This window comes from Mustela lutreola, chromosome 15, assembly GCF_030435805.1.
Source record: "Mustela lutreola isolate mMusLut2 chromosome 15, mMusLut2.pri, whole genome shotgun sequence".
Lineage (NCBI taxonomy): Eukaryota > Metazoa > Chordata > Mammalia > Carnivora > Mustelidae > Mustela > Mustela lutreola.
Window position 1 is genome coordinate 18,049,238 of NC_081304.1, and position 251,665 is coordinate 18,300,902.

The 251,665-nt window shown below is 48.1% G+C and overlaps 6 protein-coding genes, 2 long non-coding RNA genes and 1 other non-coding gene across 14 annotated transcripts; 2 read left to right on the plus strand and 7 right to left on the minus strand.

Moving 5' to 3' along the window:
- Positions 1-14,316: 14,316 nt before the first annotated feature.
- On the minus strand, positions 14,317-34,195 carry ADAM11 (ADAM metallopeptidase domain 11). Of its 4 annotated transcripts, XM_059149167.1 has the most exons (27): positions 34,050-34,194; positions 33,389-33,564; positions 25,128-25,204; positions 24,854-24,920; positions 23,845-23,930; positions 23,671-23,746; positions 23,196-23,262; positions 23,060-23,127; positions 22,625-22,699; positions 22,474-22,545; positions 22,137-22,303; positions 21,546-21,630; positions 21,346-21,436; positions 21,163-21,214; positions 20,553-20,652; positions 20,400-20,471; positions 20,197-20,289; positions 19,709-19,789; positions 19,130-19,180; positions 18,955-19,018; positions 18,629-18,728; positions 18,271-18,390; positions 18,011-18,179; positions 17,800-17,914; positions 17,622-17,712; positions 16,973-16,990; positions 14,317-16,441 (listed from the first exon to the last, which is right to left on the minus strand). In XM_059149167.1, exons 1-27 carry the CDS (start codon positions 34,117-34,119, stop codon positions 16,426-16,428), a joined length of 2,319 nt encoding a protein of 772 aa, XP_059005150.1. In that variant the 5' UTR covers positions 34,120-34,194; the 3' UTR covers positions 14,317-16,425. The 4 variants fall into 4 exon arrangements, with proteins under 4 accessions (XP_059005150.1, XP_059005148.1, XP_059005151.1 ...); XM_059149165.1 differs by lacking the exon at positions 14,317-16,441 and having other exon boundaries at positions 16,448-16,990; positions 34,050-34,195; XM_059149168.1 differs by lacking the exons at positions 14,317-16,441; positions 34,050-34,194 and adding an exon at positions 25,943-26,044 and having other exon boundaries at positions 16,448-16,990; positions 33,389-33,476.
- A 5,828-nt stretch (positions 34,196-40,023) lies between these two features.
- Positions 40,024-88,027, minus strand: DBF4B (DBF4 zinc finger B). Its single transcript, XM_059148651.1, is given in 17 exon segments — positions 40,024-41,390; positions 41,392-42,052; positions 42,913-43,037; positions 43,183-43,291; positions 46,709-46,825; positions 48,954-48,999; positions 50,431-50,464; positions 52,537-52,613; positions 55,072-55,159; positions 55,925-55,975; positions 56,580-56,765; positions 61,823-61,977; positions 73,424-73,489; positions 73,968-74,162; positions 80,646-80,729; positions 87,257-87,467; positions 87,900-88,027. Coding segments are annotated over 13 exon segments (1,734 nt in total). The 5' UTR covers positions 73,458-73,489; positions 73,968-74,162; positions 80,646-80,729; positions 87,257-87,467; positions 87,900-88,027; the 3' UTR covers positions 40,024-41,339.
- Positions 88,028-88,041: 14 nt separating this feature from the next.
- On the plus strand, positions 88,042-92,250 carry LOC131816189 (coiled-coil domain-containing protein 43-like). Its single transcript, XM_059148652.1, has 2 exons — positions 88,042-88,323; positions 92,077-92,250. The coding sequence occupies exons 1-2, from the start codon at positions 88,042-88,044 to the stop codon at positions 92,233-92,235; spliced, it is 441 nt and encodes a 146-aa protein (XP_059004635.1). The 3' UTR covers positions 92,236-92,250.
- A 3,579-nt stretch (positions 92,251-95,829) lies between these two features.
- Positions 95,830-110,338, minus strand: LOC131816037 (uncharacterized). Of its 3 annotated transcripts, XR_009347919.1 has the most exons (5): positions 110,291-110,338; positions 103,053-103,136; positions 101,900-101,933; positions 96,375-96,569; positions 95,830-95,896 (listed from the first exon to the last, which is right to left on the minus strand). It is a non-coding gene; the product is annotated as an uncharacterized LOC131816037 (long non-coding RNA). The 3 variants fall into 3 exon arrangements; XR_009347920.1 differs by lacking the exon at positions 101,900-101,933; XR_009347921.1 differs by lacking the exons at positions 101,900-101,933; positions 103,053-103,136 and having other exon boundaries at positions 110,291-110,335.
- A 97-nt stretch (positions 110,339-110,435) lies between these two features.
- Positions 110,436-121,815, plus strand: LOC131816036 (coiled-coil domain-containing protein 43). Its single transcript, XM_059148341.1, has 5 exons — positions 110,436-110,712; positions 114,466-114,553; positions 116,424-116,559; positions 117,880-117,938; positions 120,207-121,815. Exons 1-5 carry the CDS (start codon positions 110,509-110,511, stop codon positions 120,392-120,394), a joined length of 675 nt encoding a protein of 224 aa, XP_059004324.1. The 5' UTR covers positions 110,436-110,508; the 3' UTR covers positions 120,395-121,815.
- Positions 121,816-123,795: 1,980 nt separating this feature from the next.
- On the minus strand, positions 123,796-139,066 carry MEIOC (meiosis specific with coiled-coil domain). Its single transcript, XM_059148340.1, has 9 exons — positions 139,023-139,066; positions 138,726-138,869; positions 137,947-138,081; positions 134,349-134,506; positions 131,006-131,110; positions 128,223-130,092; positions 127,139-127,273; positions 126,018-126,198; positions 123,796-125,611 (listed from the first exon to the last, which is right to left on the minus strand). The coding sequence occupies exons 2-9, from the start codon at positions 138,729-138,731 to the stop codon at positions 125,382-125,384; spliced, it is 2,820 nt and encodes a 939-aa protein (XP_059004323.1). The 5' UTR covers positions 138,732-138,869; positions 139,023-139,066; the 3' UTR covers positions 123,796-125,381.
- An 11,595-nt stretch (positions 139,067-150,661) lies between these two features.
- LOC131817134 (U5 spliceosomal RNA) lies at positions 150,662-150,779 on the minus strand. The gene has a single exon (XR_009348343.1). It is a non-coding gene; the product is annotated as a U5 spliceosomal RNA (small nuclear RNA).
- Positions 150,780-201,490: 50,711 nt separating this feature from the next.
- LOC131816464 (uncharacterized) lies at positions 201,491-209,558 on the minus strand. Its single transcript, XR_009348074.1, has 3 exons — positions 209,486-209,558; positions 202,175-202,284; positions 201,491-201,625 (listed from the first exon to the last, which is right to left on the minus strand). It is a non-coding gene; the product is annotated as an uncharacterized LOC131816464 (long non-coding RNA).
- Positions 209,559-210,302: 744 nt separating this feature from the next.
- FZD2 (frizzled class receptor 2) lies at positions 210,303-213,623 on the minus strand. The gene has a single exon (XM_059149238.1). It carries the CDS (start codon positions 213,357-213,359, stop codon positions 211,659-211,661), a length of 1,701 nt encoding a protein of 566 aa, XP_059005221.1. The 5' UTR covers positions 213,360-213,623; the 3' UTR covers positions 210,303-211,658.
- Between the last annotated feature and the right edge of the window lie 38,042 nt (positions 213,624-251,665).

Sequence of the window (251,665 nt, forward strand, 5' to 3'; positions counted from 1 at the left end):
AGCCTGCTCTAGTCTTTGGATGGCCCCACTTCGACAAACATTGATTGAGCGCTATGGAGTATTGCACGTGCTGGAAATATGGTAAAAACCAGAGCTGGCCCACCCTTCATGACCTTGGGAGTGCTGGAGAGCCTGCAGGGGACACCCAAACCAGGTTGGCCTTCTGGAGCAAATGACATAAACTGAGAGCCAGGAGGCGCCTGGGTAGCTCAGTCAGTTATGCAGCTGCCTTTGGCTCAGGTCATGATCCCAGGGTCCCGGGATCAATTGAATCCCCGCATCAGGATCCCAGCTCAGCGGAACTTCTGCTTCTCCCTCTGCCCTCACCCCCATCCAGCTGCTCATGCTTACTCTCTCTTGCAAAAATAAAATCTTTTAAAAAGAAATAAAATAAAGTAAGTTGAGAGCAAAAGGTAGAATAAGAATTAGCCAGGTAAAGTGAGAGATGAAACTGTAAATAGGGAGAAATTCCAAGGGCAAGAATTGTCAAGGAACCGAAAGACATTGGAGCTGAGAGGTGAGCATGGCCCTGAGAGGGAGGAGGGGGCAAACAGGTGAGCCAGAGCTGGGGGCGTGGGAGGGTGGGGCAGGGCCCTAGGCAGGACCAGAGAGGGCAGGCCCAGAGGTGGCCATTGCCAGGATCCGGATCCGGATCCGGATGATGGGGCGGAGTAGGATTTGAATTCCCAGTTGGCAACCTCCACTGTTGGCTCCGAGGACTGGATGGGTGGTGAGGAAATGGGGCTGTTCCATCAACAGATGTGCCTCTGAAGACGGGGGCTGGTAGCCACCGGCTGTTTTGGACGTGGTGGTTTTTGGTTTTATTTATTTATTTTTATTTATTCTTAATTTTTTTTTTTATTTTTTTAAGATTTATTTATTTATTTATTTATTTGACAGACAGAGATCACAAGTAGGCAGAGAGGCAGGGCAAAGAGAGAGGAGGGAGGAAGCAGGCTCCCTGCTGAGCAGAGAGCCCGATGGGGGGCTCGATCCCAGGACCCTGAGATCATGACTATAAGGACCTATTTAGCTAGAGGCTTCCATCAAGGTTAAAACAGTAACGTTGTTTAACCCTTAAGCTGTCCCTGCTCCCCTTCCCCCAGGGAACTTACTTAAAAACAAGTCCCAGAAACCAGCTCCATGTAACAAAGCTCAAATACAAGGGTGGGTCAGGCCAGGTGGAGACATCCGATCAGTGGGGGGATGCATACTGTCTCCCTAGTTACCAAGGAGTGTGGTCCCCGCCCTTTGGGCACCTTTTGGGCGCCAATTCTGATCAAGGTGATAGGCTGGTTCAAATGTCTACTAGGGTAAATTGTAATTCAGCAGCTTTCTCTGTGTGTTACAGTCCCATTGGCCACCTGTGCGTGGCCAGGCCCAACTGCATGGCCTTTGCCCTTACAAGCTAGTCTGGGAAACAGAGAAAGTTCGCCCTCTCTGTAGGAGGAGAGGCTCTGGCTGGTCAGTTTGATTCTTGATGCTTGGCGTGAAATAAAGCTTTGCTTGACCTTCGCTTTATATCAGTCTCACTGCTTTAATAACGGACCCATTTTGGGGGGGCATAACATATGGGGGTTCTGTCAGGATTAAACAATGAGAACTGAGCCAGCATCAGAATTTCCGGGAAAAGGGCGCCTGGGTGGCTCAGTGGTTAAGCCGCTGCCTTTGGCTCAGGTCATGATCTCAGGGTCCTGGGATCGAGTCCCACATCGGGCTCTCTGCTCAGCAGGGAGCCTGCTTCCTCCTCTCTCTCTCTCTCTGCCTGCCTCTCTGCCTACTTGTGATTTCTCTCTGTCAAATAAATAAATAAAATCTTAAAAAAAAAAAAAAAAAGAATTTCCGGGAAAAGCCTCAAGGTAAGATCTCACAGATTTTACTCTGTGGGATCCACTGATCTCCAGGTGCTCTGTGAGATCGGTCTGTCTGTCTGGATGGAGATCCAGGTATAGCCCACCGGGGAGAAGCGGCCATGCTCCCCAGGGCTGGAGAGGATGCGGGGACACCCCTTCCCTCCACTGGCAGATTGCCAGGGGGTTTGAGTCCCCCTAGGCGGCCAGGAGGTTCGAGTCCCCCTGGACAGTCAGAAGATCAAAAAGTCCCCACCGGTGGCAGGTTCTGGCTAAGAACTTTTGGGCCTGTAGTTGTCTTTGTCTTGTCTTTTTGTTGTCTCCTGTGCTGTTTGCTGTGTTTGAAGGAATGGGGCAAGCAGAGAGTAAGGGACTCTGACTTTTAATGGCTTTACTGGAGCCAGTTGGGGGTAGTCTAATTTGAGACAGAGACTTTAAGGAATATTCCCAAGCAGCTGCCAAAACAATTTTGTTTCGGGGACATTCCTTGCCCTCTCTGGCCTGACAGGGACTGCCTAGCCCCCCCCCCCCCCTTGCTGGCGGGAAAGCATGGCGTCTGTTCCTCTCTTGGAGCTGATGAGTCCTAGAACTGGGAACCCTTTCTCTGCATTCTGGTGGCACTTTTTCCTGTTCTTCACTGTTGGGAAACAAGAAGAGCCCCTCTGGACCCAATACCCCCCACTCCGGATCTTCCCACCTGGGTCTCAGGTAAACATTCGAAACAGAGTGGCCCAGGTGGAACAGAAATTAGTATTTGAACTAAGTTAAATTTGTTGGGTTAATTAGGATAAACATGCCCTTTGAGTTCACAGTAGTAAATGTGAAACTTCAGAATTTTTACTTCAGGTCAGATAAGCTCATGTTATGTGTTAAAATCTGTTAAAATCTGTGTTAAATCTGTTAGCAAAGAGATGACTAAACTGATGGTTAATTGTCTCAAAGTTTTTTTTTTTTTTAATATATTTATTATTTATTTGACAGAGATCACAAGTAGGCAGAGAGGCAGGCAGAGAGAGAGAGGAGGAAGCAGGCTCCCCGTCGGGCAGAGAGCCTGATGCGGTACTCAATCCCAGGACCCTGAGATCATGACCCGAGCCGAAGGCAGAGGCCCAACTCACTGAGCCACCCAGGCGCCCAATTGTCTCAAAGTTTTAGTGGATAATTGTTAAAGCAGCTTTCAAAGTCTTTGCTAACCTGAAACTTTAAACCAAATGGGATAAAATGCTAGAGCGCTGGTCGCTGGAGCTAGGTTTGTGCTTTTGAAATCTGTTGGTAAACATGTTTTGTGTTTAACTGATTGATAAACATGCCATCTAAAGAATTCTGTTCTAACAGTTCACAATTGGTTTGTATTTAGTCTTCAGTAGAGGTTAAGGTATTTCTAAGAGGACAAAATTCTGCTAAGTGTAACTAAGACTGACGGAAATAAGAGAAACAACTCTGTATGTAGAAAAGTAGGAGATGTGTAAAAAGGAGAGAAAAGACCAGAAGCCTGATCCTGTTTGAATAAAAAAGAAAAACAGCCCCGGGGCCACTGTCTGAGCTAGATCCATTCATAAAGAACGGAAGGGGAGACTGATCGCCTCCCATTAGCCAGGGATACCCAGAGTGGGGTGTCCAACCTCTTTGAATGAAGAGGGCCTGACTCTGTGAATGTGTCTGTGTGGCTCCACCACTTCGGCTAGAGTCTGAGTGGGCTGCATCCTGAGTCTCACGAGGTGTCATATGGCCTTACGGTCATCTACTCCAAGGAGTAGCCTGGTCCGGGGCTTATACGGACTGACCTTAGCTAAGATGTTCCTAAGTTCCCGCAAGGGATGCGAACAGGACAGCATCTGAAAGATCACCCTCCCTTTGTCTGCGACATCATTCACGATGGGAGGGAAACCTAGAAAACTCACTATTTTAGAAAAAAGAGAGGAGAAACACTGGTATAAAACAAACAAACAAACACCTGGTTTTGTCTCTGTTTAAAAGGGCAAGGTTTTCTTAGATTAATTGATCTGTTTAAAAAAAGGGGCGCCTGGGTGGCTCAGTGGGTTAAGCCGCTACCTTCGGCTCAGGTCATGATCTCAGGGTCCTGGGATCGAGTCCCGCATCGGGCTCTCTGCTCGGCAGGGAGCCTGCTTCCTTCTCTCTCTCTCTGCCTGCCTCTCAGTGTACTTGTAATTTCTCTCTGTCAAATAAATAAATAAAATCTTTAAAAAAAAAATGTAGGGGCACCTGGGTGGCTCAGTGGGTTAAAGCCTCTGCCTTTGGCTCAGGTCATGATCCCAGGGTCCTGGAATCGAGCCCCGAATCAGGGTCTCTGCTCACCAGGGAGCCTGCTTCCTCCTCTCACTCTCTGCCTGCCTCTCTGCCTACTTGTGATCTCTACCTGTCAAATAAATAAATAAAATATTTTTTAAAAAATGTAAATGGTTTTCTCTTTGTGCCTGCCCAGAGTTGTAAATGAGATCTCTTTGACTCAAGGTTTTTCCTTGATATGCTAAATTACTCAGGGAGTACTGCTAAACCAATGATAAACCTTGGGTTACATTTGGGTAAATGCTGTAACTACTCTAGAGGTTCTATACATTTCCTAGAGTTTAATGTTTTGGTAAGGGTCATCACTTGATATTTAACCGTATCTATTCTGAGTTTTTGTCATTTGTAATTGTTTTAATTCTCTTGTAAGATGAATTCCGCCTTAAAGGAAATTCATATGGGAGACTTTCAGGATAAATACAGGTCTTTGATATGTTAAAAATCCTGGGAACTGGGGCACCTGGGTGGCTCAGTGGGTTAAAACCTCTGCTTTAGGCTCAGGTCATGGTCTCAGGGTCCTGGGATCAAGCCAGCTTCCCTTGCTCTCTCTCTGCCTGCCTCTCTGCCTACTTGTGATCTCTGTCTTTCAAATAAATTAAAAAAAAAATTTTAAATAAAATAAAATAAAATCCTGGGAACTGTAATGGGTAAGAATTTACAGAAGTAAGGGCTACATTCGGACTAAACCAGAATTAATAACATGGGACTAGGTGAACTGAAAGGTTGTAATGTTGTGTTTCTTAATGTTTTGTCTTATTTTAAACATGACTACTTCTGTAATGTTTGCTCCTCCATACTAGGGAAACTTTTTCTTAAGTTATCTGTAACTTACAGAGATGTAAAAGTACTCATGTGTAAACGAACCAAGGCATTCAACTTTTCTCTCTATCTGAACCCTCTGAAACCAAAAGGTCTCAGTAAATATTCTTTCTTCCTTGGCAATCAGTCATTTGCATAAGCTCAATAAGAATCTGTTCTCCTTGTAACAGGACACCATTGGAAACTGGTTATTTTACCAAGGCTTTGACTGGAATGTCATATTTGAAAAGACTCAGATATGACCAGCAGCTTAAAGGAACTAAGGTTGGCTTTATAAAACCTGGAGCCATAAAGCCCTTTGGAACTGTTGGCCTGATACCTTGCTTACAGAATTCCCAGCAGCCTCACCAGGTGAGTAAAGAATGTCACTCCCTGGTAGGAGTAGGAGCCTCAGGATACTTTGGGGACCTCAGAGAGAGGCAGTTGCCCAAGTCAACAGGTATTGCAGGCACGTCTGATGGCAAGTACGTGGCTTGGCTTCTGGCTCGGAGAGACTATTAAAAGTTCAACCTAGAGATTCCTTATAATAAGTTCCAGGGGTGCCTGGGTGACTCAGTGGGTTAAAGCCTCTGCCTTCAGCTCAGGTCACGATCCCCGGGTCCTGGGATCGAGCCCCGCATCGGGCTCTCTGTTCAGCCAGGAGCCTGCTTCCTCCTCTCTCTCTGCCTGCCTCTCTGTCTACTTGTGATCTCTGCCTGTCAAATAAATAAATAAAATATATTTTTTAAAGTTCCAACAAAGCAGATTCTAAAAGATCTATATGATTACTTACTGTTCTTGCTGAGCTTATGTAAATAATTAGGCCAAGTTTGTTAAAACTGGACTTGTTCTTCAAATGAATTAGTCTTGATTTGGCTATCTCTGGAAATGAGGGTTATTTTAGAGAGAAAAATTATGTTTTAATAACATGCCTTTATGGGTGTTAAATTCTAGATAGATTGTTATTAAATGTTTATTCACCTAAGCTAGACAGCTTAAGGTAAACTTCAGAGAAGTTGCACGATAACTCGTGTAGACAGTCTTGTTTTTTGCCAATCAGTCAGCCCCAGGTATAAGGAGGAAACTTCATAAAATGGAAGGATTTGAAAGGAAGAATCTGCTGAGTTCGTGGGAATAGTAGAAATAGCCGCTGAGGACTATGGGTCATGCTTGCAGGGGATGAGAGCTCTCTTACAGACTCTGCGGGGGGGCGGGGGAAAAGGGTATCGGGTGTCAGCAATAAAAGCACAGCTTTGTAAGAGCCACACCACTTATTTAGGCTTTGGTCTCAACGAAGGAGTTCCTTTGGACGGTGGGCCACTGCAGGCTGAGGATACTGCGGTTCGTGGAGGTGGCGCGGCCTCTCTACGAACTGGCTAAGGGAGGACTCACTACGGTAGAGTGGACGCTGAGACAGAAGGAGCTTTTCGGGAATTACAAACAGCCTTACTGCGGGCCCCAGCACTGGCCATCCCAGACGTTCATCCACTTGTATGTGGATGAAAAGGCAGGGTGACTGAAGGAGTTTTGACTCAGACTCTGGGGCCTTGGCAAAGGCCAACAGCCTATCTTAGCAAGAAACTAGGTCCAGTAGCGGCTGAGTTCCCCCTTGCCTCCGCATAATTGCTGCCACGGCCCTCCTGGTCAAGCATGCCGGTATATTTACAGAAGTGGACTGAATTAGACTATGAAGGGGATTGGACTAAGACTAGAACAGGAAAGTTAATTCTTCCTCGAAGACTAGGAAGAAAATTAGACCAAATACATCAGGGCACTCATTTGAGGACACGCAAGCTTAAAGAGCTTATGGGCAAGCAGTTCCAGGTTTCTAAATTAGGGCGTATGGCTCGGGATGTGGGTAGTAGATGTGCTCAATGTCAGGCGGTAAATGCGGAAAGAACTAGAATGGGAAGAGGGAAAAGAGAAAGGGGTAGGGAACCAGGAATTTATTGGGAAATAGATTTTACAGAGACGAAACCGGGAAAATACGGGCACAAGTATATGTTAGTTTTGGTACATTTTCCGGCTGGGTAAAGGCATTTTCTGCCAAACATGGGATGGCAGGAGTGGTAGCCAAAAAGCTACTAGAGGTTTGGGTCACCTCTTGTGATCGGGTCAGACAAAAGCCCTGCATTTGTGAGTTCAGTCTCACAGGTATTGGCCAAAGCTGTAGGCACTAATTGGAAACTACATTGTGCCTACCAGCCCCACAGCTCCGGGCAAGTAGAAAGAATGAACCGTACTCTTTTTTTTTTTTTTAAGATTTTATTTATTTATTTGACAGACAGAAATGACAAGTAGGCAGAGAGGCAGGCAGAGAGAGAGAGACAGAGGGAAGCAGGCTTCCTGCGGAGCAGGGAGCCCGATGCGGGGCTCGATCCCAGGACCCTGAGATCATGACCTGAGCCGAAGGCAGCAGCCCAAACCACTGAGCCACCCAGGCGCCCCATCTTTTTTTTTTTTTTTTAAGATTTTATTTATTTATTTGACAGATCACAAGTAGGCAGAGAGGCAGGCAGAGAGAGAGGGAAGCAGGAACCTGACGCGGGGCTCGATCCCACGACCTTGGGATCATAACCTGAGCCGAAGGCAGAGGCATTAACCCACTGAGCCACCCAGGCGCCCCAAGAATGAACCATACTCTTAACGAGAACTTGACAAAGTTAATTCTGGAGACCGGCGGTGGGTGGGTGGATCTCCATCCCTTTGCCCTCCTTGGGGCACGAGGTACACCCTACTTAAATAAGGTGACCCCATTTGAAATGATGTTTTGAAGCCCCTGCCCTCGCTCTGCCCTCGATTACAAGAGGTTGCTATAGCAGAAATGACTGATCAATCTGTACTCCAGTCACTGCAGGCATTACAGTCTGTCTTAAAAAAGCCCATGGCACGGATCCGGACTGCCCACACTGGGACCGAGACGGAGGTGGAACCACATCCTTACCAACCCGGGGACTTGGTTTGGATACACCGCCACCAAATGGGAAACCTGGAGCCTCGCTGGAAGGGACCATTTACTCTCATCTGGACCACCCCCATGGCAATAAAAGTGGAAGGCATTAGGGCCTGGATTCATGCAGGTCACATCAAACAAGCCAAGGGTGAAAACATCCCCCAAGAGGTGGATGCTCCTGCGGATGGACCCCGCCCATTGTGGACTAAAACTAAAACTCAAAGAACAATGAGTTCATTAAATTCATTGTTGCTCCTGTTGTTGATATAGGCCGAGGTATAAGCAATTGCAAAATAAAAAGGGGGGGCTTGACATACTGTTTCTAATAAAACAGGAGGGGGCACTCTGCATAACCCCAGGAGAGAAATCCTGTTTCTGGGTAAATCACACAGGAGTCCTTAAAACAGTTTATAGCAGCCATTAAAAGGGGGTTATGAAACCGGCTGAAAAGTCAAAGATTTGACTAATCTCCAAAGAAAAGGGGGGAATGTAAGGACCTATTTAGCTAGAGGCTTCCATCAAGGTTAAAACAATAACGTTGTTTAACCCTTAAGCTGTCCCTGCTCCCCCCTTCCCCCAGGGGACTTACTTAAAAACAAGTCCCAGAAACCAGCTCCAGGTAACAAAGCTCAAATACAAGGGTGGGTCAGGCCAGGTGGAGACATCCGATCAGTGGGGGGATGCATACTGTCTCCCTAGTTACCAAGGAGTGTGGTCCCCGCCCTTTGGGCACCTTTTGGGCGCCAATTCTGACCAAGGTGATAGGCTGGTTCAAATGTCTACTAGGGTAAATTGTAATTCAGCAGCTTTCTCTGTGTGTTACAGTCCCATTGGCCACCTGTGCGTGGCCAGGCCCAACTGCATGGCCTTTGCCCTTACAAGCTAGTCTGGGAAACAGAGAAAGTTCGCCCTCTCTGTAAGAGGAGAGGCCCTGGCTGGTCAGTTTGATTCTTGATGCTTGGCACGAAATAAAGCTTTGCTTGACCTTCACTTTATATCAGTCTTGCTCCTATAATCATGGACCCATTTTTGCGGGGGCATAACAATGACCTGAGCCGAAGGCAGAGGCTTCAACCCACTGAACCACCCAGGCTCCCCTATTTATTTTTAAATTAATTTTAATTAAATTAAATTTTAAATTTTTATTTAAATATTTTACTTTATTTTTAAAATTAAATTAAAATTTTAAATTTTTAATTAATTTTAAAATTATTTATTTATTTATTTATTTTTAATATATATATTTTTAAAAGATTTCATTTATTTGACAGACAGAGAAAACAAGTAGGCAGAGAGGCAGGCAGAGAGAAAGAGGAGGAAGCAGGCTCCCCGCTGAGTAGAGACCCTGATCCACAGCTCTGTCCCAGGACCCTGGGATCATGACCTGAGCAGAAGGCAGAGACAACCCACTGAGCCACCCAGGCACCCTGGTGGTCTTATTTTTAAAGATGGAAAAGGATGGAGTTTTCTAGAACGATCTCCATATGAGCTGTGCTTGGTGGAAACTGGGACACATTCCTCGCAGTGGAATGATAGTGGAACCTTATGCGCAGTGGCAGCCAGGACCAGGCTTAACCTGGAAGCTGTTCCCGCGGTCAGGCTGGAGAGAGCAGACAGTGAGCTTATTTTTAAACCCGAGTGGGCACTACATCCGCCTGGAAGAAACAGACGGCTCTTGGGGAGAACAGAGATTGGCATCCGGTCAGACACTTGTCAGGAAGCCTGTAGGCTGTCAAGTGGGCAGGGGTTCAGTCTGGCTGACAGCCAGGACCGGGCACGAGGGGTCAGGGTGGGAGTGAGGGGAGCAGCAGTTAACACTCCGCAGCCCAGTGGGACATCTGGGGGGCTCGGTCGCTTGAGCAGCCAACTCTTGATTTCCGCTCAGGTCATGGTCTCAGGTTAGTGGGCTTGAGCCCCGCGTGGGGCTTCATGCTCAGTGCGGGGTCTGAGATTCTCTCTCTCTCCCTACCCCTGCCTCTCCCCTGCCCCCTCCCCAATGCTCTCCCTCTCAAATACATAAGTTAATCGTAGAAAAACAAAACAAGGGGCTCCTGGGTGGCTCATTTGGTTAAGCAACTGCTTTCGGCTTTGGTCATGATCCTGGGGTCCTGGGATCAAGCCCCACATCAGGCTCCCTGCTCTGCGGGGGGCTTGCTTCTCCCTCTGCCTGCTGCTCTCCCTGCTTATGCTCGTGCTCCCTCTCTCTCTGAGAAATAAATGAAATCTTTTAACAACAACAACAACAAAACCAAAACAGAACACTCCAGAGCTCAACTGAAGCATTGCCCAAGAAGGCGGCTGGGAGCCTGCACGTATACTGAACTCGGGGACAGACTCGGTCTCAGTTGGTGGTCAGATGGACCGCGTGAAGGGTTGTGTGCAAGAGCGAAGTGCCGTCAGGCATTAGGGGCCGCCTGTCAGCATTCTGGAGCACTGGGGGTGCACCTTGTCCCCTCACAGTGGACCTGCAGGGCGACGTGTGACCAAGCAGAAGGTTCTTGCCGAGCGCGGCATGGGCGATGTTATCTGTTGCTTCCCAGCCTCGTCAGTCTCTCAGAGCAGGGAGACACTTCTCTCCCAAGGGCCCAGGTGATGACCGGCCCCCCAGGGTCCTCGCTGCCAAGGCACCACCTCTTCCAGGCTGCAAGATCTAAAGACTTCTTGGGGGCCACCCTAGCCGTCGCTGAGGCACAGGGCAGGGACATCGCCTGTTCCCTTCTTTTGCTTTCAACCCCAGGAGGCCTGGGGCACCCCCACAGCTGCTGGGGCCCTGGGTCAGAGGTGCAGAGGGTGTCAGGGTCTGGGGGGGTAGGGCTGGGGTGCAGATCTCCCTCCCTGTGTCTGTGGCTTCTCACCAAATTAGAATGAATCTCCAGCTTCGAAGGCCAGAAGCGGAAGCTGGAGCCGTTGCTGACAGCCCTCGCCTGCGAAGGGTTTTGGCAAGAAGAGGCTTCCTGGGCACCAAGCCTCAGGCTGGGGCTGTCCCTGGGCTTCCTCTGCCCTTCTGAAAAGCGGGATAGAAATCATGCCTTAGGGGCGCCTGGGTGGCTCCGTGGGTTAAAACCTCTGCCTTCAGCTCAGGTCATGATCCCAGGGTCCTGGGATCTAGCCCCGCATTGGGTTCTCTGCTCGGCGGGGAACCTGCGGGGAACCTGCTTCACTTCCTATCTCTCTTTCTGCATGACTCTTTGCCTACTTGTGATCTCTGTCTATCAAATAAATAAATAAAATCTAAAACAAAAAAACAAAAAAACAAACCTCTGCCTTCAGCTCAGGTCATGATCCCAGGGTCCTGGGATCGAGCCCCGCATCGGGCTCTCTGCTCAGCAGGGAGCCTGCTTTCCCTCCATCTTTCTCTGCCTGCTTCTCTGCCTACTTGTGATCTCTGTCTGTCAAATAAATAAATAAATACATTTAAAAGAAAAAAAAAAAATCACGCCTTATCTGCAGCCCGTTCTGGGGGCCAGAGCTGCTTTCAGGGCGGGATGCATCCAGGTCTCTCCCTCAAGATTAAGTTAAAATTGCCCAGTCCCACCCAGGTCATCCTAGCGGCCCCCTCACCTCAGCCCATCCTGGTGTCTCCTGCCCTCACTGGTTTCCTCTCTCCCGGCTTTGCCTTCTTTCAGAGTTTCCTGGGTTGAGACAGCGCAATTTCATACTTCTGGTCTAGACCTGCGCTGTCCAATAGGGTGGCCACTGGCCACATGTGGCTCTTGAAATGTGGCTAGTCTAGACTGACAGGTGTTCTAAGTCCGGAATACACTCCTGCTTTCTAAACCTTAGCACCAAAGACAAACAAACAAACAAACAAACAAAAAAACCCATGCAATATTTCAGTGATCATTTTATGTTGATTACATGTTGAAATGAGAATATTTTGGTTATATTTAATTTGGTACATTGTATTAATGCTAACTTTACCTGTTTCTCTTTTTAATGGGTTTACTAGATAATTTATTTTTTTATTTTTTAAAGATTTTATTTATTTATTTGACAGAGATCACAAGTAGGCAGAGAGGCAGGCAGACAGAGAGAGAGGAGGAAACAGGTTCCCTGCTGAGCAGAGAGCCCGATGCGGGACTCGATCCCAGGACCCTGAGATCATGAAGGCAGCGGCTTAACCCACTGAGCCACCCAGGCACCCGGTTACTAGATAATTTAAAGATGCACATGTAGCTTGCCTCTGTGGGCTGTGCACTTAATTCTTTTGGACAAACCCGTTTAGGCACTAGGATGAGCCATAATGATTTAGAATCATTCCTTCACCTCAGCAAACACATTCGGAGCACCTGCACAGCGCAGTCTGAACTTTGTGACCCCAGCTGTCCATCGTGGCCACGTTCAACTCAGGAGGACACTGAGGAGACCCACACGTAGACATGGGAACTGAAATCTGGACCCACGATCCATCTAGAAATCCTGAACAGGCGAGCGCTGGGTTAGGGAGGTGCTACAGAGGCAGCCTGGGATGGTGATCCTGTTAAAGGATCTGGGAGCAGACTATATCAAAAACATATACCTGGGAATTCTTACAATAGTGGCCTTCACAGCACCTTCGAATTTCTGGTTCCACTCCACACTCTTGGGGAAATATTTTCTGCCAGACATGTTCTGTGACATGTTCTGAAGCCAAAGCAAGTATTTTTTCAGATGATCTGTTTGGACCGGATCTGGTGTTCCAGTCCAGTTCCACCCCATTCTGTGTTCCATTCTAGCCCTGGGCAGAGCGGCCATGGGAGAGGCGTGCTGGCATCGGAGGGCAGCCCCGTGGCAGAGGGCTGAGGCCACCTCCCTGGTATTCCCACTGCCCCCCAGTGCCCACTCTGCTCTACAGCCTCCCGCTCCTCTGGGTGCTCACCCAGGTAACTCCTGGGGCTCCGGGCTGTGACCTGATGCTGAGAAGCAGGTGTCAAGAGTGACTGTGCCCTGACCTTCACGAGTCACCTGTGATAAGCCTCACCCCTGCCCTCTGACAGAAGCCACATTTTTCATCCCCTGAAGGCTCAGCTGTGTGACCCATCAGAGTCTGAAGGTCAGGACAGAGGGAGGAGCGAGGAAGGAGTGGGCATGAGGAAGGAGAGTGGAGAGGGGGCACCCAGACTGTGAGTTGCAGAAGGGCTCCGGCTGAGCTGCCTGGGCTACCAGGGTGTGGAGACAGGAGGTGCAGGTTCCTGATATCCTGGGGTTCTCAGAACAGGGAGCAGACCAGGAACCCAGGCTGCCCTGAGTCCTGCTCTCTCTGCATGTGTACTGGGGTGGTCCCGGGAGACCCCCCATTTGGGAATGGGGCTACGTTACCCAGCTACCGGCTGCTCTTTCTCTCCAGGTGCTTGAACGCTGCTTTTTCTTGCTCCCATTCTCTCTCCCTTACCTGGCTTTCATTCTCTGCCCCCACCTCTTACCTTCTATTTCCCCTGAACCTGCCTGGCTTCGAAAGCCACATACCTCCAGGCCCGAAGCCTCTGAAGGGGAAGATGGGAGGGGCTCGGAGCCTTGGCAGAGCTCAGTCCTTTGCTGCCCCAGGCACAGAGAGGACAAACAGCAAATTCTCTGCAGGCCGGAGAGCAGGTGCCCTGGGACCAGACTAGCGGTTTTAACCGGCTTTCTGAAACCTCTTGGGTGGTGAGGAGGGGCTTCTCTGGCTGTAACCATAAAATGGAAGTTGGGGGGACACCTGGGTGGCTCAGTTGGTTGAGCAGCTGCCTTCGGCTCAGGTCATGATCCCAGCGTCCTGGGATCGAGTCCCACATCGGGCTCCTTGCTCGGCGGGGAGCCTGCTTCTCCCTCTGCCTCTGCCTGCCTCTTTGTCTGTCTGTGCTCGCTCGCTCTCTCTCCCTCTGTCTCTGACAAATAAATAAATAAAATCTTAAAAAAAAAAAAATGGGGGACGCCTGGGTGGCTCAGTTGGTTGAGCAGCTGCCTTCGGCTCAGGTCATGATCCCAGCGTCCTGGGATCAAGTCCCACATCGGGCTCCTTGCTCGGCAGGGAGCCTGCTTCTCCCTCTGCCTCTGCCTGCCACTCTGTCTGCCTGTGCTTGCTTTCTCCCCCTCTCTCTCTGATAAATAAATAAAATTTAAAAAAAAAAAAAAATGGAAGTTGGGTCTCCTGGCTTTGAGAAAGATGCTTCCTATCACCTCCCCTTCTGCTTTGCCCCAGCCAGGGGAAGGCAGCTCTCTTCGCTGGGAGAGCCGAGGAAGCGGAAGGGCTGGCTCTCCACCCATCGTCGCTTATTTCGCCGGCCAGGAATGGAAAAGTACATCACTTCCTCCCAGACTCCCAGCGCCCGGTCCTGGGTGCTCCCTTCCCCCCTCCAGCACTGCAGACATCGTGTTTCCTCCAGGGCCAGGGAGGATGGGGAAGGGTCCCGAGTCACAGCGCCGTCATTTACAGAAAGGAGAGACCGCACATTGGTGTGAGCTCCATGGAAGCCCCAGGACATGATCTTTAATTGATGTCCCTGTCCCTGCCTCCCCGCCCCGAGCCCCAGATGACATATTTACAGGATGCTGTATGGAGCCATTTCCAGGCCCAGGCCAGTGCAGCCTCCCCTCCTCCCCGAGCACTGCCTGGGTGGGGCGGGAGGATGCAGACAGCTGGGAGCCGGGGGACTGGTCACAGGAAGTCCCGAGCCCTCCACATCCTCACGCCCGCCCCCACGCGTGTGCGCGCACAGGCCTGTCTGCACGTGCAGAGGTATTCACACTTGTGCGGAGATGTGGATCCAAATGCTTGTGCCAGGGGTACCACCGGCTGTGTGCCCGTGCATCAGCGGAGAACGCCTTAGAGAACCGCGGCAGCAGCGCCCAAGCCAGCCCTTCCCCGCCTGCCCCCCTGCTCCAGTGTGTGGGACTGGCGGAGCCGGACTGGCCAGGGGGCGCCCCACCGGGCGCCCCACCCACCCCCTTCTCTTGGGCAGTGCCAGCTGGAGCTCAGTATGGAGGACTCCACTGTAGCCGCATCTGGCCACCCAGAAGGGTGTCAATGGGTCTCAGTCCCGTTTGCCCTGAGGGGTGGTGCAGATAAACAGGGAACCATTTCCTCTTCAAAGAGGCCCCAGAAACAGAGGGACTGGATGAAGCAGGCAGTTCAAAGTCCCTGGGGTGTCCAGAAGCCCCTGCTGAGTCTGGAAGGGGTATTCCTGGGGAGAGGGGCTCCGCTCATTTGTGGCTTTCATCCATAAGGTAGCTTGACCCTCATCTTGCCCTTGCCAGCTGGTTTGTAAGCAGTAGAGCCGAGGCGCCACTGTCCCATGGGTCATGGGGAAGGCCAGGGGCGGGTCTGAGGACTCGCGCCCTGGCCTCAGCCTGTCTGTCAGGCCCAACTGCAGTGGGGATCAGAGGATGTTAGGGAGAGAACAACTGTAAACTTACTACTCAGCCCTGGAATGGGGGTAAGGAGCAGAATGGTTTCGACAGGGCCTTGAGGACTTTTCTAGAAGCTGAAGATCAGATAGGAAACCTGCCTTTTTTCTTACCTCCTCTTGTACATCACAGGCAAAACCCCTAACCCTCCAGTCACTGGGCCACCCCTGGCCTTTCCCAAGGAGGAAGTCCTCTCTGGGAAGATGGCCCAGCCTGGGACCCCTAGGCCATGCTGGGGGGCACCTAAACCCTGAGTCTGCCCCAGAATCAACCTTCTTGAAAGGGGGATAGGTGCTATTTTATATCAGGGTCTAGATTTTCTAGACCCCAAATACATGCATCCTGCCAGGGATAGCAGGATGGTAATTTTGAAATTGAAGACAATCTGGGACGTGTGGTCGTTGTGCCCATAACCGAGGCCTTGGGCACAGAACAGGCAGCTTTGGTTTGAATCAGCACTCATTCTTTTCTCCAAGCTTGGTAGGGCTGGGCCACAGGGCACAGGCCCTGCCCTTGCCTGGCTTGGGGTCGGCTATGTTCGATGAGAGGATTCCAGGTGGGATCATCCCCGGGGAGGGCCCCGGGGGATGGCTATGTCTCAGTTCCTCCGGTCCCTCCCACACAAATGTCAAAATATCCCCACAACCTCCCTTGCCCCAGCACCCCCAAAGTTACATTCATCAGTTAAGATTCAGTTAAAAAAAAAAAAAAAAGTAGATGTCAGCCCCTTCCCCCTAAGTCCCAGAGAGCTAAAACCCTGGTCCCAGCTGCCTGGTTTTGAGGAGGGGCCATCCCAGGCCCTGCCCACGGGGTGGGGTGGGGAGGATCCCTCTTGCTGTGGCAATCAGTGATGATGAAAGCTACATTCACACAGGGAGAGTTGGTGTGCGAGGCCAAAGCCGCATGAGGTGGGGTGGTGGACCGTGACGGAAATGCCCCAGGCCCGCCCGGTCCACCCTGGTGGAGTGAAGGGCAGGGAGGGCCACAGCCCCCCACAACACCCTCCCCCCGCCCCACACCGTGGGGCCAGGAGTTGAAGGGCTTGGGCCCGGAAGACATTTGCATGGTGCCTCCCTCCATGGCTGGGCAGGGGGCAGCCTCGTGGTTCAGGGCGAGAGACGATGGGCGCCAGGCTCGGAGGGAGGGGGGTGGCACTTAGGCCCCTCCGGACCTGGAATGGAGAGGGGGCATCAGGGGAGGAGGTGAGGCAGGGCCCAGAGGGAGAGCCCCTGAGCCGGGGCCCTGGGAGGTCAGTGCTGGGCCCTCTTAGAGGCAGCAAGTCCCAGGCTGGCCAGGGAGGGGTTCTGGTGGGAGTTCAGACAGCGGTGACATGGAAGACAAAACAGATGGGACGCAGAGGTAGGCTCCCCTCCCGGGAGAACGGGGCTTCGGGGGACACAGCTCCAGGGCCCACCGGGACAGTGGTGGTCTGGCAATAGGAAGGGCAGGAGGAAATGGACCAAGGCCTGGGAGGGCAGGTGGGCGGGAGGAAGGGGCACGGGCAGGCTGAGGACTTTCTTCCCGGAGCGGGGCGGGGCTCTCCCACCCCTGTAGTGACAGCAGTGACAGCAGGGGTGGGGGAATCAGCCCCCAGCTCCCCATCAACAGAATGTGAGGTGACGAATGAGATGGAGGAAGACAGGGACAGCGGGAGGGATGACGTGGCCGGCGTCACACTGCCCCCTGCTGGGTCGGGTCGTACCTTCCCCGGCGGATGTTTCTTCAAGGAGCCAAGGAGAGGACAGGCAGAGAGAAAAAGGAAAAGGAGCCACGGGTGACGACCGTGCCCTTCTCTCAGGGAGGGCCTTCCTGGCTCCCATGAGACCCCTGGCCCCAAATATGGGCCAGGGTCCCCGGGACCGGCTCACTAATGGCAGGCCTAGGGAGAGATGCCTGGGTTTGAGTCCTGACTTGGCAGGTCCCTCCTCTGCACAGTGAAGGCATTAGACCAGCTTCAGGGCCCCAGACCCAGATGCCCACAGACCACTGTGGGCCAGGTGGGGCCTAGGGACGGAGGACACACCCTGTTCCCACCAGCCCCTACTAGGCTCCTCTCCACCATGCTGGGATGCACTGAGGCCCAGTCTTCTTCTCCTTTTGCAAGAGAAGCTGGGAAGATTGTTAATGTAAAATGTTTTGGTGTTTTTGGTTGTTTGCTTTTTTTTTTTAAATGTCTTGGAATTGTGAGCAAAACAAGACTATGTGCCTGGCTCGGACCATGAAATGTGAGCTCTGGCTTAGCTAACTTCTCAGGGAGGCCCCTCAGCTCCAATAGTCTGGGGTTCTGATACCCCCCAAAACACCAAAGGATGGGGGGTGCACGTGCATGTGTGTGCATGTGTGTCTCTTACTTAAATCCCCAGCCCGTGCCTCCCAGGACGATGGCTGCGACCAGGACAGCCCCTGCGATGGAGCCGATGATGATGTTGGTGCCGCTGGGACCTGGGGAGGAAGGTAGAGCTCAGTTGGCAGGAACAGGCATGCAGAAAGGGAGAGACAGAGCCCCACCCCGGCCGGCTCCAGCCTCACCCTTGTATCTCTCTGTCTCCCCTGTCGGGGGGGATGTGGGCAGGGGGTTGTGAATGCTGCAGTCTTTGCCTGTCCAGTCTGGCTGACAGATGCACTTGCCTTCGTTGCTGCAGACCTAGAGGTGGGGTTGGGCCAGTAGAGGTGAGCGGTAGAGTGGGGGCTGTCCCCTCTCGGGAGCACCTCCCACCACCCCTGGCCTCCAGGCACCCACCCCATGGTGGGAGCAGATCCTGCGCTCCCCGCTGCCAGGGCAGGTGCTGAAGTTGAAGGCCGAGGCTGGTAGGCACCGATGATCCAGGCACAGCATGTTGGGCCCGCAGGCTGTGCCATCTTCCACGTAACTCAGGTCAGAGCCATCAGCCAGCTGTACATGGCCCCCCCTGGGGAACCGGCATAGCCAGCTTCAGCTCTTGCGCCCACCCCCATCATGGCTGCAAGCTGCCCCTCCCCAGGCATGGTCTCAGTCCATACCTGCAGTCCAGCTCCTTGCCCTGGTGGTAGAAGGTAACACTGTTGATGTCTCCCCCTAGATCCCCCAGCCGAGGAGCTCCAGAGATGTTGACGCAGAGGAGGAAGCCACAGAGCACATCCCTGTTGGGGCAGCGTGAAGACAGTGGAGCCCCAAGTCTGACCTCTGACCCAACTGCTACTACTACTACTGAACTTGAATCCGCCCTCTCCCCACCATCTGAATTTTCCTATATTCTCCACTGGGACTCCTAGGCTTGTCCTAGAACCTGCTGTCCCAACTCTGAAAACAAAAACCAAAAAACAAAACCCTCTTGGGTCCCAGAGCTGGGGAGGCCAACCAGGAGCCTTGGCAACTCACTGTTTATTGCACTGGACCCAGCCTGACCCCTTGCGCCCACAGTTCCCACGCTCTGTCCCCTCCACGTTCAGCTTCTCATAGCAGAAGCGATCGGCAGCCGCTGTAAGGAGATGATGCCAGGTGTCACCCACTCACCCCAGAACCCACCCCAGGACCTCAGGCCTGCACCCCCAGCACTCTGGCCTGACCCCCAATCCAGCTGGGTCACTGAGATCCTGAAAGCCACACACTTGGTAGAGGTTATTTACCAGAACTTACCCCTCCCCAGCCTCTTGATTCTGGGTCCTCCAGTGTCTCCTCTCCCATACCCCTAGCCAAAGACTCACCATGGCCCCAAAGGGCTTGGCACTGCCGATCCCGAGTTTTGCAGCGACCTCCATAGCAGCGGCCCTAAGGTGCAAACAAGAGACAAGGGACTGAGACATTGAGTGGTCAGAATGGATAGAAGTCAAAAGACTGTTATTGAGCCAGAGGTCCAGAAGGGGAGGGGCCCCGTCATACCTGTTCATGATCGCAGTAGTAACCGTCCAGCTTGTGCAAGTTAGGAGGACACTGTGGACAGAGGGGCTGGTCTGAGCAGAGCAGCCCCAGAACTGAGAGTTGAAGATGAAGGGTTGTTAAATGCCCCCTCATGGGGCTCATAGTAGTAGAGGGCTCTTCCAAATCAAGGGCAAGAGGTCTGGCTCAGAACTCAGACCACACAGGTTGGCAAGTCCCGTAGCCTCTCCAATCTCTCTGTTTCCTGTAACTACTTCACAGGGCTGGGAGAACTTAATGCCACGTATTGAGGACTTAAGGGATGTTAACTAATAATATCTTACGCTCTGATCTTGAGTGCACACCAACCCCGTTCCAGGCCCTTGGAACCCCAGCCAGACTATTCTGATTTAATGACGTTAGGAGCAAAACCAGGAGGCATGAAGAACTCGTTTCACAGGCGAGGAAAACGAGGCTGACCAGCGGCGGCAACGCCAGCAGCAGAGCGGAGGGGCGCAGATAACAATAGCCCCGCGGAGCCAAACCTATAAGGATCGGGGTTGCCTCGCCCGGGGACCCTCAGGGCGGCTGGGCTGGACGGACCTGGCTGGAGTCCCCGGTGCAGGTCTCCGCGATGTCGCACTCGTTCACGGCCTCACGACAGGACACACCCCGCGGCTCGTACTGGGAAGGGGATGCTTCGCAGCTCAGCCCAGAACCGCGGACTCCGCGCCTGCCTTCCCCGAGGCCCGCCCCTGAAGCCTCGCCCCTGAAGCCCCGCCCCTCCTAAGGCCTGGGCACTCGGCTCCTCCTCTCCTCGCCCCCAGGCCGGCCCACGGTCCCGCCCCTCCCACCGCCACAGTGTAGGTGCCCCGCCCCGTTTCTCATAGCCCCGCCTTCAACAGGCCCTTGGGGGCGTACTCCCCGCCCTTCTCCCTCTCCATTGGCGCTTCCTTCTCCTCAAGTCCCGCCCCTACATGTGCCCCGCCTCCAGCGGTTCCTCCTCCCTAAGTCCCGCTCCTTATCCGAATGTCCGCTGCCAGGCCTCAAGGTACCGCCTCCATCCCACCCCGGCGGTGGGTGTCCCTCACCTTGCAGCGGCGACAGCAGAGTCCGTCGCTGCACATGGCGTCGTGAGTCAGGGTGCATTTCTTGCAGCAGTTCCCGCCCGCCCGGCTGCACTCCTGAGGGATGCGGGGACAAGGGGAGGGAGGTGGTTAAGCCTTGACCTTCCTCACCCAGACCTTCTCGGGCGCGCCCCGGTCCGGCACCTGGCGCCGCACCCGTCTCTCACCTGCACCGAGCCACAGTCGCACTCCTCTCCCGCCTCCACGAAGCCGTTCCCACACTCAGGCGGGTCCAAGAGCTGGACGGGGAAGCGATGTCGGGAGTCTGGCCGGGACCTTGCCCAAGCCTCACTCCCACATCGCCGCCCTGGGGCTGGTACCTTGAGGGGCTTGTTGAAGAGGCAGCTCCCGCCTCCCTCCTGCAGAAACTGGTTGTACTCGTCGATGCTGCAGCGCGAAAACTTGCGAGGCAGGTAGAACCTGGGCAAGAGTCAGGGGACCGAGCTGCTGAGCCCCGCCGCTCTCGCCCCTTCTCAAGACTGGGGATGGGGTGCACGGGGGGACTCGGTGACCATCTCGAGGAGGCTGAGGATCTATGTGCCCGGCAACAGTACGATCAGCCTCCTGCCTGCCCATCAAGCGGAAGTGGACAGGGGCGGTGCTCCTGTCCCCTTCCCGAAGCCTCAGGACAGCTCAGAATTGGAGGTTGGAGAGCTGAGGGGAGAAGGTGCCTCCACGTGAGGCTCTGGCGGCTCCCAGTGGCCACAGCGCACACTACAGGCTGCCAGTTTCTGTGTGGGGGGCGCGGCGGGGCGGGGCGGGGCGGGGAGGGTGGGGATGGACACTGTGGGTCTCCCTGGGCAGGGTCCTCAGAAAACTGGGCCCAACAGCTAGGCCTCTTGAGGCCACTGGGTCCAAGACTGCTGACCAGTGCTCCCTGTGGTTCTCCCTCGCCCAAGACCCTGCCCTCGACTGTCCCCAAGAACTCACCCTGTGTCTTCCATGATGCAGCCCAGCCAGTTGTCCGGACATTTGCAGTCCCCTGAGAGGGAGCAGATGGGTGTAAGGGAGGGTGGAGGGCTACGCCTCTCCCACAGACACCCTCTTCACTTCTAAGGTTGCTGGGTGTGGGTCTGGGCCGGTCGTGGGGCCGCACGGGGTCTCCTTTGATACCTGCTGAGCTCCGGTGTTTATTCCACATCATGCCCAGGTTCTGCCCCAGCGTCTGGGCCAAGGTCACCGCCATGGCGCCCATGTTGTCATACTTGGGGTGAAGAAGATGGAGCACACAGATATCTGCATCCCTCGTGCCCTTCAAAGCCCCTCTCCCTTTGGCTCCAACCCCCACCCCAGCCATGCCCCGCAGCTCTCACCTCGTTCACACCCCCACCCCTGGACAGGGAGCAGATGCCCCCCACGTAGGCAGCCCCGCTACTGGCACTCTGGAAAGTCCTGCCCCTGGAAGGGAGAAGGTTGTCAGGAGAACCCCGTGCCCTGCCCACAGTGTCTTCCCTGGGCTGAGAGGGGCAGACTGCGGAGCCTCCTGCACTACAGCCCTCCCTCGGGGAGGGGAGCCCATCCTCATGAGGCAAGCCCCTTCCTCTCTTTGGGTTTGTTTGCCCAGGAGCCACGTGAGAGGCTCCTATGAGATCATCTCTAATGACAAGGACCTTCTATCAGATTTTTTTTTTCTTCTATCTGAGCACTGAGTCCCTGAGGAAGGGATGCTGGGGCAGTTTGAAAGGAGAAGAGGGGACCAAAGGGGAGATGATAGGCAGAGGAAGATCAGTGGGAACTGGAAAAAGACGCATCAGCTTGAGATACAGGGGGAGATGTCCAGCCTGTGGCAAGTGGCTGGGGGGCTGGTGCAAGGTGAGCCCAGTTCCCAGACCCTGCAGGAGCCCCGGCACAGAGCTAGCAAACAGCAGAGGCTGGCAGGACCCGGGTGGCGTGGGGGAACTCACGAGAAGAGATGGGTGGCATCACTGGGCTCAGGGAGGCCCTCCCGCCGATAGACCATGAGCCGGGCTAGGGTCTCCAGGAGGTCATCCTGCACCTGGATCTTGTCCCCATCTGCCCACGTTTCCATGGCAACCAGCACGATGCGAGTATTGAGCTGCTCCTTGTACATCTGGGCCCCGAGGGAAGAGGAGGGTCGGGGCACAGGGCTGGAGGGCCTCAGTCTGTCTCTCCAGGAAGTGGGGATCAGGGGCTGCTAGGGCCCTCCAGAGCTCACCCCAAGCATGTGTGCAGCGGGGCGCTGGCAAGGGAGGGGAGGGAAGGGAAGGGGGGGTGGCTCACCACATCTGCCAGGTTCACAACGGACTTGGCAAAGTTGCTGGTGAGGACCACCGACTGGCGCATCTGCTCAAACTGGGAGGAAAGAGAGTGGGCGCAGGGCCAGGGTACTTCTGGCCCCCCTCCCCGAGTTGACCCTAGGCTGAGAACTTACCAGCTGGTGGTCGTTGACCACGATCAGCTCCACATACTTGGTCTCACTGTGCACAGTAGGGTGGCCCCGGCGGACCTGGGCGGTGGGTGGGCACTTGGGATCAGTCCCCTCCATGCCCGGCATGGAGGCCAAGCCATGGGCAGACTCAAGGGTGCTGAACTCCAGTCAGGGATAATGCTAGTCCCCTCAGTGGTGGGGGTCCCCTCCCCACCCCCAGCCTTGGTAAGAGGGCAGGCAGCCTCAGTTTGTAATTCAGGCGGGTGTAGACACAGCCATTAGGAAATGGGGTGGGGGGCTTCCTCTCAGGCATGGTACCCTGGCCCCCAGCCACGCTGGTCTGAGCCCTCCTTTGCCCCCGTCATGGATGGGGTGTCCTTCTGCTCTGGACCACAGCCTGGGGTCTCTGCAGCCCGAGGTCTGTGCGGGCCCCCGTACCTGCCTTTTCCTTCTCAGCCTCGGCCGGTTCACAGGAGCAGAATGAGCAGGGGCAGCAAACAGGCAGCCTGGAGGGAGGGGACAGGTGAGGGGGGCACACCCGGCCCCCTCCCCAGCCCCACTTTCCCTCCCTTACCTGGTTCCCTGCATCCGAGAGGGGCTGGGAGGAGAGGGGTCCGGTAAATGAGGTGGGGAAGGGGTCCCTGAAATGAGGGGGAATTAATTCTTGGGGGGGGCCGACCAGGTCTGCTACTGAACCCAAATGGGGGACAGCTCCAGCCCTTCCCCCCCACCCCATCCCAGGGTGACCCAGAACTGGCCAGAGCTCCCATGTCGGATCTGATCTCCCAGATGCTCAGATTCCGGGGTCAAGACCTGGGGGCGCCCTGAGAGATAGGGGCAAAGGACACTGGAGCCTGATGGGAGGTTACTTGGGGGACAGAGGGGACATTGGAGCTGAGGGCACAGAGGGAGGGAACCAGAGCTGGGGTGACTGAGGAGGGCAGTAAGGCTGAGGTTACCAAGGGAGGAGGCGCGACAGCCTTTGGGACAAGCCATGGGGATGCGCAAGTGCGTAGCTGGGGTGTCAGGGGGGACCATGAGGGGCTCACCTGGGGGGGCTCCTGAGACCTGGACATCTCACGGGGCTCCACGATGTAGGTGAAGTTCCCATCAGAGAAGACCCCACTGCAGAGAGAGGCGCAGGTCCCCACCGTGCATCCCCAGGGCCAGGGAGGAAGGCTCTTCCCTTCCCCCGCTCCTGCCCTCTCCCTGCCCATACTCACTGCAGCCCCTGGCAGGTGGAGAGGGCGGCAAAGGAGTGGGGGTTCCCTCGGAGCTTCCCCTGGTAGTAGCAGTGATCCCCGGCCCCCTGGGGGAGCAGCAGAACATGAACAGACATGAAGGCAGGAGGAGGGCTGAGGGTCCCCGCAACCGCTCGGTGTGGGCGGGGTGCGGGTGGCCGTGGTCTCGGGGTGCCCCCGCAGATCGGGAGCCTGGTCCGATTCTGGATGCACTCCTAGTTTGCTCTTTCACCTGGGCCGGTGCCTAGTCTCTGGGCCCCCTTCACTCCCCTACAAGATGAGGAAGTTGGGCTACATCAGTGGTTCTCAGCATTTGTGGGGTTCATCAATTCCTCTGAGAAGAAGAGCTAGCACTCTGCCCAGGCACTGTCCTGAGCACTCACCAACGAGCGCCCCGAATTTATGAGAGCTGTGGGCTCAGCCCCAACACTCACACAAGGGCACACATGGCGTGGTTCACAGACACCACAGCCTCTGCGGACTGCCCCCGGACACGGTCTGTGGCTGAGCAACCATAAGCACCATGTGTCCTCGCGGCCAGGGCGCTCGGGTCAGAGGGGACAAGTACCCCCTCCCTGCTCCTGAAGAATTACTTGTGCTCCAGTTACTGAGCTGGCTGGTGTGTGTGTGTGTGGGGGGGGGGGTGGCTATTTATAGACACTCATTCATCTTTGCTCAAGCCCCTGGGCCTCTGGGGCTGGGACCCTGGTGTCCCAGGCAGCCAGGACTTCCCAAGGCCTTGGTGCTTAGTAAGAAGTGCATTTCCCCAACTGCCACCTCTGACAAAGGTCTGGGCAGGGAGCAGGGAGGGTCCTTGAAAGCCTCGGAGTCCGGCAGAGAGGCCGGCTGGGAGTCGGCGCTGCAGTGGGAACTGGGTGAAGGGAGCTCAGGCTCCACACTGTTCAACAAGCTGCTTGGACTCCAACCCTGGGGGCCACAGATCACCTGTCCCTTCATTCCACCTCCCCTGGCCCCTTCCAAAGGCACTCACGGTGTTGTGCTGGGTTGTTCCCTCCCGGCTAAAATGACGTTCCACATATTGCGAGGAGAGGAGGTGACTGAAACAGACAGAAGGGGGGCAGGAGGAAGCAGGGGGTCCATGCTGGGGGCCGGGTCAGTTTTGGGCCCCACCCCAGCTCCGATCTAGGTCCCTTGACCCGGCCTTGTCCCCATCTCCTCACCCACCCAGGTCAAGGCCATGCCTTGCCCCCCCACCCCCCGCCCCCGCCTGCTGCCCTTCCTTCTAGGCTCAAGGCCACACTCACTGGTTCAGCTCCAGGTCCAGAGTGAAGTTTGAGTTGAAGGCTGGGATGACGAAACTCACTTGGGCCAGGTGGACAGGCTGGGGGTTGGGGGACGGCAGAGGGGAGTCAACCCAGGGAACCTCAGAACAAGTTGTTGCGCTGGGGAGGGGATGGCCCAGCCCAGCCGCTAAGGGAACCATTGATTTGGCGAGAAAGAGCTTATCTTCCTCTGAGCCCCTGTTCCCTTCCTGGGGGCGGGGGCAGGTGTATGCATCCCGGGGCACAGCCCACCCTCAGCCATGGCACGGTGAGCAGCATGGGAGGTGGGTGCCAGCCCATCCTCTCTGGTGTAGGAGCCCCCCAGGGCCGGTCTATCTGCACAGCAGGGATGGAAAGCAGTTCAGCCCGCCCACTGCTTAGGTCAGGCCCTCCCCGCTGTTGGCAGGGCCAGCTCTGCTCTCACTTCAGGGAGCCCCCAGAAGTACCATGGAAAAGGGGCAAACTGAGATGGGGTGCAGGGTGACCCCCGGACCCTGTAGACCGGGCTCCTCTCTCCTGCCTCCGGGGCCCAGCCTCCATTTATGGAGAAAGCTCGGACTTTGCAGACAGGGTGGTGTGGGTTAGAATTGGAAGCTGGAGCGGATGCCATCCTGTCAGGAGGAAAGAACTTGGCTCCTCTACCCCCAAGTCCATTGCCCTCTGCCTTGCCCAAAGCAGCTCATCTTTAATATTTCAATCCCATGGTTAATTTTTAAACACGGAAGTTTTCCTGATAAATTTTTCAAAGGGGCCTTTGCAGTGGGGCTGGGAGGCTCCAGGTTGTCATGGCGACGTACCAGGTCTGAGCAAGATGGCTGCCCTACCCGGTCTGGGCACCCAGCTTCCATGGGGAGTGGGGACTCCAGGCCTGAAGCTCATGTGCCTGGAGAAACAGTGACCTTAAGAGAAGAAGGGGCAGGAGAGTCTGAGCTCAGGGGATAAGGGGGGGGCTCCCCACTCCAGGTCTCATCACAAAAGACCCAGGGAAACGTATCAAGGTCCTGAGAAGGACTAGAGCCTTCTCCACACCCCTATTCATTTCAGAAGACTGAAACCCAGACCCCCACCACTGGGCTGTGCAGGTGTGAGGCTTTTGTCTGCTGCCTTTCTCCTGGGCTGCAGGACAGAAAGGAGCCCCAAGGTCACAAAATCTCATAGCCTGTGCTAGTTGGCTTTCTTATCAACCACCTAGATTTCTCATTTTTATTAAGTGCTATCATGTGCCAGGCACTGTTCAAAATACAAGTATTATCATATTTGATCCTCACCACAAGCCAGGGGGACAGATGTTCCTGCTACCCTCCTCTGGCAGACGGAGGACAGAGGACAGAGGACAGAAGGACAGAGATCCTAACTAACTTGCCCAAACTCACACAGCTAAGAAGTGGTAGAGCTGGGACTCAAGCCTGCAGAATCAGCTTCCAAGGCCTTCTCACCCGAAAGGTGAAGCAAGATGAAAATGGCCCAGTGTCCATGAGAGGCCCTAAGAGAGGGGGGCTGAGGTGGGGTGAAGGGTCAGAGCTCGGGTAGGCAGCCCTCTGAGCTCCAAGGACACTGACTCACCCCATCCCAGGCCGACTGAGCTCAAAGCTCTATCCCAAGCCCCCAGAGCGTCGATCAGACTTGAAATAGAACGTCAAGGACAAGGAGTCACTGCTTTCCTCTTCCTGCCCTGGCCTGGGCCATCTCTGCTTTCTCCCTGCCCCTGGGCCTGGACTACCCTTCCCCTTCCCACCCCATGCCCTTGGCTTGCACTGTCCCTGCTCTCCCTCTCCTGTCCTCTCCTGGGCCTGGTCTATCTCTGCCTTCCCCACCCATCCCCGCCGGGTCTACCTCTGCCCTCCCCTGCCCTCAGGTCTGTACCCACTTGTTCTTTCTGCTCCCCACCCCAGCTCATAAGCGCCCATCTCTGCCCGTACTGATCCCCCAGAGGAGCAGCCCGTCCTGAGCCTCTCTCTCAGACCGTACTGCTTCAGAGATGATCCAGCAGCCTCCCTGGGCCTCAGGTTTTCCCACTGAAAATGGTACGATGAGCCCAGAGAGACGCAAGGCTGTGAAGCAGGCTTGGGTGGTGAGGGTCATCCCGGGCCAGGAGAAATCTGGCAGCATCGGCCCTCGTGCTAGCAGAATGTCCACCACTCAGGAAGTCAGTAAGCTCACCCCTACAGCCTCCCGGATCTCTGGGGAAAGCCCAGACTGTTGGAAGAGCAGACACAAGGTCCTTCCGGTCCCCACCACCTCCCGCAGCCAGCCTCATTCTTCCTCACCTGTGAAAGCCGACCCTGGGTGGGGCTGCCCCTTCCCCAGCAGGACCCAGGGCCCAGGCCAGATAAGGGCACCCGCTGCTGCTGGGGCTGGGGGCTGGGCGCGACAGGAGGCAGGCCCAGGGAGGGCTGGGGAGCCACCAAAGGTGCTGGAGGAAGGGGAGGGAATTCAGAAGGCTGGGCGAGGGCTACATGGGGCAACCCCTGTCTGCAGGAAGAGAAAGATCAGGCAAACCCGCTTCAGTCCCCAGGAACTCTGTACCCCAGGCAGCTGGGGCGGAGGCTCTTCCTGGCATCAGACTCCTAAGACCCCCACCCACACCCCTCACCTGAGGGCCTGAGTTCTAGCAGAGCCAAACCACTCCTTGCTTGGTCCGCCTCCTGCCCCTGACCTGCCCCTGACCTCTCCCATTATCCCTCAGTTCCTCCCCTGGGAGCCCCTCCTGTCCCCCTGCCTCCCGCCCGCCCTCCTCCGTGCCCAGCTCAGCGCTGCCGGTGACCGGCCAGCCGGGCCTCGACCCCGTGCCCTGCTCTTACCTCTCGCTCCCCGGCCATCCGGCTCTCACGTGCCCTGGCTCATTGGATCTCAACCCGCCCAGGTCGCCTGGTGCTCATTTTACAAATGGGAGGCCAAGGCTCAGGGAGAGACACTTGGAGGTGACTGGCCCAGGGCCATGCTGGGGAGGTGTGGGGTCAGATCTCAGCCCCGGGCTGGAGTTCACATCTGCCCCGGCAGCTCGGCCACCTGGCTTCAGCGACTTTGCCCTGCCCGAGGCTATCTTGTCAACAGCCCGTCCACCCCCTAGGCATTGGCTTATGCCCCATATTGGGCTCAACCAGATTCGGGATGCAGAAGGAAGGAGGCCAAAATCCCATTGAAGTCCCAGAATCATAAATACAGACGCCAGGCCTCTACCTTATACCCCCAGAATCACAGTCTTGGGAAGGGGGAGATTGAGGACCTCGGGATTCTCAGATGCTCCAGTAAATTCGAATGTCCAGTCTACGGCCATACCACCCTGAACGCGCCCGATCTCGTCTGATCTCGGAAGCTAAGCAGGGTCGGGCCTGGTTAGTACTTGGATGGGGGACGAATGTCCAAGCACTGTCCTTTAAATTGTCACCCCAAGTCCCTCCTCTGGAACCTCCATCTCTTCCCATGGCTTTCCTTCCTCCTCTCATCCACAAACCCCCCACCCCACAACACACAGAGGGCTGTGGCCCCTCTACTCCTAGGCCTTTAAGCACACACAGGGTTCTGGACATCTCTGATCACCAATTCAACTTTTCACAGAACACGCCCATTTTCTTCCCGGCCCAGGAGCTCAACACACATGTTGAATGGAAAAGCATCAGAAGGCCTGAGCCTCAGTTTCCCTACTGGTAAAAGGGGGTTGTCTTGAGGGTTAGACGGAAGCCATTCTTAACGCATTATTGTCACAAGGACTAGTAATCATAATCAGAATAGTTGAAGAACGAAGTGTAAATGTTCCAGCTGAACAGGGCTTTGAGGAACTAGATGAACCACATGGGCTGGGTCGTGGCAGATGGCGGGGAGCCAGAGACCCAGGGACCCCACCTGGAAGATGTCCCCTCCCCACAGCAGCTGTCCTCCACGATGTGCTGGAGCTCAACTGATCAGCGAGACAGTGGGACTCCCAGACAGAGCAGCTGAACAAATTTCTGATAATGGGATTTGACCTACATTTTTGAAGACAGAGTCACTTCCTTAGAGGGTCATAAGTTCCTCTGGGGACATTCTCTGGGCAACAGAGTCCCTCTAGACAGCCAGGACGGGGGTGATCAGGCAAGGCCAAGCCCGCAGGCCAGAGTCTGGTTGGGGAGAACTCAAGACTCTTGTCTCATTGTCCCTACCCTTACCAGCACCACCTGGAGCCCAACAGGTAACCCCCAAATGCCCAGGCTTCTGTTTCAGACACCCGCCCTCATGCAGCTGCCAGCTGCCTGCACCCAGCCACGGATACTCGGGAAGAAGGGAGGCCTCACAGATGTTGAACATCTGTTCTTGCCAGATCCTAGGCAGGACACCTAACAAACATCATCGCCTCTGATCTTCCAGGCAGCTTGGCAAAATGGAGTCGACTCTTAGCCCCATTTTATGGATTAGGAATGTGGGATTCAGAAGGCAGCAGAACCAGGAGCCACCAAGGCTGCTCTCCCCGCCCCACAAAGCCTTTCAGACCCAAGCTTAGTCTCCTGCATGAATAATCTCTTCACTCAACTTCATGGCCGGGCTCACCGCTGGGCTCAGTTCATGCCCCTTGCCTCTGCAGAGCAAGTGGGGGGCCCAGCACAAGTCTCAGGGGTGGCTTCCGGCCATCAGCCGCCCCCGCCCCCCGCCCCCGGGAACCACCTCCTGCCTTCAATCCCAGGACAGAGCTGTGACCTTGGCTGCACAGACCAAGCATGGCCGTGACCCTAGTGGGGTATGAGGGCTCCAGGCACAAGGCCCTGTGGCTCCCTGCTGAGGACTGCCATTTAGTAAGGGCTGGGGACTGAGCGTTGCCAGATTGGCCCCAACCACCTACAGCAAGAAAACACAAACACTGAAACACACACCCTCCACCAGGGGCTCCGGGGGTAGCATTTTCAGTAAATGCGGGTCTGGACAGCTTTCATAGGAGCTCACCCGTGACTGGGGTCTCCCCTCCTCTGTCTGGCTCTGATAAGTCTGTCTCCTAGGCCTGGAGCCTGGAACCTCTCCACCCCCTATCCTGTTTGCTTCCCTACATCCTGCCCTTTTCTTGGTTCTTGGGTTTCCCTAGGGGGCAGACATGACCCACACAGCAGCTCTGGGTTGACTAGATAAAGAGTCCCCTCAGAAACATGTAGCTGCCTGAGCCCACAGATTTCTTTCAGTCCACTTGCCTGGGCTCCCTTGTGCAGTGAACAACCAGCCCAACTGCACATGGTGACCCTGCTTGTTCTTCTGTCTCAACCTTCAGCTTTAGGCTCCCTGTGACTGCAAGTTTCTGTACTTCCAGAAATTCTTCCACTTCTCTGGGCCTTAGGCCCAGCCTGCTTCCAAACTGGACAAAAGCAAGGTGTTGAGAACAGTGGTGAAGAGGGCAGAGGGTCCCCTGTGACCTCTCACTCACTCTACCCCTGAGCGGGAGGCAGGCGGGCTCAGAGTATCAACCTGGGGCATCAGCCTTGACTCAGCTACTTAAGTGCTGTGTGACCTTCCTTGTTACTTGACCTCTCTGTGCCCACCTCCCCACCTGTAAAATGGGAATAATGACAGCCCCTTCTCCTACAGCTGTGATGATCATTAAATACCTCAATATGTGGAAAGGCATAACACTGTCTGCCCCAGTAAGGGCCCAGTAAATTATCATTTCTCTCGCTTCTAATTCTTTCCCGGCTACCTTCCTCCCCTCCACACCCCTGTTCCACCCCAAACCCAGAAGCCCTCAGTACACAAAACCCTTTCCTATCACCACCTCTAGGAGGTGGACGAGGCCGAGATTAATGTTACCATCATCCCGATTTTAGGGATCAGGAAGCTAGGCCTCAGACAGGTGATGGGACCCGGCCAGAGCAGGTGAGTGCCTGAGGTCCCCCCACCCAAGTCCTGCTGGCCAGAGTGCTCCCCCAGACTCGCCACCTGATCCACAGCAAAGAGAGATCTTGCCGCTGCCCCAGCACCTCGCTGGGCCCAAGGTCCCAAACCGATGCAATAATTCTGGACAGAGCCCAACGGCGCTAGGGGGCGAAACTTCCGGTGCCCCGGGACAGGGACTCAGGGCCGCTCACGCGGACGGTGCAAGGCCAGAAGGGCTTCAGGGAGAAATGCCAGGAGGGAGCAGAGGGCTGCAGTGTCACCTTCCAGTAAGGGGGAAAGAGTCTGGACATGACTTTTTGCCTCCTTTGGCCTTCCTTTCTGGGTGGTGTTGCCCCGGTGCCAAAGCAGATCCCTGGAGGCAGAATGGGGCGGTGGGAAGCACCTGGTCTTGGAGAGAAACCAGAGATCTGCTTGAGATCTGATGGACTCTGAGCAAGTTACTCAACCTCTCTGAGCCTCAGTTTGCTCATCTGTAAAATGGGCAGGCAAAAGTTTACCTGCCTTGCGGAGTTGTGAGAAATTCACCTCAGGGGAGACTGAGGTTCAGGTGAGGCAGGACCTACGATTCCCCTAGAGAGGCTGCAGGAAGGTCCCTGGAAAGGCTCAAGGCTAGAGAGACCCCCACTGGAGGTAAGCGCTGCCGCAGAGATCCAGGAACCCTCCACTCCTACCCTCACCCCCTCAGACACCTCGTTGGCCGCATCCAGACTTGGTCGCTCAGACACGCATATGCCATCCACTCACCCAGCAGAATGACACCCAAAGAGACTCCCCTATCGTCTCCACACTCAACTTATCAAGCCCAGCTCCACCCATCCTGGTCCCCCCACACAGTCCCAGGCGCCATCGTAGCCCGGAACCACCCCCAACTCTCCATCCACGAAGGACTAGGCTGAGGGAGGCCTCCATTCTTCATCTCTACCTGCCCCCTGCCTTCGCCACTCACCTCCCTCTGACCCCACCACAACATCGCTCCATCTTCCATCTGGACCTTCCCTGAATCACCCGCCAGGGGCCCCAGCAGTCAGGCTGGGTGGTCAACTCCTAGCCAACGCAGGTGCACAGTTCTGGGGACGAGGGGTGACCCCAAGAAAGAAAGCTGGACCAAGGACCAAACCCAGCCAGGACACCCCATCTCTGGTCTTGGGACCATCCCTGCGGCCCATCTCTCACCCCCTCCAAGGAGCCTGAGCAGACCCTGAAGGCAGCTTCCAGCCCCTTCCCTCTCACCCCTGCCCACGGCAACCCACCCCCACCCCTGCCCAGGCCTTCCTGCCCAGGACCATTAAGTACCCCATCCCCCTCCCTGCCTTGAGTGATGGTCCATCTATTATGCATGCTGCCTTCCTGCTCCATTCCATTTCCCGCCTATCCCCCCTGCACCCCTCCCACAAACCCCTCCACCCCCCCTAAGGGCTTTTAACCAAGTACATTAGGCAGGGCCAGATGCCAGTCTGACAGATGTCTGTAATGCTAGCCTCCCTTTCCCTCCTTCCTCCCTTTGCCCAGCCCAATTTACCTCCCACCACTCCCAGCTGCCAAAACTTCCCAGGCTGTACCCCTCCTCGGGTACACCTCCTATTCCTGCCAGGCCTTTGCCATCTTGCCCTCCGCTGCCCCCGGTTGGCCTGGCTAACTTACAGCTTCCAGCTCCTGGAGAGCCGAGGCATGCTGAATGAATATTCCATCTGGGTAATTATTATTCACATGATATTAATTAATTATTAATTGCAATTAATCTCCTTCGTTCCTAACCTTCCTCTGGGAGGCAGGAGGGGCCTGGCAGCTGAAATGGATGGGGGAGGGGGCCGAGGGGGGTTGGGGAACGGGGCCGGTGGAGTTGGCATATGTGGGTGATCTTGGGGCCTCCAGCCTTTTTCCAAGGCTCCATGCTCAGCGAGGACAGCAAGAATTGACAAGTCTGTCCGTGCATGGAGGGAAACTGAGGCAGGAGCGACCCTTGAGCTTTGCCAAGAAAGCCCTCGGAGGGCGCCGTGAGGAGAAACAGGAGCCCTACTTAATCCTTGCCTGGGCTCTTAGCGGCCTCTCCCTGCCTCCTACTGCCCTGCCCAAGCCCCATTTGATGTAGAACCACTTGCTCTGGCAGGAGGGGAGTGGGGGCGGGTAGAAGGCTGACCCAAGGCTGGACTGAGTCCTGCATTCCAGGGTCCACCAAGGGCAGGGGATCCCCATGATGATTGGAGGGGGGCCTGGAGTGAGGAGGATGCTCCCCACTAGTAGGCTCCAGCACCCATCTGGTAGGTAGCCCATTGTACAGAAGGAGAAGCTGCAGGAGCCAGCTTGGGGGTGAGGGCAAACCCTGGCTGTGGGTGCCCTTCCTTGGGTTCCAGGCCTGCTTCAGCCCCCTGGCTTCAACACCCAGCCCCACTCACCGGGCCCCCTGGTGGCTCCTGGCGGACCCTGGTGTCCAACTGCTGCTTTCGGACCTCTCCCCCGGAGCTCTCCCCCACCAGACGGCTGGGCTCTGTGACCTCAGGGGCTCCCGGTTGCCCCAACTGGGGTGAGACTCGCCAGCGCAGAGCTCCGAAGGGACCCCGGGTCCCAAGACCTGGGGAGACAAGGCCAGAGCTGCAGGCGGATGCCCACCGAGGGGCAGGAGACTTGGGACTGGGGTGAGTCCACCTCATCCCCCCCACGCTGGTGTGGCCCTTGGAGCCCTGGGCGGGGGGAAGGGGGGTGATCTGGGTGGGAGGACCTGCTCCCCTGCAGAGGGAAGAGCCCGATGGGGAGGGGACAGGAGCTTCCCTCCTGCCGGCCCGTCACGACTGCCCCCCCCCCCACCCCAACCCGCAGAGACCTGCAGAGTCCGCCGGCCGGCGGCAGGGGGCTGGCCGCGGTGCGGCGGGCCAGATGGGGACAGGTGGGTGCACGCGCCCTCCCTCCTCCCTGCCCCCCGCCCCCCGCGCTCGGACCTGCTGTCACCCCGAGCACTGCAGGAAAATGTGGCTGCAGCAGAAAGCGCCGCAAAACCCGGGGCGGTGGTAGGGAGGGCGCCGGGGCCGGGGCCGGGGCGACCGGGCGGGGGGCACTCACCGGGCGGTGGGAGCCGCGGCAGCAGCAGCAGCAGCAGCGCCGCGAACGCCCAGCGCCGCAGCCGCCTCATGGCTCGCTCATAATCCTCCGGCTCCGGGGGCTGCGGCTGCGAGCGGCGCGGCGCGGGCGGGAGGAGGCGCGGGCGGGAGGCGCGGCTGCGGGAGCCGCGGGCGGGGGCGCCGGCCGGGCGGGGGGCGAGGCTGGCAGCTGCGGCGGCGGCGGCGGCGGCGGGGCGGGCGCCCGGCTCAGCGCGCTCCGGCCGCGGCCATCCCGGCGGGGCGGCTGGCCGGGTTAAGAGCCGAGCGGCGAGCACGTGAGCCCAGGGCCCGCCCCCGCCCCCCGCGGGCCCCCCCAGCCGGGCAGGGCCGGGGCCGCCGCGACGGGAGGACAAAAGAGGCGCCGCCCGGAGACGGGCCTGCCCGTGGCTCCTCGGGGTCCCCCTCGGCAGGTGCAGGGCGGGGCGCGCCCGTCCCCATCCCGCGGCCCCCGCCCCTCGCCCCCCAGGCCACCCCTCACTGGGGGACCCCGGAGGACCTGTGGGTCGGCAGGAGAAGGGAGGCAGGGAACACGGGGACCCCGGCCTCTGACCCGGTGAGGTCCGTCTGGGGGCCCTGCGCGGTCGAGGTGCGGGGGCGTGGCTGACCCGCTCCGGTTCACCCCTCCAGCGCGGTACCCACGAACGGCTTTCTCTGGACCCAGCCGCGAGGGCCCGGGTCGACCGCAGGCTGGTGGAGCTGGGAAGATCGGAGGACCAAGGATGGGACTAAAGGGCTCTCTCACCCACCCACAGCAGAGCAGGTCACTGCGGAGTCCTCCCACACCCTGCCTCCAGACCCCTTTCCATCCTGCAGGCTTGTATTCCAGGCCAAAGATGTCCCTGCTTCCAGGACGGCTGCGGAGATTGCTGTCACCAGAGCCACCAGCAAGGGCTGGCCTATTGCCTCTGGGCTCCTGAATTCCTCACACAGGGCAGGCACCCCAGTTCTGTCCCCTAAATATATCAATTAGCTAGGTCATTTACATGCTGTTAGCACTCCCCATTCCTGCCCCTCCCTTGCCTTCCCAAATCTTTGAGGAGCAGAAGACACCTCTGGAGACCCCCAGCTTCCCAAGCTCTGGCCAGACTAGGTTACCCTGTGTGCAAACCAACTGACCTTCCAAACTTCCTCTCTCCCTGTGCCCTCCAGCTCAGCTCAAGGGCTCCGGAGGAAGTTGGGTCCCCATACTGGAGGATGGGGTCTCTGATCTCTGCTAGGAATTCCAAGAACCAGAGACCTGAGATGGATGGGGAGTGGTAGGGCATGTACACGGCTGGTGAGGTCTCACCATGACCTTGTGCCCAAGGCCAGAGCATCCTGGAACCCACACTGGGCTGAGGGGTGGGAGTGGAGGCAGGGAACCCCATCCTGGGTCCTCTGCTTCCTTAGGGACTCAGGGACTCTGCCAGGGATGGGGGAGCTATCTCTGGCTCGTGACAGCTCCCCCCCCCCCCCAGCTCTATTTTGGGCCCAGGAGAGGTGAGAAGGCAATTTCCTGGGAGGTGCTGACATCAGTGCTGGGACCGGGGTGACTACCCCCAGCAACCACCTGCCTCTCCAGCTCCAGATGTTCAGCAGGGCTGAGCCAACTGGTCCTTCACTCTGGAGACATCTTGGAAACCTCTTCCAGGGTGTAGGCATGAGGGGGCTCCCGGGAATGAGGAACTACAGTGGGATATTCCCTAGAAACTCAGCCAGGAGGGAGAGATTGCGCTCCTCATTTCAGATGGGGACACGGAGGCTCCAAGAAAGAGATGCCCATGGTAGCTTCCCGAAGTCCAAGAGCTGGCAGTGAGAGACCATCTATCTTACCTGCTTCCCAGGTCCCCCCAGAGCGAGTTCATCTTGGCCTGCCAGTTCCGGGGCCACAGCAGTAGGGCACGATCCCATGTGCCTCCCAAGAGGATAGGCATCTCACAATGGGGGACACTGGACCTGGGGGAGTCTGGACCCCTCTCACGACATGACCAAGACCACATGGCATACCCAGTCTGTGGCCTGGGCGTCCTCGGTGAAGGGGCATGGCTATGATTTCTGTGGCTTTGGTTCCTTGGGTTTCCGCTAGGAGTCCTTCCTTGTCTAACTCCTCTCCGGTGACATCCTGAGCCAGCTCCAGGGGTGGCTCCTCTGTATGGCCCTGTGACGCCCACAGCCCAGCTGGGATCTTGACCCTCCTTGGACCACGCCCCACTCCCGAGCCCGAGGTCCCACCTCCTCTCTCTTGTCCTCCAGGTCAGTTCTGCTACAAGCTGCACGTCTCTCCCCAGCAGAAGCTCGCTTGTTTCTCTCCTCAACCTCCTCTCCTGAGGTCAGGAGCTGTCGAGGAAGCCTCTCTTCAAGGCAGGGGCTCCCTGGGAAAAGCCTTACCCCAGGGCCACAGCTATGGTGGGCTCTTTTGGTCCCTTCTGCCCATAGCTTCTCTGTCCCAGAAGGGCAGGACTCTGGAAATCAGAGGCTGGGGGCCACTATTCTGTCTTGATGCCACCCTCTGGGTCATCTCTGCTGAGGGAGCTGTGAGGCTTTGGTCCCTACCCACAGCCATCCCTAAAGAGCCTCTACCACCAAGAGGCCTGAGGCCTCCTTCCCTGAAGTCCTGGCCTTCAGCCAGTTCTTCCCTCAAATTTTCCCACACAGGGGCCAAGCTGGGCTGATGTGGGGCCGAGATGTAGTCCTAGCAGCCACAGGTAAGGAGGGGGGGGGTCTGCTGCCCTTGGCTCCTCTCCTTACCTCTGCCCCAAAACTCCAACCTGGAAGATATGGTAGGCATGATCCCTGCCAGTGGAGGCTGCCCAGGCCCCGTGCCCAGGCCGTGAGGCTTGGAGTGGAGACCATGCCAGGCGAGGGGCTGGGGGAAGCCCCATGAACAGCAGAAATGAGGGCTCCAGCCAACCAGCTGGTGTCCCAGTCCTGGTGAAAGGCTGTGTGACCTGGAACCAGTCTCCCAGATGTTCTGAGCCTGTTTCCTTCTCTGTGAAATGGGAGTTGGAAAGGCCTTTCCTGGCAGCGCTGCTGGGGGATGAATGAGGGGCCGGCCTCAAGTGCTCAGAGCAGCGCTTGCAGCACAGGAGGGTCACTGGACCTGGGCTCGCACTGTCCCTGTGGCCCCAGACATGCCAAGGAGAAAACCAGCTTTGTGGCCCTTGTCCTAGACCCAAGGGACAGTTTTGTGGCTGGGGAGCCCTTGGGGCCCTCCATTCAGCCCAGGGAGAGACCCCCGGCTGACATGATGCTGAGGGCTGGAGAGCAGAGAAATGCCCAGGACATCGGAACCAGAAGTGCCTTCTATTCTCTCCCGGATCCCAGCCTGGCACCTTGTCCTTTTCACTGGGAGAGAGCCACCCCTCTGACCTGCTAACTCTCCCCAGGGAAGCCTAGTGACCCCCCCTGTCGGTCGTTCTTGTGAACCCTTCCTTCCAACTCTTGACGCTCAGGGAGGAATTAGAGGTGTGGGGGTGGGGGTGTCCCAGGAAGAGCCATCCTTTGGGAGGTTTGTAGTCATGTCCCCAACAGTCCGACATACTGGCATAAGATGTGGCACCCCCCCCCCCCGTCCCTTTCCCCCTCACCCGGGATCCTCCTCAGATTCTGGAGAACCAGCTGTTGGAAAGTGGGGGGCTTGGAGTCAGGGTGTCTCACAGACCCCCTTAGCAGCTTCAGCCAAAAAACACACGCCGGGGATGGGGCTGTGGGTCACGAGGTGGGACATTAGTGAAAATAAGCCCTATTGGAGAGCTCGGAGAGGCCTCACAGGTACGGATTCCAGGGTGGGGGGGGGGGACAGACGAACAGTTTGCTGAGTGTTTATAATGTGTGTTACCGTGTTTATAACCTCACAAACAGATCTAAATCTTGCAACTTCCCAGTGAGGCAGAAACTACCATTACCTCCATTTTTCAGACTAAGAAAAGTGTCCCAAGATCCTTGCCAAAGGTCAGTTATGGGCAGGCCCCATATGGGAGCGTGGGCCCGTGGAACCTACAGGCACATACTATGGGGTTCTCGGGGAATCTGAAACCTGCATCTCGAAGAGCAAGGCATTCCTGCTGTCATCGAGGGGCGTTCCAGGTTGGTGACCGAGAGCGGCCTTAGCACTGGAGTGCCTGTGGTGGCCAGACAAGGGACCAGGGGGTGGCAGAGAGCAGGGAGAGGCCGGGCAGCAAGGGGAGGGGCCAGAAGGACCTGAGTCTGATGCGAGAGGCTGAGGGACAGAGGGAGAAAATGCCAGGAGAGGCGTGGGACACAGGGAGACACAGGGGGACGCAGTGGGAAGGGGAGGCGCGGTCCTGGCTGGAAGAACGGGTTTCTAGGTAAGTAGGTCTGTAGTAGTGGCAGTAGAGGGATATGAGGAACTCGTTGGCCATCGGGTATTTTATTATTGGGAAGAAGGACCCTTGAAGTCATCTCATCCAAGCCCCTCACTGAAACATGAAGAAACTGAGGCCCAGTGTAGTCGAGGGACTTGCCGGAAGTCAGTGTGAGCCGGGGTGTGGTGAGATCCCCTGCCTTTTCCCACAGTGCAGGGGAAGAGTAGAATTCAGAAGGAAGCCAAGGGTAGAGGTACCAATTCTGGTCCCATCTGCAAAAGGAAAGAGCAGCGCATGGATGGGGCTGAGGACAAAGGTCCCAGGTTGGGGAAGCAGGGGTGCGGAAGGGCGGGTTAGGGCTCCAGGAGCTGACTCAGGGTAGACATCTAGGCCTGTGCTCAATGAGGCTGGTACAGAGGCCCGAGGCTGGGGGAGGGAAGGACCAGGCTGGTGGTGGTGGGGGACACGGAGCAGGGAGCCAGGTTTCAAGGTGGAAAAGGAGAGGAGGCGGCCAACTTTGATAATTCTCGGGTTATCCATGACCTTGGGAGGGGCAAGCCCAGTGGAGCGCTTCAGGCAGAGCCTTTGGAAGGGCGAGCAGGCGCAGACATGGAGGCAGTGGCTGCAGACCGCAGGAAGTAGCTGGGGAACAGGGGGCAGCCTGCTGAATCAATGCGAGTATTTTCCAGGTTGGAGTATTAGGGCACAGGGAAGAGAATTTGACAAATCCGAGAAGGAATTTGACAAGGCTCACCAGGGTGGACTGGAAAGCAGGGACGGTGACAGGGAGCACACATGGCTCCTTCTCTGAGAGTCAGATGGAGGAAGGGGCTGGAGAGCAGGGGGAGGCAGTGCCTATGTGGTCTGAGTCAAGGTCATCTGCAGAAGAGTGGAAGGGAGGGGGTTCGAATAGTCCCCATGTCAAGGAGCCACTTATGGTCTAACATATGGGCCAGCACCTCTCTGTCTGAGCTCAGGTCTCCTAGGGTCCCCTCTAAATTTATATCCTGGAGGCTGGAATGGAGACATGGACAAGGAGAGAAAGCCCTGGGCCTTGGCCTGGCTGAGAGGTGATATCCAAGGTCACAACCGTTGAGTTGGGAGGGTAAGGCCAGCCGGCTGTGAGGTCCTAGGTAGATGGTGAGGAGGGTGATGGCCCTGGGTGTGCTGGTCTTTGAGCAGCACAGGAGGACATCCCAGAGGTCTGAGAAAGGGGTGGGGGGGAACTTCTCATCCAGAGTGGCAGTGCTGTGGAAGAAGCAACGGGGGACAAGAGAGAGGGCCCCAGCAGGAAAGCTCATGAGAGCAAAGGAGTTTCCTTGGCAGTGGGCTGTGGCCATGCCCTCTGGAGGTGACCGCTTGGCAGGTCGAACCAAGTCAGTGACCAGAGACGGGACAGATGTAGCCCCTCCGCCCCACAGCCCTCTGGCACCGGGCGGGGGAGGGTGGCGGCTGACACACTGTCCCACGTGTGGGGGGCTCCCATCCTGCCGGTCACTTACTCCGTCCATGTCTACCGGGCCCGCGGCCCTGCTCGGGGTCACTGCAGGGCACTTTGGGGCCCAACACACTGCACTCCAGCCCTGTCCCTTTGCTATTTGCTATTAACAAATTTATTTACAGTTCCTGAACCAAGATTAATTATGGAATTTAACAGGAATGGCATAAAAAGGCCAAACATGACCTCTAGGAGGGTGGTTGTACATACAGTTGCTCTATTTCCAAAGTAACAACTCAGGTCCTCACCCGCAGCTAGGCCCCCCTTCCTTCTCCAAAATGAGACACAGCATAGCACCAGGCTTCTGGTAGCTCCAACATTTAAAGAAACAAACTCACAGAGGCAGAGAAGGGTGAGAAGAACCACAGCACGGAATGGAATAATAAAAAAAAAAAGTGGCCAGAGAATCGATAGCAAACCCATCTCTGTCTCCAGATTAATGGCTTGGCTGGAAGAAATGGGGGGAGGTCCTTGGGGAGGGAGGGAAAGGGTGATGCAGAAGTTGGCAGGTGAACTGCTGACCCTGGCATAGCAGAAATGGGATGGGGGGGCAGCCATGGAAAAGCAGAAGGGTCCCTGGATGTGTGTGTGGGGTCTGGCCGTCCCCGGGGCTCAGGGTGAAGGTCCATTCAGTGCTGGGCTCCCCCCAAACGCAGGGGCGAGGGAGCTCTGGAGGTGCTGCAGCCGCCCCTCCTCTGCTTCGTATGTTCCTGAGGATCTGTGTGCACGCGCGTGGGGGGCTGGGGGAGGGGACAAACAGGCATTTCAGAAAGCAGGAGAGCCACATGCTCCTGGGAAGGGAAGCTGGGGTGGGGGTGGGGAACACCAAAACTTGCTGCACGAGGCAAGTGACTGCAGAGGGACAGGAAGCCAGGCCAGGGCTCCTGCTGCTCCAGCCTCTTTGTGGTCCCTCCTTACGCCACCCCTGCCTCTGCCTCCTGGAGTGGGCAGCAGGCTCGGATGACTGCCCTCCGGTTGGGACACGGCTGGAGGGAGGGGCAGAGGGAGGCCCCCCCGCCCAGACTCCCTTGGTCCTCCCCACCCACAGACCTGGCGAGTGGTGGACTGGCTCTGTTGACCCCACAGAGCTTGGCCGTGACCCACAGAGCTTGGCCATGACTGCAGCTGCTCACTTGGACATCAAAGGCCAGGCCATGGGGCTCTTCTGGCTCTTGCGGTGAGGCCCTGAGGCGCTCTGTGTGGCTCTGACCCTGGGTCCAGGGGCTGCTGCTGCCCCAGAGAACTCGGGGAGCGGTCCTCTGCCGGTGCTGGGAGACAGGGAGGTAGGGGGGCGGAGCCACCGGGCACAGCCGGCTCCTTGGAGGCCTGGTGGTGGTGGGGGGTACAGAGGCGGACTGGCTCTTACAGGTCCTCCTGGGGCCTGCATGTCAGCCGCAGTGTGCAGGTGGGCGGACAGCTGGCCTGGAGCCACAGGGCAGCAGGGTGCAGGCTAGCCAGCCACAGACAGGGCTGGGGGTGCACTCTCTGACTCCTCAGATCCCCGGGGGCCATTCTCCCCCAGGCCAAGGGGGCTGTGCGGCCCAGCACTCTGCTGGCCTCTCTGTGGGCTGCCAGGGGAAGGGCTCTGGGAGGGAGAGGCAGGTCTGTGGGTGGCATAAGGGGAGGAGGGAGGCCAAAGGCCTGTGCTCGTGGCCTGGAAGGGGAAGGGAGGAGAGAGGCCTGCTGCTGCTTGTCCTGGTGCCACCAGGGCTGCTGGCTCTCAGGACGAAGAAGGAGGCCTGTGGCTGGGACACCCCTGACCTCTTTTCGGGATTGCCACTGGGGAACTGAACCTTCCGCTTGTGGCCACCAGGGGCCACGTCCGGGCTAGAGAATTCCGCAGAACCAGAGCTTGTCAGGTGGCACTGGTGTCCAGGGCTCGTGGACTCTGGTGTCCCTTGGGGGTCTGCAATGACATCCATCGGTCCCCCCAGCTCCTGGCAGCTGGCTACTGGTCCTGGCATCTTGCCAGACCCAGCAGCTTCAGCAGGGGGTTCAGTAGGGGGCTTCATGCTGCCTGCTGTTCCATCTGGCTCTAGGGCACCCGGGTGCTCGTCTTCCTCTCTCCTCCTGGGAGACGTTGCCTGGGGACAGGAGGGCTGGCTGGGAGGCAGAGTCTCGAGCCGCAGAGGATCACCATCTGAAGTTGGGGAGTCCGGCTGCCTGTGGGCACAGACATGTCCAGTGGGCCTTGGGGCTCCACTCCAGAGCAGGTGGTAGGCTGGGACCCTCCTGGGTGGGGGTCGGGGTCGGGCCGGGGTGCAGCTTGCACAGGGCTACCCTCACAGGTTTGGTGTGCTGAAGAGCGCGGCCCACTTCGGGGCTCCACGAAAGGTCCGTTCTCGGGCTCCCCTTGCAGCAGCGGCCAGTGCTGTCTGCGCCTCTCCTGGCTCTGTGGCCTGTGGTCAGTGCTGCCCAGAGGAACAGGTTAGAGGCTGTTCCATTTAATAACTTTGCAGTGGAGGCTGTGCCCTTTGGTGGCTAGAAGATGCAGCACAAGGCCTGGCTCTCCAAGTGGAGCCCAGGGAGCTGAAGACTTGGCCTGCGAGGGGAAGCCCCCGCTCCTTGGTGGGCAGCAGGGGAAGCTGGGCTCCAAGGATGCTGGGATTCTAGAGAACACCCTGCAATCCTTTTGGGTCGGGGGTAACTTCTAGAAAGGCAGAAGAGATCTGGCTCTTTACCCATCTGGGAGGGACCCAGGAGCCCCCCTCGATACTTCTACACAGGCACATCACCAGGGACATGCCAGGAGCAGCAAAGGATCAGCTGCGCTCCCCACCCCCACAGGCACAGCCATGCTGGTGCTGGTGGGGGCCCAGTCCTCATCAGCCAGAGCCACAAATGGAGGGTTCCCAACCCCCACCAATCCCCAAGAGAACCAGGACAGAAGCTGGTGGAAAAGAGAAAACCGCCGCAGCCTGGTCCCCGGTCCCCGATGTCACTAGGCTGAGGGCTCCACCCCCCCCATCGTGGGCAGCAGCAGTGGAGCGAGGACAGGGGCAGGGCCGGCGCAGGGCGCTCACCTGGGGAGGCTGGCCCACGGTGGGGCATCGGCAGAGCTGCGGCACAGCTGGGCGATGACCCGATCGACTTCTGCGTACGGGTGGGCTTCTAGGGCGAAGCCCTGGTGCTGGGGGCTCTGGAGATGCTGCCCGGGGTGAGAGGGGCACAGGGAATTAGACAGGAGTAGGGTAGGACGAGCAGGGCTGGACAAGCAGGGTGGAGGCGGGGGCCGGGGGGGAAGGCTGCTGGCAGAGCAGACCCAGGGAAGCTGCTGGGCAGGGAGGGCTCACCGCATGGAGCTCCTCGAAGGCCTCCTGGCAGCACTCACAGAAGCCCTTCCTCCTCCTGGGCAGGGTGCGGGCAGCTGACTGCGGGCTCTGCTCTCGGTCTTTGGCTTCTCTGGGGAAAGCGCGGGGTGGGGGGAAGCGATCACGGCTGGGGCCCTCAGCGGGGTGGACCAAAACAGTTCGGCAGGCATGGGCAGGCCTGCCCCCACTTGGGACTCTTGTCCAGGGGTGGCAGGAGAAGCAACAAGGAAGGGGGGAGCGCTCCCGGCGGGCACCCCATCCTGTCCCTGCCCCAACATGGCAAAGCACAGGTGAGGACAGGTGGCGGCAGGAATGCCTCCCAGGACAGACGTGGCTCGAGCTCACCCCCAAAGCCTCATCCCTCCGCGCTGAGTGATGACAGGGTCAAGGCCTCAGTGGCAGCAAGGGGCCTGTGCTGTTCCTGCCCTCCACTCCCCTGACTGCCCCCTGCCCCGCCGGCTTGTCCCCTGCAGAGCTGATACATTCACTCAGGACCTGCCCGTCTCCTTCTCCAACCGGACTCCTCTTCTTAATTTCAGGCCCGTATTTTTAGCGGCTGCTTGGCTGTCTGAGCAAACTCAACGAAGTCCAAAATAGTCCCCGTCAAGGACTTTCTGAGCAGGATGGAGAATTCAGAAAGCAGAAAAAAGCTGATAGTTCAACTACATGCAATCTAAAAAAAATGTATGCATGGCAGGAAATGCAAACAAAAGACAAATCACAGACAGGGGAGGGGGGTATTTATAACTAATAACACGGACAGGGGCTCATTTCCCTAATACGTGGAGGGCTCCTGACAAATCAGTAAGAAAAGCAACTAGAAAAGAAAGAAAAGCCAATGACAGACAAAAAGAAGGTTCACACAGAAAGAGATTCAAATGTTCAAATCGTAAGAATGTACTTAACCTCTTCCGTAATGAGAAAAAAAGGACAATGCAGATCACACCAAGACATAGTTTTTAACCCAGCAGGCTGGCGGAGGTCGGCACGGGGGCAGGCCTGGGGTTGGGGGGGGCAGCCGGGTGCAGGCCGGGGTGCATGTGGGCACATGGGCTTCACCCCCATGAGAAGTGATTTGGCCACGTTTATCAACATTATAAATGTTATAACCCTTTGATCCAGCACCTCTGCTTTTAGGAATTTGGTTCACAAATATATTCTGAGTGAGATTATTCATTGCAGCATTATTTATAACAGCAAAAGCCTGGAAATAATCTAAGCATCCATCAAGGAGAGACCGGTTACAGAAAGTACAGTAAGACCATCTGATGGAAAACCCTGAAGCCCTAAGAGGGAATGAGGAAGCTTTCTTTTTTTTTTTTTTTTTTTTTTTTTTTTTTTTTTTAGATTTTTGTTTATTTATTTGACAGACAGATTACATGTAGGCAGAGAGGCAGGCAGAGAGAGAGGAGGAAGCAGGCTCCCTGCTAAGCAGAGAGCCTGATGCGGGGCTCGATCCCAGGACCCTGAGATCATGACCTGAGCCGAAGGCAGAGGCTTAACCCACTGAGCCACCCAGGCGCCCCATGAGGAAGCTTTCTAAGGACTAATGGGAAATTAATCTAGGATACATTAAGTGGAAAAGGCTAGATCTAGCCCAGCCAATGTTATGCTACTCTTTACAGAAGAGGAGTGAAGGGCACACAATGTACTTCTGTCCACACAAATTATGTTTTTTTTTGTTTGTTTTTTAAAAGATTTTATTTATTTGAGAGAGATGAGAGGAGAGAGGTTGGCGGGAGAAGAGCCTGATATGGGACTCAATCCTGGGACTCCAGGATTACGACCTGAGCCGAAGGCAACTGCTTAACCAAAGGAGCCACTCAGGCACCCCACACAAATTATCTCTGGACACAGAACCACAACCTAGAAACAGGAGAGTAGGTGTGGAATAGAGACCTTTCACTTTAGTTTTTAAAAAAGATTTTATTTATTCAAGACACAGACAGAGAGAGAACATGAGCAGAAGAGGCAGAGGGAGAGGGAGAGGCAGGCTCCCCGCTGAGCAGGGAGCCCAACACAGGGCTTGATCCCAGGCCCGGGGGATCATGACCTCAACCACATGCAGACGCTTAACCATCTGAGCCACCCAGGTGCCCCCAGACCTTTCACTTTATTTATTTATATTTCTAAAGATTTACTTATTTATTTGACAGAGAGAGAGAGCGAAAGAGGGAACACAGCAGGGGGAGTGGGAGAGGAAGAAGTCAGGCTTCCCGCTGAGCAGGGAGCCCAATGCGGGACTCAATCCCAGGACCCTGGGAACATACCCTGAGCCAAAGGCAGATGCTTAACCACTGAGCACCCAGGCACCCCAGATCTTTCACTTTAAACCTTCTGTGATTCTTGGGACACCTGGGTGGCTCGGTCAGTTGAGCGTCTCTGCCTTCGGCTCGGGTCACCCGCATTGGGCTTCCTGCTCAGCGGGAAGCCTGCTTCTCCCTCTGCCTGGGGCTCCCCCTGCTTGTGCTCTCTGACAAACAAATAAAATCTAAAAAACAAAACAAAACCACCCCCTGTAACTCTTGAATTTGGAACCAAAATATAATAATTTTTAAATGAAAAAAATTAAACCTTTCCTCTCACAGATTGCCTCCCCGCTCCCCCACCCCGGGCCACTCTCTCGCTATACTTCTCCCACGCAGACACCAATGCTTCACTGTCCTTCCTTTACAACCTCCGCTCCTCTGCAATCTGCAGCCATCCGAGGCCCAGCACTGCCTACGGGTATCCCTTTCGCCTTCTGGGAAAGGTACACAGGGCACCAGGCTGTCACCTCGGCTTGCTCACGGTCTCTGTCTGCTGGGGGGGCACCCACAGGCCGCCCTTGCCCTGGGAACTTGCATGCTGGGAGCCTGCCTGCCCTAGTTCCCTGGTCTGTGAGCTAACCCTGTGACACAGCCGTTAGAAGGGGGTCCACAGAGGCATATGGTCCGTCTCCCAGGTCACATCCCTTCTGCACTCTGCTCAGGGAGGCTTCCAATTCTCACCCGTCTGCGGAGGAGGAATACCCACGGGCCTACAAGCCACTCTGGGCCACACAATGCGGCAGGTCCCCAGATTCCCTGCCCCCAAGTTATTCCTGACGTCAGGCCCAAGAGGCCTCCAACTTGGATGTGAACAGAGATCACCCGGGGAGCTGCCCAGCTGCCCACAAGAGCACAGTTCTGAAGGCTCCACCATGAGACTATGGTTCTGCACGTGGAGCCTGAGAACCTGCATTTTTAATGGGAGCCAAGGGCACTCTGATGAAGGTGGAGTGTAGATGTGAGTTTTAGAAACCAGCCTACTGCCCTTTGGACCGAAGTCAAATTCCTTCGTAGGGATGGAGAACACCAAGTAAAACGGATGAAGATGCTTAGTATCTCTCTTCTCTGGGCGAAGTTCCCAGAACAGACTTTGCCTCAGGAGTGAACACATGGCCATTCCCCAAACGGGACCAGCAGGCTCCCCGGGGGAAGGGCCTGGCCCGCAGATCGCCCTTGGCACTCAGACCAGCAATACCCACCTGGTGCAATGCGAGCTGCCCGGGGTCGTCGTGGCCTCAAAGGGACTTGCATCTTTGGGTCCCAGAAAAGAAACTTCAGGAAAGGACTTAAATTGATGGTGGAAGGGACGAAACTTCCTGAAACACAGAGAACTTCCATTTTGAATACCGTCAGGGACAGGGAGAGGAGAGGGGAGGGCCTGGCCCAACACCCCTCCCCACCCCCCCACCCCTGCCCCGAAGAATCCCAGTCCTGACAATGGCTTTTCCCCCACTCTGGCTACTCAATGAGCCCATTTACCCTCCCTGCATCGTCTGAGCAGAGGGGAACAAGTGGTGTTTGCCCATTTTATAGAAGAGGAAATGAAGCCTAAAATGTTTTGTGACCTGCCCAAGGGCTCACGACCGCTAAGTGGCCCAGACCAGGCAATGAGCCAAGTCTCCCGACTCCTGATCCAAATTCCCACTTTCCACCTTTGAGGACTCTGGCCTGGCAGACCTAAATGGAGGAATGTTTAAACCAGATCAGTGACTTTCCTATTCCAGGAAGAGGAACGTCTTTGCTCTGGGCTGCTCCTCGGTACCACCCGAGGGGAGGTATTCTGAATGGAAAAGAGCAGCACAGTTCTGGGGAGTCAGACCTACACTGAATGCTTCTGCCTCAAGCTGCTCACATTCAAGAGACTTCCAGAGCCAGGCACAGTGATCTGTGGGTCCGAGCAAAGCCTGCCGCTGTAGTGGACAGGCGCGCTGCGTGTGGCTGCAATAGCCTGTGCTCCAGGGGACAGTGTGGGCCATGGGTTTCTGGGGGGTGAGGGAGAGGCACAGTGAGAGTCCTATGGTCTCGGGGTGAATTAATCAGGAGTCAGTTCCCCACTTTCTTCCTCTTCAAGGTTTTGTTTCTGCCCAGAAGGCTACAAAGTTGAGTGTGGTGAGGTCACTGGGCTTCGGGAGAGCAAGCCAACAGAAGCACAGGACACCTTGTCTCCACTCTTGCCTACGCTGCTGGGGGCACCCCAACTGTGTATGGTACTCCCCGTTAAGTGACATGCGCCGGCCACGTGCAGTGCGACACTGGGGCACTGGTGGTGTGTACGAGCCATGACCACTTGTGTTTAACTGGTAGTGAAGGAGCTAGGGTAGAGGCCGTGCAGCCCCCCATCCCACTGGAACTGGAGAAGAGAGCATCTCATCACCCTCCTGCGTTCCCTCCACTCATGGTTGGGCCACCAAAGCCAATTCTCTCCTGTGCCCAGAAGCCAAGAGGGAAACCCAGGTCTGCCTGGAGGATAGGCAGGCACATCAGGCTCCCGGCATTGGGCCTTTTAGCTGCCCTGCCTGAGGCTAAAAGACCCAGAAAGCTCTGGTCCCAGGAGTCTCTGCTGGCTTCACACGGGCTTTTTCTTTAAATACAAACAAAAAAACCCAAAGTCAACTTTTTATTTTGAGGTCATCATAAATTTGCAGGTTTCTCAGCCAGTACTTACTGAAGAGTCAGTGATAACCAAGGCGACTAACAGCCCACAGATTACCCCCATATGCCCTGGCTGTCTAGAAAGAAGAGGCCCTACTGGGGGACAGACAGGGCAGAGTGCGGAGGACACCAGGCAGGATGGGCAGGACACCCAGATTCTGGCCTTGGGCTGAGCTTCATTGGCAACATGGCTGTATTAAGTCCCTTAATTTCTCTGACCTCAGTTTCCCCACTAGGAAAAGGATGGGTTCTCCTCATGCCCATCCTTCCCAGGCCCTCACGAGATACTGTGTGTCAGAAGAGGGTTCTGTATCGCCAAACAGAAGGGCTTCCAGTACAAGATGGTCTCACAAGGGAACCGCCACACCAGCCCAAGCACCCTGGCTTCAGCCAAGGCGACGGTACCAGTACTGCCGGGGGCCAGCAGGGGTTCAGCAGTGAGCGTCAGTGTGCACCCCTGGTGGGGGGGAGGGGGAAGGCGAGGAGCCATGAGCCTGGGCGGGACATGAGCGCTCCTAAAAGCAGAGCATTCAAAAGAGGTAATGCACACACAGGTCACTAACCTCTGACTCATGACTAAGAGGAGGGCCAACTGTGCAAGGGCCACCTTCAGAGGCTCCTCCTGGTCTGTGGGAGACTTCTCCATGACAGGGGGAGAGAGCGGCTTCTGGGGAAGACGAAGGTGGAGGGCTGAGGGGCTCTAGGACCGTCACATCGGCTTGGGGCCCCTGAGCACCTGTCCTCCGTGCGGGCCTGGTGAGGCTGAAGGGAGGAGGGCCCCCCACAACTCACCTGCTCTCATCTTCGATTTTGAGGAACGGTGCCTTCAGCTTGGCCACTGGAAAGGAAACACACACACATGAGCCATCTGTCGGCTCCGGGGCAGGGCCCGCAGGGGAAATGCGCTGATAGGCAAGGCTGTGCCAAAGTCTAAGAGTCACACAGAACCGAGACCCACGCCACCCGGAGGTGTGCCCTTCCATTCGGCTGGGGTCAGCCAACACCCCCGTCTCTTCTGGTCTCTACCTGAGGTGAAAGAGAAGAGGTCCCCCAGTGGGGAGAGGCTGCAGGGGGCTTCCCACCCCAAAGCAGGATGGGGGACCCTGCTGTGTGGGGACGCTGGAGGCCGTCAGGGTGAGAAACCTGGCAGTCTCGGCTCATTTCCGCTAAAAGCCTCGGGTCCTTCCCGACCTGCCCTCCTGCTGCCTCAGAATCCCGAGGGGCCTGAGAACACTCCCAGGTGGGAGACTCCAGGGTTTTTTTGCGGGAAAAGCAGGGAGGAAGAGAGCCAAAGAGTGTTTAGGGATCAAAGCAGGAGGGCAGTAAAAAAAAAAAAAAAATCAAAGGTGAAATCTGGATCCTGGATGAACAGGGCAAGGGGCGCTGGGAAGACGAATTTGCTCAGTTAATCAAGAGATTCCTCTCCTCTGTGAGCTAGGTATTCGCAGAGTTTACAAAATCTCTTAGGTATTAAGAACCCCATCTTCTTCCCCCAGAGGACCTGTGAGAAGGGCAGCTGGGCAGGCTGGGAGCACGGGCAGCCCCAGAGGCCCCCAGACCTTCCCCCTCCTTGAGAGGCCAGCGCCTCCCCCCTCAGACCCGCCCCAGGCTCCGCCAGCGCCCAAGCCAAAAGCAGCCTTGCTCCTCGCAAGGCAGCAGCTCTCATTAATTACTTTTTGGGGGCGATTTCTTGTCTTTCTAATTAACTGAGACAGTGATTAAAATCAATTCCCCCACAGATTTCCTTGAATTTTGAACATGAGAGGTGCCAAGTGACTTTTCTTAGCTCCTACTTGTGCACGAATAAATGCCACTTAAAGAGCAGCTCCGGGAGAAACATCCAGGGGGAGAAACTCTCCTGCGGTCCAAGAGGGGCCGGGAGCCGGGCTGTCAATCTGCCTGTTTGTCAGTTTCGGGGAGTCTGGCATTTGGGAGAGTGGTAGGCAGCTGTCACACTGCCCACCCCAAACTGCTCCTGAATCAGAGGGAAGAGGAAGGCAAACTTCAGGCAGGGCCGGGATCCGGCCGTGGCCGCACGGGGTCCTGGCGCTAAGGAGAAGCTCGGGCCACGCGGCTCTGGGCTTGCTCCCGGATACCCTTCTCCCGCCCTCTCGCCTCCAAAGCACAGGCCCTGCAAACATGACAGGACAACCTGGACTCGCTCGCTTCCTGCCGCAGAAAAGCGAGCAGATGCTGCCACAGAGGGAGCCGTGGGGAAGCGTTTAGGAGGGAGGGACTGCAGTTAGATGAGGAAAGCTACCACACTGACCTTTCCGCGTTCTTGACTCTGCTGGACACGCTCCCTAAATGGAAAGGAAAATAGGTTAAGGATGCGAGGGAGCTGGAGGGTCGAGGAAGCAGGTCTGGTGAGGCAAGTCTCTGTGAGTCTGTCTGCCCCACTTTGCTTCCTGCTGTCAGCTGGGCCCTAAGCGCGGGCAGAGCCGACACAATGGCTCCCTCTGGCTCCCCAGGGACATGAGGGGGGGGCGAGCCCTGTGAGCGCATCTCAGTGGCAGCTGATTTTGTGGAGGGAACGCAGTACACCAGGAAGTGCAAGAGATGCAGAACCCCCGGGCCCGGGTGCAGGCCCGTGCTGTGCCGCCCGGGGTACAAGCGACAGCCCCCTACCTCGCCGACTTGGCCACAAGGTACAGACAAATGCAAAGGGAGGCGGCAATAGACCTGATGCAGGGCAGGTGCCCAGACGCGGCAGCTCGCATCTCCCAGGCCCTGCTGCTGTTCCAGGTCAGCTTACACACCTCTTGCTTTCCTGTGCCCTGTGCTGTGTATTTGGACCCTGTGGGTCAAAACCAATGTTTGGGTCTGGGACGCCTGAGTGGCTCAGTTGGTTAAGCGTCTGCCTCCAGCTCAGGTCATGAGGTCACGATCCTGGGGTCCTGGGATCAAGCCCCTCATCAGGCCCCCTGCTCAGCAGGGAGCCTGCTTCTCCTTCTCCCTCTGCTGCTCCCCCTGCTTGTGCGCGCTCTCTCTCAAATAAATAAATAAGATCTTTAAAAGAAAAACAAAACAAATCTGTGTTTAGGTCAAGGTCAAACAAAGCTACTATATTATTAAAAATTAAATGGAAAAAAATAAGAAATCAGGGAGGGGGTTGGCAGAGATCTAGTGGGTCCAGGTCCATGTAGGTTCTGGATTCTTCTCTAGGCAACAACTCCAGGGCACCCATGACCCAAAGAAGCTTTCCCTATCTCCTTGCATATCAGCCAACTGCACACAGAACTTACTCTGAAAGACCCCTAAGTATCTACAAAATAGATTATTGGGGCGCCTGGTGGCTCAGTGGGTTAAAGCCTCTGCCTTCCGCTCGGGTCATGATCCCAGGGTCCTGGGATCGAGCCCATGTCGGACTCTCTGCTCGGCAGGGAGCCTGCTTCCCTTCTTCTGTCTCTGCCTGCCTCTCTGCCTACTTGTGATCTGTCAAATAAATAAATAAAATCTTAAAAACAAAAGATTATTAAGTGAATAAGGCAAAGTAAAAATACCATGCGTTTGCAAAAAAGAGAGGAACTTTTGATTTATCTGCTCCCATAAGCACGGACCCTGGGAGGATACCTGGGAAACTATTCACACTGCTTATCTTGGGGAGGGAGCCTGGCAATGGGTGTAGAAGTCGCAGCGGAGAAAGACTTTCCTCGTACAACCCTCTGAATGGTGAACAATGCAGATCTATTTCACAGAAGCAGGAGAACCTCGAAGACTCCTAGATCAGAGGGTGTGGAGCAAGGGGTGCTGGGGCGGAGGGCTCCCTCTGCTATGGAGGGGTTCGCTACCACTGCTGGTCCTGCTCCTGGGTACCAGGCCCTGGGGGGTACCTGAAAGGCTTAATCCTTCCTCAGATTCAGGCTGGATGAAGACACCGTGGCTTTAAAAATCAGCCTGGGGTCTCTTGATGTAGGGTACACACAGTTCTAACTCTAGCAGAGGAAGGAAAAGCCAAATAGGAATTTGGAAGGTGACAGCTCTTTTAAACCGCAACATCCCCCACCCCCACCCATGCAAGCTGCAGGCTCATTCCTGGGCCAAGAGCTGGCCCCAGAACGGCAGCCTAGCCAGCAGGCCCTGAGCACTTCTGTTTTATCTAGGCCACGACTAGCCATGGGCAGTCCACAGCCCAGGCCACGGTGCATGCCTCAGTGGACCATGGGAGATCTGCAGGTAGCACGGGGAGGAGAGGGCAGGGCAACGAGAGGCTGTGGACACCAGGGCCACGCTGATGACGGAGGCTGCACTCTTCCTCCTTTTTCTGAAATGGCCAAGAACACATGGCTCACGTGGGTCAGGGGTTTACCAAAGCTGTCACCGACTTCACCACTGCAGACCATCCATTTCCCTTCAGTTCGGCAGGACAACCTACCTCTGGCTTCTTCTTCGGCCCTTGTTTCTTCACACACAGAGCATCAAGAGACAGCTGCTGCACGTGCATCAGCATTTCTGTGGAGGAAACAGAGGGCTGTGGCCAAAGGCTCCCACTCCTCTCTCCCCAGCACAGCCCCTTCTTGGGGCTGGGGGCTCAGCTTCTCACCGGCCTGGCCCCCTGGATCACACCAGCCTTGCCTGCCACCTTCTGGCTATGTGTCATCTCTGCACCTGCTGATAATAAAAGAAAGGGCTGGGTCCTCTCTCCTTGGGAAAGTACCCAAGCTGGGTTTGGGCTATTTTGCCGCACTGGGTACCGCTCTTGAAGAGGAGCGGCCTTACGGCTCACAAGGGCTTTACGGTACCACTGAAGAGCTGTGCCCGAGATGGGGCGACACCAGCCACGTGCATTACTCAGATGCAGCCTTAGATGGAAGACTCAGCAGGAGCTTCCCTAACACACAGGAAGGCAGGAAATTAGATCATGTTAGAAATCTCTGATTTTCCAGGGACGCCTGGGTGGCTCAGTTGGTTAAGCAGCTTCCTTCAGCTCAGGTCATGATCCCAGCGTCCTTGGATCGAGTCCCGCATCAGGCTCCTTGCTCGGCAGGGAGCCTGCTTCTTCCTCTACCTCTGCCTGCCATTCTGTCTGCCTGTGCTTGCTCCCTCTCTGATAAATAAATAAAATCTTAAAAAAAAAAAAAAAAAAAAAAAAAAAAAAAAGAAATCTCTGATTTTCCAGTGACAAAAGAGCCCCCCAACATCCCAGACTGTACCTTCCTGAGCACAATTCTTGAACGCCCTGGCAGGCCTCTGGCTAGATCTGGATCAGCCCCCTACAGTGTTATTAGAAAACCCTAGACTCAGAGCAGAGCTGGGTACGTGGGCTAGTCACTGCTGGCTGATTCAGGATGGCTGTTCTAACGTAAATTTATGACAACCTGCAAATCGGCGATTACAGTGTGAGGCAACCCTACATAAAAGAAAGAACATTAAAAAAAATGTTTTTTTAAAGATTTTATTTTTGGGGCACCTGGCTGGGTTGGTCAGTGGAGCATGTGACTCCTGATCTTGGGGTTGTGAGTTCAAGGCTCACGTTGGGTGCAGAGATTACTTTAAATAAAATCTTTTATTATTTCTTATTTTATTTTTCTAAAGGTTTTATTTACTTATTTGAGAGCAAGAAAGAGCAAAAGCAGAGAGAGGCAGAGGGAGAAGGAGACGTAGGCTCCCCACTGAGCAGTCCCCGGGATGGTGACCTGAGCCGAAAGAAGACGCTTAAACGACAGAGCCACCTAGACGCTCCTAGAATAAAACCTTTTTTTCCCTAAAATAAAATCTTAAAAAATAAAAATAGAAATAAAAATAAAAAAGATTTGGGGCACCTGGGTGGCTCAGTCAGTTAGGCACCTGCCTTCGGCTCTGGTCATGATTTCTGGGTCCTGGGATCGAGTTCTGCATCAGGCTCCACGCAGTGGGGAGTCTGTTTGTCCCCCTTCCTCTGCCTCTCTCCACACTTGTGTTCTTTCTCTCTCAAATAAATAAAATCTTTTATAAAATAAAATAGATTTTATTTTTAGGGACGCCTGGGTGGCTTAGTCAGTTAATGTCTGCCTTCGGCTCAGGTCATAATCCTGGGGTCCTTGGATCGAGTCCCATATCAGGCTCCTTGCTCTGCCAGGAGCCGATTTCTCCCTCTGCCTGCTGCTCTCCCTGCTTGTGTTCTCTGTCTTTCTCTGGCAAATAAATACATAAAATCTAGGGGAAAAAAAAGATTTTATTTTTAAGCAATCTCTGCACCCAGTGTGGGGCTCGAACTCATAATCCTGAGATCAAGAGTTGCAGGCTCCACCGACCAAGCCAGCCAGGTGCCCTGAAAGAACATGAAATTTAGTTGGGTCAAACTAGGTTGGAATGTGGGCCACACTCCTCACTTGTGATGACATTAGGGATAATTTACCTAGTATCTACTAAGGCTCAGTTTCTTTATCTGTACAATGGGCAAAAGACTGCAATGGGGACTAACTGAGCTGATACCTAGCAGAGTAATATGTAGTCAGTGGTTATGGAGAATAGGAGGATTTCTGTATTTTTTGTTGTTGTTGTTTTTAAGGATGTCATTTATTTATGTGACAGAGTGCGCGAGAGCACCAGGAGGGGGAGCAGGCAGATGGAGAGGGGGAAGCAGGTCCGACGTGGGGCTTGATCTCAGGACTCTGGGATCATGACCAGAGCTGAAGGCAGACACTTAGCTTACGTAGCCCCCCGGGCGCCCCGGATTTCTGGATCTGTGGAGAAGGATCATGACACCAGCTGGAGGGGGGTGCAGCACAGCTAAACAAAGCGGTGCCTTCCAGCACCCGCGCCCTGCTCTCACTCTGGCTGGTCCACGTCCCCCACCTCTGTGCGTCAACACAGTGAGTGAGTCCATCTGGCTTTCCGCTAGCTTCCACTGGCGGACAGCCCTCTAAGAGCAGATGCTGTCAGCCAGTCACCAAGTCCCCTCTGCGGAAGCCCTGTGCAGAAACGGTACCGTCCACGTGCAGGATCCTCACTCCCCAGGAGCGGGCATTGGTCAGGAGACTGCTGCTGCTCCCGCCGCCTCCTCCGCTGCCGCTCTCCTGGAAAGACAACCCGGTCAGGCAGGAGCAACAGACTCCCCAAGGCCTAACGGGCTCCGGGTGGCCCCCTTGAAGAGAGGGTGTGGGAGAGTCTCCCCCAGGCCCCCCAAGGACCCTGTTTCCTACATGGGCCAGTCCCCGCCCCTGGTGATCAGGAAGGAATGGAGGGTTCTCAGAGAGCTGTCTGTCCGTTTGCCAGGAGGGCCTCTGTGAGCCAAGCTCTTGGCACCCAGCAGGGACCCGACAAACAGCAGCGCCAGCCGCCACCATCAAGCAGGAAGCTGTGTCTGCCTCAGACTGTCCCCACCCCACCACCCAAGCACAGCCCACCTCCTCCCTTGGCCACAGCCACGCACCCTCCTTGACACCACTTCTCCCACTTTCCTCACAAGAGCACCCTGACTCCTACTCCCATGACTTCACTTCAGTGGCTCTGGATCTCGCAAAAGGGATAAACAGCTACTTATACGAGATGCGCAGCCTGGCTTATGTGCAGTGCAGACACATCCCCCAGTGTCCCTCCGGGGTGCTCTCGCTAGCTCTGGAGACGGAAGGATGGGGGAGTCAAGACCCAGGCTTTACCACCACCCTGGGTGACTCTGGACAAACTGCTTTACTTCTCTGAACTCTACCTGCTCATCTGTAAGAAGGAAATAAAGACGCTCCATCCCACAGCTGTGCATTTCGTGGCCGTATTCTGGAAAGCCCTCAGGAGAAAGGCTATGTCCTCCCCCGGGCACCTTCAGCCCGCCTCCCTCGGCTCACCTGGTTTCTGATGGCCTTCTGCAGCAGCTCCTTCCCTCTGCTCAGAGGCACCTGACAGGAAGAGAAGAGCCGTGAGCCAGACTCTGCAGCCTACCTGTGCACAGATGTGCCCCACAGGCGCCAGAGGCGGGGCGGGGGGAGGGGTCCTAGGGACCTGGCTCTCGGAAAGCTGGGAGCAGTGACAGCTGAGGAGCAGCAGAACGAGAGCCCAAAGAAGTTTCTGGAGTAAAGGAAAAGCCACCTACAATTCCAGGTCACCCACAGGTAGCCACAGCTTGGACCCCGGTGGAGATGGATGTCCTGGTCAAAGTGTCCCCCATGTTCTAAGACCACTCTTTGAGAGTTTCCACACGCCCAGCAGAGCAACCTGGCTCAATTTCAACAAGTCCTCCCTGGTTTACAAAGGACCTTCCTATTGTTTCTGAACCTCTGACACGGAAGTCCCATGAAAAGTGAAATGTATCACAGAAGGGACCGCGTGGGGATAACAACTTGGTGAGCTTTTTGGATGTAGAGCTAGATTCAGTCCCTGAATTCAAATGAGGGATTAAATTAAACCAGACGAAACTAAAGCTGGAGACCGCCCACAGGGGCTCACCGAGGTGTACTTCCTTTGTTCAGAGAACACACCTTTCGTACCCAATGAGATTCTTACCGAGTCTGCAGGCTTCTGTGAAGGCCTGGTGTGGCCACCCTTTGGATGGGCCATGGATGGTGTCTGTCCTCTGACCTCGCTGGGGCTGGGGCAGCCTCTGGGGCTTGTCCTACTGCTCTCTGTCTTCGCCTCCCTGCGGCTGGACACGATGTAACTTACTTCTTTGCTCAGAAAACCCTCAATTACCTGAAACCAGATCACAGAGGTGGCTGCAAACCAAAAGGCAGATGTAGAATCATCGATTTTGAGAGGCTGGGGAAGGAAATCTTGGCTGCCAGAAGTTTCAGAATCAATGTCTTTAAATAGACCAAATGCAGTTCTGTTCCGAGCCCCCAAGAAGACGTCATCCTGAAACATAATAGGGTCTATATATATATGTATATAGAAAATACAGGTTTTTGTCTCCAGAACGGCTGCTTCTGACCCAGCAGCAAAAGGCCACAGGCTTTGTTATTTGACCAGTTTGAGTCTGCACAGAGTGAGAGCACACTGACGGGGCTTGACAAGATTAAGAGTAGCTTAGTTGGGGGGGCCTAGGTGGCTCAGTCAGGTAAGCTCAAGTCATGATCCCAGGGTCCTGGGATCGAGTCCTGCATTGGGCTACCTGCTCAGCAGGGAGCCTGCTTCTCCCTCTCCCTCTGCTGCTTCCCTGGCTTGTGCCTTCTCCCTCTCAAATAAATAAATAAAATCTGGAAAAAAAAAGGGGGTAGGCGCCTGGGTGGCTCAGTGGGTTAAGCCGCTGCCTTCGGCTCAGGTCATGATCTCAGGGTCCTGGGATCGAGTCCCGCATTGGGCTCTCTGCTCAGCAGGGAGCCTGCTTCCTTCTCTCTCTCTCTCTGCCTGCTTGTGATTTCTCTCTGTCAAACAAATAAATAAAATCTTTAAAAAAAAAAAAAAAAAAAAAAAAAAGGCCCCTGGGTGGCTCAGTCGGCTAAGTATCTGCCTTTGAATCAGGTCATGATCCCAGGGTCCTGGGATCAAGTCCCACATTGGGCTCTCTGCTCAGTGGGGAGCCTACTTCTCCCTCTATCCCTCCTCCTAGCTCCTGATCTCTCTCTCAGAAATAAAATCTTAAAAAAAAAAAAAAAATTAAGGGGCGCCTGGGTGGCTCAGTGGGTTAAGTCTCTGCCTTCGGCTCAGGTCATGATCTCAGGGTCCTGGGATTGAGATCCGTGTTGGGCTCTCTGCTTGGCGGGGAGCCTGCTTACCCCCCCCACCCCCGCCTGCCTCTCTGCCTACTTGTGATCTGTCAAATAAATAAATAAAATTTTTATTAAAAAAAAAAAATGATGGGGTGCCTGGGTGGCTCAGTGGGTTAAAGCCTCTGCCTTCAGCTCAGGTCATGATCCCAGGGTCCTGGGATCGAGCCCCACATCGGGCTCTCTGCTCTGCAGGGAGCCTGCTTCCTCCTCTATCTCTGCCTGCCTCTGCCTACTTGTGATCTCGGTCTGTCAAGTAAATAAACAAAAATCTTTAAAGAAAAAAAGAAAAAAAAAATTAGGGGCGCCTGGGTGGCTCAGTGGGTTAAGCCGCTGCCTTCGGCTCAGGTCATGATCTCAGGGTCCTGGGATCGAGTCCCACATCGGGCTCTCTGCTCAGCAGGGAGCCTGCTTCCCTCTCTCTCTGCCAGCTTCTCTACCTACCTGTGATCTCTCTCTGTCAAATAAAATAAAAAATTAAAAAATCTTTAAAAAAAAAAAAAAAAAAAAAAAAAGAAAAAAAATTAAAAACAAAAAAAATGAGGGGCTGAGAGGCGCCTGGGTGGCTCAGTGGGTTAAAGCCTCTCCCTTCAGCTCAGGTCATGATCCCAGGGATCAGGGTCCTAGGATCGAACCCCGTATTGGGCTCTCTGCTCAGCAGGGAGCCTGCTTCCTCCTCTCTCTGCCTGCTTCTCTGCCTACTTGTAATCTCGGTCTGTCAAATAAATAAATAAAATCTTAAAAAAAAAAAAAAGTTAAAAAAAAAATGAAAAAGAATAGCTTAGGTCACAGCTTTCCTGTGAAGGCGCACTGTGGCATTCTAACACTGCACCTGTGATCTTGGCCACACCACCAAACGGAGCAAAAATATGAAACCAGAAACGGTCTTGGAGAGAGTGAGTGAGGGAGAGAGCACTCGCAGACAAGCAGGTGGTGAGAGGGCGGGGGCAGAGGGAGAGGGAGGAGGAGAGAGAATCTCAAGCAGGCGTCACGCATGCCCAGCACAGAGCACAACACAAGGCTCAATCTCACAACCTCGAGATCGTGACCTAAGCTGAAATTGAGAGCTGGATGCTCAGGGCGCCTGGGTGGTTCAGTCATTTCAGTGTCCAACTCTTGATTTCAACTCAGGTCAATCTCGAGATCATGAGATTAAGCCCCATGTTGGGTTCCCTGCTCAGCTGGGAGTCTGCTTCTCTCCCTTGCCTTCAGTCCCTGCCCTGGCTCACGCGCACGCATGTGCTCTTTCTCTAAAATAAATGAATCTTAAAAAAAAAAAAAAAATGAGTTGGATACTCAACCAACTGAGTCACCTAGGTGCCTCAGTAACTTGTTTTATGCCCCAGTTCTGGGGTGGTTTTTTACACACCAAAGGCTAAATGATAGAACAGGCTACAAGTTCAAAGGAAATTTGGGGCCAGGTGCAGGTGTATAATCATCATTTGGTACATTCCCCACTGCTGAGTTTCCATATCCCTGAGCTTCTGTTCCTTTGACAATTCTCTGCATTCCAAGTTTATTCAAGTCATTTCCCCAGCTGCCTGCCTCTTTGGGGCCAAGGGCCATCATCCTATTTTCTAAACACAAGAGTTACCCATGCCAGCTGCTTACTAAGACACACATGCACCTTAAAAATATTTTAAAGGACAGGGGCGCCTGGGTGGCTCAGTGGGTTGGGCTGCTGCCTTCAGCTCGGGTCATGATCTCGGGGTCCCGGGATCGAGTCCCACATCGGGCTCCCTGCTCGGCGGGGAGCCTGCTTCCTCCTCTCTCTCTCTCTGCCTCTCTGCCTACTTGTGATCTCTGTCTGTCAAATAAATAAATAAAACCTTAAAAAATATATATATTTTAAAGGACACAAACATGGCAAATGCTTTTTACCCAAAGTTTTTTTTAACCAGGGTTATTTAAAAGAGCTAAAATTTAGAAATAATCTCAATGTCCACAGTGGAACAATTAAGTAAACTAATAACCCGCTCAAAAAATATTATATGCTCATTACAAATAATGCATATGAGGGACAATAATGATAGGAAAGTGCTAATGCATTAAGGTTGTGGGCAAAATATTGGTAATCAAAAACGTATTCATTGGGACGCCTGGGTGGCTCAGTTGGTTAGGCAGCTGCCTTCGGCTCGGGTCATGATCCCAGTGTCCTGGGATCGAGTCCCACATGGGGCTCCTTGCTCCACAGGGAGCCTGCTTCTCCCTCTGACTCTGCGCCTGCCTGTGCTCGCTCTTGCTCTCTCTCTCTGACAAATAAATAAATAAAATCTAAAAAAAAAACCCCAAAAAACCAAAAAACGTATTCATGATCATAACTACACAGAAAATGAGCATTAAAAAAAAAAAAAAAAAAAAAAAAAATAGGGCGCCTGGGTGGTTCAGTGGGTTAAGCCGCTGCCTTCGGCTCAGGTCATGATCTCAGGGTCCTGGGATCGAGTCCCACATCGGGCTCTCTGCTCAGCGGGGGGCCTGCTTCCCTTCCTCTCTATCTGCCTACTTGTGATCTCTGTCTGTCAAATAAATAAATAAAATCTTAAAAAAATAAAATAAAATAATGGGGCACCTGGGTGGTTCTGTTGGTTCGGTTTCTGACTCTTGATTTCAGCTCAGGTCACAATCTCAGAGTTGGAAGATAGAGACTCATGTGGGGCTCTACACTGGGCACGGAGTCTGCTTATGATTCTCTTTCTCCCTTGCCCTCTCTCCCTCCCCACTCTAAAAAAATTATAATAAAAATAAAATTTAAAAAAGGGATGAAGAATAGAGACAGAAGTAGATGAATGCATGGGCGCCTGGGTGGCTCAGTGGGTTGAGCCTCTGCCTTCGGCTACGGTCATGGTCTCAGGGTCCTGGGATTGAGCCCCATGTTGGGATTTCTTTCTTTTTTTTTTTTTTTTTTTTAAGATTTTATTTATTTATTTATTTATTTGACAGAGAGAGATCACAAGCAGGCAGAGAGAGAGGAGGAAGCAGGCTCCCCGCCGAGCAGAGAGCCCGATGTGGGGCTCGATCCCAGGACCCCGAGACCATGACCCGAGCCGAAGGCAGCGGCCCAACCCACTGAGCCACCCAGGCGCCCCCCATGTTGGGATTTCTGCTCAGCGGGGAACCTGCTTCCCCTCTCTCTCTCTGCCTGCCTCTCTGCCGACTTATGATCTCTGTCAAATAAATAAATAAAATCTTTAAAAAAAAAAAAAAAAAAAGAAGTAGATGAATGCTTATCCAGATTAGGGGTACTGAGGAGAAATGGGCAGTGACTGACAATGGTTATGGGCTTTTTTCTTTTGGAGGTGATGAAAAATGTTCTAAGTCTGACTGTGTATTCACTTAGCTTGCATATTTCTGTGAATACGCTAAAAGCCATTTAAAAAACAACATAACCACTTTATTTATTTGAGTGGGAGCCTGATGCGGGACTCAATCCCAGGACCCTGAGATCATGACCTGAACTGAAGGCAGTCGCTTAACCAACTGAGCCACCAGGCACCTCTAACTTCATTGTTTTTTTTAAGCATTTTTTTTTTTTTTTAAAGATTTTTATTTATTTATTTGACAGACAGAGATCACAAGTAGGCAGAGAGGCAGGCAGAGAGAGAGGAGGAAGCAGGCTCCCCGCTGAGCAGCGAGCCCGATGTGGGGCTCGATCCCAGGACCCTGGGATCATGACCTAAGCCAAAGGCAGAGGCTTTAACCCACTGAGCCACCCAGGTGCCCCAAGCATTTTTTTTTTTTTTTAAGATTTTTCTTTACTCAACAGACAGAGATCACAAGTAGGCAGAGGGAGGAAACAGGCTTCCCGCTGTGCAGAGAGCCCGATGCAGGGCTCGATCCCAGGACCCTGAGATCATGACCTGAGTGGAAGGGAGAGGCTTAACCCACCCAGGCGCCCCTCTAACTTCATTTTTAAAAAGGATGGCTTTGGAAACTGTAGTCATACCAATGAAAATACCTGGAAGTCACAGACAGAACTCCTCTCCAGCTCCTGCCCTACCACCCACAAAGGCACATGACATCACAGGTTGGGAGCAATTCACATACCCCACCCAGCTGCTGGATGGCCCCCGTCAAAAACTGGAGACTTTTGCCAGCAGGCAGATCCAGATAAAAGGACTTTCCAGAGAAGGGCTGCCTCCCAGCATTTGGTGAGTTCTTCCGGCATTTTTCCAGACAACTGGAAACTCCCAGCTGAGTCCCTAGAAAAGAACGACAAAAGGAACAAAGTGAGAAGCATGGGCTAAGGGAGTCCCGCGAGCAAAGCAATGCTCACCAACGGCCTCTGCGTGGCGTGCCCCGGGTAGGCCCCGGGCATGGAAAGATGAACCTGAGACTAGCGCTCCTGCCCTGGTGAAGCTCGGATGCAGAGACACCAGGACCCTCACACATGGATGGTGGGAACATAACACAGTGCAGCCACTTGAGAAAAGTGAGGCAGTGTCTCAAAATGCTAACCATTAACATGTGACCCAGCAATTAAACTCCTAGGCCTGTATCAGGGAGAAATGAACGCATACGCCCAGATAAAAACCTATACAGGGCGCCTGGATGGCTCAGTTGGTTAAGTGACTGGCTTCAGCTCAGGTCATGATCCCGGAGTTCTGGGATTGAGTCCTACATCGGGCTTTCAGCTCCATGGGGAGTCTGCTTCTCCCTCTGACCTTCTCCCCTCTCTCACTCTCTAATAATAAATAAAATCTAAAAACAAACAAACAAACAAAAAAACCTATACAAGAAGGTTCATTGCAGCCTGGTTCATTGAGCCAATAGGGAATAATTCTCATGTAAATAAAACGGTAAGTGGAATGTGGTGTATCCACTCAATGTAATTTTATTGGGCAATAAAAAAAGACTGAACTACTGATACATGCTACAACTGGGTTGAACCTCAAACACATGCTGAATTAGAAAATCCAGACACAAAGGACCACATATTATATGACTGCATTTATATGAAATGCCCAGAAAAGGAAAATAGAGAGAGAAATTAGATCAGCGGTCACTTAAAGGCTGATGGTGGGCGGAATAAGGAGTGACTAAAAATGGGCATGAGGTTCTTTTCGGGTTGATGAAAATATTCTAAAATTAGACTGGTATGTTAGTTGCATAACTTGGTAAATTAACTAAAAATCACCGAAAGCATACATTACAACAAATGAATTTTATAGTATGTAAATTATATCTCAATGAAGCTAAAAAAAGGAACCCCCAAAACCTTCAATGAATATAATCTTGAGAATTGTACATTTCACTATATATAAATTTTACATTAAATGGAAAAAACTATAAACAAATATGGAATTCTAGTCAATGAAACGCATGCTGAACTATTTAGAGGGAAAGGTACTACTGTCTACAAATTACTTGAAATGTATCAAAAATATAATAGATGGGAAACCTGGGTGGCTCAGTGGGTTAAGCCTCTGCCTTTGGTCATGTGTTCCTGGGATGGAGCCCCACATCGGGCTCTCTGCTAAGCAGGGAGCCTGCTTCCCCCCCCTCCCCCCTCCCTGCCTCTCTACCTACCTGTGATCTCTGTCTGTCAAATAAATAAATAAAATCTTTAAAAAAAATACGATAGATAAAAATCAATGATGATAAAATAAGTATAGTAAAACATCAACGGTAAAACTAAACGGTGTGTCCAGATGCTCGTGTGGAATTCTTTTGACTTTGTTGCAGGGCTGAAAACTTTCACAATAAATGTTAAGAGATAAAACAGATAAAAATGGATTTGAGAGAATGTGATAAACACTGAAGACAGGCAAAGAAGTTCTAACATACAGATAAGAAGAGTTCCTAAACACAATGAAAGAAAACAAAAAATTCCCAGAATACTAAAACTTACAATTGAAGAAACTTTCCCTGAAATAAAAAAGTGTATTTGAAACTAACAAATTCAGTTTGTCACATACTTGAAAAAATGGACCCGGAAGAGCCAATACCAAGATATAGTTAGTGACATTGCTGGATTTTTTTTTTTTCTTTAAGATTTTATTTATTATTTATTGGACAGAGAGAAAGAGTGAGCATGAGTAGGGGGAGAGGCAGAGGGAGAGGGAAAAGCAGATTCCTGCTGACCAGGGAGCCTGATGTGCGACTCGATTCTAGGACTCTGGGATCGTGACCAAGCCGAAGGCAGACGCTTAACCGACTGAGCCACCCAAGCACCCCCGGATCAGATAATTTTGTAAGTTTTCTAAAACTCTTTGATTCCACTAATTCTTTTTTTAAATTTATTTATTTGATAGAGATCATAAGTAGGCAGAGAGGCAGGCGGAGAGAGAGATTGGAGGAAGCAGGCTCCCTGCTGAGCAGAGTCCAATGCAGGGCTCGATCCCAGGACCCTGGGATCATGACCTGAGCCGAAGGCAGAGGCTTTAACCCACTGAGCCACCCAGGAGCCCCTGATTCCATGAATTCTTGCATCACTGCTACCAACTGCCCTATCAGACTCCCAGCTGGACCTGCTCAGTTAAACCCTGCCTGCCCTGGTGAGATGGTATTTTTCTTTTTCTGAGTTCCATATCACTTACTGTCTGTCCTCGTGGTATTTTCAGCTTCATATTCTTGTTTACTTCTTCAGGGTGAACCTCTGGGCTCCCATTAGACTGGGAACTATTTAGGGAAGAGATTTTGACTTACATATCAGTATTGTTCCCATAAAACCAGAGCCTGCTCTCCCATCCTCAGCAGGCGCCTGACCTCCAGGCACTTAACTTCTGGTCCCCTAAACCTTCCTCTTCCTGAAAGTGTCAGGTACAGAGGCGGAAAATACTGGAGAGTCAGGTTGGCATTTCACAGAGAAGACTCCTGTTGTGAGTCCCTGCCTCTGCTTCTTCCTAGCTGTGTAACCCTGGGCAGGTCACAATCTCTCTTAGTGTCTCCCAATCTTCTGAAATAGTGATAACAATTACTACCCATCCTCCTTGGACAGTCCATATGGAGTAAATCAAATACTGCAAATTGTGTCAGGTAATGGTATTGGGGGGGTGGGTATTCAAATACTTAACTTGCACCAACCACTCTGAATGAGGACTGGCCGGAAGTATCGGATTTAGCCAAATGAGGAATACCTGCCGAAAGTTAGCCCTGGGCATTATTCTAACTGTGGCCATTCTAGATCCCTCCCAATGCTAACTTCTCCAGAAAGCTTGCTTTTTTTCTTTTTTTCTTTTTTAATTGAAGTATAAATAACATACAACATTGTTATTAGTTTCAGGTGTACACTTTAATTCTGTACTTGCATAGGAAGCTCTCTCAGAATCACTCCTTTCGAGTTCCAAACAAGATGATAAACACATAAGGCCCACTGACTTTCTCGACAGAAATAAAACCTAGAGAAGCCATGGAAGTGAGGAGGAATGAGATGGATGTCAGATCCGGGCCTTGGGGGCTGGGCGGACAGTAAGCTCAGAGCAGAAGGGTGACAGGGTGTGAAGGTGGGGGACAGACTGGGGATTGCTTTCAACTTGTGCTGTCACTGCTTGGCAGTGGGCAGGGCCAGTAAGCAGCCCCGTACCCCCCAGAGGCAGCAGGGTACCATCAAGGCAGTGTGGAGCCTAGCACAGGGTAAATACGCACATGTGTATGAGAAAGAGATAACAAGAGGTCAAGGGGTCCGCGAGCTCGCTGGTGTCTGAATGAACCTTCCTCCCTACCGTCTATCCATTTGGTGAGTTAGGTAATTACAACTCAAGGAGACAGCTCTTTTTATTTTTATTTTTTAAAGATTTTATTTATTTATTTGACAGACAGATCACAAGTAGGCAGAGAGGCAGGCAGACAGAGAGGGAAGCAGGCTCCCTGATGAGCAGAGAGCCCGATGCGGGGCTCGATCCCAGGACCCTGAGATCATGACCTGAGCCGAAGGCAGAAGCTTTAACCCACTGAGCCACCCAGGCGCTCCAAGGAGACAGCTCTTGAGGACGAACAGCACAAGGCACTGTGTGTATCTGGGAGGGCACAGGCTGTGGCTGCAAACAGGGAGTGACTGAGCCCATGCTGGGACCAGGGGCTGTCCTCTACTGTCCCACCCCCAGTCCCTGCACGCAATGGAGTGGCAGAGGACAGGGTCTGGGCTTTTGCATCTATGTCCCAGAAGCACGTTATCAATCAGAGTGGCTAACTGTCTCCCAGGGACATGGGCTTATAAGAAAATATGAGGCAACTGAAGAAAGAAAGTATATAAAAAACGTTTTCGGGGCACCTGGGTGGCTCAGTCATTAGGTGGCTGCCTTCGGCTCAGGTCATGATCCCGGGGTCCTGGGATCGAGCCCCACATCGGGCTCTCTGCTAGGCGGGGAGCCTGCTTCCTCCTCTCTCTCTGCCTGACTCTCTGCCTACTTGTGATCTCTGTCTGTCAAATAAATAAATAAATAAAATCTAAAAAAAAAAAAAAAAAAAGACGTTTTCTCTGGTACAGCATATCTATCTGTCCTAAGTAATGGATTGGACAGAGAAAAGAATTTTAAAGTATTACAAATCATCTCAAAAAAGGGAGAATATTGGAAATAATAAAACAGGAACAGCAGGTAAAAAACTGGAGATAAAAGACATGAAAAATACAATACTTAAAAAAAGCTCATATAATAAAAAGAAATAATTCAACTATAAATGAGCAATGAGGGGCACCTGGCTGGCTCAGCTGGTGAGAGCGCAGCTCTTGATCTCAAGGTCATGAGTTTAAGCCCCATGTTGGGCATGCACCTCCTTAAAATAAAAAATACATTAAAAAAAGGGGGTGGGGTGGGGCACCTGGGAGGTGCAGTTACTTTAAGGGTCCTACTCTTGATTTCGACTCAGGTCATGATCTTGGGGTTGTGAGACGAAGCCCCACCTAGCTGGGAATGGAGCCTGTTTAAGATTCTCTCCTTGGGGCACCTGGGTGGCTCAGCGGGTTGGGTGGCTCAGCCTTCCACTTGGGTCACGGTCTCAGGGTCCTGGGATCGAGCCCCGTGTCAGGCTCTCTGCTCGGCGGGGAGCCTGCTTCCCCCTCTCTCTCTGCCTGCCTCTCTGCCTACTTGTGATCTCTGTTTTTATTAATTTATTTGACAGGCAGAGATCACAAGTAGGCAGAGAGGCAGGCAGAGAGAGAGGGGGAAGCAGGCTCCCTGCTGAGCAGAGAACCCAATCGGGGCTCTATCCCAGGACCCTGGGATCATGACCTGAGCCGAAGGCAGAGGCTTTAACCCACTGAGCCACCCAGGTGCCCCTGAAATTATTTTAAAGAATGAAAAAGAAAAAACCCAAACCCTCAGTAGGTGAGTTACATCTTGTAACATAGTGTGAGTTGGTGGCTGAAGTGGAGGAACTCTTCCAGAAGGTATCAAGAGGAGATAAAGAAGTGGACCAACCAGATATTAAGAAAGGACAGAAAGAGAAGTGTGAGCAACACCCCAGAGGGGCTGCAAAGGGAAAGAAAAAAAGAATGGAGACAGGAAAATATTTGGAGAAATAATGGTCCAGGCTTCTGAATATATGTGGAGGGTAAATGCAAGAACTTCTGTTCTCGCCCCCAAGGGCCACTAAAATGACAGATAAAAGAATAAAAATGGACAAAGAAACTGGCAAGAAGATGACAATAGGCAAGAGAGATGCCCCTGAACTGTGGAAGCTGGAAAGCAGATGGTGAGTGGAAAGCAGGCAGAGGCCCCAGAGAAAGCGGCCTCTGAAGCCCTCGAGAAGCTGGAGCTGGAAGGCCCACACCTGCAGAGCCAGAGAGAGAAGGCTAGAGCACAAGACGGGGGCTGAGAAAGAGGCTATCAGAAAGTCTTTAAAAGGAATGGTTAGCCGGTCACCAGGAACCCTCTCTCACCCCAGGAGAAGACTCCAGCAATGGTTCTTCCCTGGGGGGAGATTTTGATGGAAACATTGTTGGTGGTCACAATGGAGAGGGGTTGTGCTTCTAGCCAGCAGAAGCCAGGAAAGCAGCTTCACATCTTCCAGGACAAGGTCCTTGCAGGAAAATGACCTGGCCCTACATGTCAACAGCGCTAAGTGTGAAAGCTCCCTGGGCTAGAGGACATGGAGCACAGGTGAGAGCAGGGATAAGCCCCACTGAAAACACAGAAGGATATCTACCTATTGAACAGTGAGACCTGTAAACCTCTTCCCCTATGGAGCTCCCAGAATGCTGACCACCACACTTATAACCCCCAGTGTGATAGTGGTAGGAGGTATGGCCCTTTAGGTGAGATCATAATGTAGAACCTGGCCCTCAACATGAGGCTGGTGTCCTTGTAAGAAGGAGAGAGACCAGAGCTTTCACTCTCTCCATCCAGGAGGGCATAAAGAAGAGGTCATATGAACACATAGCTAGATGATAGGCATGTACAAGGCAGGAAGAGTCCTCACCAGAAACTGAATCTACTGGCGCCTTGAGCTTGGTCTACCAGTCTCCAGTAACAGGAGAAATAACTGTCTGTTGTTTAAGCTACTCAGTCTATGCTGTTTTGTTATAGCAGCCTGAGCTATAAGACACCCACCAAAATTGCCAGGTTCCAGCCTGATTACTTAGAATCAAGTCTACTGCTGACAGTCCTTTCCAATTGGCATTTTATCACCTCACTTTGAAATAAAAAGGGTTATGAAAGACCATCAAATATTTAAAGAAAGCTTCTAAAAAAGAAGAAAAAGGAAAGTTTTTAACAAGAAATCTGACTACCAAATGAACAGAAAAAAGACCTTAGAGGAGATACAACACAGGAAAGCAGAGGAAAACAGAAAAAAAAAAAAGAAGAAGAAAAAAAACCCCCATGAATATCTCAGAGAGATAAAAGAAAGCAATGCCTTCCATAAGCACAGAGGCAACTATAAAAAAAGGAAACTACAGAGAAAAAAGCCTTTTAGGAATTGAGAAACCTATTACAGAAATAAATTTAATATAATGATTGGAGGTTAAGTTGAAGAAATTCTACATAGAAGAGAACAAAAAACAAACAGATGGAAAGTGGGAGAGAAAGACAGGAAAACCGAAGAATTGGTCCATGAGATCCAATATCTGAATAATACAAAGTTCCAGAAATAAAAAAGAAAGAAAATGGAGGGGATGAATCTTACAGAAATAGTGCTAAAAACTTCCAGAATGAAAGAAAATGAGTTTCTAGACTGAGAGTCTCCACCAAGTGCCCTTGCCATGAATGAAAAAAGTCCCACATCAGGGCACACTGTCAAGTTTCAGGACATTAAGGAGAAAGAAGATTTTGGCTTCATTTCAGGCCATTTTGGAGACCAGGTAATTTAAAAGCCTTCATAATACAAAATATCTAAAAAAAATACTGGCTAAAATATAAATACGAATCCCATCTAACAGCTAAATTCACAAAATAAATAAATAAAAGGATCCCACAAATGCCCTGAATGATGAGAAAACTGAAAACCACTGTGGTAAAAGCTAATGCTGGCTGCCCTGGGGGAGTTTGTGGGCTTAAAAGAAAAGGGTTTGGGACTGATGAGCCAGATGGGCCCAGGAGATAAGGTTTTGTGCCTGCCTAAAGGAGGGAGATAGAATTGAGAAATCCTGCATGAATCTAGGAGAAAAGGTAAATTAGAAAATAATCTATCCACCAAAAGAGACAAAGGGGGAATACTGTCTATATTAGCTTGGGCTCTGCATGACAAAAATCTTCTCTGAGAACTCATAAGCACAGGCCTCCCAAGAATTTGGAATTCAAATTCACATTACTTATGTGGTCTAAAAACCCACGATGACCACTACCAAGCAGAGAAATTAAAGCAAAAAATAATCCCAGCTCGGGGCACCTAGGTGGCTCAGTGGGTTAAAGCCTCTGCCTTCGGCTCAGGTCATGATCTCAGGGTCCTGGGATCCAGGCCTGCATCTGGCTCTCTGCTTGGCAGGGAGCCTGCTTCCTCCTCTCTCTCTGCCTGCCTCTCTGCCTACTTGTGATCTCTGTCAAATAAACAAATAAAATCTTAAAAAAAAAAAAATAATAATCCCAGCTCATGTCTTTGGCATACCTTAAACAATCAAATGCAAAGCAGTTCTAGAGGTACACAGCCTAGTTCAAGGTTCCAAGAATTTCCAAAGATAAAGCATCCTCAAACATTAACTCACCTTCCAACATTATAAAACACATGAAGGAAACAAACTAGTGGGTAAGAATCAACAGAAATAAGAGACACCAAAATTGGATCCCCAGGAGCTTCAAACAGAATAATCATATAGACTATAAAATAATTACTTCAATTATTAAATGCTTTATTTCACTAAAATCAATATTTAAAATACTGAGAGAAAATAAATGTCAACTTAGAATTTTGTATCTGATTGAACAATTATCCAAGAGTGAGGGCAAAATAAAGGCAACTTTCTTTATTTTTTATTCCTTTTTTTTTTTTTTTTTTTAATCTTGAGGGCGAGAAGGGTAGAGGGAGATGGAGAGAATCCTAAACTGGGTCCATACCCGTCATGGAGCCTGACACTGGGCTTGACCCCACAACCCTGAGATTACGACCTCAGCTAAAATCAATAGTCAAGAATCAGATGCTTTACTGACTGAGCCACCCATTTTTTCTTTTTTCTTTTTCTTTTTTTTTTTTTTAAAGATTTTATTTATTTATTTGACAGAGAGAAATCACAAGTAGATGGAGAGGCAGGCAGAGAGAGAGAGAGAGGGAAGCAGGCTCCCTGCCGAGCAGAGAGCCCGATGCGGGACTCGATCCCAGGACCCTGAGATCATGACCTGAGCCGAAGGCAGCGGCTTAACCCACTGAGCCACCCAGGCGCCCCCCCATTTTTTCAACAAAGAAAACCAAAGGCATTTTTTCAAACAAAGAAAACCCATTTATCCACAAACACTTCTTACTAAAGGACTTTACAGAGGTGTACTTTGGGATGAAGGAAGCTAGACCCAGAAGGACTGAAATGCCAAAAATTTGGCAAAAATATGTATAAATCTAAACAATCACTGACTGTATAAAACAACAATAACAATGAAAAATTTGGAAGTAAAAAAGACAATCAGTGTTAGATGGGGGCAGGGGTGGTTCAGAGATAGACCAGTCTAGGCCATTATCGTGTTCAGGAGGAAGGCAGAAATATTTACAGAATCGGACTTTGCTATAGTACACTGGAAGCTACAAGAAGTGGAACGTGGTTGAATCACTATATTGTACATTTGAAACTAATATAAGACAAGATGTTAATTATATTGGAATTAAAAATTAAAACAAAACAGGGACGCCTGGGTGGCTCAGTTGGTTAAGCAGCTGCCTTCGGCTCAGGTCATGATCCCAGGGTCCTGGGATCGAGTCCCACATCGGGCTCCTTGCTCGGCAGGGAGCCTGCTTCTCCCTCTGCCTCTGCCTGCCTCTTTGTCTGCCTGTGCTCGCTCTCTCTCCCTCTGTCTCTGGCAAATAAATAAATAAAATCTTAAAAAAAAAAATTAAAACAAAACAAAAAGATTTGTACACTTAAAAAAGTGGAACAGGTCTTCAAAATTCTGGGGAAAAATGATTTCCAACCCAGAATTCTTTAACTCTTTATCATTCAAATGTAAGGTAGAATAAAAATTTGTCAGGGAGCCTGGATAGCTTAATGGATTAAGAGTTTGCCTTCAGTTCACATCATGATCCCAGAGTCCTGGGATTGAGCCCCACATGGGGCTTCCTGCTCAGTGGGGAGCCAGCTTTTCCTCCTCCCTCTGACCCTCCTGCGCAAAACCCCTACCCCGTGTTCTCTCTCCCTCTCTCAAATAAATAAATAAAATCTTTTAAAAAAGAGTGAAGAATTATCAGACCTGCAGGTCTTGAAAAATTTATCTGTCATATACCTTTCTCAGGAAGCTATATTAGAAGATGTACTCCACCAAAATGAGGAAATAAATGAGGGAGAAGAAAAAAGGAATTTGGAATGTAGGGGATCCTAAACAGGAAAGAAGCAAAGGGAAATCCATAAAATGATGAAGGGAGATTCTAGGATGAAATCAGTGCAACAAGCCTAGGCATAGCTGGGCGGGACTGGAAGACTAAGACAAATGATTTCAGAAGGTATGTCTTCCAGACAAAGAAGAAACTGATGGATTCTTTGATGAGCTTGAAGGCACTGAGGGAAGGTTTGTAATTCTGGTAAAATCTGGACATGAATTAGTCATCATTCACAGAAAATGAGGCATATTTCCTACTTTACTACATGGGTCATCTGTGAATAACCATAATAATAATAATGCAAATAAATGAGTGACCAATCAAAAATGACTACATATAGGGGTGCTGGGGTGGCTCAGTGGGTTAGCTCAGCTCAGGCCCCGTGCTGGGCCCAAACAAACAAATGAACAAAAACAGACTTTATATGCACTAAGAAGAGGAGAGATGAGGAGGGAAATGTGTGTGTGTGTGTGTGTGTGTGTATGTGTGTGTGCGCGCGCGCACGCTCAGGTAAGTGGGGAGAGAACAAAAAATATTTTCCATGCTAGGAAATCAATAGATATAATTTAAGTTGAAAACAACAAAAACAGTAGGAGTATGCTATTTAGAAATAAGTAGGTAAACACTAGAAGAAATAGCTAAAACAGCTGTAAACAATAGCACCCTAGGGAGTGGCAATCAGGAGGAACAACTCCCACTGCTGGGTGTGTGTGGGTGTGTGTGTGTATGAGAGAGAGAAAGGGAGGGATGGAGACCTGGCCTTTTAAAATGATGTAACCATAAAATTGTGATAAAAAAGTTTTTAGGGGCGCCTGGGTGGCTCAGTGGGTTAAAGCCTCTGCCTTCCGCTCAGGTCATGATCCCAGGGTCCTGGGATCGAGCCCCGCAGGGAGCCTGTTTCCTCCCCTCTCTCTCTCTGCCTGCCTCTCTGCCTACTTGTGATTTCTCTGTCAAATAAATAAAATCTTTAAAAAAAATTAAAAAGCTTTTAAAACCCTCTAAAATTCACACATAGTCATATTACAGTGAATTTTAAGAACAAATATAAAGAGAATCATCTGAAATGTTCTCATGAAAAAAGCAGGTCACTTACAAAGGAACAAGAATCAGACCAACATCAATTATCAAAGGCTCTACTTTTTGCAGGAAGAAAATACTGTAATTTTTCACTGTGTTGAAGGAAAAGAACTTTGACTTAAGAATTTTAACACACCGGTGAAGTCAAGATATTCTCAGGCATAAAAGCCTCAGAAAATTCATCCCGTAAAGCCCCCTTTTGAAAACTCTTGGAGAAAAGTTCTTCAGCAAAGGAAGAGTGGATAACTTAGTAAAATACATTAACGTTCAAAGGCAACAACCAAGGCCTGTATCTGTAATTATCCAGAACTAAAACTAGAAGATATTGAAAGAAGTGGGAGGGGGAGGATTGAGGGAAGTGAGCATGTGCTGAAATACGCTATTTCGGTGTTTAAGTTTATGGTAAAAATAACCATGAATGTGGGCTTAATAAAAGACTCTATCCTGACTCCCCATCTGCTAATCTTGTTTGTATTATCAGACTGAAAGCTCTTATTTGACCCCTTTAACATGAATTCCTAAATGATTTAATGACATCCCACCATACACACACACTCAAAACCACTAAGTAATTAGAAAACCCTAACAGCGCTAACATTTCTCGACCTTTCCATCCCAAGAGACTCTGGTGCAGGAGGAGCAACTTCGACCTCGCATCCCTAGTTGTGACCTGTTACCTACCTAGGTCCGGAGCCCGGAGCCTACTCTCAGCCATAGAACTCTGCAGCTCAGAGAATTTGCCGTCGCCTAAGAAAGGACAAAACAGCAGCAGAACCACCTTCATTAGCCTTCGACCTTCTATCATCCCCCCTCCCCCCCGCCTTCCAATTACCGCACAATCTCCGGAGCGGCTCCCGGGTACAGCAAGCCTCAAATCCATCCCAATCCACATCCCATCACACCTCCCGCACCCCCTTCAAGGCTCTGGTCCCTCAGTCCCACCGGCCCCTCTAGGACTGCGCTCTCAACTCCCACGGCCTCTTGGCCACCCTTGGTACGTTTCAATTCCTCCCTCCGGGTTCTTGTCCCCTCAGTCCCTCCGCCCCCTCGAGTCCTCTGCCTCCTCAACTCCTGGGAGCTCTTTCCGTCCCTCCACCCTCCTCAGCTTCTGCACCTATCCGCTCCCCAATGCCTGTGCACCTTCCCCATTCCTTATCCTCTCTACAATCTCACGACCCCTTCCGCCAACCTTCTTACCCCATCTTCCCCTTCCCGGCATCCGTACCCTTTCCTGGCTCCCTCAAATTCTTGGCTCCTTCTCGGCCTCCGTACTCCTTCCTCAAGGCCTCCGCGTTATATTCGCGGGCTCCATGAGCGATTTCAGACGTCCGAGGGCCGACGGCAACTCCACGAGTACATTATCAGTCTCTAGGCGCCCTCGGTCGCGGCTTCGGTTTAAATTTCCTGTCGGCCCCGCCCCCTAAAATAGCGTAATAGCTGTGAGGGGCTGCCCTACGGTGGCCCTGCGAGGTCAATATTAACTCGGCAAATGCTCCCTTTCCCCCTTCCTTTTCAGTTCCGCTTTCTCCACCGTCTCTTCATTTCTTGATTTGCCATTGGGTGGAGGAGATACCCTGCGCCTTAAAAGACGGGAAGCTGGGGGCTAGTGGTAGCCAGTCTTCGTGATTCTTCACACTAAGCTGGTTGGAAATTCTTGGGAGTTAGATAATAAATAACAAGACAAGGGGCGCCTGGGTGGCTCAGTGGGTTAAGCCGCTGCCTTCGGCTCAAGTCAAGATCTCGGGGTGCTGGGATCGAGTCCCGCATCGGGCTCTCTGCTCCCCAGGGATCCTGCTTCCTCCTCTCTCTGCCTGCCTCTCTGCCTACTTGTGATCTCTCTCTGTCAAATAAATAAGTGAATAAAATCTTTAAAAAAAATAACAAGACAAGCCTAGCACTTACAGAACATTGACAATTTACAAAAGAACAACAACCCATGAACACTTCATTTCATCTTCACATCTTTGTTTCACTCCCTTTTCTCCACTTACCTACCTCCAAAAAAAATTCTCAAAAGAGGTGTCTCCATTCTTCACTTCTTATTCCCAACTCACGTAATTAGACTTTGATCCTCACCTATCCACTAAAACTATACTTGTCCAGGTCAGCTATCACTTCCATTTTCCCAAATCCTATGGTCACTTTGCTATACTCATCCTATCTGACTTTTAGAACCCTGAAACAGACTATTCTCTCCTTCTTGAGCCAATTTCTTCATTTTGCTTCTATTTCTACCAGTTTTCATCTTCCCTCAATGATTCTTCAATTTCCTTTGCTGAATCCAAAGGCATTGTCCCACCTATAAATGTTGCAGCATACTAAGGCTTTAGACCTTAGCCCTCTTCTCTTCCATATTAACACTTTCTCCCTAGAAAATCTCATTCAACTCCATGGCTTTACAATTGGCTCTATGCTAATGCCTGCAGTATTTCTATCTCTACCTCTGACCTCTCCTTTGATCTCCAGACTTATATATATCCAAGTGGCTACTGAACATTTCTACTTGGATGTCCAATGGAAAACCTCAGGCTTAATATGTTCGAAAAAGAACATTTGCTTCACCCACACACCCCTCAAAAAACCCACCTATTCTCCATCTCAGTACATGTCATACAATCCACTCAGTTGCTCAAGACAAAAACCTAGACATTATTTCAGTATTTGCCCTTATCCCCACCCCTACTCCAAAAACAAATTCTGCCAACTCCAAAGTACATCTTGAATCAGACCACTGCTATCATCTTAGTTCAAGCCACCAGACCTTCTTGCCCAAAGCACTGTGTTAATTTCTAACACAATTTCTAACACTTGTTATTTTTTTTATTTTAAGATTTTATTTATTTATTTGACAGAGAGAGAGAGAGCGAGCACAAGTGGGGGGAGTGGAAGAGGGAGAAGCACGCCTCCCGCAGAGCAGAGACCACGATGTGGGGCTTGATCCCAGGACCTGAAGGCAGACACTTAACGACTGAGCCTCCCAGGCACCCCTCTTTTTTTTTTAATTAAGTAAACTCTACCCCTAATGTGGGTCTTGAACTCATGACCCTGAGATCAAGAGCTGCATGCACTACTACTGACTAAGACAGCATATACATACCAGCCCTGATGAACTAAAGCTTGACCATGTGACTTGCTTTAGCTGATGTAAAAAGAAAAAAAATTCACATCACTTCCAAGCACAAGTTTTAAGAGACAGGATCATTTACCAAGTTCTTTCCCCCCATTACAATGACTAGCAATGTCCTAGCTAGAGGAAGACTTGACAGCTTGGGTTCCTCAGTCAAGATGACATAGAACTGGGGCGCCTGGGTAGCTCAGTGGGTCAAAGCCTCTGTCTTCAGCTCAGGTCATGATCCCAGGTTCTGATTCCAGCTCCTGGGATCGAGCCCAGAATCGGGCTCTCTGCTCAACAGGGAGCCTGCTTCCCCTACCCGCCTCTGCATGTCTTTCTGCCTACTTGTGATCTCTGTCAAATAAATAAATAAAATCTTAAAAAAAAAAAAAAGATGACATAGAACAGGACCATGGGCAACCCCAAATGGATTTGTAGCATAAGTAAGAAATAAATTTGTTATTTTAAGCTACTGAGATTTGGGTATCATTTTTTACATCATAATCTAGTTTAAGGTTCCCAAAGTATAGCTCATCCCTTTCAAAAGGCTCTAGGAAGTCAAAACTATTTTTATAATAACACAAAAGACATTATTTTCCATTATTTGTTCTCATTCTCTCATGAATAGTTTAGTGGAGTATGCAGAAGCAAAAATAAGAATCCAACACTCTTTTGTCAAACCAGTTATTAAAAAGATTTGGAGGGGTGTCTGGGTGCTCAGGCGTTAAGCGTCTGCCTTCTGCTCAGGTCATGATCCCAGGGGCCTGGGATGGAGACCCACAGGGGGCTCCCTGCTCAGCCAGGGGCCTGCTTCTCCTTCTCCCACTCCCCCTGTTGGTGTTCCCTTTCTCACTATGTTTCTCTCTGTCAAATAAAATCTTGAGGGGAAAAAAAAAAGATTTGAAGAAATGTAAAACAATGTCATTCTTTTGATTGTTTTTGTCTTGGAAAATACATTTTTTAAAGTTTTATTTATTCATTTGAGAGAGAGAGCATGTGTGTGGTGGGGAGCTGAGGGAGAGTGAGAGGAGCAGACTCCCTGCTGAGCCGGGAGCCAGACTCAGGGCTCCATCCCACTACCCTGAGACCATGACCTGAACTGAAACCAAGAGTCAGATGCTTAACTGACTGAGCCACCCAGGCACCCCAGAAAATGTATTTTCATTAAAAATTCATTATTTATAAGTCAATCGGAGAAAGACAACTATCATATGATCTCCCTGATATGAGGAAGTGGAGATGCAACATGGGGGGTTAAGGGGGTAGGAGAATAAATGAAACAAGATGGGATTGGGAGGGAGACAAACCATAAGTGACTCTTAATCTCACAATACAAACTGAGGGTTGCTGGGGGGAGGGACTTGGGTGAGGGGGGTGGGGTTATGGACAGTGGGGAGGGTATGTGCTATGGTGAGTGCTGTGAAGTGTGTAAACTTGGCGATTCACAGACCTGTACCCCTGGGGATAAAAATATATTATATGTTTATAAAAAATAAAAAATAATATAGTCTATAAAAATTCATTATTTACATTAATAGATAGTGGGCTTATTTTTAAACAAACAAGATACAGTTTTTTAAAGATTCTATTTATTTATTTATTTATTTGACAGAGAGAAGGAATACAGCAGGGGGGGTGGGAGAGGGAGAAACAGGCTTCCCGCTGAGCAGGGAGCCTGATGCGGGCTTGATCGCAGGACTCCGAGATCATGACCTGAGCCGAAGGCAGAGGCTTAACAACTGAGTCACCCAGGTGCCCCAACAAGAGTACAAGTGGTTGCGCTCGTGCATCCGTGCAAGTGGTTAGGGGCAGGAAGAGGGATAAATCTTCAAGCAGACTCCCTGGGAGAAAGGAGCCATATTTGGGGCTTGATCTCAGGACCCTGAGATCATGGCCTCAACTGAAACCAGCACTTGGATGCCCAACTGACAGAGCCACCCAGGTGCCCCTATGAACAATATTTTTAAGCTTTAATTTCTAATATGGTAAATATCACATATTTTCTTTTCTAAATATATATACAAACATAAAAAAATACATTTACTTTTATAAATTTAAATTAAAAAATACCCGCATTTGTGGTGTCTGTCTCAATTGGATGGGGGTCCCCAAATGTGGGGCCACTCAATCTGATGGAAGCCAGTGGCGCAGGCAGTGAAAGGATTCACTGGAGGCAGAACAAGGGAGATAGAAATTTACCAAAATACACTGCAAGGGAGCAGCAGGCAGGGCCACAAAGGAGAGATGTCCGGCCCCAAGGCAATGGGTGGGGGCTGTTTTTCAAGGACAGTGAGGAGGTATGGGAACATATGGAATAGTCCCTTTTTTTGGTACCTGTGCCTGGGTCTAAGTAGCCCGTTGGTTGGTTAGGGCCTATGGATAGTTTGAGATGGGTCACCTGATGGGCGTGTCTGTATCTAGCCGGAGGGCTGGGGTCTCTGTGGGCCTTTCTACCTTACTCAGGTTTCCACTGTTCAAACCTGTTGCCTAAAAGCAGCCGCTAAAACGTTGTGGTAGCCAGTCTCCCAAGATGGCCTGCAGGGACGTATGTCTCCTGGCAATCGTGACCACATCAAATAGGGCTAGGAACCAACAGAATATTCAGGAAAGAGCAATGTGCCGTGCCAGTTCTGAGTCTGGGTCGTAAAACATTTCAGCATATGCATTGCTGTTTCTTGGACCACCTGCTGTGGGGGAAGGGAGCAATCATGACATGAGGAGGTTCGAGTATGCCTATGGAGATGCTCTCATGGAGACCGAGAGAAATGAAGTCTTCCTGCTAAGAGTCAGCAACAACGTAACCGCTAATGTGACTGAACCATCTTGCAAGGAGATAGTTCAGACCTCGCTGAGCTTTCTGAAGACTGCAACCTCACAAGCGATCCCAAGACAGGAAAGCCCAAGCAAGCCGCTCCCAAATTCCAGGCCCATAGAAATCCAGTGAAAATCGGTGGTTGCTGGTTAAATCATTACATTTTGGGGCAAGACAGCGACAGATAACTGACAGACACATCAATTATTTAAAAAAAGCTGTTTGGGCTCCTCCATTATGGATCAAATTCCCCTCCCTTTCAAAACCATCCAGTGGCTTTCCTTGTTAGCTCCTCTGACCATACTTCCCTGTAACTTGAATGAGCCCAACATGGGCGTTTATACCAACAGCTCCATTTCCCAACTCTTCTCTCTTCTTTTAGGCATCAGATCAAATCTCATCTATTTTCAGATAGGACTTTGGAGACCACCCATCCTAACACCAGCTCGCCCATTTCTTATTTTCTTCACAGCACTTAACCACCATCAGAAACTTTCTTATTTGTGTACTGGTCTATATTTGTCTATGTTTCCCCAGCTAGAATGCAAGCCCATAAGAAGGACCTTTTCTTTTCACTTACTGCTACATCCCCAAAGTAAAGAACCCAGCGGGTGCTTACTAAATATTTATTAAATGACCAGATAGATCCCTGAATCTCTCAGATCTTCATTTTTTTCATTTGTAAAATGAAGATAATATTATCTACCAGAAAGTGAGGTTTTAAATATTCAACATGTGTTAAGCACAGTTAGTGACTAGAAAAATGTACCTTTTACTACTGGGCAGAAAATGTTTTGAGATAGTAATTCAAAATTTTCTTTCTTACCATTTTTCTCCATTCCTGAGGGGAAGTGCTTAAACTTAAAAAAAAAAAAAAAAATCAGCTCCTATCATAGAACAAGGACTGATTTCCCAATATCTAAAAACAAAACAAAACAAAAAACCCTGTACAAATAGATACAGAAAAGAATAACCCAGTTGAAAATGGGTAAGAGAATATTCATGGAAAAAGAAATACAAAGAGCATTCAAATAGACTCAACCTCACTTAAAATAAGAGAAATGCAAATTAAACCTACTCGGAAATGCCGCTTTTCATTTAACAGACTGGCAAAGATCAATTTCGCTAGACAGTGCCAAATCACCTTACATCGGGGTTGTAACAGCCTCCTATGTAAGGCAATTTGGCATTATCTAGCAAAATTACAAATGTATGTATCTTTCCACCCAGCAATCTCATTTCTAGGAGTGACTCTACAAAAGTGACTCTACAGATACGCTCACATATATGTGCTAGGATTTATGCAACATCTACTGCAGCACTGCAGTATCTACCAGCTGTATGGTGTTTACTAGAGAAATACTTAAAAAATAATGACACAGGGGCATCTGGGTGGCTCAGTTGGTTGGGTGACGGCCTTCGGCTCAGGTCATGATCCCAGAGTCCCAGAATCGAGTCCGGCATTGGGCTCCCTGCTCCATGGGGAGTCTGCTTCTCCCTCTGACCTTCTCCCCCCTCGTGCTCTCTCTCACTGTCTCTCTCTCAAATAAATAAAATCTTTAAAAATACAGAAAAGGGATGCAGATATATATACATATATATTTAATTTATTTAATAAATACCAATGTAGCGCTTCTTTATGATATTCAGAATGTTTTTTGGGGGAAAGATTTTATTTATTTGTGAGAGATAGAGTGAGCAAGAGAGAGAGAGAGAGAGAGAGAGAACACAATCAGGGAGGAGCAGAGGGAGAGGAAGAAGCAGACTCCCTGCTGAGCAGGGAGCCTGCCCTGGGGCTCAATCCTGGGACTCCAGGATCATAATGGGAGCTGAAGGCAGATGCTTAACCAACTGAGCCACCCAGGTGCCCCTCAAAGTGCTCTAAAAATTGTAATTAATTTCATCCTCATAAAACCCCTGTGAGGTGGGTAGTTAGTTACGCCCATTTTGCACATGGGGACACTGAGATTATAACTTACTTGCAGTCACACAGCCAGAAAGTGTTAGTGCTGGTATGGGAACCCAGGCAGTCTGAATTCAGACACCATGCTCTTAACGCTGCTCTGTGGGTAACACAGTCAAAGAAAACCAATACAGCAATATTAAAATCTGACAAAATTGATTTTTTTGGAAGATTTTATTTATTTGACAGAGAGAGACACAGTGAGAGAGAGGCACAAGCAGGTGGAGTGGGAGAGGGAGAAGCAGGCTTCCCATCAAGCAGAGTGCCTGATGCGGGGTTTGATCCCAGGACTCTGGAATCATGACCTGAGCCGAAGGCAGACACCTAATGACTGAGTCACCCAGGCACCCTTGAAAAAATTGATTTTAAGAGGTAAAGAATTGTTAGGGATATAGGTGTCACTGCTTGATGATAATTCACCAGGAACTAAGTAACCTAGTATTGTATGAACCTAACAACATAACCTTCAAATATTTAAGGCGAAAAAAAATATTTAAGGCAGAAATACAAGGGAAGGGGCACCTGGCTGGCTATGTTTGTAGAGCATGTGTATTCATTTAAGGTCATATATTTCCCTCTATTTACTTTAGCTGAATTTTATTTTATTTTTTTTAAGATTTTATTTATTTTTCAGAGAGAGAGAGGGAGAGAGAGCAAGCACAGGCAGACAGAATGGCAGGCAGAAGCAGAGGGAGAGGCAGGCTCCCTGCCGAGCAAGGAGCCCGATGTGGGACTTGATCCCAGGAAGCCGGGATCATGACCTGAGCCAAAGGCAGCTGCCCAACCAACTGAGCCACCCAGGCGTCCCTGAATTTTATTTTTTTTTAATTTTTTTTTTTAAGATTGTATTTATTTATGTGACAGATATCACAAGTAGGCAGAGAGACAGGCAGAGAGAGAGGAAGGGAAGCAAGCTCCATGCTGAGCAGAGAGCCCCGCTGAGCTGAGAAGTGGGGCTTGATCCCAGGACCCTGGGATCATGACCGAGCTGAAGGCAGAGGCTTTAACCCACTGAGACACCCAGGCACCCCACTTTAGCTGAATTTTATAGCATGCGAACATGAATGGGGGAAAAACAGAGGACAAGTAGACTCCTAACTGAGCACAGGGCCCAGCGTGGAGCTTGATTTTACAACCCTGAGATCATCATCTGAACCAAAACCCAGAGTTGGATGCTTAACTGACTGAGCCACCCAGGCACCCCTCTTCAACCTTTTTTTTTTTTGTAAATTGCTTTATTGCTAAAAAATGCTAACCATCATTATTCACTTTTTAATCTCCCCTTTTATAATTATCTTTTTATATGTCTTATGATGGACATACTAATTTGTTATAGTGATTCATAAACAAATACATACATATATCAGACATGCCTAGTGAAATATTTTTCCTGCTAAGAGTATGTGGCAAAAATATGTTTGATGCTGGGTTCCTAGGTGGCACAGTCAGTTAAGTGGTGGATTGTTTATCAGGATGGTTTCAGATCAGGTCATGATCTCAGGGTCATGAGATTGAGCCCTGCATCAGGCTCTGCACTCTGGGGAGTGGGCTGGAGATTCTCTCTCTCTCTCTACCCCTCCCCACCGCTCATACTCTCTCTCTAAAATAAATAAATAAATAAATTTTTAAAAATTTTTAATTTAAAGATTTTATTTATTTATTTGACAGAGATCACAAGTAGGCATAGAGGCAGGCAGAGAGAGAGAGAGAGGAGGAAGCAGGTTCCCTGCAGAGCAGAGAGCCCGATGCAGGGCTCGATCCCAGGACCCCGAGATCATGACCTGAGCTGAAGGCAGAGGCTTAAACCACTGAGCCACCCAGGCGCCCCTAAAATAAATAAATAAATCTTAAAAAATATATATATATATATATGTTTGATGCTTACTGGCCTAGAGAAACTTTCCCACAAGTATATAAAGAGACATAAAGGGGTGCCTTGGTGGCTCAGTGAGTTAAGCCTCTGCTTTCCACTCAGGTCGTGATCTCAGGGTCCTGGGATCGAGTCCCGCATCACATTGGGTTCTCTGCTCAGCAGGGAGCCTGTTTCCTCCTTTCTCTCTGCCTGCCTCTCTGCCTACTTGTGATCTCTGTCTGTCAAATAAATAAATAAAAAATCTTTAAAAAAAAAAAAAATAAAGAGACATAAATAAGAATGTGAATTGAGGTCTCCTGGGTGGCTCAGTCGGTTAAGCGTCTGCCTTTGGCTCAGGTCATGACCCCAGGGTCCTGGGATCGAGCCCCACATCAGGCTCTCTGCTCAGTGGGGGCCTGCTTCTTCCTCTCCCACTTCTGGTGCTTGTGCTCCCTCTCTCGCCCTCTCTCTGTCAAATAAAACCTTAAAAAAAAAAAAAAAGAATGTGAATTGAAGCAGTATTTGGGAAACTGGAAAGTAAATGACTACCAACAAAGGAATGGATCAACTAGGATATGCAAAGAGTGGTTTAAATGAATGAATAAGGGGTGCCTGGGTGGCTCAGTGGGTTAAAGCTTCTCCCTTCGGCTCAGGTCATGATCTCAGGATCCTGGGATCGAGCCCCGCACCAGGCTCTCTGCTCAGTGGGGAGCCTGCTTCCCCTTTCTCTGTTTGCCTCTCTGCCTACTTGTGATCTCTGTCAAATGAATAAATAAAATCTTTAAAAAAATAAATGAATGGATAAAAGCTACATGTATTAACATGGGTAAGTATTTTAAACAATTTTATGTGAAAAAAAGCACACTGCAGGATGAAAAGTCCCACATGCAAAAATAATGTGACATGTTGTCTACAGATACATATATATGTTTGGGTAAATACACAAACATGTTGTATTATATATTATGTTTCAAACATTCCGGAGGAGGATAAACACCAAATTCAGAAATAGTGTTTACCTCTGGGGAGGAAGGGAAGAAAATGAGATTGGAGAAAGTATGCAAGTAGGTTTTATTTCTGAAAAGGAAAAAAAAAGATGTAAGGTAAATAAATAGCTCATAATTTTATTATTTTATTTTATTATTTTTTTAAAGATTTTATTTATTTATTTGACAAAGAGAGATCACAAGTAGGCAGAGAGGCAGGCAGAGAGAGAGAGAGGAGGAAGCAGGCTCCCTGCCGAGCAGAGAGCCCGATGTGGGACTCGATCCCAGGACCCTAAGATCATGACCTGAGCTGAAGGCAGCGGCTTAACCCAGTGAGCCACCCAGGCGCCCCTTTATTTTTTTTTTTTTTAAGATTTTATTTGAGAGAGAGAGAGAGAAAGCAAGGGAGCATGAGCAGGGGTGGGGCAGAAGGAGAAAGACCCCCCACTGAATGCAGAGCCTGATGCAGGGTTTAATCCCAGCACCCTGAGCCAAATCAAGAGTCAGATGCCTAACTGACTGAGGCAGCCAGACGCCCCGCTGATAATTTTAAATCAAGATGTACTGACACTAGTCTCCCTGGGTTCTCCTCCTCAGTGTCAACCATCCTCTTACTCCTTGTCTGTGATTGCAGAGGTATTTTATGCACATACAAGGACACGAATGTATATATATATTCCCCCACTCCATGTTCTTTTCAAACACAATTGGTAGCAAACATTACATACTGTTCTGAGCCTCACTTTTTTCTTTAACAATGTAGCTTGAGTTTTGCTACCTGTCAGTACATTAAGAGCTTCTTCCATTTTTACAGCTGTCCAGTACTCCTTTTTGTGACTTTTTTCTTTTTAAAGATTTTATTTATTTATTTGTCAGAGATAGAGAGAGAGAGAGAGAGAACACAAGCAGGCAGTGTGGCAGGTAGAGGCAGAGAGAGAGCAGGCTCCCCACTGAGCAAGGAGCCCAATGCGAGACTCAATCCCAGGACTCTGGGATCATGACCTGAGCCAAAGGCAGCGGCTTAACCAACTGAGCCACCCAGGCATCCTTTTTGTGACTTTTTTGAGCCCATCTCCCAGGGACAGAATGGAGACTATTTCTGTCCTTTCACTACAATAAGCATCACTGTAATGAATGTCCTTATAAATAGGTCATTCTGCACACATGTATGTATTATAATAAATTCCCAGAAGTAGAAATGCTGGGTCTTTTCAAATTGTCCTCCAATTAGATTGTACTGATCTACTTCCTGCTCTCACATTTTCCAGTGCCTGCAACTCAATCACAGATCAAGACAGCATATTATCAGCCTTTTTTTTTTTTTTTTTTTTACAGATTTTATTTATTTAGTTATTTGACAGAGAGAGACAGTGAGTGACGGGACACAAGTGGGGGGACCTGGAGAGGGAGAAGCAGGCTCCCTGCTCAGCAGGGAGCCCAAAGTGGGGCTCGATCCCAGGATGTTGGGATCATGACTTGAGTAGAAATGAACCTCCCAGGTGCCTTTTAAAAAAAAAAAATGCTTTTTTTTTTCTTTTAAAAAAAAACCTATTTTTGGGCGCCTGGGTGGCTCAGTAGGTTAAAGCCGCTGCCTTCGGCTCAGGTCATGATCCCAGGGTCCTGGGATCGAGCCCCACATCGGGCTCTCTGCTCAGCGGGGAGCCTGCTTCCTCCTCTCTCTCTGCCTGCCTCTCTGCCTACTTGTGATCTCTGTCTGTCAGATAAATAAATAAAATCTTTAAAAAAAAAAAAAAAAAAAAACCTATTTTTTAATTTGAGAGCGAGAGAGGGAGCAAGCAAGAGAGAGCACAAACTGGGTGAAGGGCAGAGGGAGAAGACTCCCCACTGAGCAGGGAGCCTGATGTGGGACTTAATGCCGGGACTCCAGGATCATGATCTCAGTCAAAGGCAGATGCATGACAGACTAAGTTACCCAGGTACCTTATTATCGGCCTTTTTGATCTGAGAAGTAAACACTGTAGCTCATTCCAAGTTTAATTTGCATATTTAAAAAACTATAGGTCAGCATCTTTTTATAGATTAAAAAATAATTTTGATTTTTTTTCTGTAAGCTTTCTGTCACCTTTCCAGTTTTATGATTTTTTTCTTAACCACAAGCAATTACTTTTGTAATAAAATAGCCAATGAGGATTTCTTTTTTAACTTTTTTTAAGATTTTATTTTTTGATTTGACAGAGAGAGAGAGAAGGAACACAAGCAAGGGGAGTGGGAGAGGGAGAAACAGGCTTCCTGCCCAGCAGGGAACCCAACTTGGGGCTCAATCTTAGGACCCGAGGATCATGATGTGAGCCGAGGGCAGAGCCACTCAGGTGCCCCAATAAATAACTCTTTAAAAAAAATCCTCGGGATGCCTGGGTGGCTCAGTCGTTAAGTGTCTGCCTTTGGCTCAGGTCATGATCCCAGGATTCTGGGATCGAGCCTCGCATTGGGCTCCCTGCTCCACAGGAGGCCTGATTCTCCCTCTCCTGCTCTTGCTGTCTCTTTCTATCAAATAAAAAAAATATATCCTTACAGATTTATTTATTTGAGAGAGAGAGAGAGAGAGAATGTGCAGGAGGGCCAGAAGGAGAGGGAGAGAGAAACTGAAGCAGGCTGGGTGCCCAGCGCACAGCCCAGTGTGGAGCTGGATGTCAGGACCCTGAGGTGACAACGGACGCCGAAACCAGGAGTCTAACCCACTGCGCCACCCGGGCACCCTCAAGTATCTTTTTTAACACAGAGTCTGAAGAGCCTTCACTCAGTTTTGTGAGATGTTCCTAAGGCCTTCAAAAATCTTTGTGCATGGGGCACCTGGGTGGCCCAGTCATTAAGCATCTGCCTTCTGCTCAAGTCATGATCCCAGGATCTTGGGATTGAACCCTGCTCTGCAGAAAGTCTGTTCTCTCTCTCCCACTCCCCCTGCTTGTGTTCCCTCTCTCGCTGTTTCTCTCCATCAAACAAATAAAATCTTAAAAAAAAAAAAAAAACCTTTGTGCATAGTACCAATACCGATTTCCTAATTTTGATACTGTACTATAGTTATATAGATAGTACCACTGGAGGAAACCGGGTGAAGATGCACAGGTTTCTATGGACTATTTTTGCAATTTCCCATGAGCCATAATTCTTTCAAAATAAAAATTAAAAGCTAACAAAATTTCATGGTACTTTTCTGGTTGCGGGGGCTCTGTACTGACCTCAAACTATGACCGTTGAGTCATAATGGCTCCCAACTTTTGTCAACTGACAATCCCCACTGGACAACCACCATTGGACAAAGCTCCATTAAAACATTTACCTCACTATCTTGTCATTAAACACTGCCTGTTCCCACCAGACTGATGAAGTCCCTTTGAGGGCAGAGATTCTGTGATATTTCTATCTTTGTATTTTCAGAGCCTAGGAGCTACATACACCATGCTGTAGGTACTCAAATATTTAGTGAATGAAAGAGTCAGGTCAGTGACCTACCAGCCTCTCTGTAGTTCAGGAAAAGCCAACCTAAGTTCTTGGGTAATTCATTTTGGCCAGGAGCCAGGTGCTTCCGAGTCAGCTGAGGCTTGTGCAGAGGCCTCTGGTTAGGCTTCCTGTAGCTGTAGGACTTGTGCCTCGGTTTCCTTCCCTTTAATACAAGAATCTCCTCACAGAGTTGTTGCGGGGATTACAAGCAGTAATGCATCAAAAGCTCTTAACTTAGCACAGAGCCCGGCAAAGAGTAGAGAAGGCTCCTCAGAAACAGACAAGCGTTTTAAGTGTTGAATGAATGAGTGAAAAATGACTTGAGGTTACCTGATCATTTATTGAGCACCTACTATGTCCGATACTACTTGCTAAATGCACAGAAGCAACCGCAGCACATTGCAGATGTCTTAACACAGGCTGCAGGGAACCGGGGAAGGTTCTCTGGAGCTTGAGTTTTGAAACGGACGGAGCTTGGAAAGGCGAATGTGGTGCTCGTTGATAGAGACGGTGGGCATCCGGGACAGTCAGCCGGTTCCCTCTGGAAAGCCGTGTGGGAGAGGGCGACTTAGTACCTGTCCCACCAGGGCGCGGGGAAGGGCAATTCCGCGAGGTGGGACGAAGTGCCGGAATCTAAGCTGAGTTCCAATCCTGTTTAGTTAGTAACTGCGTGACTTGCGCCAAGTTACCGAACCTCTCTGAACCAACTGTAAAAAAGAGTCTGTTAAGAATACTCACCTGCCGGGCGCCTGGGTGGCTCAGTGGGTTAGGCCGCTGCCTTCGGCTCAGGTCATGATCTCAGAGTCCTGGGATCGAGTCCCGCATCGGGCTCTCTGCTCGGCGGAGAGCCTGCTTCCCTCTCTCTCTCTCTGCCTGCCTCTCCATCTACTTGTGATTTCTCTCTGTCAAATAAATAAATAAAATCTTTAAAAAAAAAAAAAAAAAAAAAAAAAAAAAAAAAAAGAATACTCACCTGCCAGCGTTCCTGAGAGATGACGTAACCGCGCGCACGCCAGCAGGCTCTCTATTTAGAAGGTGCAAAATGCCCAGACCCACCACTGCAGGTGGATTGGCTCGCCGCCCCACGCGCCAGGTCGTGGGTTCTCCTTCGGAGCATGCGCAGTGGGCCCGCGGCGCGACCCGTCAGGCACTGCGGTAGGCGCCCTGGAGGCTGGCAGGACCCTGACCCCAAGATGGCGGCGCCCAGCGAAGTGGCTGCGGCTGCCTCCGGAGAAGGCGATGGCGTGAGTACCGCCTTTGGGTCCTGGCTGGATGGACGGTTGGAGGCGCTGGGAGTGGACCGAGCCGTTTACGGCGCCTACATCCTGGGTGTCCTGCAGGAAGAGGAGGAAGAAGAGAGGCTGGACGCTCTGCAGGGTATCCTTTCTGCTTTCTTGGTGAGAAGCCCGGCCACGTTCCTTTAGCTTTCTGGCGGCCCCTGTCAGTACTTCGTACCCCCTTTCCCGTACCTGGTGTCCCAGACAATTAGTGGTATCACCTGGGAGAGGAATATTTTGAGCTCTTGGCCGCGGGAGAAGGGGATTACTCACCAACCAGGGTTTGGGGATGTCAGGAGGTTGCAGGTGCATAGAGAAGAATGGTTTTCCCTTATTCCTTGGGGACATGGCTGTCTCGGATGCTTGTGTGTGAGCTGGCTGAGTGTTCTTCCGAAGGCGCTGAAATGTCTAAATGAGAGTTTTATCATAAACGCCTAGCGACCAATTTCATTCCCATCCATTGACAGTGTTCAGAGAGGGGAATAAAGTGCTCTGGGATGTCTGTGCTCTTTAGGAGGCAGTGCCCAGGGCTGTCCCATGACAAAAAAAGCCTGCAGGAAGTACCCTCTCGGTTCCAATTTTGGAGGTAAGAGTCCAAAAAAGGTAAGTTGGCAGTAAAACTCTAGGTATAGGTCTAGGCCTAGGCGGGAACTGAAGCAAATACTGTGCTTGATCTTTTATAGTATTTAGAAATGCAGTAATCGCGGTTTTTGCTGGGGGAAGTGGCATATAAAGTCAGAATTTTAAAGAAGAGAGATAAACTTGGTACCCAGCTGCTTAGAAGGAGATTCAAGAATTCAGAAATGTGTCTTTTAATCTATGTTTAGGTGGTAAATTACCAGGCTGTCCACTTTTCCAACCTGATCATTCTGCTGCCTTCATCTGTGGTTACACTTACTTGGTGGAAACACCGTTCAATGATTGGGCAGATGGTTGAAATATAATACTGGTGCAGCTGTCCCAGGTCCTTCTGGCCATGTCCCCCTTTTAGTCCCAAAGCCTGCTCTGGTGAGATTGACCTATAAACGGGAAAGCTTTAACAAAGCTTGTGATGCAGCTCATGTGTTCAGTGAGATAGAATGCTATGGAGTAAACTCTTTTGCTGGATGCTGACATTGCAGATTGGTGGGGCAGGGGGAAAGAAGGAGGGTGAGACAAGCAATTTAAGTTAGTTTTTATTTCCAGCTTGGAAATTTCTAAAGACTCCATGAAAAAGAAGTTGAAATAAGTTGGGTACCCACTGGTACTAGCTCCTTGACTTGTTCTTTTCCTGTGTCATTATTTAGGACTGCATGTCTGCTGATAAAGGCAGGCATGAATTTGCTTAGACTATTAAGTTTCTTGGTAGAAAAGAGAAAAGTTATCTAGAACCAGATTTGGCTCTTTATATCTGCTTCTTGTTTACATGAACTATAGTAGACAGACTTCTTTCCCTCCCGCTCTGCCCATTCACACACTATGCTTAATTTTTCTCTTGGTTTTCCCACCCCTTCTGTATAGGAAATGGCTTTGGGAAGAATTGGCCAGGAATTATATGATGAGGCAGGGTTCATGACACAACTGAGAAACAACTTTACAGATCAGGAAGGCCAATGAATGTGGTATATATCAAACACGTTATTCATAATGCTACTTACTTTCTTTCGGTCAGTATGAAAGCTGCTGTTTTACCAAATCCCTTTCCAGAAAAAAACAAAAGGCATAGCCAGATCGATCACCAGATGGGGCTAGGATTCAATATTAGGAATTAAGAAATTGTCAACAACAATTTGAGTGAAGATTCAAGAACAGTGTATCTTGTCAGGAGCAAATAACAGTTAATTGGTTTTTTTTTTTTTAAGATTTTATTTATTCATTTGACAGAGAGAGATCACAAGTAGGCAGAGAGGCAGGCAGAGAGAGAGAGGAGGAAGCAGGCTCCCTGCTGAGCAGAGAGCCCGATGCGGGACTTGATCCCAGGACCCTGAGATCATGACCTGAGCCAAAGGCAGTGGCTTAACCCACCGAGCCACCCAGGCGCCCGCAAATAACAGTTAATCAAAGCTTTTTATTATCCTTTTTTTACTCCTTCCAGTAGTATTTTTGTTGACTGATTGATTGATTTGAGTTTTTATTGATAGGTTACTCTCTGCCAAGCACTGCCCTAAGTGCTTGGGATACCTCGGGGAACAAAACAGAAATCCCTGCCCTGATGGGGGGACATTCTAGCAGAGAAAAACTTAATCAGTAAATTATATAGTACTTTAGAAAAATGATAAGTGCTAGGAAAAAAGGAACATACTTTAAGAAGATCAGGAGTGGAATGAGGGGGTGAGTTTTCAATTTTAAGTAGGATTATTACATTAATTGGGATATTACATTTTATGGCTGCTATTTCTATACCAGCTTTCTAAATTGTCAGTGTGGTGAGAGCCAGGGCTGTTTCTGATTCATCTCTTATCACTCATCTTAGTGCCTTCAACATGGCAGGCACCATGTGGGTGAATAAATGAACAAATGGATGGATGAAGGCTTTTGGTCTAGGTGAAGCCTGGGAGAATAAACCACCTTGTCCTCCAAGAGCACCCTTTCTCTTTTGCTCCTCTCTCCCTTTCCCGTCCATTTCTTCTTCTTTTGCTTTTCTTGCTGGGGGGGTCTATGAACTAAAGAAACTGGGCTAGAGAAGTTCTGCATGTTTGTCATTTGTGCTTAAAGGACGCAGGGGAGAGAATGAAATCCTTTGTTGGGTACAAAATAAGGAAATCCAAAATACGGCTTCTCCTGGCTGGTCATTCTGTAGAGCATGCAATGCTTGATCTCAGGGTTAGTTGTGTGTTCGAGTCCCACATTGGGTATAGAGATTACTTTAAAAAAAAAAAAAAAAAGTATGTGTTCTACACCTTCCTACTGTCTTTGAGAGATGGTATCCTATAATGGTTGAGAACATGGGCTTGGAGGTAGACTGCTTGGGTTCAAATCCTGTTTAATCCATTTGTGTGTGTGTGTGTGTTTTACTTGTATGACCTTGGGCAAGTTACTTAACCTCTGTACCTTGGTTTTATCATCTATAAATTGAGAGTAGCAATAGCCCTTACAACTTGGGATTGTTTTAAGAATGAAAAGTTCTTAGGTAAAGTATTGAGAACAGTGCCTGGCACTTGAGCCAACAACTCATTTTGAGGATAGAGTATGAAGACGATAAGGTAGCTGTAATGAAGATGGAGGGAAATGCTCGGATTGATTGACATGCCTTTTCTTCGCCAAGCAGGGTAGGGGTTTTTCACACATTCTCATTCATCCTCACTAAAATCCTGACAAGATGTGAAGCTCAGAAAGTTAAGAAACTCGTTCATAGATCGGGGCTTGACTTCATCGGACACTGAAGCCAACATCCTTTTGTTCTACTGTGCTAAGGAGGAGGATTGGTAAACATGCAGAATATGTCTGCTTGTGTGAAATGGACAGAGGGATGGTTGGATAGGAGACAGCTCCTCATTTATCAGCTAAAGTGGTGGGGTCCCCAAGGTCGTGGATATGTTCCAGCATCAAAGTTGATAAACCCTGGAAAATGTACTGAGTTGAATCTATCAGCCAAGGAAGATTTCACAGAGGAGAGTTTTAACTCTGGCAACAGGTTTTTGCTCCAAAAGCATGAGGAAAACTGTTCTAAGTTACTGTGAATCCTTTCCTTTGGTGCTTGGCAGGACGGAGCGGGTGCTTTTGACCTAGCAGGTGTAGATTCTGAGACTCGCCGGATTACTTCTGAGCCTCTAAAAAGGCTCTCAAACCTTCCCCATGAACTCCTCATCACCAGAGGGAGAGCCGTGCCCTGTGCATGGGCTTTGTTCAGGCTGAGGGCTCTCAGGAAATTAATTGGTCTACCTTTTCAACTAGGAAGAAGATTCGCTTCTTAACATCTGCAAGGAGATTGTGGAACGATGGTCGGAAAGTCAGAATGTCGTCACCAAAGTGAAAAAAGAAGGTAGAGTTGGGAGTTTTTGCCCGTCTAACCGCCAGTACCTATTCCAGCAACCTTTCCTATACAGCTGTTAGCAAGAGGATTTTGAGTTTTCTCCATTTCCTACTCATTTTGCCCAAGATAATTTGAACTGGTAAACACCTGGCGGCTTCCATGAGCTTTTTAACTGAACGTTGGTTTCCTTTTCCCCTTCTCCAGTTACCCCCCTCATTGGAGCACAGTCCCCTTCATTCTGGCTTTCACTTTTCCTTCTTTTCATCCTCTTTCCACTACTCCTTGTAGGTTTTCATGGCAGGGCTTGCGGCCGACTGAATATTCCCTCCTCCTGTCTTTTCTGTACTTTCATTTCATAACAGTTGTGATTGATGTTTTGCTTAATTCAGCTAAATGTGTCACCCCTTAAAATGAAAGAGAAGTGGGTTAATACAGCCATTAGAATGACAGATTAACTGCAGAAAACTCAAATAGTAAAAGCCAGACTTAAAGCAATTCTAAACTATCTACACATTGGTTCTCAGTCTTGGCTGTCCATTAGTACCACTTTATACAGTTTAAAACACATCAGGGGTGCCTGAGTGGCTCAGTGGGTTAAAGCCTCTGCCTTCGGCTCAGGTCATGGTCCCAGGGTCCTGGAATCGAGCCCCACATCGGGCTCTCTGCTCCGCGGGGAGCCTGCTTCCTCCTCTCTCTCTCTGCCTGCCTCTCTGCCTACTTGTGATTTCTATCTGTCAAATAAATAAAATCTAAAAAAAAAAAAAAAAAGAAGAAGAATAAAACAAAACAAAACAAAAAAAACCACACACATCAGTGCCGGAGCCATACCATGGACCAGTTATAGAAACATCTTTGAGGGGTGGGGCCCACATATTGTTTGTTTGTTTTTTTAAAGATATTTATTTATTAGAGAGAGATGGAGAGAGAAAGCATGAGCAGAGGATGGGGCAGAGGGAGAAGCAGGCTCCCAGCTGAACAGGGAGCCTGAGTGGGGCCTGATTTCAGGACCCTGGGATCATGATCCAAGCCAAAGGCAGAGGCTTAACCGACTGAGCCATCGAGGCATTCGTTCGTTTGTTTGTTTTAAAGCTCACACGGATGATTCTAATGTCACTCCAGGCATAAAAACCACTACTGGGCACTGTTGCCTCCTTTCTTTGAGAATGGTTAACTTAGTAGTTGATTTTATTTTATTTTTATTTGTTTTTTTAAAGATTTTATTTATTTATTTGACAGAGATCGACAGAGTCGGTTAAGCAGCTGCCTTCGGCTCAGGTCATGATCCCAGGGTCCTGGGATCGAGTCCCACATCGGGCTCCTTGCTCGGCAGGGAGCCTGCTTCTCCCTCTGCCTCTGCCTGCCTCTTTGTCTGCCTGTGCTCGCTCTCTCTCCCTCTGTCTCTGGCAAATAAATAAATAAAATCTTAAAAAAAAAAATTAAAACAAAACAAAAAGATTTGTACACTTAAAAAAGTGGAACAGGTCTTCAAAATTCTGGGGAAAAATGATTTCCAACCCAGAATTCTTTAACTCTTTATCATTCAAATGTAAGGTAGAATAAAAATTTGTCAGGGAGCCTGGATAGCTTAATGGATTAAGAGTTTGCCTTCAGTTCACATCATGATCCCAGAGTCCTGGGATTGAGCCCCACATGGGGCTTCCTGCTCAGTGGGGAGCCAGCTTTTCCTCCTCCCTCTGACCCTCCTGCGCAAAACCCCTACCCCGTGTTCTCTCTCCCTCTCTCAAATAAATAAATAAAATCTTTTAAAAAAGAGTGAAGAATTATCAGACCTGCAGGTCTTGAAAAATTTATCTGTCATATACCTTTCTCAGGAAGCTATATTAGAAGATGTACTCCACCAAAATGAGGAAATAAATGAGGGAGAAGAAAAAAGGAATTTGGAATGTAGGGGATCCTAAACAGGAAAGAAGCAAAGGGAAATCCATAAAATGATGAAGGGAGATTCTAGGATGAAATCAGTGCAACAAGCCTAGGCATAGCTGGGCGGGACTGGAAGACTAAGACAAATGATTTCAGAAGGTATGTCTTCCAGACAAAGAAGAAACTGATGGATTCTTTGATGAGCTTGAAGGCACTGAGGGAAGGTTTGTAATTCTGGTAAAATCTGGACATGAATTAGTCATCATTCACAGAAAATGAGGCATATTTCCTACTTTACTACATGGGTCATCTGTGAATAACCATAATAATAATAATGCAAATAAATGAGTGACCAATCAAAAATGACTACATATAGGGGTGCTGGGGTGGCTCAGTGGGTTAGCTCAGCTCAGGCCCCGTGCTGGGCCCAAACAAACAAATGAACAAAAACAGACTTTATATGCACTAAGAAGAGGAGAGATGAGGAGGGAAATGTGTGTGTGTGTGTGTGTGTGTGTATGTGTGTGTGCGCGCGCGCACGCTCAGGTAAGTGGGGAGAGAACAAAAAATATTTTCCATGCTAGGAAATCAATAGATATAATTTAAGTTGAAAACAACAAAAACAGTAGGAGTATGCTATTTAGAAATAAGTAGGTAAACACTAGAAGAAATAGCTAAAACAGCTGTAAACAATAGCACCCTAGGGAGTGGCAATCAGGAGGAACAACTCCCACTGCTGGGTGTGTGTGGGTGTGTGTGTGTATGAGAGAGAGAAAGGGAGGGATGGAGACCTGGCCTTTTAAAATGATGTAACCATAAAATTGTGATAAAAAAGTTTTTAGGGGCGCCTGGGTGGCTCAGTGGGTTAAAGCCTCTGCCTTCCGCTCAGGTCATGATCCCAGGGTCCTGGGATCGAGCCCCGCAGGGAGCCTGTTTCCTCCCCTCTCTCTCTCTGCCTGCCTCTCTGCCTACTTGTGATTTCTCTGTCAAATAAATAAAATCTTTAAAAAAAATTAAAAAGCTTTTAAAACCCTCTAAAATTCACACATAGTCATATTACAGTGAATTTTAAGAACAAATATAAAGAGAATCATCTGAAATGTTCTCATGAAAAAAGCAGGTCACTTACAAAGGAACAAGAATCAGACCAACATCAATTATCAAAGGCTCTACTTTTTGCAGGAAGAAAATACTGTAATTTTTCACTGTGTTGAAGGAAAAGAACTTTGACTTAAGAATTTTAACACACCGGTGAAGTCAAGATATTCTCAGGCATAAAAGCCTCAGAAAATTCATCCCGTAAAGCCCCCTTTTGAAAACTCTTGGAGAAAAGTTCTTCAGCAAAGGAAGAGTGGATAACTTAGTAAAATACATTAACGTTCAAAGGCAACAACCAAGGCCTGTATCTGTAATTATCCAGAACTAAAACTAGAAGATATTGAAAGAAGTGGGAGGGGGAGGATTGAGGGAAGTGAGCATGTGCTGAAATACGCTATTTCGGTGTTTAAGTTTATGGTAAAAATAACCATGAATGTGGGCTTAATAAAAGACTCTATCCTGACTCCCCATCTGCTAATCTTGTTTGTATTATCAGACTGAAAGCTCTTATTTGACCCCTTTAACATGAATTCCTAAATGATTTAATGACATCCCACCATACACACACACTCAAAACCACTAAGTAATTAGAAAACCCTAACAGCGCTAACATTTCTCGACCTTTCCATCCCAAGAGACTCTGGTGCAGGAGGAGCAACTTCGACCTCGCATCCCTAGTTGTGACCTGTTACCTACCTAGGTCCGGAGCCCGGAGCCTACTCTCAGCCATAGAACTCTGCAGCTCAGAGAATTTGCCGTCGCCTAAGAAAGGACAAAACAGCAGCAGAACCACCTTCATTAGCCTTCGACCTTCTATCATCCCCCCTCCCCCCCGCCTTCCAATTACCGCACAATCTCCGGAGCGGCTCCCGGGTACAGCAAGCCTCAAATCCATCCCAATCCACATCCCATCACACCTCCCGCACCCCCTTCAAGGCTCTGGTCCCTCAGTCCCACCGGCCCCTCTAGGACTGCGCTCTCAACTCCCACGGCCTCTTGGCCACCCTTGGTACGTTTCAATTCCTCCCTCCGGGTTCTTGTCCCCTCAGTCCCTCCGCCCCCTCGAGTCCTCTGCCTCCTCAACTCCTGGGAGCTCTTTCCGTCCCTCCACCCTCCTCAGCTTCTGCACCTATCCGCTCCCCAATGCCTGTGCACCTTCCCCATTCCTTATCCTCTCTACAATCTCACGACCCCTTCCGCCAACCTTCTTACCCCATCTTCCCCTTCCCGGCATCCGTACCCTTTCCTGGCTCCCTCAAATTCTTGGCTCCTTCTCGGCCTCCGTACTCCTTCCTCAAGGCCTCCGCGTTATATTCGCGGGCTCCATGAGCGATTTCAGACGTCCGAGGGCCGACGGCAACTCCACGAGTACATTATCAGTCTCTAGGCGCCCTCGGTCGCGGCTTCGGTTTAAATTTCCTGTCGGCCCCGCCCCCTAAAATAGCGTAATAGCTGTGAGGGGCTGCCCTACGGTGGCCCTGCGAGGTCAATATTAACTCGGCAAATGCTCCCTTTCCCCCTTCCTTTTCAGTTCCGCTTTCTCCACCGTCTCTTCATTTCTTGATTTGCCATTGGGTGGAGGAGATACCCTGCGCCTTAAAAGACGGGAAGCTGGGGGCTAGTGGTAGCCAGTCTTCGTGATTCTTCACACTAAGCTGGTTGGAAATTCTTGGGAGTTAGATAATAAATAACAAGACAAGGGGCGCCTGGGTGGCTCAGTGGGTTAAGCCGCTGCCTTCGGCTCAAGTCAAGATCTCGGGGTGCTGGGATCGAGTCCCGCATCGGGCTCTCTGCTCCCCAGGGATCCTGCTTCCTCCTCTCTCTGCCTGCCTCTCTGCCTACTTGTGATCTCTCTCTGTCAAATAAATAAGTGAATAAAATCTTTAAAAAAAATAACAAGACAAGCCTAGCACTTACAGAACATTGACAATTTACAAAAGAACAACAACCCATGAACACTTCATTTCATCTTCACATCTTTGTTTCACTCCCTTTTCTCCACTTACCTACCTCCAAAAAAAATTCTCAAAAGAGGTGTCTCCATTCTTCACTTCTTATTCCCAACTCACGTAATTAGACTTTGATCCTCACCTATCCACTAAAACTATACTTGTCCAGGTCAGCTATCACTTCCATTTTCCCAAATCCTATGGTCACTTTGCTATACTCATCCTATCTGACTTTTAGAACCCTGAAACAGACTATTCTCTCCTTCTTGAGCCAATTTCTTCATTTTGCTTCTATTTCTACCAGTTTTCATCTTCCCTCAATGATTCTTCAATTTCCTTTGCTGAATCCAAAGGCATTGTCCCACCTATAAATGTTGCAGCATACTAAGGCTTTAGACCTTAGCCCTCTTCTCTTCCATATTAACACTTTCTCCCTAGAAAATCTCATTCAACTCCATGGCTTTACAATTGGCTCTATGCTAATGCCTGCAGTATTTCTATCTCTACCTCTGACCTCTCCTTTGATCTCCAGACTTATATATATCCAAGTGGCTACTGAACATTTCTACTTGGATGTCCAATGGAAAACCTCAGGCTTAATATGTTCGAAAAAGAACATTTGCTTCACCCACACACCCCTCAAAAAACCCACCTATTCTCCATCTCAGTACATGTCATACAATCCACTCAGTTGCTCAAGACAAAAACCTAGACATTATTTCAGTATTTGCCCTTATCCCCACCCCTACTCCAAAAACAAATTCTGCCAACTCCAAAGTACATCTTGAATCAGACCACTGCTATCATCTTAGTTCAAGCCACCAGACCTTCTTGCCCAAAGCACTGTGTTAATTTCTAACACAATTTCTAACACTTGTTATTTTTTTTATTTTAAGATTTTATTTATTTATTTGACAGAGAGAGAGAGAGCGAGCACAAGTGGGGGGAGTGGAAGAGGGAGAAGCACGCCTCCCGCAGAGCAGAGACCACGATGTGGGGCTTGATCCCAGGACCTGAAGGCAGACACTTAACGACTGAGCCTCCCAGGCACCCCTCTTTTTTTTTTAATTAAGTAAACTCTACCCCTAATGTGGGTCTTGAACTCATGACCCTGAGATCAAGAGCTGCATGCACTACTACTGACTAAGACAGCATATACATACCAGCCCTGATGAACTAAAGCTTGACCATGTGACTTGCTTTAGCTGATGTAAAAAGAAAAAAAATTCACATCACTTCCAAGCACAAGTTTTAAGAGACAGGATCATTTACCAAGTTCTTTCCCCCCATTACAATGACTAGCAATGTCCTAGCTAGAGGAAGACTTGACAGCTTGGGTTCCTCAGTCAAGATGACATAGAACTGGGGCGCCTGGGTAGCTCAGTGGGTCAAAGCCTCTGTCTTCAGCTCAGGTCATGATCCCAGGTTCTGATTCCAGCTCCTGGGATCGAGCCCAGAATCGGGCTCTCTGCTCAACAGGGAGCCTGCTTCCCCTACCCGCCTCTGCATGTCTTTCTGCCTACTTGTGATCTCTGTCAAATAAATAAATAAAATCTTAAAAAAAAAAAAAAGATGACATAGAACAGGACCATGGGCAACCCCAAATGGATTTGTAGCATAAGTAAGAAATAAATTTGTTATTTTAAGCTACTGAGATTTGGGTATCATTTTTTACATCATAATCTAGTTTAAGGTTCCCAAAGTATAGCTCATCCCTTTCAAAAGGCTCTAGGAAGTCAAAACTATTTTTATAATAACACAAAAGACATTATTTTCCATTATTTGTTCTCATTCTCTCATGAATAGTTTAGTGGAGTATGCAGAAGCAAAAATAAGAATCCAACACTCTTTTGTCAAACCAGTTATTAAAAAGATTTGGAGGGGTGTCTGGGTGCTCAGGCGTTAAGCGTCTGCCTTCTGCTCAGGTCATGATCCCAGGGGCCTGGGATGGAGACCCACAGGGGGCTCCCTGCTCAGCCAGGGGCCTGCTTCTCCTTCTCCCACTCCCCCTGTTGGTGTTCCCTTTCTCACTATGTTTCTCTCTGTCAAATAAAATCTTGAGGGGAAAAAAAAAAGATTTGAAGAAATGTAAAACAATGTCATTCTTTTGATTGTTTTTGTCTTGGAAAATACATTTTTTAAAGTTTTATTTATTCATTTGAGAGAGAGAGCATGTGTGTGGTGGGGAGCTGAGGGAGAGTGAGAGGAGCAGACTCCCTGCTGAGCCGGGAGCCAGACTCAGGGCTCCATCCCACTACCCTGAGACCATGACCTGAACTGAAACCAAGAGTCAGATGCTTAACTGACTGAGCCACCCAGGCACCCCAGAAAATGTATTTTCATTAAAAATTCATTATTTATAAGTCAATCGGAGAAAGACAACTATCATATGATCTCCCTGATATGAGGAAGTGGAGATGCAACATGGGGGGTTAAGGGGGTAGGAGAATAAATGAAACAAGATGGGATTGGGAGGGAGACAAACCATAAGTGACTCTTAATCTCACAATACAAACTGAGGGTTGCTGGGGGGAGGGACTTGGGTGAGGGGGGTGGGGTTATGGACAGTGGGGAGGGTATGTGCTATGGTGAGTGCTGTGAAGTGTGTAAACTTGGCGATTCACAGACCTGTACCCCTGGGGATAAAAATATATTATATGTTTATAAAAAATAAAAAATAATATAGTCTATAAAAATTCATTATTTACATTAATAGATAGTGGGCTTATTTTTAAACAAACAAGATACAGTTTTTTAAAGATTCTATTTATTTATTTATTTATTTGACAGAGAGAAGGAATACAGCAGGGGGGGTGGGAGAGGGAGAAACAGGCTTCCCGCTGAGCAGGGAGCCTGATGCGGGCTTGATCGCAGGACTCCGAGATCATGACCTGAGCCGAAGGCAGAGGCTTAACAACTGAGTCACCCAGGTGCCCCAACAAGAGTACAAGTGGTTGCGCTCGTGCATCCGTGCAAGTGGTTAGGGGCAGGAAGAGGGATAAATCTTCAAGCAGACTCCCTGGGAGAAAGGAGCCATATTTGGGGCTTGATCTCAGGACCCTGAGATCATGGCCTCAACTGAAACCAGCACTTGGATGCCCAACTGACAGAGCCACCCAGGTGCCCCTATGAACAATATTTTTAAGCTTTAATTTCTAATATGGTAAATATCACATATTTTCTTTTCTAAATATATATACAAACATAAAAAAATACATTTACTTTTATAAATTTAAATTAAAAAATACCCGCATTTGTGGTGTCTGTCTCAATTGGATGGGGGTCCCCAAATGTGGGGCCACTCAATCTGATGGAAGCCAGTGGCGCAGGCAGTGAAAGGATTCACTGGAGGCAGAACAAGGGAGATAGAAATTTACCAAAATACACTGCAAGGGAGCAGCAGGCAGGGCCACAAAGGAGAGATGTCCGGCCCCAAGGCAATGGGTGGGGGCTGTTTTTCAAGGACAGTGAGGAGGTATGGGAACATATGGAATAGTCCCTTTTTTTGGTACCTGTGCCTGGGTCTAAGTAGCCCGTTGGTTGGTTAGGGCCTATGGATAGTTTGAGATGGGTCACCTGATGGGCGTGTCTGTATCTAGCCGGAGGGCTGGGGTCTCTGTGGGCCTTTCTACCTTACTCAGGTTTCCACTGTTCAAACCTGTTGCCTAAAAGCAGCCGCTAAAACGTTGTGGTAGCCAGTCTCCCAAGATGGCCTGCAGGGACGTATGTCTCCTGGCAATCGTGACCACATCAAATAGGGCTAGGAACCAACAGAATATTCAGGAAAGAGCAATGTGCCGTGCCAGTTCTGAGTCTGGGTCGTAAAACATTTCAGCATATGCATTGCTGTTTCTTGGACCACCTGCTGTGGGGGAAGGGAGCAATCATGACATGAGGAGGTTCGAGTATGCCTATGGAGATGCTCTCATGGAGACCGAGAGAAATGAAGTCTTCCTGCTAAGAGTCAGCAACAACGTAACCGCTAATGTGACTGAACCATCTTGCAAGGAGATAGTTCAGACCTCGCTGAGCTTTCTGAAGACTGCAACCTCACAAGCGATCCCAAGACAGGAAAGCCCAAGCAAGCCGCTCCCAAATTCCAGGCCCATAGAAATCCAGTGAAAATCGGTGGTTGCTGGTTAAATCATTACATTTTGGGGCAAGACAGCGACAGATAACTGACAGACACATCAATTATTTAAAAAAAGCTGTTTGGGCTCCTCCATTATGGATCAAATTCCCCTCCCTTTCAAAACCATCCAGTGGCTTTCCTTGTTAGCTCCTCTGACCATACTTCCCTGTAACTTGAATGAGCCCAACATGGGCGTTTATACCAACAGCTCCATTTCCCAACTCTTCTCTCTTCTTTTAGGCATCAGATCAAATCTCATCTATTTTCAGATAGGACTTTGGAGACCACCCATCCTAACACCAGCTCGCCCATTTCTTATTTTCTTCACAGCACTTAACCACCATCAGAAACTTTCTTATTTGTGTACTGGTCTATATTTGTCTATGTTTCCCCAGCTAGAATGCAAGCCCATAAGAAGGACCTTTTCTTTTCACTTACTGCTACATCCCCAAAGTAAAGAACCCAGCGGGTGCTTACTAAATATTTATTAAATGACCAGATAGATCCCTGAATCTCTCAGATCTTCATTTTTTTCATTTGTAAAATGAAGATAATATTATCTACCAGAAAGTGAGGTTTTAAATATTCAACATGTGTTAAGCACAGTTAGTGACTAGAAAAATGTACCTTTTACTACTGGGCAGAAAATGTTTTGAGATAGTAATTCAAAATTTTCTTTCTTACCATTTTTCTCCATTCCTGAGGGGAAGTGCTTAAACTTAAAAAAAAAAAAAAAAATCAGCTCCTATCATAGAACAAGGACTGATTTCCCAATATCTAAAAACAAAACAAAACAAAAAACCCTGTACAAATAGATACAGAAAAGAATAACCCAGTTGAAAATGGGTAAGAGAATATTCATGGAAAAAGAAATACAAAGAGCATTCAAATAGACTCAACCTCACTTAAAATAAGAGAAATGCAAATTAAACCTACTCGGAAATGCCGCTTTTCATTTAACAGACTGGCAAAGATCAATTTCGCTAGACAGTGCCAAATCACCTTACATCGGGGTTGTAACAGCCTCCTATGTAAGGCAATTTGGCATTATCTAGCAAAATTACAAATGTATGTATCTTTCCACCCAGCAATCTCATTTCTAGGAGTGACTCTACAAAAGTGACTCTACAGATACGCTCACATATATGTGCTAGGATTTATGCAACATCTACTGCAGCACTGCAGTATCTACCAGCTGTATGGTGTTTACTAGAGAAATACTTAAAAAATAATGACACAGGGGCATCTGGGTGGCTCAGTTGGTTGGGTGACGGCCTTCGGCTCAGGTCATGATCCCAGAGTCCCAGAATCGAGTCCGGCATTGGGCTCCCTGCTCCATGGGGAGTCTGCTTCTCCCTCTGACCTTCTCCCCCCTCGTGCTCTCTCTCACTGTCTCTCTCTCAAATAAATAAAATCTTTAAAAATACAGAAAAGGGATGCAGATATATATACATATATATTTAATTTATTTAATAAATACCAATGTAGCGCTTCTTTATGATATTCAGAATGTTTTTTGGGGGAAAGATTTTATTTATTTGTGAGAGATAGAGTGAGCAAGAGAGAGAGAGAGAGAGAGAGAGAACACAATCAGGGAGGAGCAGAGGGAGAGGAAGAAGCAGACTCCCTGCTGAGCAGGGAGCCTGCCCTGGGGCTCAATCCTGGGACTCCAGGATCATAATGGGAGCTGAAGGCAGATGCTTAACCAACTGAGCCACCCAGGTGCCCCTCAAAGTGCTCTAAAAATTGTAATTAATTTCATCCTCATAAAACCCCTGTGAGGTGGGTAGTTAGTTACGCCCATTTTGCACATGGGGACACTGAGATTATAACTTACTTGCAGTCACACAGCCAGAAAGTGTTAGTGCTGGTATGGGAACCCAGGCAGTCTGAATTCAGACACCATGCTCTTAACGCTGCTCTGTGGGTAACACAGTCAAAGAAAACCAATACAGCAATATTAAAATCTGACAAAATTGATTTTTTTGGAAGATTTTATTTATTTGACAGAGAGAGACACAGTGAGAGAGAGGCACAAGCAGGTGGAGTGGGAGAGGGAGAAGCAGGCTTCCCATCAAGCAGAGTGCCTGATGCGGGGTTTGATCCCAGGACTCTGGAATCATGACCTGAGCCGAAGGCAGACACCTAATGACTGAGTCACCCAGGCACCCTTGAAAAAATTGATTTTAAGAGGTAAAGAATTGTTAGGGATATAGGTGTCACTGCTTGATGATAATTCACCAGGAACTAAGTAACCTAGTATTGTATGAACCTAACAACATAACCTTCAAATATTTAAGGCGAAAAAAAATATTTAAGGCAGAAATACAAGGGAAGGGGCACCTGGCTGGCTATGTTTGTAGAGCATGTGTATTCATTTAAGGTCATATATTTCCCTCTATTTACTTTAGCTGAATTTTATTTTATTTTTTTTAAGATTTTATTTATTTTTCAGAGAGAGAGAGGGAGAGAGAGCAAGCACAGGCAGACAGAATGGCAGGCAGAAGCAGAGGGAGAGGCAGGCTCCCTGCCGAGCAAGGAGCCCGATGTGGGACTTGATCCCAGGAAGCCGGGATCATGACCTGAGCCAAAGGCAGCTGCCCAACCAACTGAGCCACCCAGGCGTCCCTGAATTTTATTTTTTTTTAATTTTTTTTTTTAAGATTGTATTTATTTATGTGACAGATATCACAAGTAGGCAGAGAGACAGGCAGAGAGAGAGGAAGGGAAGCAAGCTCCATGCTGAGCAGAGAGCCCCGCTGAGCTGAGAAGTGGGGCTTGATCCCAGGACCCTGGGATCATGACCGAGCTGAAGGCAGAGGCTTTAACCCACTGAGACACCCAGGCACCCCACTTTAGCTGAATTTTATAGCATGCGAACATGAATGGGGGAAAAACAGAGGACAAGTAGACTCCTAACTGAGCACAGGGCCCAGCGTGGAGCTTGATTTTACAACCCTGAGATCATCATCTGAACCAAAACCCAGAGTTGGATGCTTAACTGACTGAGCCACCCAGGCACCCCTCTTCAACCTTTTTTTTTTTTGTAAATTGCTTTATTGCTAAAAAATGCTAACCATCATTATTCACTTTTTAATCTCCCCTTTTATAATTATCTTTTTATATGTCTTATGATGGACATACTAATTTGTTATAGTGATTCATAAACAAATACATACATATATCAGACATGCCTAGTGAAATATTTTTCCTGCTAAGAGTATGTGGCAAAAATATGTTTGATGCTGGGTTCCTAGGTGGCACAGTCAGTTAAGTGGTGGATTGTTTATCAGGATGGTTTCAGATCAGGTCATGATCTCAGGGTCATGAGATTGAGCCCTGCATCAGGCTCTGCACTCTGGGGAGTGGGCTGGAGATTCTCTCTCTCTCTCTACCCCTCCCCACCGCTCATACTCTCTCTCTAAAATAAATAAATAAATAAATTTTTAAAAATTTTTAATTTAAAGATTTTATTTATTTATTTGACAGAGATCACAAGTAGGCATAGAGGCAGGCAGAGAGAGAGAGAGAGGAGGAAGCAGGTTCCCTGCAGAGCAGAGAGCCCGATGCAGGGCTCGATCCCAGGACCCCGAGATCATGACCTGAGCTGAAGGCAGAGGCTTAAACCACTGAGCCACCCAGGCGCCCCTAAAATAAATAAATAAATCTTAAAAAATATATATATATATATGTTTGATGCTTACTGGCCTAGAGAAACTTTCCCACAAGTATATAAAGAGACATAAAGGGGTGCCTTGGTGGCTCAGTGAGTTAAGCCTCTGCTTTCCACTCAGGTCGTGATCTCAGGGTCCTGGGATCGAGTCCCGCATCACATTGGGTTCTCTGCTCAGCAGGGAGCCTGTTTCCTCCTTTCTCTCTGCCTGCCTCTCTGCCTACTTGTGATCTCTGTCTGTCAAATAAATAAATAAAAAATCTTTAAAAAAAAAAAAAATAAAGAGACATAAATAAGAATGTGAATTGAGGTCTCCTGGGTGGCTCAGTCGGTTAAGCGTCTGCCTTTGGCTCAGGTCATGACCCCAGGGTCCTGGGATCGAGCCCCACATCAGGCTCTCTGCTCAGTGGGGGCCTGCTTCTTCCTCTCCCACTTCTGGTGCTTGTGCTCCCTCTCTCGCCCTCTCTCTGTCAAATAAAACCTTAAAAAAAAAAAAAAAAGAATGTGAATTGAAGCAGTATTTGGGAAACTGGAAAGTAAATGACTACCAACAAAGGAATGGATCAACTAGGATATGCAAAGAGTGGTTTAAATGAATGAATAAGGGGTGCCTGGGTGGCTCAGTGGGTTAAAGCTTCTCCCTTCGGCTCAGGTCATGATCTCAGGATCCTGGGATCGAGCCCCGCACCAGGCTCTCTGCTCAGTGGGGAGCCTGCTTCCCCTTTCTCTGTTTGCCTCTCTGCCTACTTGTGATCTCTGTCAAATGAATAAATAAAATCTTTAAAAAAATAAATGAATGGATAAAAGCTACATGTATTAACATGGGTAAGTATTTTAAACAATTTTATGTGAAAAAAAGCACACTGCAGGATGAAAAGTCCCACATGCAAAAATAATGTGACATGTTGTCTACAGATACATATATATGTTTGGGTAAATACACAAACATGTTGTATTATATATTATGTTTCAAACATTCCGGAGGAGGATAAACACCAAATTCAGAAATAGTGTTTACCTCTGGGGAGGAAGGGAAGAAAATGAGATTGGAGAAAGTATGCAAGTAGGTTTTATTTCTGAAAAGGAAAAAAAAAGATGTAAGGTAAATAAATAGCTCATAATTTTATTATTTTATTTTATTATTTTTTTAAAGATTTTATTTATTTATTTGACAAAGAGAGATCACAAGTAGGCAGAGAGGCAGGCAGAGAGAGAGAGAGGAGGAAGCAGGCTCCCTGCCGAGCAGAGAGCCCGATGTGGGACTCGATCCCAGGACCCTAAGATCATGACCTGAGCTGAAGGCAGCGGCTTAACCCAGTGAGCCACCCAGGCGCCCCTTTATTTTTTTTTTTTTAAGATTTTATTTGAGAGAGAGAGAGAGAAAGCAAGGGAGCATGAGCAGGGGTGGGGCAGAAGGAGAAAGACCCCCCACTGAATGCAGAGCCTGATGCAGGGTTTAATCCCAGCACCCTGAACCAAATCAAGAGTCAGATGCCTAACTGACTGAGGCAGCCAGACGCCCCGCTGATAATTTTAAATCAAGATGTACTGACACTAGTCTCCCTGGGTTCTCCTCCTCAGTGTCAACCATCCTCTTACTCCTTGTCTGTGATTGCAGAGGTATTTTATGCACATACAAGGACACGAATGTATATATATATTCCCCCACTCCATGTTCTTTTCAAACACAATTGGTAGCAAACATTACATACTGTTCTGAGCCTCACTTTTTTCTTTAACAATGTAGCTTGAGTTTTGCTACCTGTCAGTACATTAAGAGCTTCTTCCATTTTTACAGCTGTCCAGTACTCCTTTTTGTGACTTTTTTCTTTTTAAAGATTTTATTTATTTATTTGTCAGAGATAGAGAGAGAGAGAGAGAGAACACAAGCAGGCAGTGTGGCAGGTAGAGGCAGAGAGAGAGCAGGCTCCCCACTGAGCAAGGAGCCCAATGCGAGACTCAATCCCAGGACTCTGGGATCATGACCTGAGCCAAAGGCAGCGGCTTAACCAACTGAGCCACCCAGGCATCCTTTTTGTGACTTTTTTGAGCCCATCTCCCAGGGACAGAATGGAGACTATTTCTGTCCTTTCACTACAATAAGCATCACTGTAATGAATGTCCTTATAAATAGGTCATTCTGCACACATGTATGTATTATAATAAATTCCCAGAAGTAGAAATGCTGGGTCTTTTCAAATTGTCCTCCAATTAGATTGTACTGATCTACTTCCTGCTCTCACATTTTCCAGTGCCTGCAACTCAATCACAGATCAAGACAGCATATTATCAGCCTTTTTTTTTTTTTTTTTTTTTACAGATTTTATTTATTTAGTTATTTGACAGAGAGAGACAGTGAGTGACGGGACACAAGTGGGGGGACCTGGAGAGGGAGAAGCAGGCTCCCTGCTCAGCAGGGAGCCCAAAGTGGGGCTCGATCCCAGGATGTTGGGATCATGACTTGAGTAGAAATGAACCTCCCAGGTGCCTTTTAAAAAAAAAAAATGCTTTTTTTTTTCTTTAAAAAAAAAACCTATTTTTGGGCGCCTGGGTGGCTCAGTAGGTTAAAGCCGCTGCCTTCGGCTCAGGTCATGATCCCAGGGTCCTGGGATCGAGCCCCACATCGGGCTCTCTGCTCAGCGGGGAGCCTGCTTCCTCCTCTCTCTCTGCCTGCCTCTCTGCCTACTTGTGATCTCTGTCTGTCAGATAAATAAATAAAATCTTTAAAAAAAAAAAAAAAAAACCTATTTTTTAATTTGAGAGCGAGAGAGGGAGCAAGCAAGAGAGAGCACAAACTGGGTGAAGGGCAGAGGGAGAAGACTCCCCACTGAGCAGGGAGCCTGATGTGGGACTTAATGCCGGGACTCCAGGATCATGATCTCAGTCAAAGGCAGATGCATGACAGACTAAGTTACCCAGGTACCTTATTATCGGCCTTTTTGATCTGAGAAGTAAACACTGTAGCTCATTCCAAGTTTAATTTGCATATTTAAAAAACTATAGGTCAGCATCTTTTTATAGATTAAAAAATAATTTTGATTTTTTTTCTGTAAGCTTTCTGTCACCTTTCCAGTTTTATGATTTTTTTCTTAACCACAAGCAATTACTTTTGTAATAAAATAGCCAATGAGGATTTCTTTTTTAACTTTTTTTAAGATTTTATTTTTTGATTTGACAGAGAGAGAGAGAAGGAACACAAGCAAGGGGAGTGGGAGAGGGAGAAACAGGCTTCCTGCCCAGCAGGGAACCCAACTTGGGGCTCAATCTTAGGACCCGAGGATCATGATGTGAGCCGAGGGCAGAGCCACTCAGGTGCCCCAATAAATAACTCTTTAAAAAAAATCCTCGGGATGCCTGGGTGGCTCAGTCGTTAAGTGTCTGCCTTTGGCTCAGGTCATGATCCCAGGATTCTGGGATCGAGCCTCGCATTGGGCTCCCTGCTCCACAGGAGGCCTGATTCTCCCTCTCCTGCTCTTGCTGTCTCTTTCTATCAAATAAAAAAAATATATCCTTACAGATTTATTTATTTGAGAGAGAGAGAGAGAGAGAATGTGCAGGAGGGCCAGAAGGAGAGGGAGAGAGAAACTGAAGCAGGCTGGGTGCCCAGCGCACAGCCCAGTGTGGAGCTGGATGTCAGGACCCTGAGGTGACAACGGACGCCGAAACCAGGAGTCTAACCCACTGCGCCACCCGGGCACCCTCAAGTATCTTTTTTAACACAGAGTCTGAAGAGCCTTCACTCAGTTTTGTGAGATGTTCCTAAGGCCTTCAAAAATCTTTGTGCATGGGGCACCTGGGTGGCCCAGTCATTAAGCATCTGCCTTCTGCTCAAGTCATGATCCCAGGATCTTGGGATTGAACCCTGCTCTGCAGAAAGTCTGTTCTCTCTCTCCCACTCCCCCTGCTTGTGTTCCCTCTCTCGCTGTTTCTCTCCATCAAACAAATAAAATCTTAAAAAAAAAAAAAAAACCTTTGTGCATAGTACCAATACCGATTTCCTAATTTTGATACTGTACTATAGTTATATAGATAGTACCACTGGAGGAAACCGGGTGAAGATGCACAGGTTTCTATGGACTATTTTTGCAATTTCCCATGAGCCATAATTCTTTCAAAATAAAAATTAAAAGCTAACAAAATTTCATGGTACTTTTCTGGTTGCGGGGGCTCTGTACTGACCTCAAACTATGACCGTTGAGTCATAATGGCTCCCAACTTTTGTCAACTGACAATCCCCACTGGACAACCACCATTGGACAAAGCTCCATTAAAACATTTACCTCACTATCTTGTCATTAAACACTGCCTGTTCCCACCAGACTGATGAAGTCCCTTTGAGGGCAGAGATTCTGTGATATTTCTATCTTTGTATTTTCAGAGCCTAGGAGCTACATACACCATGCTGTAGGTACTCAAATATTTAGTGAATGAAAGAGTCAGGTCAGTGACCTACCAGCCTCTCTGTAGTTCAGGAAAAGCCAACCTAAGTTCTTGGGTAATTCATTTTGGCCAGGAGCCAGGTGCTTCCGAGTCAGCTGAGGCTTGTGCAGAGGCCTCTGGTTAGGCTTCCTGTAGCTGTAGGACTTGTGCCTCGGTTTCCTTCCCTTTAATACAAGAATCTCCTCACAGAGTTGTTGCGGGGATTACAAGCAGTAATGCATCAAAAGCTCTTAACTTAGCACAGAGCCCGGCAAAGAGTAGAGAAGGCTCCTCAGAAACAGACAAGCGTTTTAAGTGTTGAATGAATGAGTGAAAAATGACTTGAGGTTACCTGATCATTTATTGAGCACCTACTATGTCCGATACTACTTGCTAAATGCACAGAAGCAACCGCAGCACATTGCAGATGTCTTAACACAGGCTGCAGGGAACCGGGGAAGGTTCTCTGGAGCTTGAGTTTTGAAACGGACGGAGCTTGGAAAGGCGAATGTGGTGCTCGTTGATAGAGACGGTGGGCATCCGGGACAGTCAGCCGGTTCCCTCTGGAAAGCCGTGTGGGAGAGGGCGACTTAGTACCTGTCCCACCAGGGCGCGGGGAAGGGCAATTCCGCGAGGTGGGACGAAGTGCCGGAATCTAAGCTGAGTTCCAATCCTGTTTAGTTAGTAACTGCGTGACTTGCGCCAAGTTACCGAACCTCTCTGAACCAACTGTAAAAAAGAGTCTGTTAAGAATACTCACCTGCCGGGCGCCTGGGTGGCTCAGTGGGTTAGGCCGCTGCCTTCGGCTCAGGTCATGATCTCAGAGTCCTGGGATCGAGTCCCGCATCGGGCTCTCTGCTCGGCGGAGAGCCTGCTTCCCTCTCTCTCTCTCTGCCTGCCTCTCCATCTACTTGTGATTTCTCTCTGTCAAATAAATAAATAAAATCTTTAAAAAAAAAAAAAAAAAAAAAAAGAATACTCACCTGCCAGCGTTCCTGAGAGATGACGTAACCGCGCGCACGCCAGCAGGCTCTCTATAGAAGGTGCAAAATGCCCAGACCCACCACTGCAGGTGGATTGGCTCGCCGCCCCACGCGCCAGGTCGTGGGTTCTCCTTCGGAGCATGCGCAGTGGGCCCGCGGCGCGACCCGTCAGGCACTGCGGTAGGCGCCCTGGAGGCTGGCAGGACCCTGACCCCAAGATGGCGGCGCCCAGCGAAGTGGCTGCGGCTGCCTCCGGAGAAGGCGATGGCGTGAGTACCGCCTTTGGGTCCTGGCTGGATGGACGGTTGGAGGCGCTGGGAGTGGACCGAGCCGTTTACGGCGCCTACATCCTGGGTGTCCTGCAGGAAGAGGAGGAAGAAGAGAGGCTGGACGCTCTGCAGGGTATCCTTTCTGCTTTCTTGGTGAGAAGCCCGGCCACGTTCCTTTAGCTTTCTGGCGGCCCCTGTCAGTACTTCGTACCCCCTTTCCCGTACCTGGTGTCCCAGACAATTAGTGGTATCACCTGGGAGAGGAATATTTTGAGCTCTTGGCCGCGGGAGAAGGGGATTACTCACCAACCAGGGTTTGGGGATGTCAGGAGGTTGCAGGTGCATAGAGAAGAATGGTTTTCCCTTATTCCTTGGGGACATGGCTGTCTCGGATGCTTGTGTGTGAGCTGGCTGAGTGTTCTTCCGAAGGCGCTGAAATGTCTAAATGAGAGTTTTATCATAAACGCCTAGCGACCAATTTCATTCCCATCCATTGACAGTGTTCAGAGAGGGGAATAAAGTGCTCTGGGATGTCTGTGCTCTTTAGGAGGCAGTGCCCAGGGCTGTCCCATGACAAAAAAAGCCTGCAGGAAGTACCCTCTCGGTTCCAATTTTGGAGGTAAGAGTCCAAAAAAGGTAAGTTGGCAGTAAAACTCTAGGTATAGGTCTAGGCCTAGGCGGGAACTGAAGCAAATACTGTGCTTGATCTTTTATAGTATTTAGAAATGCAGTAATCGCGGTTTTTGCTGGGGGAAGTGGCATATAAAGTCAGAATTTTAAAGAAGAGAGATAAACTTGGTACCCAGCTGCTTAGAAGGAGATTCAAGAATTCAGAAATGTGTCTTTTAATCTATGTTTAGGTGGTAAATTACCAGGCTGTCCACTTTTCCAACCTGATCATTCTGCTGCCTTCATCTGTGGTTACACTTACTTGGTGGAAACACCGTTCAATGATTGGGCAGATGGTTGAAATATAATACTGGTGCAGCTGTCCCAGGTCCTTCTGGCCATGTCCCCCTTTTAGTCCCAAAGCCTGCTCTGGTGAGATTGACCTATAAACGGGAAAGCTTTAACAAAGCTTGTGATGCAGCTCATGTGTTCAGTGAGATAGAATGCTATGGAGTAAACTCTTTTGCTGGATGCTGACATTGCAGATTGGTGGGGCAGGGGGAAAGAAGGAGGGTGAGACAAGCAATTTAAGTTAGTTTTTATTTCCAGCTTGGAAATTTCTAAAGACTCCATGAAAAAGAAGTTGAAATAAGTTGGGTACCCACTGGTACTAGCTCCTTGACTTGTTCTTTTCCTGTGTCATTATTTAGGACTGCATGTCTGCTGATAAAGGCAGGCATGAATTTGCTTAGACTATTAAGTTTCTTGGTAGAAAAGAGAAAAGTTATCTAGAACCAGATTTGGCTCTTTATATCTGCTTCTTGTTTACATGAACTATAGTAGACAGACTTCTTTCCCTCCCGCTCTGCCCATTCACACACTATGCTTAATTTTTCTCTTGGTTTTCCCACCCCTTCTGTATAGGAAATGGCTTTGGGAAGAATTGGCCAGGAATTATATGATGAGGCAGGGTTCATGACACAACTGAGAAACAACTTTACAGATCAGGAAGGCCAATGAATGTGGTATATATCAAACACGTTATTCATAATGCTACTTACTTTCTTTCGGTCAGTATGAAAGCTGCTGTTTTACCAAATCCCTTTCCAGAAAAAAACAAAAGGCATAGCCAGATCGATCACCAGATGGGGCTAGGATTCAATATTAGGAATTAAGAAATTGTCAACAACAATTTGAGTGAAGATTCAAGAACAGTGTATCTTGTCAGGAGCAAATAACAGTTAATTGGTTTTTTTTTTTTTAAGATTTTATTTATTCATTTGACAGAGAGAGATCACAAGTAGGCAGAGAGGCAGGCAGAGAGAGAGAGGAGGAAGCAGGCTCCCTTCTGAGCAGAGAGCCCGATGCGGGACTTGATCCCAGGACCCTGAGATCATGACCTGAGCCAAAGGCAGTGGCTTAACCCACCGAGCCACCCAGGCGCCCGCAAATAACAGTTAATCAAAGCTTTTTATTATCCTTTTTTTACTCCTTCCAGTAGCATTTTTGTTGACTGATTGATTGATTTGAGTTTTTATTGATAGGTTACTCTCTGCCAAGCACTGCCCTAAGTGCTTGGGATACCTCGGGGAACAAAACAGAAATCCCTGCCCTGATGGGGGGACATTCTAGCAGAGAAAAACTTAATCAGTAAATTATATAGTACTTTAGAAAAATGATAAGTGCTAGGAAAAAAGGAACATACTTTAAGAAGATCAGGAGTGGAATGAGGGGGTGAGTTTTCAATTTTAAGTAGGATTATTACATTAATTGGGATATTACATTTTATGGCTGCTATTTCTATACCAGCTTTCTAAATTGTCAGTGTGGTGAGAGCCAGGGCTGTTTCTGATTCATCTCTTATCACTCATCTTAGTGCCTTCAACATGGCAGGCACCATGTGGGTGAATAAATGAACAAATGGATGGATGAAGGCTTTTGGTCTAGGTGAAGCCTGGGAGAATAAACCACCTTGTCCTCCAAGAGCACCCTTTCTCTTTTGCTCCTCTCTCCCTTTCCCGTCCATTTCTTCTTCTTTTGCTTTTCTTGCTGGGGGGGTCTATGAACTAAAGAAACTGGGCTAGAGAAGTTCTGCATGTTTGTCATTTGTGCTTAAAGGACGCAGGGGAGAGAATGAAATCCTTTGTTGGGTACAAAATAAGGAAATCCAAAATACGGCTTCTCCTGGCTGGTCATTCTGTAGAGCATGCAATGCTTGATCTCAGGGTTAGTTGTGTGTTCGAGTCCCACATTGGGTATAGAGATTACTTTAAAAAAAAAAAAAAAAAGTATGTGTTCTACACCTTCCTACTGTCTTTGAGAGATGGTATCCTATAATGGTTGAGAACATGGGCTTGGAGGTAGACTGCTTGGGTTCAAATCCTGTTTAATCCATTTGTGTGTGTGTGTGTGTTTTACTTGTATGACCTTGGGCAAGTTACTTAACCTCTGTACCTTGGTTTTATCATCTATAAATTGAGAGTAGCAATAGCCCTTACAACTTGGGATTGTTTTAAGAATGAAAAGTTCTTAGGTAAAGTATTGAGAACAGTGCCTGGCACTTGAGCCAACAACTCATTTTGAGGATAGAGTATGAAGACGATAAGGTAGCTGTAATGAAGATGGAGGGAAATGCTCGGATTGATTGACATGCCTTTTCTTCGCCAAGCAGGGTAGGGGTTTTTCACACATTCTCATTCATCCTCACTAAAATCCTGACAAGATGTGAAGCTCAGAAAGTTAAGAAACTCGTTCATAGATCGGGGCTTGACTTCATCGGACACTGAAGCCAACATCCTTTTGTTCTACTGTGCTAAGGAGGAGGATTGGTAAACATGCAGAATATGTCTGCTTGTGTGAAATGGACAGAGGGATGGTTGGATAGGAGACAGCTCCTCATTTATCAGCTAAAGTGGTGGGGTCCCCAAGGTCGTGGATATGTTCCAGCATCAAAGTTGATAAACCCTGGAAAATGTACTGAGTTGAATCTATCAGCCAAGGAAGATTTCACAGAGGAGAGTTTTAACTCTGGCAACAGGTTTTTGCTCCAAAAGCATGAGGAAAACTGTTCTAAGTTACTGTGAATCCTTTCCTTTGGTGCTTGGCAGGACGGAGCGGGTGCTTTTGACCTAGCAGGTGTAGATTCTGAGACTCGCCGGATTACTTCTGAGCCTCTAAAAAGGCTCTCAAACCTTCCCCATGAACTCCTCATCACCAGAGGGAGAGCCGTGCCCTGTGCATGGGCTTTGTTCAGGCTGAGGGCTCTCAGGAAATTAATTGGTCTACCTTTTCAACTAGGAAGAAGATTCGCTTCTTAACATCTGCAAGGAGATTGTGGAACGATGGTCGGAAAGTCAGAATGTCGTCACCAAAGTGAAAAAAGAAGGTAGAGTTGGGAGTTTTTGCCCGTCTAACCGCCAGTACCTATTCCAGCAACCTTTCCTATACAGCTGTTAGCAAGAGGATTTTGAGTTTTCTCCATTTCCTACTCATTTTGCCCAAGATAATTTGAACTGGTAAACACCTGGCAGCTTCCATGAGCTTTTTAACTGAACGTTGGTTTCCTTTTCCCCTTCTCCAGTTACCCCCCTCATTGGAGCACAGTCCCCTTCATTCTGGCTTTCACTTTTCCTTCTTTTCATCCTCTTTCCACTACTCCTTGTAGGTTTTCATGGCAGGGCTTGCGGCCGACTGAATATTCCCTCCTCCTGTCTTTTCTGTACTTTCATTTCATAACAGTTGTGATTGATGTTTTGCTTAATTCAGCTAAATGTGTCACCCCTTAAAATGAAAGAGAAGTGGGTTAATACAGCCATTAGAATGACAGATTAACTGCAGAAAACTCAAATAGTAAAAGCCAGACTTAAAGCAATTCTAAACTATCTACACATTGGTTCTCAGTCTTGGCTGTCCATTAGTACCACTTTATACAGTTTAAAACACATCAGGGGTGCCTGAGTGGCTCAGTGGGTTAAAGCCTCTGCCTTCGGCTCAGGTCATGGTCCCAGGGTCCTGGAATCGAGCCCCACATCGGGCTCTCTGCTCCGCGGGGAGCCTGCTTCCTCCTCTCTCTCTCTGCCTGCCTCTCTGCCTACTTGTGATTTCTATCTGTCAAATAAATAAAATCTAAAAAAAAAAAAAAAAAGAAGAAGAATAAAACAAAACAAAACAAAAAAAACCACACACATCAGTGCCGGAGCCATACCATGGACCAGTTATAGAAACATCTTTGAGGGGTGGGGCCCACATATTGTTTGTTTGTTTTTTTAAAGATATTTATTTATTAGAGAGAGATGGAGAGAGAAAGCATGAGCAGAGGATGGGGCAGAGGGAGAAGCAGGCTCCCAGCTGAACAGGGAGCCTGAGAGGGGCCTGATTTCAGGACCCTGGGATCATGATCCAAGCCAAAGGCAGAGGCTTAACCGACTGAGCCATCGAGGCATTCGTTCGTTTGTTTGTTTTAAAGCTCACACGGATGATTCTAATGTCACTCCAGGCATAAAAACCACTACTGGGCACTGTTGCCTCCTTTCTTTGAGAATGGTTAACTTAGTAGTTGATTTTATTTTATTTTTATTTGTTTTTTTAAAGATTTTATTTATTTATTTGACAGAGATCGACAGAGTCGGTTAAGCATCTGCCTTCGGCTCAGGTCATGATCCCAGGGTCTTGGGATGGAGCCCCGCATTGGGCTCCCTGCTCAGTGGAGAACCTCCTTATCCCTCTCCCACTCCCCGTGCTTATGTTCCCTCTCTCGCTATCTCTCTCTCTCAAATAAATAAAATCCTAAAAAATAATAATAATAATTTATGAATTTCACCTGGCATAATCATCACTATGAAAAGGACCAGCATAAGTTGATTTTAGATTCCTTCTTAGGTTTCTGGGTTAAGAGGGGAGAAAGTTGCATGCTTGAAGCTGAATTTCCTATGATTCTAATGTAGAGCTTGTCAATTTTTTTTTTTTTTTTTTTTTTTTTTTTTGTCCCTTAAAGCATCAGAACTTCAATTTATAAAACAGGTAAAAGCAGGGCTGCTCTGATTGGAGATGGATACAAGACCTAAAGCCTAGCCTGCGTGGCCTTTCCTTGCCTTTCTCATTGGCCCCCAAGGCACCTCCTTTGAAGCCTAGGGCCCTGAAGAGTCAGCAGATGCCGCTGTCTTTCCTGCACACTATTTGGGTGGACTAGTGGTTCGGTGAGCTTGTTCTCTCTCACATACAACCCTGTTGTCCCTCCCTTCCCTCCCCCCTCCCAGATGAAGTACAGGCCATTGCCACCCTAATTGAGAAGCAGGCACAGATTGTGGTGAAGCCCAGGATGGTGTCCGAAGAGGAGAAGCAGAGAAAAGCCGCCCTTCTGGCCCAGTATGCTGATGTGACAGATGAGGAAGAATATCCTTTTCGGAATCTTGGGACCACTCTCTGAGGCTTGAGAGCGACGTGTTTGCTGGTTTACAGTGAGCTTTGAGAAGTTACTAATCTCCCCCTGTAGCGTAATTTTTCCCTCTAAAATGGCTCTGATCTGTGGCCCTTCATGGGTGTGAGGAGTGACGTTGGGAGAGTTGATAATAGACTTAACATTTTTCACCACATAATCCGTATGTTCCTGAAAACTGTGGTGTAAAAAAAAAAAAAAAAAGCCTTAATAATGGACCACTTGTATTTTCAGAAGCTTAAGATAGAGCTGTCATTCTTTATATTCGTCTAATACCTTTCTGTCCAGTACAGTATCCTTCATATAATCCATCTTTCTATGCTTTTCCCAGTTGAGAAGGAAACCATGACGGTTAGAGATGGCTGTGTGATCAGAGACATACATAGCTTTAGTGGCAAAACAGGGACTAGAATATGGATATTTTTGGATGAAGGATTCCCAAATTTGGAGCAGTTTTGTTTGAATTTTTTATTTTTTTATTTTTTAATATTCCAGTGACCACATAATTGAAAGTGAGACTGAATCCCCAGCCAACACAGAAGAAGTCTGGAATTTGGAGGCCTGTGCAAAAGGCACTTGCTACTGACCGGGACAGGCTTGGTTGCCTGTGAGTTTGAACTTGTTTAGGAGATGCTGAGCTTATGGCCTGATTGAATGGGGCGTGTGGAGCCTGATGTAGGGGACCTCATACCAGAAATGTTAGCTGTCTTATCACAAGTGTAGGAATTAGCTCCTAGGCTCTTTGGGGCCAGCTTGTCTTCTGGTTTCTCCTAACTTTTTTTCTTGCCAGGGTCAGCAGAGCTATGGTTCTAGTAGTTCTTTCTTGGGCTAGAAAAGAACATTTTAAGCACTGGTGGTTCTGGAGAACTTGTTAAACCTCAGATGGCTGGGCCCCGCTCCCCAGTGTCTGATTTAGTACGTCGAGGGTGGGGCCCAAGAAGGTGCTTTTCTAACAAGTTCCCAGGGAGTTCCAGGACCCATACTTTGAGAAACACTGTTTTAGAAGTCCTCTTGCCATCCCCTGGCATTGCCAGGTAATGTGGAAGCCCACACAGACCAGGCAGTTTCTTTTCATCTCCGGGAGATAAGGATCTCCCAGTAGCTCTGAACAGTCTTGAGATTCCTGAAGATGACCGGGCTGGGCTTACCCCTGCCGCTCTGACGGTGTTTTTCTTCAGCATGCTTTCCCTGCCCATCACTTCACCGACTGTCTTCTGATGCTGGGTTGGGATGTGCTAGCCTTTGCTTTCCATCCGACTTTCCTTAACGACGCTCACCGAAGCAGATGAGAAGGATGACTCATGTGCCTCTACAGTGAACATTGGTTCTGATAAATGTATCCTTCTCTTTGTCCGTCCCCAAGTGTTTCTCCACTGAGCACTCTTGAGGAACAGTTTTCATCTTGCTGTCTTTGAGGGGGGATCCTTTTACCAACAGGATCTTGTTTTGGGCCAGCATTTTAAGGATAACCATTAACAGTCAATTTAACGAGAACTTTTCCCAAAGAAATCGTGTTAACATCTACTGTGAAGGGAGGAAGGATTTCTTTTTTTTTAAAGATTTTATTTATTTGACAGAGATCACAGGTAGGCAGAGAGGGCAGGCAGAGAGAGAGAGAAGAGGAAGCAGGCTCCCTGCTGAGCAGAGAGCCCGATGTGGGACTCGATCCCAGGACCCTGGGATCATGACCTGAGCCGAAGGCAGCAGCTTAACCCACTGAGCCACCCAGGCGCCCCAGAGGAAGGATTTTTTTTTTTTTTTTAAAGATTTTATTTATTTATTTGACAGAGAGAAATTACAAGTAAGCAGAGAGGCAGGCAGAGAGAGGAGGAAGCAGGCTCCCTGCTGAGCAGAGAGCCCGATGCGGGACTCGATCCCAGGACCCTGAGATCATGACCTGAGCTGAAGGCAGCGGCTTAACCCACTGAGCCACCCAGGCGCCCTAGGATTTCTTAAGGGAGGATTTCTAAGGGAAAATAAGAATCTATACTCCCTGTGTATAGTGCTGGGTTTCCCAGAAGCAGAAGCAAGTTGAATAATACTGAAATTTTGACTTTGTCTTCAGAGAGTGTATAATTATTTGGAAAGAGAACACAAACAGTAAATACTTTTAAACTAAAATTATGGACAGATGGAAGTAAGTGCTGAGGAGAGAGAGTCCCTACCAATAGACACTTATGAGAAGATGCTTCATTTATTTATTTTTTTAAGAGTTTATTTATTTATTTATTTGAGAGTGAGGGAGAACACAAGCAGGGGAAAGGGGCAGAGGGGGAGGGAGAGAGAATCTCAAGTAGACTTCCCATTGAGTGCAGAGCCTGATGCAAGGGTTGCTCTCAGGGCCCTGAGATCATGACCTGAGCTAAAACCAAGAGTTAGACACTTAACTGGCTGAGCTACCCAGGTGCCCTGAGAAGCTTCTAAATGTAGAAATCCACCTTCTTAGGGGCTCAGTTGGTTAAGTGTCTGCCTTCAGCTCAGGTCGTGATCTCAGGGTCCTAGGATTGAGCCCTGCATTGGACTCTGTGCTCATCAAGGAGTCCTTTTCCCTCTCCCTTTGCCTCTCCCCCTGCTTTTGCAAGGTTGCACTCTCTCTCGCAAATAAATAAAAAAAATCTTTAAAAAAGAAAAAAATCCACCTTCTTAAAGATGAAAAGTATGGTGGGTTATCCAAGAAGGGGAGGTTATGTCAGTGGGACTTATTTTATTTTTATTTTATTTTAAGATTTTATTTATTTATTTGACAGAGAGAGATCACAAGTAGGCAGAGAGGCAGGCAGAGAGAGAGAGGAGGAAGCAGGCTCCCTGCTAAGCAGAGAGCCCGATGCGGGACTCGATCCCAGGACCCTGAGATCATGACCTGAGCCGAAGGCAGCGGCTTAACCCACTGAGCCACCCAGGCGCCCAGGGGGACTTATTTTAAAGCACCAAAGCAAAAAGAGTTGTTTTAAGAGTGGGAGGTTGTTTTTTTTAGTAATCTCTACACCTGTTGTGGGGCTAGAACCCGTGACCCCAAGATCAAGTCTATGCTCTTTTGACTGAGCCAGCCAGGCCCTCCCAGGCTGTGTTTTTAAAGTCCTAAATGGAGGGTAAAGTTTTTGGCTAGTTATTTTCTAACTGGTTAAACTTATTTCATATCTTCTATAAATTCAGAGTTTGTGGTTATTAGAACATGTTTTTTACTTAAGCTTCAGTGGTCTAGGAAAAAAAAGCAAATTGATAAAGTTTAGTAAGGTTACATACTTATTTAACTCTTTCCAAGCATTTTAATAGTGCCAAGCACATAAAATTTTTGCCAGTTACATTAATACTCTATTCACTAAAACTAGCCTAGATACTCCCAACAATATTCTGCCATGATCTAAGTACTTATTCTGGAATGAAACTTCATTTTCTTAAAATATTTTAATATTCAAATTTAGAGAAGTCTGAGATTTTTATTCTGAGGGTTAGTTTTAAACCTTTGTAATGATAGTTTCAGTGTATCCCATGAGACCAAAGATAAATTGCCATAAGGACTTTTTTTTAAAGACTAGGCATATGTGGAGAGAGAATAAAGACAGTAGACTGTGACGTGTACCCTAATCCCTTAACTCACCTGTAGCTCTGTTCCGAAACACCAATGTGGAAGATGTCCTCAATGCCCGAAAACTGGAGCGAGACTCACTTCGGGATGAGTCCCAAAGGAAGAAGGAACAGGACAAGCTGCAGAGGGAGAGGGACAAACTAGCCAAGCAGGAGCGCAAGGAGAAGGAAAAGAAAAGGACACAAAGAGGAGAGCGGAAGCGATAACCTTGGTCCACTCTATTCTTTCTCCTCATGAACTTGATCAAAGGGAGAAGCGATTGTGCACATGTGTATTAAGAGAAATGAGAGAACATTGCAGAGTGGTTTCCCAAGGCATTTCCCTTTTGTTTACACAGTCAAAAGGAAAATCACAAACACTTCTAATTACAAAATGTGCCATGTCTCTGTGGTGTGGGTAATCAGATTATTGTAGTTGATGTCTGTACCAAAGATCTGGAATGGGGGCAACTTTTATATTTTAATACTGAAATCCTGGCTCCTTTTGGCCACTTCAAAAGTCTTCCCTCACCTAGGATAAATAGCAGAAATATTCAGAAAGCTGACTGTTACAGTTTTCATCCTGAAGGAGCAGAATCATGACCACTCCTTTTCTGATATGAAATGTGGGAGCGTAAAGTACTTTGAGAATAGTACTTACCTCTTAATGTATTGTTTTATGGATGAAATAGAAAGCTTATGAAGAGCCCTACCTGGATCCAGATATTATGTTAACATGGCAACAAACTTTGAAAACAGAAGAGATGATGTGGTAGATGTTTAGATTTGAGATTTTAAGTTTCAGCCGATAGGAGGAAAGAAGTATCTTTTTATGTAGAGATAGTTACCTATTTTTCCTCATCCAGGCTGTGATTTTGAAGGATGTGTATTGGATGAAAGGATATCATTGTTAGCTAGATTCATTTTTTATAATCATGAGCCCTCTTGGGTGTTAGTAGAGATTTTAATCCTGATCTGCCGTAAAACATGAGTATAAGGATGTGTAATTACAGGCTGAAAGAAACTGCAGGAACCATGCGTCTAAGGAAGAAACACTGGAAATCTCTGCTAATACAAAGATGTTTGAGAGTGTACATTGTGGATGCTCAACAAATTTATTTAATGAGTGAGTGGAAAAACCTGGGAGAGTCACAAGTGAGCAGGAACTCTCCATTTGTACTTTTGTCACAAGCCACATTCAGTTGTAAATAAATCCTTTCTCTACTTCTGGCAGCGGACTGTCAAGAAGCCTGAAGGGAGCAATCTCCCTGACAAGACAGAAAATAGGTATTTTATACCTGAGGTTGGCAAACTACTGCAGCCAAGGAAATTTGGCTCCGTTTGTTTTTGTATGGTGCAAGTCAGCAATAGGTTTTGTAATTTTAAAGGGTTGTAAAAGAAGGAATATGTGACAGACCCCTCTTGTGGCCTGTAAAACTTAAAATATTTACTCTCTGGCCCTTAAGGGAAAATGTTTGCCAACCTGTTTTATACCATTAACTAAGAGGTTAACAAATTTTTACCTTTGTGTAGAGGGTAAAAAGCTTGGTTAAGGGAAAGATGTGTCACCTCTATACACTCCTATAATCGTGGCATTGCATTTTTAAAAAAGTAACCATCTTTTAAAAAAAATAAACTATTTAAATCACTGTTTTCTGATTTATTTTGATTCCTTCCAGCTATCCATGGAAATGAATTGTGCGAACACTTCAGAATGTGTTGAATTTTGCTTTAGATTTTTATGAGCCCAATATGACCTATTAAGTAAAACGTCTTCCTAGAATCAAATTCTCTGCCTCAGTTCTGTGAGGCTGGGTATTGGGAGATCAGAAAGATTACTTTGTAATTGGGACAAGTATTGGAAGTCGGTAAATTGGCTTTAAAGTCCTTGCAAGTACTTCTGGAGTCTTAGTCCTCTATGGCAGTAGCAATAATAGGCTGTGGCTACAGATAGCATATGAGAGAGCCTATTTTATTAACCCTTATTTTGGATTTTTGGTTTATTTTCACCTTGATTTTGGTCTCTGAAGCAGAGCCAGGTTATATCTATGGACCCCTGAAGGGTACTTGTTTTAGTCCAACAGTAGCCAGTTCTTCTGGGACTCTATACAGTTAGGTGTATACTTGAACTAATGTTTATTTTATTTTTTTTTGACAGAGACAGAGATCACAAGCAGGCAGAGAGGGGGAAGAAGTCCCTGCTGAGCAGAAAGCCCGATAGGGGTTTTAACCTGAGATCGTGCCCTAAGCCAAAGGCAGAGGCTTAACCCACTGAGCCACCCATGCACCCCGGAACTAATGTTTAAATGGGAAAAAAAGATCAGTTCATGAGGCTTTGAGTAAGGTTATTCACTTAATTCAGATGCTGCTAATCCTTTATGTTTATTTATTTTTTTTTTAAAAGATTTTATTTATTTATTTGACAGAGAGAAATCACAAGTAGATGGAGAGGCAGGCAGAGAGAGAGAGAGGGAAGCAGGCTCCCTGCTGAGCAGAGAGCCCGATGCGGGACTCAATCCCAGGACCCTGAGATCATGACCTGAGCTGAAGGCAGCGGCTTAACCCACTGAGCCACTCAGGCGCCCCTAATCCTTTATGTTTAAAATGTTCAATACTGCAAAGGGCAAATTTTAAACTCTATCTTCTGTAGTATGATTGACATTTTAGGCCAAAACAGGGATTTCAGGGGCACCTGGGTGGCTCAGTGGGTTAAAGCCTCTGCCTTCAGGGTTCTGGGATGGAGCCCTGAGCCCCACATCGGGCTCTCTGCTTCCCTCTCTCTCTCTGCCTACTTGTGATCTCTGTCAAATAAATAAATAAAATCTTTTTAAGAAAATAGGGATTTCAGTCATTAATTTCCAACCCTCCAAAACGTTATAGTAGCAGATTACTCAAGTGGTAAGGATGCCTGTATAATTCAGGATATATAAATTTTAACCACCTTTATATAAATCACTATGTCTATTAAAAAAATTAAGTATACCAAATTCTTTTGGATTAAAAATGAGAGCATCAGTTTTATTAGTTTCACCTCAAATTATGTGTGATGTTATTTTTGTTCTCATAGGTTGTAATTCAGAAGTCCAATACATATAAACCATCTGTTAAGAGAGTATGCCATAGAAGGAATAACCAACTAATGTATGAATTATTTACAGGGTGATATGATTAACAGAATTTCAAAGAATTTTTGTGTTTGGTTTTTGTTAATGGACTAGTGTTTTATTTCTAACCACTGTCATGTTAAAACTTTCCCAGAATTTTTGTTCTGGTTTGCCGGGATTAGTATAAAGGCAGAGCAAAAATTTCACCTTTGGGGTGCCTGGGTGGCTCAGTCGGGTAACCATCTGCCTTTGGCTTTTGGCTTAGTTCATGATCTCTAGGTCCCTGGCTCCCTGCTCTTTGGGGAGTCTGCTTTCTCCCTCTGCCTCTCTGCTTATGCTCTCTCTCACTCTCCCCCTCAAATAAATAAAATCTTAAAAAAAAAACAAAAACAAAAACCAAACCTTCAACTTTGAAGGAGGTCAGGTTCGATGCAAGGATATCTGAATGGCATTGGTTAGCCTACCAACATTCTTACTTCTATGTTAATGAAATTTAAAACTCAGTGCCAGTTCTTATCAGTGAAATGAAATTTGGTTTTCTGACCTACGTGACAATTAAGGTTAGAAACTAATACAAAAATGTAAAAAAACCCAAACCATATATTTTCAACAAATTTATTAATTTCTTCCTGAGAGACTAAATTCAGTACAATATTTGTTTTCATAACATCCAACATGTCTTATGTCAAACTTAACCACTTTCTATGCAGTGAGTGTGGTGGGGTGATCTATTTTATTTGACTACCCTCAATGTAATTCATTTGGGTAGTTCTAAAGCGTATCAGTGATCGAAATGTTTCTCCCTACAGTTACTCCTGCATTCTCAATCAGTTTCTTCCGCACATCATCTAAAGAAAATTTATGTGGTGTGATTACACTCTTTAATACCAAGATTTCTAAAACTAGGAAAAACACCAACATTTAAAACATCAGTGTTTCTAGTCAAGGATAGTTCAATTAAATTTCATCAGTACATTATATTATAGTTTAACTCATGCTAGAAATGTTAAAACCCAAGATCTTCTGAGTCACATAATACCAACATTTCATATTAATGAATAAATTACTCGGGTTTCATACAAAGATATTAAGTGATGAGAAACAGAAAAAGCCAAGCTTTCAAGAGCTCTTAAAAAAAATACAGAACAAACTAATGAACACAACTACACAAAATATACACTAACCAATTGCAAACTAAACTAAAGATTAACCTTAAAAAAATACACTTTAGAACTTCGTGATACCCTCATAAAATGCAGCAAACTAAGGGTATTAAAACAATAGTCATTATTTTAGTCACTGTGCATCAAGTCTAAAAGATCCAGATAAAGGAAATGTTTTGTTTTTGATTCAGTTTAAATACTTTAAAATTGGAAATATGTAATAATTGATAGTATAATTAAATTTTAAAGAATATACACAAATGATTTGAACAGGTTTTATATTCAGTAACTTGCATGGTTTTTACACTGGCACTTTTATCACTAATTTAGGAGAATCAGATGCATTTCCCTCCATATACTTAGGCACTAAGATTTCAAATTTATAAATATGGTAGTATTTTAAATATTAAATTTTTACATGAATATTGGGTTCATCCTTGTTTTCCTTTGTTTCCTAGGTATTATCCAGTTTTGTAAGGAAAACACTTTTATATCACAATCAAAACTTGTCTTGGTTACTAGACTGTAGCCATAATTGGGTTACAGTCACTTAGATTCATTATTTGGAATTCTACTTACTAAGGCAGACCTAAATGAAACTTATCTTCTAGAACAATTTCACATTTGCATTTACCTGCACTGCAGAATGGGTTTAAACAATATTTTAGCTGTTAAGAAATATTTAATTTACTTAAACTTGTTAGTTTTGGCTACTCGGAACTCCTAGAGTAGTCAACTTTCCCTTTGAGTTCACTTTAAACTATATCTGATTCATTCCAAATAGAAGATTTTTAAATAGAAGTTAGACTTCATTAAGGTATTAACTTTAAATCTGAAAGAAAATTAATGTATTGAATTTTTCAAGTTTGACAAGTTCATTAAAATTTTTTAGCATGTCTTGATACATTTACTTATCAGCTTTTTATTCTTCTTTCTGCTGGCATTTCCTTAATGTTTGTTTGCTTCACCTCTCTGGTTCATTGGATTGCTACTATTTATGTTTTCATGGACTTTGTCTTCACAGTTCACTATATCTTGTAAAGCCTTTTCCACATCTGTTTGGCCAGCTGTACTGGCTGTTTTTGGCAAGGTCATCTGCAGTGCACACCACAGGGTAGTGCGTGCTTTCCGAGTAGCCACACACATCTCTTTAATCGCTGAAGCAAGGGCAAAAACATCTGTAAAAAAAATTAAGGGTCAGTTCATATTAGATACATTTTATATATTCCTTAACTCTTAAGAAGCCCAATGTTGTGCTATTAAATGTTCAAACATTATTTTTACAAAAGAAGGATGGCTATTGACTGGACTGAAGTATTTGGCTTAGTATTTAAAATTGTTTGGTACTCTATTTCTTGTAGGACAATGACTATGCTTTGGGTAGAACAGACTTTGACAAGAGTTAATTAAATGGGTAAAATTAACAAAACTGATCAAAGTAAATTATATGGGCATCATTTACTGATTTATTCTTCACCTAAGTGTAAATTTTAGAAATCCAACCTTTTAACCTCAGAATCTGATTTTAACAACATTCAAATGATCTCACTGCCTTATCAAAAGAATATGTATTAACACTTATACCTCTGTCATCTTGGCATCTAGGAACTCCTTGCCTTTGCCGATTTGAAGCATTAACAATTTCATCCTTTCTCCGTGACTGTACAATGTGAATGGACTCCAAATGTCGATCAAGAGCAGTAGATATATTGGCATGAAGGGGAGAGCTTCGAAGACGTTCCATTTTGCCTAGTAGAGTCACAACCTGAGGGAAATATTTTAAATTTTGATAAGGCATATAATCATACTTCCCTGTCTTTTAAGTAAGAACAAATCTTCAGTGAAGCAGAATAGAGATGAGGACAATAATATTCATCTAATAAATAACTGCCTATGGTGTCCTATTTTCCCTGCTGGGGAAAACAAAGCTGTAAAGTCAATCTTTTGTACCTACTTATTTGAGTAATCTGGGAATAAGCAACAGTTAAAAAAACTGAACATTCAAACATTTCCACATTACTGACAGTAAGTGCAAATTTAAGATCTAACATTGTTTTTTGCAAATAAGAGAACAGCCTGCTCTATTAAATTCTAGAAAATTTTGAAATTACAAAGGAAATAACAGGAATAATCATTTGTTAAATCATAAAATGATCTAACATCAGGATTCTTTATATTTGAAATGATACATAAATTTTCCAAAACAAGATTATTATATAAAATTATGCATACCCATATCCTTCAGTATTTTTCAGTTTTTCAATATTTAATCCACTGTTGGATATACTTAGTGTTTGTCAAATAACTCAAACAGGGTTAAGAAAATGAAAGACAGTAATTACCTGTTATTTACCAGCTTACTCATCAAGCTAGAAAAAATGTTTGTGTCTAAGAAATGGACTTTCCATATAGATAATATTCAAAATTATTTTTACTTTAGAATTCTTTTCTTGAGCATTAACTCTATGTTAATTGGGTTTCTTAAAGAGGAACCATTTAAGTTACTAAACCTACTTTAAAAATAATTAAGGGGGTGCAATTTCCCTTTCCCTAAATATTAATCATAGTTCTAGGATCAAACTTGCAAACGTATATATTTAAAGAGTTATGCATAAATGTGAATTTAAAACTCCTTCAAAACTCTTGGTTTTAAAATTTTACCGAACAATTAAAAAAATCCATTATTGGGTGTTTTTACAGCTTACTCTGGCTTGTTCCCGAAGTTCATCCACAATTAAGCGATCAACTCGAGATGGGTTGGAGGTTAGCCTTGGAATTGGAGTGTTGTTAGTACTGGATACTTTTTTTCCTGGGTAATTCTTGGCCAGGGCCAATTCAGTCTGTAAAAAATTATATAACTTTTACATGCTGAACTTTCTACATATGACTCAAAACTGAATAACATTTCTCCTAGGCCTAAGAAATAAATTGAAAATCACAACTTTAAAATTGTTTCCATTTCTTTCTCTCTTTTTTAAAAAAAGATTTATTTGAGACAGAGCGAGCAAGCACCGGTGGAGGAAGGGAGAGGGAGAAGCAGACTCCCCACTGAGCAGGGAGCCTGATTTTTGGGGGTGGGGGGGTTCAATGATCCCAGGAGTCTGAGATCATGGCCTGAACCGATGGCAGACACAACCAACTGAGCCACCCAGCCTCCCATTTTGGTCTTAAAAGGGAAAAAATCCAAACCACAATACCACCATATTTTTCTGCCATATTTAATGCATATAAAATACCCAAAGGCTCTGACAGTTTAATACTTAATTAAAAGAACTTCTTAAGGGTGCCTGGGTGGCTCAGTTGGTCAAAGGACTGCCTTTGGCTCAGGTCACGATCCAGGGGTCCTGGGATCAAGCCCACACTGCAAGGGGGGGGGGTCTTTGCTCAGCAGGGAATCGGCTTCCCCCTCTCTCTCTGCCTGCCTCTCTTTCTACTTGTGATCTCTCTCTGTGTCAAATAAATAAATACAATCTTTAAAAACAAAAAAGTAGTTTCTACTACTCAAACACAATCCTAAGCCAGGCAGGCACCCCCCAAAATATATCTTTAACCCATTAAGGAAAAAGTCTACTTCAAAGGCAAAATAAACTTTACATAAAGAACTACTTTTTTAAGTTTCAAATTTAAGTCATCTAATTAATTCCTTAGTGTCATGGACTTAATAAATACGGTACATTACAGAAGAATTCAGCTTAGAAATGAGGCGAGTACTCTTAAACTACTCAAATAAAATGAAGACAGGCAGAGGGAACATCCTAAATTACTCCTATAAGGATAGCTTTGTGTTACCTTTTTTCTCTCCTTTTCTAATGCTCTCCATTGTTCATAGCACTCTTCTAGTCGAATATGAAGTTCACTGGCTGGTCCACTACGGGTTTTAATTGGTCTTTGAAATCCAAAAGTTGGCACGAAACCAGAAAAGGAATTATCACCATACATCATATCATTAAAATAAGGGTATAAATGGCTTAAGTCATCATAAGAAAACAAATCATAAGAATCCAACAGTGGAACAACTGAATGGCCAAATGGGTGAGTGGATCTTAGGGGAAACCCATTTGAACTAAGTGGTTGAAAACTCTGATTATGCCTTAAATCTCCCATCATATAATTATTAGAAAAGCATGATGCCTGTGTGCGATTCACACGGCTATTAATATTGTTGTCTCCACTTCCCTGTCTGTGGCTATTAAAATGACCCTGTGACTCCAACAGATCTTGATATGTATTTTGAGATAAGCCATCTAAATGTTTTGGACCTTCCTCAGGATCATAATGTCCACTCTGAGGCTTAGCTTGAAAATTATGTTTGTTTACATTTTCAATGATCCCATACTGCTGAGCTGAATAGTTATCACAAAATCCATTTGGTTGCTTTATTTTTTTATCAGTAACTGATTCAAAGAGATTTTCTTCTCCAGTCTTTGTCAGTCCTTCCATGTGATTGACAGATTGAATTCTTTCTGCACCATTGTAACTGAAATCAAAACTAGAAAATGCTGAAGGGTTTTCTTGGCAATACTTCTGAAATAAACTGCTATTTGGGGTTAAATTTGTGGATGACAGTTGGGGGAAATCTGAAGAATGGTTAGAACCTTTTGAAGCTACACTTAAGTGGCTATTTAATTTCATCAAGTTACCTTGATTCCGATAAGGAATAGGAGTGTTATTTTTTGGTTGGACATTCATCCAAGTTGGTCTGTTTAAGTTGATACCTCCTGAAGATGTTGCTGAGTTTGGTAATAAATTCACAGATTTAAAATACTCAGAATTTGGGGGGTCAGGTTTTGTAAACTGTTGTTTTTCTGTGACATTAGCAAAATCATTATTAGCTGGACAAGCTGTGTGAGGTTTTAGTCCAAATTCTGATTTTAAGCCAAAATCAGCAGTGAATGCTGCTTCCTTTGCAAACTGCTTTTCTGTCAGATGTGGTGTGGTTTTTGGAAATGTGAAATTCTGCTGGTCAGGTATTGTCTCCTCCATTTTTTTCTGATTTGCTGGTTTAACCTGAAATAACTTTGTGTAGGTGTCTGCTTCTACAGTTGGTGTTTCAGGTGTGCCATTGGCTAATTTTTTACTATCTTGGACACTAAAATTCGAACACTTATTAATCTTAGCCTTATTAGGATGAACATATTCTGGGTATCTGCAATAATCTGTGTTTTCATTGTATCTGTTAAATTGAGAAAGAAACATCTCTGCCCTTTTCTGCTGTAATGGTGCTTCAAGACCTTTAGCACATATTTTCTCTCTTCCATAAGGGTAAGTATCAACTCCTGTTTCTTTCATGATGTCAGACAGACCAGTTTGTGATGTAAAACAGTTTTTGACAAATGGATAATCTTGGAATGTTGTCTTAGCTGTATCATTTGTCTGGATATTGTAACAGTTAGAATGATCACTTCGTGAGGGGTACATCCATTCTTCAAGGTCTAAACCAGTAAATCCATGATAAAGTTCATCTATTTTTTGTTGTGGTGTTAGATTACTATTATGCAGGTATTGCTTTTCCACTGCTGACACAGATTCACCACTATAAAAAGCTTGCTGAGAGATGGCTGTATCTATTGGCCTTTTGGTTTCTGTTAAGAGGTCATGGTGATCTGCAAATCTGCTTGTGTTCATTGGCCAAACTGACTTTAAATTGGAGGAGCAGGTCCTAGAACAAGTAAATATATTTAATTACAACTTAGGTTTTAAATGACTTTATTGCCTTAGTGGAAAAGGTAGGACAGGTTTTCAAAACATATTACCTCACTGCCCCACTATCTATCTAATGCTTTCTAATTTTTCCTTATAAACTACTGTAACATCCAAATAATTTTCTATCACTTGAAATGTCACATGCTACATAAATATGCATTTTAATCTTAATATGTCTACATTATACTTTCCCAAGAGGCATTAACTAAGGCCTGAGGCTGGTGACTGCATGATCTTACATGAATTGTTTATCTATAGTAAGCAGAAAACAAAGTAAGTTTCTCCTTTAAGTTATTATACAATACAAAAAAGTTGATGGCAACTTTTTAAATGAAAAAGATGTACTTTGCTGAAAGTATTACTGAAATTAAAATATTTTAATTGGTTACATGTGTGCTGCACATTTCCCTACCTATGAAATAGGGTATTTGGGTAATATGGCTTCCACACCCCAAAAAACAATGTATTTAAAAATTTTTTACCATATAAATAAAGTCCATACATATTTCTACACAGCACTAATGATAGTTTCATTCTTTAGGATATATCTATAAAAGCTCTTTGGAATTTATATTCTTTAAGCCAAAATTTAGCTCATAAACTTGAGGGGAAAAGCTCTGAATTATGCAAGAATAATTTTCCAAATGAAAGTTCTTAAGATCAAATTAAACTTTAGTATGAAAGTTCCAATTGTATGGCAAATACCTCAGAAAAATCAAGGCTGCTAGATACAAATCTGTGAATTAAGATGTCTATCATCAGATGATCCTTTATTAAATAAGAATAAAAGCTAATAATAAATACAGTAATCTAGTATATGTGAATTTAAAAGCTTACTATATACCATACGGCTTATATAATATACTAACCCCTCAGCAAAATATGGCTGTGACTTATCTTGTTCTTCCAAAATATTAGACACAAGTCCATATAAGTCTGTTTCACTGCCATAGTCATTTCTTTCTGTTTGAATCCTAAAAATAAATGAATATCACATGTAAATTCTTTTCCTCATACTGAAATACAATATATTGATTTCTATTTCCAGACTTATTATATCATTATTTTCCTATAAAATATTTGGATTGGATTTATACCATCATTTCAAATAAAGAGGGAATGGGAACTCAAGAATATTTTCCACTTCAGCATAGTGCCTATGCTACATAAGTGTTTCTCCTTCATTTCAAATCCTACGTCTAATTCACGATGTATGCTTAACTCCTATTTCTCCAAAACACATGCTATTCATTTTAGGTTCCAAGAACTAAATCTCTGACCTATGATGTTTTAGACAGGCTTGGCTCCATGGCTCCTTCTAAAAGCATATCTGGTCCCATTATACATTATTCCATCAACACTTGCTCAGTTTCTTCATTTGTGATTTGAAAACCATACAAATCTGCTGCTCTATTTTTGTGACTCTTTAGACCAAATGTTGGATTTAAAAAGTGAAATGTGATATGGTCATCCTAGATACCACACCTATTGCAGTTGTCTCTTAAATGTAACAGATTTGTGGGCTATCCCAAATCCTTACTAAAGTAACTGGAACTCTATGTACCTGAAATTGTACCTTGTGACTAACACTAAATAATACAAAATGTAAAAACCACAAGGAGATCAAAATTAGTCCTTTTTACCTCCTATGTATTTAAAGTAATTTGTTCCTAGAAGTAGTATGTTGCTTTAGGTTGTAACTTCTTGTTTTCTCACATTTTATTTCTAACACTTCATAATGTTAGGTATTTAAGAAATAAAAATACCTTATATTTGGATAACACTCAAACATTTCACTGATCTTCATAACACAGGATGGGCAAGAATTAGTAATCATTAAGCTACTGAAGAATGAGGATTTGAGATTTTAAGAAACTTGTATTTTGTGGCACCTGGGTGGCTCAGTTGGTTAAGCCGCTGCCTTCGGCTCAGGTCATGATCCCAGGTTCCTGGGATCCAGTCCCGCATCAGGCTCTCTCTGCTCAGCAGGGAGCCTGCTTCCCCCCCTTTCTCTGTCTGCCTCTCTGCCTACTTGTGATCTCTCTCGCTGTCAAATAAATAAAATCTTAAAAAAAACCCTTGTATTTTGCAAGTGTATTTGATTTGCCAAACTGTATACTTGCTGAACAAGTGGTATGCCTACAAGTCTAATGCTTTCTCCACTATGTTGTATTATTTCAAAAAGATTCAATGTGAAGTTTTTTGTATATTAATATATTAGTATCTATCTAAAAAATTCAATGTAATATATACTAAACTATTAATAGTTATTATTGGGAAGTGTTAAAGATTAAGGTGAACAACTGCCTTCTTTCCTGTATTTCTGTAAAGTCTGAATTTTTTCAATGAACACAGAGCAACTTAAAAATATTTTTATAGAATTATATATGTCTTTCTAATAAAATCACTATTTTATAGAACTTACTAAAACTTTAAAATTTTTAACATTTAAAAAAGAATTTTAAAGTAATCTCTAGGAGTACCTGGGTGATGCAGTGGGTTAGGAGACCAACTCTTGGTTTCACCTCAGGTGGTGAGATCAAGCCCCATGATGGGGCTTAGAGCACAGAGCCTGTTTAAGATTCTCTCCTTCGGGGCGCCTGGGTGGCTCAGTGGTTTGGGCTGCTGCCTTCGGCTCAGGTCATGATCTCAGGGTCCTGGGATCGAGCCCCGCATCGGGCTCCCTGCTCCGCAGGAAGCCTGCTTCCCTCTCTCTCTCTCTCTCTCTGCCTGCCTCTCTGCCTACTTGTGATCTGTCTGTCAAATAAATAAATAAAATCTTTAAAAAAAAAAAAATTCTCTCCCTCTCCCTCTGCCCCTCCCACTTATGCTCTCTCTCTAAAATAAATAAATAAATCTTTTAAAAAAAAGTAATTTCTACATCCAACATGAGGCCTGAACTCACAACCCTGAGATCAAGAGTCACATGCTCTACTGATTGAGGCACTTAAAATTTTATTAATTAAAGAATATTAAAAATTGGGGAGCCTGGCTGGCTCAGTCAGTGAAGCATGTGGCTCTTGATCTCGGGGTCCTGAGTTCAAGCCCTATGGCGGGCATAAAATTTACTTAAAAAAAAAAAAAGAATAAACATGTAAGATTTTTAAAATAATTATTTTCCAATTAAACTAAAGATGTATGAACTTTGGGATGTCTGGGTGGCTCAGCTGGTTAAGCAGCTGCCTTTGGCTCAGGTCATGATCCCAGCGTCCTGGGATGGAGTCCCACATTGGGCTCCTTGCTTGGCAGGGAGCCTGCTTCTCCCTCTGCCTCTGCCTGCCACTCTGTCTGCCTGTGCTCGCTCTTGCTTTTCTCTCTATGACAAATGAATAAATAAAATCTTTAAAAAAAAAAAAGATGTATAAATTTCTATCAACTGCTCTCTTATACATAATTAAAGTAACAGTAGATGGCACTCCCTCTTTTGCAACAGGCTCCCAAAATATCCTACACTTTTTTAAACTTCACTATACTTGTGCCCAGGAAGTCACTGTCATCATAGTCATCATTATCCTCATTGTAAGATCTCTAAAGGTAGGAATAATATTTGCCATGTTAATTCTAGTATTCCCAGTATGAGAGATCTGGCATAGAGTAGGCCTTTATTATTAATGGAATTGAAAAATAACTAAAAGTATCTTATATTTGATAAAATCCTGTTTGTTGTATATTTGTGAAGGAAATAATTACTAAAAATTTAGAACTGGATGAAAAAAGTAGATAAAAAATTATAACTCATTTATATAAGTTATCCTTAGAAAGAGGAATTTAATATGTATGCACTAAGGATTGCCTCTAATGAATAAAAAAAGTAATGAGCTAAAAATTATACACAAAATCTGCTCAGTTCAGGATTTCTAAAAGTTTTTTTTTTAAAGATTTTATTTATTTTATTTGACAGAGATCACAAGTAGGCAGAGAGGCAGGCAGAGAGAGAGGGAAGAGGAAGCAGGCTCCCTGCTAAGCAGAGAGCCCGATGCGGGGCTCGATCCCAGGACCCTGGGATCATGACCTGAGCCGAAGGCAGAGGCTTTAACCCACTGAGCCACCCAGGCGCCCCAGGATTTCTAAAAGTTTAATAAACACAGAATTATAATGCCATGACATTAAAATCCTGATATAGGGAAAAAAGAGCTAATACAACTGGGTTCCCATGTAATCAAACTTAAAAAGAACTTCATTTAGCCTGAAAAATCTGATTTATTAATTTACCTGTTCTTTACATTGATCTGAGAATTAGAAGGCTGTTTAATATCATCTCCATAAGTAGACCATGGTGCATAGAAAAGTGAAGAATCTACAGAATTTGAATATTCTGTTGATGAAGAAAGTGGAGTATAGGTCTGCCTTAGGTCAACACTGTCTTCACTCTGAAATTTTAAAGACATATTTGCATATCAGACACATCAAAATTACATTTATTATAAAATATTAGTGAAATAATAAGAAATTAGAGGTAACAGCCCATGTGTAAGTGCTGGAAGACTTAAAATCTAGATTTACCAGTTAAGTTTGTTTTCTACTAGGGGTTGGCGACTTTTTTCTGTAAGGGACAAATAATAAATATTTTAGGTTTTTCTAGATGTTAAGGTCTCTGTTGAAACTCCTTAGCTCTGCTTTTCTAGCACCAGAGCAAACAAAAGACAATATGTAAAGGGCATAGCTATGTTCCAATAAGATTTTGTTTATACAATGAGGCACTGGGCAGATCTGATCTGTAATTGTTGCTTATCCCTGGTATGAAACACCTACAATTACCACACTTTTAACTTTTCTGAACAGATGAGAATTGTGTGGAAACCAGCAGTGTTATTTTCAAGTAATCATTTACAAAATTTGGTCTTAATGCCCCCAATCTGTGAAAAAAGTGAATGTTTTTTCATATTTATATAGAATATTTCATAGACTTTTTGAAGAAATTTCATATAACATTATATTCATTCAACCTTGTGACTTAAGTACTCTACTTTAAAAAGAGGGAAACTGAGGCTACAGATTACTGAGCTGATAGATGGTAAAACTACACCCAAACTCAAGGCCTTACTCCTACTGTAGGACCTTTTAAATAGTATCTTCAATTTTCAGCCTACTTTCAATTTCCAAGAGATATTATAAAAATGACATGACACATAAAATTTTATGATCTCTTTAGAAATTTAATAGCTATTACTACAATTAGAAGAAAAATACAAACTCATTTTTCTCTTTTTGTGGATACTTCTAGAATGAACTTTGAGTAAATAAGGTAAAAAAATTTTGAATTTTAAGATTTTATTGATTTAAAGTACTGCCTCAAGGGGCAACTGGGTGGCTCAGTTGGTTTAGCCATCTGCCTTCAGCTCAGGTTATGATCCCAGGGTCCTGGGATTGAGCCCCACATCAGGCTCCTTGCTCAACAGGCAGCATTCTTCTCCCCCTCCTTTTGTCTGGTGCTCTGCCTGCTTGTGCTCTCTCCCTCTCTCTCTCTGTCAAATAAATAAATGGAATCTTTAAAAAAATAAAATGCTGCCTCTTTCCAAAAGGGATTGATGTTCCAGGAAAATAATTTTAGATACTTAATATAGTAGAATGAATTTAACAAATAATGAAGACTAAACTTAGATGTATTTTATTCTAGAAAATGTTTCTTTAAGGAAGACTGAAAGTATAAATTCACAAAATGTTTTAAATTAACATATATTAAAATACATAAAATATTTAAAAATAAAATTAACATATAATGTATTATTTGTTTCAAGGGTATAGGTCTGTGATTCATTAGTCTTACATAATGGAGAGCACTCACTATAGCATATATCGTCCCAATGTCCATCACCCAGCCACCCCATCCTTCCCGTTCCCCTCCCCTCTAGCAACCCTCAGTTTGTTTCCTGAGATTAAGAGTCTCTTATGGTTTGTCTCCCTTAGTTTCACAAATTTTAACTCTCCAAATGAAACCTGAGATGTAATAACTATAAATATCCAGACACAGTAGAAATGGTATTTTCTTATAAATTGATAAAATATAATCCTGACTGAAAATATTTTCTAATTGTTTTTATACTCTTAATCAAAATTTATATAAAGAGAGAAGACATACTTAGATCAAAGTATTCTTAAATTTTTGTTCATTATAGACATTATTGAAATTCAACTCTTTAAATATATAAGAGTTTATACTATAGCAAAAAAATATGAAAATCTCTTCCAATCACTCAACTTTAAGAATCTCAAATATCTGACAACCATTTGTTTAAATTCTGGTTATGACTGCTATTTGAAAACTACACATTATAATGTTTATATATATCATGCTGCCTCTTCTGAAGCTGTGGAAACCGAGGTACCAAAGTAATTTTACTAAGTGTGTCACTAAAAAAGTACTTTTACAGAATTTCTTAGTTAGCAATAACTTTTACAAAGGCTTTTATCTTTAGAAACTTTCAAAATTTTATTCCTTTAGTTCTGAATCTTTTTTAAAGATTATATTTTTCTGTCAGAGAGAGCACAAGCAGGGAAGTGGCAGGCAGAGGAGGCAGAGAGAGAAGCAGACTCCTCACTGAGCAAGGAGTGTGATGCAGGACTCCATCCCAGGATGCTGGGATCATGACCTGAGCAGAAGGCACCTGCTTAACAGACTGAGCCACCCAAGGTATCCCAGTTCTCAAGTCTTTATCATAGGCCCACCTAAACTCTCTTTTGGGTATGAAATATCCAAAGTGATAGAAATAATTGTTCATCTTTCTGAGACAGGGATTTAAAAGTAGTATTTTTCAGATTATGCAATATCAAACAAGATATACAGTATTTGAAACCATTCTTTCAAGTTTGTTTTACATATTAAATAAGATTTGAGGATTAGAAAAATTAACTCCTTTATAAGATTGATTTCAGTTAGGTATTCTAGGATAAAAGAAACAGCTAAAGTAACATGGTGGATTTGACCATAATTATACTTTAAATATCTAGATCCTTTTCAGTTAAAACATTTATGGGAATTAAATATGCAAATGCTTGGGGTTGCCATATTAATCAGACTAAATAACTGCAAAATGTATCACTTATATCCTGCTATACTTAACAGATTGAAATTAAGTCTAAGTAAATTTTAGGAGCTGTATAAACGTTACAGAGAACAGTAGAATGCTGGTCTTAGCAGTGAAAAGACCTGTGTTCCACTTGGGAACACGAAAGGAGCTCTCTCAGCCTCAGTTTCCCAGTCTGTACAGTGGATGTAATACTATACAAAGTTGTAACGTGGATTAAAGAAAATTATTTATTTTGGGATATTGTTATAATTCAAAGTATAACAATATCAGTACTGATGTCCTGGTTAAATAATTTCAAATGATTTACACTGCCCTAAGCCTAATTTAGTATGATTAATAAAACTGAGTGTTTTAGGTGAGGTGAAAGGCACCATGTAATCTAAGACACTGCTAAAGCCAGAAAATGAATGAGTGCAGGAAAATTTCGCCTTCAGATGATCAAAATTATGTTTGTACTGACTTGTAATAAATGCTTGAAGGAAAAACTATTTTACGGTCTTACTAATAGGGATTTTCTTATATTTCTGGCCTCACGTTACACTGAGGACAAAATGATAACAAGAATCAATGAAAAATCTTCCTTAACTTGTTTTCAAAGCAAAATATGTATTGTGCAGACTCTACTGAAAATGTTACTGGCCGAAAAAAAGAAAGGGAAGAAAGAAAGAAAATGTTACTGGCTTTCTGGTCCCTACACTTGGAGCAATGTAAAACCTAAGTGAATGGGCTCGGGTAAACGACTTTGATTTCGAAAAAAAAAATCCTCTTAACAAAGGATGGACCTGCGATTTGTAGCAATCATAGAAGGAAGTGGAGCCAGTCAGCATCACGCTGTTGAACACGTCCGTTAGTCTACTGCTGGGGTCGGCACCGAGGTTCCAGCAGCGATTCGCACCTCCACGGAACGCTACCTTGGGCTGCACAAGACAGGGGTAGGAAGCGGGAGAGGCGTCACGCAACGCAAAGCCGGGGCTGGAACGGACGGACGGCTGTTACACCGCCACTGTTTGCCCCGCTCAACTCGGAATCCACTCCGACGCCACCGATCCCGGGGCCCGCGCTTCTGTCCCCAGGATTCCCTGTCTGCCTCCCCGCCAGCGGCGGGCCGACCTCAGGAGGCGGCCCTCGACGGCCCTGACAGACCCGCGCCGGCGGCCACTCTGACCGGCCTCAGCGCCGCGGCCACCCGACATGGATGCGGCAGCGGCTGCTCTGGCGTTGCGGCCACTGCAGTCCGTCCCGTCCGTCCAGTCAGCCCGCGCTGCGCCCCCCAGGCCGGGGCCGCCGGTCGCCGCGCACCCACCCCACCCCCCGCCCGTCCCCGCCCCGCGGCCCGGGTGCCCCGTCGGGGGCTCTCCCCGGCGACCTGCCCTCTCCAGCCCGGCCGCGGCCTCCTCAGAGAACCGCGTCAGGGGACGCGCCCGCTCTTCTGTGGCTCCTCACCGTCGCCATCCTCCAAGCCTGGCCGCCTCCCGGACGCTGACCACCCCCACCGGTTACCTCAAGTCCCTCCCTCGGGCCTGGGGGGTTGAGGGGGCGGGTAGGTGTCTCCACCTCTCACCTCCATGGGGCCCCCCAGCTCCTCCTGGACTAGGTACAGCTCCTGGGGTACGGGGGTGAGGGGGGGCGTCGAGGCCCGGCTCCCTCAGCCCGCACCCCGCCGCTGCTGCCGCCGCCGCCGCCCCGGGCGCTGCCTGGAGCCGGTCTGTGGGTGGGGGGGCCGGAGCGGGGAGGGAGGGGTGGGGGGAGAGGCCGTTACATTGCCTACCCCCCGGCTCGCGACCCGGCACGCGACCCCGCACCGGCCTGCCCCGCCCCACCCTACTCCCTCCTGTGAGGCCCGCCCCCCGCTTCGCACCTCCTCATTGGCCCGCTGCCCACCCAATGGGCAACCGCCTCCAGGGCCTGTTACCCCCACCCACCCACCCACCCAGAGAGAAAGCCAAGAGGGGGCCGTTAGCTGACTTCGTTCTTCCGCAGCTTCAGAGTCTTTCCCGCTCAAAGTAAACCTGTTCGAGATTGGCCCTGACTAGCAAACAGCAGTCCGATGATTGGCTAGTGGGGCAGGAAAGGGGCGGGCGTAGAAGGTGAGGAAGGAGCGCGGGCCTACCGGATAGGAGAAGTGATGTAGGTGGTAGGAAGATATGAGAATTCGCTCAGCAACTGGTTGATAATCCTTCACCTATCGCTGTGCACTTTACGTATTTCATTTTTGTCCTTTAGTCCCTCCCCTAACTCCCAGAATCCTTTGGAGCGGCCAAGAGAATAATAGGCGTGCTCATTTTCTGAAGGTGAGGAACCCCATTAAGGAGTTGCGTGTTGTTGGGACAACCCCCTTTCCGAGAGAGAGCCGCGCTCTGTTCTAGGCCCGAGGCCACAACGAGGGTGAAGGCGTTTTGGTGTTAATGTAACTCTTGAACAGAGTTCACGCCAACTTGCACCACAGACGCCATTTACATGGGCAGTCCCATTTGGAGATATGATAGAGAAACGCTAAGTGTTGTGGGCGTTGAAATATTGAAGATGAGAATCATAAACCCTGCAAAAGCCTATAAGGTGTTTGTTTAAAATCAAAACTTGAGAAGCGCTCAATGAAGTGGAAGATTTTTTATTTTATTTATTTATTAGAGAGAGAGCACGCGCACAAGCAGGCGGAGGCGGAGAGAGAAGCAGGCTCCCTGCTGAGCGAGGAGCCGGATGTGGAACTCGATCCCAAGCCTCTGAAATCATGACCTGAGCCACCCAGGCATCCTGGAAGATGTTTTAATTCAAAAGCAAATGGAGGGGCGCCTGGGTGGCTCAGTGGGTTAAAGCCTCTGCCTTCGGCTCAGGTCATGATGCCAGTTCCTGGGATCGAGCCCCGCATCGGGCTCTCTGCTCTGTAGGGAGCCTGCTTTCTCTCTCTGCCTGCCTCTCTGCCTACTTGTGATCTCTGTCTGTCAAATAAATAAATAAAATCTTAAAAAAAAAAAAAAAAAAGCTAATGGAGATAATATAGGGGGACAAGTTTTATTGGTCCATTCTGTTGCGGGAGTTATTTTGGATGCCTGCCTAGATATGATTTAAGAAAGCTGACCAGGGGGCGCCTGGGTAGCTCAGTGGGTTAAGCCGCTGCCTTCGGCTCAGGTCATGATCCCAGGGTCCTGGAATCGAGTCCCGTGTCAGGCTCTCTGCTCAGCAGGGAGCCTGCTTCCTCCTCTCTCTCTGCCTGCCTCTCTGTCTACTTGTGATCTCTCTCTGTCAAATAAATAAATAAAATCTTAAAAAAAAAAAAAAGAAAGAAAGAAAGCTGACCAGGTGAGGTGGCCGTATCAATTAAATTTCTTTCCCTACCTTACCCTTAAAGTTGCTGATGTGGAGCTCATTCTCCCCTTGCTTGACGGAGCTCTAACTCCCTTCCCTCCCCCATTGTGCCCAAAAGAATTTTGAAAAAGTATGAGTCCTCTTATGTATCTTTTTTGTTATAGTAAGATACACATATAATTTACCGTTTTAGTCATTTTCGAGTTTGCAGTTCAGTGGGGTTATGCAGCCATCACCGCTGTTGATTTTCATTATCTCAAACAGAAGCTCTGTACTCAATAAACAATAACTCCCTATTGCCTCTCCCCCATCCACTGATAACCTCAATTCTAATTTCTGTTACTAGAATTTTGCCTATTCTAGGTACCTCACGTAAGTGGAATCATAAAATATTTGTCCCATTGTGGCTGTCTTATTCATTAACATCGTTAAGGTTGATCAGTATTGTTGCATGTGTCAAAAAGTCATTCCTTTTCTTGGCTGAATCATATTTCACTGTACTTGTATACCACATTTTGTTATCCATTTATCAGTTGGTGGACACTTGGTATGTTTTAACTTTTTCACTATTGTGAATAATGCTGCTCTGAATATCAGTGTACATGTATCTGATGTCTTTTTTTTTTTAATTCTTTTGGGTATATGCCTTAGATGGGAATGGGTCAAATGGTAATTCTTTTTTTTTTTTTAAAGATTTTATTTATTTTATTTATTTATTTGACGGACAGAGATCACAAGTAGGCAGAGAGGCAGGCAGAGAGAGAAGAGGAAAGCAGGTTCCCCGCTGAACAGAGAGCCCGATATGGGGCTCGATCCCAGGACCCTGGGATCATGACCTGAGCCGAAGGCAGAGGCTTTAACCCACCGAGCCACCCAGGCGCCCCTCAAATGGTAATTCTTTTTAACATTTTGAGGAACACCAAACTTTCCACAGCAGCTGCACCATTTATAGCCCCATCAGCAATGCATCCTGGTTCCAATTTCTCCACTTTTTGTTTTCCTTTTCTTTTTGAATAGTAGCCATTATAGAAAGTATGATGCAGTGTCTCACTGTGCTTTTGATTTGTATTTCCCTATAACTAATGATTTGAAGCATCTCTTCATACATTTATTGGCCATTTGTGCATATATATATATTTTTTAAAGATTTTATTTATTTATTTGACAGATCACCAGTAGACAGAGAGGCAGGCAGAGAGAGGGAGGGAAGCAGGCTCCCTGCTAAGCAGAGAGCCTGATTGGCGCTCCATTCCAGGACCCTGAGATCATGACCTGATCGAAAGGCAGAGGCTTAACCCACTGAGCCACCCAGGCGCCCCAGTATATATTTCTAAGATATTTTATTTATGTAACAGAGAGAGACACAGCAAGAGAGGGAACACAAGCAGGGGCAGTGGGAGAGGATGAAGCAGGCCTCCCGCTGATCAGAGAGCCCCATATGGGGCTTGAGTCCAAGACCCTGGGACCATGACCAGAGCTAAAGACGGACGCCCAACAACCGAGCCACCCAGGCACCCCTATGATTGGATTTTTAAAAATAGTTAGGAATATTCTTTGAGGGGCATCCGGATGGCTGAGTTGGTTTATTAGCCTCTGCTTTCAGCTCAGGACATGCTCAGCAGGGAATCTGCTTCTCCCTCCTTTTCTCCCCCAGCGTGTGCTCTCTCAAATTAACTAAACTCTTTTAAAAAAGAGCATTCTTTTATATAACTAGGAACAATTTAAAACCTATTCCATTCTTAAGAATTAGTGCAGAATGCACTTTTCTCCAAAATATATAAGGTTAGGTTTTTTTGTTTTTGGTTTGCAACTCTGGAAGACAATGTACAATGTGGTACTCTTCAGTTACATTAGTGAAACCATTTTTATACTTTTACACATGCTTAAACATATTGTTTTGTAACAAAAATAATCAGTTCCATTGAAAAAAATCAGCCTGCCCCCCAAAAGTGTTTTGTGTGATAAAAGGAATAGGATTTCAACTAAAACTTCAAGTGCAAATAAAATACGTATTTCCAAAAGTTCAAAGTGTTTCGGGGCAAAGTCTCAATGCCAGAGAGAACTCTGAATTAATTCTTCATAGAAATCAATCATATCATTCCATGTCAGTATATAATTAAATCACTGCGGGATTATTGTATATGCTCACATTTATGTTAAATGAATTGTTTTTCCAGTTTCCTAATGGACTAGGGGTCCAACAATTTAAATGGGCTGCAAACCTACTCAGTTCAAGCCATTAAATTCTTTATAGGCTTCTCTGACTTGAGGGATCCAATTATCTTAATTATACCTTCTGAAATTTACTGGGCTTCCATATATGGGTTCTCTACCTCTCATAGGTTGTTGGAAGAGTGAAAATGTATTAAGGAAATTTAACTCAAAATTGGAGTTGGGAAAATAGGAAGGGAAGGCTTTCACACCTGTACTCCCACTCCTCCTGGCTTGCCTCCTCCAGCAAGAAGGAAGATTTCCTCTCAGACCAGTAACAGCAAGCTGCCCTCACCTGCAGCCAATGAAAGGCCACCACCACTTCAAACTCACTTTTTCCTCCAATGAACTTTTGTTCAAAATATACCTCCCTGGGGCACCTGGGTGGCTCAGTGGGTTAAGCCACTGCTTTGGCTCAGGTCATGATCTCAGGGTCCTCGGATGGAGTCCCGCATCGCATCGGGCTCTCTGCTCAGCAGGGAGCCTGCTTCCTCCTCTCTCTCTGCCTGCCTCTCTGCCTGCTTGTCATCCCTCTCTGTCAAATAAATAAATAAATAATCTTAAAAAAAAAAAAAATATATATATATATATATATATATATATATATATATACCTCCCAGCTGGGTGCCGGTGTGGCTCAGTCAGTTGACTGACTTTGGCTCAAGTCATGATCTGGGGTCCTGGGGTTGAGCCCCATGTAGGGCTCCCTGCCTAGCGGGAAGCCTGCTTCTCCCCATCCAACTGCCCCTCCCCCTGCCTCGCGCGCGCTCTCTCTCTCTCAAATGAATAAATCTTTATTTTTTAAAAATATTTTATTTATTTTATTTGCAGACAGAGATCACAGTAGGCAGAGAGGCAGGCAGAGAGAGGGGGAAGCAGGCTCCCTGCTAAGCAGAGAGCCCGATGCAGGGCTCGATCCCAGGACCCTGGGACCATGACCCAAGCCGAAGGCAGAGGCTTTAACCCACTGAGCCACCCAGGCGCCCCACAAATGAATAAATCTTTAAAACAAAAAACAAATCCCTTCAATCTTCCTCTTTACCTCTGTAGAAGGACCTCTCCCATTTTGTTGCCAGGACTTGCCTGTGGTTGGCCATAGTTTGCTTGTCCTGAATTGCAGTTTTTCTGCTCTCCCACCCCCACCCGAAAACTCTATTTTCCTGGCTGAATTGCTTACCTTTTTCTTTTAAAAAGGTTGACAGAAGCCTTACAAAATGCTCTTTATTAGAGCTCTTTGAAATTACTCCCTTTTTTCAGTACTCAAATTAGTGTTTTTCTGGTTCTCTAGTATTGTATTTACAGCTTGATTGCTTACTTATTTATTTAAGATAGGTAGGAAGTAAACCTGTTTCTGCTTTAACTTTTCTGGTTGTCTTGTGTTCCAGGAAACTTGTAGGTTCCCACTTAGCTTGAGATGAGGCCCTGAAAAATTCATGCATTTACCTTTGCTGAATAAATGTTTCTACTTGAGGGGGGTGGGGAGATTCTTGAGTTGATTAATATTTATCAAATGTAATATTAATGAGCATTTTCTATGGCAAACTCTTCCATTCCTTCAAAGATAACGTTCCTTGTCATCTTTTTTGTATTTTGATTTTATCTATGTAAAACTTTATTTCCTGAATAGGATAGAGTGTATATTTGATATTTACACTGACAAACTGACATTGAACTAGGGCTTTCACTATAGAATGAAAATTCTGAATCTCTGTTTCACTGTCCTCCAAAACTGAGTTTCTATTTCTCAATGTTTGATTGGAACCAGATGTTAGAAAAGGTTCATAGAAGATCGCCACCAGGAAAAGACATCTTTTAAAGATGTCTTTTAAAATTTCCTTTGGGCCTTTAAATTTCTCCTGAATTTGAGGGATCCCCAGACTGTATAATGAAGGGTCTCCTGACACAATGGACCAGAAAACAGCTTCTTAAAAGAAATTAAGATCCAGAGTTTTAATTTAGGCCACAGAGTTCAAGAAGTTATGGACGGGTCCATTTTTTTAGTTCTATCCAAGCTTTGTGTTTTGTGACATACCACTAAACATAAACTTCCTTCCCAAGAGTAATTAAGTTAAAAGAACATTCATGAAAGGTATGGTTTCCAAATTGGATGATTATATGCCCTTAAGGTGGGAAATAAATTCTGTATTTATAGAATCTTCCTGAAAACTCACAGCTTATCTAACTGTTACAATCTTTAACCAGCCCCAAATTCTGTATTCTTTTATCTGCCTTATTTTCTATTTGAGCAGTCTTAAGATACTATGAGAGAATCTACCTATAAGTTGAGTCTGAGAGTTTGGTTGTTTTATAAATCCTTGTACTAAATAATGGGATTCTTCATCTTTATCACATTGTCAGAGCCTGGAGATAGCTCTTTTCATTGCAAAAACTTTTAAAATCTGCCTAGGTTCTAAGCTGGCTCCTAATCAGGCAGGGTTCTATGGGGTATCCATCCCCAGGACACCTACAAAGTTAAAACCTGGAGAAGCTACTTCACTGGCTCGGGGAGAGCAGAGTATGTGAGATTTAGCCAGTTATAAGGTTCTATCCCTCTTTCAGGGTCCTTACCTCTGATCTGGAGTCCTACTACTTATCTAGCTGGATGATCTGGTGCTTGCTCTCCTTTTTTTTTTTTTTCTTTAAAGATTTTATTTATTTATTTGACAGACAGAGATCACAAGTAGGCAGAGAGACAGGCAGAGAGAGAGGAGGGAGCAGGCTCCTTACTGAGCAGAGAGCCCAATGAGGGGCTCCACCCCAGGACTCTGGGATCATGACCTGAGCCGAAGCCAAAGACTTTAACACACTGAACGACCCAGGCACCGCCCCCTTTTTAAAAATAGACTTTATTTTTTAGGTCACATTTAGATTCACAATAAAATTGAGTGCAAAGGATAGAGTCCCCATATACTCCCTGCCCCCACACATATACAGCCTTCTCCATGATCAGTGTCCTGCACCATAGTGTTCATTTGTTACAATTGATGAACCTACATTGACACAACATTATCAATCAAAACCCATAGTTTACAGGAGGATTCACTCTTACTGTTGTGTACTCTGTGGGTTTTGACAAATGTATAATGTTGTGTATTTACCATCATAGTGTCATACAGAAAAGTTTCACTGCCCTAAAAATACTCTGTGTTCGACTTATTCATTCCTCCCTCTCTCCTAACCCCTCGTGACCACTGGTGTTTTTACTGTCTCCATATTTTGCTTTTTCCACAATGTCATATATTTGGAATCATTTAATAGTAGCCTTTTCAGACAGGCTTCTTTCACTTAATAATATGCATTTAGTTTCCTCCCTATTTTTTCATGGCTTGAGAGCTCATTTTTTTTAGCACGAGTAATATTCCATGTCTGGATGTGCCACAGTATATACATTTCATCTACTGAAGATATCTTGGTTGCTTTTAAGTTATGGATAAAGCTGCTGTAAGCACTCACGTGCAGCTTTTCGTGTATACAAGTCTTCAACTCATTTGAATAAATATAAAGGAGCATGATTGGGGCGCTTGGGTGGCTCAGTGCGTTAAAGCCTTTGCCTTCGGCTCAGGTCATGATCTCAGGGTTCTGGGATCGAGCCCCTCATCGGGCTCTCTGCTCAGCAGGGAGCCTGCTTCCCCTCCTCTCTCTTTCTGCCTGTCTCTCTGCCTACTTGTGATCTCTGTCTGTCAAATAAATAAATAAAATCTTAAAAAAAAATCAAGGAGCTCGATTGCTGGATTATACAGTAAAAGTATGTTTAGTATTGTAAAAAATGGCCAAACTGTCTTCTAAGATGGCTGTGCCATTTTGCATTCCCACCAGCAATGAATAGGAGTTCCTGTTGCTGAGCATCCTCAACACCATTTGGTGTTGTCAGTGGTTTTAATTTTGGCCATTTTAGTACATGTGTAATGGTACCTCATTGTTTTACTTTTTTTTTTAATCTCTTGCTTGTACATATTCTTGGTTCCTAATTGCTTCTCTATTTTTTCTTTTAAGATTTTTGCTTTTATTATTTATTTTAGAGAGAGAGTGCAAGATACACAAGCAAAGGGGGCAGCACAACCAGAAGGAGAAGCAGGCTCCCCACTGAGCAGGGAGCCTGACACAGGCCTCTAGTTGATCTCAGGACCCTGGGATCATGACCTGAGCCCAAGGCAGATGCTCAATTAACTGAGCCACTCAGGCACCCTGCTTCTCTACTTTTTCTTACTGCTCAGTTTCTAGATAAGTTGCTCTCAAAGCATGTCCCAGATCAACAACATCGGTACCACCTAGGAACTTGTTAGAAATGGAGTTTGGGGGGCATCTGGATGGCTCAGTGGGTTAAGCATCTGCTTTCGGCTCAGGTCATGATCCCAGGGTCCTGGGATGGAGGCTCCCTGCTCAGTGGGGAGCCCACTGCTTCCTCTCTCTCTGCCCCTCCACCCTACTCCTCCTCTCTGTCTCATTCAAATAAATAAAATCTTTTTTTAAAAATTAAAAAAAAAAAAGAAATGGAATTCGGGGGTCATGCCCAAACCTACTGAATGAAAGATCTGTATTTTAATAGCCTTCCAAGTGATTCTAATGTAAGCTAAAATTTGAAAACACTATTCTAGACTTTCACTCTTCAAAATGATAGCCTCCAGACATACATAGTTATTGAACTCTTGGAATATGGTTATAATGAATTACAATATCCTAGAATTGTAAAATATACCCCAGATTTTGAAAACTTTAGTGTGAAAAAAAGAAAAAGTAAAATATCTCATTCATAATGTTTATATTGACAACATTGAAATTAAAATATTTTGGATATATTGAGTCAAAGAAAATACATTATTCAGATTAATTTCACCTGGGTTTTTTTTTTTTTTCAGTTTTGACATAGGGTTACTAGAAAATTTTGAGTTAACATTCGTAGCTCTCATATTTCTGTTAGACACCATCATTCTAGACTGTGAGTCTGCAAACTATAGCCTGTGGGCTACATCTGGCCTACTGCCTGTTTTTAGATGGCCCATGCATTAAGAATGGTTTTAAATTTTTAAATGGTTGAAAATTTTACAAAAGAATATTCTAGGACATGTGAAAATTATACGATATATAAGTTTCACTGTCCATAAATAAAGTTTTATTGAAATACAGACACGCTCATTTATTTTTGTATTGTCTATGGTTGCTATTCCTGTATAGCAGCAGAAAACTAGCTGTGGCAAGAACCCTATGGCCTAAAAGTGTAAAATATTTACTATCTGGCCCTTTACAGAAAATACTGGCTAAACCCTGTTCTAGACTGTCATCTTCTACATACTATCTAGGAGAGGACCCTACTTTTAACTTGTCCCTACTCTGTTCCCAAACTTTGCTTAACTTTTAGGCTCAGTCCTTGACCCCTATAACCCAAATCTCAGTGGTATTTTGGAGTTGCAAGATTTCACACAGAAACTTGGTGGGGTTTTTTGTTTTGTTTTGTTTTGTTTTGTTTTGTTTTTTAGGCCAACACAGGGCTTAAATTCATGACCCTGAGATCAAGACCTGAGCTGATACCAAGAGTCAGATGCTTAACTGACTGTGCCCCCTGGAGTTACAGGATTTGATCTATGCATTATTTAGGGTATAAAGAGATAGGCCAAAAATGTCCTTGCCTTCCAAAACTGCACAAGAAACTATGAACCCAGCAAAAAGGAACAGATAAATGCTCAATAGCTTCTTTCTTCATACACAGGAACTTCCTTCTTTTATTTATTTGTTTGTTTCTTTATTATTTAATCTACTTCTTTGAGAGAGAGAACAAGCAGAGGTGGGGGAAGGAGCAGAGGGAGAGAGAGAAGCAGGCTCCCAGTTGAGCAGGGAGCCTGATATGGGGCTCCATCCCAGGACCTTGAGATTATGACCTGAGCTGAGGGCAGACACTTAACTGACCGAGCACCAGGTGCCCCATTCTCTCTCTCTCTTTTTTTTTTTTTTTTTTAAGATTTTATTTATTTATCTAGCTGCAGGAATGGGGCAGAGGAAGAGGGAGAGAGAGAGAATCTCAAACAGACTCTGCACTGAGAGCAGAAAAGAGTTGGACTCTTGACCAACTGAGCCACCCAGGCACCCGTGGGGCCTGCCTTAAGGATAAGAGAACCCAGGATTAATTGTCCCATCAAATCGAGAGGTAAGCTAAACCGAGGTAAGCAAATTGAGGACTGGTCCCTTTCTTTCATAACTCAGCAACACCTCTTGAATTAAAACTCTCACTCTCTCTGCGAGCTGGTGCCTACTCTCAGCCAGATTAGTTGGCTTCTGCAGCACCTCGTTCTGCCAGATATATTGGGGAAATCATTATGGTGGTTTTTTCCACTCCAGTGAAGCAGACGTCTGGAGCCCATTGAGCCTGTATCCTTATTCTCTACCACCCGCACCAGTATGCAACCGAAGTCTTGTTGGCTCAATGAATCTTTATGGTCTCATTTTATAGGATTCCCAAAGAAGAGAAGTATGGCTGTGGCTTCCAGAATGTTAATTGATAACAGTTCTTGGCAACAGTGCCCTTCCTGGCTTTCCTTCTTTAACCTGCGCCCTTCCACCCATAATAATAACATCATTTCTTAGACTGGCACCAGTCTCAAGTTTCTCTCTCTCCTTTTCTCTCTCCCTCTCTTTTTTTCTCTCCCTCCTTTTCTCTCTTTCTTTTTCTCCCCTATTCCCCAAACACCCACAGGCCCTTCATTCCTTTTTTCCTTGTTCTGCTGAAAATAAAAAGGACTGTTTAACTTTCTTTTTTTTTTTTTTTAAAGATTTTATTTATTTTATTTGACAGAGAGAGAGATCACAAGTAGGCAGAGAGGCAGGCAGAGACAGAGGGGGAAGCAGGCTCCCCGCTGAGCAGAGGGCCCGATGTGGGGCTCGATCCCAGGACACCGAGATCATGGCCTGAGCCGAAGGCAGCGGCCCAATCCACTGAGCCACCCAGGCGCCCCAAGGACTGTTTAACTTTCTAATATAAGCTAGTTTGTTGCAAATTCCCTGAACACTGTAATAATGTGAATATTCATGATTAAAAGGGGCCTCATTGAGAAGTGTTGCTCCCTATTTCAACCACAGTTCACTGTCAAAATTAAGGAGAGGTCTTGCATCTCTATTCGTCTAAGAACTCTCTGCTCTGGACAGTTGTCTTTATTTTTTTTTTTAAGATTTTATTTATTTATTTGAGAGAAAGAGAGATCACAAGGAGGCAGAGTGGCAGGAAGAGAGAGAGGGGGAAGCAGGCTCCCTGCTGAGCTTGATCCCCAGGACCTTGAGATCATGACCTAAGCTGAAGGCAGAGGCTCAACCCCCTGAGTCACCCAGGCGCCCCTGGACAGTTGTCTTCAGATTCTCTTGTTGAGTTGAATTTAGACCCTAGGCTGGGAGTGGGAAGAGACAGAAATGCTTTCGCATAGGGAAACCTGGCTTTTCCAGTTGAGCTCATCTTAAATATTGGACACCAAGAGGGAAGTCTCTCAGGGGTGTCTCTTAGAAAATAAGCTGGGAATCAGGTGGCCTAGTGTTTTCTCCAGATCTTCTCCAGATGATCTCCAGACTTCTGGCCTTTACCTTGGCGAAGCTTCACTTTTCTCTGTAAAATAACAGGTTTGATAAGTCAACCTGCAAAGTTCTTTCCAACTCTAAATTGTTCTGGTTTAGAATATAGAAAAGTTCAAGCTAGTACAACCATGGAATTAAAGGATTTTTGATCCAGAGGTGCCATTGGGAATCATTTGGCCCAACCCTCAAATGTCCAAATGAGACTCAGAGGAGTGCAAACCACAGGACTGGTGATGCCGGAGCATCACGGAGCATCACGGAGAGGAGGTGGCTAGCTTTGAGGCTGAGTGGAATTGGGTCAAATAGGGATGGAGAATAGACCTAAAGTCTTCATAGGTAGGGACAATATGGTTAAGAGTGGAGTCTTCTACTGTTTGTTTTTTTTTTTTTTTTTTGTCTTTGTTTTTAGATTTGCTGGAGATTATCCTTTTTATTTTTTTCCCTAAGCAAGTTCTCAAAAAATGGGTTGAAGACTCAGAATTGTTTCTCTCCATGGAAATCTTTAGTAAAAGGTGAAATATTTATGCGATCTGGAGAGAAACCAGAGTAGGGGGATCATACTTCCTAATGCAGTACCGACCAGTGGTGAGAACCTTGCATTAATGCTCACAAAAGCCATCTGAGAACACAGCCATGAATCTGGCTCTGAAACAGCATACTTTCCTATAAACTGTTGGGTTTTTTGTCCCCACCAAATATATGTGCATCTAATACAAAAAAACAACTGTTTGACTTAAGAAACCTAGTTATATTTACTAGAAGAAAAATAACAACCTCTTGAACTGAAAATCAAAGTCAGTTATTTGGTATTATAATAATAACATAGACCAAGATACTGGTACCAAAATTTTCCATTTTTTTTTTTTTAAAGGAGAACATTCTTCTTCTCTCTCCATGTTTTCACTCTCTTTCATTGTCCCTGGAACTTTTCCACTTTTTTTTTTTTTTTTTTTTACTTTTCCACTTTTTAATGGGTTGATATTTTATTGACATCCCTAATACTGACTTTATTTTTGTCAGTTGAGTAAATTCTACCAATTATGGAGCTGTTCGGTGTTGTACAGATAAAATCCCCAAATAAACAGTAGTTGGAGAGAGCTTGCATTGTCTGGTTTTGTCTGGTCCTATGTTTGGTTTTTGCATTTCCCTAACTGAGGAGAAGGGAGGATTTCTTCTGATTAGCCCCTGTGGGAAGCTGTGTTCTGTACTTGTCAGAGATGCTCCATGATCTTCAGAAGGACTTCAGGGATCATGGTGATGTGCTCTACAGGTCACCTAACTGGATATTAAAGTCCAGACATGCCTGGAGAGTTCGACTGTTTCTGTTTATCCAGTACTCCCAGCCTCATACACCCCCATCTTGATTATTTATTTTTTGTTGTTTTGAGCTTTCTTTTTGGCTTAGGAAAATGTCAAATGTTAAGGGAAGGGGTGTTGCTTGGGTCACGACTTTGACATATTCTTTGACCAGTGCTCTATTAGAAAACATTTTTAGGAATTCCTCACGCTGGGAGCAGTTACTAAAAAAAAAAAAACAAAAAAAAAAACCCAACTTAAAAAAATATATACATTTTATGTGAATTTTCACTTCTTAAATTTTTCTTTTCAGTTTGCAAAGATAATACTGCTTGTGGAGAGGTTAAACAATATAGAATAGGTTAAAGAGAGAAGAAAGAGTCCCTAGAAATCCCACCATGTTGTCAAAGACCCCAGTCTCTCTCTCCCATGTATATGTGTATACACATGCAGGAGCATAATGGGAAGCACATGCCGTAACTGATTTTCTTCCCACATCAAAATAGAAACTCTGGGGTATAATTTAACATGATAGTGGTAAATATTAAATGGTGCTCAAAGATTTTTAGTTTTAATTTCTGTCCTGACAGTTGGAAATTATAGTTCTAGAGATGAGTTCATGCACTATCATATCCATGTACATCTTTGTATGCCTGTCTCTATTACATTTAGGGTGGTTATAAAAATTTCCCCCCTTTGGGGGCTTCTGGTTATTACATTTTTTGGGGGGGGATATTATAAGGGGCACCGGGTGGCTCAGTGGTTAAGCATCTGCCTTCAGCTCAGGTCATGATCCCGGGGTCCTGGGATGGAGCCCTGCATCGGGTTCCCGGCTGGGCAAGGATCCTGCTTCTCCCTCTCCCACTCGCCCTACTTATGTTCCCTCTCTCACTGTCTCTCTTTCTGTCAAATAAATAAATAAAATCTTCAAAACAATTTTTTAAAAAAGGAAAATATTATAAAAGCGATGGGGGATACATTATGATGTGTACCTGCCATTTTCAACAGACCATATTTTAGGGTGATCTGTCTGTAGACTTAGGAGATTATGTATATATTAATATAATACAGTATATAATAATACATATGATATAATGTATATTCCTTTGACTTATTCCCTGATACAGATGTTTTATAATTTATAATCTTCCAATTTGTTGTATTTGATTGTAAAAGTAATATTTGTTTGCTTTAAAACATTTTAAACCACTACAGAGCAACTGATGAAGGGCACTTGGGTGGGTCAGTTGGTTAAGTGTCTGCTTTTGGCTCAAGTCATGATCCCAGGGTCCTGGGATCAGGTCCCATGTTGGCCTCCTTGCTCAGCGGGGAGCCTGGTCTTCCTCTGTCTGCCACTCCCCCTGCTTGTGTCTCTCTCTCTTTGTGTGTGTGTGTCTCTCTCTCTCTGACAAATAAATAAATAAATAAAATCTTAGGGAAAAAAAGAGTGACTGATGAATTATTGAACTCTACATCTGAAACTAATGGTGTACTCTATGCTGGCTAATTGAATTTAAATTAAAAAATAAAATGAAATGAACCACTGCAGAAATATACACAGCAAAATGTAAGTTTCTATCCCCTATTTTCTCTACTCTTTTCTAAGCATTTCTGCTATTAATATTTGATATATATCCTTCCAGACTTTTTTTACTCTTGGTACAAACAGAAGTAAGCAATATGTTTTTAATTTTATTTTTATTTTTTCGATTTATTTATTTATTTATTTGAGAGAGAGCAAGAGAGAAAGCATGAGTGGGGTGAAGGGCAAAGGGAGAAGTAGACTTCCTGCTGCGCAGGGAGCCCGATATGGGCTTGATTCCAGGACTCTGAGCCCATGACCTGAGCTGAAGGCAGACCTTGAAAGATTCAGCCACCCAGGTGCCCCAGCAATATAGTTTTTAATTTTTTTTTATAAAAATGAGGGCATACTACCGTATATATGGTTCTGCAACACTCTTTTCAACCAACAATATACCATGATACATTATCAAAGTATGTGTATTTTTATTTTATTTTTTAAAGATTTTATTTATTTATTTGTCAGAGAGAGGGAGAGAGAGCAAGTGAGCACAGTCAGACAGAGTGGCAGGCAGAGGCAGAGGGAGAAGCAGGCTCCCTGCCCAGCAAGGAGCCTGATGTGGGACTCAATCCCAGGCCACTGGGATCATGACCTGAGCCGAAGGCAGCCGCCCAACCAACTGAGCCACCCAGGCATCTCAACAAAGTATGTATATTTTTAGAAACAGGGTTTGGGACAAAGAGAATCTGAAGCAGGCTCTACGCCCAGCATGGAGTGGGACACGGGGCTCCATCTCACGACTCTCAGTTCGTGATCTGAGCTGCAACCAAGAGTAGGACACCTAACTGACTGTGCCACCCAGGTGCACCCAAAGTATGTATTTTTTTTAAATGACTGCATAGTATTCCAGTAGTATGGACCTATCTTTTTTTTTTTTTAAGATTTTATTTATTTATTTGACAAACAGAGATCACAGGTAGGCAGAGAGGCAGACAGAGAGAGAGGAGGAAGCAGGTCCCCCTACTGAGCAGAGAGCCTGATGTGGGGATTGATCCCAGGACCCTGGAATCATGACCTGACCTGAAGGCAGAGGCTTAACCCACTGAGCCACCCAGGCACCCCTCTTTTGTTTTTTTTAAGATTATATTTATTTATTTGAGAGAGAGAGAGAGAGAGAAAGCATGAACAGTGTAGAGAGGAGCAGAGGGAGAGGGAGAAGCGAGCTCCCCACTGAGCAGGGAGCCCAATGCCGGGCTCGATCCTAGGACTCTGGGACAACAACCCTAGCTGAAGGCAGATGCCAAACTGACTGAGTCACCCAGTCCTGGACCTATCTTTTATTGATTAACATTTAAGGTTTTTCCCCCCATTTTTACCTATTATTTTTGTTTACTTGTTTTATGAAGAGTAAATTGATTTACTATGTTGACACATGAGACAAAATGCCCTCTAGGACAGTAATACTATTTTATACTTTTACCAAAATTCCTGAGAGGACCTATTATCTGGGCATGATATATATTTTTTTCTTCATCAATTTGATGAACAATAAATACAATCCCAGGGTGCGTGGGTGGCTCAGTGGGTAAAGCTTTTGCCTTCAGCTCAGGGCATGATCCCAGGGCCCTGGGATCCAGCCCCGCATCGGGCTCTCTGCTCCGTGGGGTGCCTGCTTCCTCCTCGCTCTCTCTCTGCCTGCTTCTCTGCCTACTTGTGATCTCTGTCTGTCAAATAAATAAATAAAATCTTTTTAAAAAAATACAATCACCTTGTCGGTTTTATTTATATTTCCTTAATTGTTAATGAAATTAAACATATTCTCGTATGTCTATTGACTATTCAGCTTTTCTTTTATAAACTGTCCATTCTTTTTTTTTAAACCGTTTTTTGTTGTTGTTGTTGTTGTTATTGTTTTGTTTTGTTTTTAACATTTTATTTATTTGACAGAGAGAGATCACAAGTAGGCAGAGAGGCAGGCAGAGAGAGAGGAGAAAGCAGGCTCCCTGCGGAGCAGAGAACCGGATGCGGGGCTCCATCCCAGGACTCTGGGATCATGACCCAAGCTGAAGGCAGAGGCTTTTACCCACTGAGCCACCCAGGCGCCCCTAAACTGTCCATTCTTATGCTTCTTTTCTTTTCTTTTTTATTTTTTTATGATTTTATTTATTCAGGGGACCTGGGTGGCTCAGTGGGTTAAAGCCTCTGCCTTCAGCTCAGGTCATGATCCCAGGATCCTGGGATCGAGCCCCGCATCGGGCTCTCTGCTCTGTGGAGAGCCTGCTTCCTCCTCTCTCTCTGCCTGCCTCTCTGCCTACTTGTGATCTCTCTCTGTCAAATAAATAAATAAAATGTTTTAAAAAAAGATTTTATTTATTCATTTGACAGAGAGAGATCACAAGTAGGCAGAGAGGCAGAGAGGAGGAAGCAGGCTCTCCGCTGAGCAGGGAGCCCAATATGGGGCTCGATCCCAGGACCCTGGAATCTTAACCCACTGAGCCACCCAGGCGCCCCTCTTATGCTTATTTTCAATAGAAGTAATTGACTCTATCTTAAAAACTTGTAAAAGTTCTTTGTATATTGGAGAAATCAGTTATCTATCATATGAATTGCCAGTATTTTCCCAATTTATTTGTCTTTCAACCTTGTTTGTAGTAATTTTTTGCCATACCAAATATACAAAAGTTGCTTCTGTTTGTGTGTTTTATGTGTGTAGTCAAATTTCTCAAACTTTTCCTTTTGGCTTCCAGAGCTTCATGTCAAACCTATAAAAATCCCTCATCATCCCAGGATTATACAAAGTACTACCATATTTTCTTTCTAAGCTCTCACGCTTCCATGTTTCTACATTTAATTTTTTAATCCATTTGGAATTCATTTTGGTATAAACTGTGAGGTGTGGGTCTATCTTTATTTTTTTCCCAAATAGTTAACCACTTATTCTAACATCCTTTATTGAACAATCCATCTTGTTCCCACTGATTTTAACCACATTGTTTTCCCTGGATCTGTCATCTATTCCTGTGCTGATAACACACTGTTTTAGTTTCTGTAGCTTAAAAATATATTCTAATATCTGATAGGATTACTCCTTTAAAATATTTTTATTTCCACAAGGTTTTTTTTGAGATTTATTTACTTATTTGAGAGAGAATGAGAATGAGAGAGCAGTGGAGAGGAGCAGAGGGAGAGGGAGAGAAAGAATTTTTTTTTAAAGATTTTATTTATTTATTTGACAGAGATCACAAGTAGGCAGAGAGGCCGAAAGAGAAAGAGAGGGAAGCAGGCTCCCCACTGAGCAGAGAACCCGACACGGGGCTCAATCCCAGGACCCGGGGATCATGACCCTAGCAGAAAGCAGAGGCTTTAACCTGCTGAGCCACCCAGGCGCCCCAGAGAAAAAGAATTTTTAAGATTTATTTATTTGTTTGAGAGGGAGAGAGAGATTGAGTAGGAGGGCAGAAGGAAAGGGAGAGAGAATCTGAAGCAGACTTCACCATGAGCATGAGACCAACACAGGGCCCAGTGTCATAACCCTGAAATCATGACCTGAGCCAAAATCTAGAGTCAGACGCTTAACTGACTGAGCCACCCAGGTGCCCCTAAAGTTAACCATTTTATTTTTTTTTTAATTTTTAAAAAAGATTTTATTTATTTATTTGACAGAGATCACAAGTAGGCAGAGAGGCAGGCAGAGAGAGAGCGAGGAGGAAGCAGGCTCCCCACTGAGCAGAGAGCCTGATGCAGGCTCGATCCCAGGACCCTGGGATCATGACCTGAGCTGAAGGCAGAGGCTTTAACCCACTGAGCCACCCAGGAGCCCCAGTTAACCACTGAACAATTCAGTGGCATTTAGTACATTCACTTTGTTGTACAACCATTACTTGTATCTGGTTCCAAAACATTACCCTAAAAGGAAACATCATATCCACTAAGCAGTTTTTCCCCATTCCCTCCCCAACACACAAATTTTGTTTTGTTTTGTTTTAAGATTTTATTTATTTATTTGACAGACAGAGATCACAAGTTGGCAGAGAGGCAGATAGGGAGAGGAGGAAGCAGGCTCCCTGCTGAGCACAGAGCTTGATGCGGGGCTCGATCCCAGGACCCTGAGATCATGACCTGAGCCAAAGGCAGAGGCCACCCAGGTGACCCAACACAAAAAATTTTTTAAAGATTTATTTATTCATTTTAGAGAAAGGGGGAAAGGGGAGAGGGCAAGAGAATCTCCAGCAGACTTCCCGCTGAACGTGGAGCCCCATGTGAGGCCCATCCCATGATGCCAAAATCACGATCTCAGCCGAAATCGAGAGTTGATGCTTAACCAACTGAGCCACCCAGGCTCCCCTGCACACAAATTTTTAACACAAAAAATTGTACTTTTATTATAAAATTACAGGCTTCAGATCTGCCATGTATTAAGGAAGATTAAAATTCAAGTTCAAGTTCAGAATTCTAGAGAAGCATTCCTGATTAAGACCATTCTTCAGTATGCCTTTGTATCCCCCATGCTTACTTCTGCATCCCCAGTAGCCCAAGACTTAACTTGGATTCTTTTAATCTACTGCTAAATTGCTTTGTGATTTTTCTCAAGCATCTGCAGCTTGTGTTATGTCTCCTCTACAACCTTGTAAACCTGCTCCTTTTTTTCCCTCCGGTCCCCCCTCATAACATCTAGCTCTGGCTTTACACAGTCACAGGCACATTAAATTATTGTTGACTGATTGTTATCAAAACTTCCATATTGGACTCCGTGGGGTGTCAGGAGACTGCCTGGAGGGTGATGTAAATGGGAATTAAGAGGGAATTCAGCACACAGCATTTTGCTTTCAGATAATATACTACTCGTTGCCATTTATTAAGTGCCTGTTAATTATCCTGTCATAAAAATTGCCTCATTGAAAATTTGTACAACAATCTTTTGAGGTGGAGGTTTTCTGGTAATACTCACTGAGGTTAAGTAATTTGCTTAAAGTCTCTGGGCTTAAGGTCAGATCCAGGCTTTGAACCCGGGTTGCCTGCTACACAGCACCTTCTACCATGCTTCATTGTCTCCATGTCCTCTCTCCGCCAAGGACTACCCATCACCTTGTCCAGTTCATGCTTTTACTCTCGTTGTTAGAGTCAGGTTTGCCCTGAGGGAGTATCTAAGCTCTCCTGCTGAAGCACAAGATGAAATACTCAGGAAGCACCCAAGAATCATTCCATCTCTCACAATCTTACTTCACGCCCTGGCCCAGCTGTCAAGGATCAAGTTCATTCCTTGCTTTATTATGTTCTGTGTTCTGGATGGGGTCCCATGCTGACTAGCCCCGGTGTTAAAACTGTCACCTCGGCTAGAGCTGGAGGTGGTATGTGGAGTTGAAGCCAGATACAGCAACCACCATAAGGATGGGAGATATCATTTTTTTCCTAAAGGGGACAATCCCAGTGGGTGCCTAGAAGCTTAGTCTCAAAGTCCCAGTCTTCCCACAGGTGACATCTTCTTCTTCTAGAAAATGTGTAAAGCTTGGGATGTCAGAAAGCCCTTTGGAGAAATGTGGTGTAAATGAAATCAGAAACACGGATTGGTATTACTGCAGAGGAGACTCACATTTTAAAGCAGAAAGGAAAATATATGGGACAAAGGACCAGGTGGGCTTTTAAGGATGACATGGTAGGGTTGGGATATTTCAGCAAATTCTAATCTGTTGGGCACCGCACCCCAACCTGCCCCTCACCGCTGCAGAAAGACAGCCACCTCAGGGATGGTGGGGGTCTGGATCTGTGTTCTCAGAGAGGCTCTGCATTTGGAAATGGAAGGAGTAGATTTTTGATGCAGCAATACCATTTAACATTTGGGACTTTGTGACTGGACAAAACACTTGGTCCTTGTAGAGTTTTGTCATCTGTTTAAAAAAAGCAAGGGCTTATTTAATGACAGCATCTTTGCTACCCCTTGTATGGCTTTGTGACATCACGGTTCCAATTTGCTGTAAACTATTAAGCCATTATCATCATTTAGATGTATAAGAGACTTTAGAGAGATAATTAACAACTTAGGTCTAGTGGACTGACAGTTCCTAAAATTGCTATAAGACCTTTAAGGGGATGTTAGATAAGAACTCACATCAATAACTATTTATATTAGATGACCCTTTCTCAGCCTGGATTCCTAGATGACCTAGTCATTCATTTGGTAATAACAGAACCCAGTTCTCCATGCTGAGTACGTGTGTGTTCTGGGCCATGGGGGTTTGTGTAGAGCACCAGGGACAGTGATGAGCTAAAAACCCTTAATGCTGGAAGGAAGATTAAGAATCATTCATTCCAATTTCCTCGTTTTCCAGATAAACAGAATGAGGCCCAGAGAGACAAGGCAGTTAGCCTGAGGCCACTCGGCTAATGGCTGAGCTGGGGCTTATCCTCAGCTTTTGGTTCTTAAAATCTAGTGATGTGATGAAAGAATACGTGAAAATAAACTAATTGAAGAATGCTTTGAAAACACTATCAAAGACGGGTCACTTTGCAGCCATTTTTCTTCTGTTCTCAAGAAATACAGAGATAGCTGATGCCTGATTGGCAAGTTAGGGAAGACTTGGCTCCCACAGGATCCTCATCAGCCCTCTGTAAGTCTACCAGTGGTCTCGCTTGCATGGAAGCATTTCTCAGATCTCAGACTCTTGATAACAAGGTGTTGGAACTCATCATCTGCAGTGAACCCTGTGCCCGGGGAAGTTCCAAAGGTCTCTTCATCCTGGGAGATGCGCAGGCTGATTTCATTCCTAAAGGAATGACTAAGTAAGTGATCCTTGGGCTCAGACCAGCCTAGGCATAAATAGTAGGAATCTGTTCATGGTTATTTCTGTAAGCCTTAAAAACATCCCTGGCCAGGCAAGAGATAGGATGATAATGGAAAAACCATTGTCAAGTTATAAGAAACTCGCACCTTGAAATGGGTCTGGTCCTAATTGGAAAATTGAAACCCACTCCCCCTTGGCTTAAAGTAGTTTTGGCTGCATTTTGCTGTTCTTTTCTGTTTGGGGGACTTCTTGACCCTTGAGGTGCAGCTCTCTGTCTCGTGCCTCACCTGTTGCTGTCCAGTTTCCCAGCCTGGGTTCCTGCTCCCTGACACGTGATTTCTCAGACTATTCTTGGTCTGTCTACCTCTGCTCTTTTCTTTCTGCCCTGGGACCCCTGGATTTGACCTCTTGCTTGCCTAACCCATGGTTCATTCATGCTTGCTCCTTCCACCCTTTACTCTCTACTCAGAATATGAGTTTTTATTCCCATAACTGACTCAGTTACCTTCCCTGCCTGCCCTTAACCCTCACCCCTTCTACAACGGAGCCTCATTACTACTCTATTTCTGGGGTGACTCTTCCCTACCACACTGAATCTAACATTCTCCATGCCTAAGCCCCAAATGGACAAGAACATGAGACAACTATTTGCCCGGTAGCCTGCCTTCATTATCATCCCCCAGGGTCATGTCCTTACTGGGTGTCCTTACAGTGATGTCCTTACTGGGGTGTGGCTGCAGGACCTTGCCCATCTCTCACAAGCCATGCGGTATTTAGAACAATAGTTAAACTTTCCCCCACCATGACTCTCTTTGCTTTGCCGAAGCAGAAAGTTTCAATGTCAAGATGTTTCTGAGAGGGCACCAGCTAGAGGGTTATTGTAAGAACCTGAGCTAGAAGGACAAGAACCTGAACTGGAGACATGGCAGTATGAAGAGAAAGCAAGAGACAGTTTTTTCATGAGAAAGAGCAACAGGACTTGGAGACTACAGGGACGTAGGGAGTAGAGAAAAGGATCAATCAATGCCAAGGCCATTGTTAGAACTGACCAACTAACTGGTCTAAAATCTAACAGTTTTCATCTCCAAGCCAGTTCTTCCTGTTTCTCCCCATTTCATTCAGTAGATCTAACACTCTCTTCACTCTCCACCTTTGAAGTTCTGAAAGGTCTTTGACTCTATCCACAAGGTCTTCCTTAAATCCAGTATATTGCAAGTCCTGCTGATGTTTCCTTTAGAATGTTTCTTCAAATCCACCCCCCTCCTTTTATTCCTATGCTCCCACACTGAGTTAGGGTCCCAGAGCATCTAGCCAGGACTTAGCTCAGTTCTACTGTCAGTCTCCCTGGGTCAACCCATGCCACACTCAGCTGCTGTATCATCTTTCCAAAACACCACTTTAAACATGCTGCCTCACTGCAAAAAAATATCCCCATGACTTCTGTTGTGTGGGAAATCATCATACTCTGATGGTAGCCTTCAGTTGGGTTCATGATCGGGTGAGCTATCCCTAAGGTTGCAGCATAGGGATGCCTGGGTGGCTCAGTTGTTTGGGCATCTATGGTGATGATCCCAGGGTCCTGGAATCAATCCCTCATCAGTCTCCCTGCTCGGCGGGGAGCCTCCTGCTTCAGCTCCTGCTCCCCTTGCTTGGCTCTCTTTTCTCTCTGTCAAATAAATAAAATCTTAAAAAAAAAAAAAAAAGTCATGTTAATGCTCAAATCACATGGTTTATTAAGTCAAATTAAAACATACAGCAAGAGGGCTCCTGGGTGTCTCAGTTGTTAAGCATCTGCCTTCGGCTCAGGTCATGATCCCAGGGTCCTGGAATCCTGGAATCGAGCCCTGCAACGGGCTCCCTGCTCCGCGGGAAGCCTGCTTCTCCCTCTCCCACTCCGCCTGCTTTTGTTCCCTCTCTTGCTGTCTCTCTCTCTGTCAAATAAATAAATAAAATCTTAAAAAAATAAAACACATAGCAAGAAACAAGGGGAGGGGTGCCTGGGTGGCTCAGTGGGTTAAGCCTCTATCTTCAGCTCAGGTCATGATCTCAGGGTCCTGGGATCAAGCCCCACATCGGGCTCTCTGCTCAGTAGGGAGCCTGCTTCCCGCCCCCACTCCTGTCTCTCTGCCTACCTGTGATCTCTCTCTCTGTCAAATAAATAACTAAAATCTTAAAAAAAGAAAGAAAGAAAGAAAGATACAAGGGAAAAGTGACGAGGCTACTTTATCAACTTAGGGTAGGGTACAAGTAGAGTGGAAGGAACACAGTACCTACATTTGGGGTATGCAAGGTTTATGTATTCTGGATTTCTGTCTGCTGCGTCTGACATATCTGCTGAAATTACAAGAACCAGAGTTGATATTCAAGGAAGGGGACCCACAGATGGAAGGTTCCCTGGGCCCATGGCAGACATATGAATGCAGGACCATTGCTGTAACTTGCTAAGCTCCTGAGCTGCCATGAGTATATTTGTATATCTTGGGCAGAGTACACAGCGAACATACCAGAATAGATGTCACCGAAATGTCATATGAAAACCTCGTGAATAAGGAGTGCCCTTGTACATTGAGTCTATCCTGAGCATCAGTGCCTTTGGTATATCTAGTGCCTTATGTATGGTTATGTGCCTTCTGGTGTTTTTGGTTGGTTGTTTTTGGCCTTGCATTTGGGTGATAGCCTCGTACATACTGCCTGGTTTCAGGAAATATTTATTCACAGTGGGGATGGTCATTATCATCATGGTCTCAGTTCCTTCCTACCAAGAACTTGGCTGAACATTCCCTGTCCTTGAGCCACTCCCCTAAAGTTCTTCCAGTGACCGGCATCCCCAATTCCCACTCAATTTCCTAGTCATGTCACATCTCTTTGCTAAATTCTCATAGACCCTGACACCACACGCATCTTGTCTCCCCACAAGCCCTTCTCCGTCTCTTTCCCCCAAGGGCTTCTCTTCCTCACGGCCCCCCCCTTCTTCCATCCCCCTTCCAGTCCAGTTTTACTTAGGGTTGCAGGGATGAAGAAATACACCCCCGTGTGGGAATGCTCTCTGAAATGGAGTGCTTATGTCTAGGAGATGCCTAAGGTTCTTTGGAGGGAATATTATTACTACTTATTAGCTGGGTGGCCTGAGCAAGTCACACCCCATCTCCATGCTTCAGGGTTTTTTTTTCTCAACCATTATTTAAATTTAAATTCCAGTGGGTTAAGCCTCTGCCTTCAGCTCAGGTCATGATCTCAGGGTCCTGGGATGGAGCCCCACAGGGGGCTCTCTCCTCAGCAGGGAGCCTTCTTCCCTCTCTCTCTCTGACTGCCTCTTTGCCGACTTGTGATCCCTCTCTCTGTCAAATAAATAGATAAAATCTTTAAAAATTTTTTAAATTCAATTAATTAACATATAATGTATTATTTGTTTCAGGGGTACAGGTCTGTGATTCGTCAGTCTTATATAATACCCAGTGCTCATTACAACCCATACCCTCCCCAATGTCCATCACCCAGTAACCCCATTCCCCCACCTCCCTCCCCTCCAGCAACCTTCAGTTTGTTTGCTAAGATTAAGAGTCTCTTTTGGGGGGCGCCTGGGTGGCTCAGTGGATTAAGCCGCTGCCTTCGGCTCAGGTCATGATCTCAGGGTCCTGGGATCGAGTCCCGCATCGGGCTCTCTGCTCGGCGGGGAGCCTGCTTCCCTCTCTCTCTCTCTCTGGCTGCCTCTCTGTCTACTTGTGATTTCTCTCTGTTAAATAAATAAATCTTTAAAAAAAAAAAAAAAAAAAAAAAAAAAAAAAAAAAAAAAGAGTCTCTTTTGGGGTGCCTGGGTGGCTCAGTGGGTTAAGCTGCTGCCTTCGGCTCAGGTCATGATCTCAGGGTCCTGGGATCGAGTCCTGCATCAGTCTCTCTGCTCAGCAGGGAGTCTGCTTCCTCCTCTCTCTTTTTCTCTGCCTGCCTCTCTGCCTACTTGTGATCTCTCTCTGTCAAATAAATAAATAAAATCTTAAAAAAAAAAAGAGTCTCTTTTGGGGGGCACCTGGGTGGCTCAGTGGGTTAAAGCCTCTGCCTTCAGCTCAGGTCATAATCCGAGGGTCCTGGGATTGAGCCCCACATCAGGCTTTCTGCTCAGCAGGGACCCTGCTTCTCCCTCTCTCTGCCTGCCTCTCTGCCTACTTGTGATCTCTGTCAAATAAATAAATAAAATCTTTTAAAATATTTTTTTTAAAAAAGAGTCTCTTTTGGGGCACCTGGGTGCCTCAGTGGGTTAGGTGTCTGCCTTTGGCTCAGGTCATGGTCCCAGGATCCTGAGATTGAGTCCCAGATAGGTCTCCCTGCTTGGTGGGGAGTCTGCTTCTCCTTCTGCCCCTACCCTGCTGCTTGTGCAAGAGCTCTCTCTCACGTGCGTGCGCTCTCTCTCAAGTAAATAAATAAAATCTTAAAAAAAAAAAGTCTCTTCTTGTTTGTCTCCCTCACTGGTTTCATCTTGTTTCATTTTTTCCTCTCTTCCCCCATGATCCTCTGCCTTTTTTTTTTAATTCCACATTATCAGTGAGATCATATGATAATTGTCTCTCTCTGATTGACTCTTTAATTTCACTTAGCATTGTACCCTTTAGTTCCATCCACATCATCGCAAATGGCAAGATTTTATTTTTGATGGCTGGGTAATATTCCGGGGAGGGGGGCGCTGGGCTCTTTCCATAGTATGGCTGTTGTGGACATTTCTGCTGTAAACACTGGGGTGCATGTACCCCTTCAAATCACTACATTTGTATCTTTGGATAAATACCCAGTAGTGCAATTGCTGGGTCATAGGGTAGCTCTATTTTCAACTTTTTGAGGAATCTCTATGCTCTTTTCCAGAGTGGCTGCAACAGCTTGCATTCCCACCAAGGGTAGGAAGGGGGTTCCCCTTTCTACACTTCCTTGCCACCATCTGTCATTTCCTGATTTGTTAATTTTATCCATGATTCAATTTCTTTGCATACAAAATGGTAAGACTCGCTCACATTTATCAAGGCCTACATAAGGTACAAAAGCATTGTATATATTACAAGAAATCAATAATAGCAGATGCTTTTCAGCATTTCAGGAGTGCCAGACGCTATTCCAAATGCTTTATTTACAGGTATTTATTCACTTAATCTTCACAACAGCATATGGAAATGTTATTATTAGCCCTATTTCACAGACAAAAAAAATCAGTCTCCAAATTAAGTAGTTGACCCTAGATCACCCCAGCACATGGGTGGTTAAAACTGGGCTTCCAAGTCTGGCAGTTCTGGCTGCAGAGTCCCCTGTCTTAACCACTACCCTATACTACCTTGGATTTTCTCATAAAATGCGAGGGGCTAGTTAAAAATAATCCCCTAGATTTTTATAGCTCTTTTCCGATTCTAAAGCACTGTTCACACTGCGTACCCTATTGAATCTTCAAAACAACCCTAGAGGTAGATATTATTCGAGCAATTTACAGGGTAAGAACTGAGACTTGGGGCGCCTGGTGGCTCAGTCGGTGAAGCGTTTGCCTTCAGCTGGGTCATGATCCCAGCGTCCAGGGTCTGAGCTCCTCCTGAGGCTCCCTGCTCAGTGAAGAGCCTGATTCTTCTCCCTCTTCTTCTGCCGCTCCCCCTGCTTGTGCTCTTTCGCTCCTGCTCTGTCTGTCTCACTAGCTCTTGCACTATCTAAAAAAAAAATAAAATAAAATTAGTAAATAAAATTTTTTTTAAAGTACTGAGACTTTTAAGACGGTAATGTGTTCAATGGCACTCAGCCAGCGAGGGCAAGCGTGGGACTCGAACCCAGGACCACTGATTCCCAGCACCCCTCCTGTTGTACCTCTGAAACCGCAGGGCACATCGTGTGCTTTCTGAGTCTCCTCCAGCTCTAATACCATACACCGCCCTTTCCTCTCTCTCTCTCTTTAAAGAGACCCCAGGGTTCCCATAAAGGATTCCCTGCCCTGTCACCCCCACCCCGTCTTTACGCCGCGCATGCTCACAAGCAGCAGCAGGGGGCGCTATAGACCAGCACACAGGGACCAGCCTGCCCTGGGAGCCTCAGCTGGAGGACACAGCCGTAAGCTTCCCTGCCTTATTCCCTTCTTTTTAATTTGTTTCCACTAAAAAATGTTTTTGGTAAGTACTCCTTGTACATAACACAACATTTGAAAGGTACAAATGAATATACAATGTACCTGTGCCTCAGTTACCCAGTTCATCCTCCTGGAGGGTAAGCCCAAGAAGTGTTCTAGTGTTTCTTTCTAAAGAGAGTCTGTGCTTCTTTAAGCCAATATGTATTTTTCTTCCCACGGGCTCAGGACGGCATACAAACATGTACTTGTTGGGTTTTATTGCTCAAATGGTGGCCATCCTATACACACTCTTCTTCCCGCAGTTTTTTTGGATAACTGATCGTGTAGATCCGTCCACGTCACAATTCATAATAACTATATTTAATTGAGTGATAAGCCATAATCAATTTTGCCAGTCCCCGATTATTTTTCTATCTTGTACCATTACTAGCAGAGCTGCAAATAAATACACTGTTCCTAGGTCTCTCTGCATGTGTGCCTGTCTGCAGGATAAATTCCCGGAAGTGAGATTGCTTGCCTGCAAATTACACACATTTGTTGATTGATACAGCTGAATTGCCCTTGCACAGAAGCTGCCCATTTATGGCTACATCAGAAGGGCCCTGGGGGGTATGTTTCCTATACCCTCACTGATACAGAATCTTACAAAACTTCTGATCTTTGCCTATCCCATCAGTGAAAGATGGTGTCTCACTGCAGTTTTGTTTCTCCTAAAACGAGTGCCCACTGACCTCTGGGATTTGTTCCCGCAATCTGTAAGTAATTAGCAGGTATCTCCTCGGGGCCAGGGTGTCCTGCCCCAGCTGTCCCCTGGTCTGACTGTCATTGTCTTTTCCCGCCTGCCCCGTGCTGCCCTGCCTTGTGATGTCTCCCAAGAAGCCATTTTCCTTGCTGGGCCGTCCTCACCAGGTCAAGCAGGGGCGACCTCACTTGACCTCTTCTTTAGAGGCTTAAGAGTGAGGAGAATGTGGTTTCTTGCCTTTTCTCTGTTCTCAAGACTAATTCCTGTAACCCAATTAAGCAAAGCTGAGAGGTGGGGACATGTGTCTTAAGGTCAGAATTAGCACTAGGTCTTTGGGCTTCTCAAACCACCCGGTCCAGTAGGTCAGTCGCTCCCTCAGTTTTCCCGTCCCTTCCCCTAGTCTAGGTGTCAGGAAAGTGAACAGAGAGCAGGTATCTGGACACCTGTCCATGGTCAGTGGTGGTGTTTGCTCTCAGACTGGCTAGTCAAAACTGCCTCATATTCGATGCCAGCTAAACAGAAATGCATCTATGAGGAGCACTGTTTAGATTAAAGCGGGTCAGGAAAGACATGAGGATCAATGTTCTTTTCTACATGGAAAACCTCTGGAGCATTTCCTACTCCCCGCCCCCCCCCCCCGCCCACCCCAGCTTTACGGCAGTCCCGGAGCACTTGACTCGGTTGCGTACTTGACCCTGTTGCAGGGTAACTTCTCCTTCACTTGGCTCTGCGCAAGGCTATGTCAGAATCAGCTAGGGCTGGCATCTTTGTTCATCTCTGTATCTGTCCTCAGACTAAAGACAGGATCAAGACATGGGAGCTTTGAATGAATATCTTCCTACCTTCCAGTTCCCAGGAACGGTGTCTGTACGCCTCACGTCATTCTCTAGTCACTTAACTAATGAGACTTTTACCTCTAGTTCATCCCAAGTATGGCTGCTGGAGCTTTCCTCCTCCTAAAGCACACTCATAATCCAGTCACTTGTGGAGGTTCCCTGTGGCCTACTAAATGAAGTGCAAATTCCTAAGCTTGGAATTTAGGGGCCCCCGTGGTGATATGGCTCTGGTCTACCTTTCTAGTCCTTCTTTCCACTACCTCATGCTCCAATCAAACGGAATTACTCAGTGCTTCTCAAGTGTGCCCACATTCCACCCCTGGGCCTTTGCCCCCTGCTGGGCCTCCTGTGCCTAGAACACCTTCCTCTGCTCTCCTAACATCACTGATGCCTGCTTTTGGTCTCTCTCACTCTCTCTCTTCCCACCCCATCCTTTGTTTAAAAAGCAAGGGTCATAAGGTTTTATAAAGAAGACAGACTTTATTTTTTAAAGATTTTATCTGTTTATCAGAGAGAGAGAGAAGAGCACAAGCATGGTGAGTGGAGGCAAAGGGAGAAGCAGGGTCCCCGCTGAGCAAGGTGCCCAATGCGTGTCTTGATCCCAGGACCCTGGAATCATGACCTGAGCCGGAGGCAGATGCTTAACCGACTGAGCCACTCAGGCGTCCCAAAGATAGACTTTACATATCCTTCTGGGGTCCTTCCCAAATGTAATTGGCCCTAGAGACTCCTGTTCAGATCCCCCAGATTTCCCGCTTAGTTTCCCAGTCAGGCTCTGTGGTGTCAGTTTCTCTTGTGAATCACGTCCGCTCTATCTTGCATCCTCATTCCTGCGACACCTCAGACGGAAGACTGGAAAGCAGAGGGTATATAACCCATCTCTGTGTCACCACTGTGATCAATGTGTGTTAGTGAAGACACTCTCCTTGCTGTGTGGCCCATTTTATTTCCCACTCTGAGTTCGAGAAATGGGAAGAATCTGGGACCATGGCCATAAGTATGGCAGCCATCCCTGCAGAGGCTCCTCTGAGATGGTTTTTTTTTTTTTTTTTTTAATTTATTTATTTATTTTTGTTTGACAGAGATCACAAGTAGGCAGAGAGGCAGGCAGGAAGAGAGAGAGAGAGAGAGAGAGAGGAGGAAGCAGGCTCCCTGCTGAGCAGAGAGCCCGATGCGGAACTCCATCCCAGGACCCTGGAATCATGACCTGAGCCGGAGGCAGATGCTTAACCGACTGAGCCACTCAGGCGTCCCAAAGATAGACTTTACATATCCTTCTGGGGTCCTTCCCAAATGTAATTGGCCCTAGAGACTCCTATTCAGATCCCCCAGAGGTTTTAACCCACTGAGCCATCCAGGTGCCCCTCTTTTGTTTTTTAAAGACTCTATTAATTTATTTGACGGAGAGAAAGAGAGAGGACAAGCAGGGGGAGCAGCAGGCAGAGGGAGAGGGGGAAGCAGACTCCCCACTGAGCAGGGAGCCCAATGCAGGACTCGATTCCAGGACCCTGGGATCATGACCTGAGCCAAAGGCAGATGCTTAACGACTGAGCCACTCAGGCGCCCCACCGAGAGGGGTTTTAAGGCAGAGCTGTCCCAGTCAAATCAGGAGATGCCAGCAGCCCTCAGAGAACAGCAAGGACCTGTTCCTCAGGCTTGGGAGAAGTGTGTCCTATTTGCCCTTTTTCTGAGGGAAGGTACCCATTAACATGTCTGACTGACTGGAAGGAGCAACATTTGTTCACTTTGAATTCTTGGAAAGGGAAGTGGAAAAGCCATCTCTCTCCTTCCCCTGAGGCCCTGGTCGCCCCCACTGAGCAGATGGGCACAGACACTTCACCATTGAAAGTCCTGTCTGCATTGTTGGGTGGTGATGTGTACACTGGCCAGGCGGCAGGAAGACAACCTGGTCCTCCTCCAGGGCTTGGTTCTGGTACCTTCTGCAGAGGAAGAAGTGGTATTTCAGAGTTTGGATACAAATTTTGGTTCTTACTCCACCATTCAATAGCCAGGTACCTCGACCAGCTTCCTTAATCTGGTTCAGCCTCAAAATAGGAATAGCTTTACCTTTACCTTCCACATGGGCCGTTCTGAGCACCAAAAGAGAAAATGTACATGACACATGTACATTTGCAGATTTTATTTTAAAAATGTTATTTATAGCTTGCCTTGTAGTGCAGTGGGTTTACAGAGGCTTACAAGATACCTAAGATATAGGAGAACATAAATTAAAGGTGAGAGTTAAAAGCAGCGGACAAAAAGAATGAGGACGTAATGAGCTCTAGATGCAACTAAACGTGTACCTTGTTTGCCGTGGGTGGGTCTCAAGGTTGCTGGGAAATGCATGCTGTTATCTGAATCAGTGGAAGGGGTCACTTGGGTGGTGGTGTTTCAGGATGTCCAGTGTGGACAATGAAGGCTCATAACAGGGCTGGCAAATTCTGGATAGGCCTTGGATCTCCATGGACAGGGACCCGTCCCAACCTCACCCTCCCTGTAGGGTGCCATTGCTTCCGTCCAACCCAGATCCACTAGAACCTGGAGGCAGCCAGGTCCTTCTAAACATCTTTTTTTTTTTTTTTTAATATTTTATTTATTTGTTTGCCAAAGAGAGAGAGCACAAGCAGGGGGAGTAGCAGGCACAGGAAGAGGGAGAAGCGGGTCCCCCGCTGAACAAGGAGCCTGACGCAGGACTCAACCCCAGGACGTTGGAATACTGACCCCAGCGGAAGGCAGATACCCAACCCACCGAACCCCCCAGGTGTCCCCCTGCTAAACAGCTTATCCTTGCCCCACCCACCCTGCATAACCAGCACGACCTCTCTGTGGGGACAGCTCACCTCCAGTCCACTCAGACTCTCATCTTCACAATCTTTACAAAACCTACAAACCAGCTTCATTAATATTTATAATATGCATATCAGAAAGTTCACCCTTTTTAAAAAAGATTTATTTATTTGGGAGAGACAGCGAGAGCACAAGTGGGCTAAAGGGCAGAGGGAGAAGCAGACTCCCCAGGGAGCCCAACTCTGGACTCCATCCCAGGACTCCAGGTTCGAGAATGCCCAACCAACTGAGACACCCAGGTTCCCGAAAGTTCACCCTCTTAAAGTGCACTGCGCAATGGCTTTTTTTTTTTTTTTTAAGATTTTATTTATTTATTTGACAGAGAAAGAACACAAGCAGGGGAAGTGAGAGAGGGAGAAGCATACTCCTCAATGAGCAGAGAGTCCAATGCGGGGCTCGATGGGAGGTTCAATCCCAGGACCCTGGGAGCCGAAGGCAGACACTTTAGGACTGAGCCCCCCAGGCACCCCAATGGTTCTGAGTATAGAAACACTGTTATCTCCCATGCTGAATACCATGCCCACTTGATTTTCCTTGCCACACAGACCTCAGTTTCTTTTCCTGTGCTCTCCCTCTGCCCCTAATTCTTCACTCTCTGGGCCTGGACTCAATTCTGGAAAAGGTGCCCCATCATTCTGGCATTTTCCACCTCGGACCCATCCCTTTGGCTGGGTGCCCCCAATGAGGTCTGCCTTACTAAAAGTAAACTGGCTCTGGGGTTGGCGGGGAGTGCACAGAAAAGCCACCAGCGTGATCTGCACATTCTGTGAGCTTGAGGAACGCCCAGGGAGAACCCGGGCGGGCTGGCGGGCGGGTGGCAAGAGGCTGTGGGCAAGACCGGCCAGGGAGCGGCAGCCCTTGTCAGATCACATTGTTAGACCGTGACTCACTCCCGCCCGCAGTCTGGAAAGTGGAGGCTCTCCCCCTGGCCTTCAAAGGAGGGCTGCCCGGACTGTGGGTGGACCCTCAGAGCAGTGCTCCCAGGGCCAGGTTGCACGGGCAGAGCGGGGACCTGTTAATTCCAGAGCTGGCCTGTTTCATGTCCCTTGACTCCACATCGAGAATCCCATGTGAAAAATCCTGTTAAAAAGTCATGTGTTGGGAGCCTGAAAGGGGGAAGGAAAGGGGTCCTCTCTGTACTTTCGCAGAGAGAAGAGGGGGGTCATCGGAGCTCCTGAGACTGGTCAGGGATTTGGGCTCTGCTGACTGGTAGTGGAGACCCAAACCCCAGCTGGGCAGTTGGCCCTCTCAGGGACCCTTTCCTCCCCAAATTCCCCACAGTGCCAGGCTGTTCCTGGATCCCTTAACACTCACATGTCTTTCTTCTCGTTCCCTTCTCCTTCGCCCCATCTTTCTGTTGTTTCCCCATCCACACTATTGGCCCATCCAGATCTTTCACATATCGGGAAGAGAGCGGGGAACCTTCTTTTCCAGCTTACTCTACTGGCTTAGCGTCCCTGTGTTTCAAGCGCCCACGGAAGTCTGGATTAAACGGGTCCCTTTCTACACTCCAGGGAGGGTCTACCCAATCCCGGGCCTTTCCCACACAGCACGGGATCCTGCTCAACTCGCATGCGCTTGCTGGGTCCAGAACCTGACTGGAATGTTGAGAGTGCTATCCGGAACCCCTGTCTGAGGCGGGAGGACAGAGTGTGGTCTCTGGGAACTCCCGTCTGGTGGAGGAACTTAGACCTAAACAGTTAAACACTATTTCATAGAGCAGTATGTTCCCAACTGCAAATCCTACAAAAGGCTAAAGCCACAGAGAGGGACTGGGGCTGTGTCAAGAGTCTTTCCAAGGGGCACCTGGGTGTCTCAGTGGGTTAAGCCTCTGCTTTCAGCTCAGGTCATGATCTCAGGGTTCTGGGATAGAGCCCCGCATCAGGCTATCTGCTCAGTAGGGAGCCTGCTTCTCCCTCTCTCTGTTCTCTGCCTGCCTCTCTGCCTACTTGTGATCTCTGTCTGTCAAATAAATAAATAAATAAAATCTTTTTAAAAAAAAAAAAGAGTCTTTCCGAATCTCCTTCCTTAAAGCCCTTGTGGGAACCATCCCATGTGGGTGGTCACAGTTTCTTTTCTTTTCTTTTTTTTTTAGGATTTTATTTTACCTTTTAAGACTATTTGAGAGAGAGAGAGCACACAAGCATGAGATTGGGGTCAGTGGGAGAGACACTCCCCACTGAGGACAGAACCCCAGCACAAGGCTCCATGTGGGGCTTGATCCCAGGACCCAGAGATCATGGCCTGAGCTGAAGTCAGATGCTTAACCAACTGAGCCACCCAGTAGCCCCTTAAGATTTTATTGTTTAACTAATCTCCACACCCAGCATGGGGTGGAAACCCATCACCCTGAGATCAAAAGTTGCATGTTCTTCTGACCCAGCCAGCCAGGTGCCCCTGTGGTCACAATTTCTTTAAAGATTTTTTTTTTTTTGAGCAAAAGAGACAGAGAGAGAGAGAGAGAGCATAAGCTAGGGGCAGCGGCAGCAAGAGAGGGAGAAGCAGGCTCTCACTGAGCAAGGGTTCAATCCCAGAACCCTGGGATCCCGATATGAGCCAAAAGCAGACACCTAACTGACTAAGCCACCCAGGTGCCCCACAATTTCTTCCTTTTTTATTTTTTTAAAGATTTTATTTATTTATTTGACAGACAGAGATCCCAAGTGGGCAGAGAGGCAGGCAGAGAGAGAGGAGGAAGAAGGCTCCCCGCTGAGCAGGACCCTGGGGTCATGATCTGAGCTGAAGGCAGAGGCTTTAACCCACTGAGCCACCCAGGCGCCCCTGCCCCACAATTTCTAACACTCCTGCCAAGTTGGGTGGAGAGTGTCCATTGCCCGTGAAAGTTAAAGCTGGGCTGAATTAGGGGTAGCTGCCTTTAAAAACCGTAAAGACCCTCAAATTCAATGGTCTTTCCACTGACGTAAGACACACGGGGATGGGCATGTCGGGGCGTGGGCTGTGCGGCCAAGCCAGAAAGCTGCAAGAGGGCGCGGGCTGCTCCATCTACTAAGGGACAGGGAATGAAGGCGTGGGCCCACTTTCTCAAAATAGTATTTTCTTTTTCTTTTTCTTTTTTTTTTTTTTTTGGGGGGGGGGGCATCCAGAGGGAGATGGGGAGAGAGAATCTCTCACAACCCTGAGATCATGACCTGAGCCAAAACCAAGGGTCAGATGCTTAACCAGCTGAGCCACCCAGGCATCCCCAGTATTTTCTCTTCCGTGGAAACAGCAAGTACATCTGAAGGAGACAAGGAGACCTCCCAATTTTGGGGGGAGATTGGCTGGTTGGGAGACCCTCCCATAGCCAGTGAGGACACCTGCATGGTCACTTTCCCCAGCTACACACGCACTTGGCCCAACGCACGTTCTCTACGGGTGTGTCGCTGGTGCTCCCTCCATTTTCTAAGTGAGGCTCCGAGAAGTGAGATCCCTGACAGCTGGTTCACTGCAGATTTGGGGCCCGAGCCCAGCTCTGATTGCAAGTCTGATGGTGGTTCCACTACGTTGTGTTTCTCACCTTATGAGGCCGGTGTCTAGGGTCATTACCGATTCCAAGGTCTCCACTGCAAGCCTTTATTTCTGACCCAAGTCACTGCCCTATTCAGTATTTTGGGCGAAGCTGGAAAGGCTCCTGCTCAGGGCTGAGGCCCCTGGCCCTTTTCCCAGGCTCATCAAGCCGTTCTTAGTCAAGATGTTCTTAGGCTCCGTTTTACACCCGGTCCAGCTCCCACCCACACCCTCCTAGCCCCAGCTGACTTGGAAGCAGGGAGAAGAACACAAGGCCAGAGGCTTTTGTTTTCCAGCGATGGAGAAATGGCTGAAATCCCGGCGTCTCCCCCAGAAGACAGAGGCAGCTCTGGATTTCCTGTTGCTCCCAACACGGGCCAGATAATTGGAGACAGATTTTTGGGCTTGGGTTGGGAGGTGAAGCTTAAAGTCCAGTCATCGGGCCCTCCCGTGGGTCCATGTGTGCACACCAGTTCGTTGGTTTCTTTGTTGGTACTTAATGTGTGTGTGTAGACATTTGTGTTTGAGACAGCATGTGTGTATATCTGTGTGTGTGTGTGTGTGTGTGTGTGTGTGTGTGGCACGCCTGTGTTCCTTGTACTTCTTTGTTAGCGTCCAGGACCCCGCATGTAAGTCTGTGTAAGGAAGTGTGTAAGCATGTGTCTGGGTCTCTGTGAGTGCTCCCTTGTTTTTTGTTTTGTTTTGTTTTCCTTTGTGAGAGTCAGTCCAGCCCAGAGAGACCTCATTGGTTCTTTTTGGATCTTATTACCCAAGACTTAGTGATTAAATGTAAAACAGTAATTAAGATGAAAAAAAAAAAAAAAAGGCAGGAAGGCAGATGGCCTTCAGCTAGAGGATATGAGGGATCGAAACAGCCAGAGTGCAGTCCGAGGGGAGAGTGAGGAGGGACCTACTTACAGAGCACAGGGTCTCTTTTGGGGGGTTCAGGGTGAAGGGGTTCACCCCTCCCACCTCTCTAATGGAGAAAGGCACCACATGGTTCCAGAAGGGTTCTGCTTTGTCCACACTTGAAGGCTGGGCGGGGGAGGGAGCTGTTCTTGCCTTGCCTTCCTGCCTGAATGGTGACCCCACAAGGAAAACCGAGCCTCTTTCTTCTTCTTCTTCTCCTTCTCCTTCTTCTTCTCTTTTTTTAAGATTTTATTTATTTGACAGAGATCACAAGTAGGCAGAGAAGCAGGCAGAGAGAGAGGAGGAAGCAGGCTTCCCATTGAGCAGAGAGCCCGATGCGGGGCTCAATCCCAGGACCCCGGGATCACGACCTGAGCTGAAGGCAGAGGCTTTAACCCACTGAGCCACCCGGGCACCCCGAGCCTCTTTCTTCTAAGCCCCTCTGTGCATATTCACGAATGTATGTTCTACAAATGAGATACAGACCAGCTGGGACACAGTCTGAATCCTAACACTTGTAGCCAGTCGTGGTATCCCTGCCGCACACGCCGCCCTGAGCTGGGCCCTTCACATACATTATCTATCAACAGTATAGATGGATGGATGGGTATAAAACCACCTATGAGGGGCACCTGAGTGGCTCAGTGGGTTAAGCCGCTGCCTTTGGCTCAGGTCATGATCTCAGGGTCCTGGCATTGAGCCCCGCATCAGGCTCTCTGCTCAGCAGGGAGCCTGCTTCCCTCTCTCTCTCTCTGCCTGCCTCTCTGCCTACTTGTGATCTCTCTCTGTCAAATAAATAAATAAATAAAATCTTAAAAAAAAAAAAAAACAACTACTTATGAGGGGCACCTGGGTAGCTTGTCAGCTAAGCGTCTGAGTCTTGATGCTTAGGTCCTGGTCTTAGAGATGTGGGATCAAGTCCTGCTTAGGGCTCTGTGCTCAGCAGGGAGTCTGTTTTTCTCTCCCTCTCCCTCTGCTTGCTCGCTCTCTTTCTCTCTCAAATAAATAAGTAAATCTTAAAACAAAAAACACCCCTTCTGAGCTTGAAATTGCCGTTTTGGAGAGGAAATGATGCTTCCAACAGAGCAAGGACTTTAGCCCACCGTGATTCCCCCAAATGGTAACTCATTTGTCCATTCAACAAACATGTGCTTCCTCACTACCTTCATTAGACACATGGTTGACTTTGGGGGTAGGGGTGGGGACAGAGATAAGCAAGACTCAGTTCCTGCCCTCACCAAGGCTGCCCTCTAGGGAGGAAATCAATGATGTTCCATGGATTAAATTTATCCCTGTCGGTATCAGAACAAGGTGGTGGGGACAGGGCTGAGGACGTTTCAGACTGGGCCAAGATTTAGTCCCAGGATGAGTTGTTCCTTGTAAAGACACTGGAAATAAGGCCTAGCTGCAGAGGAGGAGACATGGCAGAAATGGAGAACAGTGGATGTATGCTCTGGGGGATTGAGTGAGCTGGGACGGGGAGCAGGACATCTCCTGCCTGCCCTCGTGTGCTCTTGATAGCCCAGCATTCGCTGGGTGGACATAGCATCCTTAGGTGGCCCAGGCCTTCTGGCAGGAAGAAGGACGGAAGGGGGGACCATACTCACACCTGTGCCTCTCTGGGCTGGTCTCTGAGATTCCCAGGGGGCTGATTTGGGGGATAGGGAGGGTAGAGTCCCCTGCTAGCTCCTGGTGGCCTGATCAACTCCCCAGCGCAGCCACCTCAGCAGGCCACCAGCGCTCCAGCCTAAATCGCTTCCAGTTTGTTTAGTCAAAACCCTTGGCCCCAACATCAAAGCCCTCTGGAGTTTCTGGGGGCTGTTGTTCTTATATGGTGTTTATTTCAGAGAGGCTTCTCTGTCCCAGACTGTGCCTGAGCAGGGTAGGGCCAGAGGGGCTGCTGGGGCCTTTGGGTTTCAGAGACATCAGGTTGCCTGGGGGAGGATGACAGGATGGTTTTCACGACAGCTGCCCCAGGGACACTCTCTCCCCTATGCCTGTCTCTACCTGGTGCACCGGGGTACCCAGAGAGAGGCTGCTTCTCCCCTGCCCAGGGCCCCATAGAGGAGCCGCTCATTCCCCTCACATTTAGGCAGGATGTTTTCATTGGGGCTTCCGGGTGCCAAGTTGAGGACCCATTCCCCCTCCGCCCATACCTGTCCACATCTTAGAAACCATGGCTCGGGCGCCTGGGTGGCTCAGTGGGTTAAGCCGCTGCCTTTGGTTCAGGTCATGATCTCAGGGTCCTGGGATCGAGTCCCGCATCGGGCTCTCTGCTCAGCAGGGAGCCTGCTTCCCTCTCTCTCTCTGCCTGCCTCTCTGCCTACTTGTGATCTCTGTCTGTCAAATAAATAAATAAAATGTTAAGAAAGAAAGAAAGAAAGAAACAGACAAACAAACAAACCATGGCTCACTCCAAGCAGACAACTCTCCACTGACCACCTCCCCATCCTCACCACTCTGGGCCTGGGCCTGGGCGTGGACCCCAGCTCCTCCGCCTCCCTCCTTCCCGAGAGCCCCGCCCCCTTTCCCTTTACTCTGATTGGCCTGCATGTGCGCTCAGCTACTGAACTTACCCTGGCTAGGTTTGGCTCTGGAATGTGTACCTTTCTCACTTCTGGTAGGTCCCCTCTTTCCTGTGATTTGCTCCTCAGTGCCCAGACTAGGTGTGCACCCAGCAAAAAAGGGGAAGTTCTCACCAGGTAGGTGGAGGGAGGCGCTTCTTCCTTAGGGGCTATTAGCAGAGCTGGTGGCCTGGCAGAGCTACTTGGAGTCTCCCTGGGGGAAAAAAATGAGCGCTGGGTGAAGCGGAAGCCAACTCCAGGCCTTAGCCATTCTCTGGAGCAGGAACAGACGAAGAAGGAAAGAAACACCAGAAAGGGGGGAGAGAGAGCGAGAGCAAGAGACAGGAGTGAGGATAGGTAAGGGGCCCAAGTCTTCAGTCGCCAGTTTGTTAAGCACAAATGGTTCCAGCCATGATCTGTAAGGACAGAGCCCTCTCTGGGTTGGCTGCCCTTCTTTTCCAGGGCATCCCTAGGAGCCAGAGGGGTCTCCAGACTCTCCCCAGTTTCTACTCTCCCTCCACCACCTCAGCTGCCTGTTTTCCCCTCCAATCATTTTCTTGGGCTGTGCCCTTCCCGCCTTCTTAACTTCCCATCTGCTGTCTCACTGCTCCCAGGCAGAGGGACCTGAGGGCACCAGTGGCCACTTTCAGCCTCTCCCATTGGCTAATAATTTTTACAGTTGCTTACTAAAAAACAGGAGCCCTGCTGGGAGAGATGGAGGTAAGACTGGGAGTGAACTTAGCAATCAGCTCTGCCACTGGACGATGGGAGGGGCTGAGTCTGAATCTCCTGCACTTTGGCCCACACTTGGCTAGCCAACAGCAAGGTCTTTACAGGGAGTCCCGGCCTAGAAACTTGCCGGTGCATAGGTGAGCTCTCTTGCTCCAAGGAGTTTCCCACAGGGAACCTAATCGGGGATTCCCCCAAGATGTGGTAGTTCAGAATGCCGGGGGACAGGCTCCCCATCCTCAAACCAGTGTCTTCAATGCTTGTCTTCTAAGGAGCTTGTCTCCTAGCTATGGTGGGGGTGGGGTGCAGTTTTGAACCACTCTCTCCCAGAGTGGCCCCTTGGCTCAGTCCTACAGCAGGTGCCTCCCTCTCCACCCCATCCCCCCACTCTGTACCCACCCCCACTTCAACAGACTGCTCATTAGTTAATAATGTTAACGTGGCTGCAGCTAGTGATTAAAACCATTGGTTTGACTGAGACTTAGCGATCAACATCCCTGGCATAGTTGTTAATCCCTCAGAAATATGTTTTTAATAATCATAGGGGAGGTCAGGGTGGGTGGTCCTGGGAGCTGGGATCCTGTTCCTCCTATTCCCCCAGTCCTCGGTTCCCATGGTTTCTCTTAGGCAGGCACTCTGGGATGTATTGGAGCAGGGGAACCACTTGGGAAGACTGGCCAACTCTGCAGCAGACGGGGATGTGGGGCCTGGGGCACAGCTGCCTCCGCTAATAGGGCAGGGACGGGACTGTGCCAAGGGTGTGGCCCACATGGCTAAACGAAGAGCCCAGGGTCAAGAGCCCTTAGCCACGTGGAAGGATTAATTCTGAGCCCTCTATTGTGCACTCCTGAGCCAAATGCCCAGGGAGGAACCAGGGGTCCCGAAGATCCCCTCACCAAAGCAGCCCAGCTGCTTCTTCAGTCTGTTCCAGCCAGAAAGGGCTTAAGTCAGAAGGGTTCCATGTCCACACCCTCGGGTTTCTGGGGCCTCCTGATCATCCCATTCAATTGCTGAATTTATGTAATGCTTTTAATAATACATAATTATAATTGTTAAAGGAACAATAAAATAGGCATATAATACATGTAAACTATATATTAATATATTATGTGCAATAATATAATGATTATGATTAACATTTTATTGACTGCCTCCTTTGTCAGGCCCTTTATATATATTACCTCTTATGTTCGGAACACCCTGCCAAGCAGGCCTTATTATCCTGTTTGATATATGAGAAGTCTGAGACTCAAAGTGGTTAACTTGCTCAAGGTCATAAAGCTAATAAGGGACAGGGCTAGCCTAGCACCACCCCTAGGTCTCTGGCTAACTTCAGACCCCTTCTTTCCCAAGCCTAACACTGTAGGGAACTCGAAGAATAACATAATACACCGACGGTGTTATTAAAACACTGATAGTCGGGACGCCTGGGTGGCTCAGTTGGTTAAGCAGCTGCCTTCGGCTCAGGTCATGATCCCAGCGTCCTGGGATCGAGTCCCACATCAGGCTCCTTGCTCCGCAGGGAGCCTGCTTCTCCCTCTCCCTCTGACTCTGCCTTCCACTCTGTCTGCCTGTGCTCGCTCTCGCTCTCTCTCTGACAAATAAATAAATAAAATCTTAAAAAAAAAAAAAAAAAAAAACACTGATAGTCCAGGGGCGCCTGGGTGGCTCAGTCGGTTAAGTGTTGAACTCTTGGTTTCAGCTCAGGTCATGATCTCAGGGTTCTGGGATCCAGCCCCAGGGCTGGCTCCTCGCTCAGTATGGAGTCTGCTTGTCTTTCTCCTTCCCTCTCTCCCACCGCTTCTACTGGTCCCTGCTCATGCTCTTTCTCTCTCTTCAGTAAATAAATAAAATCTTTAAAACAAACACTGATAATCGAGCTGCCCGGACATGGCACCTGTGCACACACACACACACACACTAAAAGTTAGATGATGGCACAAAATAGCCTTTGGCAAGCTGATGCCAGGCAGTGTGGCCAAGGGCCCAGGGAGTGGTACTGGCAGTAAAAGTCACAGTTTGGAGGCGGGAGGGGCCACCAAGGGCATCAGGGATCCCTGAAGACTTTATGGGGCGAGGAGAGAGATTTGCTGGGTGGGGTAGGTGTTGGTAGTAGGGAGGCAGGAGCAAGGTCCACAGGGTGAAAGTTCAGGGGCAGTGAATAGATCAGGCTGGTCTACTCCAGCCCAGTAACTTCTGTCCCTCAACTCACCATCCCCCATACAGGCCTGCCCTTAATGGTTGCGGGGCTTCTGGCAAGAGTACAAATAAAAGGCCACCAAGAAATTTTCTAAATATTTAAAAGTTAAAAATCAAGTTATAAATCAGTGGTAAATAAGATAGAGCTTATTATCCTCTTACCTTCACAATTCTGCTTTCCTAATGACTTTGGAGCTCTGCACTGGAACGCCATCCTCTTACCTGCCCACCTTCTCTTCCCACCACCAACTGGCTTCTGCTCTGCTCTGGTGAGGACACCTGCCCAGCCCCACAGACAGCCATCCCTTGACCAGTGGGTGTGCACATTTGCGCTGGGCTGCCCTCAGCAGGATGGGTGGGGGAAGAGCTCTAGCGACCTTGGAAACAGTCTAGGGTCACTTTGCTGGGGAATTTTGGGGAATAGTGAGGCCCTCAGCTCAGATGCAAATTTAAGGGACACTGAAAAGCTCAGTAGTCATTTTTTTAAAAAAAGATTTTATTTATTATTTATTTGACAGAGAGAGATCACAAGTAGGCAGAGAGGCAGGCAGAGAGAGAGAGGAGGAAGTAGGCTCCCCGCTGAGCAGAGAGCCTGATGCGGGGCTCGATCCCAGGACCCCGAGATCATGACCTGAGCCGAAGGCAGCGGCTTAACCCACTGAGCCACCCAGGCGCCCTCAGTAGTCATATTTTAATGCAATATTTTGAAATCAAAATTAAAGCAAAATATCCATTATAAAATACCAAAGTTTTAAATAAAGATTGGATCAGTATTACTGTTTTGGTTGTTCAGGTTTTTGTCCTTTTTTTTTTTTTTTTTTTTGCCTCAGACTTCCACATAGCACTAGGCCAGGAGCCCTCACTTGAGGGGACCATGTAGGTTCTGGGTAGGCATATCCCATGGATTCTGCTCTGTGGGGTGGGGAGTGACTGGAGGCCCCCAGGGCAGGGAACCCTCTTGCCTAAAGCCTAAGGGTGGTACATCCTGTGCATTCCCAAAGCCCTCCGGCATCCAGCAGACCCTCTGACCTTTAGTAGGCCCTCAATAAATACTTCTTGAATAAGCACATGAATAGCACTAACTTTTCCAGAATCATCACAGTCCTATTCATTACAAGGTTACCAAGTGAGCTGGGCTACAGTGACTCAATGCTGGATCCCTGTTATAGGCATATTGGCTGGGTCAGGGCCATGAGTCTGGGAACAGAGGCAGGGGACCTCAAGACTTAGAGAAGACTGATCCAGGATCCTGAACAGTTTGGGGCAGCAGGCAAGGCTGTGGTTGAAGAGAGTGCGCCCCAGGAGGAGAGCCAGGAGAGATGGTGGCCAGGGGTCTCAGAGGCTCAAAGGGAGCAGAGTTCCAAGGATGGCGAGGGGGGGTTGGATTCAAGACTTCCGGTGGGGGTAAGGGGCGCCTGGGTGGCTCAGTGGGTTAAGCCGCTGCCTTCGGCTCAGGTCATGATCTCAGGGTCCTGGGATCGAGTCCCGCATCGGGCTCTCTGCTCAGCAGGGAGCCTGCTTCCTTCTCTCTCTCTCTGCCTGCCTCTCAGTGTACTTGTAATTTCTCTCTGTCAAATAAATAAATAAAATCTTAAAAAAAAAAAAAAAGACTTCCGGTGGGGGTATGGGCGTAAGGAACCAGGAGGGAAGAACTGGTTCCCAGAGGAGGGCTGAGGAGCAGGCTGGGGGGAATAAGCAGGAGCAGGACACAGAGAAGAGAGCTATGGAGTCTGGCAAGAAGAGGGCAGAGTCTGGACTGAGTGGCAAGTGCTTGCTGGTCATAGTGACCAGGCGCCTGCAGAAGGGGAGGAAGGGGAGTAGAAGCCTCCGAGTGGGGATCCCAGAAGCCAAGAACTGGTCAGTTCCCCAAGAAAGGTTCTGGGCAGCCACCCCCCTCAGCACGCTCGGGTTACACAGCAGTGTTTCCTATTTCAGACCCTAAGCCCTCGCCGGCTGCTCAGCCTCCGCCGCATCCGCCCTCTCTCTCCCCCGCCCCCCCGCCCCCATTCCCCAGAGAGGGACAAACACACTTGATATATGAAGTGTTTCCACCTCGACTCTTGGGAATCCCACAAAGGCTTCAGTGTGCCGAGGCCCCTCCTCCCTTTCCACTCCCAGCTCCTCCCCTCCCTTCTGTCTGGGAGTCTGGGAATGCCTCCTTTTCCTGGGGTGGGGGGGGGTGGTTGTACGGCAGAGAGAAGGAGGACCAGCCGTGGGTGTGGAGGATTCTTGTCCTCTCCAGTCGCGCCCCTCTACAGCAGGCGGGTGTGGGGGAGCACTGGGGGCACGGGATGATGATCCCGGGTTTCTACGGCTTCAGGCTCCAGACGTCCGAAGGGTGATGGGGGCAAGGGGTTGGGGGCAAGGCGTCACTCACTTGCTGCCAAACGATGCTCCCATGGATCAGGGGGACGTTACCCACACACCACCCTTTCCTCCATACTGGAAGCCAAAGGAATATAATCTTTATAATATATTGGAATATAATCTTCAAACACACTCTATGTGCCAGCCATGGTGCGAGGCCATTCTACAAAAACCATGGCCATTCCTTCCCGGGCAGCTTCTCAGGCAGGTATTTTTACAGCTGAAGACGTGGTGAGTCAAGGGACTTTGGAGGCAATTTGGCACCGTGTTCCAGACCCTAGACTGGGGCAGCAGACAGACCTGGGACCAAATCTCAACTCATAGCCTATGAATGGGGCATGTTTCTCTACCCCCAAAGTTTCAGTTTCCCCATCCCTAAAAGAAGGGTATAAGGCCCCTCCTAGGCCTGTTAGAAACATTAAAAAAATAGGGGAGCTTGGCTGGCTCGGGCCACTTTTGATTTCAGGGTTTCAAGTTCGAGCCCCACATTGGGGGTGTAGTTTACTTAAAAAAAAAAAAAAAAAAGTCTTAAATAAAATATTGTGTGGGAACTACCTGGCAAGTGTTGTGTAGTAGTTGCAGAGATGACAATTATCGCACAGTCTCAGGTCCCATAACTGGTAGGGGGCAGAGCAGCCCCTGAGCTCTCCACTTCTCTCAGGGGGCAGGAGCCCCCGGCCCAGTGGCTTGTGCTTGGAAGGACCCCTTCCATTGAGGCTGGGAAGGGGGTGCGTGTGTGTGGTCAGGAGAGGACTGCTTTCCTTCCCGGGAGCACCCTGGAGAAGGGCAGATGCACGTTGACTCCAGAAGAGCCTGAAATCTGGGAGGCTTGAGGACACAGCCGTCCCACCCCCAACCACAGGCACTGTGGGGAGGGGAAACCCAGCGCGACGCAGTGGGTGGTCTCTCTGGAGCTCCCCCTGACTCAGAGAGAAGCTGCAGCTGGCCCTGGGCCACACCAGCCACTCACGCACGCGGCCAGTCACACCACACGCCACCATCCCTCTAAGTCTCCCCGACGCCCACACGCGCGGTACGGCGAACACGGAGATGGGCACAAGTGGGGGTTTGGAATAAAGTTTTACATGGGGCTGAGGGAGGCTGTGGGCTGCGCGTGGGTAGTGCGCACCCACGCGGAGGATAAGCTTTGGGACTGGGTGTGTGTTGCGCGCGCGTGTGTGCACGCACACTCGAGCTCCTGCAAGCCCGACCGGAGCCGCGCCCGGGGCCCGGGGGCGCACGGGTGTGTGCCGTGTGCCAGGCTCTGGGCTCGTGTCCACGTGCGTGACTGCAAGTCCGACCGACCCCCTGGGGCTGGGGCGCTGCGGGAAGGGTCAGCCGGCAGTCTGAGCCACTTTTCATGTGTCAGGAAAATCGGGCTCCCCTTTCCGGAAGCCTTCCCAAGGAAAACAAACCGAGCCCAGCTCCCGGGGCAGACGGGGAGGGAGCCGGGGCTGGGGAAGGAGAGAAGGTGGCTGAGCTCGGGGGAGGAGGTCCCCAAGCAAGGAGGTCAAATGACACCCCTTTGGCTCCACCCTATGACCCCATTCTGATCTCTGGAAGTCGCCTGCCTTTTGCTTTGTCCTAGGAGGGCTTTGTCCTCTTTCTCCCCTTCACATCCCTTTTTCTCCTCTGGGCTCTGTTCTCCCCCTGCTTTCTTCTCTCCCTTCTCTTTCATGTGCTCTTCTCCAGGTTTCTCTCCTCCTCCCAACTCCTACTACTCTGGCTGCCTGCCCATCACCCCTGCTTCTCCCTCACCTATCAGGCAGGAGCCCCGACCATCTGCTACCTCTGAGAACAAGGGTCAGAAAGTCCCCATAAGGAGAACTACAGGTGTACAGGTCCTTTGGGTTTTGTTGTCGTTGTTGTTCTTGTTTTGTTTTGTTTTATTTATGGGTTGTTTTTAACTTTTGTCTTTCGGTGCCAGATTGGCTACAAAGCCCCCTGGCTAGTGCCTTCAGCTCTGGAGGGAATCTTTTATTTGTTGATTGACTAACTGACTGCTCCCTTAACCACATGTTTATTAAGTACCCCCTTAGTGCCAGGCCCCATGGTTGTGGTTGGCCCCAAAGCTACAAAAGAGTGAAGGAAGCAAGAGAAATAAATGGACTCTGCCTCGCAGAATTTTCAGACTGATGGGGGAGTCAGAAATTAATCAAAGCCACACACATAATATAAAATTAAAACAATGTGAGGGCACTAGACAGAGGAATACATCTACATGTATGCGTGGTGACAGCCTCTAATGAGGGAACTGACCTGATCAGGGAGATGGGAGACATTCGCTGAGGAAGTGATTAGCCCAGATTTGGGGACAAAGTAAGAGTTAATCAGGCCAAGGAGTGGAAGAGGTTGTGAAGTGACACAGATTATTGGATTGTTGCAAGCACAGGGAACTGCATGTGCAAAGGCCCTGAAGCCAGAGGGAGTTAGGTCTGTTTGTGTAACTGAACTAAGGTCCATGTGGTGAGGAGAGGGAGCTTGGATGAACCTGGGGTGACAGCCTGTACAGTTGTTCATCTTGACAAAATTCATCTTGACAGAATGCCAATATGCTTTATTAGTGTGACCTAGTTTGTAATTATTTTTTAAAATATTTTATTTGTTTATTTGACACAGAGAGAGATCTCATAAGTAGGCAAAGAAGCAGGCAGAGAGAGAGGAGGAAGCAAGTTCCCTGCCAAGCAGAGAGCCTGATGCAGGGTCCGATCCCAGGACCCTGAGATCATGACCTGGGCAGAGGGCAGAGACTTAACACACTGAGCCACCTATGTGCCCCAAGTTTGTAACTTTTTAAAGATTTATTTATTTGACAGAGAGAGAACAAGGGTGCACAAGCAGGGGGAAAGGGCAGAAGGAGAGGGAGAAGCAGGCTCCCTGCTGGGCAAGGAGCTACTGTGCAGGATGCCTGGGGCTTGATCCCAGGACCCCTGGATCCCCACCTGAGCCGAAGGCAGACACTTAACCAATTGAGCCACCCAGGTGCTCCTATATTTTTAATTTTTTAAGTTAAGAAAGTATAAATGCATTAAGACTTTTAAATGATTAATTTTTTTTAATTAAAAAAATTTTTTTTCCTTACCACAACAGCAGACATACATATTGGAAAACCATTAGCGCACAGACCTGGGAGACAGGTGGGAAATTTTCTAATCTACAGGTGATGCCTGGTCCACACATGAATCCTTAAGGACCTCGACGTTGAAGGTCACTGTGCTGGGGAAGGGGGGAGAGGAGGGGATAGAGAATTACCCCAGTGTGTTGCCAGGCCTAGGTCCCACAGAAGAAGCCAGGCTGAGCCCAGCTCCACACCCTCTGGTCCCAGTGGGTCTAACCCTGGGCTCTGCCACCCCGGCCATGGTGGCTTGGGCTTGGGGGGTGGGGAGGGGCAGGCAGACAACAGGGGCTGGGAGAAGAAGGATGGGAGAGCTGAGCAAGAAGGAGAGAAAGAAGGAGTAGACTATGAAGCATGGCCTGTGGACCGGGAGCTTGGGCATCACCAGGGAACTTGCAGGAACTTCAGATTCTCAGCCCCCACCCTAGACCTTCTCGATCAAAATCTCTGGAGTGAGGTGGACTTCATGGCCTTATGTTTTAACAAGTGACTCTCAGGCACTGCTCAAGTTTAAGAACCAGTGGTACAGAGGGGAAAGGTTGGTGGGGAGCACTCTCGGCTGAATCAGTGGAAACAGGAGTGGAGTGGAACATTCAGCCATGCCATCCGGCCGCCATCTATCCCTGGGTGCTCCACGGGACCCCAGCGCTCTTCCTGTAAGTCTTTCTTTTTTTTTTTTTTTTTTTTTAAAGATGATTTATTTATTTATTTGACAGACAGAGATCACAAGTAGGCAGAGAGGCAGGCAGAGAAAGAGGAGAAAGCAGGCTCCCCGCTTGAGCAGAGAGCCCGATGCGGGACTCGATCCCAGGACTCTGAGACCATGACCCGAGCCGAAGGCAGAGGCTTTAACCCACTGAGCCACCCAGGCGCCCCCCTGTAAGTCTTTCTGATGGAAGGGTGCCAAGATGGAAGTAACATGGCTCCCTTAGGCCCCGCCCCCGCTCTAAACTCTCCGGGGTCCGGGTCATTGTCTGACCTCTTGTGCTGGGGTGGAGAGTCCCCCCCCCACCAACCTAGTCCACATGTGTGGGGTGAGGGCGGGGAAGTGACTCAGGAGGGGTGTCAGGCCAGGCCTCCTGGCAGACCCAGCTGTCCTTTCGCATCCACGCTGCCCCCCACCTCCCAGCTCCCTTCCAAGGAGCACACCCAGCAGCTGCAGGAACCACCCAGCCTGGCCCAACTCTAGCCCCGGGGTCCCCCAGCTCAAGAGAAGTGGAGTTCGACCTGTTCTTCCTTGATGGCTCCTCCCGGACCTCCACAAAGGGACCCAGACCCATCACAGCCCAAACCTGTGACACCCCCAAAGACTTTCTCTCCCTCCCCCACAAATCTCCCCTACTTGAGGGTATTGGGAAAAGCTGCCACAAGCCATGTCCTCACCCCAGTGCCCCCTGCCCGAGCCCCAAATCCAGCTGTCGGCTCCTCGGGTCACACACAGCCCACCCCCACGGAACGCCATCCCACTCTGTGGGTGGGATCTCATCTCATCTCAGCACAGGCCAAGCAGCTGGCCGCACCACCTGCCTCAGGAGAGACCAAATGGAAGGCGGAGAGGAAGGGCAGGGGTGGGGGAGGCTCTGAGGGAGAGGAAGCAGGGGTGAGAGGGCTGGGGCCAGCAAGTCTAGGATGTTAAAGCTGGAAGGGATATTAGGGATCAGCTAGCGCAGTCTGGACATTTCACAACACTCCCCCAGGCGGGAGAGATGGTTGCAGCATCTGGACACAGAGAAGGGCTCTACTCCATCTGACTGTGGTCGACCTTACTGTTCACTATCTTCCAGGAGCTTCCTCTAGTTAACTCCGTATTTCTTCTCTCCTATCATTCATTCTACTACTCCTGACTGCCCATAACTGGTACTTGGTTCATTAATTTGCCTCATATGCACCCCATATAATTTTTTATATCCTAGAAGTGTGTATGCCTCCACCATTGGACTGGACATTTCCGAAGGACAAAGTCTATGTCTCTACCATCAGACTAGGTGTTCCCAGAGGACAAATGATGTCTCCCTTCCACCAGGATACGAGCTCCCTGAGAGTAGGGGGCTGGTCTCCCCTATTAGACTAGCATTCCCTAAAGGCAGGAACTGAGCCTCTGGAATTTTGTGAGCCTCCCACTCACCTCTGCGATTCTGTTCCACAGAGCCAGCTCTGGTTTAGTCCCTCAAACATGAGGCCTGGAACCTAAAAGCAATGAGCGCCTTGGACAGGAATATTCACTTCAATACTATGCCAGAAATGCGTGGTGCCCTTTGGAGCTGCTGGGGCCAATGCTTTGAGGCACGACCTGGGAATTCTCAGACAACTACTCCCATTCCTTGCCCATCCCAAGATTCCAAATTTTTGTCAGAGGGATTGTCAGCCTTTGTGCCCTGTCCCAGCAGCCCTCCTGGAAATTCTCTGAGGTTTTGAAGGGAGCTCACTTACCTGAGCTGGAGACCCTGTGAACTCAAGGACTGTTGTGGGGTGGGGGTAAGAGGAGAAGGGCCTTCCTTCCTTCTGTTGGCTGAGGCCTCTGGGGATGTTTGAGACAAATGATCCTTCTCCAAAGCTCTTGAGGCCCCAGCGCCTCATTGACTCTCTCTCTCTCTCATTTGTCCCAGCCACCCCTCACCATCTCCAGGATGAACTTCAGCTTCAGCATGGGCACCAAGCTAACCCTCTCTCAAAAAAAAAAAAAAAAGAAAGAAAAAAAAAGAAAGAAAGAAAGAAAAGGAACAAAGAAAAAAAGAAAGCTAACCCCCTCTCTATGGACTCGACCATAAAGCCTTCCTCTCTGCTCCTCAGAGAGGATGCTGGGATTTCTGTCACAACTCCCAACCAACCAAAGTCCTAGTAGATAGAGTTCATTCTAGAACCTTCCTGGCATCATCCCCCTGAACATCCAACAGCCCCTGCCCCCAAGCTGCAGACTGGAGGGTAGAGCACTTTCCACATTACGCTCTATTTGCCATTTGCCGATGTGACTAACCCCACCCCAGCTCTGAAGCCTGTACTGTGAAGGATGAGCTTCTAATGGTCAGTGTCCTCATGCACTTTGCGGCCCGGTAACCAGCAAGATAAGTGGTATAGAGGTTTGGGGGCTGGCTGGATGGATACACAAAGGTACATGATCTGCACAACAACCCTCTACAATTCATAGGACAGACTCTATCCCAGTCAAGAAAGCAAGGCTCAGAGAGGCAAAGAAGTGTACCCGGGGTCCCGCAGCTAGTCTGTAGAACTGGAACACCAGGCCAGGCCCCTATTGCAGCGCTAGCTCGGAACTGAACCCAGGCCCCCAGACTCCCCATCCTAGGAGCACTGTGTGTGGTTGCCCAGGTCCCACACTGCACCTCTCCGGGAGGGGACCCAGGGTCTCCTGGAGTTGCTGGAGGATGTGACCCAAGCAGCTGCCTTCCCACTCACTGCTCAGCCCTCTTTGTGCCACATTCAAACACTTGAGGCAACAGGAATTCATTACCTTCTCCCGTTGGTCACGGTGGCCAGCCAGAGAGGAGCTTGGGTGGGTGGGTGGGGGATTTGCTGGTAAGGATCCCTAAGGAGCACACAGCAGCAACCCCCCAGCACCACTGTGTGCCTCCTGCCTCCCCAAGAAGGAGCGCTTCTGTCAAACCTCCCCACGTCTGGACAGGCCCCTTACCTGTGCCCACACCCACCCATCCACACTCACCTCCCCCACACACTGCCCCCCCACACACACACAAGTGCACCATGCGCAGCGATCCAGGCGCAGGGCCCCAGATTTCCAAGCTCCTGATGGGAGACTCAACCAAGCAGGGGGCTGAAAGCCTCTCCCCACCACCACCCCGTGTAGCAGAAGAGCCCCGTCCCCCTCCACTCGTGTGCAGGGCCCTGGCCCCTCCCGGGGAACAAGGCTGGGATTAATAAGCGGCGCGGCTCCCTCCCCTAATGGGCTCCAGCTGCACAAACATTCCCAGAATTCAGAGCCGCCTCTGTCTGGGGCGGCCCAGGCCTCAGCTCCAGCATTCCTGGCCCCCTCCCCCACGGAGCCCGGGACAGCTGCTCCGGAACTCCGGCAACTGGCTGGGGATCGAATCCCAATCTGACTTTTGCAGAGGTGGGGGGTATTGGAATGACGGGGGCTGGGGGTGGGGTGGAGTGGGGAGCAGGGGAGGAGGGAAGAGGTGAATCAACTCCGAGGGGACATCTCAGTTCCCGCCCTCCCTGCCCCTCCCCTTCCCGCTCCGCCCACCCTTCCCCAGCAAGGCTTACCCTCTGAGCTGTAGGTATCAGGGGCCCAGCTCCGCGTTACCTGATTTGTCTCCTTGGGCAGTACCTTTGACTGGCAATGCCCAGGAGGAGGGGACAGGACAGAGCTGGGAGGAAAGATAAACATCTCCCCTTGGGTTTTAAGACATCCAGCTGTGTCTCCCACGGAATCTAACGCCTGGCAGGAGCTTCATTCCAACAGATTCTTATCAAAGACGGGTGGGGGAGTAGCAAAGGGAGCAGGAAGAAGGAAAGTGGGGTCCTCACCCTCCCATGATCCTCACTGGGAGGGACACTTAGGGACCCAGAGACAAGAGTTCTAAGTAGACAAAGAGGGGCCATGGTTGATGACAGCTCTGAAGCCGTCTGTGTTCTCTTTCCCATCTCTGGATCGGGGCCAGAACAGGTCATTCAACTGTCCTTACCCAGTTAAGCTAGTCTGTGGGACACCAAGGGCTGAGGCTAGGCGAGGAGTCCTGTGACTTGAGTTTGTACTAAGGGCCATCTGAACAGGGGATCAGTGGAGAGCACAGGTCTCCCTAAGGGGGGCTTGGGACTGGGAGTGTGTGTGTGTCTGAGGGCCCAAGCATGGATTCAGTGTCACGGAAGTGAATGAGTGTGCACACACACACGCTCCTCAGCCTCTTGGTATTCAGAAATGCCGTAAGTCCCACATTCATTGGGAAAGGCTGTCTGCTGTCACTGCCTCCCTGGTTGGAAGTGCCCCTCCATGGGGCATGTGGTGGAGAGAGGCTAAGAAGAGAAAGAATGGTAAAAGAAAAGGGAGGCCAGAGTGGGGAGAGCCCTGCAGGAGGCTGTGTGGGCAGCAGAGGCCACTGACTGGGGAGCTGAGGAATGTGGCCTCAGCTCTGCCATGAACCAGGAGGACTTTGGACAAGTCACTTGGCTTGACCTGGGCCTTGGTTTCCTTATCTTGAATATGGAGGCAGGTTAGATTAGAATCTCTCCTGATTTCCTTCTTAGATTCCACTGTCACTAGAACTAAATTTGGGGGCACAGGGAAGATGTTCCATCTCCTCAGACCTGTGCAGATACAGGCTTTGGGCAGGCCACCAAGAGTTGTCAACAGGGACTGCATGAAAGTTACTCAAGACTCCCTCGAGAGACAATCCAGAGGAGGGGGGTGGTCCTTACCCTGGGGAACCCCAATCTCCAGAGGCAAGTAATGGCGGATTCTCCCCACCAGCTGCTCTCAGTGGCAGACCTGTGTGATGGGGGAAGTGGGCCGTTGAGACGGGGAGCATGGGGTCAGTCACCCTCCTGTGCTCGTGTACATGCTCTCCCTCCTCAGGCCCCTGTTGAGGGATGTTGACAGACCTCTCCAGGTCTTTGTCTCCACACCTGTCCTCCATCACCTGCTTCTTCCTGGGCCCGCCATTTCTCCATGGAGGCACAGAAGGGATGGCTCTCTAATAGTGTTTGAGCCCTTTAACTCCTCTCCTTCCCCAGCTAAGGGAGCCACTCCTGAGTCACAGGGAGCGAGGTGAGACCTTCTTGGGTAAAGGGAGAGACTGAGGGCCTCTGGTTGGGGCAGGAAGTGAGGAACTGAACCCCATTTAGGATTCTCTCCAAGTGAGCCTCATTAGTCATTCGTCTGGCATTTAGTGCCTAGCTACTTGAGAGTTAGCCCGTCCTGCCTTAGAAAACAAGGAACACAGAGAAATAACATTTCCCCCAGGGGTGTGATGTTAGGAAAAACAAATTCCTTCCCCCCAGAACCAAAGGTAGAATGGGAACCAACCCTAGGCTGACCCAAGGAAACAGTAATCAACAGGCAGTTGGGTTTCAGAGCTGTTGATGTGGACCCAGGAGCAACAGGAGACCAAGATGCCTGAAGCCCAGGGCTGGGAGCCCTGGCTTCATTATAAAGCCAAAGGTAGGGGTGACTGGGTGGTGCCTGGGTGGCTCAATCATTGAAGCCTGCTTCTCCCTCTCCTACTCCCCCTGCTTGTGTTCCCTGTCTCGCTATCTCTCTCTCTCCGTCAATTAAATAAATAAAATCTTAAAAAAAAAAAAAAAAAGAAAGGCCGCAGGTATTTAGCAGGGATACTGGGACTTTTAAAAGCGAAAAGAAGGAAAGCAGCAGACCAGGGAATGTGGAGTTCTAAGGCATAGACGGGAAAGACACTGAACTTCTACCCTCTCTCTCCTGTCCCTCCCTACTTCTTTCAGCTATCTATTGGGTAACAATCCACCCAAAACAGAGTAGCTTAAAACAACAGCAATCTCGTTCGCTCATGATTCTGCAATTTGGGCAGGGCTTGGTGTGGACAGCTTGTCTCTGCGCCGTGAGGTCTGGGCTGGGAGGGCTCAGCTGGGTCTGGAGTGCAAGGATGGATGGCTTTCCTCCTGTGTCTGGTGCCTCCGCCAATGTGGCTGGACGAGATGGGGGCCTCCCCATCTCCTTCTTAGTGTCTCATTCTCTCCCCCTCTCTTTCTAGGTAGCCTCTCCCTCTCCCGCAGCGTGGTGGCTGGCTTCCAAGGGGCAGAAGTGGGCGCTGCGTCAGGCCTCCCAAGCCCTACACTTGAACCGTCAGGACATGGGTTTGGCTGCATCCTGTCCATCAAAGCTAGTCAACGGCCACGCGAATTCAAGGAGAGTGGAAAATAGCTGAAAGGCTCCGAATGGCGAAGGCATTGCAGTGGTCATCTTTGCAGACCGTCTGCTGTGTGCCCCTCCTCGTGCTCCCCTTTGGTCCCTTTGGCTCACTCAAGGGCAGACCTCCTCCCTCAGGTGTGGTCCTTAACCCCTTCTTCTAACCAGTGCTCAAGGTCTGCTGTTTCTGCTTCACCGGTGCCTCTCAAATCATTGACACGGTCCGTCCTCTCCTACCTGGAACGTTCCATAGCTTCCTGAAAGGTCTCCTTTTTCCACTCATTACCTTGTCGCTTTCGACACGGAAGACACACAGATCCCCTGCGGGGGGCGCTGGTGAGACGGTGGGACGGAAGAGCCTGGGAGACCCGAGGTTCATGATGTGCCCTTTTTTTTTTTTTTTTTTTAAGATTCCATTTATTTATTTGACACAGAGAGAGATCACAAGTAGGCAGAGTCAGGCAGAGAGAGAGAGAGAGAGAGAGAGAAACAGGCTCCCCGCTGAGCAAAGAGCCCAGTGCGGGGGCTCCATCCCAGGACACTGAGATCATGACCTGAGCCGAAGGCAGTGGCTTAACCCACTGAGCCACCCAGGCGCCCCGTGATGTGCCCTTTTATACCACACGTATACCATCCAAAAAACTAAAATGCCTTTTAAAAAATCACCCAGGGGCGCCTGAGTAGCTCTGTTGGTGAAGCATTCTAACTCTTGATCTCAGCTCAGGTCCTGATTCAAAGTCATGCATGAGTTCAGGCCCTTCACTGGGCTCCATGGCCAGTATGGAGCCCACTTAAAAAAGATCAGCTTAAGGGTTTTTGGTTTTTTATTTTTTATTTTTTTAATTTTTTAAAAAATTTAAAAGTTTTATTTATTGACAGAGAGAGGAGAGATCACAAGTAGGCAGAGAGGTAGGGGGAAGCAGGGGTGGGGGGAAGCAGTCTCCCTGCTGAGCAGACAGCCCTATGCTGGCTTCATCCCTGTTTTTGTTTTTTTAACCCCTGAGCCTGGCTGGCTCAGTTGATAGAGCATGTGACTCTTGATCTGGGGGTCATAGGTTTGAGCCCCACCCGGGATACAGAGGTTAACTTCAATAAAACTTTAAAGAAATGGGGCACCTGGGTGGCTCAGTGGGTTAAGCCTCCACCTTCCTTTCAGGGTCCTGGGTCTCAGGGTCCTGGGATCGAGCCCCACAACAGGCTCTCTGCTCCTCGGGGAGCCTGCTTCCCTCTCTCTCTCTCTGCCTGCCTCTCTGCCTGCTTGTGATCTCTTTCTGTCAAATAAATAAATAAAATTTAACAATTAGTTAATTTAATTTACTTAATCAATTTTTTAAAAAGAACTGGAAGCCTTTTATAAAAATCGATTCAAAGTCAAAACAATTTTTTTTTTAAAGATTTTATTTATTTATTTGACAGACAGAGATCACAAGTAGCCAGAGCAGTAGGCAGAGGCAGGAGAAGCAGGGTCCCAATTGAGCAGAGAACCCTATGCGGGTCTTGATCGCAGGAGCCGGGGATCATGACATGAGCCGAAAGCAGACATTTAATGGACTGAGCCACGCAGGCACCCCTCAAATTTATTAATAGGTTAAAAAAAAAAAAACACCACAAATCCTCCTTGTGTCAGTCTCCTGAAAACCCTTCAGCGATGGCTACAAGTTTAGACTCCCTAACTGGGCTCACAAAGCCCTTCATGGGCTGCCCCACCCAGCCCCCACAGCCTCACCCCTTCCTACTCTGCACTCTACCTCTCCCGCTGAGAAGAACTTCTCTGACCTTCCTGCAGTTCCTGGAAAGCACCACTTTCTCTTTTGCCTCGAAGCTTTTGCACAGGTGACTGCTCGCAACACTCTATTCATCATTCAGGTCTGAGCTCAGATGTTGTTTCCTCCAGGAAGTCTTCCGTGATCCGGTAAAGCTGGGGTTTGACGCCTCTTCTATGAACTCCCATAGCACCCTGGACTTGACTAGCTCCATGCTCATCAGGCTGCAGTGTCATTTCCGCCGCTTCCCCTGTCCCTCCCACTAGAGCCCACCCTGTGAACAGGAGGGGAACCAGGTCTGCATTGCTCACTGCTGCTTCCCTAGCACCTTTGAAGGAGCTTTCTACACACTGGTGGAGGAAAGGAAGAGAAGAAAGGAGGAAGAGGGATGTCTGGGTGACTCAGTTGGTGAAGCACCTGCCTTTGGCTCAGGTTATGATGCCAGGGTCCTGGGATCGAGTCCAGCATCGGGCTCCTTGCTCAGTGGGGAGCCTGCTTCTGCCTCTGCCTGCTGCTCCCCCTGCTTGTGCGCGCTCTCTCTCTCTCTCTCATGCTCTCTCTCTCTGACAAATAAATAAAATCTTTAAAAAAATAAAAGAAAGAAAAGAGGGGCGCCTGGGTGGCTCAGTGGTTAAGCCGCTGCCTTCGGCTCAGGTCATGATCTCAGGGTCCTGGGATCGAGTCCCGCATCGGGCTCTCTGCTCAGCAGGGAGCCTGCTTCCTCCTCTCTATCTCTCTCTGCCTGCCTCTCTGCCTACTTGTGATTTCTCTCTGTCAAATAAATAAATAAAATCTTAAAAAAAAAAAAAAAGAAAGGAGAAAGAAAGAAGAGGAGGGGGGAGAGAAGGAAAATAAGTTGATTTAAAAGCTGGAACATCTCAGGATAAGGCCAGGATTCAACCATGTGTATGGACCTCATAGACATTAGATATAAAAGAAAGGGCTGCCTGGGGTGGCTCAGCGGGTTAAGCCTCTGCCTTCGGCTCAGGTCATGATCCCAGGGTCCTGGAATCGAGCCCCACATTGGGCTCCATGCTCTGCGGGGAGCTTGCTTCCTCCTCTCTCTCTTCCTGCCTCTCTGCAGGCAAATAAATAAATAAATAAATAATAAAATCTTTAAAGGAAAAAAAGAGGACATATTATATTATTCCACTTCTAGAAGTTCTAGAACAGATATAATTGATTGTGATAGAAATCAGAATTCCCTAGAAGATAGCGGAGAGAAACCGTCCTATAGCTTTTTTGGGAAAGATTTTGTTTATTTATGGTGCACCTGGGTGGCTCAGTCGGTTAAGCTCTTAGGCATCTGCCTTCAGTTCAGGTCATGATCTCAGGGTCCTGGGATCAAGCCCTGCGTCTGGCTTGCTGCTCAGCACAGAGCCTGCTTCTCCCTCTGCGCCCCTCCCTCTTGCTTTCTCAAATAAATAAGTTTTATGAATTTTATGAGTATTGACACATGTAAAGATTAATTCATCTAGGGGCACCTGGGTGGCTCAGTGGGTTAGACCTCTGCCTTCGGTTCAGATCATGATCTCAGGGTCCCGGGATGGAGCCCCACATCGAGCCCCACACTGAGCTCTCTGCTCAATAGGAGCCTGCTTCTCCCTCTCTGGCTCTCCTTGCTTGTGTTCCCTCTCTCTCTGTGTCTCTCTCTGTCAAATAAATATGATCTTAAAAAAAAGAAAAAAGACCAAAAATTTGTCTATCCACTCTTTATACATCTATCTGTTCCCTTCCTCCCCCAAACCTCCAGTGGTTTCTTCTAACTACGGCATAAAGTCTGGTCTCCTTGGCATTAAAACATTCCACCATCTGCCCCTTGGTCACCTCCCCTTCTAGACTTCTCTCTTTTGCCTCATGCCCTCTCTCCCCGGATCCACCCTCCTGTGCTGCTTCCATGCACCCCTTACCAGTACAGGTTCGCCAATCCATCAAGAGGTTGGCGATCCATGCTTTTTCCTTATGAGACTCCCGCCCACCTTCATGGGATTCATTGCTCCCCCATCTTGCCCTTCGCAGCACTTTTGCTTGCAGCCAAGTAGCATGTAACCTGACCTCCTGCAGATCAGAGCTATTTATATATGTTTCTCTTCCTGTCTAGAATGTCTCACGTGGGTGTAGACAGACCTCAGTCCCTTAGATTGATTGACCAATAAACCCTCCAGAAGTCAGAGACAAGATGAGCGATCAAACCTCTAGCTCAAGCTCTCAACTCGGGTCTGAACATCAGAACCACACCAACTGCATACTGGATATCTTCTCCTTAAAGTAAATGTGCTCAAAACTGAATTTATGGGCGCCTCGGTGGCTCAGTGGGTTAAGCCTCTGCCTTCGGCTCAGGTCATGATCTCAAGGTCCTGGGATCGAGCCCTGCATCGGGCTCTCTGCTCCGCAGGGAGCATGATTCCTCCTCTCTCTCTGCCTGCCTCTCTGCCTACTTGTGATCTCTCTCTCTCTCTGTCAAATAAATAAATAAAATCTAAAAAAAACCCAACAACTGAATTTATTACCTCCTTGTGGCAGAGACAATCAGGCTTACCACGTATTCCCTGTGCTCCCCTATACTTTCCAACGCTCTGTAGTCAGGAGAGGCCACAAGACTGGTTCTGGCCAGTGAAATGTGGATGGAAATGATGCACACAGTATCCAGGCTAGGGTAGTAAAACACACCCCCCCACACTCCCACAGTCCTCTAGTAGCTCTCTCTTCTCCTGCTGTGTAGCTGAGGGCTGAGGACAGGAGTGAAGAAGCCATGCGTTGTAGCTGGTAGAGCCTCTGTCAGCTTGGATCCCTGAGTTGCTGTATGGACTAGAGACTCCCGCTGACCACACGGGACCTGTAGTGTGAGTGAGAAGACAAAAGAAGTCTTTGTTTTGTTAAACCAATGAGATTTTGAAGTTATTAATTACTGTAGCATAACCTACATGATCTTAATAGATTCTCCACCCTCAAATCTGCATATCATCTTTATTCCTTCCATTTGTGAATGGCTTATCATCCACCCAATAATCCCAGCTAGAAACCTAAAGCTGCTTCCTCCATCACTTTCTTCTTCTTCTTCTTTTTAAAGATTTTATTTATTTATTTGACAGAGATCACAAGTAGGCAGAGAGGCAGGCAGAGAGAGAGGAAGGAAAGCAGGCTCCCTGCTGAGCAGAGGTCCCAGGACCTTGAGATCATGACCTGGGCTGAGGGCAGAGGCTTTAATCCACTGAGCCACCCAGGCGCCCCCATCACTTTCTTTTTGATCTGACCAAGAGAGCTTGGGCAAGGCCTCCTCCAACCCCTGCTGGGGCTCAGAATCAGCATCCCACCTGACTTCTCTACCTTTAGACTCCTCTCTTCAGCCATTCTCCACGTTGCCTCCAGAGTTCTTTTTCTAAAACACAGATCTGATCACAATACTCACTGGCTTAAAAACCTCTACTCATTCTTTATTTTCTATAGGATAAAAGCTAAAAACCTGAGGCTGGCACCAAGTACCTTGACTGCCTGATTAAGCCACCTGGCCAGTGCCTTCCCTGCCACCTGGTCCTCTAACATCCAGACACATGGGATGCCCAGTAAGCCCTCAAACATACCGGGCTTTCATGGCCTCTCAGTACCTGCAAATATAGCTCCTACTACCTGGAAATCTCTTCCTTCCCTTGTCTTCCTGGCAAATTCCTCTTCCTTTTTCCAAAATCCAAGCTGAATGACTTCTCTATGGAGCTTTAGTCATATAGCCAGGCAGAATTATTTTCTCTCTCTTCTGTGTTGCTCAGGAACCCTGAACCTTCCTTCTGCTAGCATTTTTCACAAAAATTTTAAGAATCCAGGGGCACTTGAGTGACTCAGTCAGTTAAGCATCTGCTTTGGCTCAGGTCATGATCTCAGGGTCCTGGGATCGAGTCCCACCATCGGGTTCCTTGCTCAGTGGACAGCCTATTTCTCCCTCTCCCTCTGCTGTTCCCCCTGCTTGAGCTCTCGTTCTCTCTTTCTGTCAAATAAATAAATAAACTCTTTAAAAAAAAATGAAAATGAGTAAGTAAAAAAATAAATAAATAAGAATTTAAGCATCCCTTTACAAGTTTGAGCTTCCTACTAGGCTGGGAGCTCTTCAGCCGTAGAAATAGTATCACTCATCTTTGTATTCCAAGGGGCAAAGCAGGCAGACATGTATTGGAAACATGAGTAAATGAATGGATGAAACAAGGAAAGAATTTTCTTCGATCTGTTTCTAACTCACTGAATATACCATTTGGAGCCCAGAATTCCTCAGTACGCAGTGTTTTGGTTAGCTGTTGCTGTTTAAAAAAATTACTTCCAAATTAAATATTTTTAAACAACAAATATTTATCATCTAGCCGTTTCTGTGGGTCATAACGTCAGGCGGAGCTTAGGCGGGCGTTTTTGACTCCCCAAATCTCACGAGGCTGCAGTTAAGCTGCCAGCTGGGGTTGGGGTCTCGGCCAAAGACTTGACTAGAACAGGGTGGGGGGAAGGGAATCTGCCTCTAAACTCACTTACACGGGTGTTGGCAGGCCTGGATCCCTCACCACGCAGGGAGGAGATTACACCAAGAACACCAGGAAGCAGGGATCACTGGGGACCAACTGAGAAGCTGCCTACCACATGTAGTCATGTCATTTTTCCACTTTATTATTTTAAGGATTTTATTTATTTATTTGACAGAAAGAAATCACAAGTAGGCAGAGAGAGAGGAGGAAGCAGGCTCCCTGCTCAGTAAAGAGCAGGGTGCAGGGCTCGGTTCCAGGACCCTGAGATCATGACCTGAGCTGAAGGCAGAGGCTTTAACCCACTGAGCCACCCAGGCACCCCAGGTTAATACCTTTGAAAGCAAAAATCTTGATCCCTGAGATGGTAGCAACAAAAAGCTCACCTAGCTCTGGTGAAAATGAATGAGTGTGTGTGTGTGTGTGTGTGTTTGTGGGGGGGTGGTGGCGGGTGTGCACACACACAAGCATTTGTGCACCCAGAAGTCCTGAGAAGGAGCCAGTCATTTCTGCACATCTATAGTAAAAAGCAGAGATTCAAACCAAGGATTTTGTATGGTGACCGTGAGACAGAAGGCATGTATGGTGGTCCACAAGGAAGGGTATGTTGAGATAGAAGACCGTTCCATTCTGTTTTTCCCTCTAGGTCTAGAGTCAGCAAACTTGGGATCTGGACTTGACTTGGTACAAAGAGACTGTGGGGTCCTAGGGTTATCCATTTAATCCTCCTGGTTCTCCATTTCTTCTAAAGATTTTTTTTTTTTTTTTTTTTGACAGACAGAGATCACAAGTAGGCAGAGAGGCAGGCAGAGGTGGCAGGGGAGGCAGGCTCCCTGCTGAGCAGAGAGCCCGATGCAGGGTTCAATCCCAGGACCCCGAGACCACGACCTGAGCCGAAGGCAGAGGCTTAACCCACTGAGCCACCACGTGTCCCTCTAAAGATGTTATTAATTGATTTTAAGATTTTACTTTCGGGGCACCTGGCTGGCTCAGCTGGTTAAACATCCAACTCTTGATTTTGGCTCAGGTCATGATCTCAGGGTTGTGCCATTGAGCCCTGTATTGGGCTTCATGCTCCTGTGGAGCCTGTTTGGGATTCTCTCTCTCTCCCTCTCCCTCTGTCCTTACCCTCCTCTTAAAAAAAAAAAAAAAAGATTTTACTTTTCAGTAATCTCTACACCCAGTGTGGGGCTCAAACTTACAATAGTGAGACCAAGAGTTACATGCTCCACAGACTGAGCCAGCCAGGCACCCCCGTCATGTAATCTTTTTTTTTTTTTTTAAAAGATTTAATTTTTTTTTAAGATTTTATTTTTTTTTTAAGATTTTTTTTTCCCGTCATGTAATCTTTTTTTTTTTTTAAAGATTATTTATTTATTTATTTGACAGAGAGAGATCACAAGTAGGCAGAGAAGCAGGCAGAGAGAGAGAGAGGAGGAAGCAGGCTCCCTGCTGAGCAGAGAGCCCGATGCGGGACTCGATCCCAGGACCCTGAGATCATGACCTGAGCCGAAGGCAGCGGCTTAACCCACTGAGCCACCCAGGCGCCCCTCCGTCATGTAATCTTTAAGAGCCTTTTAATCTCTATTATTCTGCTCTCTAAGGGAGGGGGTTAATAACATGGGCTCCAGTGTCAGACAACCTGGGTTCAGGTTCTAGGTGATCACAGTTACAGGCTGTTAACTTGAAGAGGTTACGTGACTGCTTTGGTTTCTGCAACCCATTTTTTTTTTAAAGATTTTATTTATTTAGGGGCGCCTGGGTGGCTCAGTGGGTTAAAGCCTCTGCCTCTGGCTCAGGTCATGATCCCAGGGTCCTGGGATCGAGCCCCACATCGGGCTCTCTGCTCAGCGGGGAGCTTCCTTTCTCTCTCTCTCTGCCTGCCTCCCTGCCTGCTTGTGATCTCTGTCACATAAATAAATAAAATCTTTTAAAAAAAAGATTTTTTAAAAATATTTTATTTATTTATTTGACAGACAGAGATTACAAGTAGGCAGAGAGGCAGGCAGAGAGAGGAGGAAGCAGGCTCCCTGCTGAGCAGAGAGCCCGACGTGGGGCTCGATCCCAAGACCCTGGGATCATGACCTGAGCCGAAGGCAGAGGCTTTAACCCACTGAGCCACACAGGTGCCCCTAAAAAAAAAGATTTTATTTGTTTATTTGACACAGAGAGATTACAAGTAGGCAGAGAGGCAGACAGAGAGCCGGTGGGAAGCAGACTCTCCACTGAGCCGAGAGCCCAATGCAGGGCTTGATCCCGGAACCCTGAGACCATGACTGAGCCAAAGGCAGAGGCTTAACCCACTAAGCTATCCAGGCACCTCTCTGGAATCCATTCTCAGGAATAAATGAATTAATGCATGTCGGGGCACCTGGGTGGCTCAGCAGGTTAAGCCTCTGCTTTCGGCTCAGGTCATGATGATCGAGTCCCATATAGGGCTCCTTGCTCAGTGGAGAGCCTGCTTTTCACTCTGCCTGGTGACCCCCTGCTTGTGCTCTCTCTCTCAAATAAATAAATAAATAAATAAAATCTTAAAAAAAATTAATGCATGTCAAATACTTAGAACAATTCCAGATACATAGTAAGTACTTAAAGAACTTAGTTACGTCTCAGTAATCTACTGCTGCGCAACAAAGTACACTAAAACCAAGTAGCTTGAAACAATAGCCATTTTATTATATCCCACAATTTATGGGTCAGGAATTTGGGTAAGGCTTGGTTGGGTGGTTCTTCTGTTCCACAGGCATCGTTGAGGATACCTAATGATATTCAGCTGATGGATGGGCTGGTCTGGGTAAAATAAGATAGGTAAAATTAAGATGACTTTACCTATCTGTCTAGTGTGTTAGTGGGGATGGCTGAAAGGCGGGGCTCAGCTAGAACTATTAACCAGAGCACGTACATGGGCCCTCTCTCGCATGGTGGTCTCTGGATAGTCTAACTTCTTATATGCCAGCTCTGTCAGCCTGAGGGTGAGGGTTCCCATGAACAAGGTCGAAACTGCATGGGTTTTCATGACCCAGACTTATCCGTCCCATGACATCACTTCCACCATAGCCAACTAGTCAAAGGTGAGGAGTCAAGGGGAGGAGACATATACTCCGCCTTTCTACAGGAGAGTCAGATAATTTGAAACAAGGTATTATAGCCATCTCACTTTCTGCCCCCAAGGAAGTTTCCCATATGAATCTTACTGGGATGTTAGTAGACCAATCTATCCTTCTTTCTCTGGCAAGGAATTGGGATTATGTCTCCTGAGACATCAAGGCAACCAGTTCGCACACATATATCCGTCTACACACACCCAGACATAGTTGCACAATCAGATCTGGTACATACGTAGAGCCAACGCTTCTTCCGTCTGTAGCCATGTCTCAGGTCAGGGAGACCCAAAGTCCTGCCCCAGAGTTCTTTACCAGGAAGTTCAAATTCACTGGCCATCCCTGCTCCTGTTGGCACAAAAAGAGGGTGTTGGTAGGGATGGAATCCAGTCATTGATTAGAGAGAGGGCATAGATCCAAAACCCACTAACGTTTGGCTTTCACATGTCCTCTGGTGTGTGTGTGTGTGCCCGCACCCCCTGGTTCTGATTGGTTCAAGTCAGTAAAGAAATGAGATCTGCCGTTGCGAGCAGGCAGGGGTGGCTCAGATGTGTGCTGCATGGCCAAGCCAGCGTGATATTGAAATTTTGCTGGGGCTCAGCCCAAATCCTTACTTAGATCAGCTCTGGCACTCTCCTCCACACTCATCCTATGCTCCAGGCACGTTCTCCTTGCCGTTCCCTGATTATGCCATGTTCTCCCATGGCTTTGCCCGTGGGGTTCCCTTTGCCTAGAAGGCCCTTGTTTTTTTTCTTAAGAACCCCAGTGTTTTCCTTTTGTATCACATGATACAGCCATCATCTGCTCATACGTCCACTTTCATCAAGAACAGAGACCATGCTCTAGTCATCACTGTCTCCCCGTGCCCAGGAGAGAACAGTGGTCAACACTGGTTGAACCAATGGCTGAACCAATAAGATTTAGCAACTATTTCTCCTCCACATCTCTGTGCTGCCCGGCTCCATCCCACGTCCCTGGGCCCCTATGAGAAGGGGCAAAGGTCTCAAAAGCCAGCGTGGAAAGTTTGGGCTGGATTCTCGAGGCCCTAGGGAGACTCTGCAGAGTCTCAGAAAACAGGACAGGACAGAGTGCTGAGCTGTAGGGGTGCGGCCCGCAGACCCAGAGGCACTCACACTCCTAATGGGAAAAGCCAGAGGATCCTGCAAGATTTTTCCAGGGTGGGGGAGGATGTCTTAAAGTTTTCAAGCCTCAGTTGAAATTGTCCATAAACACACCTGGTTCTGTTGGGTTAAGTATTAGGGTCTGTCGGGAATACTCAGACCTGGACCTGAGCCAGCACCTTCCGGGAAGAAGAGGATTCTGGCCGCAGGGGTGGGGGCAGGTGCAGCTGAGAAAAGAGGTCCCCAGGACCAGCTCCTTTCAATCGAATGTGCAAACAAACCCTCCAGGGCATCTTGTTAAAATGCAGCTTCTGATTCAGTAGGTATGAGGTCAGATCCAAGATTCTGCTTTTTTAGCAAGCTCCCAGGTGATGGTACTGGGGGGTGGGCAGGGGAGGGGTGGAGAGGAAGACTGGGCAGAATGCAGATGGACTCACACTTTGAATTAGAAAGACCTAGAAAACTGGCGTTAAGATCCAGACCCTGAGGCTCAGGCCTTAGATGGAGAGGCAGCCATCAGCAATGTTACAAAAATGTTGCGGAGATCATGAGATAATGCAGTATAAAGCCAGCCTGACACTCATTTGATGTACTTGGGAACCTTTACATTCTCTGATTCTCTGACCATGACAGACATCACTAGTGGATTCCAGCACTAGCTTCCATCCAACCGAGAGGATGCCTCAGAATCCATCTTAACACAGTACTCTGGGGAGCCACTACCAATTCATGACAGCTGGCATGAGGAATGACCCCATTTGCTACTTCCGGTATTGTGGTTAAGAGTCTGACTGCTTTCCCTCTTCTCGGACTGGCTAGATGCCCTCTAAACAGCTGTTTCCATGAAATCCGGTGACTTTAATATGCTGTAATTTGAGGTAAAGACGGCACTCATTTCATGGCTCTTGTGAACATTAAATGCTATTATGAAAGTATAGTGCTTAGCACGGCGTCTCGCCCATAGAAAGTACTCAATAAATTATGGCTACCACAAAGGATGAATGGGTGGACTGCATAGTTGGAGGGGATGAGAGGGGAGGGGTGGGAAAGAGGAAGGTGAGGGAGAAAAACCAGAGCTCAGAGTGGGGAAGAAGAGGTTGACAAAGACCGTGCCAACCTCAGGGGGTGGCTGGAAGATTTTAGCTCACTCTGGATGGAACTGAGCCCCCTACCACCACGAAAGCTGTTTGAGGGGAAGGGGTGCCTGGTACTTATCATCTTGGGAGTTCTAAGCTCAGAAAGTCTTGTCAAGGAAAATTGTGAATGACTTGGAAATGGTTAAAATAATGACTCTGGAGGGGGGATTACTGTGTCTCCTGGCAGGTTATGTCTGAGTCTTATTATCATTGAGTTATTTTCCAACTCAGGTGACTGATAATAATGGAAATTATTTTGGGCCATAAGATGTGAATTGTGTCTGGTGAAGACGCAGTTGATATCACCCAGTGAGTATTGCCTAGTTGTCCATGAAGCAAATCTACGTAACGTTCATATATCGAATGCCTCAATATCTTTCCATTCTTCAGAGTCTCTTTGACATCTTACAGATTCCTTCATTAACTGAGGAGTTAAATGAAAATGTTGATGTGTTTATTGTCTGTATTTGTATAAGAGTAATTATTCTTTCTGGTAGAAAAAAAAAATTTTTAACATTCTCCTTAGCAGCGCAGACTGAGCAGGAGGTTTCCAGAAACTTCTGTCCTAGAACTTCTGTCCTAGAAGCAGGTCTCGCATGCTCAAAAAAACAGATCACATATGTCAGGTTTATAAGGGATTACGCACAATTTTATTGCATGCTTTATATTATCCAAATAGATACATCATGATTCCATATTTGAACATAGATATATTCTCAAACACTTATATAGTAAGCTTATTTAAGAAAACATAAAAACTCAGAAATCCCATTAATCCATTCATTGGCTTAAACTAGATGGTCTCCATGTGGGCGGGGACTGAATTTGTGCTTCTCTATAGTTTGGCAAGCTCCTGAGCCATGGTAGGCTTATACTAACTATACACTCAGTACTGAGCCAACACAGTAAATAAGCATTTACTATGTGCCAGCCACTGCTTTAAAGATTTTACTTGAGGGGCGCCTGGGTGGCTCAGTGAGTTAAAGCCTCTGCCTTCGGCTCAGGTCATGATCTCAGGGTCCCGGGATGGGGATGGAGCCCCGCATCGGGCTCTCTGCTCGGCGGGGAGCCTGCTTCCTCCTTTCTCTCTGCCTGCCTCTCTGCCTACTTGTGATCTATCTCTGCCAAAGAAACAAATAAAATCTTAAAAAAAAAAAAAAAAAGATTTTACTTGAATCAGATTGTTTAATCCTCAAACCAGTCTTGAAAGGTAAGTATTATTACTATTCCTATTTACAGATAATGTACAGAGAAGTTAACTTGCCCAAGGTCAACACCTAGCAAGTGGCTAAGGCAGATTCAAGCCCAAGTTGTCTGTCTCCAGAGCCTGTGATCTTGGGCACCCACTATGTGCCAGGCGTATTGCTAGGCTCAGGGATACAGAGATGAAAGACCAAACACGGGCTACCCCTCAAGGAGGTCATAGTCCTGAAAGGAGACGAACAATAATGGTGATGTGCCGGGACCATAGAGAACAGTGTGGCGACAGGATTGGCTAGGGGTACGGTTGTCTGCAGAGGGGCCACTCGACCTCAGGCACATTCTGAGGCAATAAGAGTTACTATCTAGGCTAAGGAAAGGGAAGGACATTTGAGCCACAGGAACAGTACTTGCAAAGTCATGGAGCATGGCGGGTCTGAGAACATCAGAGTTCTGGAGAAGGCACAAAGGAGTGTAGGAATGGACAGTGGGAAGTGAGACTAGAAAGCGAGGAGCCAGATCCAGACCTTGGTAAGCCTTATGTGCTGAGGGAGGGAGGGGGTTGGGACACTCTCTGGAGGCCTTGCAAGACTGTGACCAAAAGACATTCAACCCAGTAGGCAAAAATCCCTTCAAGCCACGTCCCACCCACAGAGTTCCCTGGGAGGCCTAGACCCAGAGGGAAAGGCAGTAGGGGTCAGGGACACACCCAGTGCCACCTGGAAGCAGTGGCTGGGACCCCCCCCCCCCACAATTCCTGCTGCTGTGCCCCAGCCCCCACCAGCACAGCATGGCCACTCTAGGCCCACTCCCTGCTGTCGCATTCCCCCTTGAGGGTGAGGCCAGAGATGAGAATCAGGCGCCCTCCCTTCCTCCATCCCTTCCCTGCCCGCCTTCTGACTCTACCACCCTCAGCAGCTGCAGGGCTTGGCACACCCATGGCCCCCACCGGAGGAAGAACAGGAGACCGGAGCTTCCTGGGGGAGCTGGGACGCTGGGCTGTGCCCTCCCCTCCCAGCGGGCTGAGGCTGGTGATTAGCTGGGTTAATTATATCCAAACCATTTCCGATTGGCACAAGCCCACCCACCCACAGAGCCTGCCCAGAAGGCGTGCAGGCCCAGCCCGGGTCAGGATGCCAGGGCGCCTGCTACCCTGGGAGGGGTCCTGACCCCAGCCGGGACCCAATGGGGAGGGTGGTGGTCCTCCCAGTTCCAAGACCTCCTCCCCTCCCCTCCCCCCAGGCCGCCTCCTCCACACTGGCTAACCCCATCCTCCTTTTTCTCCGGTCCCAACACAAATCCCTTTCCTGCCCCTCCTCCTCCAGGTTTGGAATGAAATCTCGGGGCTCTGAGTTCCGCAGGAGGCCCCTACATAAACACTCTGATTGGGGCTAATTATAAGGGCCAGGTTGGGAGGCTGGAGCCTTCAGAAAGCTTGGCTCTCAAACAAAGGGCCCAGGGCTCAGCCCGCAGCCCAGGCCGGCTCCTCTCCAGGCTTCATTAGGAATCAGGAGGGTCCTGGGCCATAGGCAGTCCTCTCTGAACCCAATCAGTTGTTCCTGGGTTTATTCCACGTCCCAAGTCCCGTCTTGTCCTTTCTCCAGGCATCAGATCCCAGCCCTGATCAGGCAGTCTGGAAGGGCCACAAGCGGGCTGGCTGTGGAGGGCAAAGCCAGGCAAGGCAAGGCCCCGAAGGAGGGGCTCTTGGGCTGTGAGGCTGGGACTGGGGACCGAGGAGGAGGGCGGAGGGGTGGGGGGAGGCGCAGGGGTAGAGGGGAGGCAGAGGGGTGGAGGGGAGGTGCAGGGGAAGCCAGCTGTGACAGCCCTAGCCCTAATTAGCCGGCTTCAAAGCTGGCTGGAGAGAGAGCCCGCCCGTGTGTGTGTCCTGCTCACTCAGGCGGGTAAGACATTTCTGTCCTCATCAGAGGAGAGAGGGAGAGAAAAACATGGCCCAACCACCTCCGAGAGCCTCTGGACTGTGAGCTGGCATCCAGAGTCAGGTGCAAAACCGGGGAGCACAGGAAATCACTCTATTTTGTTAAAACTATCAGCAACAATAGGGTAAAAAGCCCTGAAGAAATGTACATCCTTTGATGCAGATTCTTTTAGGAATTAACCTAAGTAATGGGAAGAGGGCTACAATTTACCGAACTTTAATGTGCTGGCTCTGTACCAGCGCCCATCTAATCCTCACGCAAGCTCCCGGGACCGGTACCGCGGCCTTTTTACTGATGAGGACAGGGACTCCGAGGTCAGGCTCAGAGCGGATACCGTCTCGTGCCCAAGTCTGCACTCACGACCATGATCGGCCTGTGTGTGTCTGTCTTTTGCCTGTTTTTTCCCCGACTCCAAAAATATTACTCATTCCCTCGATAATCTGTTACCTTCCAGAGAGGCAGGGTTGAGGAATAATCTGGGTTGGGGGATGTTCCTGGTTTTATAGACCTGATGGTTTCCTCTCCTCCTGATCCCCCTTTCCATAGTAGAAGTAATTGGACACTTGAGGCGCAGATTCCCCCCAACACCGCCCCCCCACTCCCCACCCCAGGAAAGTTATAAAGGATGCCCATCGAAGAGGTGGAGAGACCCACTCCTCAGGAGGAGGAAATGTCTAAACCAGGAGCTGGAAAGCTAGCTTGGGGATGGGGCAAGGGGCACAGATAGAGAATTCGTTGACCCCCCAAAATTCATGCAAAATTGTGTGTTCACAGGAGTCTGGCCAATTTCTCCCAGGAGAAGCTCTAGATTTTTCAGGTTCTCAGATGGGTCAGTAGCCCAGTTTAAAATCCAACTTGAGGAAAGGAAGGTGAGTGTAGGGAAGGAAGGGACTGTGCTTCCGTGACGGAGATGAACAGAAGCACGATGCCCTAGAGTTGGCAGAATCTGGGCTCGGTTTCCCCAGACATGGGCCCCACAGCACCCTGGGACAGCATCTCTCCGCTTTTGGAATCCAGCCCAGATCTAGGGCTCCAACACCCTAGAATCCAGAAGTCACCAGCTCCAGAGCCTAGTGATCCTTGCTGTTGGCGGATGTTTAGAAGAATTTTGTCGTGGAAAACCTGAGGGTCCTCTTCTGGGACTGGTTCTTAAAGAACACAGAGTTTGCAACGAATGGAACCATTTTCAGGAGGAGAGTTAGGGGTGGGGGGTGGAAAAGCCAAAGTCTGATCAAGGGAGGAGGGAGGAGTCTGGAGGAAAAAAATGCCCTAAGCCTAGAACCTAGACAACCAGCTTCTCCTTTGTGGTCTGGGGGTTGGACGGGAGAACAGGTAGGAAGCCTTGTGAGACCAAAGGCTGGTCTCAGGTGCAAGGCTTTCCTTTGGGCTGTAGACCTTCCACCAAAGCCTCCCTTAGCCCCTTTGGGACTACCCATAGGGTGACCAAGAAATCTGCAAAAGTAGACTCCCAAGCCCAGGTGTTTATCATAAGGGCATAGAGACCCCTCTCCAGGTGGGGCAGAGCTCAGACAGTTTGCCTCTGGGTCTCTGTTCCAGGCTCAGACTCTCCGAAATTTCCTGCACTTTGGGCTAACACTTCCCTCCTCTGAGAGCTGGTTCCTTAAAGCAGGGACAACAGCCAGGCAGGAGTTCCCCCACTACTTTCTATCAGGTAATTAGCCCTTTGCCCCCCACCCACATTGGGGAAGGGGAGGGCATCTAGAACTGTCCTTTCCCAAAGAGGCAATTATCACGTATCTTCTCCCCCCAACACACACCACCAGAAAACTCATTTTTTCCATTTTCTTGGACCCTCTTCCCCTCCACTGGCGGGTGACTTTCAGGGACGGAGGTTAAGAAGGAATAACCATCTTTGCCCAAATTCCCTCCCTCTCACCCCAGCTTAGGGAAGGAAAGATTATTGTGGGCAGTCCACCATGTGCTCCTGCTATCAGCTTAAGAGCCCACTGACAGATGTACCCAAAGCAGGCAGAGCTGGGCTCCTGGGGGCTTCGAGGCAGGAGGAGGGGTGCAGGGCGGGCTCTTCCGCGAAATCTTCAAGAGACCAGCTCTCCCCACCAGGCTCCATCTCCACCACTGGAACCCCTCCCCCCACCCCCAGGCTTTCACCATTCTTTCCCGGAGAGGCACTCACAATTTGTAATTTAACTCTTTCCTCCAGGCCTTGTGGGGTTCCTTTAGAATTTTGCAACAAATGGAGCTACAGGGGAGTGGCTCCCCTGCCTGCTGCTTTGATAGTTGTTATCATCTCATATTAGGACTTGGTACACGCCCTCAGTTGAGAAAAAGCTAGTTTTAACTTATAACGTTGACCCCTCCTCCCCCACACAAATCATTTGGTGGAAGGTTACATATTTTGAGAAGGGGGCTCTGCTGAAATCCCCAGGCTTCATACAATTCCAAACAAAGCCCCACATACGACTTCAATTACCACCAAACATTTCCAGGTCCCCTCCCCCAACATAAACTAACACACACAAACAAATCGAAGTAGGGGTTCTAACTTACTTTCTCCCTTATCCCAAAGAATGCCAACAAAGGGTGGTAAGGCACCCTTTCCCCCATATTTTAGCTAAAAAAAAGCAAGGTCTGGGGCAGGGAACCTCTTCTCTACCCCAACCCCCAACCAAGTAGGTCGGGGGAGAGGGAAAGGGGGGTGTGTGGTTTGGTTAAACTAATAAAATGTTACAACCCTGTTAAATACAATTAAAGGGCTAGATCTCTAGAAGATAATTAAATGTGCTTTATTATGATTATTAGCTTTTAATTTGCACTATTATCAAGAAACAGGAGATGGTGAAAAATTGGGTTCTGTGCCATACTGGTTCCACCCCACCCCTTGGTCTTCAAATCAATCATTTGGAGTTAAAATTCTAAAATATTCCAAATAGTTGAGGGAAATGATGTGTATTGGAAATTGCAATCAATTCTCATACCAGCGGGAAAGACACTTTAAGAAAAGTCTTGCCTTTTATTTTGGGGTTTTAGGGAGAAGATAAGAAACATCTGGTATAAACATTCTATCAATCTTGAGATATAGAATGTCCTGTAAACACCCAACCCCACCCCCACAGTCACAAAGAGACTGCCTAGAGCCTTCTTCCAAAGCAAAGATACCCACTTTTTTTTCGTTTCCCTTTCTGGACAAGTTTGAAAAGAAGTCTTTTGTCAAAGTTAAACTAAAAATCCCACCAGCCTATCCGTCCCCTCCCTTCAACTCAACCCATTTTTATTGCTTTTTTTTTTTTGCGGGGGGCAGGGGAGACCCAACAACAAAAACCCACACATAAAGCACAAACCAACCTGCAAACTTCTTATCTGAATGCCAGAGAAGATGTTCGGTTGGGAAGTGGCAGAGAGCCAACTACAAGGGAAGGGGAAAGACACAAGGGCATCTCAGAACCCCAACATTTGTGAGCTAAGGCTCTCCCTAAAAATGGAGACAGTCAGGATTGGTACTCAAGGTAGTGGCGGAGGTGGGGTGGGGGGGCGGTTTTGTTTCGGAACACATTTCACAAAGCACTACAAAGCACTTTCTGCCCACTCCAAGCGCTTGGGGCAGCAAGCTGAAAAGAAAAGTCAAAGAGAAGAATGATCTTCCAGCCTGCGGGGGGAGGCGGCCATTCCGCACCCCATCTCGCCCTGTCCCCCCATCCCACTCGCGGGGTTAGCCCGATCTCTTTGGGGAATGCTCCAAAGATCGAGTGAAGGAGACAGGACATGTGGGGAGAGACAGGGAATAAAACAAGAAGAACCCAAGTTGGGGAAACACCCAACGACTTCCACAGGCCCAGTGAGAAGGCTCACAGATTTGGCTCTGGGAGTTGAATCTAACCCCCTCCTCCACCTCGTCCCAGAAACACCTCTTCCAGCAGGCCCAGCCCTGCCAAAACACCAAAATATTCGAACCAAAGTAGGGGATGGTGTTTGAAAAGGGCACTGAAGAAAGGAGAGGACCCCCCCAAAGCCCCCTCCCTTCATTCCTCAGCCTCGGGGCCCCTTGGCGCTCCCCCCTTTTTTTCCGTTTTTCTTTTAAATAGAAAATATATAATTAAATTTACAAGACTATTTACAGTTTTAATTACAAACCTGCTGGGGGCATCGAACAGAGTTCTCTTTAAAAAGCAACCTAAAAGAGAAATGGTTTCGATTGTTCTTTATTTAAAAAAATAAAATAAGGAGTCTGTAGGACGCCCCCCACCCCCACCCCCGCAGAGGCAAGGCGCCCCCCCCAACGCCCCGTGCGGGCGCGCGGGCGGGGTGGGGGGGAGAGGCCCGCCTGGGGACACGGCCGCTGGGGCAGCCCCTTACACGGTGGTCTCGCCGTGCCGGCTGTTGGTGAGCCGGGTGTAGAACTTTCTCCACGAGTGCAACGTCTTGCCGGACCAGATCCAAAAGCCCGACGTGATGCCCACGATGAGCGTCATGAGGTATTTGATCATGTAGACGGTGAAGTCGGGCGACATGCGCGGCGTGTAGTGCGCCGGGCACGGGATGGCCAGGCTCTTGCAGTGCTGGCTCACCCACGAGCGCTCCCAGTGCTCTCGAAAGGCCTGCTCGTAGAAGTAGCAGGCGATGACGATGGTGGCGGGCACGGTGTAGAGCACCGAGAAGACGCCGATGCGCACCATCAGCCGCTCCAGCTTCTCCGTCTTGGTGCCGTCGTGCTTCATGATGGTGCGGATGCGAAAGAGGGACACGAAGCCGGCCAGGAGGAAGGACGTGCCGATGAACAGGTACACGAAGAGCGGCGCCAGCACGAAGCCCCGCAGCGGGTCCAGGCTATTGAGGCCCACGAAGCACACGCCGCTCAGCAGGTCGCCGTCAATCTGGCCCATGGCCAGGATCGTGATGGTCTTGACCGCCGGCACGGCCCACGCGGCCAGGTGGAAGTACTGCGAGTTGGCCTCGATGGCCTCGTGGCCCCACTTCATGCCCGCCGCCAGGAACCAAGTGAGCGACAGGATGACCCACCAGATGGAACTGGCCATGCTGAAGAAGTAGAGCATCATGAAGAGAATGGTGCAGCCCTCCTTCTTGGTGCCCTGCACGACCGTGCGGTAGCCGTCCTCGGAAAAGCGCTCGTTGCACACGACGCGCTCCTGGAGCACGAAGCCCGCGATGTAGGCCACCGAAACCATAGTGTAGCAGCCCGACAGAAAGATGATGGGCCGCTCCGGGTAGCGGAAACGCTGCATGTCCACCAGGTAGGTGGTGACGGTGAAGAAGGTGGAGGCGCAGCACAGCACCGACCAGGTGAGGATCCAGAGGCGCGCAAAGCGCGTCTCCTCCTGGGAGAAGAACATGGAGCCGTCGGGCCGCGCGGGCTCGCAAGGCGCCGCGCAGTCGCGCTCGCCCAGGAACTTGTAGCTTAGATAGGACGGCACCTTGAGAACGCGCGGGCAGTGGAACGGGTGCTCCAGCGTGGCGTAGCGCGGGGGAGAGCCGCCGCCGCCGCCCGGGCCACCCGGGGTACCCCCGGCCCCCGGCTGCAGGCCCGGCGGAGGTGCGGTGGTGAGCAGCGCCGGCGTGCCGTCCTCGGAGTGGTTCTGGCCCACGCAGATCTGCTCTGCGCCGTGGCGCGGAAAGTGCTCGCAGCGCAGGCGCTCGGGCCACTGGAAGCCGAACTTGTTCATGAGCGCCTCGCAGCCCTGGCGCGCGCGCTCGCAGATGGAGCGGCACGGCGGGATGGCCTGCTCCAGCACGGTGCACACGGGCGCGTACATGGAGCACAAGAAGAAGCGCAGTTCGGGGGAGCACTGCACCTTCACCAACGGGTAGAATTGGTGCACCTCCAGGCCCGCGTCCTCCTGGTTCGTGTGGCCCAGAAGGTTGGGCATGATGGTCTGGTTGTAGGCGATGTCCGTGCACAGCGGGATGGAGATGGGTTGGCAAAAGCCGTGGTCTGGGATGGAGATGCCCTTCTCCCCGTGGAACTGGGCCGGCCCAGCGGCCGGCAGCAGCAGCAGCGGCAGCAGCAGGCGGGGCAGGGCGCTGCGGGGCCGCATGCTGGCCGCCGCCCCCCACTCGGCTCCCGGGCGCCCCCCCGCCCCCGCCCCAGGCCCGAGACCGCGCGCCTTCCCCGCCGCCGCCTCGCCGCCGCCTCCCGCGCCTCTTTGCAAAGTTTGCTGGCGGCCGCAGAGTTGGGGAGGCCGGGCGGGGGAGGGGGGCGGCGCGCCTGCCGGCTAGCTCGCCGCGGTCCAACTGAGCCGCCCGAGACACCGCGCGCTGCTTGCCCTCTCTCCTCTTCTTTCTCCTCCTCTCGCCTCTCCCCTCCCTTCTCCGCCCAGCGACTCCTTTGTGCGTTCCTCCAGCCCTCACCTCGGCCTCTCCGATCCCAATTAGTCGGTTTCAAGGGGGCCCCCGCCGGCGGCCCCGCCCTCCTCTCAGCCCCCCAAAAAGGGATCCTTGAAACCGCCCCGTCGAGATCTAAGCACCATCCCAAAATGTGCTCTCGGCCAATCAGATTTAAACCCCAGGACCAGCCCCGAGGGCTGGATTGGTCGACCACAACATAATAAGATCAGAAACCAGATGCCAACAAAACTTTCCCCCCCTCTTTTGCTTTTTAAAGAGACAAGCTATTATTATATTAAGGGCTGTTTGCCCAGCACGGGATTTCTCCGGAGTCGCGGCGGCGAGATCCGGAGACACACAAGCCCCAGAATTGCGGCAGACCCAAGCCACTCGGCCCTGGATCACTCTTCTCCTGGGGGCCTAAGGCGCTCTCGCTGGTACGGCTTCTTTAAATCCTTGCCTCCGCCCCTGCTCCTAGCACCCCACCTATTCCAGTCCAGTTTTTCAAATCAAGTGAAAAACCTCAACTTTAAAAAATGTTTCAGAGAGAGAAACACTTTTTTTAAAAAATGAGCGGCTCACAAAGACATTTCTCTCAGCTCCTCCTCAAGGAGTGCAGACAAAAAGTTTCACCTCACCCAGTACGCAGACCCCTAGGAGTTTGCCTCGCCCCTCCCCCTTAAACACACCCTTAAATAACCCTCTGAAAAATGAGAGCCTGTCTCTTTAAGAGGCTCTTAAAGGGGCCTGGACTCCAGGGCGTAATTGCCCCGTAGCGAGCACAAAGGAGCCCATTATGGTTCTTTGTGTTCGGTGGCACCTCAAAGTGAGAAAACTCAGGAACTTAGAGGCCCAGAGCTGGAGGGTTGGGGCGGGGGTGGTAGGGGGAGAGGTGAAGGAGAATGGCCGAGAGCTGCGGCTTCTCCCTCCCCTTCTTCCGAGGCAAATCTTAATTATGCAAAGTAAAGTTTAGTTGCCATAACGGGGAGGTCTTAATCGAAAGTTAATGGTGGGGGGTGGGGGGTGACGGGCAGTTTTGAGTGAAGAGATGACTTTCTTAGGCCGTTGGGGGCATTTTCCTCCTCTCTCCCCACCTCTGCCTCCGTCCCCTAAAAGCTTCCAGATACTGTCTCCTGGAAGAGAGGGGAGTTTTACCCAAACCTTAAGTGATTCCACACCAGAAAGAGGTGGCCTGTGTGGCGAGGGAGAGGCTGGGGGGTTGTGGCGGATTACCTACCCCGTCTCCCCCGTCTCTCACCTGGTTGGGGATGGGTGGTGGCCGCCAGAAGGGTTCCTACTAGTTTAGAACGGTCTTCTATCTTTCCCCTCCTAGGATTTTAAATTTGGGAAAGGGTTTGGGGGCGGGGAGGTTAGGAGGGATTTGCGTGTAAATCTCCAGGGCCTGATACTGGATGATGGATCAATTACCTCTACCGTGTCTTCCAAGGGAAAGGGGGCGGGGGGGGGGGGGGATAACTTAAAAAGAAGAAAGAAAGTTGAGTTTTGAAAACCCTTTACTTCTCAGTACAATAAGTCCTCCCAGCCTGGCGAGGTGTTTCCTGCTCTGATCTAGAAAAGGATTGCTTTGCAAACTAAACAGAAACAACAAAAGAGATTTGAGAGAAAAAGAAGAATGGAATGGGCAGCAGCAGAAAAAAAAAAAAAAAAACTCTAAATGGATACGTATAACAGATCCAGGTTGGACAGGATTTGACACACACCCCCCACCCCCAGTTGAATGATAAGCAGATTTTCAAGTTCTTTACAATGTGAAAATGGTCCTTATTGTATCCTGGAGAATTTTTCTTTTCACTACTTTAGGAAGAAACCTTCCTAAAGCATTCTAAAGTATTCCTAAAGTGCTTTTTGCTCTCCATTCCATTTACAGCTCACCCCCAAATCCACATGGTTAAGGAACAGTCTAGAGTTGTATTCTGGAGGGGCCTGAACCACACCTGAGGGCTCCTCCTTCAGTCTCCCCCTCCCAGTGTATCCCTGTGCTTCTCTAGAGCTGGGACCAAGGCCCTGAGCTGAGCAGGGAAAACAAAAATGAGTAAGACAGGCTCCTACTCTCCACTCAGGAAGCTCACCGTCTGATCGGAAATTGATTGTCAATCTCCAATAGAAATGCCGCATCTTCAATTTCCTTCCGTGACAAACCTGTTTTCCTGCCCTGGGGCCAGTTTTGAGTGACGGTTATCCCTTCCACAACCACCCCCACAAAGGGGGAGCTGGAGGTGGAAAAAAGAAGTCACAGGCCTTCTTTCATTCACGCAGAAAAGTGTTCATTCCTTCAACAGACTTTTCTTGAGTCTTCTCATTTCACACCACTGCGGTAGGTGCTGGGGGGTGGGGGTGGAGGAGGGAGGGGTGCAGAGGAAAATGGCGGCATCCCGGACCGTCAAGAGTTTGTGGTATCCCGGAAGAATAGTCATTCTACTGAGATCCTGCACTTATCTAGCATTTCTTTCTTTCTTCCCTTTTTTTTTTTTTTTTTTTTAAAGATTTTATTTATTTATTTGACAGAGGCAGCGAGAAAGGGTATACAAGAAGGGAGACTGGGAGAGGGAGAAACAGGCTTCCTGCTGAGCAGGGAGCCCAATGCAGGGCTCCATCCCAGGACCCTGGGATCATGACCTGAGCCTGAGCTGAAGGCAGGCGACCAAGGACTAAACCACCCAGGTGTCCCTTATCTAGCATTTCTACATGAAATAAGAAATCACGCCTGGGTGAAATCACCATATTTCTCCCTTACTCTTGCCTTTTCGTGTGAGGATCTGGAATGTGAACAGGACCAGAACCTACATCTTCAGGTTTTCAGGTCTATCCACACACTTTCCACGCCACAAACCCACCTTTCAATGGCAGGAGATCAGTAACTAAAGGAAATGAGCAGATTCTCTCAGTTTAAACACTAGATTATGTCATATTGATAGGTACAACAGTTAATTCTGATTTTTTTTTTTTTTTTAATTAGCTTGAGCACTGACCTGGACCTGATCCCTGACTCGGATAGTCATTTCAGTTCTTTGTACCTTAGGTTTACCATCTGCAAAGTGGGAATGAGCCAGCAGATTTTTAAAATATGAGATTTACACATCCAGAGTAATTTCAGAATGACAGGAATACATTTTACAATCATGAAGAACCTTTCAAAACATGAAGTGACATGAATTAAATATTTATTCGGCAAACATCCTTGGATACAAAGGGTAACTACTACCATTTCTTTTTTTTTTTTTTTTTAAGATTTTATTTATTTATTTAACACAGAGAGAGAGGGATCACAAGTAGGCAGAGAGGCAGGCACAGAGCAGGCGGGAAGCAGGCTCCCCGCTGAGCAGAGAGCCCAATGCAGGTCTCCATGTGGGCCTCCATCCCAGGACCCTGGGATCATGACCTGAGCTGAAGGCAGAGGCTTAACCCACTGAGCCACACAGGTGTCCCACTACTACCATTTCTTGAGCTCCTACTGAACACTGCACATACACAAGAAGTATTGCATTGGGTTCATGGATGAAGAATCTACAATTAAAAATAAAATAAAAATTCATTCATTCAGGGGTGCCTGGGTGGCTCAGTCATTAAGTGTCTGCCTTCTGCTCAGGTCATGATTCCAGCGTCCTGGGATCGAGCCCCACCTGCTCCGAGGGAAGCCTGCTTCTCCCTCTCCCTCTTTCCCTGCTTATATTCCCTCTCTCATGTCTCTCTCTCTGCCAAATAAATAAATAAAATTATTTAAAGAAGAAAAAAAAATTAATTCATTCATTTATTCATTAATTTATTTGTTCAAGATGAAGAATCTGACCTTAGGTGAGATTTGACAACTTTCTCAACGTCACAAAGTGTCCGAGCTGAGATTTAAACCCAGCCCTGCTTGGCTCTTAAAGCTGTGTGTGTGTTCTGTCTCCTACACCACACAGCCTCTAATGTTTTATAAGAATTGTGTGCTTTTATGCACTTAATTAGGTAGTGATCACCAGAAGTGACCCTGTTCCTGGGCAGCTTGCATTCTAATGACTAATCACATAGTCACTTAAATGGATGCAAAATTGCCACAGGATTCAGCGGTATGGAGGGGAAGCCTATGCTGAGGCAGTGTAATACAGGAATCAGACTGGGTTGGGGAGGGCAGTGGAAGATTGTGTAGTTGTAGTGAGGAATAAAATAGAATGAGGTAAAGAGAACCCAGATCCACAGGGCTTTGCAGACCATGTGTGAGGCACTAGGTATAGAAATATGAAGCCCCCATCTCAAGGTGGGGATGGGCATTCCAGCCCAAGGGACCAGCACATGCAAGGGTATGGTGGGGTCAAATGGTTGGAATGGGCAGGAAGCCCAAGAATATACAAATTTGGGCCTGCTAGAGCCCTGTGTAGGAGAATGATGGCAGAGGAGATTTTAAATAAGCAGGGACCCTAGATATCGTGCACCCAATCTGGATTCCTGCCGTTGGAGATATGCTGGAGTGTGGGCAAGGGAAAGAGTCATGCCCAAGATTTAGCTGGTGCATTTGGGGAGACATGGGCAACATGACTTGGGTGAGTCAGAGATACCAGTTAGGGAGAGATTACAAGAGTCTGGGCAAGAGATGGTGAGGGCGTCCAATGAGCAGAGGCTGTGTAGTTGGAGAAGAGAGAGGACGGAGGAGGCCAACCAAGGTTTCTGACCAAGATGCCCTGATGTCATTAACGAAGCTAGGAAATGCAGACCAGGATGTGTAATGAACTCAGGCGAGCTGGTCCAAGCTGATGGTACATCCAATGGAGGGTGCCCAGAAAACAGGTGGCTATTCTAAGCCAGGGGCCAGGTGGGGGCTCTAGGCTAGATTCAGATCTGGTAACTTTAGGCTATGGTTGTTACTAGTGCCTAAGATCACCCAGGGAAGGTGGATTGGGTGGGAAAACTAGAGCTTTGGAGATACCAACATTGAGGACAATGGGTCGAGGAGGAGGGAGACTGAGAAGGAGTGGTGGGGCCAGAAGAAAAGAGGCTAGCCCACGTGTGAACTACACAGGCTCACTTCTCAGGACACTGAGAGTCTCAAGTTGGTTGAACTTGAATAGCTAAATAGCTGTTGTGACAATTCAATGAGGTAGAGCACGGCACTCACTTGACCTGATGCAGGCTAAAAGGGTGGCTCAGTGGGTTAAAGCTTCTGCCTTCAGCTCAGGTCTATGATTTCGGGGTCCTGGGATGGAGCCCTACATTGGGCTCTCTGCTCAGCGGAGAGCCTGCTTCCTCCTCCCTCTCTGCCTGCCTCTCTGCCTACTTGTGATCTCTGTCTGTCAAATAAATATATAAATTAAAAAAAAATCTTTAAAAACATAAATAAAAGCTTGAAAAATAATAGCTATTGTTTTCAATTCAACAAGGTTTTGAGTACCTACGATATGCAAAGCAGACAAAGTCTATAGAGACCTGGGCTCCAGCTTCAGGAAACTTCGGGTCTAGGGGGGTGATAGTCTGCCATCTGCTTCAGAGCACAGCTGCTGTTCAGCCCTGAGGAACATTTCTGGTTGGTCTTGGGCTTCTGCGGTAGGGTGGGAGCCCAGATGTCCCCAGTGCGCAGTCACAGTGCCACTTCCCTAAATCTCGAGGCATTGACTGAACGTTTCTGGTTGGTCTTGGGCTTCTGCGGTAGGATGGGGGCCCAGATGTCCCCAGTACACAGTGAGAGTGCCACTTCTCTAAATCTCGAGGCACGGCTGTCAGTCATCTCTCAAGTTACAAACCCGATATCTGGAATAATTGTTGGGGACACATTGTAATGACAGTTTGCACTCCGTTTCAGGGGATGTTCTGTTAGAACAGAAAGCTCAACCCTGCAGAACAGAGCAAAGAGCTGGTAGAGAGGAAAGAAACCTGGTCTGAGGCTCAGAATGTTCTGGCTGCTGGCTCCCACACCTGCCGAGTGAGCTTGGGCAAGTCAATTTGCTTTCCCTAGCTTCAGCTCCCTCGTCTGTAGAGGGGGGATCATGAAAACATTTATTGATTTTTACCTTTGGGCCTGATAAAGGGAGCTGTGAAAATCGTATGTTTGGATCGTGGAAACTCCTTGCCCAAAAGGCTTGTGTGTTATAGGTAAGCGAAAAGACAGCTTGGCAGCAATATCCTGAACACCATGAGCCTGCTCAGAGACAGCACAGGGAAATTCCTTTGGCTAAGGAAACCTGAGGGGCTCTTCCCAGGGCTCCCCACTCTCACACAAAAATCCTCTTGTCTCTGGCCTTTCATTTTGCCAAGGAAAAGACTCTGGGTAATTGTGTGCCTGCTTGTCTCCTTGTTTCTTTCCCATTAGAACCTCTGCCTTCTGGAGAAATCACCCCCCCACCCAGCCCCCAGCAAGGAAAGGAATGTTCCTGAACATTACTGGTTGGTCTTGGGCTCCTGCGAAGAAAGGAAACCCCTTTCTTCGTTTCCTCAATCCTGGGTCAGCATTCTTTCTCTCCTGAAGCACCCTCTACCCTAAAGGAAAAAGGGGGGTGTATCTGTTTAGGAGGGGAGGGCTAAGGAAGAGAACTTAATGTCAGATGCTTTGAATCTTCAGTTTTTATTCTCTAAGCGAAAGGAAATACTCTCAATGGGGAAAACAAGGTTTGAGCCTTCAGAGAATCTACGGGGCTACCCGCTACCCCTCCCCTAGCGCACAAGGTATCTCTCTCTGCCTGGTCAAGAATCTTCCTTTTCCTCTTCTCTCCCCAGCCTGGCCACTAAGTCCTGGAATTGATTTCAGGTGAGATGCTGAATTTCCTCTCCCCGAACGTGGTCCTCCACTCAGCTTTCAGGGAACCAGCCCTTAGAAATGGGCCGCAGAATCATCAGGTCTAGGACTCCCAGAGCCCCCACTGCCTGTCCACTAGTAGGTCTCTTTCAGTGCACCTCATCCCAGCCCCTGCCAAGTTCCAAGTCTGTCCCCCTGGCAGTGGGGACCCAGTGGGAGGGAGGGGGGGACTTGGCAGAGAGTACAGCTGTTAGGCCCTTCCACCACCCTTCCCCAAGGTCTCTGGATGGCAAAATGGGCCATAAAAGGATTAAACAGATATAACAGATGATCTATTAATTAAGGACTTTAATTAACCCAGGCCTAGGCCAAGCAAGAGCAAGGTGTGGGCTGCTCAAGAGCAGACTGGGGAAAACAAAGCTGAAAAATCGGTGTTGAGTTTGGTTAATGAGGTTCATGGGGGTGACTCCTGCCATCTCAGTCCCAGGAATAAGTATCTCTGGGAGTGAATGAATCAGATATTTTGTCTCCTGGAAAGTTCTAGAAACTAATGCCAAGAGGAGAGGAACTGGGAGAGCCGGAATCATAGACTTGTAGATGAGGAGTCCTCAGGGGTGAAGGGGGTGGGGGAATGCTCACTTGGGGAAGGATGAGAGATAGGTTTGCTTCCCTAGTGGGGTTCCCTCCTGCTCCAGCAGAGGACCTCTTTCTGCTACTATCTGTACCCCATCTCCCAACTTGCTCTCTTTTTTCCCTCCTTTTTCCTTTCTTTTCACTCTCCCTTGTCCCCTTCACTTCTCCCAGAATTTCTCTCATTTTCCTCCAGGCTGGGCCACCTCACCCCCTCCCCTTTCTCCTTCCTGTAACTTAAGCTGTAGTTGGGAGTTGGAGGCGCTGGGCTGCTTTGAAAGGAGGCCCCACTGCTTTTCAGGGAGGAATTGAAACCATGGAGCTGGGGGTGAGGGGAGGCAGAGGGGGAGGGGGCGGCTTGAGAAATCAAAGCCGCTGCAGCTCCATCTGGGAAACCAACTTTGATTTACTAGTGGGGACCTGGCTCTCTAACACCCACCCCACCCCTTTCCCTGGACTTTGCTTTGTGGTGATAACTGGGGGCTGGGGAATGGGTTTCTGACTCCTTCCGCTAGCCCAAAAGCTTGTTCTTCTCCTGGGAGAACCAGCCCCAGGAGGCAGGCACGGGCGGGGGGGGGGGGGGGGATCCTGGCTAAGCAAGACTGCAGAAGTTTCTGGAGGGGACCCTGGGAGTCTGGAACTGGGTGTGGAAGGGGACCCCTGGGAAGAAGGATGGGTCCTCCTCCCTGGCTGCCTAGCCCTGCAGACTTGGCCCTGCTCTGACTTGAAGTGATGACCTCCCCTGAGATGTGGGGCTGGGTTGGGGTGTGCTGTCAGGAGAAGGCCAGGGCTTGCTCTCAGAACTGGGAGCTTGAGGGCTGGGGCTGGGGAATAAGAACCAGGAAAACAAAATTACTGAGAAAGAAAAGGAAAAAAAAATCTGTTTGGATATTATTTTGTGTTGCCATTCAGTGTGGGCTCAGGACATCGCTGGCTTCCCACGGGGATTCCAGGCCACTCTGGATGGCAGTGCCAGTCTTCTCTTCCCTTCCTCTCCTGCCCCCTGTTTCTGTTTGACCTTGCTCCTCGTCTTTCAAATCCTTAAACTCCCCAAGGTTTAAGGTGCTCTGTCACCACTGTAATCAAAGTAGGGTCCCAAGGGTCTTGAACATCAGGGCCAGGGTTGGAAGAAAGGACGCAGTGAGTCACAGCTCCAAGACGTTTTTTGTGCCTGTCACTGAGGGATCACCTAGTTCTCCTAGGTGCTGGTCCTACTGGTGGGGGGCTTAAATCCCTAGACTCCTGGGTTCCAGCAGGCCCCCTGCCCCTGCACCCCCACCTCACTGGCCTTTTTCAGGGTTTAAGCATCCAATTTTCGGAACCAGCTCTCAGGAAGGGAGAGCAAGGGGCTAATTTGGCTCATTGTACCCCTGAAAAACCGAACTTTTGCAGAGCTCACAGTACTATGTGGAATTGCGCCATTGGAGCTTCTGCCCCAGGACCATATTCTTGAAAGCCTGAAGTCCACAGGCCTCAGAATCACAGAAGAAGGGGCCCTGAGGCAGGAGCTGCCTATTAGAAATACAGATTCCTGGGGTGCCTGGGTGGCTCAGTGGGTTAAAACTTCTGCCTTCAGCTCAGGTCATGATCCCAGCGTCCTGGGATGGAGCCCCACATCTCAGGCTCTCTGCTCAGCGGGGAGCTTGCTTCTCCCTCTCTCTCTGCCTGCCTCCCTGCCTACTTGTGATCTCTGTCAAATAAACAAATCTTTTTAAAATGATTTTTATTTTTTTATTTGACAAATGGAGATCACAAGGAGGCAGAGAGAGAGGTGGAAGCAGGCTCCCCACTGTGCAGAAAGCCTGATGCGGGACTCGATTCCAGGACCCTGAGACCATGACCTGAGCCGAAGGCAGAGACTTCAACCCACTGAGCCACCCAGGCGCCCTAAATAAATAAAATCTTAAAGAAAAAAAAAAAACAAAAAAACAGATTCCTGGGTCCTCCCGATAATCAGAATTCATAATCCTCCAGTGATTCTTATGCACACTCCAGAGCTCTCTGCTTTCCAGAGCACTCAATTAGCTTTCTGAGCCCTGGGTAATCTTGGCAGCTACCCAGTCTTGCTCTATACCCCACTCCAAACTCATTCAACAACTGTTCAAACTCAAACCCCAGTGTCACTTTCCCCGCGTTAATTTCTAGTGCGGTAGACAAGATGGACTGGCCTTCAGCATCCATTCCCACCTCCTTCTAGGTACCTTCCTGTGCTACAGAGGTTAGAAAGCCAAAACAAAAACAAACAAACAAACAAACAAACAAACAAAAACCTCATGGCTTAGCCTCCCTTGCAGCTAGAGGTCCAGATACAGAATGCATTCCTTCATTCCTTTGGGATTTGGAAGTTCAAGGGAGATGAGGCCATGATCTCGCTGCTCTATTTCTGCTGGCAGGTGAGGTCCTGGAATGAGGTGTGCCCCTTGTTCAGCATCTGTGGCAGGAGTAGAAGTTGGGCTCATGATTCCCCCTACCTGATGTGGCAAAAGCGGCAACTCCTCCTGGAGGCTCATTTCTGTGTCTTCATTATAAAGTCTGTTCTTCCGGTCCCCCTAACAATTTTTTTTTAATGAATTTATTTATTTGCCTACTTCCTTCTGAGAGCATGAGCCAGCAGGGAAGGGTAGGAGGAAAGGCAGACTCCCCGCTGAGCAGGGAGCCCTATGAGGGGATGGATTCCAAGACCTTAAGATCATGACCTGAGCCAAAGACAGGCAGATGCTTAACTGAGCCACCCAGGAGCCCCTCTAAATACATTCACTTTGAGGGTTCAGGTTTCCACATAGGAATGTGGGAGCACAATTCAGTTCTAGCACCTTAAGTATCCATTTATGTAAAGCACCCAGAGTGATCTTAGTTTCTACACCTTATCCTGACTTCACTTATGACCTACACAGAGCAGAACCCTTGGTATTTTCTTTCCTTTTTTAAAAAAATATTTTATTTATTTATTTGACAGAGAACACAAGTAGATAGAGAGGCAGGCAGAGAGAAAAGGGGGAAGCAGGCTCCCTGTTGAGCAGAGAGCCCAATGGGGGACTCGATCCCAGGACCCTGAGATCATGACCTGAGCTGAAGGCAGTGGCTTAACCCAGTGAGCCACCCAGGCACCCCACCCTTGGTATTTTCATACTTTATGTCCTTGCCTCACTGGGTCCTTCCATAAAAGCCCTTCCACCATTGTAAATCCTTCAAGACTGGTCCCTGTGGTGTTTTCTTGACACTACCCCCACACTCCTTTCTCTGGGAGTGTGCTTATCTGGTGACATTTAGTACTTGGTATGTCTAACCCCCCCAGTTCTTAACAAGATAGTTTCTTGAGAACCGAGGCTGTGTCTTAGTTTCTGTGCATACTCTTGGGCTTATTAATAGGTGGTATATAGTAGGTGCTCAGTAAACATTTGTTAAGTGAATTAATGCCCTCTAAAAATACGACAGGGCCTGAAGAACTCTCTAGTGTGGGCAATCCAGAGATCCAAGCCTCCTGCCTGGACACCCCATCCAACCCCCTTACTCTGACAGCTTTGCCCACCTCTGGAACCCAACTTAGGGAGGCAAGAAACCAAGCTTTGAGAAGTAAGCAAGCTAGGTTTCTAGGGTCCAGGTTTCCATCCTCCAGTTTTGACAAAATTATCCAATTTCTTAGTTTTTTTAAAAGATTTTATTTATTTATTAGTTCAGAGAGAGATCACAAGTAGGCAGAGAGGCAGGCAGAGGGAGAGGGGGAAGCAGGCTCCCTGCTGAGCGGAGAGCCTGATGGGGGACTCAATCCCAGGACCCTGAGATCATGACCTGAGCTGAAAGCAGAGGTTTAACCCACTGAGCCACCCAGGTGCCCCCAAATTAACCAATTTCTTGAAGCCATATTTATTTATTTAAAGATTTTTATTTATTTATTTGACAGACAGAGATCACAAGTAGGCAGGGAGGCAGGCAGAGAGAGGGGAGGAAGCAGGCTTCCCGCCAAGCAGAGAGCCCAATGCGGAGCTTGATCCCAGGACCCTGGGATCACAACCTAAGCTGAAGGCAGAGGCTTTAACCCACTGAGCCACCCAGGTGTCCCTTGAAGCTGTACTTAATTGCAAATGTTTTGGTCCCCAATCTGTAGCGTAAAGGGAAAAACAAATTTGATACAATCGTGGCACTCATGAAGTGGCTCCAGGAAACTGAAGTGCTCAGGTCCCGGCCTTAGTACTTACTAGTTCTCTGACCTTCAGTGAATCATTTTGCTTTTCTGGGTATCAGTTTCTCCATCTGCAGAATGGTACAATAAATCTCTCCTTTTCCCCTTGAAGTGAGGACGGACCAAGAAAATGGATTTGAAGAATTGCTTTGGGAAAAGAGGTTTAGGGTGGTGCATGCTGTTTTGTAACCTGGAAGCAGATTGTCAACCACAGGTCACCCGGAGAGGCCCCTGAACACAGGCACACGACAGTGCTCCCTACTTCACTACTACCTTCCCAGGACGGGTCACTCTGAGCCCTCTGGAGTTCAGACTATTCATCTGTAAGGTAGGGATGTGAATCTGCTCTCTCGCTGGGTGGGGAGGACCAGATAAAGTTGTCAGTGAGCAGTCAATGGACACTCAAGTCTTTAATACTCATTTTCCTCCTCTCCTTAGACCAGGTAGAAGCAGCCAAGGATGAGGTTTCACGGGAAATTGTGGCAGATGTCAGACTTGTAAGGCCTGAGGGGTTCAGGATGCTTTCGCCCCCAAGGGCTGGGTCTCTCTGATCAAACCGGGAGGAATTCTGTGGTCTGGGATCTAGCAGTATAGAGGGACAGATCTGCCTATGCTGGATTCAAAGAAAAATCTACAGGAGACTTCAGTTTGGGGGACAGAGTGTCAAGTCCTTGTTGAAGCTGGTACTCACCCAGTCTCTCTCCAGGCATCCCTCTTTTGATACCCTCCCCAGCTCCTCCAGAAAGTAAGCATCCCAGAAGGCAAGAAACTCCTTAGGAAACAAAGAAAGAGATCAGACCTCAGTTGAGCCCTCTAAATGTCTCCTTTTTTGGGGAGAGGCTTTCATGTTGAGGCAGCTTGGAGTGGGGGGACCCCAAAGATGGAATTGGGAGAGGTAGCTCCTACCTTGTGGATGGGGGTCACTGGGAGGAGAAGCAAACACTTCCCTCGGCTCTCCAGGAAGCTTCCCTTCCCCGCAGCTGGTGCCCCAAGGATTCCCCCCGCCCCTCCACCCCGGGCCCTTCCCTTAGAGAGAGCCTGCTGAGCCTGGAATGAGAAGAATCTGAACTACAAACAGACCTCCTAGAGGCACCCCAACTCTCCTCTAACCACTCCAAGCCAGCCAAAGCCCGGCTTCCTGGAGTGGGAGGCTGACTGAGAGGCTGGGCTGGGGTCTGAGCTACAGAGAAGGGGGCCAAGGTGGGGGGGGGGTGTACTTTTTTCCTGGAGAAGGAGGGGAGGAAACGGTGAGGGCAGGGTAGGGACTAGGCCATACAAGGACTATATTTTCCAAACCAAAAATCAGAATCAGTAGGAGGAGGTTTGCAAAGGCCAGGGGGACTGAGGGTTTGAAGCTAAGCCTGTCCCAGCATAATCCAAGCTCTGAAATCCCCATCCTAGTCACCCCGATATAAGGCTAGAGGAGCAAAAGAGCCCAGTCCCTCCCCTCCCCCCAGTGCTCTCTTCCCTTCACTTGGCCTCCCTCTCAGCCAGGGTGGGCCAGAGAGGGTCTCATGGGCCTTCCAGGGGCTAGGCTCTCCAGTCCTCAGTCTGGGCTGCGTAGTGAGTCTGAGCAGGCTGTGAATGAACTTTGAGGGCTTGAGGACAGAGGCTGGAATCAGAGGAAAGATGGAGGGACCTGCCAAAAGGACCAAAGGCACAGAGCCAAAGGGGCCTCTCCTGCCTGCCACACTTCCCCAGGTCCTGGCCTCCTGCCCACTGTCCCCCTAGGGTCCCTACCCCCACCTGGACCCAGCCTGTGGCTTTGATGCAAGTTAGCCCGGGCTGTCTGTGCCGTGGAAGCCCAGGGAGTGTACTAGAGGGGGGTAAGCCCGAAGAGGTGACCAGGAGGAGAGGCTGCTAGAGCTGGAAACTCCCGTGGGCACCATGACCTCTTTGCGGGGGCGCTCCCTCCAGCTTGTACAACATAGCTCCTGCCCAGGGTGGTATAGAAAGGCCCAGAGCCCGCAGCGGGCTGGGGAAGGCCGCTGAAAAGGCAGCTTAAGGGCTTCCTGCTGGGTGAGAGGGATTAGGGGCCTGTGGGGAGGGAGCCAGGCAATGAGAAAGGCCCTGGCCCAAAGCCAGAGCCCTTTGGCCAAAGGCCCTCTGGGATCAGGATCCTCTGGGTGGGGAGACGGCAGGGCTCCAGCGAGGGCAACACACTGGGATGCGAAGATACCTCAGGGCCCCAAAAATAAAGAGAGGAAGGAAGGGGAGGCAGCACTGCTGGGTGAAGCAGCACACTTCTAGTTAGAAAAGGACGGAGGGGAAGGACGGACTCCGCTGCGATCTGCTACCCCCCAGTCTGAGGTTCCCAGGCTGCGAGGGGAGCCGCTCTCCGCTTCTCAGCGGCCCCTGTGTGGAACAGAATGAAGGGCACCCACACAGGCCAAAGTTTCTGAGCGTGGATTTAGGGGCAGAGCCAAGGTGGCCACGAAGGCAAGCTGGCCTCCCCCAGCCAGCGCTGGGCTCCATTGCCCCATCTGCCTGGGCTCCATTGCCTCATCTGGGAGCTGGGCTCACAGGAGTGAGTGGGAGGAGCCAGGGTGGAAGTGGGGGTTGAGGAGGTGGGGAGAGTCAGGGGAATCTGAATTCTCCTCTGGGAACACCCCCCCCCCCCATGTAGGGAGCAAAGACCTGTTCCACTTATGGTTATTGTCTGAGAGCTGACACGTGCATTCTAGAAATTGTAAAGTGCTAGACAAGTGTGAAGTACCCAGACCTCATTATCCCTGGAACATGCGTGCTTGTAGAAGGATGGATGTTTCCAGAAGGGCAAGGAACACACTGAGAACTAGCGCCTGCCCCGCCGGATACTTTGCCTGTCAGTATCTTCATGAGAACTTTAAGTGCATGGTTGCTCTTGCCCCCATTTTATAGATGAAAAAACTGAGGCTCAAAGTTATGTAATCTCTTGTCCAAGTCTATAGATGCTCACAAAACTGCGCATCCAAATTAGAAGGCAACACTCTCCAGTCTTTAAAAGGTTAGGTGGCCCCAGAGTTCCTGTGTTTTTATAGGATTTCTCCAGAGGTTCAATTCTTTCTTCTCCCTGGTTGGGCTCAGGCTTAGATCTTCCAGACCTTTCCCACTCCCCATAGTACAAAACATTCAGAAGGCTGGCAAAGTGGATGAGGAAGTCTGAAAGGGGGCCCGGCTGACCAGATAAGGTCCGCGTGGCTACCGGGTCCATTTTCTGGGAAGGGGTTCCAGCAACGGGTACTTCAAGCTCAGGGCAGCGCAGGATCAGAGCTGCCCTGTCTCCCAACTCGGCTGGGCCAGCCCCCTTCTTTGTGCTCAGTTTTTTCCCACAGCCCCGCAAGGGGGGTGCTGGGATCCCGGGCCCACCCCCCCTCCTGCTGGGCAGCACCCCATCAAGCCCCACCATAAAAAACTCTGCGGCGGCGGCGGCCGCGGCGGCGGAGGGGGTGTCCTCACTCCGAGAAGCCACCGGCTTTCTGGGGAACAAGAAGCTTGCTAATGGCTTGGGCCCCTTCCCCAGCCCCTGGCCCCAGCCCTGGCTCCCCCAGACAAAAAGCTGCTTTACATGAGAAGAGCAGGCTGGCCTGGCCTTCCCCGGGCACTCAAAGAGGCGGCAGCCCCTGACAGCCGAGCGACTGCCCCTTCCCCCATACCGAGGCCTCGTTTAGTTGCAATTAGCAATTCTTTGCAACCCACGGGGCTGAGGGGGACGAGCCCCTCACCTCCCAAACCAGGCCTCCACGCCTGGGCTCCCTTCCCCTCCTCCCTCTTCCTCCTCCCTTCCCCCGCCCTTCCGCGCTGCCCCACCCCCAGCTCTGGGTTAGTCCGCCCGCTTCCTTAGAGCACCCAGAAGGGCCAAACCTGGGGCGGCTTGGGGAGGGACGGAGCTTGCACAGGCCGGAGGACCCCCTTCTCTGCCCCTTCCCTCCTCTCTTCGCACTTGCAACCTCCTCTCCAAATGTGGCTTAGCTTTTGGATCCGTCGGAGGGGCGGGATGGAAGGAATAGAAGGTTTTAGGACGGGGAGAGGGTGAGCTGGTGGTGTAGGGCGCCGGGTGCTGAGGGCGGGGAGGAGTCTTCTCTGGCCGATCTGACCTTTGCTGCCGCAGTGTGGGCTCCCCCTTCACTGAGGGTGTCTCAGGGTAGGTCTGGGGCCCTAGAGCCTGGATTCCACTCCAGCCAGGCAGGGCCAATGTGGTACAGCCTGAAAAATGAAAGTGGAGTAAGAACTCCAGGGCCCTTTTTAGGCTCACACAAATCCACTCCTTGGCATCTGGTCCCTGTGGAGGGTGGGGTAGGGGTACGTACGAGTGAGGGAAGGGGAAGAAAGTCTTTATCCCCATTAGTAGTTTCCTCTAGGGTCTGCTTCTTCTGTCCAAGTCTCTGGTAGTTTCTTACCATCGCCACCAGGGGGAGCCCTAGGCACAGAGGGGCCTCTGGATTGCCTGGCTATCCGAATGGGTCTGCCCTCTAGGTCTGTCGCTCTCGCAGGGCCTTCCTTTCTCCTTGGACCCGGGCTGAGCATACCTGGAAGGGGAGATCCCATCCTCTAAGGGAATTCTGCCCCGGCTCTAAAGGGTGTGTGGACGATGGGGCGGGATGTCCCACACTGTGGCTCAGCTGGTGATCCAGAGACAAGGTCAGGTCAAGGGTCTAAGTCTCCCCAGGGCTCATCTCCGCTCTCAGTGCAGCATTTTTGGAGGAATCCAAGATTCCTGGCTGGTACTGTGGACTTCTAGGGGGCTCCAGGATGTATGAAAGCAAGAAGACAGGTGTGACTTAGAGGCAGAACCCGAGGTTTTTACTGAGCCGAGTTGGGTTTTTTTGGGGGGGATCCTTTGCCCATTTAAAAAAAAATAGTTTGCATTTTAAAGATTTTATTTATTTATTTATTTGACAGAGAGAAATCACAAGTAGACGGAGAGCCAGGGAGAGAGAGAGAGAGGGAAGCAGGCTCCCTGCTGAGCAGAGAACCCTATGCGGGACTCAATACCAGGACCCTGAGATCATGACCTGAGCCAAAGGCAGCGGCCTAACCCACTGAGCCATCCAGGCGCCCCTCCTTTGCCCATTTTAAGTATTGATATTACACTACCCACACAAGTGTGGGGAGGGCATGGTTTAGGCTTGGGAAGTAAGAAAGAAAGTTCTGACCTCTTTCAGCAACCATCAGTGGACTCTCAAAATTAACTTCCTGGGAAACTGGTCTCACCGCACAACCAGGGAGGAAACTGCAGATGGAGACCCCAGGTGGTTATAGAGAAGGAATCACTTAGGATTATTTCCTGTGGAATTTGCACGTAACCGCCACCCCCCCTTCCCTTTAGAAACCCCTAACTTCTGCTTGGGAAAAAAAATGTGTGCCCCATAAATGAAGAAGAGTTGGGAGTTCCTGCCCAGAGCTGAAGGGCTCAAAGGAGTAGAGAGGCCAGAAGACAGAAAAGGAGAGTCCTCTCCGCGAGGGGAGGGAGGCAGGGGTGACTCCCCCAAAATCTGTCCAGAAGTTTCACCATGAGGCCTGGAGTCCAGATCCTCAGAAGGGCTGGGGAAGGCTGAGCCTCTGGACACCTGGGATCCTCCCTCCTTTGGCTGCTGAGGGACCTGGATCCCTAGACCTGCAGAGGTGGTGAGGCCCTCCTGGCCACCCACCTCCCCTGGGAGGAAAGAATTTAATGGGGGTCAAGTGTTGGGAGCTCTGGGCAGGAAGCAGTTGTGAACCAGAGGCAGGAAATGCTCCTCACAAGTTATCCTCTCACAGCAACCTCCTCTGAGGAGTTTGGTCCTCAGGGCCCTCAGGGAGTGGCAAGGAGGAAGAGGAGGAGAGGGAGGGCTGATCTGCCACTCACTGCCCTGCCCCCTTTCCCTCTCTTCCTCCCCACCCCTGCTGGAGTCTGAGCTGGCAATTTCCCCAGTCCCTAGGGCCCTCCCCAGCCTTGGGTTCCTGGAACTCCATCCTGCCAAGAGCTTTCCGTCCTACAGTCAGAGCCCCCCACCTCCCACCCCACAGTCGGAGGGCCCACCAGCCTTGGCTCCCTCTGCCCATCCCAGAAGCACTCCTTGTCCCATCTCCCCGGTCGACTTGGGGTTCCCTCTGCTTTGCAGCTTTGGCATTGGCTGTCCGCACTGCTTCTCTTTCCAGGGTGGACTCCTGCAGAACTCTGGAGTTCTGAGTCCATGTGGAAAGCTTCCCTGGGCTCCTGTACCACCTTGGTCTCACTTCTCAGGACACACACCACATTTTTGCTTGGTTTAGAATTACTGGAGATCCTGTCTGTCTCTCACTGGGCTGAGAGCTCCTAGAACTGTCCTCCAGAAATAGAAGGCGAGGCATCTACACCATTTGAATGTTCTAGTAGTAAACATGTGTTCAAAAGTAAAAAGAGGGGCGCCTGGGTGGCTCACTTGGTTGAGTGTCTGCCTTTGGCTCAGGTCATGATCCTGGGGTCCTGGGATTGACCCCCACATTGGGCTCCCTGCTTAGCGAAGAGTGTCTGCTTCTCCCTCTCCCTCTACCCCCTGCTCTCGGATCAAGCTCTGTCTCTCCCATTCTCTCTCTCAAATAAGTAAATAAAATCTTAAAAAAAAAAAAAGAAGGGATGCCTGGGTGGCTCAGTCAATTAAGCCGCTGCCTTCAGCTCAGGTTATGATCCTGGTGTCCTGGGATCAAGTCCCGCATCTGGCTCCTTGCTTGGCAGGGAGCCTGCTTCTCTCTCTGCCTCTGCCTGCCATTCTGCCTGCTTGTGCGCTCTCGCTCTCTCTTTCTGACAAATAAATAAATAAACTATTTTTTAAAAAAAAGAAGAAAAAGGTGATATTAATTTTAATGATATATATATATATATATATATATATATTTTAAAGATTTTATTTATTTATTTGAGAAAGAGACAGTGAGAGAGAGCATGAGAGGTGAGAAGGTCAGAGGGAGAAGCAGACTTCCCATGGAGCTGGGAGCTTGATGTGGGACTCGAATCCGGGACTCCAGGACCGTGACCTGAGCCAAAGGCAGTTGCTTAACCAACTGAGCCATCCAGGTGCCCTGATGATATATTTTTAAACTGAATATATCAAAAATATCACTTCTACATGTAATCAATGTAAGAATTATTAATGATATATGTGTACATTGCTATATATATGTATAGTATATGTAAATAAATGTATATATATGTGTTATATATATACACATAAATATATATGTATTTAAAGGTTTTTTTGAGTAATCTCTACACCCAACGTGAGACCCGAACTCACACCCCCAAGATGAAGAGTTCCACGTTCTTCCGACTAAGCTAGAAGGGCGCCCCTTTAATGCTATATTTTATATAGATTTTTTTCAGATGAAGTCTTTGGAATTCAGTGGGTATTTTACACTTACAGCGCCTCTCAGTTTAGATTAGTCATGTGCTCAGCAGTCATGTAGTTAGTGGTGGCCATATTGGACAGTGAGGTTCTAAGGATCAAGGATAGAGCCCCGTTTCTGTATGGAGAGTCCAGATGCCATGTTGTTTAAGAAGCCCAGTTGTTGGAACCAGATACCCTGGCTTTGAATACTAGCTCAGTCACTAACTGTATGACCTTAGGACATGTCCCTTAACCACTCTGTGCCTTAGTTGTCTCATCTGTAAAATGGGTCTAAGGAGCCTCATGGGGGTATCGTGAAGAGTGTGTGAAGTACTTAGGACAACATTTGGCACATAGCAGTAGTGTTCAGTAAAGGTTGGCTGTCTTTGTCTCTGCATGATGCTAACCTTGGCCCCAAATAATTGTTAGCTGAAAGACTGAATGAAAGAAATAGTCCTTCCCCTGCAGCAGATGGGAGCAGAAGTAAGCTGGGTGGGGTGAGTGAGTTTTGTCTGGAGAAGTTGGAACGGGACTGGAGAAGAGAAGGCTGTGGGTGGCTGGCAGAAGGCTCTTCAGAGGGCCAGACGGAGGTTTATAGCTGTGCTGCCATGGAATTTGGAAACAGTAACAGAACAGCATAAGGCCGGTATGATTCATTGCTGAAATGCAGTTTCTGAGGCTCCAAGAAGGGAGGTCTAGAGTTCTGGAGCCTTCAAAGAGCAGGGCGAGGTTAGGAAAAACAGCCAGCAGTGGGTGATAGGGAGTTTGCTGAGTGCTTGGAGAAAGGGACTAGTTAGGACAAATGGTCTGATGGGTGTCGGGCCCATCCCCTTGCGGGTACCCTCCCTCCCGAGCTTCTGGCCTCTAGGAAAGGCAGGCGGGAACCGGCTGCGGGTTGCATTTTGAGGCCACAGCGCCCTCTGCTGGATGTGGGCGCCTGGGGCGGCGGCAGGAGTGAAGGGTGCAGAAGTTGGGGGAGGGGGTGACAGAATTGCGTGGGGGCAGGTTCTGTGCCAGATGCGGTCCTTCCCGATCCCCAGACACCCCCGAGGAGATCAATCGGAATCTCTTGACAAGGATGTAGGAAGTTTATTCAAAATGAGCAAATTCTGAATCTCTGAAGCGTGGGTTCGCATCCGTTCTTTATTTGTTCGGTTGGTATAAACATGTACTATATTAATTTCTAGGGCTAGGAGTTAGAGACAGATATAGTAATGGTGATAGTAATAATAATAAAACCATCATCATGCCAAAATCCTAAAGATATCATTATTAACATTGCAGCTAAGGCTCATCTAGCCCTACTGTGTGTCAGGGGCTATCCTTGGACACAGCTGACAGATGTCAGAGCTGGACTGGAGTGCGCCCGGGTGACACCAGGGTATGTGCACAGAACTGTCACGTTACCTCCTGCTTCTCTGAAATAATCAACACTCTTTTTCCATTCATGTGAGATATGGTGAGTCCGGGTGCTTCAGGAATCTGGACATTTCTTATTTCTGTTTCTGCTTCTTTGACTGCTGCTGAATAATTTTGGAAAATTAGGGCTAACATTTATTGATTTGTTGTGCACTGAATGTAGGCACTCTGCTAAGCATACTGTTGGATTAGGGGGACCTGGGCGGGGGGGGCTCAGTCATAAGCATCGGCCTTAAGCTCAGGTCAGGGCCTTAAGCTCTGGTCAGGGTCCTGGGATCAAGCCCTGCATCTCAGCAGGAAGACTGCTTCTCCCTCTCCCACTCCCTCTGCTTGTGTTCCCTCTCTCTGTCAAGTAAATAAATAAAATCTTAAAAAAGAAAAAAGCATACTGTTGGATTAGCTCTCTGAAGGCCCAGAATGGCCCTGTAAGATGACCACTATTATTTTCCCATTTTACAGAAGGGGAAGAGTATCATTTTTCTATTGCTGTATAACAAATTGCTGTGAACTTCATGACTTGAAACAACAGACATTTTAAAATTATTTATTTATTTTTAATATTGTATTTATTTATTTGACAGACAGAGATCACAAGTAGGCAGAGAGGCAGGCAGGGAGAGGGGAGGAGGAAGCAGGCTCCCTGCTGAGCAGAGAGCCCAGTGCGGGGCTGGGGCTAGATCCCAGAACCCTGAGATCATGACCTGAGCCAAGGGCAGAGGCTTTAACGCACTGAGCCACCCAGGTGCCCCAACACACATTTAAAAAAAAATTTTAGGAGCGCCTGGGTGGCTCAGGGGGTTAAGCCTCTGCCTTCAGCTTAAGGTCATGTTCTCAGGGTCCTGGGATCTAGCCCTGTTTAGGGCTCTCTCCTCAGTGGAGAGCCTGCTTCCCCTCCCTCTTCTCTGTCTGCTTCTCTGCCTACTTGTGATCTCTCTCTCTCTCTGCCAAATAAATAAATAAAATCTTTAAAAATATTTTTAAAGATTTTTAAAGATTTTATTTATTTGACAGAGAAAAAGTGAACATAAGCAGGGGGAGGAGCAGAGAGAGGAGGAAGCAGACTCCCCACTGAGCAAAGAGCCCAACACAGGGCTCCATCCCAGGACCCCAAGATCATGACCTGAGCCGAAGGCAGAGGTTTACCCCACTGAGCCACCCAGGCGCCCCACAACATGCATTTATTATTTCATAGTTTCTATGGGCTAGAGGTCCAGACGCGGCTTATTGGGTCAAGGTCTCACAAGGCAGCAGTCGAGTTGTCTTCTGAATTGTTTTTTTATCTGGAGGTCTGACTGGAGAAGAGACTATTTCCAAATTCGACCAGATTGTTGGCAAAACCCATTTCCTCCAGGGCACAAGACTGCGGGGTCCAGCTTCTTGCTGGCTGTTGGCTGAAGACATTTCCTTTCCACCTGGGCTTTCCCCATGTATCAGTCAGTGTCTTCCAGAGAAATTTCACCAGTAGGGTGTGTGTGTGTCTAAAGATATTTATTCCAAGAAATTGGCTTCCATAATTGTGGGGGCTGGCAAGTCTGAAATCCATCGGGCTGACTGGCACACTGGAAACTCTCAGACAGGAACTGATGCTGTTGTCTTGAGACAGAATTTCTTCTTTATTCCTCAGGGAAACTTTGGTTTCATTTTTAAGGATTTTTCAATCGATTGGGTGACCCCACCCACATTACCAAGAAGAATCGTTACTTGTTTTTTATTTATTTTTATTTAAGATTTTATTTATTCATTTGAAAGACAGAGATCACAAGTAGGCAGAGAGGCAGGCAGAGAGAGAGGAGGAAGCAGGCTCCCCACTGAGCAGAGAGCCCGATGCGGGGCTCAATCCCAGGACCCTGGGATCATGACCTGAGACGAAGGCAGAGGCCTTAACCCACGGAGCCACCCAGGTGCCCAGGTGTTGACTTAAAGTCAACAGCTTGTAGATGGTAACCACACCTACAATTTACCTCCACCTAGCTACGCCTGTGATGGAATGACTGTGTGCCAGATAGCCTCGCCAAGCTAATACACGACACTCACCGTCCTACCTAACGTGACTGTTTGCTTCACCAAGCCAGCCAAGAGCATCTCTGGAGTGGGTTGACCAGCCGGAGGCCGTTTTCTACAATGAGATTAATCATGTGAGTGACATCTCCTCCTCTTTGCTATATTCTACAGAGTTAGAAGCAGGTCGTGGGTTGTGTCCACAGTCGAGGGAAGAGGATCCCACCAGGGTGTGAGCATGAGGAGGGGTGGCTGTCCGAGAATCTGTCCACCGCAGAAGCTAAGACTCAGGGAGGTTGGGAAAAGGCCTCGGATAAGGCAGCGGTGAAGCGGGCGGCCGGTCAGTGGCTCTCCTGACAGCCGTCTGTCGGCTCTACTCTTTGCCGACCCCATTTCCATGTGCTAGCTCTGGTGCTGAGCCCAGGTTCTTATCTTGGCCTCGGAGAACCTGGCCTTGTAGGTGTTTAACCATCACATTCAGTCTCAGGATGCCGGATCTGAGCCTCCCTGTTCCAGAATGCCTGGTTCTCATCTGCCCGGATTTCTTCTTGGAGGTGGGCATGTCTCCAGCCGTGCGGTGGAAAGACCCTGGTCCGCTCTCAGCTTTGGTTCAGCCACCAGCTCTCTGAGAACCCTGGCAGGTCCCTGGACCTCTGCCTGAACCCCAGGGTTCCCGGGCTCCTCCCTTCCCACACCCCCACATCCGGGCCTTTCCGTTCACTCTCTTCCCCATCTGCCCGCCACACTCCGGCCTCCCTGTCCGGAGGGGAGAATCCTGGAGTAGTTCTGTGCTTCCACTCCCATCTCCTTCCAATCCATTCTGCTCCACAGCTGGGATGATCACGTCATCCCCTCCTGGAAACTCTTTGGAGACTTTCCCCAGCTCTCGGTATCCATGGTGAGTTTCTCAGTCTGAACCGCAGGTCCCTGTGCTGTGTGGTCTGGGTCACACCTCCGGCCTCCCTTCCTGGCCACACAGTTCCATGAAGGCAGAGACTGTGGCTCACCGTGGCCTCCAGGAAGAGCCAACACCTACCTGATAAATGACAGCAGTGCTGTGTGAAGGAGTAGAGTGAATCAGGCGACCCTTAAGGTGCTGCTTGTGGTTCTTCTAACCTCTGTCTTCTTCCTCCGATAACCTAATCTCGGGCAGCCAGGGGTTACTGTGACGGGATTCGACTGGATCCCCCAAGCGCCACACTAGGCCTTACTGTTATTCCTGCGCTTGTGTTTCTATTCCTTAGGGATTGTGCTACAAGTGACGTTCCGTATTTACATATAGGCCTGTGCCCTAACAGCTACAGTGTGCATCAAAGTCCAAAGTTGACCAGTACCTTTACTTACCTTCCACCTGCATCCGTAATGATGCCAGGATTCTTTCACTTTATGTAAAAAGGACCATTTGTGTAAACTTTATGCACAGGAAAACATTCCCTTATGAAAAGGAATCACTTGGGGCACCTGGGTGGCTCAGTGGGTTAAGCCTCTGCCTTCAGCTCAGGTCATGGTCTCAGGGTCCTGGGATTGAGCCCCTGGGTCTCAGAGAGCCTGCTTCCCCCCCTTTCCCTCTGCCTGCCTCTCTTCCTACATATGATCTCTCTCTCTGAACTAATAAATAAATAAAATCTTTTAAAAAACTAAGAAATTGGATAATTTTGTCAAAACTGGAGGATGGATGAAGAGCTTGGCTTCTTGCCTCCCGAAGTTGGGTTCCAGAGGTGGGCAAAGCTGTCAGAGTAAGGACGTTGGATGGGGTGTCCAGGCAGGACGCTTGGATCTCTGGATTGCCCACACTAGAGAGTTCTTCAGGCCCACATCGGGCTCTCTGCTCGGCAGGGGGGCCTGCTTCCCCCTCTCCCTCTGCCTGCCTTTCTGCCTGCTTGTGATCTCTCTCTCTCTGTCAAATAAATAAATAACATCTTTAAAAAGAAATCCTGTACTCTTTGGCGGCCACTCCCCATTCTTTTCTTCTGGAAGCCCCTGGCAACCACAAATCTACCTTCTGTTTATGTCTATGGATTTGCCTTTTCTGGACATTTCTTGTAAATGGAATCACACAACATGTGGACCTTTGTGTTTGGCTTCTTTCACTGAATACAATGCTTTCAAGGTTCCTCCATGTCCTAACATGTCTCAATACTTAATTCTTTTTGTGACTGATTCCATTGTATGGACAGACCACAGTTTGTTTATGTATTCATCAGTTCATGGACATTTGGGTTATTTTCACTTTTTGGTTATTATGAGAAATGCTATTATGAACATTCATGCACAAGTGTTCATTCCTTCTCGCAGCTCAGACCTTCTGTGTCTGATCACTTTCCTTCTGTCTGAGTTGCATCCTTTAAAATTTCCTTCCACAACTAGCAGAGTGAAGCTCTGCTAATGGCAAACTTTCTTAGTTTTTACTTCTTTGAAAATTTGCTCTTGAACGCTAGGTTAGAAGTTATTTAATTTTTTTAGAAGTTATTTTTTAAGTAATTTCTATGCCAACGTGGGACTGAAATTGATGACCCTGAGATCAAGAGTCACGTGCTCTACCAATGGAGCCAGCCAGGTACCCCAGAAATTCTTTTCTTTTTTCTTTTTTAAGATTTTACTTATTTATTTGAGAGTGGGAGAGAGCATGAATGGGGGTACAGGGGTAGAGGGAAAAGCAGACTCCCTACTCAGCAGGGATCCCAAAGAGGGGCCTGATCCCAGGACCCTGGGATCATGATCTGCGTTGAAGGCAGACCCTTTAACCAGCTGAGCCTCCCAGCCTCCCCCAGAAATTATTTTCTTTCATCATGTTCAAGATATTATTCCACTGTCTTCTAGTTTCCATTACTGTTGGTGAGAAGACTGCTCTTTTATTTCTAGGGCCACCTGGGTGGCTCAGTCGGTTAAGTGTCTGTCTTTGGCTCAGGTTATGATGTCAGGGTCTTGGAATCAAGCCCCACATCGGGCTCCTTGCTCAGCAGGGAGTCTCCTTCTCCCTCTCCCTCTGCTCCTCCCCACCACTCATGCTCTCTCTCTCTCTCCCTCTCTGTCTCAAATAAATAAATAAAATCTTAAAAAAAAAAAAAAGATTTTATTTATTTATTTATTTGTCAGAGATTGAGAGAGAGAGAGAGAGACTGCGTGCACAAGCAGGCAGAGTGGCAGGCAGAGGTGGAGAAAAAAGCAGGCTCCCTGCCAAGCAAGGAGCGCAATGCAGGACTCCATCCCAGGACCCTGGGATCATGATCTGAGCTGAAGGAATAAATACCACTTTTTTTTTTTTTTTAAGACTTTATTTATTTGACAGGCAGAGATTACAAGTAGGCAGAGAGGCAGGCAGAGGGGCCGGGGGAAGCAGGCTCCCTGCCGAGCAGAGAGTCTGATGCGGGGCTCGATCCCTGGACCCTGGGATCATGACCTGAGCCGAAGGCAGAGGCTTTAACATACTGAGCCACCCAGGCGCCCCAATACCATCTTTTTAAAAAAAGATTTTCTTTCTAGACTTAAGTTTCATTGTAATATAGCTACATGTGGATTCTTTTTAAAATTAGTTAATTAATTTTTCAGAGAGAGAGAGCACACAAGCAGGGGGAGCAGTGGGCAGAGAGAGAAACAGGCTTCCTTCTGAGTAGGGAGAATGATAGGGGATTCAAACCCAGGCCCCTGGGATTATGACCTGAGCTGAAGACAGATGTTTACCCAACTCAACCGCTCAGTCATCCCTACATGTGAATTTTATTTTATTTACTTTGCTTGGGATTCTCTGGGCTTCCAGAACTTATGGATTGATGCCTCACCAGTATAGGGAAATTCTTAACCATTATCTTTCAAATCTCGCCCTTGCCACATTCTCTGGTCATTTCCTTCTAGAACTCTGATTAACCTACGTTAGACAGTTTCAGTGTATCCTCCGTGTCTCTCAACCTCTTTTGTCTTTTTGCCCCTCTTTTCTGCATTCTGGATCACTTCAGTTCCATATTCCAATGCCTTTCTGGGATTCCATTTTCCCTTAGGCTTTGGCCTAATTTATAACTCCGTAGTCATATATTTCTGATATATTTTTTAAGATTTTATTTATTTATTTGACATACAGAGATCACAAGTAGGCAGAGAGGCAGACAGAGAGAGAGGGGGAAGCAGCTTCCCCACTGAGCAGAGAGCCTTATGTGGGGCTCGATCCCAGAACCCTGGGATCATGACCTGAGCTGAAGGCGGAGGCTTTCTTTAACCTACTGAGCCACACAGGTGCCCCTATTTCTGATGTTGTTAAGGAGATGTTTAATATCTTTTTTTTTTTAAAAAGATTTTATTTATTTATTTGACAGACAATGATCACAAGTAGGCAGAGAGACAGGAGGAAGCAGGCTCCCTGCTGAGCAGACAGTCCGATGTGGGACTCAATCCCAGGACCCTGGGATCATGACCTGAGCCGAAGGCAGAGGCTTTAACCCACTGAGCCACCCAGGCGCCCCAGGAGATGTTTAATATCTTTTATAAAGCATTTGCGGTTGCTTTCAGTGGGGAGGTTGGTCTGAATAACTATCTAGAATAACTTACTAGAAATGGAAGTCCCACCATCCTCCTCATTTCCTCTGCTTGTTATATATTCTCCCTTCCCTGCTGAGCCAAACTGGAGCCATTCTCCAAAGACAGCCTTCACTTCTGCCTTTCCACCTCCACTGTTCCTTCTTGCCCTTTCGAACCTTCCCACCCCAGAACTAGAACTGATCGTCTCCTATTCGGTGGCAGCACCTTGGGACTTCTCTTGCATTGTTTAGTTATCAAGTAAATGTATGGATTGATTTATTGGCCCCACACTAGCCGATCAGCTCAGAAAAGGCAGGAATAGCCCTGAGCAGAGGCTCCAAATCCTGACAAATCAGTGGGGTGGGGTGGGGTGGGGATGGGAGAAATTCAGGTTCTGGAAGTAGTTTCTGATTCTGACCAGGCATTTAGGGGTGTAGTTTAAGATTCCTCCCCGAGGGGTGCCTGGGTGGCTCAGTGGGTTGAGCTGCTGCCTTCGGCTCGGGTCATGATCTCGGGGTCCTGGGATCGAGTCCCGCATCGGGCTCTCTGCTCAGCAGGGAGCCTGCTTCCCTCTCTCTCTCTCTGCCTGCCTCTCCATCTACTTGTGATTTCTCTCTGTCAAATAAATAAATAAATAAAATCTTTAAAAAAAAAAAAAAAGATTCCTCCCCGAAACTGCTTCATTAAATCCCTGTTGGCCCTAACGGACCTCCTGCTCAGAACTGGAGGCTGCGTGGAGAGGGAAACTCCCAGCTTGGAAACCCAGGATCTGAGATTTCCTTGGGGCAGACGAGGAGGCGCGAAGGCGCCTGTATTACCTCAGTCGGTCGGTAGGTGGCAGCACACACATACTCATTGCCGCTCTTGGAGCTGTTTGTTCACTTCCTGGTCCGCTGGGGCCCGAACTGGGCACTGGGGCGTGTGATTGACCCAAGCTAGACAATGCACAAGGGCCAAAACAGGATATGATAAACAACCTCCCCTCTAACGCTCTCCCTGTCCCCTCTCCCCCTGGGTCCCCTGCTACCGCAATACCCACCAAAGTCCAGTTTCCAGTCCGGTGTTTCCTGTCTGCTTAGTTTCCGCCCTTGCTGTACCGCCTTTTCAAATGCTCCTTTCCATCGCTCTCGTAACTGTCCTCAGCTCAAAAAAATTGTTTTGAATCGGTTACAGTGATCTTAAACTTTAGATATGTACCTATACAATGGTTTCTCTTCGGATCAAATAAATCTTTCGCCTTTTAAACTTTATATATGATAATGAGTGCTAAGAAAAGTCTGAACCCACACTGTGCCTTTTTTTTTTTTTTTTTTTTTTTTTTAAGATTTATTTATTTGCGAGAAAGAGCATACTGCGCATACACAGGCCAGAGCAGGGCAGGGGGGCGGAGAGAGTCTTAAGCCGACTCCAGCCGACTCTGGGCTGAGATCCCAGCCCCACACGGGGCTTGATGCGGTGGTAGATGCGGTCGGTGCTGGATCTCACAACCCTGAGATCAAGAGGAAACCAAGAGTCAGATGTCCAACCAACTGCGCCCCCGCCAGGTGCCCTCCCAACACTGTGCTTCTTACAGGCTCCTTCCTATCCCCACACCTGACCAGTGCACGTTAACAATTCTACCTAATGTCTGTCTCCCCCAAAGTCTGGCAGGCCATTTTTACTAAATATCCTAGCCCAGATACTCCTCAGGTTAAATAGTAAATGTCACTAAGTGATGGTTTCGTCCCTTAGCCTTAAGAATCTGCAGAGGGAAGGAGGATGTCTTGGCCCCTTGCTTTCTAGAAATTCTTAGAACAGTTGGCCTCAGATTTTCATGAGCATCAGAATCATGTTTTGGGAGGGGGCGTGGTATTTTGATTTGGCAGAACTGGGGTGGGGCACCATAGTTTGCATTTTTAACAAGCACTCTAAGTTATTCTGACCCCTTTTTAAGAATCTCCTCTAAAGTCAAGATCCATATAGATGGAGTGCTTGGGTGGCTCCATGGGTTAAGCCTCTGCCTTTGGCTCAGGTTGTGATCTTGGGCTCCTGAGATTGAGCCCCACATCGGGCTTTCTGCTCAGCGGGGAGCCTGCTTCCCCCCTCTCTCTGCCTACTTGTGGTCTCTCTCTCTGTCAAATAAATAAAATCTTTAAAAAATCCATATAGATAATTGATTTTCTTTCATCTCCATTTAAATTCTCAGAGACAGCTCAGACTTAGCATGTCTAAAGTGCAACTCTTGGGGTGCCTGGTTGGCACAGTCAGTGGAGTTTGTGACCCTGATCTCAGGGCTGTGGGTTCAAGCTCCATGTTGAGTGCAGAGATGACTTAAAAAGTAAAAGCTTTAAATAAATAGAAAAATTTAAAAGTGCAACTATTGATACCCTCCCAAATTTGTCCACTGCCCACACAACTTTCCCAATCTCAGTGAATGATTCCATATTCCACCTAGTTACTCACACCAGGAACCCGGAAGTCTTTTTTTTTTTTTTTTTTTTTGAGGTAAACTCTATGCCTGATGAGGTGGGGCTCAAACTCATGACCCTGAGATCAACAGTCACTTGCTCAACCGACTGAGCTGGCGGGTACCCCTTGGAAGTCTTTTTTTTTTTTTTTTTAAGATTTTATTTATTACTTATTTGACAGACAGAGATCACAAGTAGGCAGAGAGGCAGGCAGAGAGGAGGAGGAAGCAGGCTCGCTGAGGAGCAGAGAGCCCAATGCGAGGCTCCATCCCAGAACCCTGGGACCATGACCAGAGCCGAAGGCAGAGGCTTTAACCCACTGAGCCACCCAGGTGCCCCTATTTATTTATTTTTAAAGTAAGCTCTACACTCAGCTTGGGGCTTGAACTCACAACCCTGAGATCAAGAGTCACATGAGTCACACACTCTAGCAACTGAGCCAGACAGACGCCCCGATGGGGTCTGTGAAAGATTTCCCTTGTGTGTGGAGTAGGCTCCAGCTCCCGTGGCGGGGGGGTCCCCGCTTCACCTCTAAATCCTCTTCCTCCACTCCTTGTGGTCCCTCTCGCTTGGACTGGCTACAGGGTCCAGTAGAAAATGAAAATGTGGAGCACAGTATGAATGTCAAGATGTAACAGTTAACCCCCTGGGGTGTGTTAACCCAAGGGTGGGGCCCTTCTGAGTACAGAGCCTTCTGCTACCCGCCCTGACTCTGCCTGGAACTGTCTGCCCCAGTTTATCAGACCCGGCTTGCAGCTCAAATGTCACCTCTGCAGAACTGTGGCTGCATTTAAAGTAGTTTCACCCAGCTCCTCTCAGTCCCGTCTCTCTGTATCACATCACTGGGTGCTCCTATCTCCTCTGCACCTGGCCATCTCTGAAATGATCTCACTTGTTTACTTGCGTATTGTGTCTGTCCCCACTTTCCCCCACTGCCAGAACGTGAACTCAATGCAGGACCCCTCCTGCCAAGTCACTTCGGTATCTCCAGCACCCAGAGCTTCAGACTAGGCACACAATAAATGTTTCATGAGTAGAGGTATATATGCTGAAGACTGCCCTCCAGGAACTGGTGTAGGGTAGAGGAGTCCTACAGCTGGCAGGAGTGGGGGTGGTGGTGTTTGTTTGTTTAATTATTTAAATTAATTTTTTAAAGATTAACATTTAAACAAATTTAAGTATTTTATTTATTTATTAAAGAGAGAGAGAGAGAGCGCGCACAGGGTGGGGGACACAGAGGGAGAGAGAGAAGCAGACTCCCTGCTGAGCAGGCAGCCCAAGGTGGGGCTCGATCCCCAGACTCTGACCTGAGCTGGAGGCAAATGTTTAACAGACTGAACCACCCAGGCACCGCTTCAAATTTTTTTTTTAAAGATTTTATTTATTTATTTGACAGGTAGAGATCACAAGTAGGCAGAGAGGCAGGCAGAGAGAGAGAGAAGCAGGCTCCCTACTGAGCAGAGATTCCCGATGTGGGGCTCGATCCCAGGACCCCGAGATCATGACCCGAGCTAAAGGCAGCGACTCAACCCACTGAGCCACCCAGGCGCCTCCCCCCTTTTTTTTTTAAGTTAAGTAAACTCTACCTCTTGTAGGGCCTGAACTCACAACCCTGAGATCAAGAGTCACCTACTCCTCCAACTGAGCCAGCCAGGCTCGCCTGGTTTTTTTTTTTTTTTTTTTTTTTGTTAAGATTTTATTTATTTATTTGACAGAGAGAGATCACAAGTAGGCAGAGAGGCAGGCAGAGGGGGAAACAGGCCCTCCACTGAGCAGAGAGCCCAATGTGGGGCTCGATCCTAGAACCCTGGGATCATGATCTGAGCCAAAGGCAGAGGCTTTAACCCACTGAGCCACCCAGGTGCACCTTGTTGTTAGTTTAAGAGAGGCATGGGAAGGCCATGGGGTTCTGGTTTTAGTTCCTCACCTACTACATGTATGACTTTGGCCAACTGACTCTACCTGCCTTAGCCTCCATGTCATCTTCCACAAAATGGTGGAAACTATACAGTGACAGCTCTTTGACAATATTGGTGGGATTATCAGAGCAAATTTGAGATGAAGGTTTGGGTTATTCTTATCTCTCCCTAAAGGAGCAGTGGGAGGGAGCCATAGGAGGGGCCTGGGGACAGTCCCTCACATAGCCACCAGGGACTTGCTCCCCCACATGTTGTACCCAGGACTCCTCAGGAGACACAGCTGGGTCCACAGGTCCCAAACAGAGACAGCTCTTGGTTTCACCGTCCTAAATGTCCCTCCAGATGAGAAAGGAACAAAAATCTGATTTCACAGATAAGCAAGTCACCTTCCCCCAACCATGCAAACCAAACCAAATAAATAAACCAGTAACCCACTTTTGTGCCTTCCACAGGATGCAGGCTCCAGCGGATGGCGTCCGGGACACGCTACCCCCAAATATGGCATGGGGACATATTGAATATTTCAAGGAATTAAAGGAATTCAAAACATGACAGGTGGACAAAGGGTTTTCCAACGTCCTGAAGCGGGTCATAAAACTGCCACGTGTAAGTGCTCTCTGAACCTGCTGGAAAGAAGCACCCTTATTTCTGAAGACCGAGGGATACTGGGAAGAAGCTGAAGGAACAGACCTTGCTACATTTCTCTCAGTTGATGATATTTACCTCATACTCTTTATCCTATCATATCTGTCTACCACTTTCTACTCTTCATCAAACCTAGCAGAAAGCCACTCAGGTTTAACTATTTCTTTCTTCCTTCTTAATATTTATTTATTTGTCAGAGAGAGAGCACAATCAGGGGGAGCGGCAGGTAGAGGGACAAGCAGACTCCCCGCCGAAAAGAGAGCCCGATATGGAACTCGGTCCCAGAACCTTGGGACCATGACCTGAGCCAAAGGCAGATGCCCAACTGACTGAGCCACCCAGGTGTACCAGGTTTAACAATTTCTTTGGGTCTTCATTTCCTCCTGCAGGCTCCCATGCCACCTACAACTCGCCTTAAATAAATCTGTATGCTTTTTGTCTCATTAATCTGCTTTTTATTACAGGGGTTCCTGGTGAGAACTTGAAAAGATAGAGGAGGGGCGCCTGGGTGGCTCAGTGGGTTAAGCTTCTGCCTTCGGCTCAGATCATGATCTCAGGGTCCTGGGATCGAGCCCCACATGGGGCTCTCTGCTCAGCAAGGAGCCTGCTTCCTCCTCGCTCTCTGTCTGCCTCTCTACCTACTTGTGATCTCTCTCTCTCTGTCAAATACAAAAAAAAAAAAAAAAATCTTAATAAAAAAAAAGAAAAAGAAACAATATAAAAAAAGATAGAGGAAAAGATATTTTCCTTCTCCTACACAGCCCTCTATCCATACTTACTGACCCTATACCCTTGTAGGCTATGGGCCTCATCAATGAATCCCACTCTAGCCATTTGGTTACCAAGAGTCTGACTTTGGGTGAGATTGGGGTTGTGGAGGTCTGGAGGGAAGGAGGGCCTCCTAAGCCTGCCCTACCTCTTTCCTCCTTTGCCTTCAGTGCCCTGCCCTCCTCTGCCATCAGCTTCAACGTTCCCAGTGCTGGGCTTTCCCTATGCCAGTTCCCACTGAATAAATGTCTAGTCGGGTGTCAGGGAGTAGAGGTTTAGAGGTGGGGCTCTTGACCTGGGCTGCCCCTGTTTGAATCCAGACTCCACTTCTTCTTTATTTTTTTTTTAAAGATTTTATTTATTTACTTGACAGACAGAGATCACAAGTAGGCAGAGAGGCAGAGAGAGAGGAGGAAGCAGGCTCCCTGCTGAGCAGAGAGCCCGATGACCTGGGCCGAAAGCAGAGGCTTTAACCCACTGAGCCACCCAGGCGCCCCCAGACTCCACTTCTTACTAGGACTCTGGCCTCGGGTAAGTTCATATAAGCCTCAGTTTCTTTACTTGGGAAGTGAGAAAAAAAGCTAATCATAGTACCTACTTCAGGGAGTGGCTGTGTGCATCAGACAAGATCATGGATGTGAAGCTGTTCGCATGGTGGAGGCATGACACATAGTAACTGCCCCCCTCCAAGCCTGCTACATAGGGATCAACTTTTAAAATATCTAAGAACTTTTCTTCTTGGCCAATCTGAGAACAATCGGAGTCCCAAATTGTTTTGGTCTTTTCTTTTCTTTTTTTTTTTTTTTTTAAGATTTTATTTATTTATTTGACAGACGGAGATCACAAGCAGGCAGAGAGACAGACAGAGAGAGAGGAGGAAGCAGGCTCCCCGCTGAGCAGAGAGCCCCATGTGGGGCTGGATCCCAGGACTCTGAGATCATGACCTGAGCCGAAAGCAGTGGCTTAACCCACTGAGCCACCCAGGCGCCCCTGTTTTGGTCTTTTCTATGTTGTCTTATCCCTCCAATAAGTGAAAGAACAGAGAATTGACGGGTGTGGATATTTTTTTAAGTCACCAAATTGAATTTCTGCTTTTAATTGAAGTAACAGATATCCACAGACTAAAAGTCAAACTATTCTACATGTCTTTTTGTGAAAAATGGCAGTCCCCTTCCTTAGTTCATCTCACCCCTAATCCTTATTATTTGGAGGTCCCTGCTTTCACCCCTACCCTTTCTTCTTTATTTTTAATCATGTCTATTTCCAATATTTCTTAGTTCTAAATAGTATGCTCATACTAATACGTCTCTCTCTCTCTCTTTAAGATTTTATTTATTTATTTATTTATTTATTTGACAGACAGAGATCACAAGTAGGCAGAGAGGTGAGCAGAGAGAGGAGGAAGCAGGCTCCCTGCCGAGCCAAGAGGCAGATGCGGGGCTTGATCCCAGGACCCTGAGACCATGACCCGAGCCAAAGGCAGAGGCTTAACCCACTGAGCCACCCAGGCACCCCTCATACTAATACTTCTTCTTCTTCTTCTTCTTTTTTTTTTTTTTTCAAATGGAGACATTATCTATTGAGTTCCCCTTGGTAAGAAGATAGATCTCTTGTTATCCCTCTTTCCTTTCCTATACCCTCACTATATACTTCTGTTAAGCATTTTTGTGAGTGGGGCGTCTGGGTGGCTCAGTTGGTTAAGCGACTGCCTTCAGCTCAGATCATGATCCTGGAGTCCTGGGATCGAGTCCCACATCAGACTCCCTGTTCGGCAGGGAGTCTGCTTTTTCCGCTGATCTCTCTCCTCTCATGCTCTCTCTCTCTCAAATAAATAAATAAAATCATTAAAAAAATTTTTTTTTGTTAGATCAATATTCAGGTTTTATATTATGCTGACTGTAAATATTTTTCACAGTTACGCTATGTTACCGAGTAACATTACTATCATCAGATTTTTTCCTTATGGGGCACCTGGCCAACTCAGTGGTGGGGTGTGTGATTCTTGATCTCAGGGTTGTGAATTTGAGCCCCACATTGAGTGTGGAGATTGCTTAAAAAAATAAGATCTTTATTTTATATTTTTAAAGCCTTTATTTATTCATTAAAGAGAGAGAATACAAACAGGGAGTGGGGAGGGGCAGAGGGAGAGAGAGAAGCAGACTCCACCGTGAGCAAGGAGCCCAATGTGGGGCTCAATCCCAGGACCAGGAGATCATGACCTGAGCCAAAGGCAGATGTTTAACCACCTGAGCCACCCAGGTATTCCCCCAAAGATAGAATCTTAAAAAATATTTTCTCTTATAATTTTGTCCATTGAGGTAAATTTTCTTTCCCCCCTTTCCCCCCTTCCTCCCTTCTTTACTTGGTTTTCTATATTCTTAAAAAAAAAAGAATTCATTTATTTAATTGAGAGAGAGTGGGGGGTGGTGCAGAAGGAGAAGCAGACTCCCCTCTGAGCAGGGGGCTGGACCCCAGGACCCTGGGATCAGGACCCTCAGATCAGAACCTGAGCAAAAGAAGGCAGATGCTTGACCCACTGAGCCATCCAGGCGCTCCTTGGTTTTTTATATTCTTGTCACTGATTTTTCCCCTGCAAACACTTTGGAGAAGTATAAAAGGCTCTTTCAGACATACTAGTATTCCATCAGGTTTCTTTCTGGCTTGGCAACAACCTTCCTGGGGCCTCTTTTCTCCTGTGTCCTCCTGAGTTTCATCTGGATTGGGTGATTTTAGGCCTGCCGCATAGCTGTTGTCCTGGAATGACTCTACACGCTCACCCTGGGAAATGTCTTCACTTCTTTCTCAGGCTGGATGTCTGATTTCTGGATCTCAAGTATCCCATTTTCTTGTTTTACTCTCTCATTTTGCTGTAAAGCATTTTTTGGTGGCTTCCAGGAAAGGATCTTTGGAAAATGGACTTTTGTGAGAGCTTGCAGGTCTAAATGTCATTTTCCTCTTTCATGGTTGAATAATGATTGGGGTGGATATAGATTTCTAGGTTCAAAACCCTCCTCTCAGAATTTTCAGGGCATTACCCCTTACTCTGGTGTTTTGGAGAAAAGGATCATTCCAATTTCCAATCCTTCATATGTGACTTCTTTTTCTTCTTTGAAAACCTGTAAGAGCTTCTCTTTATCCCAGTGTCCTGAAGTTTCACAGTGCTGTACCTGGCAGCAAGCTCTTTTTCCATCCATTGTGCTGGGCCCTCTCAGGTTGGACAGTTAGGCCCTTAGAACTGTAAGGGCTTATTCAGCCAGAGCAGCCCCACACCTGTTGAGCTAGGTGATAGGCTGGTTCAAATGTCTACTAGGGTAACTTGTAATTCAGTTGGTCACCTAGCATGACTATGCAGCTTTATCTGTGTGTTACAATTTAATTGGCCACCTATGTGTGGCCAGGCCCAACCACATGGCCTTTGCTCTATAAAAATTAGTCTGGAAAGCTGGGAGGGGTTGTCCTCTCTGTAAGGGGCGGCCCCGACTGGTCTGTTTGACCGTCGGTTTGATTCTTGATGCTTGGCGTGAAATAAAGCTTTGCTTGACTTTTACTTTGTATCAGTCTTGCTCCTTTAATCACGGACCCATTACTGGGGTCCCCATTTTTGGGGGACCCAACATGAACCAGAAAAAGGTTACATGCTATTTCTTTAATATGCTCTTTCTTCATCTCCCCTCTGTTCTTTCTGGAAACTCTGCTATTCAGATACTGGATTGATCCTTCTATTTTCTTATATGTTCTTCCTTATTTTTCTTCTCATCTATTAAAAAAATCCTTATTTAGTGCCTCTTATGTGTCATTTATTATTCTAGGGGTTAAGGATACGGAAGGGAATAGAGGGGAGCTTGGGTGGCTCAGTTGTTAAGTGTCTGCCTTTGGTTCAGGTCATGTTCCTGGTGTCCTGGGATCTAGCCCCACGTTGGGCTCCCTGCTCAGCAGAGAACCTGCTTCTCCCCCTCCAGCTCCACCATGCTCGTGTTCCCTCTCTCACTGTCTCTCTCAGTCAAATAAATAAATACAATCTTTAAAAAATTAAAAAAAAGGGGCGCCTGGGTGGCTCAGTGGGTTAAGCCTCTTCAGATCAGGTCATGATCTCACGGTGCTGGGATCGAGCCCTGCATCAGGCTCCCTGCTCAGCGGGGAGCCTGCTTCCCCCTCTCCCTCTGCCTGCCTCTTTGTCTACTTGTGATCTCTGTCTGTCAAATAAATAAATAAAATATTAAAAAATTAAAAAAAAAAAAAGAAGGGGGTAGACCTGAGAGAATCTCTGCTCTCATGGAATTAACATTACATTTTAGAAAGTGGTAAGTACTAAGGAGAAAAATAAAATTAGGGAAAGAGGCTAGAAAGTTCAGAATACTGAACTCTGTGATTTTGGGGTTTTAAAAAAGATTTTATTTATTTATTTGACAGACAGAGATCACAAGTAGGCAGAGGGGGGAAGGAAGCAGGCTCCCTGCTGAGCAGAGAGCCCGATGTGGGGCTCAATGTGGGGCTCAATCCTAGGAGCCCAAGATCACAACCTGAGCCAAAGGCAGAAGCTTAACCTACTGAGCCACTCAGGTGCCCCTGAACTCTGTGATTTTAAACAGGGTGATCAGGGAAGATCTTACTGAGAAATTAATATTCAAGGAAAGACCATAGGGTGAGGGGCAAGCCACATGGGTGGATATCTGGGAAAGAATGAGGCAGCAAGAACAACATATACATAGCCCCTAAGTGGGGCAGGCTGACACAGGAGCAGGCCTTTGGGATCAAGGTATAGCAAGTCAGTGTGCCCAGAGAGAAGGGACACAGTGGACAGAGAGGAATGAGGTCTGAGAGGTGAGGTGATGATGGTTTTTAGTGTGAATGACAGGCAAAACCACTGGAGGCTTGCAGTAGAGGACTTATGTAATCTAACTGACCTTGTAACAGGATCACCACAGTTCCTCTGACTATTGTAGGGGATCAGGGTGGAAGCAGAACACTTAGGAGCTCTTGCCGTGATTAAGGGAAAGTAAAGGTGGCTTGGACCAGGGTGTCTTTATATTGTCTTTTGGGAGATTTCTTGCCATTTTATTTCCTAACTCTTCTATTGAATTTTTCATTTCTGCTTAAGACATTTTGACTTTCAAAAGTTGTTTTTTCTTTTTTAAAGATTTTATTTATTTATTTGTCGGAGACACGGCAAGAGAAGGGACACAATCGGGGGAGTGAGAGAGGGAGATACAGGCTTCCTGCTGAGCATGCAGCCTGAACTGGGGCCCGATCCTAGGACTTTGGGGTCATGATCTGAGCCGAAGGCAGACGCTAAGGACAGCCATCCTGGCGCCCCCAAAAGTTACTTCTTAATCTCTGAATATTCTTTTCTCTTTTTTGGCATCCGATGCTTCCTGTTGTCCTTATTTCCTGAGGTAATCTTCTATCTCTGTGGATATTGATTACAATTCTTTTGATGGCTTCTTCTATTATTT

What these genes read in the sequence shown, in the direction of transcription:
- FZD2 (XM_059149238.1), bottom strand. Translation starts at nt 213,359, where the DNA reads ATGCGGCCCCGCAGCGCCCTGCCCCGCCTGCTGCTGCCGCTGCTGCTG.
- ADAM11 (XM_059149165.1), bottom strand. Translation starts at nt 34,119, where the DNA reads ATGAGGCGGCTGCGGCGCTGGGCGTTCGCGGCGCTGCTGCTGCTGCTG. An exon ending in TCTGCTGTCGCCGCTGCAAG is followed by an intron (nt 19,790 to 20,196) that starts GTGAGGGACACC and finishes TCCCCTTCCCAG; the next exon opens with TACGAGCCGCGGGGTGTGTC. An exon ending in GGCAAGGAGCTGGACTGCAG is followed by an intron (nt 18,180 to 18,270) that starts GTATGGACTGAG and finishes CCGGTTCCCCAG; the next exon opens with GGGGGGCCATGTACAGCTGG.
- MEIOC (XM_059148340.1), bottom strand. An exon ending in CAGATCAATGTAAAGAACAG is followed by an intron (nt 131,111 to 134,348) that starts GTAAATTAATAA and finishes ATTTATTTTTAG; the next exon opens with GATTCAAACAGAAAGAAATG. An exon ending in AACTTCGGGAACAAGCCAGA is followed by an intron (nt 126,199 to 127,138) that starts GTAAGCTGTAAA and finishes TATTTCCCTCAG; the next exon opens with GTTGTGACTCTACTAGGCAA.
- LOC131816189 (XM_059148652.1), top strand. Translation starts at nt 88,042, where the DNA reads ATGCGCAGTGGGCCCGCGGCGCGACCCGTCAGGCACTGCGGTAGGCGC. An exon ending in GTATCCTTTCTGCTTTCTTG is followed by an intron (nt 88,324 to 92,076) that starts GTGAGAAGCCCG and finishes CTTTTCAACTAG; the next exon opens with GAAGAAGATTCGCTTCTTAA.
- LOC131816036 (XM_059148341.1), top strand. Translation starts at nt 110,509, where the DNA reads ATGGCGGCGCCCAGCGAAGTGGCTGCGGCTGCCTCCGGAGAAGGCGAT. An exon ending in CACCAAAGTGAAAAAAGAAG is followed by an intron (nt 114,554 to 116,423) that starts GTAGAGTTGGGA and finishes CCCCCCTCCCAG; the next exon opens with ATGAAGTACAGGCCATTGCC. An exon ending in GATGTGACAGATGAGGAAGA is followed by an intron (nt 116,560 to 117,879) that starts ATATCCTTTTCG and finishes AACGACGCTCAC; the next exon opens with CGAAGCAGATGAGAAGGATG.